At 44.9% G+C, this 244,555-nt stretch overlaps 7 protein-coding genes and 2 long non-coding RNA genes across 12 annotated transcripts; 3 read left to right on the forward strand and 6 right to left on the reverse strand.

Moving 5' to 3' along the window:
• Nucleotides 1-15,949: 15,949 nt before the first annotated feature.
• LOC147647579 (uncharacterized) lies at nt 15,950-16,611 on the forward strand. The gene is made up of 2 exons (XR_015281501.1): nt 15,950-15,999; nt 16,290-16,611. It is a non-coding gene; the product is annotated as an uncharacterized LOC147647579 (long non-coding RNA).
• Nucleotides 16,612-34,063: 17,452 nt separating this feature from the next.
• On the reverse strand, nt 34,064-36,594 carry LOC147647580 (serine/threonine-protein kinase pim-1-like). The gene is made up of 6 exons (XM_086871559.1): nt 36,510-36,594; nt 35,962-36,068; nt 35,807-35,857; nt 35,236-35,602; nt 34,446-34,622; nt 34,064-34,211 (listed from the first exon to the last, which is right to left on the reverse strand). Exons 1-6 carry the CDS (start codon nt 36,592-36,594, stop codon nt 34,105-34,107), a joined length of 894 nt encoding a protein of 297 aa, XP_086727685.1. The 3' UTR covers nt 34,064-34,104.
• A 71,430-nt stretch (nt 36,595-108,024) lies between these two features.
• On the reverse strand, nt 108,025-110,067 carry LOC147647581 (uncharacterized). The gene is made up of 2 exons (XR_015281499.1): nt 109,700-110,067; nt 108,025-109,124 (listed from the first exon to the last, which is right to left on the reverse strand). It is a non-coding gene; the product is annotated as an uncharacterized LOC147647581 (long non-coding RNA).
• Nucleotides 110,068-114,129: 4,062 nt separating this feature from the next.
• LOC147647582 (uncharacterized) lies at nt 114,130-120,814 on the reverse strand. The gene is made up of 13 exons (XM_086871653.1): nt 120,552-120,814; nt 120,124-120,195; nt 119,964-120,035; nt 119,811-119,876; nt 119,252-119,359; nt 118,551-118,622; nt 118,391-118,462; nt 118,205-118,303; nt 117,646-117,753; nt 117,289-117,360; nt 116,588-116,665; nt 115,382-115,547; nt 114,130-114,852 (listed from the first exon to the last, which is right to left on the reverse strand). The coding sequence occupies exons 1-13, from the start codon at nt 120,646-120,648 to the stop codon at nt 114,654-114,656; spliced, it is 1,281 nt and encodes a 426-aa protein (XP_086727779.1). The 5' UTR covers nt 120,649-120,814; the 3' UTR covers nt 114,130-114,653.
• Nucleotides 120,815-125,106: 4,292 nt separating this feature from the next.
• LOC147647583 (uncharacterized) lies at nt 125,107-219,616 on the forward strand. The gene is given in 3 exon segments (XM_086871635.1): nt 125,107-125,158; nt 125,345-126,513; nt 218,164-219,616. Coding segments are annotated over 3 exon segments (1,815 nt in total). The 3' UTR covers nt 218,758-219,616.
• Nucleotides 146,458-208,767, reverse strand: LOC147647584 (serine/threonine-protein kinase pim-1-like). Its single transcript, XM_086871698.1, has 8 exons — nt 208,713-208,767; nt 149,236-149,342; nt 149,081-149,131; nt 148,510-148,876; nt 147,720-147,896; nt 147,332-147,485; nt 146,926-147,094; nt 146,458-146,585 (listed from the first exon to the last, which is right to left on the reverse strand). The coding sequence occupies exons 1-6, from the start codon at nt 208,765-208,767 to the stop codon at nt 147,379-147,381; spliced, it is 864 nt and encodes a 287-aa protein (XP_086727824.1). The 3' UTR covers nt 146,458-146,585; nt 146,926-147,094; nt 147,332-147,378.
• LOC147647585 (uncharacterized) lies at nt 207,167-213,348 on the reverse strand. 3 transcript variants are annotated; one of them, XM_086871676.1, is made up of 11 exons: nt 213,143-213,348; nt 212,714-212,785; nt 212,554-212,625; nt 212,400-212,465; nt 211,842-211,949; nt 211,139-211,210; nt 210,979-211,050; nt 210,793-210,891; nt 209,176-210,341; nt 207,969-208,134; nt 207,167-207,439 (listed from the first exon to the last, which is right to left on the reverse strand). In XM_086871676.1, the coding sequence occupies exons 1-9, from the start codon at nt 213,237-213,239 to the stop codon at nt 210,199-210,201; spliced, it is 801 nt and encodes a 266-aa protein (XP_086727802.1). In that variant the 5' UTR covers nt 213,240-213,348; the 3' UTR covers nt 207,167-207,439; nt 207,969-208,134; nt 209,176-210,198. The 3 variants fall into 3 exon arrangements, with proteins under 3 accessions (XP_086727802.1, XP_086727801.1, XP_086727803.1); XM_086871675.1 differs by having other exon boundaries at nt 207,167-208,134; XM_086871677.1 differs by having other exon boundaries at nt 207,167-208,134; nt 209,176-209,253; nt 209,877-210,891.
• Nucleotides 219,617-223,959: 4,343 nt separating the features above from the next.
• On the forward strand, nt 223,960-230,835 carry LOC111945543 (maestro heat-like repeat-containing protein family member 7). Of its 2 annotated transcripts, XM_086871598.1 has the most exons (16): nt 223,960-224,260; nt 224,452-224,593; nt 224,842-224,906; nt 225,016-225,660; nt 225,845-225,993; nt 226,251-226,398; nt 226,605-226,795; nt 226,878-227,015; nt 227,287-227,401; nt 227,578-227,715; nt 227,931-228,107; nt 228,227-228,382; nt 228,542-228,643; nt 229,660-229,762; nt 230,039-230,096; nt 230,398-230,835. In XM_086871598.1, the coding sequence occupies exons 2-15, from the start codon at nt 224,476-224,478 to the stop codon at nt 230,080-230,082; spliced, it is 2,289 nt and encodes a 762-aa protein (XP_086727724.1). In that variant the 5' UTR covers nt 223,960-224,260; nt 224,452-224,475; the 3' UTR covers nt 230,083-230,096; nt 230,398-230,835. The 2 variants fall into 2 exon arrangements, with proteins under 2 accessions (XP_086727724.1, XP_086727725.1); XM_086871599.1 differs by lacking the exon at nt 223,960-224,260 and having other exon boundaries at nt 224,366-224,593.
• A 5,185-nt stretch (nt 230,836-236,020) lies between these two features.
• On the reverse strand, nt 236,021-241,611 carry LOC147647586 (uncharacterized). Its single transcript, XM_086871600.1, has 11 exons — nt 241,391-241,611; nt 240,963-241,034; nt 240,509-240,580; nt 240,235-240,306; nt 240,043-240,144; nt 239,483-239,590; nt 239,128-239,199; nt 238,432-238,530; nt 237,884-237,991; nt 237,088-237,262; nt 236,021-236,560 (listed from the first exon to the last, which is right to left on the reverse strand). The coding sequence occupies exons 1-11, from the start codon at nt 241,485-241,487 to the stop codon at nt 236,317-236,319; spliced, it is 1,221 nt and encodes a 406-aa protein (XP_086727726.1). The 5' UTR covers nt 241,488-241,611; the 3' UTR covers nt 236,021-236,316.
• Between the last annotated feature and the right edge of the window lie 2,944 nt (nt 241,612-244,555).

Here is a 244,555-nt window from a genome sequence, read left to right on the forward strand (position 1 = left end):
GTTTCCCAGCAGAGCTAGAGGTTTTCCCTCTACATGTGTTTTTGAATAGCATTGGCTGGGATGATGTTTTCCTCTTCGGCACCTGGGACAAAGGCTTTGTACTTTTTTCTGCAATGGGCAGCTCTTTTTCATGTTTCCCAGTTTCCCACATGGAAAGCGTGCTCCCTCATGAAGTGATGTTTCCAACACACCTGCACAGCTGAGTCACTGAAAACCTGACTCCATACTCTTTACTATTTTCATAAATCCTTCGAGTTGTTCTTCGAGCATTCTCTCGAATTCTTCTGTCGAAACACTCGCAACATGCGGAGTGCCGATCTTGCTACATGCCTCTATCATTTCTTCCATGGTTGGATATCCAGGCAACGCACTATCAGTACGTCTGCACTCTGCATTAGCATTTGCGAAGGCACGGCCTTGAAGCATGTGTGGCTTCACCTTTTCATCCATCACCTGCTGGTCAATCACCTGTGTGAGGTGATCAATGAAGGTAGTGAAAGGCTCTGAAGGGTCTTGCTTCACTTCTGTGTAGATGCCTTCTGAGGTTCCAGTAGGTTGAATTTGCAGCAGTGTCTTTTCAGATGCTTCTACAACATCTCAAAGCACTTCTGGAGGCAGATCTGCTATTTGAATTTCTGGCTTGTGATACGGCACGTTTACTCCTGCCATTTGAGTTGCTGTGATGTCTGCATACGGTCCTCTTGCATATTTGTTCCTCAGTTCAAGGAGAGCTTTTCTCCATCTTGAATTCCACAGTATATATTGTGAATCTGTGAAAATTGTTGAGGCTATATACTTGCAGTCATATGGTGTCATTTCATGGCTGAGGAAAAGACCTGTTAATAATTGCTGAAAATATGGAGAACCAAGTCCTTTTCCTTCCACAGCATCTAATAAATCCTTTAAAAGAGAGCGATCCACAGGCTCCCATCTAGGAACATCATCTCTTCTTCCAAGCCTCACTGGTAATACTGTAATGTCCTCAGTTTCTCTGAAAGCATCAGCACCTTCCTTGAGAACTACCTGCATATCAGGTCCTCCCCCTCTTCTTTGAGGGAGATTTGATATAGATTGTAGCTTTGGTTGTTGAGGAGCTGTAGGTATAGTAGAAAAATACAGTGGTTGTGGATTGTGAATGCACACAGCTTCCTTTAAATCTTGAAAAACAGGAGAAAATTGTAATCTTGTCGAAGAAGAGATGTCCTGTCCTGAGAACCAGTCCTTTGGAGCAGTCTTTTGAAAAGCTGAAATATCGGCTTGAAGCAGAGAATGTGGCATTTGAATCGATGACAGAGGAATTCCTTCGCCTGCTGTTGTTGATATTGCGTCGTTTTTGTCTAAAATAGTCTCGATTGTATTTGTAGAAAAAATTAGAAGCTGCTGTGATGCTTTTTGCCCACAAGGTGGCGCTGCTGCTCCATGAATTCGCTCTGGCTTCAGTTTTATAAACGGCTGAGCCTCCAACGGGTTTTGTACCATTCGAAAAATATTCTAAAATTCTAAAAAATTCTAAAATCCCTTATTTAGGGAGGAATTCCTTTTTAGGAGATAAATCCCTTTTAGGAATTTATGGATTTTAGTACTTTTTAGTACTTTTCCAAACGTCTCACTTTGCTTTCCATAGTAATCGCAACACCCTCTGCTTTTTCAGCTTTCCCCCACACCTCTCCCTCTTTTCCCAAATCCTCTGAGGGGTTGGGATCAGGGGCTCCCACGCTGTTGAGGGATTTGGGGGTTTCCCTTGCTTTTGGAAAGGGCAGTTCGGATCTGGGTGGCTGGGTTTCCTCTCCCCCTGTTCCACCCCCTTGGCAAGGCAGTTTTGGAAAATGACTGTGATACATTACATTAAAGACAGCATGACTTGTTTCTGTCATATTTCCATGGACACACATTCCCGGGGTTTCTAACTCTTTTAACCTCATATTTGCATTTGCCCATATATAGGGTTCAAACAATTGCTCCTTGCTAATGGTGGGGTAATTCTCTCTCACCCAGACCAGTAAAAATTCCAACTCTTTCGTTGGAATTTCATATAAGGACTGCTCTATTATTTTTTCTAATTTTTGTAAAATTGCCTGTTCCTCCTTAGAAATATTCCATCTCATCTCCTAGGTTGGACAGAACTTACCAGACATGCTGGCTATCTCTTCAGATTACTGACCAGCAGAATCCGATGTTTCTGAGTCCTGGGCCCTTGAAACTCTGGAATTTGATAGCAGATATTTTCATCCAGATGGATTTCTTTCAGGAACCGGCTGCTCTGATCCAGGCAGGCTTTGATCGAATCCTTTGAGCTCTTACTGACCGACAGATATGGGACACCACTTGTTGCTGTGGAATCTTGGTCTCCTCAGGGCTAAGCCCTTCTGGGATACCTCCTCAAAGGGGAGTTTCCCTTATCTCAGTTCTGTTTCAGGAAAGATTCTCCAAAGGCTTGTTTGCTTCTTGTTTCTTGCGTTTATTAATATTTATTATCAAAAGACTTGGCAGGTCTTCCCCAGACTTTCTGCACAAGTTCAGTCCACCACAGCTTTGGCTCTAGTTTGCTTGAATAGCACAAAATGGCCTTGAACTGCATAGCCTTTTTATCTTTATTCTTAATCTTTCCCAGTTAAGTATAGACACATAAATTATTTTTCTTAGTGACCCTATGACCCAAGACGTTGTGTGCTGCACTGCGGCATTCTCTATCCAAACACCTGCTACTGCCCAAAAACCTCTAAAAGAAGAAGATGAAGAAGAAAGAAGAAGGAAAAGCGATAACACCCTAAAGTAGCCATTTTGTCTTCTTGTTTTCTGTTTTCTAAACTAGCTTATACACTAAACTTTAACTTTTTTCACCCAGTGACTTAAGAAAACTCTCTAATCTACACACACTTTTAGTTTTTCTACTTAATTTTAAAAGTTGTTTTCATGCTGTTCAATGAAATTCAATGTTTTCTTGGATGTCAGAGCTAGGCACCAGAGACAAGGGCACACTCTGTGCCTCAGACTCCAACACAGATTCTTTAGGTGCTCACTTTTCATCACTCTCTAATTTATACAAAAGCTACCACTGGCTACACTTTTGAATCACATGACCTTGCTTCAAAAAATGACCCTCTAGGATTCTTTCTAATGTGCTGAAATACATTCTAGTGGACTCATTTCAATAACAACTTTACTTCTTGTGTTATTCATTCTTAATGCTATCTATATTTCCAAACTTAGCAGTATCTATTAGTAGTTCTTCTCTTTTCCTTATCTTTATTTCCTGTATACTACACCTTACACACACTGGCTATCTCTGAGTCACCCAACACCAATATTCTTTTTTATATTACTAACAAGCAATGCATACAAAAGGATGACATGTTCTGCACAATCTCCAAGGAATTGCAGTATGACACGACATAAAACGAGTTTCTGAAAACACTGCCTAAAGTAATCATCAGAAGTATATGCTGATGTAAACCTGGAGTTCACAAGCCTTGACTGTTTACATGGTTTCTAAAACCTCATGTAACTGTTCAGTGTTGTTCAAACACTTGTCAGACTCAGAGGTGCTTGATGCTGTCACCATTTCCTGGGAGAAGCTGTCCCAGTGGCTGACCATGCTCTGGCTGAAAAACCTTTTCCTGATATTCAAATATAACCTGCCCTGAGCCAGCTGCCTGCCCTTTTCTTGACTCCTGTCACTGGTGTCACGATCCGCAAGGTGGGATTCGTGATGTGGTTCTTTTAGCCGGTCTTAGAGTACAAAAGATTATCAGCAAACCAAGGACTTAAACAAGAAAACACAGTTTATTGAGTGCTCATCAGCACTAATATGCGATAGAGGGAAAGAAAAGAGAAAGCAAAGCATAAGGAAAAGAGAGTAAGGGGATTATAGCTACCAACGTCGAAGTCCACTCAGCCGTCCAACGACGCAGAGTCTTCTGTCCGTTGGGGAGATCTCAAAGGAAGGTAAGTTTGGGGTATAATTTTATAGTCTTTTGCAAAACGAGGGGCGCAGGGCCAAAACCAGATGAGATTGATGATCATTGTAATGAAATTCCATTGCGCAGGGAGCAGGTGTAGGGTACAGAGCGATCCATGTCTTGCAAGTCTTTGCTCACCAGCAGGAACAGGGACAAGGTGTTGTGGAAAACCCATTGCACCGGGTACCAGGCACAAACCTCTGCTCACCAGCAGGAATGAGAGCCATGAGTCGTGGAAAACCCGTTACGCAGGTTACCAAGCCTCTGCTCACCAGCAGGAACGAGGGCAGTGTACCGTGCAACCACCTGCAAACAATCACTGAGCAAACATCCATCTCAGCTAGGCCCAAACCCCCAAACCAAGTCCCTTGTGATATTCAGGGTCTCAGTCTCTGTCCTTGAGACGGTTGTGAGACAGATGAGGGAATCTTCAGACCGTCTCTTACACCACCCCGTGGCTCACAATCGTCGAGGTCTTTCTGCACGATGTTGTGGTGCTGCTGCAGAATTCTTCTCTGAAGTCTTCAGGACTCGTTACAGTTGGTAGTATATCCCGGAAAAAACAGAGACAGGTAGTAGGGAAAAGATAAGGGACAGAAAAAGGAAAAAGAGAAAACAAAAACAATAAGTAAATCAATATGCTGATTTCAAAGAAAAACTATTCCATATATATAATTTCAACTAAAACTTACATATTGGTTTCTTATCTTAAAACAAACAATAAATTATATTCTAAAATACACCATGATAAAATGATTAACCTCATAGTCACAATGTCAAATTATTTATTGTAGTGCCTGCATAATTCATCCAGTATCGATAACCTTGGGGGTATCAGCAACATGTAAAGTACCAATCATATTGTGTGCATCCATTATGGAAGTCAATTGTGTCAACCTCTTCATCATTCTCCAATTCAGGATGTACAAAATTGCTGATAGAACAAAACCAAGTAAAACTAAAACCAAGAGGACGATGATGGGATGACACAATTTGTTCAAAACACCTGTAGCAGTCGGTGACCACCCAAAAAGAGTGTCCCACCACTTGTGTTCAGCACCTTTCCTTACTCTTTCCAGAACACGACGTATTCCTTTCACATTGTGGTGAACCGTAACTAAGGTCTTTTGTCCATCCTTTTTGATCTTTTCCAAAATTTCGATTAAATCCTGGTGAAGCAACAATTGCCTTACCAGAGTAAAGTTCATTCCAATCGGAGCAGGCACTAAACGATGAATCAAAGTGTAATTATACTGCAAAAGATAATATGAAGTAACTGGAGCTAAATAAGAAAAGTCACAACCTATAATCTCAGTAAAATTGCATACACAAAAATTTGAATGATTCTTAGTATCCACTACTATGTTTTCTACAAGCATACTATCACAAGCAGTTCTCAAGCATACACATCCATTGCCTACATACACAAGCACTGTTTCAGAAGTGTCATTAGGATGGATTTCAAAATGACAGATATTCTGTTCTGTGTCTAAACAAATGTCTTGAGCTTTGATTGCATTACTTTCACAGATAAACCCTTGTTGTTCCCGGACAATACAATTTTCCAAACCAACAGTTTGCCATTTCCCACCAATCTGACGGGCCCATTCCCTATGCTCTAAAGGATAGAGAACAGCTCCGTCATGATTCAGCCCCAATGCAATGATAGGAAAGATTGAATGTACTGAAGCATTACGTATTGTCAACACAAAAGCTGTGGCTGTGTTTGTGGTGGGATCGTAGGTAAAATTTACCAAATTCCACCAAGATTGAAATTCCTTTTCAAAGTCATTGGCATTGTCCCAGACTATTTTCCGAATCTCAGTGGGAAAGGTGCCTTCTTCACCCTCTCTGATAATTGATGCAGCAACTGACTGCATCCACAACTGGGCTTGAATACAGCTAAGAGCCAGAGAAATGCTACCCATTGTTTTGGGTAGCACTGAGTGCATCAATTATTAATTTGTGATCATCTACATTTACCCTTTCCCAATTTGGTAATATGTTTGATAGCAACCACTGTTGGGTTCCCAAAGCAGTTAAAGATGACCTCAGTGGTTGTTGTATTTTGGTCAAATCTTTAGTTGCAACAGCCAATTTATTCATCAATACTTCTGAATCAATACTATTCAAAATTCCTAGTCCTGATCCCACGACACCGGTTATATTTCTTGTCATCCGTTTGTGAAAACAATTTCGCTTTCGCAACCGGGTTGTCCACCCCTCAAAGGAAGTTTGCAAAAAAGGTGAACAAGCTGTCTGAATCTCTGAGACATTGTTTTGCATTAGTATTAAATAGCATTTGTTGTTGGCCAGTTTTCCTGATTTCAGCCAACAATCTTGATTCCGAGTTTCACAAGATATAACCTGGCCATGAGATCCGGCAACTTGACTGTGTACAGGCTCAGTGTGGGATCCGGTACTCAGTCTGCAGCGTATTGAAACATCATCACCTTGAGTTAACAGAAAAGAAAGGGAAAATATTAGCTTTGTCATTTAGCACAAAAAGGGGTATTCACACCATGGTATGTGATTATTACACTAAATATAGGCTTTGTTACAGCATTTATTTTAAATCTATAAGTTCATGGTTTATCTGATCTTCATGTCCCTCGGTGTTCTTCTGTAGAAAATAAACAAAACAGAGTCTGCCACATAGGGGCAGGAGATTAAAATGATGGAATTATCCAGTGGGTGTTTATCCAATGCTCTATCCCCAGGGCATCGGAGGTTACCCATGAATATTCTCCTGTAGTTCTTTTAAAAGTTTCAGTTTGGACTAACCAAGATATAATCCCCACTCTTACCAGCAGAAAGCGTAGAATTTCTTGCCACTTTTCCTTCTGCCATACTGAAATTCTGTTTACTTCCCAGTCCTTTTGTTGCCAAAAAGGAAGCCACTCAGTATATCCCTTGAACATAGCAGAGGAGTTAGTGTAGATACAGACAGGAGAGGTATTCTGTACCTCATGTTGGAAAACACTCCAAACAGCTATCAGCTCTGCAGCCTGAGTGCTGCTTTCTTCCTCAATAACAATTTGTTCAGCAGAGGAAAGGTGGAGGGCTACTGCCCCACACCTCCACACTTCTCCCTCTCGTTTGGCAGAGGTATCAGTGAACCAAGAGTTTGCTGATTGTTTTTGCTCACTGTCCAGAACCTGTGAGTGGTGTTGCTTTGGCCCACTGCCCAGAATCAGTTGAGGGTGAGGTGGAGCGCTTGGTACAATGGGGCTGGAATCCTGCCACTGAGAGACCAATTTACTTAATTTTTTAAGTGGCAGGTTAACCATTAAACCCTTCAGTACCCCTTTCTTCACCCCCAAGTTCCACCAATACTGTAGGCTAGAAATCATCCTACCCTTTTCTGTTTTTATGTTAAGAGAGGTTTCTTTAATTATCAAGTCAGGTTTGTCATGGCTGCTACTTAAGCTCTCAGTTTTTTGTATCACCTGATTTTTTACAGCTTCTTCTGTTATTGAGAAGATGTTAGAGTCATGTTCAATCTGGGCATACCACTTTCTCACTGAGGCCCTCTGGGCCACCCCGTCAGGGTGGAGAGTCCCAGTAGTGGCTGTCTTAGTAATTTCAAAAGGGCCTTTTAATGCAATTGGTTGTTGTTGTGTAATTTTTTCTACTTCTATGAGAGCTGGATTAACTACCAACAGTCCCTTTTCCCAGGTAGTGTACCTCTTTTCAGCATCTTTATTTTTTATTACTTCTTTTTCATCTCCTCCCACAAGGATATCATCTGTGGTTGTTTGGAGGAGAATTGCTGTAGGTTTCAGTGATTCTGGAAGACCACAAATTAAAGGGGTCATAATTTCGGCTTTCACAGGTAACAAAATTGGTGATTCATAACCAACAATTAATTTTCTTTCATAAATCAGTTGTAGACAAGCTGCCTTATGAATGTTTTTGAGAATTTGGTCTGGGGAGCCGGTTAGAGCTACAGGATCTCCCCTTTCCAGGGGGTTAAGTCCCCCTGCCCAATATGCAGCTCGCTGTGTTAGGGACCATGGGTTGCGGTTATCTCCTGTTGTTAAGAAAACACCATGTCCCCAGTAACCACTTGCTTCTTGTTCAGATAATCGAATTTGATCTCCCCCTGTGAGAGACACTCGAAATACGTATTCTGTCTCTGACTTGTGAGGGAGATGCTCGTACTCCTTTTTTAACTTAGCCAATTCAGTAGCAGTGTACGGGATTTCTTTAGTGGTTATATGTGGATCAAGATCTTCATCATTGATATAGTTATATTCTGTTTTAATCAAAGGTCTTATTTGGGAGCAACAGTTTTCACCACAATTTTTTACCAAATGTAATTCTGCTTGAGAATATTTGTGATTTATCTGAGGAGTTTCTTTTTCCAGCGACTCCTTAAAGGAATCAGCACACTGTGAATTTTTGGCACACTCCTCACTCAGAGCAGTTCGTAACAAATTATTTTCATTTTGCAAACTTTCAACTAAATTTTGTAGGGATTCAATAATTGCATTTTCTTCCTGCCTTCGTCTCATGCGAGCCTCTACAGCTGACGTAAGGCAAGCTCCCAATACAGAACAAATTATGGTTTTATTACGGCCAAATTTGAATTTTGCCTCATGTTGCAGGGAGCAAATTCTATCAGTTACATTTTCTAGGTTGTACCAATTATTTTGAGCCCATTCTTCCCCAGCTGGGGAGGGCTTAGCATTGTGTTTTGCTAACAAAGCAATGAATGCAGCTTTACCTTTTATACTAGAGTTTTCAGAGTGTTCACTCATGTTTGTGTGTGTGAAGGGTTCAGTACCACTACAGGGAGGTAAGACTTAAGTTACGCACAGACGCAGCCTTTGCCACGTCACCCTTCGCGTCCCTGTATGGATGAAGAGACAAAATCTGCTTGGGAGGCACCCCTTTATGTTAAAATTCAAGTTGTCTCTTTACTACACCAAGCAGTCAAAATTCATCAAAAACACATAACAGTACACAGAACCACTACAGGGAGGTAAAACTCACACTACATCAGACGCAGCCAACGCTGCGTTCCCCCCTGCCGTGGGTGGAGAGACCAAATCTGCTTGGGAGGCACACCTTTATGTTAAAATTCAGACTCTCCGCTACACCAAGCAGTCAAAATTCATTAAAAACACATAACAGTACACAGAACCACTACAGGGAGGTAAAACTCAGTTACACTACATCAGACGCAGCCAACGCTGCGTTCCCCCCTGCCGTGGGTGGAGAGACCAAATCTGCTTGGGAGGCACACCTTTATGTTAAAATTCAGACTCTCCGCTACACCAAGCAGTCAAAATATAAAAAACCAGTAAGTCCCACCTTTTGTACTCAAAGATCCCGTGTAAAATTCTGAAGACAGAGCCCTCAAATGAGTGTAGGGGTGCTTTTCACCTGGGCGTGTGCAGTTTGCGAGAAATTCGAGTCGCCTCCCTTGCTTTCTAGACACTGCTCACCAGCGTGGCAGGCTAGGTGCGGCTGAAGCGAAACGTCCTTCCCCTGATACAGACTGCACAACAACCTGCAACCCCCTTCTGTCTCTCAGAATCCTGTCCGTGACGCCAATTTATGTCACGATCCGCAAGGTGGGATTCGTGATGTGGTTCTTTTAGCCGGTCTTAGAGTACAAAAGATTATCAGCAAACCAAGGACTTAAACAAGAAAACACAGTTTATTGAGTGCTCATCAGCACTAATATGCGATAGAGGGAAAGAAAAGAGAAAGCAAAGCATAAGGAAAAGAGAGTAAGGGGATTATAGCTACCAACGTCGAAGTCCACTCAGCCGTCCAACGACGCAGAGTCTTCTGTCCGTTGGGGAGATCTCAAAGGAAGGTAAGTTTGGGGTATAATTTTATAGTCTTTTGCAAAACGAGGGGCGCAGGGCCAAAACCAGATGAGATTGATGATCATTGTAATGAAATTCCATTGCGCAGGGAGCAGGTGTAGGGTACAGAGCGATCCATGTCTTGCAAGTCTTTGCTCACCAGCAGGAACAGGGACAAGGTGTTGTGGAAAACCCATTGCACCGGGTACCAGGCACAAACCTCTGCTCACCAGCAGGAATGAGAGCCATGAGTCGTGGAAAACCCGTTACGCAGGTTACCAAGCCTCTGCTCACCAGCAGGAACGAGGGCAGTGTACCGTGCAACCACCTGCAAACAATCACTGAGCAAACATCCATCTCAGCTAGGCCCAAACCCCCAAACCAAGTCCCTTGTGATATTCAGGGTCTCAGTCTCTGTCCTTGAGACGGTTGTGAGACAGATGAGGGAATCTTCAGACCGTCTCTTACAACTGGTCACAAGCGTGAAGAGATCTGCACCTGCCCCTGTGATTCCTTTCAGGAGGATGCTGAAGACCCCAAAGACTCTCTTTAGTCTCCTCTTCTCTGGGCTCAACTAAGTGACCTCAGCTGCACCAAGGCCTTCCCCTCCATACCCTGTCCCATCCTTGCTGCCCTCCTTTGCATTCTGTCTAATGGCTTGATAGCTTTTGATATTGTGCTGCCCAAAACTGCACCTCTCTGCTTTCAGTGCTTCTCCTGGCTGCTCCTTCAGGCTGCTGGCACCATCAGCAGAGACACAGAACAGCTTCTCCTGCCAGAGTTAGCCCTATCATCTGCACTTCCCCACATGTCTGCCTTGATGTTCACTGGGGACCTCCCTGGCAGGTTCAAAAGCTAAACTTGAACATTTTTCACATGCTTGCTTAACATATTTATTCACTTACATGAGGCATATTTCTGCTGAAACTACAAACTTCTATTCTTACTTCAAGTCTGTGCAACTTTATAGTTCTAAAGCTTCAAGCCTTCTCCAAGGTCTCAGGTCAAACTTTGCATCCATCTCTATCTCGGAGCCTGTATGCTCAAGGCCTTGAAAGCTTTCTATGCCTGCATTCCCCACATCTGCCTGTGTCACAGCCTGTGCGGGTTTAGGATGGTCACCAGACAGGACGTGTCCAAAGGAGGCTGTGCCAGCTTCTGTGCAAGGCCCCGTGCCCTTCCTGCTGCGGCTGTGTCGGCAGCCCTGGGGCTCCTTCTGCTGCCCTGAGCCTGCAGAGCAGGGCAGTGTTTGCTGATGGTTTGAGCTGTTCTTAAAGATCCTGTCAGGTGGCCTTAGACATTTGGAGTGAGGGATTCCTTCCAACTGGGCCAATTTGGGGGGGCTGGGGGTGGCCTGAGGGCAGGTGGCCGTGTGTGCAAGGGCCCTTTGTGACATGGTGCAGCATGGTCACCATGGCATGGCACAGGACAGGGTGTCAAAGGGCCCATGTGACATGTGGTGACATAGGAGCTGGTGGTGACACAGCCACACCACAGTGCTTGGTGCATGCAATGGGACAGGACACACCAGAGCGGTGCTGTGAGGAGCCCCTGCACAGCACACTCGTTTCTGTCTGACCCGGAGCTTTTCTGAAGTGTTATTCCTACACGTGACCTCGAGGCCAGACCTCAGTCCTTGACAAGGAGCCTCCCGTCCTTGTGGCAGGAGGCCTCGAGACCCAAGAGCAGGACTTGTCCTGTGGTCTTGCCAGGACTTCAGTCTTGCAGGTGCCTTCCAGCCACAACTGCAGCACTTGCTGACGTGAAGCTGTTGCAAGGCATCGCTCCTGCAAGTAGCCATAAATCCAATCACTGGCATGGAGCAGAGAGCTCTGAGAGCACCCAACCTGGCCTGGGTGGAGGAGGAGGAAGAAGGAGGCCCTGGAGCTTCCCCAGCACAGACGACTAAAGAGGTGCAGCAGTTCCAGCTGCTACAGGAGGGTGTGTGGCAGAGCTGAGCCACAAGGCTGGGGCCTGCATCCACCTGGGTCCTGTCCCATCCCATCCCATCCCATCCCATCCCATCCCATCCTCTGGGGACACACCCATGGACAGGACCAGAGAAGGGCCAAGGCTGTGCCTTGGCAGAGGCTGTGCTGCATTAACCGGGGGCATCCCAGAGCTGTCCCTGCCTGGGGAGTGCACGGCTGGGCTGTGTTCTCTGGCCTCTCCTGCAGCCCCTTAGCTCTGGCTGCTCTTTGCCAGATGCAGCCATGGACCAGACTCAAGAGCAGGACCACGCCTGTGGCCTCATCTCCAGAACAGCGCAGGTACCTGCAGCCATCCCCACCTGGGCTGGGCCTGCTGGCACTGCCCAGCCCAGCACCGCACTTGGAGCACTCCATGCAATATTCCTCTCTTCCCGACCTTCTTTCTCCTGCCTGACTTGCAAATTCATGAAATGCATTTGGCAGGAAGAGACCAGCATCATGGGCACTGTGTCCATGGAAAACTGTGATGTCTACACCACTGACACCAGTGCTACCATGCTGAAATGGATTTTGGAGAAGGCTCTTTCCAGTCCAAAGCAAGTAAGCAGCCTGTGGCCAGGGTTTGATCCTCCAGGAATTGCTTGGCCTCCCAAGCCATGCCTGCTGCTCACTCTAAGCCTTGGAGGCCATTGCAGTGTGATGAGAAGGAAAGCACTTCTCTGGGGAAGCTGGGGACATTCCTGACTCCCTCTGACAGCTTTCCAACTCTCCCCATGCCTTCTCCAGGTGCCTGCCATCGTGAGGTGCATCCACCAGGTGCTCATGACCAATGAATCTGCTGAGCACAGGCTGGAGAGGACCCTGCTGGATCTCACCGAGGCACAGCCTGACGATGTGGTCATTACTCTCCTGCGTGTGGCCCCAACGTGTGACAGGTATGGGGCCCACCTGTCCAGAGGGCTCACGGCTCCCCAGCCCATTGCCCTGTACAGCCTGGCCCAGGTGTGTCACCAACAGAGAGTTCCAGGGCCCTCTGGCTGCTCCCTTTCCCAGCCCTGGCATGTCAGCCCCTGAGCCTGCTGCCATGCTGCCACCCTGCCCCTCAGCAGCTTGTCCCCACAGGCCTGGGCTGCCTGGGTGCTGCTGCTGCTGAGGGGCAGTGGGCAGAGGCAGAGCTGGCAGCCAGCTCAGCTCCCTGCTGCTACCCAGGCCATGGGGATGTGTCTGAGACCCTGTGCCTGACATGGAGCTCTGACCCCGCAGAGCTGCAATGACCATATGGAAGAGGATCTTGTGCTCGCCCAGGACTGCACAGAGGGCACTCCTGATACTCCTGGATGTGCTGGGGGACTGGCCAGAGCACAGCAGGTGCACCTCGGATTGGAAGACCACGGGTGTCTTTGCCCTGGCTGTGAGTTTCTGGAACTGGCCTGCACTCACCCCAAGGCTGCCTCTCCAGCAGCTCTGCACCCTCCTTCCCCCACTGCATCTCCCTGCCTCAGGCACTGGGCTGAAACCTGGCCTAGGGGCAGCTTCAGGGCCACCAGGCCAGGTTCTCTCCCTGCGTCTTCCCCGGCCTCTCCCTGCCACACTCAGGCCCTGCTACACGGACACCTGGACACTGAGCGCTGTCTCAGGCTGCTTTGTCCCCTGCAGGCAACTGTGGTGATGTGGAAGATCCTCCAGGTGCCCTGCTGGCCAGAAGCTTTAACAGTGTATTTCCCCCAGCTCTTTGTGCATCTGCTCCTCCAAGTGTTCTTCAGCACAGAACAGATGCCAGAGGAGGGCTGGAACTTCTGGAAGAGATGCCAGGAAGAACACGGCTTTGCCACCAGCCCCAACAGGTGCTCCATCCCAGTCCTCCTGCCCCTGCCACATCTCAAGGGCAGAAGCCAGTGCTCCCAGCATGACCTGGACTTTGCTGTGCACACAGGTTTGCAGTGCAGACCCTCAAGTTTCTCCTCTGCCAAATGCACCATGAGGAAGTGGTGCTGTCAATGGAACGCAAGTGTGGCTGGGACACGCTGCTGTGTGCTGACACCCACCACTATGCTGTGGGTCTGCTGGCCAGGTGAGACCCCCTTCTCCCCACTGCATCTGGCATTTCTGCCATTTCTGGGCCCAGGGCCTGGCCCAACACCGTCCCCGTGCTTGTGGGCCAGAGGGCCTTGTTAGCAAGGGATGGCCAAGCAGACTGGGAAAAGGCTGGGAGAGGAAAGAGCCCACAAGGAGCTGCCTCCCAAGGAGCCCATGTCCATTCACAGCTTTGGGGGGAAAGACCAGGCCCATGGGAGTGAGTCCCCTGGCAGAGATTTGCTCAGGGTCCTGGTCCCATTTTTACCCTGCCAGGGAGATGCGCCACACTTCTCTAGGGTTGTGTTCCAGAATTGCATTGCACTTCCTCTGGCTGCTCAGCACACAAGAGCCACGCTGGGATCTGCCTGCCCTGGCATTCCTTGTGGAGGTGAGCCTGATGGCCAGCACTACCTCCCTGAGCTGCCTGCCAGCTCTCTGCCCTCTCATAGCCCCAGCTGCCTGGGACGCTGCCCGTGCCCTGTGCTGCTGCCTGGGCCCGGCCCTGTGCGGTTCCAGGCTTCTGCCGGCTGGCTTCCCTGTCACTGCCCTGTGCCTTTCAGATCCCAGAGTACCTGGACTCCAGTGAATGCAGTGGCAGTGTTGTGCAGGTCTCCTCAAGGTGCCTGCAGAGCGAGTGCAGGGAGAGGCGTCACCTGGCGCTCAGGGCCCTTCTCAGGTTCATTGACCATCCCTCCATGGTGAGAAGGGGACAGTGGCTGAAGCTGGGGAATGCAGTCACTTGGGCTTGGCTGGGCTTGGAGCTCTGAGGCAGCTGCTCCCAGCTCTCCTGACTCCTGCTTCAGCTGCCCCAGTGCTTCGGGATTGGCCTTTGCACTCTGGGTTCTGCCACAGCAGCAAGCTGCGATTTCACACACTTGTGTTCCACACAGGCTAAAAAAATGTGGAGCCTGACTGAAACACTCATGGAGCTACTTCAGGACAAGGATGCAGACATAATTGGGATGTCACTCATCATACTCAGCTTCATATTCACCTACAAATACATTGTGGTACCCAGCCCCATTGCCCTGCAGCTGGCTGAGGCGCTCCTGCCGCTCCTTGACCACGTAAGGCTCTGTGCCCTCAGCCACGGGCACTGAGTGCTGCCCAGACACTTTGTACTCTGTAGATTTTCAGGACTGTGCCAACCTGAGCCTGGAGCACACAATGCTAACATCATTTTTCTTTCCTTTCTTACAGGAGAATAGCCAGGTCCAGCTGCTCTCTATAGGGCTCTTCCAAGTTACAGTGGATTTTTTGGGAAGGGGAAGAAATCCTCTGGAGATAGATGCCTGTGCGCCAGAGCCTCCTGCCCCTGTTCTTCCATTGCCATGATGAGAACCAGTGTGTGGCAGAGGTGAGGATTCGTGGGCTGCTGGTGTTGCTCTGGGAGGGAGCTGGGCTGCCTCCTGCCCTGGTGCCTTGCCGGCCGCAGCCTCCTCCAGGCCTTGGCACAGGGACGTGGCTCCTGTGCCCTGGGCTGTGGGGCCAACTTTGGGTCTCTGCTGCTCTCCAGGCCTCCCTGGAAACGCTGCATTGTGCAGCCAAGTTCCTGAAGAGGAGGGATCTCCAGAAGCTGGAACAGGAGAACCTGTGGATGTTGGGTGACATCCTCGTAAGGGTGGCCTGCAAGCCCCAGCCTCAGGCTGGAGAAGCCCCCGGCCCCTGGTGCCCAGTGTGTGGGGCTGGTCGGGCCTCAGGGCTGGGCGGGCACGGGAGGCCGGGGCTGGGGCACAGCCCGCGCCAACCCTTCCCTCCTGCCGCTCTCTGCAGCTGGCACAGGACAGGAGCCGAGCGGCCGAGCACCTGCGCCGGGCCCTGCCATACCTGCAGAGCCCGCAGGAGTCCCTGCGAGCGGCGGCCATCAGGTTCATGGGTGAGCCAGGAGCCCGGGCTCCCTCCCCGCCCCGCCGCAGCTCGGGCCCAGCCGCGGCTGCTGCCCCGGCAGCGGCATCCGGGCCCGGCGTCCTGGAGCCCCGGCTGCCCTCGGGGCTGCTGCCGGCCTCTGGCAGCCGTGCCCTTGGGCTGAGTCAGGATGCGGCAAGGGCCCGGGCTGAGCCCTGCCGGGGGCGGGAGGGCGTGTGGCCCCAGGGCTGGCAGCGCCGCTGGCAGGGAGCTGTGCCGCTGGGGCCCTGACAGGCTCTGTGTTCCCAGAGATGGCCGGGTGGCTCCTGAGGGGGCAGCAGGCAGAGCTGCAGCTCATCTCCGAAGGTGAGTGAGGGCAGCGGGCTGACAGTGGCGGCTGGCGGGGGAAGCTGCAAGCCCTGGCCCGGCTGCGGGAGGCTCTGCTCCCTGTGTGGATGAGGGGCGGCGTGGGCAGAGCACACCGAGATTTCAGGGGTACGTGGGGCATTCGTGGCCAGCAGCTTCGGGCTGATCCCTTTGGTCCCTGCTCCCACCTGGCCGTGGCAAGAGCCGGCTGGCATGGCCCTGGCAGGGGGCTCTCGTTGGGTCACCGCAGGTCTGGGATCTGACCGTGGCTCTGTTGCTCTCTCTTCCAGCCCTTGAAGCCATGGCAGGTGACATCAGCCTTGAGGAGGGAAGCCTGGCCAGTGAAACCCTGGACCTTCTCAGGGCAGGAGACCGTGCCCCAGTGTCCGTGTTCGTGAGGCTGAGAGATCAGCTCCACAGGGCATGGAGGTCACGGCCTCGTCCATGGGGCTCTGCCTGGCTGTGCTGCTGGAGCTCCACTGAGACGTGATCTGGGAGGCTCTGTCTACTGTGGCCGCCTGAACCAGCAGGCATTTTCCATTTATTTCCAGTCTGTCTATTTCGTGTTTTCAGTTTTCTGTAGTGTTTAAATATAGGATGTGTTCTAAGAAACAGACTGCAAGACTGTTCTTTTGTTGCCCAGAGTCTGCAGGCCATAGGGGAAGAGGGGGAAAAGGGTGCTTGTGCTCAGCAAGCTGCCGAGGTGTGCAGTGGTGCAGGGAAAATGGCCAGAAGCCCCTTGGCCTTTGGTGGTTGTGCTGAAGGCACAAGCCCTGTCCCAGCCTGGCAGCACCATCTGTGTCCTCCTGCCCATGTGGTGCTGGCTGGATTGCTGAGGGCTCCCAGGTGCATCTTGCTCCAGCTCCATGAGCAGCCTCCAGGTTTGATTTGCCTTGTTCCTGACAGCCGGCTGCTCTGGTGCTTCCCCAGAGCTCCAAATTGGAGCAGGTTTATCTGAGGGGGGTGAGAATGCCAGGATGTGCCAGGACCAGAGCCCTTGGTATTTCAAGGAAGAATCCATCAATCCACTTTTCCAGGAGGTTCCAACCCTCTGAATCACACCTGGTATAGAAATCAGCAGAATCGCTGGAGTTCTTAAGACCGGAATGCTGGGAATAAAATCTGGTCTTTAATGAACCCCATTTCCTGATGGGAAATAATCCAGGATTTCAGTTCCTGGAACTGGAAAAAGAAGGAAATGTTTATTTGGGAGGTGCCATAGGTGCTCCTGGACGGGGGATTTCCCTAATCCATCCTTCCCTGATTGAGGAATGGAAGTTTGTGGGATGAGCCAGGATTAACAGACCCCTCCCTCAGGTGTGTGATCCAAGATTTTTCTGCTTTTTCCCAGGTTAGCCATGTGCAGCATTCCAGAGGGATGGGGCTATCATGTTTGTAATCCATGATTTTCCCATTTTTTCCCCAGTTGTTCCCAGTCCAGGTGAGCTGTGTGCAGCCTTCCAAAGGGATTGTTTCAAACCAGGAAGGATTTTATTTCCCATGGGAATAAACCTGGGCTCCAAAACACTCCCAGAATGGCAAAATCCTGATTTTAGCAGCTTTTTCCAGCGCCACATTGCAGGAATTCATGGATCTGCTGGATAGTGGATGCTCATCCCAAATATTCTGCCTGTTTGTCTAGGAACACTCCGGTGATGGTGCTGATACAAGTTGTGCTGATTCAGTCTGCTGAGATTTTTGGGGAATTTTTTTTTTGTGATTTCAGGGGTCTGGGAGGGGCGGGGGGGGGGCAGTACACAATCTGGATCTGGAAAAATACCGGATAATGCTGGGAATGAGGAAATGTCAGTGGAAACAAGCACAAAGGAACTGGGAAAAAAGAATTTTCAAGAAGCGAAAAAAAGGATAACATTCCAACCAAATGCACTGGATGCGTATGGATGCTGAAAGCAGGCAGGGAGCACAGAGCCTGTGTGAAACTGAGTCACACAGGCTTCTGTCTCTGGCCTGGGAAAGCATAAGAAGGAATCCCAACAGTCCTTGTTAAAGGACACCAATTGGCAGGTGTTGTTTAGTCGAGGGCTGGTGTTCCACTTAACCAATGATGGTGATGTGTACCTTTAATGAGCAATGGGAGTTTTACCTCTCAGACCTTCTCGAACATGTGTATAAAAGAAGATTAAGAATAATAAACTTTGCTCTCTTGGACAATGCAGCCAAGGGAGTCAGTGTCGTACTCCTCGCCATTCCTAATACAGTGCAAGAGAAAAGAATAACTTGGAGGTGGAATAGGAGAAATTCCAACACAACAGGTTACCAAGGCCTGGGAGGGCCCAAATTTTTCATTTTATTTGGGAAATTTTTTGGTGTTTATCAATGTTATTGGATTTTTTTTTCCAAGAAAATCCCACTTTTCCTTTCTGATGGGACTGGCAGTTGCCTCCTGTTCTTGTAGTTCTGATTTTGCCCATCCTCATTCCCAAAAGTTTTTCGAAACTTCTGTAAAATGATGAAAATGATGATGGACTGTGGCCTTTTTTCTTTCTCCTTACTTGTGATGCTATTGCAGTGAAAAGAAGAAAAAACACTGATAAAAAATGGGAAAAAAAATATAAAAAGATCAGAATTTTACCATGTATCAGTGCCTGGCTATTTGTTTTAAAGCTTTGTTTGGCTAATGTTCTTTTTGCTATAAAATAGAATTAAATGAAGCCCTGGGGAGGGTTAAGAAAAAAGAGAAAAAATGTAAATTAAAATTTTAAATTTGGCTTCTTTTTCACAGGAGCAATCCTTTTAGACTACAAATAAAAAAAAAAAAAATCCCACAAAAAGAGCAATAGAAGAAATAATCATAATCACAATTGTCCGTATTCTGAATATTTATTCTTTGTAGTTTTTTGGGGACTAAAAGTTTGCAACTTTATTTTGCTATTTAAAAGACCTTATTTTCTCATGTATTATTCTGGAGAAGAAAACTGCTTTGCTTTTTTTGCTTTTTAATTTTTATTCCTTTGAGTTGTCAGCAGTTTTCCTCGTTGAAAATTAAAAAAATAGAGGGATAAAGAGATAAGGGGAAAAAAGAAATAAAAAAGGTTAAAATAAAGTAAAAATCTCTTGAAAATATAAAAAATAAACAAAAAATTCAGTTACACTGTTTCTAGTGTGTGACAGAGTGCCTTGATTTTTCCATGGTGCTTGGTGCTTTCTGGACTTGTAGAGTTGTGTGGACACGATGTTGAGCTTGGCAGAGATTCCACAGCTGCTGGAGCCATTCCCAGTTTTCCTTCCCACCTGTAGTTTTTGATACCGTCATGTACATGACCATTTTTTCACAGTAGTTGTGCCATTTTTCATATTCCTGATGCCCGGAATGCTTTTATTCCATTGAAATTTGTTTCAGCAGCTGGAAGATTTGAAATTCCCAATGCCCAGAATGTGTTATTCCATAGAAATTAGGAAGAGGAGCTGGAGGATCTGAAATTCCCAATGCCTGGAATGCTGTTATTCTACAGTGTTGAAGTCTGGAATACAGAGTGTGTGCCCTTGTTTCTGATACTTAGTTATAAGATCCAGAAAAACACTGAATTTCATATAACATGAAATTCATGAGCATGTTTTCATGGTGGTACATGAAAACAAATGTTAAATTTAGATGGAAAAAGCTAAAAGTGTAAGTGTGTAGATTAGAAAGTTCTTTTAAATCACTGGGTGAAAAAGTAAGTTTAGAGAACAAGAGACAAGATGGAGAATTTAGGGTGTTGTCTCTTGTCCCTTCTTCTTTCTTCTTCATCTTCTTCTCCTAGAGGTTTTTGGGTAGTAGTAAGTGATTGGACAGAGAATGCCGCAGTGCATCACAGAGGTGATGGGTCATTGGGTCATTAAGAAAAATAATATATGTGTCTACAGTTAATTGGGTAAAAATAGGTATAAAGATAAAAGAACTGCGTATTTCGGGGTCATTTTGTGCATCAGACACAAAGTGTGCCACAAGGCCTTGTTTGTACCATCAGAAGAAAGAAATGTACCATATTGCAAAGATTAACCTTGTGTAGCCAGCCTGGAGAGACCTGTTAAGTTTTCTGATGACCTTTTAATAAACACAAGAAACAAGATTCTAACGAGCTTGGGAGTTTTCTTCAAATCATAAGAACTGAGATAAGCAGGGCTCCCCATGAGGGAGGATCCCAAAAGAATTCAGTCCAAAGGAGGCTGAGAAATCCAAGAATAAAAAGAAAAATACAAAAGAGATGCAGCAGAAACAGAAACAGAAAAAGGGTTTTTTATAGAAAAGTTGCACACAGGAATTTGGGAGGAGAGCTGGAGGACTCCAAATTGCCAATGCTTGGAATGGTGCTATTCCATGAGAATTTTGTGGAAATTTGGGAGGGGAAATAGAGGATTTGAAATTCCTGATGTCTAGAATGCCATCATTCCAAGAGAATGTAGGTGCAGAACTGGAGGATTGCAAATGGCCAGTACTTGGAATGCTGTTATTCCATAGGAATTGGGTGGGAATTTGGAAACGGAACTGGAAGATTCAAATTTCCTGATGCTCGGATTGCCGTTATTCTATGGGAATTTGGGAGGGGGGATGGAAGATTTGAAATTCCTGAAGCTTGGAATGCTGTTAATCCATAGGAATTTGGGAGTGGAAATGGAGGATTCCAAATTCCCAATGTGTGTAATGCTGTTATTCCATGGGAATTTCAGGAGGGAAGCTGGAGAATTCTTAATTCCTGACACCCAGAATGCCATTATTCCATGGGAATTTGAGCGGGGAGGTGGAGGAGTCAAAAATCTTGATACCTGGAATGCCATTATTTCATAGGAATATGGGAAGGGAACAGGAAGATTTCTAATTCATGATGCCTGGAATGCTGTTATTCCATGGGAATTTGGTGGGAATCTAACAGTGCATATAAAGGATTCCAAATTCTCAATTTCCAGAATTCTGTAATTCTATCTTTTTGGTGGGAATTGGGAAGGAGGGCTGGAAATTTTTTAAATTCTTGATACCCAGAATGCCATTATTCCACAGGAATCTGTGAGGGGAGATGGAGGATTCCAAATTCTCAATGCCTGGAATGCCGTTATTCCATGGTTTCCATGTGCTGCCCAGCAAATCCAACCCCCGAGCTTCAAATCCAACTTTTGACTTTCAAATCAAACATTTGACCACATAAACCATCTTGGAATTCAAGTCCAACCTCGACCATCAAATTTAACCTTAAAACACCTGGGATGGGATGGGATGGGATGGGATGGGATGGGATGGGATGGGATGGGATGGGATTGATAGGACCAAGCTGCTTTTTTTTTTTTCCCAGAATGCAAGAAAGACAGTCAGAAAAGCAGAAGGAAACATAACAGTATCTCTGTGCAACTGAATTTTCCTGGGAAACTCAGAAACAGATGCTACTGGTTCTGGTGCTACTGCCAATCCCTTCCATGGAAAAAAATCATTCCAGGAAGGAGCAACATCATCTGACAGATGCCCAGAGTTGCCAGCAGTTGCTCCAGGAGCTCCTGCCATCAGCCCCTGCAGGAAGGAGCCCAGCCCCCAATGCACTTGGGCTTTGGCTGCCCTCTGGCACAGAAGCCCCTCAGGGGCACAGGTGTCTGGGGCAGAAGAAGGGCACCAGCAGTGCCAGGGCTCGGGGGGTGGCAGGTCTGCTTCAGTGGGGACTCTGCCACACCTGCTGATTTCAGTGCTCGCTGGGCCCCAGGGCTCAGAGCAGCATTCGTGCCCTGGCCCACACATTCCATGTCTGTGTCACAGCCTGTGTGGGTTTAGGATGGTCACCAGACAGGACGTGTCCCAAGGAGGCCGTGCCAGCTCTGTGCAAGGCCCCGTGCCCTTCCTGCTGCGGCTGTGTCGGCAGCCCTGGGGCTCCTTCTGCTGCCCTGAGCCCGCAGAGCAGGGCAGTGTTTGCTGATGGTTTGAGGCATTCCTAAATATCCTGTTGGGCTCATTCAATGTGTTCATTCCTTGTTTTCTCACAAACCAGAATTTCTCATTCCCAAACCTTGTCCAGATGGAGGAGGAGGCTTCGAGGAAGAGGAAGATGCCTCAGGACACCCGGGCAGGTGAGGAGGAAGTCACTGCCCTTTCCCCCCTCTCTCCTGCTCCATCTCCCAGCCCAGCATGGCCCCCGGCTGCAGGACAACCCCGCTGCTGACGCCGTCCTGCCGGGGATGCACTGGGGGGATCTCCTTCCCCTTCCCTCTGGCATGGAGGCAAATCCTATCCTCTCCTTGTCCTTCCTCCCCCAGTCAAGGAGCTGAGGATGGAGACCAGAGAGGACAAATCCCCACAGCAGAACCTCATAGACGAGGCTGTTTTGAGTGGCTCCAGAGTGCAAGAAAAAGCCCTGGAGATCCTGCAAGAGGAGGGGCTCCAAACCCCTTTTCCTCTGAGGAGGAAAGACCCACCCTCTGACAGGATGGCAGCCAGAGATCCAGCCAGGGCTCGGAGCTGGTGGTCCATGAGCAGCTTCAGGATGGGGAGAAGCCCTACGAGTGCTTGGAATGTGGGAAGAGCTTCAGCCACAGCAAGAGCCTGATTTGCCACCAGATGATCCACACTGGGGAATGGCCCTATGAGTGTAGGGAATATGGGAAGGGCTTCAGCTGCAAATCCAATCTCATCATCCACCAACGCATCCACACTGGGGAGAGGCCCTACGAGTGTCCCCAGTGTGGGAAGAGGTTCCAAAGTGGCTCAGATCTCCTCCAGCACCAATGGATTCACACAGAGGAGGGGCCCTTCCGCTGCCCCGACTGAGGGAAGGACTTCAAGGACAAATCCACCCTCATCACCCACCGGCACATCCACACTGGGGAGAGGCCCTACAAGTGTGGGGAATGTGGGAACAGCTTCAGCTGGAGGTCCCAAATGACCATTCACCAGATGATCCACACAGGGTAGAGGCCCTACGTGTGTCCTGAGCGTGGGAAGAGCTTCTCAGACAGCTCTCACTTGACCAAACCCCAATGGAGGCACCACTAAGGGAAGGCCTGCAAATGCCCCAACTGCAGGAACAGCTTTGTGCACTGCTCCAGCTTCATCCCCCCTTGAAGGACCCATGTTGGCAAGACACCTGGTGATCCATGTTCCCTGTGATCCACACCTGTACCTCTTCCTGCCCATGGCAATATCATGATTTTGCATTGTGGAATGTGAGGGTCTGACCATGGCCCTGTCATTAGATTCAATCCCATCTCAGATCATTGCCAGGGGCAGGAAAAGGAATCGCTCTCTCTCTTCCAGGCATGAGAAAATACGTGGCCAGTAAGAGCCAGTTGCTGGTGTTGTAGTTTTCTTCATAAATAGTTTGTCTTATCCCTCCTGTTACCAAAATTGTTTCTGTTCCTGTTTGTTCCTTATCTCATTGCTGTTCCCAGCAAATTGTTCTTATCCCAACCCGGGATCTTTGCCTTTTGTGCTTTCCATGGCAGGCGGGAGGGAAGTGAGTGGCAGCGTGGTTTTAGCTGGAGCAGGAAATTGGGGAATCCCATTCCTGAAGCCCAGCCCGTGGAAACCGAGCATCCCAGCTGGTGCCAGGCCTGGTTGCCGTGGCAGCAGCCTTGGGAGCGGGTCCCTGGCTGGGGGCTGCAGGAACCTCTTCCCTCTGGTGCCCAGGGAGAGGAGTGGAGGGAGCAGCTGGAGCTGAGCTGGGCAGATTTAGGCTGGATGTGAGGAAAAGGTTTTTCCCCGAGGCTGCTGGGGCACTGAACAGGCTCCTCAGGGAGGGCTCCCAGCTCCAGGGCTGTCTGAGCTCCAGCAGCACTTGGCCAGTGCTGCCAGGCCCAGGCTGGGATTGTTGGGGTGTCCTGTGCAGGGCCAGCAGTTGGACTGGAGGATCCCCATGGGTCCCTCCCAACTCAGCCAATTCTGTGGCTCTGTGATCCCATGAGCCTGGGGATGGGACTGCAAATGGTTGCCATGGCAATGGGCTCTGGCTCCAGGCCTGAGCTGGTGTCCATGGCAACAACTGAGGCATGGGGTCTTCATGGAGCTGCCAAGGGACTGACCATAGCAACAGGGGACTGTGATGGTTGCCATGGAAACAGACCATAGCTACAGCTGGCTGCAATGGTTGCCATGGAAACAGACCATAGCAACAGGAGGCAGTGGTCATTTCCATGGAAACAGACCATAGTTACAGGGGACAGTGATGGTTGCCATAGAAATAAATCATAGCAACAGGGGGCTGTAATGGTAGCCATGGAAAGAGACCAGAGCAACAGGTCCTGGTGATGGCTGCCTACCAAGGATCAGATTTGTTACAGACCCTCAGAGGGGATCCATGGGGCCATTCCCAGAGTCTCCAGGCTGTTCAAGAGCTGCAATGTCACAGGCACAGACAGGGGCTACAGAGAGACCTCCCAGGGCTTTCTGGGGATGCTGAAGAGCCGTGTGGTCAGACACAGTCACAACAATTCCATGGTGACATCCCAGGGGACCTTGGGTTGCAAAGGCACTGCTCTGTCACAGGCACTCATGCAGGCTCCACGGTGACATCCCAGGAGTCCCCAGGCTGCCAAGGAGCCGGGATGTCACAGACAGTCCCAGGGCTTCGTGTCATGGGCAGAGTGGGAGCTTCTGGCAAAAGCTTTATTTCTTTATTGGAGAAACTCCTGCTGAGTCATGAAGTAGAGAAATGACACTCAACAGCCACCATGGATCCTCAAACCCCTCCAGAATGCCTAGACTTTCAAATTCCTTCTAAGCAAAGAGACTGGAATTGGCTGGATCCAATTGCAGCCCCAGACTTTCTCAAAAGGTTTATGTGTACAGATTGGACAGGTGGAATTGAACCCTAATGCAATTTGTCCCACAGGATTAAAAATGGAATACCATCTGTCTGTTGCCGCTGAAGATGAATAGATCACACGGACACAGGTCGAGGTGTGGTGAAAAGAAGAGAGAGTTTATTTTTCCTCCCAGGATTTATAGGCTTCTGACCATGGCCAGGGATTGGATGGTCAGGATAACACTTTCTCACTGCACTGGCCATGAGAGATGCCCATCACAAGACGTGTAACAGAAAGAATGTACACATATCTATGCTTACAGTTACTGTCCTGGGAAAGTACTTAGAAAACTATGTTAGCAAACTCAGAAGCTGAGTTTTCAGAGTGATAAACTCTAATTAAAATAAATAGATGGGCCTTGCTAAAATTAAAGGTAGATAGAGAGGCCTTGCTAAAATAGAGGTAAAGCATTGGCTAATAACTAATTGTCGATGTTATGCTTGTTCAGTTGGGCTTATAGTGAGAAATAAAGTATCTGGTAAAGAACTTCAAGAACATAAGACAGTTGCAAATCAGAAACTCATTGAAGATATGAAACAAGGAGCCCAGCCAAGGCTCCATTTGTCACTTTGCATTGAAAAGGTAGAAAGGGCAGAAGGAGGAAGAGCCTTATCCCTTCCTCCCTTCGGTGACCCCTCCTCAGAAAAAGACCACTGACCCATTTCAAGGATCATGCTTAACTGCTTTTTTCCTAAGTAGCATAGGAAGTGAAAAGTTGGTGGGAACTGGGTCATGAATATGTATTTGTATTCAATACTTCTGTAAATAAAAAGCCTGTATTCACCTGTGCTCTGGGCTGTGTGTATTAAGGGGTGACCTGACACATCAGCCTAGTGCTGTGAATAAACATACACTTTTTAATCCTAAAACAGTTAAAGAGTCTTTGTGTGTCTCAGTTGGATATTGATACCAGATCATATCCATATTTTAGTAAATCAGCCTTAAAATGAATCCAAAAATTGCATGTGGAAAAAGGAAAAGAATTTGGGGGTTTGGGAAGAGTAGGATGGATTTTGTTAACAGCAAATAGGAAAAAGCACCAACAGAAGGAACAATTGTTTTTGGAACACTCCCATGTGGAGTGACAGAAGAAGGTTATAGTCTTGAGCTCAGATTTGTTTGTGCAAGTGAAACAACAACAACAAGAACAATGATGATAATGATTATAATAATGATAATGATGATGATAATGATAATGATGATAATGATGATAATAATATAACACAATAATATATATTTATATACATAATTAAAAATTAATAATTTGAAATAATGTTGACAGTACTGATTTGTGAGCTTTGGCTGCTCACTGTAACACTAAGCACCCTACAAAAAAGGACTGGCAAAGACCCAAATGTCAGTGGTAAACTTTGTGAATTGTATACACGGAATAAAGGAGGAAGGGGTGAAATTGGCTGTTTCTATAGGGTTTGGTGATACTATGATGCAGAATGCTTTGTCTGTTCCTGTGAAAAACACAGTGATTAAGACTGCTGGGTTTTTCATGTACCAGACTCTCTACAAGCTGCAGGATTGGTTGAACAGGTGAAGGAGTTGTTAAGGGAGCAGTTGATAAAATGAGGAGATGGGAACCTGTCCTGGTGGAGAACCCATCTCCCAGATGTGTTCCATGCCCTTAACAATGGGCCCACTGGGGAAATGGAAACCCCTGGGTGTGCAGGGCTGCACCCAATTTGCAAACACAACCATGGACAGTGAGACTTGGACTGCCTGGGAAATGGTTCTGGGTGTGATGGCCCCTGACACGGCCACCCCAGAGGCTGCAGGGCTGGACCTTCATGCGCTGGAATTAATTAGGAAAAAGCCAAAGCAAATGAAAGTTAACAATACAAGAACAGGAATTCAGATTCCTCCAGGACGCTTTGGTTTGGTAACTGCTCACTTGAGCTTGGCCTTGCAAAGTGTTGATGTCATGGGAGGAGGAATTGATGCAGATTATCAAGGAGAAATTAAAGTAAGTCTGTTAAACAATAATGAACAAGATTTTGTTTTCCAACCCCATGGCAGGATAGAACAGTTATTAATATTGCAGTTTTAAAAGCAATTGTGAAAGAAGGAGATCCACCTCCAATCACCTCTGTTCATGGAGATCAAGAGTTTGGATCCAGCAGTCCTAATAATGGAGCCAGAGTGTGGGTCCAGAGGCCAAATGGCCCTCCAGAGGCAGCTGAAGGAACAGCTCTGGGGAAAGACAACACTGTTTGAATCCTGAAACCTGACCATGAAGAATGGGAATATATCCCTGCAGCCAAGTGTTCTCTGCCACAACAAGCTGATGTTATGGGATATTGTTTTACAAATGCTGCCATAGCAAATCTCCCTGTTTGCCCCAACGACCCCTTTGGAAAATGCTCTGATGCACGGGGCTCCATGTGAAGGCTGATGTGACACTGAGGGACTTCCACACCAATTCCAGCCAGGAGCCTGGGTGCCCGTCAGGGACTGGGACCTGGCACTTCTCCAGCCAAAGGGGAGAGGATCCCAATTTCCAGCTCCTGGCTGGAATTGGTGTGGAAGTCCCTCAGTGTCACATCAGCCTTCACATGGAGCCCCGTGGATCAGAGCATTTTCCAAAGGGGTCGTTGGGCCAAACAGGGAGATTTGCTCTGGCAGCATCTGTAAAACAATATTGACTTGTTGTGGCAGAGAACACTTGGCTGCAGGGACATATTTCCATTGTTCCTGCCCAGGTTTCAGGATTCAACCAGTGTTGTTTTTCCCCAGAGCTGTTCCTTCAGCTGCCTCTGAAGGGCCATTTGGCCTCTGGACCCACACTCTGGCTCCATTATTAGGACTGCTGGATCCAAACTCTTGATCTCCATGAACAGAGGTGATTGGAGGTGGATCTCCTTCTTTCACAATTGTTTTTAAAACTGCAATATTAATAACTGTTCTATCCTGCCATGGGGTTGGAAAACAAAATCTTGTTCATTATTGTTTAACAGACTTACTTTAATTTCTCCTTGATAATCTGCATCAATTCCTCCTCCCATGACATCAACACTTTGCAAGGCCAAGCTCAAGTGAGCAGTTACCAAACCAAAGCGTCCTGGAGGAATCTGAATTCCTGTTCTTGTATTGTTAACTTTCATTTGCTTTGGCTTTTTCCTAATTAATTCCAGTGCATGAAGGTCCAGCCCTGCAGCCTCTGGGGTGGCCCTGTCAGGGGCCATCACACCCAGAACAATTTCCCAGGCAGTCCAAGTCTCACTGTCCATGGTTGTGTTTGCAAATTGGGTGCAGCCCTGCACACCCAGGGGTTTCCATTTCCCCAGTGGGCCCATTGTTAAGGGCATGGAACACATCTGGGAGATGGGTTCTCCACCAGGACAGGTTCCCATCTCCTCATTTTATCAACTGCTCTTTTAACAACTCCTTCACCTGTTCAACCAATCCTGCAGCTTGTAGAGAGTCTGGTACATGAAAAACCCAGCAGTCTTAATCACTGTGCTTTTCACAGGAACAGACAAAGCATTCTGTATCACAACATCACCAAACCCTATAAAAACAGCCAATTTCATCCCTTTTTCCTTTATTCCTTGTATAAAATTCACAAAGTTTACCACTGACATTTGGGTCTTTGCCAGTTCTTTTTTGTAGGGTGTTTAGTGTTACAGTGAGCAGCCAAAGCTCACGAATCAGTACTGTTGACATTATTTCACATTATTGATTTTTAGTTATATATATAAATATATATTATTGTGTCGTTATTGTTATTTTTATTGTTATTGTTATTATTTTACTTGGACTAACAAACCTGAGCTCAAGACTAAAACCTTTTTCTGTACCTTCATGTGGGAGCATTCCAAAAACAACTGTTCCTTCCGTTGGTGCTGTTAAGAAAATCCATCCTTGTCTTCCCAAACCCACAAGTTCTTTTCCTTTTTCCATATGCAATGTTTGGATGCATCTTAAGACATCCTGCGGTTCAGCCTCTTTTAACCGACTGCCCCACTGCTCGCACGGTGCTCTGACCTCAGCCCCACTCCAGAGCCAGTGAACTCTGGGGAGGGCTTCCCTTCTGGGAATTTCAGATGGGACTGATTCCTTACATTTACATTTAAAAAGTGATATTTTGTTGTGATCTGGCCAGACTTTGCCAATTTTGTTTCACCAGTGGGCAGGGCCAGCACCAAAGGCACAAACACCACCTGAAGGAATCAGTGTCACTTACTGCAGCTCCAAGCAGCAAAGGATCACAAAAGGAGCAGCTCAGCAATGCACCCAATCATCACTGCCAAAGATTGCCCGCAGGCATTAACAAAGATCCAGTTCCCCTCAGACTTTGCCATCCCCAGATCCACCCATCAGCTGGGGATGCTGTCACAGCCAAGGACTGGAGAGCCACTCCTGGACACTGGGAAATCCTGCAGGTGCCTCCAGCCACAGGTGAGGCTCAACCTCCGCTGTGAGAGAGGGCCCAGCTTTGATAGTGCTGAATGAACAAACTGACAGCACTTCTGCTGTGGGAACATCTGGTTTCATCCTCTTCTTGGGTCCCTACCAAAGCCTGGCCAGACCTCAAAGAGGAACCAAGGGAGTTGACTCTGTCCACACACCCCAAACAAGGCCAGATGTCGGATTGAATGGCCTTGTCTGGCTTCTAAACACAGAAAGGTCAATCCATGTTTCATTGATGAGTGGATCCATCTATCACAGTGCTAATGACCATGCATATTTCAGTAATGAGCAGACAGATAACCTTTGGTTGGAAGGTTCATCCAGAGGTCATCCTTTGGCTCAGGGCCTGTTGTTCAGGCCTCACTCAGGGCCTGTTGTTCAGACCTTGGCACTTCAGGGACGAGGTTTAGTGCTGGGCTTGACACTGCTGGGTGACTGGCTGGACTGGATGAGCTCAGAGGCCTTTTCCAGCAAAATGGATTCTATAATTGCAGGATTCTATCTGCTGCATTCAGCTAGGTCCATTACTTAGCAGCATTACTTTGGCCCAAAAGCCCCCTCTTGCTCAGCTCTTGTGGCCTGAGGCTTCAGCTCCTTCAGCTCCTGGTGCTGAGCTGCTCACACTGAACGAGACGACTCAGAGAGAAGAATACAGTTCATCCAATTCCTTCTGGGACACAGAGAGGGGAGGTGTGAAAACAGGAGCATTGTTTGGTGTGGCCTCTTCTCTGCCCTTCACACCTTTCAGGGCTTTGAACCAGCCAAGAGCTTTCTCCAGGAGTTCAATGAAGCAGCTGTTCCTGCTCCCAGGTCTGGCTCTTCCCAGTCTCTGACCTTGACTGCTTTTGTCCCTCTTGCTGTGCCCTCTGCTCCCCCAGGGCTCGGTGGCTGCTGCCCAGGACTGTGGGATTGGCACAGATCAAGGGGTCGAGCCCCTCCTTTCTGTGCCCTTGGAGCTGCCTGGTCACAGCAGCCTTTTCCATCTGGAAGCTCCACATGGAGAGGGAGTCCCCAGCTCTGTTCCTGGCGTAACATGCAGGAGCCCAGGGCTGCCATCTCAAGTCCCTGCTGGCACTGAGGGCTCCCAGGTGCCTCAGGCTGCTGTGACACCGCTGCACAGGGAGGGAAGCATGGCAGAGGCTGCACTGAAAGTCAGCTCCATGTGCTGTTGTTGGTACTGCTGGTACTGCTGCTGGTGCTGGTGGTGCTGCTGCTGGTACTGGTGGTGGTGCTGGTGCTGCTGGCACTGCTGGTGCTGCTGGTGCTGGTCCTCTTCCTAGTGCTTCTGCTGCTGCTGGTGGTGCTGCCACTGATGCTGCTGCAGATGCTGGTGGTGGTGGTGCTGCGGGTCCTGCTGCTGGTGCTGCTGCTGGTGCTGCTGGTACTGCTGGTGCTGCTGGTACTGCTGGTGCTGCTGCTGGTGCTGCTGCTGGTGCTAATACTGCTGGCACTGCTGGTGCTGCTGGTGATGCTGGTGCTGGCGCTGGTGCTCCTGGTGCTGGTGCTCCTGGTGCTGGTGCTTCTGGTACTGCTGCTGCTGCCGGTGCTGGTGCTGCTGCTGGTGCTGTTGCTGGTGCTGCTGGCACTGCTGGTGCTGCTGGCGCTGCTGCTGATGCTGCTGGTGCTGCTGGTGCTGCTGCTGGTGCTGCTGCTGGTGCTGGTGCTGCTGGTCCAGCCCCTGGTGCTACTGCTGGTGCTGGTGCTGCTGGTGCTGCTGGCACTGGTGGTGGTGCTGGTGCTGGTTCTGTTGGTACTGCTCCTGCTGCTGCTGGTACTGGTGCAGGTGCTGCTGACGCTGCTGCTGACACTGCTTCTGCAGCTGCTGTTGGTGATGGTGCTGCTGGCACTGCTGGTCCTGCTGCTGGTGCTGGTGCTGCTGGTCCTGCTGCTGGTACTGGTGCTGGTGCTGGTGCTGGTGCTCCTGCTGGTGCAGCTGGTGCTGCTGCTGGCACTGCTGGTGCTGCTACTGCTGGTACTGCTGGTGCTGCTGCTGCTGGTGCTGGTGCTGGTACTGCTGGTGCTGCCACTGATGCTGCTGGTGGTGATGCTGCTGCTGCTGCTGCTGCTGGTTTATGCTGGTGCTGGTCCTGTCCCTGGTGGTTCTGCTGCTGCTGCTGCTGCTGCTGCTGATGCTGCCCCTGTTGCTACTGCTGGTACTGGTGGTGCAGCTGGTGCTGGCGGTGCTGGTGCTGGTGCTGGTGCTGGTGCTGGTGATGCTGTTGGTGCTGCTGCTGCTGGTGCTGGTGGTGCTGGTTCTGCTGGTACTGCTGGTTCTACTGGTGCTGCTGTTGCTGCTGCTGCTGCTGCTGCTGGTGCTGCTGCTGGTGCTGCTGCTGGTGCTGCTGGTACTGGTGCTCGTGCTCCTGGTGCTGCTGCTGGCACTGCTGCTGCTGGTGCTGCTGCTGGTGCTGCTGGTGCTGATCCTGCCCCTGGTGCTGCTGCTTGTGCTGGTGGTGGTGGTGCTGCTGCTGGCACTGCTGGTGAAGCTAGTGCTGGTCCTGTCCCTGGTGCTGCTGCTAGTGGTGATGCTGGTGGTGCTGGTGCTCCTGGTGCTGCTGGTGCTGGCGGTGCTGCTGGTGCAGCTGGTGCTGCTGGTGCTGGTGCTGCCACTGATGCTACTGCTGCTACCGGTGCTGCTGACGCTGGTGCTGGTGCTGCTGCTGGTGCTGCTGGTGCTGCTGCTGGTGCTGCTGCTGGTGCTGCTGCTGTTGCTGCTGGTGCTGCTGCCACTTCTGCGATCATTTTTCCAGCACTGCCCCACACTGAGGGATCAGATCCAGGCACTGCTGCTTCTCCCTCGGGACCAGCCCCACTTTGGTTGTTGCTGTCAGTGCCAGGAGCAGCAGGTGCTGACAGTGCCCCAAGGCCCGGGGCTGGAGGGGTCCCTGGGCTGGGGCTGGGAGGGAGCTGCCCCTTGTTCTCCCTGTGCCTCACGCAGAGCTGGGCCAGGCACAAGTGGGGCAGCAGAGCCAACAGGGAGCCTGCGAGTCTCTTCCAGCCGTGCCTGCTCAGAGTTTGGCCTTGGAGCTTCAGGTGGGCAAAGGCAGCTGCTCTGCTCCCTCTGCGTGTGCCCGTGTTCAGCAGTGCTGCTCCATCAGTCTGTGCCCAGCAACGGGGAAAAGCCTCAGCCCTGCAGGGCCAGGAGCTGCCGGGCTCTGCCTGAGCAGCTCAGCCAGCAGGAAGGGAGCTGCTCCACACAGGAACCAGGAGCAAAGGACACTTCTTTTTCATAGCATGATTTCTGTTTTAAGGGGAAAAATGCAGAAAAATAAAAGGAAAAAACTTCTATAAAATGTGAAAGATAAAAACAGAACCCAAGTGTGCAGTGAAAAATCTTCTATAACTTTGAATTAAGGCGTAATTGGTCTTTTGAAACATAAAACTCAGTTATTTACTTTGTAAATGTGCTGATGGCATGATGCATATTACCGGCCTCAGAAACCTTTTTGAAAAAGTTTGTGGGGTTTGATTCCAATATTGTTATTTGAAATTGTGGTGAAATTGGAGTGAAGCAAGAAGAAAAGTGCTTTGTGCCTTGCCAGCTCCAAGCAGCACTGGGAATCTAAACTCTGTCAAACCCCAAATCCTTTAGAAGGTGCCCTTCCTTCTCACCCTGTGAATGAGCTGCACATTCCCTTTCAAACATTCAGGGGTTTCTTAAAGATGCAAAGTCCCACTTACAGCTTTTTGCTCTGGTTTGGAAGTGCAGAGGGGCGATTCTTCATCCATCAGCTCCAGACTGCACTGCCTCAGGAACACAGCAGTGGCACTTCTAGAGGAGGAAGAAAGTGCAATTGCACAATTGCAGCCAAAAAGAAAGGAAGAGTGGAACACAGAAAACATCCTGTGCAGATGCAGGCATTCAGCTGGGACTGTGGAGAGTTTGGGTTCTTGCCAATTGGATGTGTGTCCCTAACTGCAATCTCTTGGCCTGCAGGAGAGTCTCACTCACCTGCAAACACAGAAAGCTCAGACGGTGTGCTGGGAACGGGCTCGTGTGATGCAAAGCTGTCAGAGCAATGGGAGGGCAGGGTGAGCCCAGCTGTGCCTGGGGCTGAGCCCAGCAGAGCCCTGGCAGAGCCCAGAGCAGCCTCAGCATCCGCAGAGCCCGGCTCCAAGGAGAGAAACCAGAAACCGCCCGTCAGCTGAAGGCTCCTGTCCCCTTGTCCCAGCCACCCGCGGTGCCCAGGCCATGCTGGCCGTGCTCAGAGCTGGGCCCAAAGCTGCCCATCACTGCTGCCTTTGGGAGCAGAGCAGGAGGGCAGGCCATGTGCCCAGCCTGCAGCCAGCCACGGCAGACCCAGCCCCTCAGCAGCTGTCCAGAGACAAAAAACAGCTTGGGAGCCAACTGAAGAATTGGTTGTATCCACCCCAGCCAAGGGGGGAACCTTTGGTGCCTGGCCAAGCTGTGCCATGCCCAGATCTGGGAGCATCCCCTGGCTGTGGACTCACCTGCAAATTGGGCGTGGAGCAAGTCTTTGAAGAAGACATGCCAGAATTGAAATCTATCATCTTCAGCTGGCCAGCTGGAGGAAGAGATTGCCATCCTTGAGGTTGCCCTTGGTGTCTCCAGCAGCAGCCCCAGCTGGTAACAGCTTCTCCAGGGGCTCCTTCTCCTTGCCTAGGGGCCAGACCAGGCTGTCAGTGCTCTGCCCAGGGTCCCAGCCATCAGTGAAGCAGACAAGCAAAAGCAGGGGGAATGGTGGCCACCAGTGCTTGCCACACCAGGTGTCCAGCTCAGCTCCAGCCCAAGAGCTGTGTGTTCCCTTCTGATGACCCCTGCTCAGAGCTACAGGCACGACAAAAACAGCCTGGTTTGCTTTGCCACTGATTGCCAAGAAATGTGTGGAGCTGTTACCTGCCAGGCCCCTGGATCCAAATGTGCATGTGGATCTCTCCCATCTCCTAGGGCAGATGAACAGCCTGCATCCAAGGATCGCGCAAAAGGTCTTCTAAGGATGGCCTGTCCGAGGGTTGCATGGACAAACACCTCTTAATAATATCTTGGCATTCTGAAGAGAGAAACCAGGAATCACCAGTCAGTTGGAGAAGTTGCCGCCCCCTTCCAGTGCCCAGGCCATGCTGGGTGTGCCCAGAGCTGGGCCTCAACTTCCCCGTGGATTCCCTGTCTGCAGGAAAGCAGGACATGTGCCACCTCCTCAGCAGCTGCCAGAGCAGGTTGCTCATGAGCCCACAGCTGTCTCCCAAGCCTGGTGTTCCCCCTGTGCCCAGAGATGAGGATTCACCTTGGGAGAGCCGTCGTGGGAACAAGATCCGTCCCCAGATGATCTGCTGGCCCCTCATGAATGGGTGCTTCCCTATGACCAGCTGGTAGAGCAGGAGGCCCAGGGACCAGATTGTTGCTGCCTGGCCATGGTAGCGTTGCTGGTGGATCCACTCTGGTGGGCTGTAGGACAGGGTTCCTGTGGAACACAGATGGAGCTCATCAGGGGGATGCTGCTGCTCCCAGAGCCTGGCCCCAGCATCCCTGGGCATGTGGGGGCTGCCCCAGCGGCACACGGGGTGACCCACTGCCCTCTTGCCAGCACCTGGCACTTGGCTACAAACCCAGGGTTGGAAAAGAAGCCACTGCTGCTGGAAGAGGGCAGCAGAAGCACTGGGGAGGCCCAACCATGGCAACCAAATAAAAACACACCCCGTGGTAGAGAAAACACACTCTCATCGCTGCCTGCATGGCCTCCAAAACATTGTTAATAGGCCAAGGCAAACGTGGGGAGCAGAGGAGTTCAAGCCCTTCCTCGCTGACTCACTAAACTCTCTGGGGCATGAGGTCCGATCCCCGCCCTCTGCTACCCCCATGGGGGTTTTTGTCAGGCTGGCTGTCCCAGCCCCAGCCCAGGGCACAGTGGGTGCTGAAGGCTCTTGGCAGGGCTGGGAGCTGGTCCCCCTCACACCCCCATCCAAATCAATTTGCCTCAAGCATTGATCCCATCCTGGCAGCACCACGGGGAATCCCCGGTGCCACAGCCAGGCTGGGCCATGAGATGGCCAGGAGCATCCCCTGCGAGGGCTCACCTGCAAACTGGGTGTAGGCTGTGTCTTGCAGGAAGGCGCCACAGCCAAAGTCGATCAATTTCAGCTGCCCAGTGGCCAGGTCGAGCAGGATGTTCTCCGGTTTTATGTCCCTGTGCAGGACCCCGCAGCTGCTGCAGTGCTGCACGGCCTCCAGCACCTGGCGAAAGAGCCCCCGCGCCTCCTCCTCTGGCAGGAACCTCCGCTCCGCCAGCAAATGCGAGAGGTCCTGGCACCGCTGTGGACGCTCCAACACTAACACGAAGCTGTCGGGGAGCTCAAGCCACTCCAGCAGCTGAATGACTGCAGCACAGCCAGAGGACACCCTGTCCAGCAGCACAATCTCCAGGGGAGCACGGGTGCCGTCGGGCTGCGGGAGGAGCACGGTGCTGTCAGTGGGGCTGAGGCCGGGCCAGGGCTCTGGGACCCCTCAGCCAGCCCGGGATGCTCTGCACACCTCGCTCACCCCGCGCCCGCTCTCCCCGCAGGGCTCTCGGCGGCTCCCACCCCGCCGGGCCCCGGCTCATCCCTGCCCGGCACGCCCCGGCTTCTGCCGCTGGCCCCGCACACTCACCAGCTCGCCCCAGAGCCGGACGCGATCCCGCGGCACACATTTGATGGCCACCTGCGAGCAAGGAGCAGCAGAGGGTTGAGCTCGCTGCCCGCCCCGCCGCGCCCCCGCCATCTCCTCCGCCCCCTCCTCCTCCTCCTCCTCTGCCCACCGCTCACCGGGGCGCCGTCCGAGAGTCGCGTGGCCGCGAAGACGCTGCCGAAGCCGCCGCGCCCCAGCAGCGGGCCCAGCTCGTAGCGCTGCTGCAGGGCCTCCTGCGCCTTCCCTGGGGGCGAGTCGCGGCCATCAGCGCTCGGCCCGGGGACAGGAACGGCCCCCGAGCGCTCCCCGAGCTCCCCGGGCCGGGCATCCGCAGGCGTTCCCTCATTGGAACGCGGCAGCGGCGGCTCGGGGCCAGCGGCCGCGCTGCTGAGCGGCGGAGCTCGGGCCGGGGAAGCCGCAGCGGAGGCGGCGGCAGCGGCCGCGCCGCCTGTGTCCTCCGCGGGCCCCGGGAGGAGCCGGGGCCGGGGCCGGGGCCGGGGCCGGGGCCGGGGGCAGGGCTGGGGTCGGGACCGGAGCTGGGGTCGGGACCGGAGCCTGCGTCGGGGCCGGGGCCGGGATCGGGCAAGGCGGAGCCAAAGGGCAGCGATTCCGCCCCAGCCCCAGGCAATGATGCCCGCCCAGCAGCGCCAGCGCCAGCACAGCCAGAACCCGGCGGAGGCGAGACCACGGCGGGACGGCCGGGGCCGGGGCCGGGGCCGGGGCAACCCCGCCTGGGCCCGGGGGCGGGTCCGGGGGCGGGCCGGGGGCATGGCCCGGGCGGGTACGGGGAGAGGGAACCTGGAAGAGGGGGGGATGCAGGAAAAGGGAGACCCGGAGGGAATGTGGGACAGTGGGAAAGGGAGAGGAGAGACAGAAAAGTGATAAATTGGCTGCTTTCGCTGCTTCCACTGCTGCTGCTGCCGCCGCTGCTGCTGCCGCTGCCGCTGCCGCCGCTGCAACTGAAGCACCGGGACCGTTTGTCCCCGTGTCCGTTTGTCCGTTGCCCGCTCGGCCCCGGCCCGAGCCCCGCACTCCCCGGGCAGCCCCTGAGCCTTGCCAAACACGGGAACTTTGCCGTGTTGAGCCAAGAGCCAGAGTCTTGACTCCTGCACAGGGGCACAGGAATGCCCTTGGCTGCTGCTGTGCCTTGTCCCTGCTGAGGGTCAGGCACCATCTGAGCACATTCCCTGAATGCAGAATTTGTACCCGACCCAAGCGCTGCACTTGTGTCTCCAGCATTGCTTTCCAAGGAAAACAGGGCAAGGCAAACTGGGTATAGCTCATGGTATTTTACAGTGTCTAAAACTTGCCAAATCTCAGATCTTAGAGGTGAGATCCATTTGGAATGAATGGGATGGAGAAAGTGCAAGATGGAAAAGGGGAACATAAAAATAAATAGAGAAAAATAGAGAAAAACATATTGGTTGTTTCTTTTGATTTGATTTTCATTTCATAAGAAAGTTGTTTCAATTTTCCCAGAATCTTCTCCACAGTCCCGTCTGTTCTTTCCAAAAACCTGTCCTGGAGAACAAGGCGCAGCTCCTGTCACAAAATGTGCCCCCAGCTGCAGCTTCTCTTGGCTTCCCACACTGTAAGTGACTGCAGCACAACTCTTGCAGCAAAGCAGAACAAATATTTGAAGCACTTGAAACTTGTTCTTTCTTTTCCTTGTGCACTGGGGAGTTGTGCCATTGGTAAGGTTTCCACTGTTACTCTTCTACCCAAAGAAATCATGATGAGGTACCGGGAATTGTTAGGGAATACAAGCCTGGCTGAATGTGGAGAAAGAATCTCCAGGGTGTGCAGCCAGAAGTGGAGAGCTGATCATTCCAAATCCCCCATGGACACCTTGAAAGTGATCTGGAACATGAAAATGGGCTGACAGAGAGACTTTGTTTCTGTGTTCAGTTTAGATGATTCTCCATCTCTTGCAGTGGTAGAAATCAAGAGCACAATCAGTTGATGATAAGCATCAGAACATGATAAGCTGGACCTCTCTGGATGACAGAAAGAATGTGAAAAGGAGAAATGCAGGGAATGACTTGGTGAACTTTGTATATAAGAAGGTACATTTTTTCCTAATAATTTCCAATTCATTCCCTTTGTTTTAGCCTTTTAAAAAGGCCAATTGCATCTCAGATTCCCCATGAAATGAGAACCCTGAGCTTGTGGAACTGCCTGAAAGGTGCCCTGTTCCTTTTTCTTCTGCTGCTCGGTAGAAACAGTGAAGTGAGTTGGGGAGTTCTGGGTTTTTTTTCTCCTAGTCGATTTTTTCGTTTTATTTGCCACTGTAAAGGCAATTTCTGTGATGGCCTCTGTCAGTTGATTCTATTTCAGCAGCAGCAGCAGCAACAGGGCTGTGTTTGATCACTGCAAATGTGACCTGTGTGGCTTTAATTCTCTTTGATTTTGTGCTCAGGGAGTTGGGAGCATTTGGAGATCTACTACTCATGAGGCCTTTTTAACAAGCAGTCCGAGTTCCCTGTCAGAAAAGCACAGTGGGTAGCACTGATTGAAAGAGGCAATTGCAGCTGTACTGCTAAAATTCAAGTGGCAAGCAGAAGAGGGGCAAGATCAGCTGGGATCCACAATTGCCAAGGCCAAGGCACCAACAGCCTCCTGCTGTCACCTCAGGGTGAGTAAAACAGTGCTGAAAACAGCGCTGGAACCCGATCCTTTCTTCCTCTGAGGGCTGGCTGAGGGCAGCAGAGGCGGGCCTGAGGAATCTGGGCTGTTTGTGGGGGATTGTTGCTGTAGTCCGGAATTGCCCTGGCAAAAGCCCTGGGAAGCCGAGGCAGGAGCAGGTGGGAAGGGCCGGCGCTGCTCCTGCTCGTGGCCGGGAGCCCCGGCCGGGCCGGGCCGGCGCCCGCTGCGCTGCGGCTGCTGCTGCTGCCAGAGCCGGGCGGGACTCGGGGACAGGGAATGGACACGGGGGGACAGCAAAGGCCTTGGGGGCTGCAGGGATGTTGGTGCTCGGGCCAGCGCCAGCACAGAGCTTCAGCCTGCAATGAACCCCGAGGGAAACGCTGGGGAAAGGCTCCATTCAGCCTTTGTTTACTCGTCGCTATGAAGGGACCGAAATAAAAGGAGAAAGAGCAGGGCCCGACCCCTTCTCCTTTGGGAGGAGCCCCGCGCCTGGAGCTGAGAGGGGCCGTGAGGAAAAATGAGGGGCCATGAAGGGCTTTGAGAGGCCATGAGGGACCATGAGAGGCCATGAGAGGTTTTATGGGGCCATGAGAGGTTCTGTGGGGCCATGAGGGGCTGTGAGGGGCCATGAGGAGCCTCAGCCCTGGCAGGAGGGGGTCCCACCACGTCCCCAGGGCAGGGCCGCCGTGAGGGGCCGCGAGCGCAGACGTGGCAGCAGAGCGGGCTTGGGGCGCCTCTGGGAGGGGATGAGACCCTTCCCCAGCTCCAAACCACACCAAACCCGGCATTAGCAGGATTTTCCGTCTTTAGAATCCACTGGCAACTTGGAGTTGAGTGTCCAGTTTAATTCTGGTGGGAAAAACAAGGGAATTTTCCCAGCGTGTGACATCCAGCATTTGTTATTTATGTCTAAGATTTAAAAGTCTTGACAATGAAAAGTAATACTAAAAAATAATAATAACAACAAGACCAAGAAATAAAGCCCCGAATCCCAACAGTCAGCTCAGAAACATGTTTTTGTTTGTAGTAATAAAGTAGTACTAAAGAAATAAATGAAAGGGATTTAATTTGTAATTCAGACAAAAGATGTTTCATCTTTTTCCAAGGTTCTGGTCCTCTTCCTCCAGGGTCATTTCCTTTACTCAGCCACTTTCTAATAGGTGGAAGGGAGTTAAGGCCATTGGAAAAGACAACAGCTCCTGTTTCCAAGATTAGCAGCCACCACTCCAGGGACCCTGAATTGCCCCCAGGCACGTGTGTGCACTTGAAGGGTGAGCGGGTGTTGGGGACAGAGATCTCAAACTCCTTCTAAGGCTGTGAGAAACCCACAAGTGGCAAAGTATCATTGTGGGTCAGCTCCTGCTGAAATTCCATTCCCCCACACCCTCCAAATGGGCAGGCAGGGCTGGGCTCTGGCAGGGTTCAGTTTTGAGTGCCTTGTGCTCCCTGGCATGGAAGTGATCCTATGAACTCTGGCATTGATGGACTGTGGTATGGCTGCTGAAAGAGGAGGGGGAATCTCAGGAGACAGGAACGTCTCTTGTTCTCCCTTCTCCCTGCAGAACCCCCTCTCCAAAGAGAAATGCCTGTGCCGGGTTTCCATGAGACCCCTTCCCTCAGGCCAGTGTCTGAGCCACTGTGTGGTCTGCAGGAGCCAAAGCCAGAGGAGTCCCAATATCAGTCACCCCATGGTCCCCACACAGCAGGAGAAAGCACTGCTTGCAGTGGGGCTGCTGATCTGTGACCCGTCCTGGTTCCATCCACCCCACTCCTCTCAGCCACAGGCACCAGAAGGATCCCAGGAAAGCCACAGTGCTGTACCAGATGTCAGGAGCACTCCCTGCTGTGGCCTCAGGGATGCTGGGTGACCTCGTCGATGAGGATTTCTGACTGGTGATGGAATGTACAGTTACAGCAGAGAACGTTGCTTGTTTCTAGAACTAGAACAAAGATCCCAGATGGAACAAGCCTTGCTGGTTATAGTCAGAAGCATCAGTGACCAAAAGTTGTATTTCCTTTGGTTTGGTCACTTCTTTGTTCCTTCTCAGTGTTCAGGCAGGGCTGTGGGGTGTCCTCATTTGCTGCATTTTCTGAGCTCCTCTTGGATCCTTTGAGCAATAGGTTGTGCCCTCTGAGGATCATTTGTGCTCCTTGGTGACCCAGGAGAACCTTGCAAACAATTTTTGGGGGAGCTGCTGCTGTGATGTCACAGGAACGTTGCCGTGTCCTTGTGGTGTTCCCGTTGCTGTGGGGCACAGAGGCCTCAGTGTCAGAGCGGCTCTGGGCACCTGCTCATTGCCTGAGGATCGTCCTGCCCAAGGCATTCTCAGCAGCCAGCCCAGCCCCTGATGGGTGTCCTTCTGTCCTTGCAGGGGGACAGAGAGTCTGCAGACATGTGCAGCACAGCCAAAATGATCCAGCAAGTGGTTGTTGCAGTTTTGCACTCTGGACTCTGTGGCTTCTTATGGGTATTTTTTAACCCACTGGGCCCTGAAGTTGAGGATTTCCCCAGGTGCACCATATGTGCCTTTGGGATTGCTGTGGGCTTTCTGTTCATCCTTTGGAACGGAGGTGATTTTGAATGAAAATTGCCATTAAGATGCCATTTATTTGGGAGAGCTCCTGCCAACAACTTCTTAAAAACGGGGTTGTTTGTAGCCAGCAGGGTGTGCACAGCATTGGAATGGAGCCTTGGGGGGTTCTGTTCCCCAAGAGGAGAGTCTGTGGCAACGGACCCTGGCGCTCCCTCTGTTTGCTCACCCAGCCAAAAACTGGACACAGCCTTATATTTTGTGCTGTTCTCTTGCTTGCTGTGTGATTCAAAAGGACTATGACTCCAGGAGGGAAGTTGTGAAAGTAAAATGCTCTCTCTTGGCATTGACTTTTTGTGTGGGATTTTCCAGCAGAGGCAGCTTTTTCTCCTAACAGCATCTGGTTCAGGTGAAGGTCCCCTCACACATGGACACTGGGAAGCTCCTTCTTCAGTGGGCAGGAAAAAAACCTTTGGTGTTCAGAGATCCCAGCTGTTCCCTTTCAACACCAGTATGAGTCCAGTAAGCTCCAGTATGATCCTTGTCACATGGCAGCACTCCCAGGATGGTCCCATTTGCCTCGGACTAGATCAACCCAGTCAGTCCCAGTATGATGCCTTTGGCTCCCAGCATGCTCCCAGTTGCTCCCAGTCACCCCCAGTATGGGGGATGATGTGCATGGTATGTTCCCAGTCATTCTCAGATACTCCCCGTATGAGTCCAGTCACTCCCAGTATGATCCAAAACTGGATTGGTGGGAGGCTTCATGGAATCCTGGAGACCATTGTGACACTCTAGGGCCCCATGGAACCGTGGTGACACCAGCTTGGCTGGGAGTGTTGATGTGCTGCAGGGTAGGAGGGCTCTGCACAGGCAGCTGGACAGGCTGGATCCAGGGCCCAAACCCAACAAGGTGAGGTTTAACAAGTCCAAGTGTCGGGTCGTGCACTTTGGCCCCAACAACCCCTGCAGTGCTACAGGCTGGGGACAGAGTGGCTGGACAGCAGCCAGGAAGAAATGGACCTGGGGCACTGATGGACAGCAGGCTGGGCATGAGCCAGCAGTGTGCCCAGGTGGCCAAGAAGGCCAATGGCTCCTGGCCTGGATCAGGAACAGTATGGCCAGCAGGAGCAGGGCAGGGATTCCTCCCCTCTACTCTGCACTGGTTGGGCAGCACCTCGAGTGCTGTGTCCAGTTCTGGGCCCCCAATTTATTTAGGAAGGTCATGGATGGGCTGGAGCGTGTCCAGAGAAGGGCAACAAGGCTGGTGAGGGCTCTGGAGCACACAAGTCCTGTAAGTGATAGTAAAAGGTCTCAAAATGTTAGTAAATTTGGGGACTTGTAAAGTTAGTTAGGTTTGGAAAGGCCTTGGAAAAGTTGGCCCTGGGAAATGTTAGGCCTTGTACTTGCTAAAAATCAGGTCAAAATTGCACCTGTGTAATCAGTAGATGATCATGATACAATTGTTAGATGTGATTAGCTGTAATTATTGTTTAAAGAACGTGAGGAACAATGTTAGGGGGCTGGGGTGGATCAGGAGAAATCCATGCTTGGGTAAAAACAATGCATACAATAGAACAATGTAAGTTTAATAATTAATATGTGAGTTATATAATGCTAGACTATGAAAATATGTTCAACCCAAAACCAAGATGAGAGAGATTTGGGTATGTGTACCCCTGACACCCAGATTTCTTAATAAAGCACCCGCATATAATCATTTGTGGTTATGTGTGTTCCTGAACGCTAACAATTTAATCAGATTTTACTGGAATTTTCGGAGATATTTGTGGAATTTTGTGTAATACTTGTGGAATTCTGTGGGATGTTTCTGGAATTTTGTGGGATTTTTGTGGAATTTTGTGGGATACTGAGGAGACTTGAAAAATTCTGAGGGATTTTTCTTCGATTTTGTGGAAATCCGTAAAGATTTTGTGGGATGGTTTTGGAAAATGGTAGGGTTTTGAGACGATTTACAGATTTTGTTGGGATGTTTGTGGAATTTTTTGGGATTTCTCTGGAATTTTCTGGGATGTTCCTGGAATTTTGAGGAATTTTGACTAGACTTGAAGAATTTTGAAATATTTTTCTTAGATTGTATGGAAATTTGTGGAGATTTTGTGGGATGTTTCTGGAATTTGGTGGAGTTTTGTGAAAACGTAAAGAATTTTATAGGAGGTTTCTGGAATGTGCAGTTTTTTTGAAATCTTGTGGAATGTTCTGGAATTTGGTGAGATTTTGAGAAGACTTGAAAAATTTTGAGGGATTTTTCTAGAATGTGTGGAAATTTCTAAAGTTTTTGTGGGAAGTTTCTGGAATTTGGTGGGGTTTTGAGAAGATTTAAGGAGTTTGTTGGGATGTTCATGGAATTTTGTGGGATTTTTCTAGAATTTTGAAGGACTTTGAAGAGACATGAAGGATTTTGAGGTATTTTTCTTAGATTGTGTGGTAATTTGTAAAGATTTAGTGGGATATTTCTGGAATTTGGTGGAGTTTTGCGAAAATGTAAAGAATTCTGTGGGAGGTTTCTGGAATGTTGTGCGATTTCTTTGAAATGTTGTGGAATGTTCTGGAATTAGGTGAGATGTTGAGGAGATTTGAAGAATTTTGAGGGATTTTTCTAGGATGTGTGGAAATTTGTAAAGTTTTTGTGGGGTGTTTCTGGAATTTGGTGGGGTTTTGAGAAGCTTTTTCTAGAATTTTGTGAGATGTTTCTGGAATTTGGTAGGGTTTTGATAAGACTTAGGGAGTTTGTTGGGATGTTTGTGGAAATTTGTGGGATGTTTCTGGAATTTTGAAGGACTTTGAGGAGACATGAAGAATGTTGAGGTATTTTGCTTATATTGTGTGGAAATTTGTGGAGATTTTGTGGGATATTTCTGGAATTTGGTAGGGTTTTGAGAAGATTTTTCTGGAATTTTGTGCGATGTTTTCGGAATTTTGTGGGAAGTGGAAGAGATTTTGTGGGATGTTTCTGGAATTTGGAAGGGTTTTGAGAAGATTTAGGGAATTGTGTGGGATGTTTGTGGAATTTCGAAAGACTTTGAGGAGACATGAAGAATTTTGAGGTATTTTTCTTAGATTGTGTGGAAATTTGTGGAGACTTTGTGGGATGTTTCTGGAATATGGTAGGGTTTCGAGAAGATTTAGGGAGTTTGTTGGGATGTTTGTGGAATTTTGCGGGATGTTTCTGGAATTTGGTGTGATTTTTGGGGAATTGTGTGGGGTGTTTCTGGAAATTGAAGGACTTTGAGGAGACATGAAGCAATTTGAGGTATTTTTCTTAGATTGTGCGGAAATTTTTGGAGATTTTGTGGGATGTTTCTGGAATTTGAAAGACTCTGAGGAGTCATGAAGAATTTTGAGGGTTTTTTTAGATTTTGTGGAAATTTGTCAAGATTTTGTGGGATATTTCTGGAATTTGGTAGGGTTGTGAAAAGATTTTTCTGGAATTTTGTGGGATGTTTGTGGAATTTTGTGGAAATTTTTGTAGATTTTGTGGGAATTTTCTGGAATTTGGTAGAGTTTTGAGAAGATTTAGGGAGTGTGTTGGGATGTTTGTGGAATTCCGTGGAATGTTTTTGGAATTTGGTGGGATTTTTGAGAGATTTTGCTGGATGTTTCTGGAATTTCGTAGGGTTTTGAAAAGATTTTTCTGGAATTGTGCGGGATGTTTGTAGAATTTTGTGGAAATTTTTGGAGATCTTTGTGGGATGTTTCTGGAATTTGAGAGAGTTTTGCAAAAATGTAAATAATTTTGTGTGAGGTTTCTGGAATTTGCTAGGGTTTTGAGAAGACATGAAGAATTTTAAGGTATTTTTCTTTGTGTGGTAATTTGTAAAGATTTTGTGAGATATTTCTGGAATTTGGTAGGGTTTTGAGGAGATTTAGGGAGTTTGTTGGGATGTTTGTGGAGATTTTGTGGGATGTTTCTGGAATTTGGTGGAGTTTTGTGAAAATGTAAAGAATTTTGTGGGAGGTTTCTGGAATGTTGTGCGATTTCTTTGAAATGTCGTGGAATGTTCTGGAATTTGGTGAGATTTTGAGAAGGCTTGAAGAATTTTGAGTGTTTTTCTAGGATATGTGGAAATTTGTAAGGATTTTGTGGGGTGTTTCTGGAATTTGAGAAAGTTTTGCAAAAATGTAAAGGATTTTGTGGGAGATTTCTGGAATTTCGTAGGGTTTTGAGAAGACATGAAGAATTTTGAGTTATTTTTCTTAGATTGTGTGGTAATTTGTAAAGATTTTGTGGGATATTTCTGGAATTTGGTAGGGTTTTGAGAAGATTTAGGGAGTTTGTTGGGATGTTTGTGGAATTTTGTGAGATGTTTGTGGAATTTTGTGGAAATTTTTGTAGATTTTGTGGGATGTTTCTGGAATTTGGAAGGACTTTGAGGGGACATGAAGAATTTTGAGGGTATTTCTTAGTATGTGTGGAAATTTGTCAAGATTTTGTGGGATATTTCTGGAATTTTTTGGGGATTTGCGAAGATTTTTCTGTAATTTTGTGGGATGTTTGTGGAATTTTGTGGGAAGTGGAAGAGATTTTGTGGGATGTTTCTGGAATTTGGTAGGGTTTTGAGAAGATTTATGGAGTTGGTTGGGATGTTTGTGGAATTCCATGGAATGTTCTTGGAATTCGGTGGGATTTTTGAGGGATTTTGCAGGATATTTCTGGAATTTGGTAGGGTTTTGAGAAGATTTTTCTGGAATTTTGTGTGATGTTTGTGGAATTTTGTGGAAATTGGAAGAGTTTGTGGGTTGTTTCTGGAATTTGGAAGGGTTTTGAGAAGATTTAGGGAATTGTGTGGGATGTTTGTGGAATTTCCAAAGACTTTGAGGAGACATGAAGAATTTTGAGGTATTTTTCTTAGATTATGTGGAAATTTGTGGAGACTTTGTGGGATGTTTCTGGAATTTGGTGGAGTTTTGTGAAAATGTAAAGAATTTTGTGGGAGTTTTCTGGAATGTTGTGCGATTTTTTTGAAATGTTGTGGAATGTTCTGGAATTTGGTGAGATTTTGAGAAGACTTGAAGAATTTTGAGGGATTTTTCAAGGATGTGTGGAAATTTGTAAAGATTTTGTGGGGTGTTTCTGGAATTTCGTAGGGTTTTGAGAAGACATGAAGAATTTTGAGGTATTTTTCTTAGATTGTGTGGTAATTTGTAAAGATTTTGTGGGATATTTCTGGAATTTGAGAAAATTTTGCAAAATTGTAAAGGATTTTGTGGGAGGTTTCTGGAATTTGGTAGGGTTTTGAGAAGACATGAAGAATTTTGAGGTATTTTTCTTAGATTGTGTGGAAATTTGTGGAGATTTTGTGGGATGTTTCTGGAATTTGGTAGCGTTTTGAGAAGACTTAGGGAGTTTGTTGGGATGTTTGTGGAATTTTTTGGGATGTTTGTGGAATTTTTTGGATTTTGACTAGACTTGAAGAATTTTGAAAGATTTTTTTTAGATCGCTTGCAAATTGGAGGAGTTTTTGTGCGATGTTTCTGGAATTTGGTAGTCTGAAGAGACGTGAAGCATTTTGAGGTATTTTTCTTAGCTTGTGTGTAAAATGGAGGAGTTTTTGTGCGAAGTTTCTGGAATTTGGTAGGGTTTTGTGAAAATGTAAAGAATTTTGTGTGAGGTTTCTGGAAGGTTGTGCAATTTTTTTGGAATGTTGTGGAATGTTCTGGAATTTGGTAAGATTTTAAAGAGACTTGAAGAATTTTGAGGGATTTTTTTAGGATGAGTGGAAATTGGAAAAGTTTTTGTGGCATTTTTCTGGAATGTGGTAGGGTTTTGAGAAGATTTAGGGAGTTTGATGGGATGTATGTGGAATTTTGTGTGATTTTTCTGGAATTTGGTGGGATGTTTCTGGAATTTTGTGGTATTTTGACTAGACTTGAAGAATTTTGAAAGATTTTTCTTAGATTGCTTGCAAATTGGTGGAGGTTTAGTGGGAAGTTTCTGCAATTTGGTAGGGTTTTGTGAAAATGTAAAGAATTTTGTATGAGATTTCTGGAAGGTTGCGCGATTTTTTTGGAATGTTGTAGAATGTTTTGGAATTTGGTAAGATTTTAAAGAGACTTGAAGAATTTTGAGGGATTTTTCAATGATGTGTGGAAATTTTTAAGGTTTTTGACTTTGAGGAGACATGAAGCATTTTGAAGCATTTTTCTTAAATTGTGTGGAAATTTTTGGAGATTTTGTGGGATGTTTCTGGAATTTGAAAGACTTTGAGGAGACATGAAGAATTTTGAGGGTTTTTTTTTGATTGTGTGGAAATTTGTCAAGATTTTGTGGGATATTTCTGGAATTTGGTAGGGTTTTGAAAAGATTTTTCTGGAATTTTGTGGGATGTTTGTGGAATTTTTGGAAATAGGAAGAGTTTTTGTGGGATGTTTCTGGAATTTGGAAGGGTTTTGAGAAGATTTAGGGAATTGTGTGGGATGTTTGTGGAATTTCCAAAGACTTTGAGGAGACATGAAGAATTTTGAGGTATTTTGCTTATATTGTGTGGAAATTTGTGGAGATTTTGTGGGATGTTTCTGGAATTTGGTGGAGTTTTGTGAAAATGTAAAGAATTTTGTGGGAGGTTTCTGGAATGTTGTGCGATTTTTTTGAAATGTTGTGGAATGTTCTAGAATTTAGTGAGATTTTGAGAAGACTTGAATGTTGAGGGATTTTTCTAGGATGTGTGGAAATTTGTAAAGATTTGGTGGGAAGTTTCTGGAATTTGGTGGGGTTTTGAGAAGTTTTTTCTAGAATTTTGTGAGATGTTTCTGGAATTTGGTAGGGCTTTGAGAAGGTTTAAGGAGTTTGTTGGGATGTTTGTGGAATTTTGTGGGATGTTCTTAGAATTTGTAAGACTTTGAGGAGACATGAAGCATTTTGAGGTATTTTTCTTAGATTGTGTGGAAATTGGAAAAGTTTTTGTGGGATGTTTCTGGAATTTGGTAGGGTTTTGAGAAGATTTAGGGAGTTTGATGGGATGTATGTGGAATTTTGTGTGATTTTTCTGGAATTTGTTGGGATGTTTCTGGAATTTTGTGGTATTTTGACTAGACTTGAAGAATTTTGAAAGATTTTTCTTAGATTGCTTGCAAATTGGTGGAGGTTTAGTGGGAAGTTTCTGCAATTTGGTAGGGTTTTCTGAAAATGTAAAGAATTTTGTATGAGATTTCTGGAAGGTTGCGCGATTTTTTTGGAATGTTGTAGAATGTTTTGGAATTTGGTAAGATTTTAAAGAGACTTGAAGAATTTTGAGGGATTTTTCGATGATGTGTGGAAATTTTTAAGGTTTTTGACTTTGAGGAGACATGAAGCATTTTGAAGCATTTTTCTTAAATTGTGTGGAAATTTTTGGAGATTTTGTGGGATGTTTCTGGAATTTGAAAGACTTTGAGGAGACATGAAGAATTTTGAGGGTTTTTTTTTGATTGTGTGGAAATTTGTCAAGATTTTGTGGGATATTTCTGGAATTTGGTAGGGTTTTGAAAAGATTTTTCTGGAATTTTGTGGGATGTTTGTGGAATTTTTGGAAATAGGAAGAGTTTTTGTGGGATGTTTCTGGAATTTGGAAGGGTTTTGAGAAGATTTAGGGAATTGTGTGGGATGTTTGTGGAATTTCCAAAGACTTTGAGGAGACATGAAGAATTTTGAGGTATTTTGCTTATATTGTGTGGAAATTTGTGGAGATTTTGTGGGATGTTTCTGGAATTTGGTGGAGTTTTGTGAAAATGTAAAGAATTTTGTGGGAGGTTTCTGGAATGTTGTGCGATTTTTTTGAAATGTTGTGGAATGTTCTAGAATTTAGTGAGATTTTGAGAAGACTTGAATGTTGAGGGATTTTTCTAGGATGTGTGGAAATTTGTAAAGATTTTGTGGGAAGTTTCTGGAATTTGGTGGGGTTTTGAGAAGTTTTTTCTAGAATTTTGTGAGATGTTTCTGGAATTTGGTAGGGCTTTGAGAAGGTTTAAGGAGTTTGTTGGGATGTTTGTGGAATTTTGTGGGATGTTCTTAGAATTTGTAAGACTTTGAGGAGACATGAAGCATTTTGAGGTATTTTTCTTAGATTGTGTGGAAATTGGAAAAGTTTTTGTGGGATGTTTCTGGAATTTGGTAGGGTTTTGAGAAGATTTAGGGAGTTTGATGGGATGTATGTGGAATTTTGTGTGATTTTTCTGGAATTTGGTGGGATGTTTCTGGAATTTTGTGGGATTTTGACTAGACTTGAAGAATTTTGAGGGATTTATCTAGGATGTGTGGTAATTTGTGGAGATTTTTGTGGGATGTTTCTGGAATTTGGTAGAGTTTTGAGAAGATTTAGGGAGTTTGTTGGGATTGTGGAATTTTGTGGGATGTTTCTGGAATTTGGTGGGATTTTTGTGGAATTTGGAGGGATGTTTCTGGAATTTTGAAGGTCATTGTGGAGACATGAAGCATTTTGAGGTATTTTTCTTCGATTGTGTGGTAATTTTTGGAGATTTTGTGGGATATTTCTGGAATTTAGTAAGGTTTTGAGAAGATTTTTCTAGAATTTTGTGAGATGTTTCTGGAATTTGGTAGGGCTTTGAGAAGGTTTAAGGAGTTTGTTGGGATGTTTGTGGAATTGTGTGGGATGTTTGTGGAATTTCAAAAGACTTTGAGGAGACATGAAGAATTTTGAGGTATTTTTCTTAGATTGTGTCTTAGTTTGTAAGGATTTTGTGGGATATTTCTGGAATTTGGTAGCGTTTTGAGAAGACTTAGGGAGTTTGTTGGGATGTTTGTGGAATTTTTTGGGATGTTTGTGGAATTTTGTGGGATTTTGACTAGACTTGAAGAATTTGGAAAGATTTTTTTTAGATCGCTTGCAAATTGGAGGAGATTTTGTGGGATGTTTCTGGAATTTGGTAGACTGAAGAGACGTGAAGCATTTTGAGGTATTTTTCTTAGCTTGTGTGCAAAATGGAGGAGGTTTTGTGGGATATTTCTGGAATTTGGTAGGGTTTTGTGAAAATGTAAAGAATTTTGTGTGAGGTTTGTGGAAGGTTGTGCGATTTTTTTGTAGATTTTGTGGAATGTTCTGGAATTTGGTAAGATTTTAAAGAGACTTTAAGAATTTTGAAGGATTTTTCAATGATGTGTGGAAATTTTTTAAAGTTTTGACTTTGAGGAGACATGAAGCATTTTGAGGTATTTTTCTTAAATTGTGTGGGAATTTTTGGAGATTTTGTGGGATGTTTCTGGAATTTGAAAGACTTTGAGGAGACATGAAGAATTTTGAGGTGTTTTTTTTGATTGTGTGGAAATTTGTCAAGATTTTGTGGGATATTTCTGGAATTTGGTAGGGTTTTGAGAAGATTTAGGGAATTGTGTGGGATGTTTGTGGAATTTCGAAAGACTTTGAGGAGACATGAAGAATTTTGAGGTATTTTTCTTAGATTGTGTGGAATTTTGTGGAGATTTTGTGGGATGTTTCTGGAATTTGAAAGGTTTTGAGGAGTCATGAAGAATTTTGAGTGGTTTTTTTCTATTGTGAGGAAATTTGTCAAGATTTTGTGGGATATTTCTGGAATTTGGTAGGGTTTTGAAAAGATTTTTCTGGAATTTTGTGGGATGTTTGTGGAATTTTGTGGAAATTTTTGTAGATTTTGTGGGATGTTTCTGGAATTTGGTAGAGTTCAGTGAAGATTTAGGGAGTGTGTTGGGATGTTTTTGGAATTCCGTGGATTGTTTTTGGAATTTGGTGGGAATTTTGAGGGATTTTGCAGGATTTTTCTGGAATTTGGTAAGAGTTTGAAAATATTTTTCTGGAATTTTGCGGGATGTTTGTAGAATATTGTGGAAATTTTTGTGGGATGTTTCTGGAATTTGGTGGGGTTTTGAAAAGATTTAAGGAATTGTGTGGGATGTTTCTTGAATTTGGAAGACTTTGAGGACATAAAGGATTTTGAAATATTTTCATAGATTGTGTAGAAATTTGTGGAGATTTTTGTGGGATGTTTCTGGAATTTGGTAGGGTTTTGAGAAGATTTAGGGAGTTTGATGGGATGTATGTGGAATTTTTTGTGATTTTTCTGGAATTTGGTGGGATGTTTCTGGAATTTTGTGGGATTTTGACTAGACTTGAAGAATTTTGAAAGATTTTTCTTAGATTGTGTGCAAATTGGTGGAGGTTTAGTGGGAAGTTTCTGCAATTTGGTAGGGTTTTGTGAAATTGTAAAGAATTTTGTATGAGGTTTCTGGAAGGTTGTGCGATTTTTTGGAATGTTGTGGAATGTTCTGAAATTTGGTAAGATTTTAAAGAGACTTGAAGAATTTTGAGGAATTTTTCTAGGATGAGTGGAAATTGGAAAAGTTTTTGTGGGATTTTTCTGGAATGTGGTAGGGTTTTGAGAAGATTTAGGGAGTTTGTTGGGATGTTTGTGGAATTATGTGTGATGTTTCTGGAATTCTGTGTGATTTTTGTGGGATTTTGTGGGATGTTTCTGCAATTTTAAGGACTGAAAAGATATGATGCAATTGAGGTATTTTTCTTAGATTGTGTGGAAATTTGTGGAGAGTTTTGGGGGATGTTTCTGGAATGTGATAGGGTTTTGAGAAGATTTAGGGAGTTTGTTTGGATGTTTCGGGAATTTTGAGGGATTTTGACTTGACTTGAAGAATTTTGAAAGAGTTTTCTTGGATTGTGTGCAAATTTTTGGAGATTTTCTGGGATGTTTCTGGAATTTGAAAGACTTTGAGGAGACATGAAGAATTTTGAGGTTTTTTTTTAGATTGTGTGGAAATTTGTCAAGATTTTGTGGGATATTTCTAAAATTTGGAAGGGTTTTGAGAAGATTTAGGGAATTGTGTGCGATGTTTGTGGAATTTCGAAAGACTTCGAGGAGACATGAAGAATTTTGAGGTATTTTGCTTATATTGTGTGGAAATTTGTGGAGATTTTGTGGGATGTTTCTGGAATTTGGTGGAGTTTTGCGAAAATGTAAAGAATTTTGTGGGAGGTTTCTGGAATGTTGTGCGATTTTTTTGAAATGTTGTGGAATGTTCTGGAATTTGGTGAGATTTTGAGAAGACTTGAAGAATGTTGAGGGATTTTTCTAGGATGTGTGGAAATTTGTAAAGATTTGGTGGGAAGTTTCTGGAATTTGGTGGGGTTTTGAGAAGATTTTTCTAGAATTTTGTGAGATGTTTCTGGAATTTGGTAGGGCTTTGAGAAGGTTTAAGGAGTTTGTTGGGATGTTTGTGGAATTGTGTGGGATGTTTGTGGAATTTCAAAAGACTTTGAGGAGACATGAAGAATTTTGAGGTATTTTTCTTAGATTGTGTGGAAATTTGTGGAGATTTTGTGGGATGTTTCTGGAATTTGGTAGCGTTTTGAGAAGACTTAGGGAGTTTGTTGGGATGTTTGTGGAATTTTTTGGGATGTTTGTGGAATTTTTTGGATTTTGACTAGACTTGAAGAATTTTGAAAGATTTTTTTTAGATCGCTTGCAAATTGGAGGAGTTTTTGTGCGATGTTTCTGGAATTTGGTAGTCTGAAGAGACGTGAAGCATTTTGAGGTATTTTTCTTAGCTTGTGTGTAAAATGGAGGAGTTTTTGTGCGAAGTTTCTGGAATTTGGTAGGGTTTTGTGAAAATGTAAAGAATTTTGTGTGAGGTTTCTGGAAGGTTGTGCAATTTTTTTGGAATGTTGTGGAATGTTCTGGAATTTGGTAAGATTTTAAAGAGACTTGAAGAATTTTGAGGGATTTTTTTAGGATGAGTGGAAATTGGAAAAGTTTTTGTGGCATTTTTCTGGAATGTGGTAGGGTTTTGAGAAGATTTAGGGAGTTTGATGGGATGTATGTGGAATTTTGTGTGATTTTTCTGGAATTTGGTGGGATGTTTCTGGAATTTTGTGGTATTTTGACTAGACTTGAAGAATTTTGAAAGATTTTTCTTAGATTGCTTGCAAATTGGTGGAGGTTTAGTGGGAAGTTTCTGCAATTTGGTAGGGTTTTCTGAAAATGTAAAGAATTTTGTATGAGATTTCTGGAAGGTTGCGCGATTTTTTTGGAATGTTGTAGAATGTTTTGGAATTTGGTAAGATTTTAAAGAGACTTGAAGAATTTTGAGGGATTTTTCAATGATGTGTGGAAATTTTTAAGGTTTTTGACTTTGAGGAGACATGAAGCATTTTGAAGCATTTTTCTTAAATTGTGTGGAAATTTTTGGAGATTTTGTGGGATGTTTCTGGAATTTGAAAGACTTTGAGGAGACATGAAGAATTTTGAGGGTTTTTTTTTGATTGTGTGGAAATTTGTCAAGATTTTGTGGGATATTTCTGGAATTTGGTAGGGTTTTGAAAAGATTTTTCTGGAATTTTGTGGGATGTTTGTGGAATTTTTGGAAATAGGAAGAGTTTTTGTGGGATGTTTCTGGAATTTGGAAGGGTTTTGAGAAGATTTAGGGAATTGTGTGGGATGTTTGTGGAATTTCGAAAGACTTTGAGGAGACATGAAGAATTTTGAGGTATTTTGCTTATATTGTGTGGAAATTTGTGGAGATTTTGTGGGATGTTTCTGGAATTTGGTGGAGTTTTGTGAAAATGTAAAGAATTTTGTGGGAGGTTTCTGGAATGTTGTGCGATTTCTTTGAAATGTTGTGGAATGTTCTAGAATTTAGTGAGATTTTGAGAAGACTTGAAGAATTTTGAGGGAATTTTCTAGGATGTGTGGAAATTTGTAAAGATTTTGTGGGAAGTTTCTGGAATTTGGTGGGGTTTTGAGAAGATTTTTCTAGAATTTTGTGAGATGTTTCTGGAATTTGGTAGGGTTTTGAAAAGATTTTTCTGGAATTTTGTGGGATGTTTGTGGAATTTTTGGAAATAGGAAGAGTTTTTGTGGGATGTTTCTGGAATTTGGAAGGGTTTTGAGAAGATTTAGGGAATTGTGTGGGATGTTTGTGGAATTTCGAAAGACTTTGAGGGGACATGAAGAATTTTGAGGTATTTTTCTTATATTGTGTGGAAATTTGTGGAGATTTTGTGGGATGTTTCTGGAATTTGGTGGAGTTTTGCGAAAATGTAAAGAATTTTGTGGGAGGTTTCTGGAATGTTGTGCGATTTTTTTGAAATGTTGTGGAATGTGCTGGAATTTAGTGAGATTTTGAGGAGACTTGAAGAATTTTGAGGGAATTTTCTAGGATGTGTGGAAATATGGAATGTTTTTGTGGGAAGTTTCTGGAATTTGGTAGGGTTTTGAGAAGATTTTTCTAGAATTTTGTGAGATGTTTCTGGAATTTGGTAGGGTTTTGATAAGACTTAGGGAGTTTGTTGGGATGTTTGTGGAATTTTTTGGGATGTTTGGAATTTTGTGGGATTTTGACTAGACTTGAAGAATTTTGAACGATTTTTTTAGATCGCTTGCAAATTGGAGGAGATTTTGTGGGATGTTTCTGGAATTTGATAGGGTTTTGAGAAGATTTAGGGAGTTTGTTGGGATGTATGTGGAATTTTGTGTGATTTTTCTGGAATTTGGTGGGATGTTTCTGGAATTTTGTGGGATTTTGACTAGACTTGAAGAATTTTGAAAGATTTTTCTTAGATTGTGTGCAAATTGGTGGAGGTTTAGTGGGAAGTTTCTGCAATTTGGTAGGGTTTTGTGAAATTGTAAAGAATTTTGTAGGAGGTTTCTGGAAGGTTGTGCGATTTTTTTGGAATGTTGTGGAATGTTCTGGAATTTGGTAAGATTTTAAAGAGACTTGAAGAATTTTGAGGGACTTTTCTAGGATGAGTGGAAATTTTTAAGGTTTTTGACTTTGAGGAGACATGAAGCATTTTGAAGCATTTTTCTTAAATTGTGTGGAAATTTTTGGAGATTTTGTGGGATGTTTCTGGAATTTGAAAGATTTTGAGGAGACATGAAGAATTTTGAGGGTTTTTTTTTGATTGTGTGGAAATTTGTCAAGATTTTGTGGGATATTTCTGGAATTTGGTAGGGTTTTGAAAAGATTTTTCTGGAATTTTGTGGGATGTTTGTGGAATTTTTGGAAATAGGAAGAGTTTTTGTGGGATGTTTCTGGAATTTGGAAGGGTTTTGAGAAGATTTAGGGAATTGTGTGGGATGTTTGTGGAATTTTGAAAGACTTTGAGGGGACATGAAGAATTTTGAGGTATTTTTCTTAGATTGTGTGGAAATTTGTGGAGATTTTGTGGGATGTTTCTGGAATTTGGTGGAGTTTTGCGAAAATGTAAAGAATTTTGTGGGAGGTTTCTGGAATGTTGTGCGATTTCTTTGAAATGTTGTGGAATGTTCTGGAATTTAGTGAGATTTTGAGAAGACTTGAAGAATTTTGAGGGAATTTTCTAGGATGTGTGGAAATTTGTAAAGATTTTGTGGGAAGTTTCTGGAATTTGGTGGGGTTTTGAGAAGAATTTTCTAGAATTTTGTGAGATGTTTCTGGAATTTGGTAGGGCTTTGAGAAGGTTTAAGGAGTTTGTTGGGATGTTTGTGGAATTGTGTGGGATGTTTGTGGAATTTGTAAGACTTTGAGGAGACATGAAGAATTTTGAGGTATTTTCCTTAGATTGTGTGGAAATTGGAAAAGTTTTTGTGGGATGTTTCTGGGATTTGGTAGGGTTTTGAGAAGATTTAGGGAGTTTGATGGGATGTATGTGGAATTTTGTGTGATTTTTCTGGAATTTGGTGGGATGTTTCTGGAATTTTTTGGTATTTTGACTAGACTTGAAGAATTTTGAAAGATTTTTCTTAGATTGCTTGCAAATTGGTGGAGGTTTAGTGGGAAGTTTCTGCAATTTGGTAGGGTTTTCTGAAAATGTAAAGAATTTTGTATGAGATTTCTGGAAGGTTGCGCGATTTTTTTGGAATGTTGTAGAATGTTTTGGAATTTGGTAAGATTTTAAAGAGACTTGAAGAATTTTGAGGGATTTTTCAATGATGTGTGGAAATTTTTAAGGTTTTTGACTTTGAGGAGACATGAAGCATTTTGAAGCATTTTTCTTAAATTGTGTGGAAATTTTTGGAGATTTTGTGGGATGTTTCTGGAATTTGAAAGACTTTGAGGAGACATGAAGAATTTTGAGGTTTTTTTTTTGATTGTGTGGAAATTTGTCAAGATTTTGTGGGATATTTCTGGAATTTGGTAGGGTTTTGAGAAGATTTTTCTGGAATTTTGTGGGATGTTTGTTGAATTTTTGGAAATAGGAAGAGTTTTTGTGGGATGTTTCTAAAATTTGGAAGGGTTTTGAGAATATTTAGGGAATTGTGTGGGAAGTTTGTGGAATTTCGAAAGACTTTGAGGAGACATGAAGAATTTTGAGGTATTTTGCTTATATTGTGTGGAAATTTGTGGAGATTTTGTGGGATGTTTCTGGAATTTGGTGGAGTTTTGTGAAAATGTAAAGAATTTTGTGGGAGGTTTCTGGAATATTGTGCGATTTTTTTGAAATGTTGTGGAATGTTCTGGAATTTAGTGAGATTTTGAGAAGACTTGAAGAATTTTGAGGGAATTTTCTAGGATGTGTGGAAATTTGTAAAGATTTTGTGGGAAGTTTCTGGAATTTGGTGGGGTTTTGAGAAGATTTTTCGAGAATTGTGTGAGATGTTTCTGGAATTTGGTAGGGCTTTGAGAAGGTTTAAGGAGTTTGTTGGGATGTTTGTGGAATTGTGTGGGATGTTTGTGGAATTTCAAAAGACTTTGAGGAGACATGAAGAATTTTGAGGTATTTTTCTTAGATTGTGTGGAAATTTGTGGATATTTTGTGGGATGTTTCTGGAATTTGGTAGGGTTTTGAAAAGATTTTTCTGGAATTTTGTGGGATGTTTGTGGAATTTTTGGAAATAGGAAGAGTTTTTGTGGGATGTTTCTAAAATTTGGAAGGGTTTTGAGATTATTTAGGGAATTGTGTGGGATGTTTGTGGAATTTCGAAAGACTTTGAGGAGACATGAAGAATTTTGAGGTATTTTTCTTATATTGTGTGGAAATTTGTGGAGATTTTGTGGGATGTTTCTGGAATTTGGTGGAGTTTTGCGAAAATGTAAAGAATTTTGTGGGAGGTTTCTGGAATGTTGTGCGATTTTTTTGAAATGTTGTGGAATGTTCTGGAATTTAGTGAGATTTTGAGAAGACTTGAAGAATTTTGAGGGAATTTTCTAGGATGTGTGGAAATTTGTAAAGATTTTGTGGGAAGTTTCTGGAATTTGGTGGGGTTTTGAGAAGATTTTTCGAGAATTGTGTGAGATGTTTCTGGAATTTGGTAGGGCTTTGAGAAGGTTTAAGGAGTTTGTTGGGATGTTTGTGGAATTGTGTGGGATGTTTGTGGAATTTCAAAAGACTTTGAGGAGACATGAAGAATTTTGAGGTATTTTTCTTAGATTGTGTGGAAATTGGAAAAGTTTTTGTGGGATTTTTCTGGAATGTGGTAGGGTTTTGAGAAGATTTGGGGAGTTTGATGGGATGTATGTGGAATTTTGTGTGATTTTTCTGGAATTTGGTGGGATGTTTCTGGAATTTTGTGGGATTTTGACTAGACTTGAAGAATTTTGAAAGATTTTTCTTAGATTGTGTGCAAATTGGAGGAGATTTTGTGGGAAGTTTCTGGAATTTGGTAGGGTTTTGTGAAAATGTAAAGAATTTTGTAGGAGGTTTCTGGAAGGTTGTGCGATTTTTTTGGAATGTTGTGGAATGTTCTGGAATTTGGTAAGATTTTAAAGAGACTTGAAGAATTTTGAGGGATTTTTTTAGGATGAGTGGAAATTGGAAAAGTTTTTGTGGGATTTTTCTGGAATGTGGTAGGGTTTTGAGAAGATTTAGGGAGTTTGATGGGATGTATGTGGAATTTTGTGTGATTTTTCTGGAATTTGGTGGGATGTTTCTGGAATTTTGTGGTATTTTGACTAGACTTGAAGAATTTTGAAAGATTTTTCTTAGATTGCTTGCAAATTGGTGGAGGTTTAGTGGGAAGTTTCTGCAATTTGGTAGGGTTTTCTGAAAATGTAAAGAATTTTGTATGAGATTTCTGGAAGGTTGCGCGATTTTTTTGGAATGTTGTAGAATGTTTTGGAATTTGGTAAGATTTTAAAGAGACTTGAAGAATTTTGAGGGATTTTTCAATGATGTGTGGAAATTTTTAAGGTTTTTGACTTTGAGGAGACATGAAGCATTTTGAAGCATTTTTCTTAAATTGTGTGGAAATTTTTGGAGATTTTGTGGGATGTTTCTGGAATTTGAAAGACTTTGAGGAGACATGAAGAATTTTGAGGGTTTTTTTTTGATTGTGTGGAAATTTGTCAAGATTTTGTGGGATATTTCTGGAATTTGGTAGGGTTTTGAAAAGATTTTTCTGGAATTTTGTGGGATGTTTGTGGAATTTTTGGAAATAGGAAGAGTTTTTGTGGGATGTTTCTGGAATTTGGAAGGGTTTTGAGAAGATTTAGGGAATTGTGTGGGATGTTTGTGGAATTTCCAAAGACTTTGAGGAGACATGAAGAATTTTGAGGTATTTTTCTTAGATTGTGTGGAAATTTGTGGAGATTTTGTGGGATGTTTCTGGAATTTGGTGGAGTTTTGTGAAAATGTAAAGAATTTTGTGGGAGGTTTCTGGAATGTTGTGCGATTTCTTTGAAATGTTGTGGAATGTTCTGGAATTTGGTGTGATTTTGAGGAGACTTGAAGAATTTTGAGGGAATTTTCTGGGATGTGTGGAAATATGGAATGTTTTTGTGGGAAGTTTCTGGAATTTGGTAGGGTTTTGAGAAGATTTTTCTAGAATTTTGTGAGATGTTTCTGGAATTTGGTAGGGTTTTGAAAAGATTTTTCTGGAATTTTGTGGGATGTTTGTGGAATTTTTGGAAATAGGAAGAGTTTTTGTGGGATGTTTCTGGAATTTGGAAGGGTTTTGAGAAGATTTAGGGAATTGTGTGGGATGTTTGTGGAATTTCGAAAGACTTTGAGGGGACATGAAGAATTTTGAGGTATTTTTCTTATATTGTGTGGAAATTTGTGGAGATTTTGTGGGATGTTTCTGGAATTTGGTGGAGTTTTGCGAAAATGTAAAGAATTTTGTGGGAGGTTTCTGGAATGTTGTGCAATTTTTTTGAAATGTTGTGGAATGTTCTGGAATTTAGTGAGATTTTGAGAAGACTTGAAGAATGTTGAGGGATTTTTCTAGGATGTGTGGAAATTTGTAAAGATTTTGTGGGAAGTTTCTGGAATTTGGTGGGGTTTTGAGAAGATTTTTCGAGAATTGTGTGAGATGTTTCTGGAATTTGGTAGGGCTTTGAGAAGGTTTAAGGAGTTTGTTGGGATGTTTGTGGAATTGTGTGGGATGTTTGTGGAATTTCAAAAGACTTTGAGGAGACATGAAGAATTTTGAGGTATTTTTCTTAGATTGTGTGGAAATTTGTGGAGATTTTGTGGGATGTTTCTGGAATTTGGTAGGGTTTTGAAAAGATTTTTCTGGAATTTTGTGGGATGTTTGTGGAATTTTTGGAAATAGGAAGAGTTTTTGTGGGATGTTTCTGGAATTTGGAAGGGTTTTGAGAAGATTTAGGGAATTGTGTGGGATGTTTGTGGAATTTCCAAAGACTTTGAGGAGACATGAAGAATTTTGAGGTATTTTTCTTAGATTGTGTGGAAATTTGTGGAGATTTTGTGGGATGTTTCTGGAATTTGGTGGAGTTTTGTGAAAATGTAAAGAATTTTGTGGGAGGTTTCTGGAATGTTGTGCGATTTCTTTGAAATGTTGTGGAATGTTCTGGAATTTGGTGTGATTTTGAGGAGACTTGAAGAATTTTGAGGGAATTTTCTGGGATGTGTGGAAATATGGAATGTTTTTGTGGGAAGTTTCTGGAATTTGGTAGGGTTTTGAGAAGATTTTTCTAGAATTTTGTGAGATGTTTCTGGAATTTGGTAGGGTTTTGAAAAGATTTTTCTGGAATTTTGTGGGATGTTTGTGGAATTTTTGGAAATAGGAAGAGTTTTTGTGGGATGTTTCTGGAATTTGGAAGGGTTTTGAGAAGATTTAGGGAATTGTGTGGGATGTTTGTGGAATTTCGAAAGACTTTGAGGGGACATGAAGAATTTTGAGGTATTTTTCTTATATTGTGTGGAAATTTGTGGAGATTTTGTGGGATGTTTCTGGAATTTGGTGGAGTTTTGCGAAAATGTAAAGAATTTTGTGGGAGGTTTCTGGAATGTTGTGCAATTTTTTTGAAATGTTGTGGAATGTTCTGGAATTTAGTGAGATTTTGAGAAGACTTGAAGAATGTTGAGGGATTTTTCTAGGATGTGTGGAAATTTGTAAAGATTTTGTGGGAAGTTTCTGGAATTTGGTGGGGTTTTGAGAAGATTTTTCGAGAATTGTGTGAGATGTTTCTGGAATTTGGTAGGGCTTTGAGAAGGTTTAAGGAGTTTGTTGGGATGTTTGTGGAATTGTGTGGGATGTTTGTGGAATTTCAAAAGACTTTGAGGAGACATGAAGAATTTTGAGGTATTTTTCTTAGATTGTGTGGAAATTTGTGGAGATTTTGTGGGATGTTTCTGGAATTTGGTGGAGTTTTGTGAAAATGTAAAGAATTTTGTGGGAGGTTTCTGGAATGTTGTGCGATTTCTTTGAAATGTTGTGGAATGTTCTGGAATTTGGTGAGATTTTGAGGAGACTTGAAGAATTTTGAGGGCATTTTCAAGGATGTGTGAAAATTTGGAATGTTTTTGTGGGAAGTTTCTGGAATTTGGTAGGGTTTTGAGAAGATTTTTCTAGAATTTTGTGAGATGTTTCTGGAATTTGGTAGGGTTTTGATAAGACTTAGGGAGTTTGTTGGGATGTTTGTGGAATTTTTTGGGATGTTTGTGGAATTTTGTGGGATTTTGACTAGACTTGAAGAATTTTGAAAGATTTTTTTAGATCGCTTGCAAGCTGGAGGAGATTTTGTGGGATGTTTCTGGAATTTGGTAGACTGAAGAGACGTGAAGCATTTTGAGGTATTTTTCTTAGCTTGTGTGCAAAATGGAGGAGGTTTTGTGCAAAGTTTCTGGAATTTGGTAGGGTTTTGAGAAGATTTAGGGAGTTTGTTGGGATGTATGTGGAATTTTGTGTGATTTTTCTGGAATTTGGTGGGATGTTTCTGGAATTTTGTGGGATTTTGACTAGACTTGAAGAATTTTGAAAGATTTTTCTTAGATTGTGTGCAAATTGGTGGAGGTTTAGTGGGAAGTTTCTGCAATTTGGTAGGGTTTTGTGAAATTGTAAAGAATTTTGTAGGAGGTTTCTGGAAGGTTGTGCGATTTTTTTGGAATGTTGTGGAATGTTCTGGAATTTGGTAAGATTTTAAAGAGACTTGAAGAATTTTGAGGGATTTTTTTAGGATGAGTGGAAATTGGAAAAGTTTTTGTGGGATTTTTCTGGAATGTGGTAGGGTTTTGAGAAGATTTAGGGAGTTTGATGGGATGTATGTGGAATTTTGTGTGATTTTTCTGGAATTTGGTGGGATGTTTCTGGAATTTTGTGGGATTTTGACTAGACTTGAAGAATTTTGAAAGATTTTTCTTAGATTGCTTGCAAATTGGTGGAGGTTTAGTGGGAAGTTTCTGCAATTTGGTAGGGTTTTCTGAAAATGTAAAGAATTTTGTATGAGATTTCTGGAAGGTTGCGCGATTTTTTTGGAATGTTGTAGAATGTTTTGGAATTTGGTAAGATTTTAAAGAGACTTGAAGAATTTTGAGGGATTTTTCGATGATGTGTGGAAATTTTTAAGGTTTTTGACTTTGAGGAGACATGAAGCATTTTGAAGCATTTTTCTTAAATTGTGTGGAAATTTTTGGAGATTTTGTGGGATGTTTCTGGAATTTGAAAGACTTTGAGGAGACATGAAGAATTTTGAGGGTTTTTTTTTGATTGTGTGGAAATTTGTCAAGATTTTGTGGGATATTTCTGGAATTTGGTAGGGTTTTGAAAAGATTTTTCTGGAATTTTGTGGGATGTTTGTGGAATTTTTGGAAATAGGAAGAGTTTTTGTGGGATGTTTCTGGAATTTGGAAGGGTTTTGAGAAGATTTAGGGAATTGTGTGGGATGTTTGTGGAATTTCCAAAGACTTTGAGGAGACATGAAGAATTTTGAGGTATTTTGCTTATATTGTGTGGAAATTTGTGGAGATTTTGTGGGATGTTTCTGGAATTTGGTGGAGTTTTGTGAAAATGTAAAGAATTTTGTGGGAGGTTTCTGGAATGTTGTGCGATTTCTTTGAAATGTTGTGGAATGTTCTGGAATTTGGTGAGATTTTGAGGAGACTTGAAGAATTTTGAGGGAATTTTCTAGGATGTGTGGAAATATGGAATGTTTTTGTGGGAAGTTTCTGGAATTTGGTAGGGTTTTGAGAAGATTTTTCTAGAATTTTGTGAGATGTTTCTGGAATTTGGTAGGGTTTTGAAAAGATTTTTCTGGAATTTTGTGGGATGTTTGTGGAATTTTTGGAAATAGGAAGAGTTTTTGTGGGATGTTTCTGGAATTTGGAAGGGTTTTGAGAAGATTTAGGGAATTGTGTGGGATGTTTGTGGAATTTCGAAAGACTTTGAGGGGACATGAAGAATTTTGAGGTATTTTTCTTATATTGTGTGGAAATTTGTGGAGATTTTGTGGGATGTTTCTGGAATTTGGTGGAGTTTTGCGAAAATGTAAAGAATTTTGTGGGAGGTTTCTGGAATGTTGTGCGATTTTTTTGAAATGTTGTGGAATGTTCTGGAATTTAGTGAGATTTTGAGAAGACTTGAAGAATTTTGAGGGAATTTTCTAGGATGTGTGGAAATTTGTAAAGATTTTGTGGGAAGTTTCTGGAATTTGGTGGGGTTTTGAGAAGAATTTTCTAGAATTTTGTGAGATGTTTCTGGAATTTGGTAGGGCTTTGAGAAGGTTTAAGGAGTTTGTTGGGATGTTTGTGGAATTGTGTGGGATGTTTGTGGAATTTCAAAAGACTTTGAGGAGACATGAAGAATTTTGAGGTATTTTTCTTAGATTGTGTGGAAATTTGTGGAGATTTTGTGGGATGTTTCTGGAATTTGGTGGAGTTTTGTGAAAATGTAAAGAATTTTGTGGGAGGTTTCTGGAATGTTGTGCGATTTCTTTGAAATGTTGTGGAATGTTCTGGAATTTGGTGAGATTTTGAGGAGACTTGAAGAATTTTGAGGGCATTTTCAAGGATGTGTGAAAATTTGGAATGTTTTTGTGGGAAGTTTCTGGAATTTGGTAGGGTTTTGAGAAGATTTTTCTAGAATTTTGTGAGATGTTTCTGGAATTTGGTAGGGTTTTGATAAGACTTAGGGAGTTTGTTGGGATGTTTGTGGAATTTTTTGGGATGTTTGTGGAATTTTGTGGGATTTTGACTAGACTTGAAGAATTTTGAAAGATTTTTTTAGATCGCTTGCAAGCTGGAGGAGATTTTGTGGGATGTTTCTGGAATTTGGTAGACTGAAGAGACGTGAAGCATTTTGAGGTATTTTTCTTAGCTTGTGTGCAAAATGGAGGAGGTTTTGTGCAAAGTTTCTGGAATTTGGTAGGGTTTTGAGAAGATTTAGGGAGTTTGTTGGGATGTATGTGGAATTTTGTGTGATTTTTCTGGAATTTGGTGGGATGTTTCTGGAATTTTGTGGGATTTTGACTAGACTTGAAGAATTTTGAAAGATTTTTCTTAGATTGTGTGCAAATTGGTGGAGGTTTAGTGGGAAGTTTCTGGAATTTGGTAGGGTTTTGTGAAATTGTAAAGAATTTTGTAGGAGGTTTCTGGAAGGTTGTGCGATTTTTTTGGAATGTTGTGGAATGTTCTGGAATTTGGTAAGATTTTAAAGAGACTTGAAGAATTTTGAGGGATTTTTTTAGGATGAGTGGAAATTGGAAAAGTTTTTGTGGGATTTTTCTGGAATGTGGTAGGGTTTTGAGAAGATTTAGGGAGTTTGATGGGATGTATGTGGAATTTTGTGTGATTTTTCTGGAATTTGGTGGGATGTTTCTGGAATTTTGTGGGATTTTGACTAGACTTGAAGAATTTTGAAAGATTTTTCTTAGATTGCTTGCAAATTGGTGGAGGTTTAGTGGGAAGTTTCTGCAATTTGGTAGGGTTTTCTGAAAATGTAAAGAATTTTGTATGAGATTTCTGGAAGGTTGCGCGATTTTTTTGGAATGTTGTAGAATGTTTTGGAATTTGGTAAGATTTTAAAGAGACTTGAAGAATTTTGAGGGATTTTTCAATGATGTGTGGAAATTTTTAAGGTTTTTGACTTTGAGGAGACATGAAGCATTTTGAAGCATTTTTCTTAAATTGTGTGGAAATTTTTGGAGATTTTGTGGGATGTTTCTGGAATTTGAAAGACTTTGAGGAGACATGAAGAATTTTGAGGGTTTTTTTTTGATTGTGTGGAAATTTGTCAAGATTTTGTGGGATATTTCTGGAATTTGGTAGGGTTTTGAAAAGATTTTTCTGGAATTTTGTGGGATGTTTGTGGAATTTTTGGAAATAGGAAGAGTTTTTGTGGGATGTTTCTGGAATTTGGAAGGGTTTTGAGAAGATTTAGGGAATTGTGTGGGATGTTTGTGGAATTTCCAAAGACTTTGAGGAGACATGAAGAATTTTGAGGTATTTTTCTTAGATTGTGTGGAAATTTGTGGAGATTTTGTGGGATGTTTCTGGAATTTGGTGGAGTTTTGTGAAAATGTAAAGAATTTTGTGGGAGGTTTCTGGAATGTTGTGCGATTTCTTTGAAATGTTGTGGAATGTTCTGGAATTTGGTGAGATTTTGAGGAGACTTGAAGAATTTTGAGGGAATTTTCTAGGATGTGTGGAAATATGGAATGTTTTTGTGGGAAGTTTCTGGAATTTGGTAGGGTTTTGAGAAGATTTTTCTAGAATTTTGTGAGATGTTTCTGGAATTTGGTAGGGTTTTGAAAAGATTTTTCTGGAATTTTGTGGGATGTTTGTGGAATTTTTGGAAATAGGAAGAGTTTTTGTGGGATGTTTCTGGAATTTGGAAGGGTTTTGAGAAGATTTAGGGAATTGTGTGGGATGTTTGTGGAATTTCGAAAGACTTTGAGGGGACATGAAGAATTTTGAGGTATTTTTCTTATATTGTGTGGAAATTTGTGGAGATTTTGTGGGATGTTTCTGGAATTTGGTGGAGTTTTGCGAAAATGTAAAGAATTTTGTGGGAGGTTTCTGGAATGTTGTGCGATTTTTTTGAAATGTTGTGGAATGTTCTGGAATTTAGTGAGATTTTGAGAAGACTTGAAGAATTTTGAGGGAATTTTCTAGGATGTGTGGAAATTTGTAAAGATTTTGTGGGAAGTTTCTGGAATTTGGTGGGGTTTTGAGAAGAATTTTCTAGAATTTTGTGAGATGTTTCTGGAATTTGGTAGGGCTTTGAGAAGGTTTAAGGAGTTTGTTGGGATGTTTGTGGAATTGTGTGGGATGTTTGTGGAATTTCAAAAGACTTTGAGGAGACATGAAGAATTTTGAGGTATTTTTCTTAGATTGTGTGGAAATTTGTGGAGATTTTGTGGGATGTTTCTGGAATTTGGTGGAGTTTTGTGAAAATGTAAAGAATTTTGTGGGAGGTTTCTGGAATGTTGTGCGATTTCTTTGAAATGTTGTGGAATGTTCTGGAATTTGGTGAGATTTTGAGGAGACTTGAAGAATTTTGAGGGCATTTTCAAGGATGTGTGAAAATTTGGAATGTTTTTGTGGGAAGTTTCTGGAATTTGGTAGGGTTTTGAGAAGATTTTTCTAGAATTTTGTGAGATGTTTCTGGAATTTGGTAGGGTTTTGATAAGACTTAGGGAGTTTGTTGGGATGTTTGTGGAATTTTTTGGGATGTTTGTGGAATTTTGTGGGATTTTGACTAGACTTGAAGAATTTTGAAAGATTTTTTTAGATCGCTTGCAAGCTGGAGGAGATTTTGTGGGATGTTTCTGGAATTTGGTAGACTGAAGAGACGTGAAGCATTTTGAGGTATTTTTCTTAGCTTGTGTGCAAAATGGAGGAGGTTTTGTGCAAAGTTTCTGGAATTTGGTAGGGTTTTGAGAAGATTTAGGGAGTTTGTTGGGATGTATGTGGAATTTTGTGTGATTTTTCTGGAATTTGGTGGGATGTTTCTGGAATTTTGTGGGATTTTGACTAGACTTGAAGAATTTTGAAAGATTTTTCTTAGATTGTGTGCAAATTGGTGGAGGTTTAGTGGGAAGTTTCTGCAATTTGGTAGGGTTTTGTGAAATTGTAAAGAATTTTGTAGGAGGTTTCTGGAAGGTTGTGCGATTTTTTTGGAATGTTGTGGAATGTTCTGGAATTTGGTAAGATTTTAAAGAGACTTGAAGAATTTTGAGGGATTTTTTTAGGATGAGTGGAAATTGGAAAAGTTTTTGTGGGATTTTTCTGGAATGTGGTAGGGTTTTGAGAAGATTTAGGGAGTTTGATGGGATGTATGTGGAATTTTGTGTGATTTTTCTGGAATTTGGTGGGATGTTTCTGGAATTTTGTGGGATTTTGACTAGACTTGAAGAATTTTGAAAGATTTTTCTTAGATTGCTTGCAAATTGGTGGAGGTTTAGTGGGAAGTTTCTGCAATTTGGTAGGGTTTTCTGAAAATGTAAAGAATTTTGTATGAGATTTCTGGAAGGTTGCGCGATTTTTTTGGAATGTTGTAGAATGTTTTGAAATTTGGTAAGATTTTAAAGAGACTTGAAGAATTTTGAGGGATTTTTCAATGATGTGTGGAAATTTTTAAGGTTTTTGACTTTGAGGAGACATGAAGCATTTTGAAGCATTTTTCTTAAATTGTGTGGAAATTTTTGGAGATTTTGTGGGATGTTTCTGGAATTTGAAAGACTTTGAGGAGACATGAAGAATTTTGAGGGTTTTTTTTTGATTGTGTGGAAATTTGTCAAGATTTTGTGGGATATTTCTGGAATTTGGTAGGGTTTTGAAAAGATTTTTCTGGAATTTTGTGGGATGTTTGTGGAATTTTTGGAAATAGGAAGAGTTTTTGTGGGATGTTTCTGGAATTTGGAAGGGTTTTGAGAAGATTTAGGGAATTGTGTGGGATGTTTGTGGAATTTCCAAAGACTTTGAGGAGACATGAAGAATTTTGAGGTATTTTTCTTAGATTGTGTGGAAATTTGTGGAGATTTTGTGGGATGTTTCTGGAATTTGGTGGAGTTTTGTGAAAATGTAAAGAATTTTGTGGGAGGTTTCTGGAATGTTGTGCGATTTCTTTGAAATGTTGTGGAATGTTCTGGAATTTAGTGAGATTTTGAGAAGACTTGAAGAATTTTGAGGGAATTTTCTAGGATGTGTGGAAATTTGTAAAGATTTTGTGGGAAGTTTCTGGAATTTGGTGGGGTTTTGAGAAGATTTTTCGAGAATTGTGTGAGATGTTTCTGGAATTTGGTAGGGCTTTGAGAAGGTTTAAGGAGTTTGTTGGGATGTTTGTGGAATTGTGTGGGATGTTTGTGGAATTTCAAAAGACTTTGAGGAGACATGAAGAATTTTGAGGTATTTTTCTTAGATTGTGTGGAAATTGGAAAAGTTTTTGTGGGATTTTTCTGGAATGTGGTAGGGTTTTGAGAAGATTTAGGGAGTTTGATGGGATGTATGTGGAATTTTGTGTGATTTTTCTGGAATTTGGTGGGATGTTTCTGGAATTTTGTGGGATTTTGACTAGACTTGAAGAATTTTGAAAGATTTTTCTTAGATTGTGTGCAAATTGGAGGAGATTTTGTGGGAAGTTTCTGGAATTTGGTAGGGTTTTGTGAAAATGTAAAGAATTTTGTAGGAGGTTTCTGGAAGGTTGTGCGATTTTTTTGGAATGTTGTGGAATGTTCTGGAATTTGGTAAGATTTTAAAGAGACTTGAAGAATTTTGAGGGATTTTTTTAGGATGAGTGGAAATTGGAAAAGTTTTTGTGGGATTTTTCTGGAATGTGGTAGGGTTTTGAGAAGATTTAGGGAGTTTGATGGGATGTATGTGGAATTTTGTGTGATTTTTCTGGAATTTGGTGGGATGTTTCTGGAATTTTGTGGGATTTTGACTAGACTTGAAGAATTTTGAAAGATTTTTCTTAGATTGCTTGCAAATTGGTGGAGGTTTAGTGGGAAGTTTCTGCAATTTGGTAGGGTTTTCTGAAAATGTAAAGAATTTTGTATGAGATTTCTGGAAGGTTGCGCGATTTTTTTGGAATGTTGTAGAATGTTTTGGAATTTGGTAAGATTTTAAAGAGACTTGAAGAATTTTGAGGGATTTTTCAATGATGTGTGGAAATTTTTAAGGTTTTTGACTTTGAGGAGACATGAAGCATTTTGAAGCATTTTTCTTAAATTGTGTGGAAATTTTTGGAGATTTTGTGGGATGTTTCTGGAATTTGAAAGACTTTGAGGAGACATGAAGAATTTTGAGGGTTTTTTTTTGATTGTGTGGAAATTTGTCAAGATTTTGTGGGATATTTCTGGAATTTGGTAGGGTTTTGAAAAGATTTTTCTGGAATTTTGTGGGATGTTTGTGGAATTTTTGGAAATAGGAAGAGTTTTTGTGGGATGTTTCTGGAATTTGGAAGGGTTTTGAGAAGATTTAGGGAATTGTGTGGGATGTTTGTGGAATTTCCAAAGACTTTGAGGAGACATGAAGAATTTTGAGGTATTTTTCTTAGATTGTGTGGAAATTTGTGGAGATTTTGTGGGATGTTTCTGGAATTTGGTGGAGTTTTGTGAAAATGTAAAGAATTTTGTGGGAGGTTTCTGGAATGTTGTGCGATTTCTTTGAAATGTTGTGGAATGTTCTGGAATTTGGTGAGATTTTGAGGAGACTTGAAGAATTTTGAGGGAATTTTCTAGGATGTGTGGAAATATGGAATGTTTTTGTGGGAAGTTTCTGGAATTTGGTAGGGTTTTGAGAAGATTTTTCTAGAATTTTGTGAGATGTTTCTGGAATTTGGTAGGGTTTTGAAAAGATTTTTCTGGAATTTTGTGGGATGTTTGTGGAATTTTTGGAAATAGGAAGAGTTTTTGTGGGATGTTTCTGGAATTTGGAAGGGTTTTGAGAAGATTTAGGGAATTGTGTGGGATGTTTGTGGAATTTCGAAAGACTTTGAGGGGACATGAAGAATTTTGAGGTATTTTTCTTATATTGTGTGGAAATTTGTGGAGATTTTGTGGGATGTTTCTGGAATTTGGTGGAGTTTTGCGAAAATGTAAAGAATTTTGTGGGAGGTTTCTGGAATGTTGTGCGATTTTTTTGAAATGTTGTGGAATGTTCTGGAATTTAGTGAGATTTTGAGAAGACTTGAAGAATTTTGAGGGAATTTTCTAGGATGTGTGGAAATTTGTAAAGATTTTGTGGGAAGTTTCTGGAATTTGGTGGGGTTTTGAGAAGAATTTTCTAGAATTTTGTGAGATGTTTCTGGAATTTGGTAGGGCTTTGAGAAGGTTTAAGGAGTTTGTTGGGATGTTTGTGGAATTGTGTGGGATGTTTGTGGAATTTCAAAAGACTTTGAGGAGACATGAAGAATTTTGAGGTATTTTTCTTAGATTGTGTGGAAATTTGTGGAGATTTTGTGGGATGTTTCTGGAATTTGGTGGAGTTTTGTGAAAATGTAAAGAATTTTGTGGGAGGTTTCTGGAATGTTGTGCGATTTCTTTGAAATGTTGTGGAATGTTCTGGAATTTGGTGAGATTTTGAGGAGACTTGAAGAATTTTGAGGGCATTTTCAAGGATGTGTGAAAATTTGGAATGTTTTTGTGGGAAGTTTCTGGAATTTGGTAGGGTTTTGAGAAGATTTTTCTAGAATTTTGTGAGATGTTTCTGGAATTTGGTAGGGTTTTGATAAGACTTAGGGAGTTTGTTGGGATGTTTGTGGAATTTTTTGGGATGTTTGTGGAATTTTGTGGGATTTTGACTAGACTTGAAGAATTTTGAAAGATTTTTTTAGATCGCTTGCAAGCTGGAGGAGATTTTGTGGGATGTTTCTGGAATTTGGTAGACTGAAGAGACGTGAAGCATTTTGAGGTATTTTTCTTAGCTTGTGTGCAAAATGGAGGAGGTTTTGTGCAAAGTTTCTGGAATTTGGTAGGGTTTTGAGAAGATTTAGGGAGTTTGTTGGGATGTATGTGGAATTTTGTGTGATTTTTCTGGAATTTGGTGGGATGTTTCTGGAATTTTGTGGGATTTTGACTAGACTTGAAGAATTTTGAAAGATTTTTCTTAGATTGTGTGCAAATTGGTGGAGGTTTAGTGGGAAGTTTCTGCAATTTGGTAGGGTTTTGTGAAATTGTAAAGAATTTTGTAGGAGGTTTCTGGAAGGTTGTGCGATTTTTTTGGAATGTTGTGGAATGTTCTGGAATTTGGTAAGATTTTAAAGAGACTTGAAGAATTTTGAGGGATTTTTTTAGGATGAGTGGAAATTGGAAAAGTTTTTGTGGGATTTTTCTGGAATGTGGTAGGGTTTTGAGAAGATTTAGGGAGTTTGATGGGATGTATGTGGAATTTTGTGTGATTTTTCTGGAATTTGGTGGGATGTTTCTGGAATTTTGTGGGATTTTGACTAGACTTGAAGAATTTTGAAAGATTTTTCTTAGATTGCTTGCAAATTGGTGGAGGTTTAGTGGGAAGTTTCTGCAATTTGGTAGGGTTTTCTGAAAATGTAAAGAATTTTGTATGAGATTTCTGGAAGGTTGCGCGATTTTTTTGGAATGTTGTAGAATGTTTTGAAATTTGGTAAGATTTTAAAGAGACTTGAAGAATTTTGAGGGATTTTTCAATGATGTGTGGAAATTTTTAAGGTTTTTGACTTTGAGGAGACATGAAGCATTTTGAAGCATTTTTCTTAAATTGTGTGGAAATTTTTGGAGATTTTGTGGGATGTTTCTGGAATTTGAAAGACTTTGAGGAGACATGAAGAATTTTGAGGGTTTTTTTTTGATTGTGTGGAAATTTGTCAAGATTTTGTGGGATATTTCTGGAATTTGGTAGGGTTTTGAAAAGATTTTTCTGGAATTTTGTGGGATGTTTGTGGAATTTTTGGAAATAGGAAGAGTTTTTGTGGGATGTTTCTGGAATTTGGAAGGGTTTTGAGAAGATTTAGGGAATTGTGTGGGATGTTTGTGGAATTTCCAAAGACTTTGAGGAGACATGAAGAATTTTGAGGTATTTTTCTTAGATTGTGTGGAAATTTGTGGAGATTTTGTGGGATGTTTCTGGAATTTGGTGGAGTTTTGTGAAAATGTAAAGAATTTTGTGGGAGGTTTCTGGAATGTTGTGCGATTTCTTTGAAATGTTGTGGAATGTTCTGGAATTTAGTGAGATTTTGAGAAGACTTGAAGAATTTTGAGGGAATTTTCTAGGATGTGTGGAAATTTGTAAAGATTTTGTGGGAAGTTTCTGGAATTTGGTGGGGTTTTGAGAAGATTTTTCGAGAATTGTGTGAGATGTTTCTGGAATTTGGTAGGGCTTTGAGAAGGTTTAAGGAGTTTGTTGGGATGTTTGTGGAATTGTGTGGGATGTTTGTGGAATTTCAAAAGACTTTGAGGAGACATGAAGAATTTTGAGGTATTTTTCTTAGATTGTGTGGAAATTGGAAAAGTTTTTGTGGGATTTTTCTGGAATGTGGTAGGGTTTTGAGAAGATTTAGGGAGTTTGATGGGATGTATGTGGAATTTTGTGTGATTTTTCTGGAATTTGGTGGGATGTTTCTGGAATTTTGTGGGATTTTGACTAGACTTGAAGAATTTTGAAAGATTTTTCTTAGATTGTGTGCAAATTGGAGGAGATTTTGTGGGAAGTTTCTGGAATTTGGTAGGGTTTTGTGAAAATGTAAAGAATTTTGTAGGAGGTTTCTGGAAGGTTGTGCGATTTTTTTGGAATGTTGTGGAATGTTCTGGAATTTGGTAAGATTTTAAAGAGACTTGAAGAATTTTGAGGGATTTTTTTAGGATGAGTGGAAATTGGAAAAGTTTTTGTGGGATTTTTCTGGAATGTGGTAGGGTTTTGAGAAGATTTAGGGAGTTTGATGGGATGTATGTGGAATTTTGTCTGTTTTTTCTGGAATTTGGTGGGATGTTTCTGGAATTTTGTGGTATTTTGACTAGACTTGAAGAATTTTGAAAGATTTTTCTTAGATTGCTTGCAAATTGGTGGAGGTTTAGTGGGAAGTTTCTGCAATTTGGTAGGGTTTTGTGAAAATGTAAAGAATTTTGTATGAGATTTCTGGAAGGTTGCGCGATTTTTTTGGAATGTTGTAGAATGTTTTGGAATTTGGTAAGATTTTAAAGAGACTTGAAGAATTTTGAGGGATTTTTCAATGATGTGTGGAAATTTTTAAGGTTTTTGACTTTGAGGAGACATGAAGCATTTTGAAGCATTTTTCTTAAATTGTGTGGAAATTTTTGGAGATTTTGTGGGATGTTTCTGGAATTTGAAAGACTTTGAGGAGACATGAAGAATTTTGAGGGTTTTTTTTTGATTGTGTGGAAATTTGTCAAGATTTTGTGGGATATTTCTGGAATTTGGTAGGGTTTTGAAAAGATTTTTCTGGAATTTTGTGGGATGTTTGTGGAATTTTTGGAAATAGGAAGAGTTTTTGTGGGATGTTTCTGGAATTTGGAAGGGTTTTGAGAAGATTTAGGGAATTGTGTGGGATGTTTGTGGAATTTCCAAAGACTTTGAGGAGACATGAAGAATTTTGAGGTATTTTTCTTAGATTGTGTGGAAATTTGTGGAGATTTTGTGGGATGTTTCTGGAATTTGGTGGAGTTTTGTGAAAATGTAAAGTATTTTGTGGGAGGTTTCTGGAATGTTGTGCGATTTCTTTGAAATGTTGTGGAATGTTCTGGAATTTGGTGAGATTTTGAGGAGACTTGAAGAATTTTGAGGGCATTTTCAAGGATGTGTGAAAATTTGGAATGTTTTTGTGGGAAGTTTCTGGAATTTGGTAGGGTTTTGAGAAGATTTTTCTAGAATTTTGTGAGATGTTTCTGGAATTTGGTAGGGTTTTGAAAAGATTTTTCTGGAATTTTGTGGGATGTTTGTGGAATTTTTGGAAATAGGAAGAGTTTTTGTGGGATGTTTCTGGAATTTGGAAGGGTTTTGAGAAGATTTAGGGAATTGTGTGGGATGTTTGTGGAATTTCGAAAGACTTTGAGGGGACATGAAGAATTTTGAGGTATTTTTCTTATATTGTGTGGAAATTTGTGGAGATTTTGTGGGATGTTTCTGGAATTTGGTGGAGTTTTGCGAAAATGTAAAGAATTTTGTGGGAGGTTTCTGGAATGTTGTGCGATTTTTTTGAAATGTTGTGGAATGTTCTGGAATTTAGTGAGATTTTGAGAAGATTTGAAGAATTTTGAGGGAATTTTCTAGGATGTGTGGAAATTTGTAAAGATTTTGTGGAAAGTTTCTGGAATTTGGTGGGGTTTTGAGAAGAATTTTCTAGAATTTTGTGAGATGTTTCTGGAATTTGGTAGGGCTTTGAGAAGGTTTAAGGAGTTTGTTGGGATGTTTGTGGAATTGTGTGGGATGTTTGTGGAATTTCAAAAGACTTTGAGGAGACATGAAGAATTTTGAGGTATTTTTCTTAGATTGTGTGGAAATTTGTGGAGATTTTGTGGGATGTTTCTGGAATTTGGTGGAGTTTTGTGAAAATGTAAAGAATTTTGTGGGAGGTTTCTGGAATGTTGTGCGATTTCTTTGAAATGTTGTGGAATGTTCTGGAATTTGGTGAGATTTTGAGGAGACTTGAAGAATTTTGAGGGCATTTTCAAGGATGTGTGAAAATTTGGAATGTTTTTGTGGGAAGTTTCTGGAATTTGGTAGGGTTTTGAGAAGATTTTTCTAGAATTTTGTGAGATGTTTCTGGAATTTGGTAGGGTTTTGATAAGACTTAGGGAGTTTGTTGGGATGTTTGTGGAATTTTTTGGGATGTTTGTGGAATTTTGTGGGATTTTGACTAGACTTGAAGAATTTTGAAAGATTTTTTTAGATCGCTTGCAAGCTGGAGGAGATTTTGTGGGATGTTTCTGGAATTTGGTAGACTGAAGAGACGTGAAGCATTTTGAGGTATTTTTCTTAGCTTGTGTGCAAAATGGAGGAGGTTTTGTGCAAAGTTTCTGGAATTTGGTAGGGTTTTGAGAAGATTTAGGGAGTTTGTTGGGATGTATGTGGAATTTTGTGTGATTTTTCTGGAATTTGGTGGGATGTTTCTGGAATTTTGTGGGATTTTGACTAGACTTGAAGAATTTTGAAAGATTTTTCTTAGATTGTGTGCAAATTGGTGGAGGTTTAGTGGGAAGTTTCTGGAATTTGGTAGGGTTTTGTGAAATTGTAAAGAATTTTGTAGGAGGTTTCTGGAAGGTTGTGCGATTTTTTTGGAATGTTGTGGAATGTTCTGGAATTTGGTAAGATTTTAAAGAGACTTGAAGAATTTTGAGGGATTTTTTTAGGATGAGTGGAAATTGGAAAAGTTTTTGTGGGATTTTTCTGGAATGTGGTAGGGTTTTGAGAAGATTTAGGGAGTTTGATGGGATGTATGTGGAATTTTGTGTGATTTTTCTGGAATTTGGTGGGATGTTTCTGGAATTTTGTGGTATTTTGACTAGACTTGAAGAATTTTGAAAGATTTTTCTTAGATTGCTTGCAAATTGGTGGAGGTTTAGTGGGAAGTTTCTGCAATTTGGTAGGGTTTTCTGAAAATGTAAAGAATTTTGTATGAGATTTCTGGAAGGTTGCGCGATTTTTTTGGAATGTTGTAGAATGTTTTGGAATTTGGTAAGATTTTAAAGAGACTTGAAGAATTTTGAGGGATTTTTCAATGATGTGTGGAAATTTTTAAGGTTTTTGACTTTGAGGAGACATGAAGCATTTTGAAGCATTTTTCTTAAATTGTGTGGAAATTTTTGGAGATTTTGTGGGATGTTTCTGGAATTTGAAAGACTTTGAGGAGACATGAAGAATTTTGAGGGTTTTTTTTTGATTGTGTGGAAATTTGTCAAGATTTTGTGGGATATTTCTGGAATTTGGTAGGGTTTTGAAAAGATTTTTCTGGAATTTTGTGGGATGTTTGTGGAATTTTTGGAAATAGGAAGAGTTTTTGTGGGATGTTTCTGGAATTTGGAAGGGTTTTGAGAAGATTTAGGGAATTGTGTGGGATGTTTGTGGAATTTCCAAAGACTTTGAGGAGACATGAAGAATTTTGAGGTATTTTTCTTAGATTGTGTGGAAATTTGTGGAGATTTTGTGGGATGTTTCTGGAATTTGGTGGAGTTTTGTGAAAATGTAAAGAATTTTGTGGGAGGTTTCTGGAATGTTGTGCGATTTCTTTGAAATGTTGTGGAATGTTCTGGAATTTGGTGAGATTTTGAGGAGACTTGAAGAATTTTGAGGGAATTTTCTAGGATGTGTGGAAATATGGAATGTTTTTGTGGGAAGTTTCTGGAATTTGGTAGGGTTTTGAGAAGATTTTTCTAGAATTTTGTGAGATGTTTCTGGAATTTGGTAGGGTTTTGATAAGACTTAGGGAGTTTGTTGGGATGTTTGTGGAATTTTTTGGGATGTTTGTGGAATTTTGTGGGATTTTGACTAGACTTGAAGAATTTTGAAAGATTTTTTTAGATCGCTTGCAAGCTGGAGGAGATTTTGTGGGATGTTTCTGGAATTTGGTAGACTGAAGAGACGTGAAGCATTTTGAGGTATTTTTCTTAGCTTGTGTGCAAAATGGAGGAGGTTTTGTGCAAAGTTTCTGGAATTTGGTAGGGTTTTGAGAAGATTTAGGGAGTTTGTTGGGATGTATGTGGAATTTTGTGTGATTTTTCTGGAATTTGGTGGGATGTTTCTGGAATTTTGTGGGATTTTGACTAGACTTGAAGAATTTTGAAAGATTTTTCTTAGATTGTGTGCAAATTGGTGGAGGTTTAGTGGGAAGTTTCTGCAATTTGGTAGGGTTTTGTGAAATTGTAAAGAATTTTGTAGGAGGTTTCTGGAAGGTTGTGCGATTTTTTTGGAATGTTGTGGAATGTTCTGGAATTTGGTAAGATTTTAAAGAGACTTGAAGAATTTTGAGGGATTTTTCAAGGATGAGTGGAAATTGGAAAAGTTTTTGTGGGATTTTTCTGGAATGTGGTAGGGTTTTGAGAAGATTTAGGGAGTTTGATGGGATGTATGTGGAATTTTGTGTGATTTTTCTGGAATTTGGTGGGATGTTTCTGGAATTTTGTGGGATTTTGACTAGACTTGAAGAATTTTGAAAGATTTTTCTTACATTGTGTGCAAATTGGTGGAGGTTTAGTGGGAAGTTTCTGCAATTTGGTAGGGTTTTGTGAAATTGTAAAGAATTTTGTAGGAGGTTTCTGGAAGGTTGTGCGATTTTTTTGGAATGTTGTGGAATGTTCTGGAATTTGGTAAGATTTTAAAGAGACTTGAAGAATTTTGAGGGATTTTTCAATGATGTGTGGAAATTTTTAAGGTTTTTGACTTTGAGGAGACATGAAGCATTTTGAAGCATTTTTCTTAAATTGTGTGGAAATTTTTGGAGATTTTGTGGGATGTTTCTGGAATTTGAAAGACTTTGAGGAGACATGAAGAATTTTGAGGGTTTTTTTTTGATTGTGTGGAAATTTGTCAAGATTTTGTGGGATATTTCTGGAATTTGGTAGGGTTTTGAAAAGATTTTTCTGGAATTTTGTGGGATGTTTGTGGAATTTTTGGAAATAGGAAGAGTTTTTGTGGGATGTTTCTGGAATTTGGAAGGGTTTTGAGAAGATTTAGGGAATTGTGTGGGATGTTTGTGGAATTTCCAAAGACTTTGAGGAGACATGAAGAATTTTGAGGTATTTTTCTTAGATTGTGTGGAAATTTGTGGAGATTTTGTGGGATGTTTCTGGAATTTGGTGGAGTTTTGTGAAAATGTAAAGAATTTTGTGGGAGGTTTCTGGAATGTTGTGCGATTTCTTTGAAATGTTGTGGAATGTTCTGGAATTTGGTGAGATTTTGAGGAGACTTGAAGAATTTTGAGGGAATTTTCTAGGATGTGTGGAAATATGGAATGTTTTTGTGGGAAGTTTCTGGAATTTGGTAGGGTTTTGAGAAGATTTTTCTAGAATTTTGTGAGATGTTTCTGGAATTTGGTAGGGTTTTGAAAAGATTTTTCTGGAATTTTGTGGGATGTTTGTGGAATTTTTGGAAATAGGAAGAATTTTTGTGGGATGTTTCTGGAATTTGGAAGGGTTTTGAGAAGATTTAGGGAATTGTGTGGGATGTTTGTGGAATTTCGAAAGACTTTGAGGGGACATGAAGAATTTTGAGGTATTTTTCTTATATTGTGTGGAAATTTGTGGAGATTTTGTGGGATGTTTCTGGAATTTGGTGGAGTTTTGCGAAAATGTAAAGAATTTTGTGGGAGGTTTCTGGAATGTTGTGCGATTTTTTTGAAATGTTGTGGAATGTTCTGGAATTTAGTGAGATTTTGAGAAGACTTGAAGAATTTTGAGGGAATTTTCTAGGATGTGTGGAAATTTGTAAAGATTTTGTGGGAAGTTTCTGGAATTTGGTGGGGTTTTGAGAAGAATTTTCTAGAATTTTGTGAGATGTTTCTGGAATTTGGTAGGGCTTTGAGAAGGTTTAAGGAGTTTGTTGGGATGTTTGTGGAATTGTGTGGGATGTTTGTGGAATTTCAAAAGACTTTGAGGAGACATGAAGAATTTTGAGGTATTTTTCTTAGATTGTGTGGAAATTTGTGGAGATTTTGTGGGATGTTTCTGGAATTTGGTGGAGTTTTGTGAAAATGTAAAGAATTTTGTGGGAGGTTTCTGGAATGTTGTGCGATTTCTTTGAAATGTTGTGGAATGTTCTGGAATTTGGTGAGATTTTGAGGAGACTTGAAGAATTTTGAGGGCATTTTCAAGGATGTGTGAAAATTTGGAATGTTTTTGTGGGAAGTTTCTGGAATTTGGTAGGGTTTTGAGAAGATTTTTCTAGAATTTTGTGAGATGTTTCTGGAATTTGGTAGGGTTTTGATAAGACTTAGGGAGTTTGTTGGGATGTTTGTGGAATTTTTTGGGATGTTTGTGGAATTTTGTGGGATTTTGACTAGACTTGAAGAATTTTGAAAGATTTTTTTAGATCGCTTGCAAGCTGGAGGAGATTTTGTGGGATGTTTCTGGAATTTGGTAGACTGAAGAGACGTGAAGCATTTTGAGGTATTTTTCTTAGCTTGTGTGCAAAATGGAGGAGGTTTTGTGCAAAGTTTCTGGAATTTGGTAGGGTTTTGAGAAGATTTAGGGAGTTTGTTGGGATGTATGTGGAATTTTGTGTGATTTTTCTGGAATTTGGTGGGATGTTTCTGGAATTTTGTGGGATTTTGACTAGACTTGAAGAATTTTGAAAGATTTTTCTTAGATTGTGTGCAAATTGGTGGAGGTTTAGTGGGAAGTTTCTGCAATTTGGTAGGGTTTTGTGAAATTGTAAAGAATTTTGTAGGAGGTTTCTGGAAGGTTGTGCGATTTTTTTGGAATGTTGTGGAATGTTCTGGAATTTGGTAAGATTTTAAAGAGACTTGAAGAATTTTGAGGGATTTTTTTAGGATGAGTGGAAATTGGAAAAGTTTTTGTGGGATTTTTCTGGAATGTGGTAGGGTTTTGAGAAGATTTAGGGAGTTTGATGGGATGTATGTGGAATTTTGTGTGATTTTTCTGGAATTTGGTGGGATGTTTCTGGAATTTTGTGGGATTTTGACTAGACTTGAAGAATTTTGAAAGATTTTTCTTAGATTGCTTGCAAATTGGTGGAGGTTTAGTGGGAAGTTTCTGCAATTTGGTAGGGTTTTCTGAAAATGTAAAGAATTTTGTATGAGATTTCTGGAAGGTTGCGCGATTTTTTTGGAATGTTGTAGAATGTTTTGAAATTTGGTAAGATTTTAAAGAGACTTGAAGAATTTTGAGGGATTTTTCAATGATGTGTGGAAATTTTTAAGGTTTTTGACTTTGAGGAGACATGAAGCATTTTGAAGCATTTTTCTTAAATTGTGTGGAAATTTTTGGAGATTTTGTGGGATGTTTCTGGAATTTGAAAGACTTTGAGGAGACATGAAGAATTTTGAGGGTTTTTTTTTGATTGTGTGGAAATTTGTCAAGATTTTGTGGGATATTTCTGGAATTTGGTAGGGTTTTGAAAAGATTTTTCTGGAATTTTGTGGGATGTTTGTGGAATTTTTGGAAATAGGAAGAGTTTTTGTGGGATGTTTCTGGAATTTGGAAGGGTTTTGAGAAGATTTAGGGAATTGTGTGGGATGTTTGTGGAATTTCCAAAGACTTTGAGGAGACATGAAGAATTTTGAGGTATTTTTCTTAGATTGTGTGGAAATTTGTGGAGATTTTGTGGGATGTTTCTGGAATTTGGTGGAGTTTTGTGAAAATGTAAAGAATTTTGTGGGAGGTTTCTGGAATGTTGTGCGATTTCTTTGAAATGTTGTGGAATGTTCTGGAATTTAGTGAGATTTTGAGAAGACTTGAAGAATTTTGAGGGAATTTTCTAGGATGTGTGGAAATTTGTAAAGATTTTGTGGGAAGTTTCTGGAATTTGGTGGGGTTTTGAGAAGATTTTTCGAGAATTGTGTGAGATGTTTCTGGAATTTGGTAGGGCTTTGAGAAGGTTTAAGGAGTTTGTTGGGATGTTTGTGGAATTGTGTGGGATGTTTGTGGAATTTCAAAAGACTTTGAGGAGACATGAAGAATTTTGAGGTATTTTTCTTAGATTGTGTGGAAATTGGAAAAGTTTTTGTGGGATTTTTCTGGAATGTGGTAGGGTTTTGAGAAGATTTAGGGAGTTTGATGGGATGTATGTGGAATTTTGTGTGATTTTTCTGGAATTTGGTGGGATGTTTCTGGAATTTTGTGGGATTTTGACTAGACTTGAAGAATTTTGAAAGATTTTTCTTAGATTGTGTGCAAATTGGAGGAGATTTTGTGGGAAGTTTCTGGAATTTGGTAGGGTTTTGTGAAAATGTAAAGAATTTTGTAGGAGGTTTCTGGAAGGTTGTGCGATTTTTTTGGAATGTTGTGGAATGTTCTGGAATTTGGTAAGATTTTAAAGAGACTTGAAGAATTTTGAGGGATTTTTTTAGGATGAGTGGAAATTGGAAAAGTTTTTGTGGGATTTTTCTGGAATGTGGTAGGGTTTTGAGAAGATTTAGGGAGTTTGATGGGATGTATGTGGAATTTTGTCTGTTTTTTCTGGAATTTGGTGGGATGTTTCTGGAATTTTGTGGTATTTTGACTAGACTTGAAGAATTTTGAAAGATTTTTCTTAGATTGCTTGCAAATTGGTGGAGGTTTAGTGGGAAGTTTCTGCAATTTGGTAGGGTTTTGTGAAAATGTAAAGAATTTTGTATGAGATTTCTGGAAGGTTGCGCGATTTTTTTGGAATGTTGTAGAATGTTTTGGAATTTGGTAAGATTTTAAAGAGACTTGAAGAATTTTGAGGGATTTTTCAATGATGTGTGGAAATTTTTAAGGTTTTTGACTTTGAGGAGACATGAAGCATTTTGAAGCATTTTTCTTAAATTGTGTGGAAATTTTTGGAGATTTTGTGGGATGTTTCTGGAATTTGAAAGACTTTGAGGAGACATGAAGAATTTTGAGGGTTTTTTTTTGATTGTGTGGAAATTTGTCAAGATTTTGTGGGATATTTCTGGAATTTGGTAGGGTTTTGAAAAGATTTTTCTGGAATTTTGTGGGATGTTTGTGGAATTTTTGGAAATAGGAAGAGTTTTTGTGGGATGTTTCTGGAATTTGGAAGGGTTTTGAGAAGATTTAGGGAATTGTGTGGGATGTTTGTGGAATTTCCAAAGACTTTGAGGAGACATGAAGAATTTTGAGGTATTTTTCTTAGATTGTGTGGAAATTTGTGGAGATTTTGTGGGATGTTTCTGGAATTTGGTGGAGTTTTGTGAAAATGTAAAGTATTTTGTGGGAGGTTTCTGGAATGTTGTGCGATTTCTTTGAAATGTTGTGGAATGTTCTGGAATTTGGTGAGATTTTGAGGAGACTTGAAGAATTTTGAGGGCATTTTCAAGGATGTGTGAAAATTTGGAATGTTTTTGTGGGAAGTTTCTGGAATTTGGTAGGGTTTTGAGAAGATTTTTCTAGAATTTTGTGAGATGTTTCTGGAATTTGGTAGGGTTTTGAAAAGATTTTTCTGGAATTTTGTGGGATGTTTGTGGAATTTTTGGAAATAGGAAGAGTTTTTGTGGGATGTTTCTGGAATTTGGAAGGGTTTTGAGAAGATTTAGGGAATTGTGTGGGATGTTTGTGGAATTTCGAAAGACTTTGAGGGGACATGAAGAATTTTGAGGTATTTTTCTTATATTGTGTGGAAATTTGTGGAGATTTTGTGGGATGTTTCTGGAATTTGGTGGAGTTTTGCGAAAATGTAAAGAATTTTGTGGGAGGTTTCTGGAATGTTGTGCGATTTTTTTGAAATGTTGTGGAATGTTCTGGAATTTAGTGAGATTTTGAGAAGATTTGAAGAATTTTGAGGGAATTTTCTAGGATGTGTGGAAATTTGTAAAGATTTTGTGGAAAGTTTCTGGAATTTGGTGGGGTTTTGAGAAGAATTTTCTAGAATTTTGTGAGATGTTTCTGGAATTTGGTAGGGCTTTGAGAAGGTTTAAGGAGTTTGTTGGGATGTTTGTGGAATTGTGTGGGATGTTTGTGGAATTTCAAAAGACTTTGAGGAGACATGAAGAATTTTGAGGTATTTTTCTTAGATTGTGTGGAAATTTGTGGAGATTTTGTGGGATGTTTCTGGAATTTGGTGGAGTTTTGTGAAAATGTAAAGAATTTTGTGGGAGGTTTCTGGAATGTTGTGCGATTTCTTTGAAATGTTGTGGAATGTTCTGGAATTTGGTGAGATTTTGAGGAGACTTGAAGAATTTTGAGGGCATTTTCAAGGATGTGTGAAAATTTGGAATGTTTTTGTGGGAAGTTTCTGGAATTTGGTAGGGTTTTGAGAAGATTTTTCTAGAATTTTGTGAGATGTTTCTGGAATTTGGTAGGGTTTTGATAAGACTTAGGGAGTTTGTTGGGATGTTTGTGGAATTTTTTGGGATGTTTGTGGAATTTTGTGGGATTTTGACTAGACTTGAAGAATTTTGAAAGATTTTTTTAGATCGCTTGCAAGCTGGAGGAGATTTTGTGGGATGTTTCTGGAATTTGGTAGACTGAAGAGACGTGAAGCATTTTGAGGTATTTTTCTTAGCTTGTGTGCAAAATGGAGGAGGTTTTGTGCAAAGTTTCTGGAATTTGGTAGGGTTTTGAGAAGATTTAGGGAGTTTGTTGGGATGTATGTGGAATTTTGTGTGATTTTTCTGGAATTTGGTGGGATGTTTCTGGAATTTTGTGGGATTTTGACTAGACTTGAAGAATTTTGAAAGATTTTTCTTAGATTGTGTGCAAATTGGTGGAGGTTTAGTGGGAAGTTTCTGCAATTTGGTAGGGTTTTGTGAAATTGTAAAGAATTTTGTAGGAGGTTTCTGGAAGGTTGTGCGATTTTTTTGGAATGTTGTGGAATGTTCTGGAATTTGGTAAGATTTTAAAGAGACTTGAAGAATTTTGAGGGATTTTTCAAGGATGAGTGGAAATTGGAAAAGTTTTTGTGGGATTTTTCTGGAATGTGGTAGGGTTTTGAGAAGATTTAGGGAGTTTGATGGGATGTATGTGGAATTTTGTGTGATTTTTCTGGAATTTGGTGGGATGTTTCTGGAATTTTGTGGGATTTTGACTAGACTTGAAGAATTTTGAAAGATTTTTCTTACATTGTGTGCAAATTGGTGGAGGTTTAGTGGGAAGTTTCTGCAATTTGGTAGGGTTTTGTGAAATTGTAAAGAATTTTGTAGGAGGTTTCTGGAAGGTTGTGCGATTTTTTTGGAATGTTGTGGAATGTTCTGGAATTTGGTAAGATTTTAAAGAGACTTGAAGAATTTTGAGGGATTTTTCAATGATGTGTGGAAATTTTTAAGGTTTTTGACTTTGAGGAGACATGAAGCATTTTGAAGCATTTTTCTTAAATTGTGTGGAAATTTTTGGAGATTTTGTGGGATGTTTCTGGAATTTGAAAGACTTTGAGGAGACATGAAGAATTTTGAGGGTTTTTTTTTGATTGTGTGGAAATTTGTCAAGATTTTGTGGGATATTTCTGGAATTTGGTAGGGTTTTGAAAAGATTTTTCTGGAATTTTGTGGGATGTTTGTGGAATTTTTGGAAATAGGAAGAGTTTTTGTGGGATGTTTCTGGAATTTGGAAGGGTTTTGAGAAGATTTAGGGAATTGTGTGGGATGTTTGTGGAATTTCCAAAGACTTTGAGGAGACATGAAGAATTTTGAGGTATTTTTCTTAGATTGTGTGGAAATTTGTGGAGATTTTGTGGGATGTTTCTGGAATTTGGTGGAGTTTTGTGAAAATGTAAAGAATTTTGTGGGAGGTTTCTGGAATGTTGTGCGATTTCTTTGAAATGTTGTGGAATGTTCTGGAATTTGGTGAGATTTTGAGGAGACTTGAAGAATTTTGAGGGAATTTTCTAGGATGTGTGGAAATATGGAATGTTTTTGTGGGAAGTTTCTGGAATTTGGTAGGGTTTTGAGAAGATTTTTCTAGAATTTTGTGAGATGTTTCTGGAATTTGGTAGGGTTTTGATAAGACTTAGGGAGTTTGTTGGGATGTTTGTGGAATTTTTTGGGATGTTTGTGGAATTTTGTGGGATTTTGACTAGACTTGAAGAATTTTGAAAGATTTTTTTAGATCGCTTGCAAGCTGGAGGAGATTTTGTGGGATGTTTCTGGAATTTGGTAGACTGAAGAGACGTGAAGCATTTTGAGGTATTTTTCTTAGCTTGTGTGCAAAATGGAGGAGGTTTTGTGCAAAGTTTCTGGAATTTGGTAGGGTTTTGAGAAGATTTAGGGAGTTTGTTGGGATGTATGTGGAATTTTGTGTGATTTTTCTGGAATTTGGTGGGATGTTTCTGGAATTTTGTGGGATTTTGACTAGACTTGAAGAATTTTGAAAGATTTTTCTTAGATTGTGTGCAAATTGGTGGAGGTTTAGTGGGAAGTTTCTGCAATTTGGTAGGGTTTTGTGAAATTGTAAAGAATTTTGTAGGAGGTTTCTGGAAGGTTGTGCGATTTTTTTGGAATGTTGTGGAATGTTCTGGAATTTGGTAAGATTTTAAAGAGACTTGAAGAATTTTGAGGGATTTTTCAAGGATGAGTGGAAATTGGAAAAGTTTTTGTGGGATTTTTCTGGAATGTGGTAGGGTTTTGAGAAGATTTAGGGAGTTTGATGGGATGTATGTGGAATTTTGTGTGATTTTTCTGGAATTTGGTGGGATGTTTCTGGAATTTTGTGGGATTTTGACTAGACTTGAAGAATTTTGAAAGATTTTTCTTACATTGTGTGCAAATTGGTGGAGGTTTAGTGGGAAGTTTCTGCAATTTGGTAGGGTTTTGTGAAATTGTAAAGAATTTTGTAGGAGGTTTCTGGAAGGTTGTGCGATTTTTTTGGAATGTTGTGGAATGTTCTGGAATTTGGTAAGATTTTAAAGAGACTTGAAGAATTTTGAGGGATTTTTCAATGATGTGTGGAAATTTTTAAGGTTTTTGACTTTGAGGAGACATGAAGCATTTTGAAGCATTTTTCTTAAATTGTGTGGAAATTTTTGGAGATTTTGTGGGATGTTTCTGGAATTTGAAAGACTTTGAGGAGACATGAAGAATTTTGAGGGTTTTTTTTTGATTGTGTGGAAATTTGTCAAGATTTTGTGGGATATTTCTGGAATTTGGTAGGGTTTTGAAAAGATTTTTCTGGAATTTTGTGGGATGTTTGTGGAATTTTTGGAAATAGGAAGAGTTTTTGTGGGATGTTTCTGGAATTTGGAAGGGTTTTGAGAAGATTTAGGGAATTGTGTGGGATGTTTGTGGAATTTCCAAAGACTTTGAGGAGACATGAAGAATTTTGAGGTATTTTTCTTAGATTGTGTGGAAATTTGTGGAGATTTTGTGGGATGTTTCTGGAATTTGGTGGAGTTTTGTGAAAATGTAAAGAATTTTGTGGGAGGTTTCTGGAATGTTGTGCGATTTCTTTGAAATGTTGTGGAATGTTCTGGAATTTGGTGAGATTTTGAGGAGACTTGAAGAATTTTGAGGGAATTTTCTAGGATGTGTGGAAATATGGAATGTTTTTGTGGGAAGTTTCTGGAATTTGGTAGGGTTTTGAGAAGATTTTTCTAGAATTTTGTGAGATGTTTCTGGAATTTGGTAGGGTTTTGAAAAGATTTTTCTGGAATTTTGTGGGATGTTTGTGGAATTTTTGGAAATAGGAAGAATTTTTGTGGGATGTTTCTGGAATTTGGAAGGGTTTTGAGAAGATTTAGGGAATTGTGTGGGATGTTTGTGGAATTTCGAAAGACTTTGAGGGGACATGAAGAATTTTGAGGTATTTTTCTTATATTGTGTGGAAATTTGTGGAGATTTTGTGGGATGTTTCTGGAATTTGGTGGAGTTTTGCGAAAATGTAAAGAATTTTGTGGGAGGTTTCTGGAATGTTGTGCGATTTTTTTGAAATGTTGTGGAATGTTCTGGAATTTAGTGAGATTTTGAGAAGACTTGAAGAATTTTGAGGGAATTTTCTAGGATGTGTGGAAATTTGTAAAGATTTTGTGGGAAGTTTCTGGAATTTGGTGGGGTTTTGAGAAGAATTTTCTAGAATTTTGTGAGATGTTTCTGGAATTTGGTAGGGCTTTGAGAAGGTTTAAGGAGTTTGTTGGGATGTTTGTGGAATTGTGTGGGATGTTTGTGGAATTTCAAAAGACTTTGAGGAGACATGAAGAATTTTGAGGTATTTTTCTTAGATTGTGTGGAAATTTGTGGAGATTTTGTGGGATGTTTCTGGAATTTGGTGGAGTTTTGTGAAAATGTAAAGAATTTTGTGGGAGGTTTCTGGAATGTTGTGCGATTTCTTTGAAATGTTGTGGAATGTTCTGGAATTTGGTGAGATTTTGAGGAGACTTGAAGAATTTTGAGGGCATTTTCAAGGATGTGTGAAAATTTGGAATGTTTTTGTGGGAAGTTTCTGGAATTTGGTAGGGTTTTGAGAAGATTTTTCTAGAATTTTGTGAGATGTTTCTGGAATTTGGTAGGGTTTTGATAAGACTTAGGGAGTTTGTTGGGATGTTTGTGGAATTTTTTGGGATGTTTGTGGAATTTTGTGGGATTTTGACTAGACTTGAAGAATTTTGAAAGATTTTTTTAGATCGCTTGCAAGCTGGAGGAGATTTTGTGGGATGTTTCTGGAATTTGGTAGACTGAAGAGACGTGAAGCATTTTGAGGTATTTTTCTTAGCTTGTGTGCAAAATGGAGGAGGTTTTGTGCAAAGTTTCTGGAATTTGGTAGGGTTTTGAGAAGATTTAGGGAGTTTGTTGGGATGTATGTGGAATTTTGTGTGATTTTTCTGGAATTTGGTGGGATGTTTCTGGAATTTTGTGGGATTTTGACTAGACTTGAAGAATTTTGAAAGATTTTTCTTAGATTGTGTGCAAATTGGTGGAGGTTTAGTGGGAAGTTTCTGCAATTTGGTAGGGTTTTGTGAAATTGTAAAGAATTTTGTAGGAGGTTTCTGGAAGGTTGTGCGATTTTTTTGGAATGTTGTGGAATGTTCTGGAATTTGGTAAGATTTTAAAGAGACTTGAAGAATTTTGAGGGATTTTTCAAGGATGAGTGGAAATTGGAAAAGTTTTTGTGGGATTTTTCTGGAATGTGGTAGGGTTTTGAGAAGATTTAGGGAGTTTGATGGGATGTATGTGGAATTTTGTGTGATTTTTCTGGAATTTGGTGGGATGTTTCTGGAATTTTGTGGGATTTTGACTAGACTTGAAGAATTTTGAAAGATTTTTCTTACATTGTGTGCAAATTGGTGGAGGTTTAGTGGGAAGTTTCTGCAATTTGGTAGGGTTTTGTGAAATTGTAAAGAATTTTGTAGGAGGTTTCTGGAAGGTTGTGCGATTTTTTTGGAATGTTGTGGAATGTTCTGGAATTTGGTAAGATTTTAAAGAGACTTGAAGAATTTTGAGGGATTTTTCAATGATGTGTGGAAATTTTTAAGGTTTTTGACTTTGAGGAGACATGAAGCATTTTGAAGCATTTTTCTTAAATTGTGTGGAAATTTTTGGAGATTTTGTGGGATGTTTCTGGAATTTGAAAGACTTTGAGGAGACATGAAGAATTTTGAGGGTTTTTTTTTGATTGTGTGGAAATTTGTCAAGATTTTGTGGGATATTTCTGGAATTTGGTAGGGTTTTGAAAAGATTTTTCTGGAATTTTGTGGGATGTTTGTGGAATTTTTGGAAATAGGAAGAGTTTTTGTGGGATGTTTCTGGAATTTGGAAGGGTTTTGAGAAGATTTAGGGAATTGTGTGGGATGTTTGTGGAATTTCCAAAGACTTTGAGGAGACATGAAGAATTTTGAGGTATTTTTCTTAGATTGTGTGGAAATTTGTGGAGATTTTGTGGGATGTTTCTGGAATTTGGTGGAGTTTTGTGAAAATGTAAAGAATTTTGTGGGAGGTTTCTGGAATGTTGTGCGATTTCTTTGAAATGTTGTGGAATGTTCTGGAATTTGGTGAGATTTTGAGGAGACTTGAAGAATTTTGAGGGAATTTTCTAGGATGTGTGGAAATATGGAATGTTTTTGTGGGAAGTTTCTGGAATTTGGTAGGGTTTTGAGAAGATTTTTCTAGAATTTTGTGAGATGTTTCTGGAATTTGGTAGGGTTTTGAAAAGATTTTTCTGGAATTTTGTGGGATGTTTGTGGAATTTTTGGAAATAGGAAGAATTTTTGTGGGATGTTTCTGGAATTTGGAAGGGTTTTGAGAAGATTTAGGGAATTGTGTGGGATGTTTGTGGAATTTCGAAAGACTTTGAGGGGACATGAAGAATTTTGAGGTATTTTTCTTATATTGTGTGGAAATTTGTGGAGATTTTGTGGGATGTTTCTGGAATTTGGTGGAGTTTTGCGAAAATGTAAAGAATTTTGTGGGAGGTTTCTGGAATGTTGTGCGATTTTTTTGAAATGTTGTGGAATGTTCTGGAATTTAGTGAGATTTTGAGAAGACTTGAAGAATTTTGAGGGAATTTTCTAGGATGTGTGGAAATTTGTAAAGATTTTGTGGGAAGTTTCTGGAATTTGGTGGGGTTTTGAGAAGAATTTTCTAGAATTTTGTGAGATGTTTCTGGAATTTGGTAGGGCTTTGAGAAGGTTTAAGGAGTTTGTTGGGATGTTTGTGGAATTGTGTGGGATGTTTGTGGAATTTCAAAAGACTTTGAGGAGACATGAAGAATTTTGAGGTATTTTTCTTAGATTGTGTGGAAATTTGTGGAGATTTTGTGGGATGTTTCTGGAATTTGGTGGAGTTTTGCGAAAATGTAAAGAATTTTGTGGGAGGTTTCTGGAATGTTGTGCGATTTCTTTGAAATGTTGTGGAATGTTCTGGAATTTAGTGAGATTTTGAGAAGACTTGAAGAATTTTGAGGGAATTTTCTAGGATGTGTGGAAATTTGAAAAGATTTTGTGGGAAGTTTCTGGAATTTGGTGGGGTTTTGAGAAGATTTTTCGAGAATTGTGTGAGATGTTTCTGGAATTTGGTAGGGCTTTGAGAAGGTTTAAGGAGTTTGTTGGGATGTTTGTGGAATTGTGTGGGATGTTTGTGGAATTTCAAAAGACTTTGAGGAGACATGAAGAATTTTGAGGTATTTTTCTTAGATTGTGTGGAAATTTGTGGAGATTTTGTGGGATGTTTCTGGAATTTGGTGGAGTTTTGCGAAAATGTAAAGAATTTTGTGGGAGGTTTCTGGAATGTTGTGCGATTTTTTTGAAATGTTGTGGAATGTTCTGGAATTTAGTGAGATTTTGAGAAGACTTGAAGAATTTTGAGGGAATTTTCTAGGATGTGTGGAAATTTGTAAAGATTTTGTGGGAAGTTTCTGGAATTTGGTGGGGTTTTGAGAAGATTTTTCGAGAATTGTGTGAGATGTTTCTGGAATTTGGTAGGGCTTTGAGAAGGTTTAAGGAGTTTGTTGGGATGTTTGTGGAATTGTGTGGGATGTTTGTGGAATTTCAAAAGACTTTGAGGAGACATGAAGAATTTTGAGGTATTTTTCTTAGATTGTGTGGAAATTTGTGGAGATTTTGTGGGATGTTTCTGGAATTTGGTAGCGTTTTGAAAAGATTTTTCTTTTGGGATGTTTGTGGGATGTTTGTGGAATGTTTGTGGAATTTTTGGAAATAGGAAGAGTTTTTGTGGGATGTTTCTGGAATGTGGTAGGGTTTTGAGAAGATTTAGGGAGTTTGATGGGATGTATGTGGAATTTTGTGTGATTTTTCTGGAATTTGGTGGGATGTTTCTGGAATTTTGTGGGATTTTGACTAGACTTGAAGAATTTTGAAAGATTTTTCTTAGATTGTGTGCAAATTGGAGGAGATTTTGTGGGAAGTTTCTGGAATTTGGTAGGGTTTTGTGAAATTGTAAAGAATTTTGTAGGAGGTTTCTGGAAGGTTGTGCGATTTTTTTGGAATGTTGTGGAATGTTCTGGAATTTGGTAAGATTTTAAAGAGACTTGAAGAATTTTGAGGGCATTTTCAAGGATGTGTGAAAATTTGGAATGTTTTTGTGGGAAGTTTCTGGAATTTGGTAGGGTTTTGAGAAGATTTTTCTAGAATTTTGTGAGATGTTTCTGGAATTTGGTAGGGTTTTGATAAGACTTAGGGAGTTTGTTGGGATGTTTGTGGAATTTTTTGGGATGTTTGTGGAATTTTGTGGGATTTTGACTAGACTTGAAGAATTTTGAAAGATTTTTTTAGATCGCTTGCAAGCTGGAGGAGATTTTGTGGGATGTTTCTGGAATTTGGTAGACTGAAGAGACGTGAAGCATTTTGAGGTATTTTTCTTAGCTTGTGTGCAAAATGGAGGAGGTTTTGTGCAAAGTTTCTGGAATTTGGTAGGGTTTTGAGAAGATTTAGGGAGTTTGTTGGGATGTATGTGGAATTTTGTGTGATTTTTCTGGAATTTGGTGGGATGTTTCTGGAATTTTGTGGGATTTTGACTAGACTTGAAGAATTTTGAAAGATTTTTCTTAGATTGTGTGCAAATTGGTGGAGGTTTAGTGGGAAGTTTCTGCAATTTGGTAGGGTTTTGTGAAATTGTAAAGAATTTTGTAGGAGGTTTCTGGAAGGTTGTGCGATTTTTTTGGAATGTTGTGGAATGTTCTGGAATTTGGTAAGATTTTAAAGAGACTTGAAGAATTTTGAGGGATTTTTCAAGGATGAGTGGAAATTGGAAAAGTTTTTGTGGGATTTTTCTGGAATGTGGTAGGGTTTTGAGAAGATTTAGGGAGTTTGTTGGGATGTATGTGGAATTTTGTGTGATTTTTCTGGAATTTGGTGGGATGTTTCTGGAATTTTGTGAGATTTTGACTAGACTTGAAGAATTTTGAAAGATTTTTCTTAGATTGCTTGCAAATTGGTGGAGGTTTAGTGGGAAGTTTCTGCAATTTGGTAGGGTTTTGTGAAAATGTAAAGAATTTTGTATGAGATTTCTGGAAGGTTGCGCGATTTTTTTGGAATGTTGTAGAATGTTTTGGAATTTGGTAAGATTTTAAAGAGACTTGAAGAATTTTGAGGGATTTTTCTAGGATGAGTGGAAATTTTTAAGGTTTTTGACTTTGAGGAGACATGAAGCATTTTGAAGCATTTTTCTTAAATTGTGTGGAAATTTTTGGAGTTTTTGTGGGATGTTTCTGGAATTTGAAAGATTTTGAGGAGACATGAAGAATTTTGAGGGTTTTTTTTTGATTGTGTGGAAATTTGTCAAGATTTTGTGGGATATTTCTGGAATTTGGTAGGGTTTTGAAAAGATTTTTCTGGAATTTTGTGGGATGTTTGTGGAATTTTTGGGAATAGGAAGAGTTTTTGTGGGATGTTTCTGGAATTTGGAAGGGTTTTGAGAAGATTTAGGGAATTGTGTGGGATGTTTGTGGAATTTCGAAAGACTTTGAGGGGACATGAAGAATTTTGAGGTATTTTTCTTAGATTGTGTGGAAATTTGTGGAGATTTTGTGGGATGTTTCTGGAATTTGGTGGAGTTTTGCGAAAATGTAAAGAATTTTGTGGGAGGTTTCTGGAATGTTGTGCGATTTCTTTGAAATGTTGTGGAATGTTCTGGAATTTAGTGAGATTTTGAGAAGACTTGAAGAATTTTGAGGGAATTTTCTAGGATGTGTGGAAATTTGTAAAGATTTTGTGGGAAGTTTCTGGAATTTGGTGGGGTTTTGAGAAGATTTTTCTAGAATTTTGTGAGATGTTTCTGGAATTTGGTAGGGCTTTGAGAAGGTTTAAGGAGTTTGTTGGGATGTTTGTGGAATTGTGTGGGATATTTGTGGAATTTGTAAGACTTTGAGGAGACATGAAGAATTTTGAGGTATTTTCCTTAGATTGTGTGGAAATTGGAAAAGTTTTTGTCGGATGTTTCTGGGATTTGGTAGGGTTTTGAGAAGATTTAGGGAGTTTGTTGGGATGTATGTGGAATTTTGTGTGATTTTTCTGGAATTTGTTGGGATGTTTCTGGAATTTTGTGGGATTTTGACTAGACTTGAAGAATTTTGAAAGATTTTTCTTAGATTGCTTGCAAATTGGTGGAGGTTTAGTGGGAAGTTTCTGCAATTTGGTAGGGTTTTGTGAAAATGTAAAGAATTTTGTATGAGATTTCTGGAAGGTTGCGCGATTTTTTTGGAATGTTGTAGAATGTTTTGGAATTTGGTAAGATTTTAAAGAGACTTGAAGAATTTTGAGGGATTTTTCGATGATGTGTGGAAATTTTTAAGGTTTTTGACTTTGAGGAGACATGAAGCATTTTGAAGCATTTTTCTTAAATTGTGTGGAAATTTTTGGAGATTTTGTGGGATGTTTCTGGAATTTGAAAGACTTTGAGGAGACATGAAGAATTTTGAGGGTTTTTTTTTGATTGTGTGGAAATTTGTCAAGATTTTGTGGGATATTTCTGGAATTTGGTAGGGTTTTGAAAAGATTTTTCTGGAATTTTGTGGGATGTTTGTGGAATTTTTGTAAATAGGAAAAGTTTTTGTGGGATGTTTCTAAAATTTGGAAGGGTTTTGAGATTATTTAGGGAATTGTGTGGGATGTTTGTGGAATTTCGAAAGACTTTGAGGAGACATGAAGAATTTTGAGGTATTTTTCTTAGATTGTGTGGAAATTTGTGGAGATTTTGTGGGATGTTTCTGGAATTTGGTGGAGTTTTGCGAAAATGTAAAGAATTTTGTGGGAGGTTTCTGGAATGTTGTGCAATTTTTTTGAAATGTTGTGGAATGTTCTGGAATTTAGTGAGATTTTGAGAAGACTTGAAGAATGTTGAGGGATTTTTCTAGGATGTGTGGAAATTTGTAAAGATTTTGTGGGAAGTTTCTGGAATTTGGTGGGGTTTTGAGAAGATTTTTCGAGAATTGTGTGAGATGTTTCTGGAATTTGGTAGGGCTTTGAGAAGGTTTAAGGAGTTTGTTGGGATGTTTGTGGAATTGTGTGGGATGTTTGTGGAATTTGTAAGACTTTGAGGAGACATGAAGAATTTTGAGGTATTTTTCTTAGATTGTGTGGAAATTGGAAAAGTTTTTGTGGGATGTTTCTGGGATTTGGTAGGGTTTTGAGAAGATTTAGGGAGTTTGATGGGATGTATGTGGAATTTTGTGTGATTTTTCTGGAATTTGGTGGGATGTTTCTGGAATTTTGTGGGATTTTGACTAGACTTGAAGAATTTTGAAAGATTTTTCTTAGATTGTGTGCAAATTGGTGGAGGTTTAGTGGGAAGTTTCTGCAATTTGGTAGGGTTTTGTGAAATTGTAAAGAATTTTGTAGGAGGTTTCTGGAAGGTTGTGCGATTTTTTTGGAATGTTGTGGAATGTTCTGGAATTTGGTAAGATTTTAAAGAGACTTGAAGAATTTTGAGGGATTTTTCAAGGATGAGTGGAAATTGGAAAAGTTTTTGTGGGATTTTTCTGGAATGTGGTAGGGTTTTGAGAAGATTTAGGGAGTTTGATGGGATGTATGTGGAATTTTGTGTGATTTTTCTGGAATTTGGTGGGATGTTTCTGGAATTTTGTGGGATTTTGACTAGACTTGAAGGATTTTGAAAGATTTTTCTTAGATTGCTTGCAAATTGGTGGAGGTTTAGTGGGAAGTTTCTGCAATTTGGTAGGGTTTTGTGAAAATGTAAAGAATTTTGTATGAGATTTCTGGAAGGTTGCGCGATTTTTTTGGAATGTTGTAGAATGTTTTGGAATTTGGTAAGATTTTAAAGAGACTTGAAGAATTTTGAGGGATTTTTCAATGATGTGTGGAAATTTTTAAGGTTTTTGACTTTGAGGAGACATGAAGCATTTTGAAGCATTTTTCTTAAATTGTGTGGAAATTTTTGGAGATTTTGTGGGATGTTTCTGGAATTTGAAAGACTTTGAGGAGACATGAAGAATTTTGAGGGTTTTTTTTTGATTGTGTGGAAATTTGTCAAGATTTTGTGGGATATTTCTGGAATTTGGTAGGGTTTTGAAAAGATTTTTCTGGAATTTTGTGGGATGTTTGTGGAATTTTTGGAAATAGGAAGAGTTTTTGTGGGATGTTTCTGGAATTTGGAAGGGTTTTGAGAAGATTTAGGGAATTGTGTGGGATGTTTGTGGAATTTCGAAAGACTTTGAGGGGACATGAAGAATTTTGAGGTATTTTTCTTAGATTGTGTGGAAATTTGTGGAGATTTTGTGGGATGTTTCTGGAATTTGGTGGAGTTTTGCGAAAATGTAAAGAATTTTGTGGGAGGTTTCTGGAATGTTGTGCGATTTCTTTGAAATGTTGTGGAATGTTCTGGAATTTAGTGAGATTTTGAGAAGACTTGAAGAATTTTGAGGGAATTTTCTAGGATGTGTGGAAATTTGTAAAGATTTTGTGGGAAGTTTCTGGAATTTGGTGGGGTTTTGAGAAGATTTTTCGAGAATTGTGTGAGATGTTTCTGGAATTTGGTAGGGCTTTGAGAAGGTTTAAGGAGTTTGTTGGGATGTTTGTGGAATTGTGTGGGAAGTTTGTGGAATTTCAAAAGACTTTGAGGAGACATGAAGAATTTTGAGGTATTTTTCTTATATTGTGTGGAAATTTGTGGAGATTTTGTGGGATGTTTCTGGAATTTGGTGGAGTTTTGTGAAAATGTAAAGAATTTTGTGGGAGGTTTCTGGAATGTTGTGCGATTTCTTTGAAATGTTGTGGAATGTTCTGGAATTTGGTGAGATTTTGAGGAGACTTGAAGAATTTTGAGGGCATTTTCAAGGATGTGTGGAAATTTGGAATGTTTTTGTGGGAAGTTTCTGGAATTTGGTAGGGTTTTGAGAAGATTTTTCTAGAATTTTGTGAGATGTTTCTGGAATTTGGTAGGGTTTTGATAAGACTTAGGGAGTTTGTTGGGATGTTTGTGGCATTTTTTGGGATGTTTGTGGAATTTTGTGGGATTTTGACTAGACTTGAAGAATTTTGAAAGATTTTTTTAGATCGCTTGCAAGCTGGAGGAGATTTTGTGGGATGTTTCTGGAATTTGGTAGACTGAAGAGACGTGAAGCATTTTGAGGTATTTTTCTTAGCTTGTGTGCAAAATGGAGGAGGTTTTGTGAAAAGTTTCTGGAATTTGGTAGGGTTTTGAGAAGATTTAGGGAGTTTGTTGGGATGTATGTGGAATTTTGTGTGATTTTTCTGGAATTTGGTGGGATGTTTCTGGAGTTTTGTGGGATTTTGACTAGACTTGAAGAATTTTGAAAGATTTTTCTTAGATTGCTTGCAAATTGGTGGAGGTTGGTGGGAAGTTTCTGCAATTTGGTAGGGTTTTGTGAAAATGTAAAGAATTTTGTAGGAGGTTTCTGGAAGGTTGCGCGATTTTTTTGGAATGTTGTAGAATGTTTTGGAATTTGGTAAGATTTTAAAGAGACTTGAAGAATTTTGAGGGATTTTTCGATGATGTGTGGAAATTTTTAAGGTTTTTGACTTTGAGGAGACATGAAGCATTTTGAAGCATTTTTCTTAAATTGTGTGGAAATTTTTGGAGATTTTGTGGGATGTTTCTGGAATTTGAAAGATTTTGAGGAGACATGAAGAATTTTGAGGGTTTTTTTTTGATTGTGTGGAAATTTGTCAAGATTTTGTGCGATATTTCTGGAATTTGGTAGGGTTTTGTAAAGATTTTTCTGGAATTTTGTGGGATGTTTGTGGAATTTTTGGAAATAGGAAGAGTTTTTGTGGGATGTTTCTGGAATTTGGAAGGGTTTTGAGAATATTTAGGGAATTGTGTGGGAAGTTTGTGGAATTTCGAAAGACTTTGAGGGGACATGAAGAATTTTGAGGTATTTTTCTTATATTGTGTGGAAATTTGTGGAGATTTTGTGGGATGTTTCTGGAATTTGGTGGAGTTTTGCGAAAATGTAAAGAATTTTGTGGGAGGTTTCTGGAATGTTGTGCGATTTTTTTGATATGTTGTGGAATGTTCTGGAATTTAGTGAGATTTTGAGAAGACTTGAAGAATTTTGAGGGAATTTTCTAGGATGTGTGGAAATTTGTAAAGATTTTGTGGGAAGTTTCTGGAATTTGGTGGGGTTTTGAGAAGATTTTTCTAGAATTTTGTGAGATGTTTCTGGAATTTGGTAGGGCTTTGAGAAGGTTTAAGGAGTTTGTTGGGATGTTTGTGGAATTGTGCGGGATGTTTGTGGAATTTCAAAAGACTTTGAGGAGACATGAAGAATTTTGAGGTATTTTTCTTAGATTGTGTGGAAATTGGAGGAGATTTTGTGGGATGTTTCTGGAATTTGGTAGGGTTTTGAGAAGACTTAGGGAGTTTGTTGGGATGTTTGTGGAATTTTTTGGGATGTTTGTGGAATTTTGTGGGATTTTGACTAGACTTGAAGAATTTTGAAAGATTTTTTTTAGATCGCTTGCAAATTGGAGGAGATTTTGTGGGATGTTTCTGGAATTTGGTAGACTGAAGAGACGTGAAGCATTTTGAGGTATTTTTCTTAGCTTGTGTGTAAAATGGAGGAGTTTTTGTGCGAAGTTTCTGGAATTTGGTAGGGTTTTCTGAAAATGTAAAGAATTTTGTGTGAGGTTTCTGGAAGGTTGTGGGATTTTTTTGGAATGTTGTGGAATGTTTTGCAATTTGGTAATATTTTAAAGAGACTTGAAGAATTTTGAGGGATTTTTCTATGGTGTGTGGAAATTTTTAAGGTTTTTGACTTTGAGGAGACATGAAGCATTTTGAAGTATTTTTCTTAAATTGAGTGGAAATTTTTGGAGATTTTGTGGGATGTTTCTGGAATTTGAAAGACTTTGAGGAGACATGAAGAATTTTGAGGGTTTTTTTTAGATTGTGTGGAAATTTGTAAAGATTTTGTGGGATATTTCTGGAATTTGGTAGGGCTTTGAGAAGATTTTTCTGGAATTTTGTGGGATGTTTGTGGAATTGTGTGGGATGTTTGTGGAATTTGTAAGACTTTGAGGAGACATGAAGAATTTTGAGGTATTTTTCTTAGATTGTGTGGAAATTGGAAAAGATTTTGTGGGATGTTTCTGGGATTTGGTAGGGTTTTGAGAAGATTTAGGGAGTTTGATGGGATGTATGTGGAATTTTGTGTGATTTTTCTGGAATTTGGTGGGTTCCTTTTGAATTTTGTGGGATTTTGACTAGACTTGAAGCATTTTGAAGTATTTTTCCTAAATTGTGTGGAAATTTGTGGAGATTTTGTTGGATGTTTCTGGAATTTGAAAGACTTTGTGGAGACGTGAAGCATTTTGAGGGTTTTTTTTAGATTGTGTGGAAATTTGTCAAGATTTTGTGGGATATTTCTGGAATTTCGTAGGGTTTTGAGAAGATTTTTCTGGAATTTTGTGGGATGTTAGTGGAATTTTGTGGAAATTGGAAGAGATTTTGTGGGATGTTTCTGGAATTTGTAAGGGTTTTGAGAAGATTTAGGCAATTGTGTGGGATGTTTGTGGAATTTTAAAACACTTTGAGGAGACATGAAGAGCTTTGATGTATTTTTCTTAGATTGTGTGGAGATTTGTGGAGATTTTGTGGGATGTTTCTGGAATTTGGTAGACTTTGAAGAGACATTAAGGATTTTGAGGTATTTTTCTTAGATTGTGTGGAAATTTGTGGAGATTTTGTGGGATGTTTCTGGAATTTGATGGAGTTTTGCAAAAATGTAAAGAATTTTGTGTGAGGTTTCTGCTGGAATTTGTGCGATTTTTTTGGAATGTTGTGGAATGTTCTGGAATTAGGTGAGATTTTGAGGAGACTTGAAGAATTTTGAGGGATTTTTCTAGGATGTGTGGAAATTTGTAAAGATTTTGTCGGAAGTTTCTGGAATTTGGTGGGGTTTTGAGAAGATTTTTCTAGAATTTTGTGAGATGTTTCTGGAATTTAGTAGGGTTTTGAGAAGATTTAGGGAGTTTGTTGGGATGTTTGTGGAATTTTGTTGGATTTTTCTGGAATTTGGTGGCATGTTTCTGGAATTTGAAAGACTGAGGCGACATGCAGCATTTTGAAGTATTTTTCTTAGATTGTGTGGTAATTTGTGGTGATTTTTGTGGGATGTTTCTGGAATTTGGTAGGGTTTTGAGAAGACTTAGGAAGTATTTTGGGATGTTTCTGGAATTTTGTGGGATGTTTTTGGAATTGGGCGGGATTTTTGTGGAATTTTTTAGGATGTTTCTGGAATTTTGAAGGACTTTGAGGAGACATGAAGAATTTTGTGGGATTTTTTCTTAGATTGTGTGGAAATTTTTGGAGATTTTGTGGGATGATTTTGGAATGTGGTAGTGTTTTGAGAAGGTTTAGGGAGTTTGTTGGGATGTTTGTGGAATTTTTGGAATTTTGACTAGAATTGAATCATTTTGAACGATTTTTCATAGGTTGTGTGCAAATCTGTGGAGATTTTGTGGAATGTTTCTGGAATTTGAAAGACTTTGAAGAGATGTCGTGGTTTTAAACCAATAACTGAGAAAATTATTTATTTCTGGCTTTGAGATACGTATTAGAACAAGAGCAAAACAGGCCTAAAACTTAAAAGGAAAAAGGAAAGTTTATTGACAAACTACAATAATAAGAACACCACAATAAACTTCCAGAAAACCTTTTCATCCCCTATCTACCCTCTATTTCCTTGTTCACATGACATCAGAGACAAAAACTTTGGAACTTTGATGGTTAAAACAGTCCCAATTCTTGCTACAGTCTTTTCACCAGTCTTTGTAGAGAAACAGAAGTTTCTTCCTGTTAATTTATGGAGTTTCTTAGAAGAAAACTATTTTTGTTATAGTTTTCCATTGCCCTAATGTTAGCTGCCCAGAGCTGCTATTATTAGAGCCCACTCCTCCCATTTTCACATCACTCTGAGGTTTGTATGGGCCATGAGTCTAGGGGTAGCATTTTTAAGGATAAGTTATTCAAAGGCAATAAGTCTTCATCTGTTCTGTGAGCTTCACTAGAAAACAGTTTTTTCATTGCCTCTCAAGGCTTCAAATCTCCCAGCACTTCACTATACCATAATTACTCTACTTTTTACTCAAATTTACACTTTGAACACTTTATTCCTCTCTAGATTCTGTATCATGAATTAAAGGAGTTCTTTTCAGAACTGTCCATCTCCATAGTTTTAACAGAAAGATATTTCAGCTTAATGAAAGCATCTTCTTAATTCTCTACCTTTCCTGAAGCTTCTTTTCTTTCCTGTCAGTGGTAGTTTATAAAGTCTCTTTTCATGTTGATCCCTCTCTCTCTCTCTCTGGATAAAAAGATTAATCCGCAAGTCTCATCTGGGTAATGAAAGAGTTAAAATCTTGCCCAGGCTTTTGTAGGTGGTTCGGTGATCTCTGCCGAACAGGAGCTGGAGCCGTCTGCGATGGAAGGTTCTTCATGGCTGCTCTGGAGAGTGTAGTCGCCGCTCCAGCCCGCTGCAAGTCCAGGGCCTCTCTCTTTCTTCACTCGGCATTTTCCAGTGAATTTAGTTACAGCAAAACCTGCAGCTGAGCCAGAGATCGGTTCGGCTCGGCCCGGCCCGAGGAAAACCTTCCGCAGGCCCCCCGCCATCTGCCGGCCGGGACACGCGGCTGGCCCCGGCCCCGGCCCCGCCCGGCCGCATGGCCTGGGCAGGGAACGGGAGGCCTGGAGCTCTGCCACCCTTCACAGCCAGGAAACAAAGAGAATCAAGAGAGCCCTGGTTTTACACTTTAAGGTAGGGTTCACAAGTTGATCCCACTTTTCAATGGCGTAAACTGCTGTCAATTCTCAGCAATGACCGATAATTGGTCAGGAGAAAAGACTCCAGGCAGTTCCCAGCAACTCCAACTCCCTTAAAGGTAAAGTAACTCCATGACAATATGATTATATTCTGTTTTAATTAAAGGTTTCAAGCTAGGACAGCAGTGCTGCCCACAATTTTTCATCAGTTAGTTCTTTTTGAGGCTAAATTTGATTAATGAGAGGGGTTTCCCTCTCCACTGTTTCTTTGGTGAGTAAGCATTCTTTGAATTTTTAACCCATTCCTCTCTTCGGGCCACTGGCAAGAGATGGGTCTCATTCCTTTCTTCATCTAATTGTTTCTGCAAAATTTCAACTAGGTTTTGAAAGGAGATGTCATGGTTTTAAACCAGTAACTAAAAAATTACTTATTTCTTGCTGTGAGATATGGATTAGAGCAAGAGCAAAACAGGCTTAAAACTTAAAAAGGGATAAAGAAAGTTTATTAACAAAACTACAAGAATAAGAACACCAGAATAAACTTCCAGAAAACTCTTCTATCTCTCACTACTTGACCATTTCTTTGTATACATGACAACATAGAGACAAAAAAAATTTTGAACTTTGGTGGTTAAAAACAGTCCCAATTCTTGCTACAGTCTTTTCATCAGTCTTTGTAGAGAAACAGAAGTCTCTTTCTGATAACCTATGGAGTTTCTCACAAGAAAACTATTTCTGTTACAGGTCCATGTTGCTCTGATGCCAGCTGCCCGGAAATCTGTCATCAGTTCTTCTCCTCTCATTTCACATCACTCTGAGGTGTGTATGGGCCATGAGTCTAGGGATGTCATTTTAAGGATGAGTCATTCAAAGGCAAAAGTCTTCTTCATCTGTCTCTGTGAGCTTTCCTAGAAAACAGTTTTCTCATTGCCCCCAAGGCTTCAAACTCTTCGCTTTACTCAGTTCCAGCAGCTCACTGTATCACAATTACTCTCTCTTTTGCTCAAAAATCCACACTTTGAACACTCCAAGCTTCCCAATACTCTGTCATGAATTAAAGGAGTCTTTTTAAGCTACTATTGTCCATCTCCATAGCTTTAACAGAAAGGTATTTCAGCTTGTAAAGCATCTCCTTATTCTCTCTTCCCCATTTAAAACTTAACTCTTTTCCTCACTGTTTTTAGTGGTTTTATGATGTCTTCTTCATGTTGATTGTCTCTCTCTTTCTCTGTCTTTCTGGGAAAAAGGAGTAATCTGTACATTTTATTCAGGTAGTAAAAGAATTAAAAGCTTTAGAAAAGCTGCAAGAGTTCATGGTGTCAGGTTTCAGTCCAGCAGCAGAAACTGAAAACTAAACCAGGTTGGCCGGCTCTGCTTTCTTTTCCTCCGCGCCCCCCCCGCCCCCGTCCCCCCCCCTTCGTCCTCTGCGGCCTTGTCCGGCTTGGCGGGGGAGGGGGCAGGGGAGAAGGAGGAGGCCACGACAGAGCCTTGTTACCTTTTCAGAAGCCAGAAACAAAAGAGCGGACCAGAGTGCTCTGACTTTACATATTAGGGCGGTGTTCACAGTTTGAATTCACTTTTTAATGGTCAAAACTACTGTCAGTTCTTAAAAATGACTGATAATTGGTCAGGAGGAAAGTCTCCCATCAGCCACCAGCACCTTCAACTTCCTTAGCTCCTAAAATCACTATAAAGGTAAAGCCACCCCATGACATTAAAGACAGGAATGGCAGCGTGGTGGGGAAAAAGGGTTTCTGGAAGTACTATTCTGCATTCTTAACCTTGTAGTTTGGTTAATAAACTTACTCATTCCTTTAGGTTTTAAGCTTCTTTTGCCCTTCTCATCATCCACATCTCACAGCAAGAAATGAGTAAGTTTTACAGTGATTTTCTAACTAATGCTTTAAAACCACGACAGGCATAACAGAGAGTGGAACACTGGGGCTGTGCCTGCTGTTGTGTCACAGAGAGGGGGAAATTGGGACAGTCATAGCAGTGGTGTCACAAAGAGGAGGACATGGTAGCTATCACTGCTGTGGTGTCAGAGAGGAGAACACTGGGGCTGTCCCTGCTGTGGTGTCACTGAGAGGGGAACACTGGGGCTGTCACTTGTGCTAGTGTGGGTTAGATTGGCATTTATGAAAAAAAGAGAAACAGCTAAGGAAGTTAAGGTTGCTGGAAACTGATTGGAGATTTTTGTCCTGGCCAATACCTGGCCATTTCTGGAATTGACAGTAGTTTTGCCCATTGAAAAGTGACATGAACCTGTGAACACCACCCTTTCAATTTTAAGCCTGGGAATTTCTCTTTCTCTTTGCTTTCTGGCTTTTGAAGAGGTAACAGGGCTCTGGTTCAGCCTCCGCCGCTCCACGTCAGACAAGGCCGCGGCGGGGAGCGGGGCTGGCTGGAGTTCTGCGGTTCCTGGTGCTGGATGGCGACTGTGAAGTGACAGGAGCCCCTTCCCAGAGGGGCTGAAGCCCTCGCAGGGCTCGCTGCACCTTGTGCAGCGGGGCTGCCGGGTCAGGCCACTTCCTGGCTCGGCTGCAGTTTCTGACGCTGCTGGCTTTCAGCAGAGACTGCCGAGGAAGGGGAGGGAAAGCTCTTGAGCTGCGGCGTGCTGAGACAGTGGCCACACTCCTCCAGAGCAGCTACCAAAAATCTTCCCTGGCAAACGGCTCCAGCCGCTGCCTCGGCAGAGATCAAGGCCTGGGCAAGAGTTTAACCCTTTCACTAGGCAGATGAGACTTGCAGATTAATCCTTTTTCCAGAGAGAGGGGAAGAGAGAGGGATCACCATGGAAAGAGACAGCATCAAGGATCAAAGGCAGCAAGGGAAGGAATTAACCCTCAGATGGGAAGACAAAAAGGAGATGCCTGAATAAGCTGAAGTTTTCTTTTGTTCAAGCTATGGAGAGGGACAATAATGTCCTGAAAAAACTCCTTTCATTCCTGAAAGAGTATTTTGGGGGGAATGGAGTATTTCAAAGTGTAGATCTGAGCAAAAGTAATTCATTGATAAAGCTGAGTCAAGGGTGAAGTGGTTGTAATCCTAGGAGATGCTGGAAGAGAAAAGGAGAAGTGAGAGTTGTTGAAGATTTGTGGCTCTTAAGAGACAAAGCAAAAATTTCTGTTTCCAGAGATGGTCACAGAGACAAATGAAGAGAACTTTTGCCTTGGAAGATCTCATCCTTCAAAGGACACCCCTTGAATCATGGCCCAAGAACACAGCTCAGAGTGGTGTGAAATGGGAGGAAAGGACTGATGGCAGAGTTTTCTGGGCCACTGGCATCAGAGCAATAGGAAGCCACGAGAAAAATGGTTTTCTTATGAAAAACTCCATAGATTGACAAAAAAGAACTTCTTTTTCTCGACAAAGACTGCTGAAAAGACTATAGCAAAGTTTGGACTGTTTTAACCACCAGGGTTTGTTTTTTTTTTCTCTATGTTGTCAATTAAAGACAGGAATGGCAGCGTGGTGGGGAAAAAGGGTTTCTGGAAGTTTTATTCTGCTTTCTTAACCTTGTAGTTTGGTTAATAAACTTACTCATTCCTTTAGGTTTTAAGCTTCTTTTGCCCTTCTCATCATCCACATCTCACAGCAAGAAATGAGTAAGTTTTACAGTGATTTTCTAACTAATGCTTTAAAACCACGACAGGCGTAACAGAGAGTGGAACACTGGGGCTGTGCCTGCTGTGGTGTCACAGAGAGGAGAACACTGGGGCTGTCCCTGCTGTCGTGTCACAGAGAGGGGGAAACTGGGACATTCACAGCAGTTGTGTCACAGTGTCATGGGGTGGTTTTACCTTTATGGTAGTTTTGAGAGCTAAGGAAGTTGAAGGTGCTGGTGGCTGATGGCAGTCTTTCCTCCAGACCAATTATCAGTCATTTCTAACAACTGACAGCAGTTTTGACCATTAAAACGTAGAGTCACCCTGTGAACACCTCCTTAAGATGTAAAGTCAGAGCACTCTTGTCCTCTTTTGTTTCTGGCTTCTGAAAAGGTAACAAAGCTCTGTCTTGGCCTCCTCCTCTCCCCCCCCCGCCCTCCAGGCCGGACAAGGCCACAGAGAACGAAGGCAGGGGCGGAAAAAAAGAAAGCAGAGCCGGCCAACCTGGTTTAGTTTTTAGTTTCTGCTGCTGGACTGAAACCTGACACCATGAACTCTTGCAGCTTTTCTAAAGCTTTTAATTCTTTTACTCCTGAATAAAATGTACAGATTACTCCTTTTTCCCAGAAAGACAGAGAAAGAGAGAGACAATCAACATGAAGAAGACATCATAAAACCACTAAAAACAGTGAGGAAAAGAGTTAAGTTTTAAATGGGGAAGAGAGAATAAGGAGATGCTTTACAAGCTGAAATACCTTTCTGTTAAAGCTATGGAGATGGACAATAATAGCTTAAAAAGATTCCTTTAATTCATGACAGAGTATATTGGGAGGAATGGAGTGTTCAAAGTGTGGATTTTTGAGCAAAAGAGAGAGTAATTGTGATACAGTGAGTTGCTGGAACTGGAATGAAAATTGTAAAATAAACCCAAAACTTACTTTCCTTTGAGATCTCACCAACAGACAGAAGACTCTGCATCGTTGGATGGCGGAGTGGACTTCGACATTGGTAGCTATAATCCCCTTACTCTCTTTCTTTGTGCTTTGCTTTATCCTCTTTTCCCTCTATCACATATTAGTGCTGATGAGCATTCAGTAAAGTGTGTTCTGCTGTTTGAGTCCCTGGTTTGCTGATAATCTTTTGTACTCCACGATCAAATAAAAGAGCCACATCACGAATCCCACCTTGCGGATCATGACATAAATTGACATCATGGACAGGATTCTGAGAGACAGAAGTGGTTGCAGGTTGTTGTGCAGTCTGTATCAGGGGAAGGACGTTTCGCTTCAGCCGCCCCTAGCCTGCCACGCTGCTGAGCAGTGTTTAGAAAGCAAGGGAGGCGACTCGAATTTCTCACAAACTGCACATGCCCAGGTGAAAAGCACCCCTACACTCATTTGAGGGCTCTGTCTTCAGAATTTCACAAGGGATCTTCGAGTGCAAAAGGTGGGACTGATATTTTTTTCTATTTGGACTGCTTGGTGTAGCAGAGAGACCAGCAGATATTTTAAACTGAAAGAGTCACAAGCAGATTTGGTCTCTTCACCCATTCAGGGAAGCCTGATGGGAGTTTGTCTCCTAGCCAACAGCTGGTCATTTCTAAGAATTGACAGCAGTTCTTAACCATTGAAAAGTGAGACACCACCTTAAGACCTAAGCCTGGGAATTTCTTGGTCTCTTTGTTTCCTGTCTGTGAAAGGTAACTGAGCTTTACCTGGCTTCCCGTCCCCGGCCCAGCCCATGCGGCCCGGGCAGGGGCTGGGCTGGGCCTGCCGCGGCTCCCGGCCGGGAGATGGGGCCTGCGGGGCTTGCCCCGGGCTCTGGCCGAGCCAGGCCGGTCCCTGGCTTGGCTGCAGTTTTTGCTGTGACTGAATTCACCAGAGACTGCCAAGTAAGGAAAGAAAAGAAGCTCTTGACCCGCGGCGGGTTGAGACAGTGACCACACTCTCCAGAGCAGCCATGAACAATCTTCCATCGCAGACAACTCCAGCTGCTGCTCCAGCAGAGATCACAGAACCATCTACAAAGCCTGGGCAAGATTTTAACTCTTTCATCACCCAGATGAGACTTTCAGATTAATCCTTTTTTTCCAGAAAAAGAAAAATATAGTAATCAACATGTAAAGAGACTTTATAAACTATCAGAGACAGTAAAGAAAAGAGTTAAGCTTCAGAAGAGGTAGAGAATAAGGAGATGCTTTAATTAAGCTGAAATATTTTTCTGTTAAAGTTATGGAGATAGACAATAGTGTCCTGAAAAAACTCCTTTAATTCATGACAGAGTATATAGGGAGGAATGGAGTGTTCAAAGTGTAGATTTTGAGCAAAAGGTGGAGGAATTGTGATACAGTGAAGTGCTGGAACAGAGTGGGGAGAAGTAATAGTTGAAGATTTGAAGCCTTGAGAGGCAAAGAGAAAATTTCTTTTTTCCAGGGAAGCTCACAAAGACAAATGAAGAGAACTTTTGCCTTTGAATAACTCATCCTTAAAAATGACATCCCTAGATTCATGGCCCATAACACATCTCAGAGTGATGTGAAATGGGAGGAGAAAATATGATGACAGATTTCTGGACATCAGAAAAATAGAAAACTATAACAAAAATAGTTTTCTTGTGAGAAACTCCATAGATTAGCAGAAGAAGACTTCTGTTTCTCTACAAAGGCTGATGAAAAGACTCTATCAGGGATTGGGACTGTTTTAAACACCTGAGTTCCAAACATTTTTGTCTCTATGTTGTCATTTGAACGAGGGAATGGTTAAGTAGTGGGGGATAAAAAGGTTTTTCTGGAGGTTTATTCTGGTGTTCTTATTCTTGTAGTTTTGTTAATGAACTTACTTTATTCCTTTTAAGTTTTAAGCCTGTTTTGCTCTTTTTTTTTTTTGCTCTTTTTTTTTTTTTTGTTCTAATCCACATCTCATAGCAAGAAATAAGTAAATTTTCTAGTAATTTTTTAGTTACTGCTTTAAAACCACGACACTTTTGTAGTCTAAAAACATTGCTCCTTTGAAAAAGAAGCCAAATTTTAAATTATAATTTACTTTTTCTCTCTTATTTTTTAAACCTCTTCAGGGCTTCATATAATTCTATTTTATAGCAAAAAGAACATTTGCCAAAAAAGCTTTAAAACAAATAGCCAAGCACTGATACATGGTAAAATGCTGATCTTTTTATCTTTTTTTTTACCATTTCTTATCAGTGTTTTTTCTTCTTCTTTTCACTGCAATAGCATCATAAGTAAGGAGAAAGAAAAAAGGCCACAGTCCATCATCATTTTCATCATTTTACAGAAATTTCTAAAAAATTTTGGGAATGAGGATGGGCAAAATCAGAACTACAAGAACAGGAGGCAACTGCAAGTCCCATCAGAAAGAAACCGGGATTTTCCTGGAAAAAACCAAAATGCAATAACATTGATAAACACAAAAAAAATTCCCAAATAAAATGAAAAATTTGGGCCCTCCCAGGCCTTGGTAACCTGTTGTGTTGGAATTTCTCCTATTCCACCTCCAAGTTATTCTTTTCTCTCGCACTGTATTAGGAACGGCGAGGAGTATGACACTGACTCCCTTGGCTGCATTGTCCAAGAGAGCAAAGTTTATTATTCTTAATCTTCTTTTATACACATGTTCGAGAAGGTCTGAGAGGTAAAACTCCCATTGCTCATTAAAGGTACACATCACCTTCATTGCTTAAGTGGAACACCAGCCCTCGACTAAACAACACCTGCCAATTGGTGTCCTTTAACAAGGACTGTTGGGATTCCTTCTTATGCTTTCCCAGGCCAGAGAGAGAAGCCTGTGTGACTCAGTTTCACACAGGCTCTGTGCTCCCTGCCTGCTTTCAGCATCCATACGCATCCAGTGCATTTGGTTGGAATGTTATCCTTTTTTTCCCGTCTTAAAAATGCTTTTTTTCCCAGTTCCTTTGTGCTTGTTTCTACTGCGATTTCCCTATTCCCAGCACTATCTGGTATTTTTCTGGATCTGGATTCTCTCCTGCCTCACTCCCTGCTGTCTCAGACACCTGAAATCCCGCCCCCAAAAAAATCCCCAAAACTCTCAGAAGACTGAATCAGCACAACTTGTATCAGCACCATCACCGGAGTGTTCCTAGACAAACAGGCAGATTATTTGGGATGAGAACCCATCATCCAGCAGATCCATGAGTTCCTCCAATGTGGAGCTGGAAAAAGCTGCTAAAATCAGGATTTTGCCATTCTGGGAGTGTTTTGGAGCCCAGGTTTATTCCCATGGGGAATAAAATCCTTCCTGGTTTGAACCAATCCATTTGGAAGGCTGCACATGGCTCACCTGGGCTGGGAAAAAGCAGAAAAATCCTGGATCACACACCTGAGGGAGGGGTCTCTTAATCCTGGCTCATCCCACAAACTTCCATTCCTCAATCAGGGAAGGATGGATTAGGGAAATCCCCCATCCAGGAGCACCTATGGCACCTCCCAAATAAACATTTCCTTCTTTTTCCAGTTCCAGGAACTGAAATCCTGGATTATTTCCCATCAGGAAATGGGGTTCATTAAAGACCAGATTTTATTCCCAGCATTCCAGTCTTAAGTACTCCAACCATTCCGCTGATCTCTATCCCAAGTGTGATTCAGAGGGTTGGGATCTCCTGGAAAAGGGGATTGATGGTTTCTTCCTTGGAAACCCCAGGGCTCTGGTCCTGGCACATCCTGGCATTCTCACCCCCCTCAGATAAACCTGCTCCAGTTAGGAGCCCCAGGGAAGCACCAGAGCAGCCGGCTGTCAGGAACAAGGCAAATCAAGCCTGGGGGCTGCTCATGGAGCTGGATCAAGATGCACCTGGGAGCCCTCAGCAATCCAGCCAGCACCACACGGGCAGGAGGACACAGATGGTGCTGCCAGGCTGGGACAGGGCTTGTGCCTTCAGCAGAACCACCAAAGGCCAAGGGGCTTCTGGCCATTTTCCTGCACCACTGCACACCTCGGCAGCTTGCTGAGCACAAAGACCCTTTTCCCCCTCTTCCCCTATGCCCTGCAGACCCTGGGCAGCAAAAGAACAGTCTTGCAGTCTGTTTATTAGAACACATCTTTTATTTATACACTACAGAAAAATGATAAAAGAACAGTCTTGAAATAAATGGAGAATGCCTGCTGGATCAGGTGGCCACAGCAGACAGAGCCTCCCAGATCACGTCTCAGTGGAGCTCCAGCAGCACAGCCAGGCACAGCCCCATGGACGAGGCCGTGTTCTTTTCCCAGCTGTGCATCTCTTTAAATACCTTCATGCAGTCTTTGGTTATTTCACTAATGGTGTGGGTGGGATTCTTATTTTTCTTTTTGAGAATTTCTTGGAAGGCTTCCTGATACAAAATGAAGGTGCCATCACTGATCTTTGATGGGATAATATCTTCCTAGTGTTTTTTCAACTGCTTTATTTTGGTTTCTTTACGCTTTGATGGCTTTTGAATTTTTTCCTGTGGCTGCTCTTCTGTTTTTCTGTTAGTTTGTAATCCAGTTGAGGCTTGTTGTTTTAACATCAGACAGCATCTCTTGTCACTGATTTGTTTTGCAGTTTTGGATGGGATGTGTTCAGCAATCAGTTTATTAATGTTTTTATTACCCTCATATTGTTTTATTAGTTGGATTAGCAGATTTTCCTCCTCTTCACTCCAGCATTTCTTGTGGGCTCCTCTTGCTGATGTTTCTTTTGGTCTCATGGCTTCTAGCTTCTCCTGGTTTCTGACTGCTGGATGTGCAATTCTTTTATGTTGTCCCAGTCCAATTTTAGTTTGAAAACTCATCTGGCATACATTGCAGGGCCATTTTCCTGGGGATTTTTTTTTTATTTTACCTTTGCATTTTGGATAGTGGCAGGCAATGCTGTGAAAATTTGTATTTTCCAAATCACATTTGGTGCATTTAAATTTGCATTCTCTAATTCCATGTGCTCTGAGTAAATGTTCAATTAATCCAGGCATTTTATTCGTTTTAATACCGCAGCACGGGCAGGGTGGATTCTCATCTGGAACTGATATGACAGGGCAGTCTTCTGATTCCCCATTGTTTGGTGGTTGAATAGCGGTTTCCTCTGGCTCTGATAAAACTGCTGCTTCTTCCTGGGTGGGTGGGGATGTGGCAGTCTTTTCCTGGCTCTTATCAATCCCGTTATCATCTAGAGATAAGCAAGTCATTGTATCATCACAGTACACATCAGGGTATTCCTCCAGCCCCTCCCGCCCCACACAATGGGCATTACATTCTTCGGCACAATGCATCGAGTTGTAGAACTCCAGTTTTAAACTTTTCCAAACCTCCCTTCCCAATTCTGAGGGTTTAAAATTTGGGTTTTGTGGCGATTTTATATACCGGTCTTTAAAATTAGTTTGAGTCGCCGTGGACACACGGAGTAGCTTTAAAGCCTTTACCGTGGTGCCGTTTCAAAGTAAAACTAAGTCCAATTGAGAGAATATTGACTAACAGCACACCTCAAGCGCTGTCAGCTTTGCCCAACTTGACCGCGGGCTCGGTTTCAGGCAGGGAGCTTTTAAGGAGCTTCTGCCGATAACTTTTCGACGCAAAATCGTGAAACTGCACTTTGGGTGGCGAGTCCAAAGGCAGGGAGGCAGTGAAAAACACAACCTCACTCACACTGGGGCAGAAATCAGCTAGTTACCCTTGCGGGTATCCAGCGGGACCACGAGGAGGTCTGATTTCAGCGGCTAAGCCCAGTTAGGAATGCAAACTTACCTCTGTTAAGAGTCATAGTGACTCGACTCGAGTCGCCGGCAGAGGCGGCGAGCGGGCGGCCGCTTGCACAGGCTGGCAACGGGGCGTCCCCACCCCGCGGGGAGCAGACACGGCACCAGCCAGCAAGCGGCACCTCGGGGCGGACAGCGGGGAAAAGGAAGCAGGCGGAAGCGGGCGGTGGGACGCGGCTGGAAGCCGCCGGCCCCCGGCGTGACTCGACTCGAATCCCCGGCAGAGGCGGCGAGCGGGCGGCCGCTTGCACAGGCCGGCTCTTCGGCGCTCCGCGCAGGTCTTTGGCCCCGGGCCCGCCTCCGGGGGCTCGCCGGGCGGCCCCGCCCTCTGACGTCACCCTGCCTTGGCACCGCCTTCCGGGCTTTCCCCGCCCCCCTGCGGCTTGGGTTCGGGCCGCCGCCGTCGGCCCCTCCCCGCCCACGGCCCAGGCGGCTCCTCAAGCGGCCGGCCGCTCGGCACCGCGACAACACCTGCGGGGGCTGAGGAGCGGGCCGACGGGGCCGCCGGCGGCTTGAGGCTCGGTCTCCTCCCTTTCCGAGGAAGCTTTCTCGCCGGCGCTCTCTCGGAGGCTTTCGCTCCGACGGCGGCTTCCTTCCCGCTCGCCCCCGGCCGGCCCCACCGAAACCTGCAGGCGGACGGCAGCCCCGCTGACCGAGCCAGCCGGGCAGAAACCGAGGCGGGAGCAGGGCCGCCATCTGCTCGGGCCCAGACGCGGGAGGGAGCGCCGCCGGCTTCTGAGGGTTCCCTCCTTCCCTCTCAGGGAGACGCGAAGGCGGCGAGGCGCTCAGGCCGATAGGGGAGAGCCGCTCGACGCGTCACACGGCGGCCCGCCGGCCGACAGCAGGTCTACCCAGCCGCCGGCCGACAGCAGGTCTGCCCAGGTGCCGGCCGACAGCAGGTCTGCCCAGCCGCCGGCCGACAGCAGCCACCAAAGGCCGCTCGCGTGCCACTGGGCTCCACCCCAAAGGCCGCCAACTGCCGAGGGCCGCTGTCCTGGTTTAGGGCAAATTTGGGAGAAAACCTCCAATGGGCCTCCCCCCGGGAAGCAAACCCAGGTGGCCCTTTTCTCCCACCCCTCAACCGGTTCGGAAGAGATTTCTCTGAGAGAAGTGGAAAAATCCTGTTGATTTCACAGGCACAGCTCTACCCAGCACAAGAATGAACGATATCAAATTACAAAACCTCTCGCCATTCAGAAGAGATGACAAACTTCAGAGGGTCTCTTTCCTGTGGGTGTTCGCTCTGTTATCAGTCCCTCTGGCGCTGGAAAATGCCGCTGCCCAGGCTGGGCTCCCGGTAGTCCACGGGTGCAAGCTCCCGGTGCTCCCCCGAGTCCCCAGTCCAGAGCAGGTTCGATTCGTTTCAGAAAAAGGGAAAGAAAACAGTCCAGGAAGACCTCTCTGCTCTGGCTAGTTGGAAAGCCAAGGCGATCTGTGTCTTGTGTCTGTCTGTGCTGTAGTCAAAACTCCCGATGTGTGGGGAGCAATTACAGTCTGATAACAGACCCGGTGCTTCTTTTCCACTCACTTTTACTCTTAGATGGAATTTTAAGAATACAAAATCTGTGTCTGGGTTAGGTGGACGAATGGGGATACAATTTAACATCATAATCAACCCAGGACACGGGGGGTCCCTCAATTTTTTTTTTCTGGAGGTTCACCCCCTCCCCCAATATTTCCTCCATCCCCCTCCCCCCAAACTGAGGTGAGAAAATGGTTTTTTTAAATTTTTTCTGGCTTTTTTTTTTTTTTTACCTTCCCCCCCCTTTTTTTTTTTTCCTTTTTTCCTCTTTTTATTTATTTACACTTAATTTGGGGGGCCGAGGGGCAGGAATTTTGGGGTGGGGTCACCTGGGGGGACAGGAAGCAGGGAGACCCCCCTCCCCAAAAATACGGGAGAAATCCTGAGATTTCTGGTGTTTCTCCCCCCACCCAAGGTATGAAAAAATTTATGTTCTCAGATTTTTGGTGATTTTTGGGGAGAGAGTTGCAGTTTTGTTGGAGGTTTTGGGAAGGCTTGCTGTTTTTTGGGGAGTTCTCCCAGGATTTGGGGTGGAATTGGAGAAATTTGGGGGTTCAGGGAGAAATTTGGTGTTTTGGGGCAAAACTCTGAAGGTCCTGGGGGGAATTTTGGGGTTTTAGGGCAAGAATTTAAGGACTTTTTTCTAATATTTGGGTGTTTGGGGAGGAGATTTGGGGTTTTGGGGAGAACTTTTGGGTTTTTAGGGAGAGGATTTGGGGTTTGGGGAAAAAAATTGGGGATTTGGTGGGGGAGGAAATTTGGTGGTTTTGGGGGGAAATTCAGGGGTCCTGGTGGAGTTCTGATTTTGGGAAGGGGATTTGGGGAGGATTTTTTGTCTTTTGGGGGAATTTACATTGATGGGGAGAGGTCCTAATCCCAGTGAGGAGGGGCATTTTGGGGAGGCCTGAATTTGGGGAGGGGTCTCAGGGAGGATTTCTGATTTTGGAGTGAGATTTGGGGGATTTTCCAGCAATGGGGAGGTGTCTTGGGGGTGGGATTTGGGGAGGGGTCTCATCAGGGCACCATCCTGAGCTGGAAGCGGGGGAGATGTTGGGAGTGGAATTTGGGGAGCGTAATAAATGGAAATGATTTGTGCTAATTAAATTGTAACTATTTGGAAAGTTGTTATTAGAAGCAATCAAGGGAATTGGTGATACAAGGCAGATGTACCCCTTTGCAGATGTTACGTGTTGAAATTAAGGTACAGGATGTAGTTTTGAGGTAAGTGGTGTCCCAAGAAGAAATCAACCTTGAGATGGATAAAGTTGGAACAACTTTAGGCATAGGCCTGAAGATTATGAAGTGTAAGACTAATTAGTGGAACGCAATGCTTATTTACATAACACTTAGTACACATGCAAAACCGGTAAGTTTATCCAGAGGACAATGAGGATGAGCGTAAGCCTTCATCCAAAATACCATCGAAAGGAGACTGAAGGCCCCCTAGCAACAAGTGAGGCTTGCGCCATGAAGAATAGTGATGTAAAATTAAAGAATCAAAAACAGGAGGAGACTTAGGGGAAACATGAATGAATATGTATAAGCATACAGTATATAAGTTTAGTTTGAATTGCTTTGTTTTGGTACGTGAGGCAGGGTGAGAAGCCCTGCCCATACCCCAGTCAGTTTTGCTCATGCTTTAATCATACTCAATTACTAGCAAATTATATTCACATATATATATATATATATATATGAAGATATTCACTAAATTGTACTCTTTTACTGAATTGTTTTCCTTTTATACTAAATTTCTATTCAATCCACTAAATAGTATTATTTTATTATATTGCATCCTTGTATTCAATTCACTCAGTTGTATAATTTTTTCCCTTGTTATTTAATTGCTGTTAATTCAATAGATCTAGTTGTCTGATTTTAATTTCATTTACAACAGCACCAAGAAGAAAAGGGGCTTACTGAGAGCAACTTAATCCTCTGCCAGGACACAAATTTAGAGGGCAAAAATTACAAAACCCCACAGCATCAGCCCAGCTTCCCAGTGAGAAGGGTTGGAACTCTCTGCCCTCAACACTTCCCCAGCAGGTTTACAAAGGTAACTGGGATCTAAGCTGTGCCCTCTGAACCAACAGAGCCAGCCTCCCTTCAGGCTGAAAAGCCACGGCCCCAGTTATAGCCCTGGGTGCCTCCTGTGCCCCAGAGAATGGCCCGGCTCACCCGGCCCAGCCTGGCCCGAGCAGCCCGGACTGGCCTCAAGGGATGGGCTCCACCTGCCCGCTGTGCCCACAGGCCGGGCCCAAGGGCTCACAAGAGGCTTCCTCCCAGCTCTGCAAAACCTTGGCCAAGACTGTCCCCTTTGCTGTGCTGAGAAGAGTAAAAAACCCTCTCAATTTAACCCCACTGCACTCCTCATGGGGAATCCCTGCACACCTTAGGAGAGAGCCCAAATTTTCCCTGTGTGCCTCATGAGGTGCAGGCCCAGGTGATGCCACTGAAGGAAATGTGCCCTCACAGCCCAGGGACGCTCAGCACGGGTTCCCCCAGCGCCTCGGGGCCCCACCGCTGGTCACGGCAGCCCCTGCCTGGCTCCTGCCTGCCCACACCATGGTCAGCCCTGCCTGCTCCTGGACATGGAGCTCAGCCAAGGCTGGTGCCATGTGGGCTTTGCTGGTGGTACCAGCCAGACACTGGGGTGACAGCTCCATCTCTTTATTTGAACAAAAAACATGGGCCAACCCCTGCTCTGGTGTCGCTGCCTGCTCGGCCCTTCACGCCCCGGCTAGCTTGTGCCAAGCGTCGGCGGCAGGAGTGGGGAACCAGGTGAGCACTATGTGGCTCGACCTGGAACCTCTAGAGCTCCTTTGGGCTTGGGCTCTATAGTATGCAGGGCGACACGAGGTGAAGTAAAGGGAGAGAGAGTGCTCGGAGTCCTCCAATTTCCCAGGAACAAGTTTATTCCAGCAGGTGCAGGGAGAAGGCGATGAGGGACAGGGATGGGATCTCGAGGAGAAAGTCCGAGCCGAGCCCCTGGGCACCTCTGTGCGCCAGGTTTTAAAGCCCGTGGGCGGCTCATACAACAACCAATAATATTGCAGCAGGGGAGGTGTTGTGGGAAGGGGTTACAATACACAAATCCAATGGTAGGGACTTGGGGGAGGTAGGATAGCTATACAACCAATAGGGCATCGAGTAAGGGATGATGAGCAGGGAAGGAACCAGAACAAAAGGTGTGGTGTACATAGATTGATAGGGCTTGGGGGTAGGACCAAAGTGATGGATGGGGAACAATCTGGAAAGAGGGGAGAGGTTTACAATGACAGGCAACTGGGAACAAACTATATCGGGATAGTGGGGAGTAACTGGGGCAAACCAACTCTAAACTCAATGAAGGTGAACAAACATACTTAATGAAGGCAAACTAACAGGCGGCAACACTCTGGTGGACAGGGGCTGCCCAATTTCAGTCCTGGCCAGGGAACAGGGCCAGGGGGCTCAGGGGCAGAGGGTCTCGCTTGGGAGGTGTGGGTCTTGGGATGCCCTCAAGACGGGGATGCAGCTGCAGCACAGCAGATAGGGAGAGATGTGGAGAGCGAGGATAACAGGTCAGCTTCTCAGACACTGGAATCTTTGGCTGCTCTTCTGAAGCTGCAGAGGTGCTCCTGTGGAGAGAGGAGGTGGCTGAGGCCCCCAGCTACTGCTGGCACTCAGGGACCCTCCTGAACAGCAGGGCCCAGAGCGGCCAAGGCTCCCCAGCAGGGCTGGAGCTGCTGGCACAGCTTGGCCCAGCTGGACAGCTGCCCCTCAAGGCCCCAGCGAGCAGGGGATGGCTCTGGGCAGGGTCCCTGGCCGGGAGCGGGCCCCAGAGCACCTCTGCCTTTCAAGGGCAATCTCGTCCCCGCTCTTTCTCCTGCCCACCTTGCTTTGCCTCTGCCCGCTGCTCCTGGGGCTGCTCTTGGCCAGGCAGCCTCAGTGGCAGCCAGCACTGGCTGCAGCCCCAGCGGGCTCCCCAGGACAAGGCCCAGCAATTAAGAGGCCAATGAAAGGCCTGGGCAGCAGCAGAACTCTCAGCAGAGTTATTTGGGCAACCAAGGCCTACCCACAAGTGCACAGCAGCCTCACTGGGAATGTTTCCTGACTATGAGCAGCCTTTCAAGAAGCTGTTTGAGGCTGAGATCGCAAAACACTCACCGTTTTCCCTTCCAGCAATACCAGATTCCGGCACAGCACATCATCAGGAAAACTGCTCCACCAGCCACAATGGCCATTAACTTAATCAAACCATCTGTTCCCTGGTAGAAAACTCTTCTCATGCTCTCCCAGATCTTCTGAGCATGTGCTGTGGTGCCAGCTGCATCTGTGGGAGCAATGGGCAGTGTGAGCCTTTGCTGTGCTCCACTGCTGAGCTGGCAGCACGCTGGATACAGCCAGGACGTTCTCTGTTTCCCCCAGAGCTGGGGCCTGCAGGCACCTTGCCACCCCTTGGCACAAGACTGCTCAACCCCCTGAGCTCGAATGGCACAATTTCTCTGTGCTGTGCTGGTCTTCTCCAGGCAATACTTGTCAAAGACATGGATAAGGATCAGGAAAATGCCCACGGTTTTGGAAATGCTCCAGGGCCACCCCTCTTCCAAACAGACCCTAAACCTGAACTAGCCTGAGACTGGAAATTTTCAGGGGATCTCAAGGTGTGCGTGCCCCATGGTGCAGTTTGGGTTCCCTGTCACCTGATGCCAAATGCTTTCCTGCAGAGGCTGGGGAGAAGCTGCAGCCAGGCCAGGCTGGGAAACAGCCCTGTAGGCCATGAAAGCAGCAGTGGGGCAGCAAGGCTGCCATGGATCCCTTCCTGCTGTACCGGGCACGGCGTGTCCAGATGTGCAGAGAAAGCCCCTGGCTGCTGAGTGTCAGGAGGAGGCTGAGGGACATGGACCCACCATGGCGTCCCTCCAGATCATTCAGGATTATGTCCAGGTATTTGAGTTCCCCCATTGCTACATTACTATCTCCTATAGGTTTGTCCTTCTTTCTCAGGGGACCATTATATAAAGTATTTGCATTTCTCAGGAATGGATCCCACAGAACCAGTGGTCAGCCTGTGGGATCAGCAGGGAGGCACCACACACCCCAGCGATGGGAGCTGGGCTTGCTGGCAGAATTTAGCTCAGGAGCTGGGAAAGTCCTCCCTGCAGACACACCTATAACTCAACAGCCACAGAAGCTTCAGTCATGTCTGCTGATCTGCACAGGCAGCACTGAGCCACAGGAGCAGTGAGAGGATCACGCAGGGTGAGGGCACAACCATGCACGGCTCTGTCCTGGCACCTGCAGAGATGCCACCGTGGCCGACCCTTGGGCTCTGAGCTGGCGGCTCTCCCAGGGGGAAAGGCCTTGACCTACCCTCATAATCTTCCTCATCATCAGGCTCAGTAACTGATATGGATTGGGAATCCGGATCATCTTCATCATCAGGTTCATCTGCAAAGAAAGTCAGGACAGAACAACTCCCGTGACACTGCTGAAGATTCTTCTTCAGGCTGGAGTGGCAGTGAGTACACCCAGGTGACTGCTGCCCTCCAAGGCACTTCCTCATCTCTGCCTTCAACTCAGTAGCAAGGGCAGGGGGACCACGTGCCTGCAGTGGGCCCACAGTGGGATGGAAGGAGCCCCTTGCACGGCAGTCAGGGGAGAAAGGACTCCCTGGAGCTGCCAGCAGCTCTGAACTGAGCCTCAAGCAGGGCCAGGGCTTGGCAGCTGGAGCAGGAGCATCTCAGGTTCCCTGGGGCCAGAAAGGAGCCACACAAGGCAGAGCCCCAGGGCACAGCCCTGAGCCCAGCCCTTCCCTCTCTGCTCTTCTCCGTGGCTGTACAGAGCACACGGAAGGAGACACTGGCATTACACACAGGAAGAGGATCGACAGCTAAATGCTCCTTCCTCCCACTGACAGCAATGCTGTGGGATCACTCAGGGCTCCAGAAGGGAGCAGGGCAAGGTTTCCAGAATCCGTCAACCTTCAGACTCTTGAGGGAAATGGCACATGAGTGAGCTTTTGCCACCTTGACACGGATTGTTCTGTGCGGAAAGGGACATTGAGAACTTGCCTCCAGCATCTGGCAAGGTCTTCAAACCGCCATTTACCAGCACTTCCAGATGCTCCATGTCACCATGCCAATCTAGAAGGGAGAACAGATCAGAACCATTCCATGGTGTGCTGGGATCCCTTTCTGCCTTAGGGAACTGGGCACTGCAAGGAGGTCACGTAAGGCCGTGGGAGCCAGATGTCAATGGACATGGCCAAAGCTGCAGAGAGGCCTGAGGAAAGCTCTGGACTGGCTCTGGACATTCTCAACACCTTTTCCATGCTCTGTGCAAAATCCCTGAAAGGCAGGCACTGCCAAGGAGCAGAGATTTACATCTGAAGCCTCAGCAGGGCTCAGGCCCAGAGGCCCAGCAATTACCTCCTGGGACTGTGCCTGGCATGGCCTCCCTTCCTGCAGCAGAGGCTGCCCATGAGCCACTTCTTCCTCCGGGAAATGGCACCTTCAGCACAGCCTTTGGGTTCATCTCTGGAGGAAGGAAGAGCCACAGCTGGATCAGATAGAACCATTCCCCATTGAGGAGGTGGCATGTTCAAGTGGCAATATTTGTTAAAGTCATGGTTAAGGATCAGGAGAAAGGCCAGGTTATTTGGGCTGGCCAGGGCCCTCCCTCCTCCAAACAGCCCCTACACCTGATCTAGCCCAAGACCAGGAAATTGCAAGGGATCTCTGGCTGTGCATGGCCTGTGCTGCAGTTTGGGCCCCCTGTCAGCTGATGCCAAATGCCTTCCTGCAGGGACTGGGGAGAAGCTGCAGCCAGGCCAGGCTGGGAAACAGCCCTGTAGGCCGTGAAAGCAGCAGTGGGACAGCGAGGCTGACATGGATGCCTTCCTGCTGTGCCAGCCATAGCATGTCCAGATGTGCAGAGAAAGCCCCCGGCTGCTGAGTCACAGGAGAAGGCTGAGGGACATGGACTCACTATGGCGTCTCTCCAGTTCACTCAACATCTTATCCATGTGTTTGGATGTCTCCAGCGACTTACTATCCTCTGTAGGTTTGTTCCTCCCTCTCGGAGAACCTTAACAGAAAGTATTTCCATTTCAGATGTATGGATCCCATAGAACCAGGGCTCAGCCTGTGGGATCAGCAGGGACACACCACTCACCCCTGTGATGGGAGCTGGGCTTGCGGGCAGCAACCAGAAAAGGAGCTTGAAATGTCCTTGATGCAGACACACCTGTAACTCAACAGCCACAGAAGCTTCTGTCACCTGGTTTGTGACAGGTTGTCAATGATTATTTCTTGTTGGGACAGTGAGAACATACCTGCATGGGGCTCCAGAGGCTTAAAATCTTCATGCAGCCAAGCTGCTGGAGGAGCCTTCCTACCACCCTCATCTGGAAGGGAGCACAGATCAGAACCATTCCATGGTGTGCTGGGACCCCCTTCTGCATTAGGAAACTGGGCACTGCAAGGGGGTCGGGGGATGGCCAAGGGAGCCAGATGTCAGTGGACATGGCCAAAGCTGCAGAGGGGCCTGGGGAGCTCTGGGCTGGCTCTGGACACTCTCCACCTTCTTTGCAGGCCCTGTGCAATATCCCTGGTGGGGCAGCGGCACCAGCCCAGGGCCCAGGGGCTCTCCCTGCCACAGAGGAAACCATTAAGCCCTGGGCCAAACTGCAGCATTCAGTGCCACAGACATCCCTACCTCCGTCCTGCCCTCTCTCCTGCCCTCCGTCCTTCAGCTGGGACAGCTCCCCCAGCCCAAGGGGACAGAGCCAGGCCCTCTCAGGGCACACTGGAGCTTTACCCTCCCCTCAGCCCTTTCCCCACCATGGGCATTCCTTGCAGCCGCTGCCAGGTTTTGGGATGTGTCTCCCATGGAGGGACTTCAGCAGAACTGCTCAGTAGCCGAGTGCCCTGAGCCTGCTCAGGATAATTCCTCTGCACTGTGCTCACAAAGCCAAGCAACAGAGATGGCAGCTCAAGCCTCAGCAGGGCTCAGGCCCAGAGGCACAGCAATTACCTCCTGGGACTGTGCCTGGCATGGCCTCCCTTCCTGCAGCAGAGGCTGCCCATGAGCCACTGCTTCCTCCGGGAAACGCTGCCTTCAGCACAGCCTTAGGGTTCATCTCTGGAGAAAAGAAGAGCCACAGCTGGATCAGGTGGGGCTGTTCCCCAACAGGAAGGTGGCATCTTCAAAAGGCAATACTTGTCCAAGTCATGAATAAGGTTCAGGAAGCCAGCAAAACTTCGGAGCCAGGCCAGAGCCTTCCCTCCTCCAAAGAGCCGCCATTCCACATCTACCCCAAGACTGGGAAATTGCAAGGGATCTCTGGCTCTGCATGGCCTGTGCTGCAGTTTGGGCTCCCTGTCAGCTGATGCCAAATGCCTTCCTGCAGAGGCTGGGGAGAAGCTGTAGCCAGGCCAGGCTGGGAAACAGCCCTGCAGGCCAAGAAAGCAGCAGTGGGGCAGCAAGGCTGCCATGGATCCCTTCCCACTGTGCCAGGCACGGCATGTCCAGATGTGCAGAGAAAGCCCCTGGCTGCTGAGTCTCAGGAGAAGGCTGAAGGACATGGACCCACCATAGCGTCTATCCAGTTCACTCAGCATCTTGTCTTCTGTGGGTTTATTCCTCCCTCTCAGAGAACCTTAACAGAAAGTATTTCCATTTCAGATGAATGGATCCCACAGAACCAGGGCTCAGCCTGGGGGATCAGCAGGGACAAACCACTCACCCCCGTGATGGGAGCTGGGCTTGCGTGCAGCAACCAGAAAAGGAGCTTGAAATGTCCTTGATGCAGACACACCTGTAACTCAACAGCCACAGAAGCTTCTGTCACCTGGTTTGTGACAGGTTGTCAATGATTATTTCTTGTTGGGACAGTGAGAACATACCTGCATGGGGCTCCAGAGGCAGAAAATCTTCATGAAGCCAAGCTGCTGGAGAAGCCTTCCTACCACCCTCATCTAGAAGGGAGCACAGATCAGAACCATTCCATGGTGTGCTGGGACCCCCTTCTGCCTTAGGGAACTGGGCACTGCAAGGGGGTTGGGAAAGGCCGTGGGAGCCAGATGTCAGTGGACATGGCCAAAGTTGCAGAGGGGCCTGGAGAGCTCTGGGCTGGCTCTGAACACTCTCCACCCTCTTTGCAGGCCCCATGCAACATCCCTGATGGGGCAGCGGGACCAGCCCAGGGCCCCTGGGGACTCTCTCCCATCCATAGAGGAAACCCTCCCTGAAGCCCTGCGGAAAACCATCCCCAACGCTTCCCAGGGAGAAGGAAGTGCTGTCTCAGGAAAGGGAAGCCAGGCCCTGGGCTCACCTGCTCGCCTTGCTCGCCACGGAGCAGCCTGGGCAGCCCTGTCAGGCAGGGCCACTGCCAGGAGGAGCAGGAGGAAGAGGCGCAGAGCAAAGGCCATGGTGCCTTGCCCACTGCCAGTCCTGCAGCTCTTGCTGCCACCACTGTCCTGACACCGCTGTCCCAATGTCAGCACCGCTGCTGCCGCCGCCGCTGCTGCCACAACAGTCGTGGTCAAGGACTGACTGCTCGGTCCTTGTGGTGCTGTGCAACCACGGGGCTCTGGGACCTCTGTGACCTCAGAGCCTGCTGTCACCTCAGCCTGCTGTCACCCCAGAGACTGCTGTGACCTCATGGCCTTGGCTGTACCCCCCGAGTGTACTCCCATCTGTACTCCAAACTGTACGGGACTGATTGTAAATATTTGACTTCATCTAAGGGTCATTGCTAAACAAAACCTTGGTTTTGCCTGCTGACATTGCTGGTCATGTTCTGTCCCAGGAGATGCTCTTGATGGTTGCCTCTTTTCCTGGGCATGGCACTGGAGGAGGTCCAGGCCCAGGTGATGCCACTGAAGGAAATGTGCCCTCAGCCCAGGGACACTCAACACAGACTCCCCCAGCCCCTCGAGGCCCCGCTGCTGGTCACAGCAGCCCCTGCCTGGCTCCTGCCTGCCCACACCGTGGTCAGCCCCGCCTGCTCCTGGACATGGAGCTCAGCCGGGGCTGGTGCTGTGTGGGCTTTGCTGGTGGTACCAGCCAGACACTGGGGTGAGAGCTCCATCTCTTTATTGGAACAGAAGAGCTGTGTCAGGCCCTGCCCTGGCAGGAGGGACCCACCTTCAGTCCAGGCCACAGAGCAGGGCAGGTCCCTTCAGGGACACAGGGCCTTGCTTTGGGTGGTGGCAGCATCTGCACAGCAGCAAGCTGGTAATGCAGCTGTGACAGGGACATCACGTATGGGCATGGAGATGTGAAATGTGTGGTGCAGGTGTCCCTGAGGGAGGTGTTTGGCTTTTCCTGTGAAGCTGCAGAGGGGAACCTGTTGAGAGAGGAGATGGCTGAGGCCCCAGCTGCAGCTGGCACACAGGGACCCTCTTGCACACTGGGAGATTCTCACTGTGCTCAAAGTTTCCCTCTGAAGACTAAGAGCTGAATGTGGATGGGCTTAGCAACTGGTCTGCAGGCCAAACAATTGAGGGAGCAAAAGAAGAAATTGAGAAAATACAGGTTTATCCATAGCAAGGAAGAAAGCAAGGCCGTTAGCATGGAAACCAATAAAAAGGTGCATAAGGCGTATTTGCAGTGGTAATAAATGGAATTGGTTTGTGCTAACTAAATTGTAGCTGTTCTTAAAGTTATTATTAGAAACAATCAAGAATCAGTGTTACAAAGCAGATGTGCCCCTTTGCAGATGTTACATGTCAAAATTAAGGTACAGGATGTAGTTTAGAAGATAAATGGTGTCTCAAGACCAAAATGGCCTTGAGATGGACCAAAATTAGAAGAAATTTAAGCATTGGACGTAAGGACTAGTAAATATAAGGCTAATTAGTAGATTAATATAACACAAGGCTTAGTACGCACATACAAACCTGTAAGGTTATCCAAAGGACCATGAGGAAGAGGAGAAGCCTTTGCCAAAAGACCACCAAAAGAAGACTGAAGACCTCCTAACAACAAGTGAGGCATGTGCCGTGAAGGAAAATGATGTAAAGTCAGAAAAATCGGAAATAGGAGGAAACTTACAGGAAACATTAATGAATATGTATAAGCATACAGTATATGAGTTTAGCTTGAAGTGCTTTGTTTTGAACGTGAAGCAGGGTGGGAAGCCTCCGTACCCTGGACGGTTTTGCTTATGCTTTAATCATACTTAATTGCTAGTAGATTATATATATAAAGTTTAATCTTTTATTAAACTGTATTATTTTACTAAACTGTATTCTTTTATACCACATTACTATTCACTTTAGTAAATGGTATTCATTTTTAATTAAACTGCCATTAAGCCAAGGGACCTAGTTGTCAAAATTCTAATTTCATTTATAACAATATTTTAGCAAAGAAAGCTGGTACAACAACATTGGTATTTAACAAACATGACACAATATGAGCTATATTAACAAAGAAGGCACCTTACGGTGACAACATTCTACTGTTCAAACTGTAAAATATCTTTCTGTACTGATCAGGAGGTCATGATTTACTCTTTACAATCCTGATGCTGAATGTCTCCTTAGGCAGTCTGGTCACAGGGAAGAATGAGGACCCTGTGGGCTGCCCCTGTTTGGACAACCTGCTCCTCACCCCGAGCCTCAGCATGTCTGACATGGCCCACCTGGGACTGACATCCCAAAACATTGATAACATTTCTCTTTAGAATTTTTCTTTATAATTAAAATCTAATTAATTAAAAAAATAAAATGTTATTTTTTATAATAATATTGTTCTGTACTTATAGAACCTAATTTTTATATTTATATAAAAGAATTTATACAATTTTAGCAACAAAAAACATTATCGGTCCTTGGTTCAAAGTACCACCATTCCCTTCATTAATTAATTGACCACTATTTCTCCCTCTTTATGCTAATTTGTCCTACTTTTAGTCCTTTGATAATATTTTTTAATAATTTTCTCAGACAGGGTAAAAGGGACCACTTTGGGGTCCATGGAAACTTTTCTGGGGAACATTTGGGGCAGTTTTGTGTCTGGGGAGGGAATTTAGAGAGAACTTGGTGGTCTGGAGGACACTTGGGGGAGCCAGGTGGGCACTTAGGGATTCTGTGGGACAATTCGTGGTCTGGGGAAGCACTTGGGCGTCCAGGGGGGCTCTTGGAAGTCAGGGAGGAGAATCTGGGGGCCCTTCGGGGTCCGGGCGGGCACTTGGGGGGCTGTAACGGGGAATCTATGGGTCGCAGGGGATGATGGGAGTTGTAGGCGCCGGTATAATACGGTTTAATGGGGCCGCGGAGCATCACGGGAGTTATAGGCGCATCTCCAGTGGTTCCGGTGGGGCGTGGGGCATGACGGAAGATGGAGTCATGGCTGGAATAGCACCATATGGGCGCCGCGGAGCATGATGGGAGATGTAGTTCCGTAAGTGGCTCGGAAGGCGCGTTTGGTGTTGCAGGGAAGCACTCAGAGAGAACTTTTCCGTTCGAGCTGTGGTTGCAGGTCCTCGGGGCGAATGTATACAGCTCGTGAGCACTTGGGGGGAACCTGGGGAGCTGTAACTGGGCTCTTTGGGGCGTGGGGCACGGCAGGAGGTTTGGGCGCGGAACTGTGTTCTGGGATGATGGGAGATGAATTCCCAGCTGTGTCTGGAAGGGGCATCTGTGGTGTCGGGAGCATTCAGGGATCCAGAGATGCTTTGGGGGGTCCTGAACGAGCGCTGAGAGGGCACTCGGGGATCCTGAAGGGTTTGGGGGAGACTTACGAGACATATGGGGGGCGATGCCGGGGTTCTAGGGAGTGCAGGGCATATTCCCAGTTCCTCACAACCTGATCTCAATTGCCCCCTGCAGTCTCCTACTCACTGCCAGGACGATCCCAGTATGATATCCCAGTATGATGTCAGTACACGGCCAGTGCAATCTCAGCCACTGCCAGGACGATCCCAGTACAAACCAGTCCCTGCCAGTGCTGCCACTCCTGGAATCCCCCAGCCCTCTCTGTGTTCCCCCCTCCCACATCTCCCCAGAGGAGCCCCAAGGGCTGGCAGTCCCCAGCCAGGGTCCCCAGCCAGCCCCAGGTTGGATCTGCTGCCCCAAATTTTCCCAGTTTCCCTCTCCTTTTCCTCAGGCCGGGTTCCCCCCGTCCCCAGTGTGTGGGAGCAGCGGAGAGCCCCGCGCTGCCCATCCCGACCTGTCCCGGTTCCATCCCCGCTCCTCCCATGGGCTGTGAGGGGTTCGGGAATGGGGCACCGAGGGTGTCACTGCTCCTGGGAGAGGAGGGGGAGGGATGAAAGAGGAGCAGGAGGAGGAGGAGGGACAAATGAGGATCAGGGAAAGGAGAAGGAACTACAAGGTCGAGCACTCCCTGAATTTATAGTCCCCCACCTGTGCGATCATCACCCACCATCCCACAGGTGACTGGGGAGCGGGAGCTTTGCCCAGATATCCTGGGGGGGTCCCTGGGTTGGGTTTATTTGGGGGGGGGATGTTTGGAGAATGTGGAACTCCAAAGCTGAGTGGAAAATCCTACTTGGGGGGACATTGGGGGGATCCCACCATCCTTAAGTGGGGAGATGGAAACAGGGGGAACTTTTCAGATTCCTGGCACTCTCAGCAGCCCGGGGAGGGCAGGGACCAAGCCGACAGGTGATCCCCAGTACAAGCGTGACTCCCAGCAGCTGGGACAGGGGGAACCCTTGAACCCCAAACAGGAGAGACCAGAGATGGGGAACTCCTGGGAGGCATTTTCAGGCTGAATCTTGGTGTTTTCTGGAGGTTTTATGGACCCCAGATGTCCGGTGACTTCTAGAGATGAACACGGGCAGAGGGACCTGCAAACTCAATGTCCTCATCCCTTGTATTTCCCCAAAACAGGATTTCCCATTGCCAAACCTTGGCTGGATGGAGAAGGAGGCTGTGAGGAAGAGGAAGATGCCCCGGGACACCCAGGCAGGTGAGGAGGAAGTCAGTGCCCCTTTCCCTCTCTCTCCTGCTCCATCTCCCAGCCCAGCATGGCCCCCAGCTGCAGGACAACCCCACTGCCAACACTGTCCTGCCAGGGACACACTGCGGGGATCTCCTTCCCCTTCCATCTGGCACGGAGGCAAATCCCATCCTCTCCTTGTCCTTCCTCCCCCAGACAAGGAGCTGAGGATGGAGACCAGGGAGGACAAATCCCTGCAGCAGAACCTTGTGGAAGAGGCTGATTTGAGCAGTTCCACAGTGCAGGAATCCAATGGGGAGGAAAAGCCCCGGAGATCCTGCAGGAGGAGGGGCTCCAAACCCATCCCAGGGTGCTCTGAGGAGGAAAGACCCACCCTGTGCCAGGAAGGCGGCCGGAGATCCAGCCGGGGCTCTGAGCTGGTGGTCCATGAGCAGCTTCAGGATGGGGAGAAGCGCTACGAGTGCTTGGAGTGTGGGAAGAGCTTCAGCCACAGCAACAGCCTGATCTGCCACCAGATGATCCACACTGGGGAATGGCCCTACAAGTGTGGGAAATGTGGGAAGGGCTTCAGCTTTAACTCCAAACTCATCATCCACCAGCGCAGCCACACTGGGGAGAGGCCCTACGAGTGTTCTGAGTGTGGGAAGAGTTTTCGGATCAGCTCCAGTCTCCTCGTGCACCAGAGGATTCACACAGAGGAGAGGCCCTTCCGCTGCCCTGACTGTGGGGAGGGCTTCAAGCACAGCTCCACCCTCACCATTCACCGGCGCATCCACACTGGGGAGAGGCCCTTCAAGTGTGGGGAATGTGGGAAGAGCTTCAGCCGGAGGTCCCACCTGATCCGCCACCAGAGGACCCACTCCGGGGAATGTCCCTATGAATGTGAGGAATGTGGGAAGAGCTTCAGCCGGAGCTCCCAACTGACCATCCATCAGATGATCCACACTGGGGAGAGGCCCTACGAGTGTCCAGAATGTGGGAAGAGGTTTCAGACCAGCTTCCAGCTCCTCAGGCACCAGCAGATTCACACGGATGAGAGGCCCTTCCGCTGCCGTGACTGTGGGGAGCGCTTCAAGCAAAACTCCCACCTCATCACCCACCGGCGCATCCACACTGGGGAGAGGCCTTATAAGTGTGACGAATGTGGGAAGGGGTTCAGCCAGAGCTCCAGCCTCAGTACCCACAAACGCATCCACACCGGGGAGAGGCCCTATGAGTGTCCCCAGTGTGGGAAGAACTTCTCAGACAGCTCTCAATTGACCAGACACAAACGGAGGCACCACTAAGGGAAGCCCTGCGAGTGCTCCAAGTGCAGGAAGAGCTTCGTGCGCTGCTCCAACTCCATCCCCCATCAGTGGACCCACGTTGGGCAGAGCCCTGATGGCCCATGTTCTCTGTGATCTGTGTTGGGAAGACACTGGGCTGGTGGTCGTTTTGGTTTTGTTCGAATTATCTTTAGATTCATCTTCATCCCTTTGGAACAGACTAAATTGGGGTAAAAATCAACAAATTAATGGCATCTAATTAATCAATGGCACCTAAAACCTCACATTTTACTAGTGCTTCAAGAGAAACTGGGAATCAGGGAGCTACTTGAGAGTATTTAGGGGTTGTGGGGTATTTGGAGTTGTCTCCATTTCTTGGCACTCAAAGAGATGAGGGGCTTCAATCTGTCACCTCAAGACCTCTCAGTGCCTCTGAATGCTAATCAGTCCCACCCCAAAATTAGTCAATTCCACCCCCCCCCCCAGCTATGATGCCCTTAGTTTTAGCTTTCATATTTTTCATATTCTGCACTGCCTAGGTTTGTAGTTTTGAACTTCGTATTAATTGTTAGTGTCAGAAAAAATTAATCCACAAACACCAGAGGTTTATATCCAAAAAGGAGACAGAGGAGTGCTTTCAATTTTTTCAAATAAAGGGAGAGGCCACGGGGCATTCCCCTGGGATCTCTCTAATTTTTGGAGGGCGCAGCCTCCCTTTTATCCCAATTCCAGGCCGTACGTCCCTTCTCCCTTTCCCCATAGGCTGAGGGATTTGAGAGGTACAGACTTCCTGGTACTCATGATACCTGAGATACCATCCCCCCTCCCCCCAGTGCATAATCTCCTTCTTAGTTCTTAGCCCTTGTGGAATTTTGTGGTGCTTCCCCAGTGTCTCTTTCATCTTTCAGTTGAATCCATCCCATTGTTTCTGTTATCTCTCAGTGATAGTTTCATTTTATCGGCAGACTCACAGCTTGTTTGTAAAGACAAGTGTCACTCTGATAGTATAAGGTTTTAAAATCTTAGAAAATTTGGGGACTTAGAAAGAAAGTTAGGTTTGGTGAGCCCAGGAAGAGTAGGTCCTGGGAAGTGTTAGGCCTTGTACTTGCTAAAGATCATGTCAAACTGTACCTGTGTAATTGGTATATGATGAATGATACAATTGTTAAGTGTGATTAGATATAATTATTGTTTAAAGAACATGAGGAACAATGTTAGGGGGTTGAGGGGGATCAGGAGAAATCCATGCTTGGGTAAAAACAATGCATACAATAGAACAATGATAATTAATAATAATAATTAATAATTAATTTAATAAATAATAATTTAATAAATAATTTAATTTAATAAATAATTTAATAATTAATATGAAAGTTATATAATGATAGAGTATAAAAGTATGTTCAACTCAAAACCAAGTCAGGTCAGATTTGGGTATGTGTAACCCTGACACCCAGAGCTCTTAATAAAGCACCTTAATTTAATCATTCTGTGATTATGTGTGTTCCTGAACACTAACATTTTGGCGACCCCAGATGGGACCTTGTGAGTGCTGCTGAGCAAACTCACGACCCGATCACGCTCCAGCCGGCACCGAGGGATTCTTGGGGACCCCATCAGCTGCGACCGTCTCTGCTGCTCACAATTTCCCCAGGAGAGAAAGGTAAGGTGCTTTACTGTGGGGGTCAGGAAACCAGCTGATTCAGAGATCCTGGCTCTCCCTTGGAGGCAAGGCACTTTCTCTCAGAGAGAGAAAAGTATTACTCCCAGAAATCTTTGAGTTAGTTGCGTAGGCGCCGTCTGTCAGATGACTGCAATAGCGTTACAGATCCAGCATTTGTGGTATATTATAGTTATAATATGGAGAAACTTAAAGGGATTTTGGGCAGCAATGCTCCCATACCGGATACTTCTCCTTTGGGTGCTTATTAGCACATTGGAAACAAGGTAACTTTGGGGAAGAATTACATAAGACTAAGATGATTTCGGTCAGATCTTCCCACAGAAGAAGACCCCAGCAACCCCGTCTCTTCTGTTGGTAGCTATAACCCCCTCTTCTCTCTCTTTACTTTGTTTTCTTTATCTCTCCCTCTCTTCCTCTCCTCTCTCGCATAACCCTTGTTGTCACTAAAATAAAGGTACATTATTGTTGTTGTGATTTAAACTGAAATCCCTTGTGTCCGTCTTGCACTCTGAGATCAAACGAACCTCTCACGAGTCCCACTCGCGTTAGCGAATCGTGGCATTTAAACTGGAGTCACGGACAGGATTTCTGACAGACAGAAGGGGCTGCAGGTTTGTTGTGCAGTCTGTATTAGGGGAAGGACGTTTTGCTCCAGTTGCACCCAGCCCGACACTCCCAAAAGAGTGAGCGGTGTCTAGAAAGCAAGGGGGGCAACTTGAATTTCCCACAAACTGCACACGCCGAGGTGAAAAGCACCCCGCACTCACTTGAGGGCTCTGTCTGCAGAATTTCGCAAAAGATGTCATAGTGCAAAAGGACTGGATTGTTTTTGTTGTTGCGTGTAGGAATTTTGACTGCTTGGTGTAGCAAAGAGACAACCAGAATTTTAAACTGAAGGAGTGCCTCCCAAGCAAATTTGTTCTTTTTACCCATACAGGGAAGCAAAAATTTGTGAGTGTGTGTGTGTGTATAATTTAAGTTGATACCTCCCTGTAGTGGTTTTTCCCTCTGTAAAAATGACAGAAAATGTCTGCAGAAGTTAAAGCTGTATTCTATGCATGTTATGCTTTGTTAGCAAAACACAGTGCCAAACCTCCAGGAGGGAAAGGTTCGTGCTTAATAATTGGTTTAATTTGGCAAATGTGATTGATAGAGTATGTTGTTTTTTTTTAACAACATGAAATAGAATTTAAACTGGGCAAAAATAAAACTATACTCTGCTCAGTTTTGGGAGCTTGTCTTACAGCAGCTATAGAAACTCGCTTTAAGTGAAGAAGTGAGGAAAGAACTACAATAGACTCCCTCCAAAACCTAGTTAAAATTTTGCAAAAACAATTGGATGAAGAAAGGAGTAAGATCAATCTGTTGTGAATAGCCCTCCATGATAAAAATTTAAAAAATGCTGACTTGCTAAAGGAAACAAGAGAGGGAAACCCCTCTCATTAATCAAATTTACCCTCAAAAGGAGCTAACTTGGATAAAATTGTGGGGAACACTGGTGTCTTAGTTTGAAACCTCTAATTAAAACAGATTATAATATAATTATATCAATAATGAAAAGGATCTTGATCCGCATATAACCACTGAAAATAAAGAAAAAGAAAAAAAAAAGAATAAAAAAAAAAAAAGGGAGTACGGAGTCTGCCTCATGAGTCAGAGACAGAATATGTATTCTGAGTGTCTCTTACTGGAGGTGATCAAATTCGATTGAGAGAATGGGAAGCCAGTGGGTACTGGGGACATGGAGTCTTCGTAACAACAGGAGACAGACATAACCCATGGTCCCTAAATCAGCATGCAGCTTATCAGGCAGAGGGGCTAAACCCCTTGGAAAGGGGGGACCCTATAGCTATAGTTGGTACCCCCAACCAACTACTGGAAAACATTCACAAAGCTGCCTGCTTGCAAATGATACACAAAAGAAAATTAATTGCTGGTTCTAAATCACCAGTGTAGTTACCTGTGAAAACTGAAATTATGACCTCTTTAATTCAAGGCCTTCCAGAATCACTTAAACCTACAGCAATTTTTCTTATAAAAAACCCCCAAAACCCTAGCAGCTATAACCCCTGTGGATAGACTAGATAGATTTCTTGGGAACCCGACTGATTGACCTGGTTCAACTGATCCTGGGTTTACTCCCTTCACCACCCCCTCTCAGCCGACAGGTTCACAACTGCGTTCTCCTGCTAGGAACCATAAAATTTGGACATGGAGCAAAGTTGCAAAAGAGTTAATTAATTACAGTAGAAATTATGGACCTGTAAAAATCCCAGAAGAAAAATCAGAGAAAGCAAAGGGTGTTAGATACATTGGTTCTCTTAATGAAAACCCAGAAAAGAGAAAACAAATCTCTAACCACCAGTACTGGTGGTCACTAAGGATAAAGAAGAGGGTCCCCAGAAACATAATGGATGACTTATCACTTAAAAGTTGAGTAAAGTAGTTTCTAATTAACACTGTCCCAAGTTCATTGTATCGAATGCCCCACTGTATAACCCAGCACACCTCCACAGGCTCTGGGCTGCGAGCCAAAGCAGTCTCCTTCTCAGCTTCTGGGAGTGGATCCCAAACAGCCTCAAACCCCAAATCAGGGAAACTGGGAACTCTGCCTCTCATGGGTGAGCAGAGAGGTGGAGGTTGGTTGTATTTAAAATGCTCACTAGAAATAACAAAACTGGAGACATACTGATTTTAGCAATGGTGGGTCCCAAACGTGCGCCTATTACTTCCAGTTAACGCTAGAGCCCAAATTTCTGTGTTAACCAATACAGACTAGTACAGGATTTGAGAGCAATAAATGCAATAACTAAAGATATTTACCCAGTGGTAGCTAATCCTTGCACATTGTTAACATCCATAAAAGAGAAATATAAATGGTTTACTGTAATTGATTTAAAAGATGCCTTTTTCTGCATACCCCTTGATAAATATATATGATAAAAATATATGAGATAAATATATGAGACAAATGTATGAGATAACAGACTTAATGTATCTCAATTTTTCTGCATACCCTTGACAAAGAAAGTAGGAAACTGTTTGCCTTTGAGTGGGAAAATCCAGAAAATGGAAGGAAAACTCAGCTCACCTGGACACACCTCCCACAAGGATACAAGAACAGTCCAACCCTATTTGGAAGCCAGCTATTTAAGGAGCTGGAGATTTGGACTGAGAATGAGCAAGTACTGAGAGAACAATACCTGCTGTTCCAATATGTTGATGATACACTGACAATTACAGAAGAGAAAACAACCTGCATAAAGGTAACAATTGAAATTTTAAATCAGCTGGGAATGGGAGGATATAAGGTGTCTAAAGAGAAGGCACAAATTGCCCAGCAAACTGTGATTTACCTGAGATGTGAAATCTCACAAGGGCAACGTAAGCTGGGTACTGATCATATTCAAGCTATTTGTGCTATTCCAGAACCCCAGAACCTGCATGAGCTGCGAGTTTTCCTTGGGATGACAGGGTGGTGCCACCTGTGGATCATGGACTATGGACTAATTGAAAACCCCTGTATGAAGCCCAGAAGACGCAGCCGTTTACCTGGGGCAAACCACAGAAGGAGACCTTCCTCAAACTGAAGGAGGCATTGACAACAGCTCTGGCATTAGGATTGCCTGATTTGTCCAAAGATTTTCACCTGTTTGTGCATGAAAGACTACACCTAGCACTGGGAGTGCTGACCCAACCTTTGGGAGGCTGGAAAGGCCGGTAGGCTACTTCTCCAAACAACTTGACAATGAGAGTGCCTGATGGCCTTCGTGCCTGTGGGCAGTCGCAGCCACTGTGATGCTGATACAAGAAGCCAGGAAACTCACAATGGGTAGAGACATAGATGTCTATGTGCCACACATGGTGACCACTGTTTCAGAACAAAAGGGGGGCCATTGGCTATCTCCAAGCAGGATGATGAAATTCCAGGTAATCCTGACTGAGCAGGATGATGTCACACTAAAGACAACTAACCTCTTGAATCCAGCTTTGTTCCCACGTACCACAACTGAAGAAGGCCCATTAGAGCACGACTGTGTAGAAGAACTAGAGTACACCTATTTGGCAAGAGAAGACCTGAAAGACATCCCACTAGAGCAACCAGAATGAGAGCTATTCACAGATGGAAGCAGCTTGGTGGAGAACGGGACCAGATACGCTGGATATGCGGTAACAACAGTCAGTACAATAGTGGAGGCAAAAGCATTATCAGCAAATCCATCTGCCCAGAGGGCAGAACTGGTTGCCTTAAGCAGAGCACTAGAATTGAGTAAAGGGAAAAGGGTAAACATATGGACTGACTCAAAGTATGCTTTTGGAGTAGTACATGTACATGGAGCACTGTAGAAAGAAAGAAGACTACTGGCTTCTCAAGGTACACATGTTAAACATCAAGATGCAGTCCTGCAATTGATAAAAGCAATACAAAAACCTGAACAAGTATCAATTATACAGTGTAAAGCACACCAATCAAGAAACTCCAAAATTTGTGAGGAAAATCGAAAAGCAGACTGGACAGCTCGACAGATTGCTTGAGAAGTGCAAACAACAATGGCATGGATACCTTTAAAAGTTAATGTATCTCAATGTAATTTGCCTCCAAAACCAAAATATTCAGTAGAAGATGAGAAATTGGAACATTTGCTAAATGCACAAAATAATTCAGAAGAGTGGTATGTAACTGCACAAAGACAAATAGTGTTAACCCCCTTGATAATGAGAGAAGTTCTACAAATTAAATATAACAAATGCCATTGGGGTGCAGAAACGTTGGTAAAATTGCTAAAACAAAAATTAATCTTGGTATGGATGCTAACAATGGCAAAATCAACTCAGTGGCTAGACACAGGCAGAGCTAGGAAGGATTAAGATAGGAATAGAATCAAGATGACACTTGGCAAGAACCCTTTAGTAGAGTGAAATTTGGGTGGGCCCTAGAGTCTTTGCTCGGTCCTATAGCAAACTATCAGAATAAAGAAATGTTGTACAAACTTACAGGTCAGGTAGATAAATTAACAAGAGTGACCTGAGAAAGATTTAAAGAACTAAACGTACAATTACAATTTACTACTCCTGAAAGAGCATGGAGTGTGTGGGTTTTTTAAAGGGATGGATTGATCATTGCTGCATCCACATCCCAAATGTAACTGCAGATGTAGAATATGACATCAATCAGTTGCAACAAATAGAGCATGGAGCACAGGAAGAACAAAAGGATTTGACTACAAGTTGGTTAGGCAGAATCTTCAAAGGGTTAGGGTGGAATGTGAGGTCATGGAGTAAATCTATCATTGAGAGTGCCATAATCTTACTAATTGTATTCTTAGCAATTTGGTTAGTTTTCAGCATCTTCAGGGTAGAAATACAGAAGAAAATGTCCTGGAACCAGAAAATAATAAAGGCACTGATGTGAGATCCACAATCTTCTGGTTCTCCAGTTCCTGACAGCATCCAGGACAGCTCACCTGGATGAGGTTTACATCAATCAAGGATTCAAAGAACATCAAGTATAAACTCAGAAACAAGGAACTGTATCAAGTGAAAACATTTGCACTTATAGTGAAGTGAAAATGCTTTCATTTAGATATGTAATATCAAATACATAATACAAATATGTAATGATAGTAAAAGGTCTCAAAATCTTAGAAAATCCAGGGACTTAGAAAGTTAGGTTTGCCAAGCCTGGGAAAAGTTGGCCCTGGGAAATGTTAGGCCTTGTACTTGCTAAAAATCAGGTCAAAACTGCACCTGTGTAATCAGTAGATGATCATGATACAATTGTTAGATGTGATTAGCTGTAATTATTGTTTAAAGAACATGAGGAACAATGTTAGGGGGCTGGGGGGGATCAGGAGAAATCCATGCTTGGGTAAAAACAATGCATACAATAGAGCAATGTAAGTTTAATAATTAATATATAAGTTATATAATAACAGAGTATAAAACATGTTCAACTCAAAACCAAGATGGGTCAGATTTGGGTATGTGAACCCCTGACACCCAGATCTCTTAATAAAGCCCCAGCATACAGTCATTTGTGATTATGTGTGTTCCTGAACGCTAACAATTTCATCAGATTTTACTGGAATTTTGTGGGATTTTTCTGGAATTTTGTGGGATTTTTCTGGAATTTTGTGGGGTTTGGAGAAGATTTAGGGACTTGTGGGATTTTTCTGGAATTTTGTGGGATTCTCATGGAATTTTGTGGGATTTTGAGGAGACTTGAAGAATTCTAAGGGATTTTCCTTAGATTTTGTGGAAATTTGTGGAGATATTGTGGAATATTTCTGGAATTTGGTAGCATTTTGAGAAGATTTAGGGGATTTTGTGGGATTTTTTTTCAATTTTGTGGGATTTTTGTGGAAGTATGTGAGACTTTGAACAAATGAAAATAATTTTGTGGGATGTTTCTTGAATTTTGTGGGATTTTTGTGAATGTTCTAGAATTGCCTAAAATTTTGTAGGATTTTTTAAAATTATTTTTGTGGGATTTTTCGGAAATTTTGTGGGACTTTTCTGGAATTTTGAAGGATTGTTCTTGAATTTTATGGGATATTCAGGCAATTTTGTGGGATTTTTCTGGAATTTTGTGGGATGTTTCTGGAATTTGGTAGGGTTTTGAGGAGATTTAGGGAATTTTTTGTGATTTTTCTGCAATTTACCAGGATATTGATGAGATTTTGTGGGATTTCTCGGGAATTACGTGGGATTTTTCTGGAATTTGGAAATATTTTGAAAAGATTTAGGGAATTTTGTGGGATTTTTTTGAATATTAGTGGGATATTGAGATTTTTGGGATGTTTCTGTAATTTTATGGGATTTTTCTTGAATTTTGTGAGGTTTTCCAAGGATTTTGTGAGATTTTTCTGGAATATTGTCAAAATTGGCGGAGATATTGTGGGATTTTTCTGGAATTTTTTGGAATTTTCCAGGAGTTTTGTTGGAAGTGGAGGAGACTTTGTGGGATGTTTCTGGAATTTGGTGGGATCTTTCTGAAATTTTGTGGGATTTTCCTTGAATGATGTGGGATTTTTTTCTAGATTTTCTGGGAATTTGTGCAGATTTTGTGGGATGTTTTGTTATTTAGTGGGGTTTTGAGAAGATGTAGGGAATTTTGTGGGATTTTTCAGGAATTTGTGGGATTTTTCTTAAATTTTGTGGGATGTTTCTGGAATTTTGTAGGATTTTGAGGAGACTTGAAGAATTTTGAGGGATTTTTCTTAGAATTTGTGGAAATTTGTAAAGATCTTGTGGGATGTTTCTGGAATTTTGTGGATTTTTCTTCAATCTTGTGGGATTTTTCTGTAATCTTGTGAAATTTTTCAGAATTTTTTTTGAAATTTGTGGAGATTTAGTGAAATGTTTCTGGAATTTGGTAGGGTTTTCAGAAGATTTATGGAATTTTGTGGAATTTTTATTGAATTTGGTAGGATTTTTCTGGAAGTGTGTGGGATTTTGAGGAAATGTTTTGGAATTTTGTGGGATGTACCTGGATTTTTGTGGGATGTTTGTGGAATCTTCTCGGCTTTTTCTGGAATTTTGTAGGAAATTGGAGAAAATTTTGTGGGATGCTTCTGGAATTTGGTAGGGTTTTCAGAAGATTTAGGGAATTATGTGGGATTTTTCAGGAATTTAGTGGGATATTTCTGGAATTTTGTGGGATTTTTCTTGTTGTGTGACATTTCTTGAATTTTGTGGAATTTTTTTGGCATGTTGTGGAATGTTTTGGCATTCTGTGGGATTTTGGGGAGAATTGAAGAATTTTGAGAGATTTTTCTTAGATTTTCTGGAAATTGGAGGAGATTTTGTGGGATGTTTCTGTTATTTGGTGGGGTTTTTGTTGGAATGTCTAGGAAATTGTAGGAGATTTTGTGGGATGTTTCTGGAATTTGGTGGGGTTTTTGTGGCATTTTGTGGCATTTTGAGGAGACTTGAATTTTGAGGGATTTTTCTGAGATTTTGTGGAAATTTGTAAAGAATTTTGTGGGATGTTTCTGGAATTTCGTAGCGTTTTGAAAAGATTTAGGGTATTTTGTGGGATTTTTCTTCAATCTTGTGGTATTTTTCTGCAATTTTGTGGAAATTGGAGGAGATTTTGTGGGATGTTTTTGGAATTTGGTAGGGTTTTGAGAAGATTTAAGGAATCTTGTGGCATTTTTGTGGAGTTTTGTTGGCTTTTTGTCCTTCTTTAAGGCCAATTTAGGAGGAAAACTCCAAGTGGGGGTTTCCCCAGGGAAATGACCCCTCCCCCTCAACTGTTCCGGGAAAGGAAAAAAATTTCCTTGGAGAGAAGTGGGAGAAGCTGTTTATTTAACAGAAATTGAATAATATTAAATAAGAAAACCTCTCGCTGTTGAATGGGATGGCAAATCTAGGAAGAAAAGTCCTTTTCATGTGCTGTAGCTCGGCTCGCTCAGGTTCTTATCAGTCCTTTCGGCGCTGGAAAGTGCCGAGGCCCAGGCCCCGGTGGGCCACAGGCGTGAGCTCCCGGGGTTTGGCTGCGTGTTCGGTCCAGAGCAGGCTTGCACAGATGCAGGTAAAAAGGGAAAAAACAAAGGTCCAGGGAACTCCTCTGCCTCAGCTAGCTAAAACTAACTAAAAGCCAGAGAGAAGCTGTGTCCTGCAGTGTGTCCGTGCTGCAGACACCACAGTCCAGGAGCGGGATGTGGGGGAGTGATGTTTTCTTTCAACACAAATTGCGCACTTCTTCTTCCGCCCCCTTCGCTCTCAGAGCCAGGCTTAAAGGTGCACAACTTAATATATAACATAAACCAGACGATTGGGGATACCAGGATCATAAAGTCACCCCAGGACAGCTTTATATATGACCTTTTTATTATTATTTTTTTTCCTACCAACTGGCCTCCTTTTCAGACACCTTAAGTATTTTTTTAGCAAGAAAATTAAGCAGCTTTACAGTAGCCTCTTCAACCACCTTTTGTCCTCCTGACAAAAGCAAATCATCCACATCCTGCAACATCCTAACTCCTGAGGCTGGAGTAAACTCTCTTAATATTTTCTGCAAAGCTTGCCCAAACAAAACCAGTGACGCCGGATATCCCTGTGGGAGGACTGTCCATGTCAAATGTTGTTGTACCATTTTCCTTCCTTTTGTTCCAGTCATTTTCCTTTTAAACATGTTCCAGTTCAGTGGCAAGCAATGCCACTGCCTAAAGCCAATCACATTTTTTGTTTTAGTAACCAATTGCTCCCTGTCCCAATTTTTTGCATCAAGTCCATCTTAGGCGTAGGGAGGTGACTAAAAAATTAACCAAGGAAAGATAATAAAATACTTTCCCCTCAAGTTTTCCTACAGCCCCCACAGAGGAAGCTGCATGAGAAATACCTGGGCCTGCATAGGGACAGCACCAGCCCCGCAAGGCAGCAGCTGCAGAATCGGCCTCAGAACTGAATCCTGCCAATTCTGCCTTTTTACAACAAAACACACAAAAAGCAGAAGGGGCACGGTGAGACAAAAACTTTGAAGAATTTAAGATTCTAGAGAAGCTGAGGCCTTAATTAAAAAGAAGCCTTGCTAACTCTAATTAAAATCAATAGATGGGCCTTGCTAAAATTAAAGGTAGATAGAGAGGATGTCGCTCTATTAGGAACGGCGAGAAGAACGACACAGACTCTCTTGGGAGTCGATCAGGAGAATTTCTCTCTGGTTTATTACCTCAGGTCTTTTTTATAGACCGATACGTGAAAAGTACAGAAAAGAAACTCTTATTGGTTAGTAAACTAACACATCACTATCATTGGTCAGTGGGGTACACCACCCCTCGACCTTCTCTTGCAAGAAAACAAGGAACAGACAAACAGCACCTGCAAGGCTGTTTTCTGTCTCTGAGGATTGTTTTAATTCCTCCTCATGATTTCCCAGGCCACTTTCTCAGGCAAGACTGAGAAAGCTATGTGGCCTGCAATTTCCACAGGCACCATGCTCTCTGTTTCACAGTTAGCATCCACAAGAGGCCTTGCTAAAATAGAGGTTAAGCATTGGCTAATAACTAATTGTCAACTTTATGCTTGTTCAGTTGGGCTTAGAGTGAGAAATAAAGTATCTGGTAAAGAACTTCAAGAACATAAGACAGTTGCAAATCAGAAACTCATTGAAGATATGAAACAAGGAGCCCAGCCAAGGGTCCATTTGTCACTTTGCATTGAAAAGGTTGAAAGGGCAGAACGAGGAAGAGCCATATCCCTTCCTCCCTTCTGTGACCCCTCCTCAGAAAAAGACCACTGACCCATTTCAAGGATCATGCTTAACTGCTTTTTTTCCTAAGTAGCATAGGAAGTGAAAAGTTGGTGGGAACTGGGTCATGAATATGTATTTGTATTCAATATTTCTGTAAATAAAAAGCCTGTATTCACCTGTGCTTGGGGCCGTGTGTATTAAGGGGTGACCTGACACATCAGCCCAGTGCTGTGAATAAACATACACTTTTTAATCCTAAAACAGTTAAGGAGTCTTTGTCTTTCTCAGTTGGATATTGATACCAGATCATATCCATGTTTTAGTAAATCAGCCTTAAAATGAATCCAAAAATTGCATGTGGAAAAAGGAAAAGAATTTGGGGGTTTGGGAAGAGTAGGATGGGTTTTGTTAACAGCAAATAGGAAAAAGCACCAACAGAAGGAACAATTGTTTTTGGAACACTCCTATGTGGAGTGACAGAAGAAGGTTATAGTCTTGAGCTCAGATTTGTTTGTGCAAGTGAAACAACAACAACAAGAACAATGATGATAATGATTATAATAATGATGATAATGATAATGATAATGATAATGATGATAATGATGATAATAATATAACATAATAATATATATTTATATACATAAATAAAAATTGATAATTTGAAATAATGTTGACAGTACTGATTTGTGAGCTTTGGCTGCTCACTGTAACACTAAGCACCCTACAAAAAAGGACTGGCAAAGACCCAAATGTCAGTGGTAAACTTTTGTGAATTGTATACATGGAATAAAGGAGGAAGGGGTGAAATTGGCTGTTTCTATAGGGTTTGGTGATACTATGATGCAGAATGCTTTGTCTGTTCCTGTGAAAAACACAGTGATTAAGACTGCTGGGTTTTTCATGTACCAGACTCTCTACAAGCTGCAGGATTGGTTGAACAGGTGAAGGAGTTGTTAAGGGAGCAGTTGATAAAATGAGGAGATGGGAACCTGTCCTGGTGGAGAACCCATCTCCCAGATGTGTTCCATGCCCTTAACAATGGGCCCACTGGGGAAATGGAAACCCGTGGGTGTGCAGGGCTGCACCCAATTTGCAAACACAACCATGGACAGTGAGACTTGGATTGCCTGGGAAATGGTTCTGGGTGTGATGGCCCCTGACAGGGCCACCCCAGAGGCTGCAGGGCTGGACCTTCATGCACTGGAATTAATTAGGAAAAAGCCAAAGCAAATGAGAGTTAACAATATAAGAATAGGAATTCAGATTCCTCCAGGATGCTTTGGTTTGGTAACTGCTCACTTGAGCTTGGCCTTGCAAAGTGTTGATGTCATGGGAGGAGGAATTGATGCAGATTATCAAGGAAAAATTGATGTAAGTCTGTTAAACAATAATGAACAAGATTTTGTTTTCCAACCCCATGGCAGGGTATTACAGTTATTAATACTGCAGTTTTAAAAACAATTGTGAAAGAAGGACATCTATCTCAAATCACCTCTGTTCATGGAGATCAAGAGTTTGGATGCAGCAGTCCTAATAATTGGTCCAGAGGCCAAATGGCCCTCCAGAGGCAGCTGAAGGAACAGCTCTGGGGAAAGACAACAGTGTTTGAATCCTGAGACCTGGGCAGGAACAATGGGAATATGTCCCTGCAGCCAAGTGTTCTCTGCCACAACAAGCTGATGTTATGGGATATTGTTTTACAGATGCTGCCAGAGTAAATCTCCCTGTTTGCCCCAACGACCCCTTTGGAAAATGCTCTGATCCACGGGGCTCCATGTGAAGGCTGATGTGACACTGAGGGACTTGCACACCAATTCCAGCCAGGAGCCTGGGTGCCCGTCAGGGACTGGGACCTGGCACTTCTCCAGCCGAAGGGGAGAGGATCCCAGTTTCCAGCTCCTGGCTGGAATTGGTGTGCAAGTCCCTCAGTGTCACATCAGCCTTCACATGGAGCCCCGTGGATCAGAGCATTTTCCAAAGGGGTCGTTGGGCCAAACAGGGAGATTTGCTCTGGCAGCATCTGTAAAACAATATTGACTTTTTCTGGCAGAGAACACTTGGCTGCAGGGACATATTCCCATTCTTCATGCTCAGGTTTCAGGATTCAAACAGTGTTGTCTTTCCCCAGAGCTGTTCCTTCAGCTGCCTCTGGAGGGCCATTTGGCCTCTGGACCCACACTCTGGACCAATTATTAGGACTGCTGCATCCAAACCTTTTATCTCCACAAACAGTGCTGATTGGAGGTGGATCTCCTTCTTTCACAATCCTTTTTAAACTGCAATATCAATATTTGTGATAACCTGTCATGGGGTTGAATAATCCAATCTTGTTCATTCATTTTTAACAGAATTTCTTTAATTTCTCCTTCATAATCTGCATCAATTCCTCCTCCCATGACATCAACACTTTGCAAGGCCAAGCTCAAGTGAGCAGTTACCAAACCAAAACGTCCTGGAGGAATCTGAATTCCTATTCTTGTATTGTTAACTTTCATTTGCTTTGGCTTTTTCCTAATTAATTCCAGTGCATGAAGGTCCAGCCCTGCAGCCTCTGGGGTGGCCCTGTCAGGGGCCATCACACCCAGAACCATTTCCCAGGCAGTCCAAGTCTCACTGTCCATGGTTGTGTTTGCAAATTGGGTGCAGCCCTGCACACCCACGGGTTTCCATTTCCCCAGTGGGCCCATTGTTAAGGGCATGGAACACATCTGGGAGATGGGTTCTCCATCAGGACAGGTTCCCATCTCCTCATTTTATCAACTGCTCTTTTAACAACTCCTTCACCTGTTCAACCAATCCTGCAGCTTGTAGAGAGTCTGGTACATGAAAAACCCAGCAGTCTTAATCAGTGTGTTTTTCACAGGAACAGACAAAGCATTCTGCATCATAGTATCAACAAACCCTATAAAAACAGCCAGTTTTATCCGTTCCTCCTTTATTCCTTGTATAAAATTCACAAAGTTTACCATTGACATTTGGGTCTTTGCCAGTTCTTTTTTGTAGGGTATTTAGTGTTACAGTGAGCAGCCAAAGCTCACAAATTGGTATTTTCAGCATTATTTCACATTATTGAGTTTTGGTTATATATATAAATATATATTATTGTGTTGTTATTGTTATTGTTATTATGTTACTTGCACAAACAAACCTGAGCTCAAGACTAAAACCTTTTTCTGTACCTTCATGTGGGAGCATTCCAAAAAACAACTGTTCCTTCTGTTGGTGCTGTTAAGAAAATCCATCCTTGTCTTTCCAAACCCACAAGTTCTTTTCCTTTTTCCATATGCAATGTTTGGATGCATTTTAAGACATCCTGCGGTTCAGCCTCTTTTAACCGACTGCCCCACTGCTCGCACGGTGCTCCCACCTCAGCCCCACTCCAGAGTCAGTGAACTCTGGGGAGTGCTTCCCTTCTGGGAATTTCAGATGGGACTGATTCCTTACATTTACATTTAAAAAGTGATATTTTGTTGTGATCTGGCCAGACTTTGCCAATTTTGTTTCACCAGTGGGCAGGGTCAGCACCAAAGGCACCAACACCACCTAAAGGAATCAGTGTCACTTACTGCAGCTCCAAGCAGCAAAGGATCACAAAAGGAGCAGCTCAGCAATGCACCCAATCATCACTGCCAAAGATTGCCTGCAGGCATTAACAAAGATCCAGTTCCCCTCAGACTTTGCCATCCCCAGATCCACCCATCAGCTGGGGATGCTGTCACAGCCAAGGACTGGAGAGCCACTCCTGGACACTGGGAAATCCTGCAGGTGCCTCCAGCCACAGGTGAGGCTCAACCCCAGCTGTGAGAGAGGGCCCGGCTTTGATAGTGCTGAATAAACAAACTGACAGCACTTCTGCTGTGGGAACATCTGGTTTCATCCTCCTCTTGCGTCCCTACCAAAGCCTGGCCAGGCCTCAAGGAGGAACCAAGGGAGTTGACTCTGTCCATACACCCCAAACAAGGCCAGATATCAGACTGAATGGCCTTGTCTGGCTTCTAAACACAGAAAGGTCAATCCATGTTTCATTGATGAGTGGATCCATCTATCACAGTGCTAATGACCATGCATATTTCAGTAATGAGCAGACAGACAGATAACCTCTGGTTGGAAGGTTCATCCAGAGGTCACCTTTGGCTCAGGGCCTGTTGTTCAGGCCTCACTCAGGGCCTGTTGTTCAGACCTTGGCACTTCAGGGACGAGGTTTAGTGCTGGGCTTGACACTGCTGCGTGACTGGCTGGACTGGATGAGCTCAGAGGCCTTTTCCAGCAAAATGGATTCTATAATTGCAGGATTCTATCTGCTGCATTCAGCTAGGTCCATTACTTAGCAGCATTACTTTGGCCCAAAAGCCCCCTCTTACTCAGCTCTTGTGGCCTGAGGCTTCAGCTCCTTCAGCTCCTGGTGCTGAGCTGCTCACACTGAACGAGACGACTCAGAGAGAAGAATACAGTTCATCCAATTCCTTCTGGGACACAGAGAGGGGAGGTGTGAAAACAGGAGCATTGTTTGGTGTGGCCTCTTCTCTGCCCTTCACACCTTTCAGGGTTTTGAACCAGCCAAGAGCTTCCTCCAGGAGTTCAATGAAGCAGCTGTTCCTGCTCCCAGGTCTGGCTCTTCCCAGTCTCTGACCTTGACTGCTTTTGTCCCTCTTGCTGTGCCCTCTGCTCCCCCAGGGCTCGGTGGCTGCTGCCCAGGACTGTGGGACTGGCACAGATCAAGGGGTTGAGCCCCTCCTTTCTGTGCCCTTGGAGCTGCCTGGTCACAGCAGCCTTTTCCATCTGGAAGCTCCACATGGAGAGGGAGTCCCCAGCTCTGTTCCTGGCGTAACATGCAGGAGCCCAGGGCTGCCATCTCAAGTACCTGCTGGCACTGAGGGCTCCCAGGTGCCTCAGGCTGCTGTGACAGCGCTGCACAGGGAGGGAAGCATGGCAGAGGCTGCACTGAAAATCAGCTCCATGTGCTGGTGTTGGTACTGCTGCGGGTGCTGGCACTGCTGGTGCTGGTGCTGCTGGTGCTGGTGCTGCTGGTGCTGGTGGTGCTGGTGCTGCTGCTGGTGCTGGTGCTGCTGCTGCTGCTGGTGGTGCAGGTGCTGGTGGTGGTGCTGCTGGTCCTGCTGGTTCTGGTGCTGCCACTGATGCTGTTGGTGGTGATGCTGGTGCTGCAGGTGGTGCTGCTGCTGCTGCTGTGCTGGTGCTGCTGGTGCTGGTGCTAGTGCTGGTGCTGGTGCTGGTGCTGGTGCTGGTGCTGGTGCTGCTGCTGATCCTGCCCCTGGTGATACTGCTGGTGCTGCTGGTGCTGGTGATGCTGCTGCTGGTACTGGTGCAGGTGCTGGTGCTGGTGCTGCTGCTGCTTGCACTGGTGGCAGTGCTGCTGCTGGTTCTGCTGGTGCTGCTGGTGCTGCTGGTGCTGGTGCTGCCACTGATGCTGCTGGTGGTGATGCTGGTGCTGCAAATGCTGCTGCTGCTGCTGCTGCTTCTGTGCTGGTGATGCTAGTGCTGCTGGTGCTTCTGCTGGTGCTGCTGCTGGTGCTGCTGGTGCTGGTCCAGCCCCTGGTGCTGCTGCTGGTGCTGCTGGTGCTGGCAGTGCTCGTGCTGCTGTTGCTGGTGCTGCTGGTGCTGGTGCTGGTCCAGCCCCTGGTGCTGCTGCTGGTGCTGCTGGTGCTGGCAGTGCTCGTGCTGCTGTTGCTGGTGCTGGTGCTGCTGCTGCTGGTGCTGCTGCTGGTGCTGCTGGTGCTGATCCTGCCCCTGGTGCTACTGCTGGCGCTGGCGGTTCTGTTGCTGCTGTTGCTGCTGCTGGTGCTGCTGCTAGCACTGCTGGTGCTGGTGGTGGTGGTGCTGCTGCTGGTGCTGCTGGTACTGGTGCTGCTGGTGCTGCTCTTGGTGGTGGTGGTGCTGTTGGTGGTGCTGCTGCAGGTGCTGCTGGTGCTGCTGCTGTTGCTGCTATTGTTGCTGCTGTTGTTGCTGCTGCCACTGATGCTGCTGCTGATGCTGCTTCTTCTGGTGCTGCTGCTGCTGGTGCTGGTCCAGCCCCTGGTGCTGCTGCTGATGCTATGGCTGGTGCTGCTGCTGGTGCTGCTGGTGCTGATCCTGCCCCTGGTGCTACTGCTGGTGCTGGTGGTGCTGCTGCTGGCACTGGTGGTAGTGCTGCTGCTGGTTCTGCTGGTACTGCTGGTGCTGCTGGTCCTGGTGCTGCAGGTGATGCTGCTGCTGCTGCTGGTGATGCTGGTGCTGCTGGTGCTTCTGCTGGTGCTGCTGCTGGTGCTGGTGGTGCTGCTGCTGCTGCTGGTACTGGTGCAGGTGCTGCTGGTGCTGCTGCTGGCACTGCCGCTGGTGCTGCTGGCACTACTGGTACTGCTGCTGTTGCTGCTGCTGTTGCTGCTGCTGGTGGTGCTGCTGGTGGTGCTGGTGGTGCTGGTGCTGATCTTGCCCCTGGTACTACTGCTGGTGCTGGTGGTGCTGCTGGTGGTGGTGCTTCTGGTGCTGCTGGCACTGGTGGTGCTGCTGGTGCTGGTGCTGCTGCTGCTGGTGCTGCTCGTGCTGGTGGTGGTGCTGCTGCTGGCACTGCTGGTGAAGCTAGTGCTGGTCCTGTCCCTGGTGCTGCTACCGCTGCTGGTTCTGCTGGTACTGCTGGTGCTGCTGCTGCTGCTGCTGCTGGTGCTGCTGCTAGTGCTGCTGGTCGTGCTGCTGCTGGTGCTGCTTTTGGTGCTGCTGCTGCTGTTGGTGCTGCTGGTGAAGCTGGTGAAGCTGGTTCTGCTGGTACTGCTGCTGCTGCTGCTGCTGCTGCTGCTGCTGCTGCTGCTGCTGGTGGTGGTGGTGCTGCTGATGCTACTGCTGGTGCTGCTGGCGCTGGTGCTGCTGGTGCTGCTGGTGCTGCTGCTGGTGGTGGTGCTGCTGCTACAATCATATTTCCAGCACTGCCCCACACTGAGGGATCAGATCGAGGCACTGCTGCTGCTCCCTCGGGACCAGCCCCAGTTTGGTTGTTGCTGTCAGTGCCAGCACAAGCCGTGGCTGGAGCAGCGGGTGCTGACAGTGCCCCAAGGCCCAGGGCTGGAGGGGTCCCTGGGCTGGGGCTGGGAGGGAGCTGCCCCTTCTTCTCCCTGTGCCTCACACAGAGCTGGGCCGGGCACAAGTGGGGCAGCAGAGCCAACAGGGAGCCTGCGAGTCTCTTCCAGCCGTGCCTGCTCAGAGTTTGGCCTTGGAGCTTCAGGTGGGCAAAGGCAGCTGCTCTGCTCCCTCTGCGTGTCCCTGTGTTCAGCAGTGCTGCTCCATCAGTCTGTGCCCAGCAACGGGGAAAAGCCTCAGCCCTGCAGGGCCAGGAGCTGCCGGGCTCTGCCTGAGCAGCTCAGCCAGCAGGAAGGGAGCTGCTCCACACAGGAACCAGGAGCAAAGGACACTTCTTTTTCATAGCATGATTTCTGTTTTAAGGGGAAAAATGCGGAAAAATAAAAGAAAAAAAACTTCTATAAAATGTGAAAGATAAAAACAGAACCCAAGCGTACAGTGAAAAATCTTCTCTAACTTTGAATTAAGGTGTAATTGGTCTTTTGAAACATAAAACACAGTTATTTACTTTGCAGATGTGCTGATGGCATGATGCATCTTACCGACCTCAGAAACCTTTTTGAAAAAGTTTGTGGGGTTTGATTCCAATATTGTTATTTGAAATTGTGGTGAAATTGGAGTGAAGCAAGAAGAAAGTGCTTTGCGCCTTGCCAGCTCCAAGCAGCACTGGGAATCTAAACTCTGTCAAACCCCAAATCCTTTAGAAGGTGCCCTTCCTTCTCACCCTGTGAATGAGCTGCACATTCCCTTTCAAACATTCAGGGGTTTCTTAAAGATGCAAAGTCCCACTTACAGCTTTTTGCTCTGGTTTGGAAGTGCAGAGGGGCGATTCTTCATCCATCAGCTCCAGACTGCACTGCCTCAGGAACACAGCAGTGGCACTTCTAGAGGAGGAAGAAAGTGCAATTGCACAATTGCAGCCAAAAAGAAAGGAAGAGTGGGACACAGAAAACATCCTGTGCAGATGCAGGCATTCAGCTGGGACTGTGGAGAGTTTGGGTCCTTGCCAATTATATGTGTGTCCCTAACTGCAATCTCTTGGCCTGCAGGAGAGTCTCACTCACCTGCAAAAGTAGAAAGCTCAGGCGGTGTGCTGGGAACGGGCTCGTGTGATGCAAAGCTGTCAGAGCAATGGGAGGGCAGGGTGAGCCCAGCTGTGCCTGGGGCTGAGCCCAGCAGAGCCCTGGCAGAGCCCAGAGCAGCCTCAGCATCCGCAGAGCCCGGCTGCAAGGAGAGAAAGCAGAAACCACCCGTCAGCTGAAGGCTCCTGTCCCCTTGTCCCAGCCACCCGCGGTGCCCAGGCCATGCTGGCCGTGCTCAGAGCTGGGCCCAAAGCTGCCCATCACTGCTGCCTTTGGGAGCAGAGCAGGAGGGCAGGCCATGTGCCCAGCCTGCAGCCAGCCACGGCAGACCCAGCCCCTCAGCAGCTGTCCAGAGACAAAAAGCAGCTTGGCAGCCAACTGAAGAATTGCTTGCATCCACCCCAGCCAAGGGGGGAACCTTTGGTGCCTGGCCAGGCTGTGCCATGCCCAGATCAGGGAGCATCCCCTGGCTGTGGACTCACCTGCAAATTGGGCGTGGAGCGAGTCTTTGAAGAAGACATGCCAGAATTGAAATCCATCATCTTCAGCTGGCCAGCTGGAGGAAGAGATTGCCATCCTTGAGGTTGCCCTTGGTGTCTCCAGCAGCAGCCCCAGCGGGTAACAGCTTCTCCAGGGGCTCCTTCTCCTTGCCTAGGGGCCAGACCAGGCTGTCAGTGCTCTGCCCAGGGTCCCAGCCATCAGTGAAGCAGACAAGCAAAAGCAGGGGGAATGGTGGCCACCAGTGCTTGCCACACCAGGTGCCCAGCTCAGCTCCAGCCCAAGAGCTGTGTGTTCCCTTCTGATGACCCCTGCTCAGAGCTACAGGCATGACAAAAACAGCCTGGTTTGCTTTGCCACTGATTGCCAAGAAATGTGTGGAGCTGTTACCTGCCAGGCCCCTGGATCCAACTGTGCATGTGGATCTCTCCCATCTCCTAGGGCAGATGAACAGCCTGCATCCAAGGATCGCGGAAAAGGTCTTCTAAGGATGGCCTGTCCGAGGGTTGCATGGACAAACACCTCTTAATAATATCTTGGCATTCTGAAGAGAGAAACCAGGAATCACCAGTCAGTTGGAGAAGTTGCCGCCCCCTTCCAGTGCCCAGGCCATGCTGGGTGTGCCCAGAGCTGGGCCTCAACTTCCCCATGGATTCCCTGTCTGCAGGAGAGCAGGACATGTGCCACCTCCTCAGCAGCTGCCAGAGCAGGATGCTCATGAGCCCACAGCTGTCTCCCAAGCCTGGTGTTCCCCCTGTGCCCAGAGATGAGGATTCACCTTGGGAGAGCCGTCGTGGGAACAAGATCCGCCCCCAGATGATCTGCTGGCCCCTCATGAATGGGTGCTTCCCTACGACCAGCTGGTAGAGCAGGAGGCCCAGGGACCAGATTGTTGCTGCCTGGCCATGGTAGCATTGCTGGTGGATCCACTCTGGTGGGCTGTAGGACAGGGTTCCTGTGGAACACAGATGGAGCTCATCAGGGGGATGCTGCTGCTCCCAGAGCCTGGCCCCAGCATCCCTGGGCATGTGGGGGCTGCCCCAGTGGCACACGGGGTGACCCACTGCCCTCTTGCCAGCACCTGGCACTTGGCTACAAACCCAGGGTTGGAAAAGAAGCCACTGCTGCTGGAAGAGGGCAGCAGAAGCACTGGGGAGGCCCAACCATGGCAACCAAATAAAAACACACCCCGTGGTAGAGAAAACACACTCTCCTCCCTGCCTGCATGGCCTCCAAAACATTGTTAATAGGCCAAGGCAAACGTGGGGAGCAGAGGAGTTCAAGCCCTTCCTCGCTGACTCACTAAACTCTCTGGGGCATGGGGTCAGATCCCCGCCCTCTGCTACCCCCATGGGGGTTTTTGTCAGGCTGGCTGTCCCAGCCCCAGCCCAGGGCACAGTGGGTGCTGAAGGCTCTTGGCAGGGCTGGGAGCTGGTCCCCCTCACACCCCCATCCAAATCAATTTGCCTCAAGCATTGATCCCATCCTGGCAGCACCACGGGGAATCCCCGGTGCCACAGCCAGGCTGGGCCATGAGATGGCCAGGAGCATCCCCTGCGAGGGCTCACCTGCAAACTGGGTGTAGGCTGTGTCTTGCAGGAAGGCGCCACAGCCAAAGTCGATCAATTTCAGCTGCCCAGTGGCCAGGTCGAGCAGGATGTTCTCCGGTTTTATGTCCCTGTGCAGGACCCCGCAGCTGCTGCAGTGCTGCACGGCCTCCAGCACCTGGCGAAAGAGCCCCCGCGCCTCCTCCTCTGGCAGGAACCTCCGCTCCGCCAGCAAATGCGAGAGGTCCTGGCACCGCTGTGGACGCTCCAACACTAACACGAAGCTGTCGGGGAGCTCAAGCCACTCCAGCAGCTGAATGACTGCAGCACAGCCAGAGGACACCCTGTCCAGCAGCACAATCTCCAGGGGAGCACGGGTGCCGTCGGGCTGCGGGAGGAGCACGGTGCTGTCAGTGGGGCTGAGGCCGGGCCAGGGCTCTGGGACCCCTCAGCCAGCCCGGGATGCTCTGCACACCTCGCTCACCCCGCGCCCGCTCTCCCCGCAGGGCTCTCGGCGGCTCCCACCCCGCCGGGCCCCGGCTCATCCCTGCCCGGCACGCCCCGGCTTCTGCCGCTGGCCCCGCACACTCACCAGCTCGCCCCAGAGCCGGACGCGATCCCGCGGCACACATTTGATGGCCACCTGCGAGTAAGGAGCAGCAGAGGGTTGAGCTCGCTGCCCGCCCCGCCGCGCCCCCGCCATCTCCTCCGCCCCCTCCTCCTCCTCCTCCTCTGCCCACCGCTCACCGGGGCGCCGTCCGAGAGTCGCGTGGCCGCGAAGACGCTGCCGAAGCCGCCGCGCCCCAGCAGCGGGCCCAGCTCGTAGCGCTGCTGCAGGGCCTCCTGCGCCTTCCCTGGGGGCGAGTCGCGGCTGTCAGCGCTCGGCCCGGGGACAGGAACGGCCCCCGAGCGCTCCCCGAGCTCCCCGGGCCGGGCATCCGCAGGCGTTCCCTCATTGGAACGCGGCAGCGGCGGCTCGGGGCCAGCGGCCGCGCTGCTGAGCGGCGGAGCTCGGGCCGGGGAAGCCGCAGCGGAGGCGGCGGCAGCGGCCGCGCCGCCTGTGTCCTCCGCGGGCCCCGGGAGGAGCCGGGGCCGGGGCCGGGGCCGGGGCCGGGGCCGGGGCCGGGGCCGGGGCCGGGGGCAGGGCTGGGGTCGGGACCGGAGCTGGGGTCGGGACCGGAGCCTGCGTCGGGGCCGGGGCCGGGATCGGGCAAGGCGGAGCCAAAGGGCAGCGATTCCGCCCCAGCCCCAGGCAATGATGCCCGCCCAGCAGCGCCAGCGCCAGCACAGCCAGAGCCCGGCGGAGGCGAGACCACGGCGGGACGGCCGCGGCCGGGGCCGGGGCAACCCCGCCTGGGCCCGTGGGCGGGTCCGGGGGCGGGCCGGGGGCATGGCCCGGGCGGGTACGGGGAGAGGGAACCTGGAAGAGGGGGGGACGCAGGAAAAGGGAGACCCGGAGGGAATGTGGGACAGTGGGAAAGGGAGAGGAGAGACAGAAAAGTGATAAATTTGATGCTTTCGCTGCTTCTACTGCTGCTGCTGCCGCCGCTGCTGCTGCTGCCGCTGCTGCCGCCGCTGCAACTGAAGCACCGGGACCGTTTGTCCCCGTGTCCGTTTGTCCGTTGCCCGCTCGGCCCCGGCCCGAGCCCCGCACTCCCCGGGCAGCCCCTGAGCCTTGCCAAACACGGGAACTTTGCCGTGTTGAGCCAAGAGCCAGAGTCTTGACTCCTGCACAGGGGCACAGGAATGCCCTTGGCTGCTGCTGTGCCTTGTCCCTGCTGAGGGTCAGGCACCATCTGAGCACATTCCCTGAATGCAGAATTTGTACCCGACCCAAGCGCTGCACTTGTGTCTCCAGCATTGCTTTCCAAGGAAAACAGGGCAAGGCAAACTGGGTATAGCTCATGGTATTTTACAGTGTCTAAAACTTGCCAAGTCTCAGATCTTAGAGGTGAGATCCATTTGGAATGAATGGGATGGAGAAAGTGCAAGATGGAAAAGGGGAACATAAAAATAAATAGAGAAAAATAGAGAAAAACATATTGGTTGTTTCTTTTGATTTGATTTTCATTTCATAAGAAAGTTGTTTCAATTTTCCCAGAATCTTCTCCACAGTCCCGTCTGTTCTTTCCAAAAACCTGTCCTGGAGAACAAGGCACAGCTCCTATCACAAGATGTGCCCCCAGCTGCAGCTTCTCTTGGCTTCCCACACTGTAAGTGACTGCAGCACAACTCTTGCAGCAAAGCAGAACAAATATTTGAAGCACTTGAAACTTGTTCTTTCTTTTCCTTGTGCACTGGGGAGTTGTGCCATTGGTAAGGTTTCCACTGTTACTCATCTAGCCAAAGAAAACATGATGAGGTACCGGGAATTGTTAGGGAATACAAGCCTGGCTGAATGTGGAGAAAGAATCTCCAGGGTGTGCAGCCAGAAGTGGAGAGCTGATCATTCCAAATCCCCCATGGACACCTTGAAAGTGATCTGGAACATGAAAATGGGCTGACAGAGAGACTTTGTTTCTGTGTTCAGTTTAGATGATTCTACATCTCTTGCACTGGGAGAAATCAAGAGCACAATCAGTTGATGATAAGCATCAGAACATGATAAGCTGGACCTCTCTGGATGACAGAAAGAATGTGAAAAGGAGAAATGCAGGGAATGACTTGGTGAACTTTGTATATAAGAAGGTACATTTTTTCCTAATAATTTCCAATTCATTCCCTTTGTTTTATCCTTTTAAAAAGGCCAATTGCATCTCAGATTCCCCATGAAATGAGAACCCTGAGCTTGTGGAACTGCCTGAAAGGTGCCCTGTTCCTTTTTCTTCTGCTGCTCGGTAGAAACAGTGAAGCGAGTTGGGGAGTTCTGGGTTTTTTTTCTCCTAGTCGATTTTTTCATTTTATTTGCCACTGTAAAGGCAATTTCTGTGATGGCCTCTGTCAGCTGATTCTATTTCAGCAGCAGCAGCAACAGGGCTGTGTTTGATCACTGCAAATGTGACCTGTGTGGCTTTAATTCTCTTTGATTTTGTGCTCAGGGAGTTGGGAGCATTTGGAGATCTACTACTCATGAGGCCTTTTTAACAAGCAGTCCGAGTTCCCTGTCAGAAAAGCACAGTGGGTAGCACTGATTGAAAGAGGCAATTGCAGCTGTACTGCTAAAATTCAAGTGGCAAGCAGAAGAGGGGCAAGATCAGCTGGGATCCACAATTGCCAAGGCCAAGGCATCAACAGCCTCCTGCTGTCACCTCAGGGTGAGTAAAACAGTGCTGAAAACAGCGCTGGAACCCGATCCTTTCTTCCTCTGAGGGCTGGCTGAGGGCAGCAGAGGCGGGCCTGAGGAATCAGGGCTGTTTGTGGGGGATTGTTGCTGTAGTCCAGAATTGCCCTGGCAAAAGCCCTGGCAAGCCGAGGCAGGAGCAGGTGGGAAGGGCCGGCGCTGCTGCTGCTCGTGGCCGGGAGCCCCGGCCGGGCCGGGCCGGCGCCCGCTGCGCTGCGGCTGCTGCTGCTGCCAGAGCCGGGCGGGACTCGGGGACAGGGAATGGACACGGGGGGACAGCAAAGGCCTTGGGGGCTGCAGGGATGTTGGTGCTCGGGCCAGCGCCAGCACAGAGCTTCAGCCTGCAATGAACCCCGAGGGAAACGCTGGGGAAAGGCTCCATTCAGCCTTTGTTTACTCGTCGCTATGAAGGGACCGAAGTAAAAGGAGAAAGAGCAGGGCCCGACCCCTTCTCCTTTGGGAGGAGCCCCGCGCCTGGAGCTGAGAGGGGCCGTGAGGAAAAATGAGGGGCCATGAAGGGCTTTGAGAGGCCATGAGGGACCATGAGAGGCCATGAGAGGTTTTATGAGGCCATGAGAGGTTCTGTGGGGCCATGAGGGGCTGTGAGGGGCCATGAGGAGCCTCAGCCCTGGCAGGAGGGGGTCCCACCATGTTCCCAGGGCAGGGCCGCCGTGAGGGGCCGCGAGTGCAGACGTGGCAGCAGAGCGGGCTTGGGGCGCCTCTGGGAGGGGATGAGACCCTTCCCCAGCTCCAAACCACACCAAACCCGGCATTAACAGGATTTTCCGTCTTTAGAATCCACTGGCAACTTGGAGTTGAGTGTCCAGTTTAATTCTGGTGGGAAAAACAAGGGAATTTTCCCAGTGTGTGACGTCCAGCCATTGTTATTTATGTCTAAGATTTAAAAGTCTTGACAATGAAAAGTGTAATAAAGAATTGAGTAAATAAAAATTCGGAATAAGAAGTTTAAATAAAGTATGTATAATTATAACTAAATGTAAGTATGGAATAAGGAATTCTCCTCCCGGTCGAGATAGAATTCCTTTTCCAAAAATCACGAATTGCAAAAGAACCCCCCCAGATAACAGGTTTCAGCAGACTCATCAACTCGGAGGAAAAGACAGGACACAGGCCATCATAGAAACAAAAGAACCAGCCTAAAAGTCTACCTCCAGAGAAAGGCAACACCCGGCCGATTTCGGCCGGAGACCATCAAGCAAGACAAAAGGGACGAGCCCCAGGAAGATGGTCGTTGCCAGAATCGAACACCACACCCGCCAAACCCATGCTACAGAAACTCAATCAAGAAAGACAAAGAAGAGACTACTCCTCCGAGATATCCATCGGCGCTAGCCCGGATCTCTCAATCCCGCTGTGATGAAATATGTTAAAATACATACAGACTCACTTTGCATTTGAGGAGACTCTGCCCGGATACTTACTGACTCAATGTTCTAGGCCAGGAAATCCATTCACCAGACAATCAGAGACATTTGGTGAATGGAAACTGGTTGGAATTCTAGCCTGGGGACATAAAATCCCTATAAAAACCCAGGCCAGAGAACCCTCAAACGTGGATTTGGGAACACCTATACCTTGCGTATAGACCCTGTCCACCCAGCGCTGCGCTGTCCATTTATTGTGGTTTTTTTTCCTCACTGTTTGTTGCTTTATTAATTTATAATAAATTAATCTTTGTTAATCTTTAATTTGCCGTTGCATTTATAACAGATTGGTGCCGTGACTCGGATTCGAACCGAGGTTGCTGCGGGTGATCGGGCGAGTTTGTGAGAGACGTGACCTGGTCACGAAGCGAGTGTGGACTTCAAGGCCGCGTTTCCATCCTCCCGCGAGGGAATTGGCCGGCCGCGAAGGAAGCGATTCTGTGTGAAAGGGTCTCTCTTTCCTTACTCGTAAAGCCTGAGGCTAAAGGGAGTCTCAGGGGACCGATCAAAGGGGGCTGAGAGAGGAAGGGACGTCCAGTCGAGCTCTGGAACTGGTAAACTCTCTCAGCCAAAAGATTTAGAAAGTCGGAACATCGAGAAAACCCCGGTACAGCTAACCGAGAGGTAAGTATTGGTGCGATCTAGGACTTTCAGACGAAGAAAAAAAGACGAACACAACGCAGAGCAGGTAAGAATCGTAAGAAAATGGGACAGAGAAAAAGTAGAACGCAGAAACTAGATAACGAGAAAAGCCCATCAGAGGAATCAAAACAAATGCTAGACATCCCACCAGAGAGTCCTTTAGGGTGGATGTTGAGAAATTGGGAAATTTGTCCCGAGAGACGAGGAAAATCAAAGGCAAAAATGATTTATTACTGTGCCGAGATCTGGGGAGGACAGGAATTGAGAAACTGTCTCACTTGGCCAGTATTGGGAACATTTGATAAATGGACGTGCAGGGAATTACTCGCACACGTAGAGAAAAAGGTCTCGCCAGACGGCGAGGAGAAAGAGTATGCCAAACTCTGGTTAAATACCAGAGTGCGGCTGTTTCCAGTGAAACAGAAAAACGAACATAAGACAGAGACCTGGGAACCCCTGGATCACTTACCCCCTCCATACCGCGGGCCAGTAGAGCCTCCGATGATGGACCAAGTAGTACCATCAGCACCCGAGGGTTCCATGGGGCAACTAGCAGAAGCACGCTCCCCTCAACCACCGGGAGTAGTGCCAGAAACCCTCACTACCCCCCCACCTGCAGAAAACCCAGCCACCGCACCCTCTTTGGAGTCGGTGTTGGCGCAAGGATGGGGCTTACCCCCTCCACAAATCCCGGTCCGGCCACCACAGCTGGGACCACCGAAAGTATCAGAAGGGAACCCTCTGAGTCACTTAGCTGCGGCAGACATCCCGCCAGCAATGAGGGGAAACCCTCCCGCAAACTCCAGTTCCCCTCCTGCAAGCAGGACTCGGTGGAAATCAAAAATAGGGAATGGAGAATGGGGAGAGACAGAAAATGGGCACCGAATGTTCCCTCTCAGGGAAGTGCCAACCGCCCCCGGAGTAATTGGATTTGTAAACGTGCCCCTTAATTCAGGGGATGTACGAGCATTCAAAAAAGAAATGGGGCGACTGCTAGATGACCCATTTGGAGTGGCCGAAAGATTAGACGATTTTCTAGGAAGTAGTATTTACACCTACGAAGATCTCATGGCCATCCTGAGATCCCTGTTTAGCCAGGAGGAGAGAGAAATGATTAAACAGGCGGGCATCAGGGATTGGGAAAGGCGGCACCCGCAGGGAACACCCGGTGACCAAAAGTGGCCGAGCGTAAGCCCGAGTTGGAGCGCCCAGACCGAAGAAGGGAGAAGAAGCATGATGGATTTGAGGAATATCATCATGCAAGGAATAAGAGAGGCGGTCCCCAGAGGACAGAACATTAGCAAAGTATTTGGGGAATGTCAGGGAAAAGAGGAATCCCCTACCGAATGGGTAGAAAGGCTGCGGAGAAGTCTGCAGATTTACTCCGGGACTGATCCCAGTTCTCCGGTGGGGGAGGTCCTGCTGAAAACGCAGTTTGTGGCTAAATCATGGGAGGACATTAGGAAGAAACTTGAGAAAATTGATGGATGGCAGGAGAAGAGTCTCCAAGAGCTTCTAAGGGAAGCTCAGAAGGTTTATATGAGGAGAAAAATGGTTTATCGATGGTTCCTCGAGAATGATGGAGGGAAAACGTAAATCGGGTTATGCCATCATAAATGGTATAACAGGACAGACTGTAGAATCGGGTCCCCTAAAAGCAAATTGGTCAGCACAGGCTTGTGAACTTTTTGCTCTCCTAAAAGCCCTCAAAGGCTTGAAGGGAAAAAGGGGAACCATCTATACCGATTCAAGATATGCATTTGGGATAGTGCATACCTTCGGGAAAATTTGGGAAGAAAGGGGTCTGATCAACACTAAAGGAAAAGGATTGGTACATGAGGAAATAATTAGACAAATTTTAGAAGCGGTCAGGGAGCCACTGGAGATATCTGTGGTTCATGTAAAAGGACACCAGACCGGACGACAATTCCATACAAGGGGAAACAATTTAGTGGATAAAGAGGCAAAAAGAGCGGCATTGTTGACCGTAAGTATTTCTGAGCTAGTCCCAAGGGAACCCCCAGAGGTTTCAGTGCTTCCTTCAGAAAAGGAGCAGGAAGACTTCAAAAAGGTAGGGGGACATTTCAAAGAGGGTAAATGGTGGTTACCTGACGGGAGGGAGTTGGTCCCGAAGGGAATAGCAAAAGGAATACTCAAAAGACTACATGCACAAACCCATTGGGGAACCAGGGCATTGGCTGAACAATTTTTAAAATTCTTCAGGTGTAAGGGAATCTTCGAGCTTGCAAAACAAGAGGTACAGGGATGTGTGATATGCCAAAAGGTAAACAGAGCGAATTTTCGGCAAACCAATTGGGGAGGTCGGCCAATCTCATATCGACCATTCGAAAGAATCCAAGTGGATTTCACGGAATTACCGAAAATTGGCAGAAATAAATATTTGTTAGTTATAGTAGATAAATTGACACATTGGGTAGAGGCCTTTCCCAGAGCTAAGGCCACGGCTCAAACAGTGTCTAAAATTCTACTGGAGGAAATAATTCCTAGATATGGTATTATAGACCATATTGATTCGGATCAGGGTACACATTTCACCTCAAAAATTATCAAACAGTTGTCCGATGCGTTAGGGATCAGATGGCAATATCATACTCCTTGGCACCCTCAGAGCTCGGGGCAAGTGGAAAGAATGAATCAGACATTGAAGTCACAAATATCCAAATTGACAATTGAAACAAAAATGTCCTGGGTCAAATGTCTCCCCTTGGCATTGTTGAATATAAGAACCATGCCGAACTCAGAAACAGGGCTGTCCCCCTTTGAAATGTTGTATGGAATGCCGTACAAGCATGGTATGCCGGTTGAACATCTTCAAACAGAGGATGTTCAACTCCAACCTTATCTCATTTCTATAAATAAAAACTTACAGGAGTTAAGGAGAAGAGGATTGATTCCTCAAAGCAGCACGTTGGGATTTCCGATCCACCAAATTCAACCAGGGGACAAAGTATTGATCAAAGTGTGGAAAGAGCAACCCCTCAGTCCCCACTGGGAAGGACCATTCCTCGTCCTCCTGACTACAGACACCGCGGTTCGTACAGCTGAAAAGGGCTGGACACACTCTTCCCGAGTGAAGAAAGTTTCGGTTCGCGACTCCCCCGAGTGGAAAATTGTAACCCCTCCGGGAGAATTGAAAATCAGGCTTCAGCGGAACAACAAATGAGCAACGAAGACAGGATAAGTTGCACCAATTTTGAATGTTATTGTTTTCCTTTTGTACATTTTAAGTGTGCATATTGTAAACAAACGTGGGTGACTCATTGTTTGGGAGGGCAAAAACCGAGAGGGTTGTGTGCCGCGTGTTACAAAGAGGAATTAGAACAGACCAACCTTTTTCTAGCACTTGCTACCCGGGTGGGTATCCTGGAACTCGACTCTCCTGAGTGGTTCCGATTTTTTCAAAAAGGGTTACGAGGCCATTTGGACTGTAAGGCGGAACCTCTAATAATAGAGTGCCGCCGAAACGTAAAGGTACCGTGCAGGAGCGGCACGATCAAGGCATCTCGGTGGGCAACCTTTAAAAGGAGGTATGCCATCAGAACGTCAAGGGCCCCTGAAGACAGTCCTTGCTGCCGAGAAGATGGTTATCCCCGCCGTATGTTCTTGTACGGGCGGAGGGAATGGCAGAGGGATGCGATTGTGGGGAATCCTGACGATCCTGAACCTAGCCATGTGCTGGACTGAGAGAACGGACCCCGAGGCGCCTCCGGGGACGACCTCCCTGGGGAAGTGTGAGCAGTGCCCAACTGTCTCGCGAACCCAGCCATGGATCGCCTGCCCTCCGGAATTGCACGCAGGAGAATGTTGGGCAAACGGTACCCAAATGGACCTGTGTAAGCTGGAAGGAAAAATTTGGTGCTCCACCCCGGGGATAGGTACTGGAAAAAGGCAACCCCATAACACAGGGGAAAAAGAGGTCCAAGCGACCCACCTACGAAATAAGAGAGATATAGGAGGGGTTTCCCCAATCTCGGTCTGCGGGCAGTGTAATAAAACTGTCTGGATTGGAGGAAAGAAACAGTCGACGTTCATTGCGTACCACAGAGTCAACCCCTTGTGTTACAATAAAGCAAACTTAAAATATTGTGCCATGGGGGGGAAATTGTACTGGGAAGGGAAGAACCTGAAACATGAAACGAAAGTGTCATTCAGTAATGAACCGATAGTTTTAGATTTACTGAAAAATGACGATGATAGAGTGTGTCTGCAGTTTGATCAGGTGATCTGTTTCGCAAAAGACGAGGATAGTTCAGACCCTGAAAATAAAATAAAACAATTAACTCTTGAACTAAAAAGGCAGGAAATGGAAAATAAGAAAAAAAGACTCGAACAAGAGAGGTTAAACTCTCTCAGTGAGCAATACGAACAACTAGAAAAACAATACGATAATTGGAAGCTACCTAGCCCTAATCAGAATCTATTCATAGATCTGATGCAGGAAATAGCTACCGAATTAGGATTGACTAATTGTTGGATATGTGGTGGCCTGAAATCAGCCGAAAGATGGCCATGGAAGGGAGAAGGATTAACCCCAGAACAATTACTTAAGTGGACAGGATTAAAATTATCCAAAACAACCCGGCGACCAGAGGGGTGGGTGATTGACAAAAGAATCATTGGAACTTTTTGTGTCAGTCGGGAAGGAAGGGAATTCACCGAGCTAGTTGGTTACACCCCGTGTGTAAAAACTCTCTCGGTAAATTCAGATAAAAAGACAAAAATTTGGCAGCCGGAATCACCCGAGGGCTATTGGAGCCAATCTCGGGAAAATAATTGCGAATGGATAGATCTAATTGGTTTATGTTGGAACAAACAGGACGGGGCGAATCCCTTCCATGCCTTTCTCGGCCTGAGGGAATATTGGGAGGACCCGGCAAAACTTAACAGAGATTGGAAGGCACCGGATAGGATTTACTGGATATGCGGAAAGAAAGCATACAGTGAATTGCCCAGAAATTGGAAAGGGTCATGTACACTCGGAATAATTCGGCCTTTCTTCTTTACACTACCTAAAGATGAAAGCAGGTCTTTAGGTGCTCCCCTCTTTGAAACCCTAGCCCGACAAAAGAGGGAATTGAAACGGGAACTACCAATAGCCGGAGGTAACCACCAGTGGAAGGGGGAGGAATGGCCCGCCGAAAGAATCATACAATATTATAGACCGGCAACATGGGCAAATGATGGCAGTTGGGGATACAGGACCCCAATCTACCTCCTCAATCGGCTCATTAGGTTACAGGCTGTGGTAGAAGTTGTTTCAAACCACACTTCAGAAGCCCTGGAACTCCTAGCAAAACAACATTCTCAGATGAGAGCCTTTGTCTACCAAAACAGACTCGCTCTCGACTATTTGCTAGCTGAGGAAGGAGGAGTGTGTGGCAGATATAACGAGTCAGAGTGTTGCATGGAGATAGATGACTTCGGAGAAACTATAAAGGGTCTAGCCGCTGAAATAAAGAAAGTAGCCCATGTACCCGTCCAGAAGTGGAATTCGATTCTCCAAGCCTCTTGGTGGGATCAAATTTTTGGGCAAGGGGCATAGTGGAAAAAGCTAGTATTCTTTATAGGATGTTCTATTGCCGGAGTCATCTTCCTACCCTGCCTGATTCCTTGTCTAATCAGACTGATACATTCTGTCGTTCAAGGAATGCAGATTGCCTCTCTCCCAATAGACCCAGAAAAGGCACAAGGAAACACTACCCTTCTTTCAAAAATCATGAAGTTAGAAGAAGAAAAAGAGAATAGAAATGCGGTTAAGGCATTGAGGGAATTTGAAAATAAACATATGTTGTCCACAGAAAATATAGAAGAATTAGACCAAGAGGAAAACGACATTATTTAACCTGATATTCCTCTGAAAAAGTATGAAAACACGAATTTTTAATGTGTTCAAATTATTAGGTGGGGGACTGTAATAAAGAATTGAGTAAATAAAAATTCGGAATAAGAAGTTTAAATAAAGTATGTATAATTATAACTAAATGTAAGTATGGAATAAGGAATTCTCCTCCCGGTCGAGATAGAATTCCTTTTCCAAAAATCACGAATTGCAAAAGAACCCCCCCAGATAACAGGTTTCAGCAGACTCATCAACTCGGAGGAAAAGACAGGACACAGGCCATCATAGAAACAAAAGAACCAGCCTAAAAGTCTACCTCCAGAGAAAGGCAACGCCCGGCCGATTTCGGCCGGAGACCATCAAGCAAGACAAAAGGGACGAGCCCCAGGAAGATGGTCGTTGCCAGAATCGAACACCACACCCGCCAAACCCATGCTACAGAAACTCAATCAAGAAAGACAAAGAAGAGACTACTCCTCCGAGATATCCATCGGCGCTAGCCCGGATCTCTCAATCCCGCTGTGATGAAATATGTTAAAATACATACAGACTCACTTTGCATTTGAGGAGACTCTGCCCGGATACTTACTGACTCAATGTTCTAGGCCAGGAAATCCATTCACCAGACAATCAGAGACATTTGGTGAATGGAAACTGGTTGGAATTCTAGCCTGGGGACATAAAATCCCTATAAAAACCCAGGCCAGAGAACCCTCAGACGTGGATTTGGGAACACCTATACCTTGCGTATAGACCCTGTCCACCCAGCGCTGCGCTGTCCATTTATTGTGGTTTTTTTTCCTCACTGTTTGTTGCTTTATTAATTTATAATAAATTAATCTTTGTTAATCTTTAATTTGCCGTTGCATTTATAACAAAAGTAATACTAAAAAATAATAATAACAACAACAAGACCAAGAAAAAAAGCCCCGAATCCCAACAATCAGCTCAGAAACATGTTTTTGTTTGTAGTAATAGAGTAGTACTAAAGAAATAAATGAAAGGGATTTAATTTGTAATTCAGACAAAAGATGTTTCATCTTTTTCCAAGGTTCTGGTCCCCTTCCTCCAGGGTCATTTCCTTTACTCAGCCACTTTCTAATAGGTAGAAGGGAGTTAAGACCATTGGAAAAGACAACAGCTCCTGTTTCCAAGATTAGCAGCCACCACTCCAGGGACCCTGAATTGCCCCCAGGCACGTGTGTGCACTTGAAGGGTGAGCGGGTGTTGGGGACAGAGATCTCAAACTCGTTCTAAGGCTGTGAGAAACCCACAAGTGGCAAAGTATCATTGTGGGTCAGCTCCTGCTGAAATTGCATTCCCCCACACCCTCCAAATGGGCAGGCAGGGCTGGGCTCTGGCAGGGTTCAGTTTTGAGTGCCTTGTGCTCCCTGGCATGGAAGTGATCCTATGAACTCTGGCATTGATGGACTGTGGTATGGCTGCTGAAAGAGGAGGGGGAATCTCAGGAGACAGGAACGTCTCTTGTTCTCCCTTCTCCCTGCAGAACCCCCTCTCCAAAGAGAAATGCCTGTGCCGGGTTTCCATGAGACCCCTTCCCTCAGGCCAGTGTCTGAGCCACTGTGTGGTCTGCAGGAGCCAAAGCCAGAGGAGTCCCAATATCAGTCACCCCACGGTCCCCACACAGCAGGAGAAAGCACTGCTTGCAGTGGGGCTGCTGATCTGTGACCTGTCCTGGTTCCATCCACCCCACTCCTCTCAGCCACAGGCACCAGAAGGATCCCAGGAAAGCCACAGTGCTCTACCAGATGTCAGGAGCACTCCCTGCTGTGGCCTCAGGGATGCTGGGTGACCTCGTCGATGAGGATTTCTGACTGGTGATGGAATGTACAGTTACAGCAGAGAACGTTGCTTGTTTCTAGAACTAGAACAAAGATCCCAGATGGAACAAGCCTTGCTGGTTATAGTCAGAAGCATCAGTGACCAAAAGTTGTATTTCCTTTGGTTTGGTCACTTCTTTGTTCCTTCTCAGTGTTCAGGCAGGGCTGTGGGGTGTCCTCATTTGCTGCATTTTCTGAGCTCCTCTTGGATCCTTTGAGCAATAGGTTGTGCCCTCTGAGGATCATTTGTGCTCCTTGGTGACCCAGGAGAACCTTGCAAACAATTTTTGGGGGAGCTGCTGCTGTGATGTCACAGGAACGTTGCCGTGTCCTTGTGGTGTTCCCGTTGCTGTGGGGCACAGAGGCCTCAGTGTCAGAGCGGCTCTGGGCACCTGCTCATTGCCTGAGGATCGTCCTGCCCAAGGCATTCTCAGCAGCCAGCCCAGCCCCTGATGGGTGTCCTTCTGTCCTTGCAGGGGGACAGAGAGTCTGCAGACATGTGCAGCACAGCCAAAATGATCCAGCAAGTGGTTGTTGCAGTTTTGCACTCTGGACTCTGTGGCTTCTTATGGGTATTTTTTAACCCACTGGGCCCTGAAGTTGAGGATTTCCCCAGGTGCACCATATGTGCCTTTGGGATTGCTGTGGGCTTTCTGTTCATCCTTTGGAACGGAGGTGATTTTGAATGAAAATTGCCATTAAGATGCCATTTATTTGGGAGAGCTCCTGCCAACAACTTCTTAAAAACGGGGTTGTTTGTAGCCAGCAGGGTGTGCACAGCATTGGAATGGAGCCTTCGGGGGTTCTGTTCCCCAAGAGGAGAGTCTGTGGCAACGGACCCTGGCGCTCCCTCTGTTTGCTCACCCAGCCAAAAACTGGACACAGCCTTATATTTTGTGCTGTTCTCTTGCTTGCTGTGTGATTCAAAAGGACTATGACTCCAGGAGGGAAGTTGTGAAAATAAAATGCTCTCTCTTGGCATTGACTTGTTGTGTGGGATTTGCCAGCAGAGGCAGCTTTTTCTCCTAACAGCATCTGGTTCAGGTGAAGGTCCCCTCACACATGGACACTGGGAAGCTCCTTCTTCAGTGGGCAGGAAAAAAACCTTTGGTGTTCAGAGATCCCAGCTGTTCCCTTTCAACACCAGTATGAGTCCAGTAAGCTCCAGTATGATCCTTGTCACATGGCAGCACTCCCAGGATGGTCCCATTTGCCTCTGACTAGATCAACCCAGTCAGTCCCAGTATGATGCCTTTGGCTCCTAGCATGCTCCCAGTTGCTCCCAGTCACCCCCAGTATGGGGGATGATGTGCATGGTATGTTCCCAGTCATTCTCAGATACTCCCCGTATGAGTCCAGTCACTCCCAGTATGATCCAAAACTGGATTGCTGGGAGGCTTCATGGAATCCTGGAGACCATTGTGACACTCTAGGGCCCCATGGAACCGTGGTGACACCAGCTTGGCTGGGAGTGTTGATGTGCTGCAGGGTAGAAGGGCTCTGCACAGGCAGCTGGACAGGCTGGATCCAGGGACCAAACCCAACAAGGTGAGGTTTAACAAGTCCAAGTGTCGGGTCGTGCACTTTGGCCCCAACAACCCCTGCAGTGCTACAGGCTGGGGACAGAGTGGCTGGACAGCAGCCAGGCAGAAAGGGAGCTGGGACACTGATGGACAGCAGGCTGGGCATGAGCCAGCAGTGTGCCCAGGTGGCCAAGAAGGCCAATGGCTCCTGGCCTGGATCAGGAACAGTGTGGCCAGCAGGAGCAGGGCAGGGATTCCTCCCCTCTACTCTGCACTGGTTGGGCAGCACCTCGAGTGCTGTGTCCAGTTCTGGGCCCCCAATTTATTTAGGAAGGTCATGGATGGGCTGGAGCGTGTCCAGAGAAGGGCAACAAGGCTGGTGAGGGCTCTGGAGCACACAAGTCCTGTAAGTGATAGTAAAAGGTCTCAAAATGTTAGAAAATTTGGGGACTTATAAAGTTAGTTAGGTTTGGAAAGGCCTTGGAAAAGTTGGCCCTGGGAAATGTTAGGCCTTGTACTTGCTAAAAATCAGGTCAAAATTGCACCTGTGTAATCAGTAGATGATGATGATACAATTGTTAGATGTGATTAGCTGTAATTATTGTTTAAAGAACGTGAGGAACAATGTTAGGGGGCTGGGGTGGATCAGGAGAAATCCATGCTTGGGTAAAAACAATGCATACAATAGAACAATGTAAGTTTAATAATTAATATGTGAGTTATATAATGCTAGACTATGAAAATATGTTCAACCCAAAACCAAGATGAGAGAGATTTGGGTATGTGTACCCCTGACACCCAGATTTCTTAATAAAGCACCCGCATATAATCATTTGTGGTTATGTGTGTTCCTGAACGCTAACAATTTAATCAGATTTTACTGGAATTTTCGGAGATATTTGTGGAATTTTGTGTAATACTTGTGGAATTCTGTGGGATGTTTCTGGAATTTTGTGGGATTTTTGTGGAATTTTGTGGGATACTGAGGAGACTTGAAAAATTCTGAGGGATTTTTCTTCGATTTTGTGGAAATCCGTAAAGATTTTGTGGGATGGTTCTGGAAAATGGTAGGGTTTTGAGAAGATTTACAGATTTTGTTGGGATGTTTGTGGAATTTTTTGGGATTTCTCTGGAATTTTCTGGGATGTTCCTGGAATTTTGAGGAATTTTGACTAGACTTGAAGAATTTTGAAATATTTTTCTTAGATTGTATGGAAATTTGTGGAGATTTTGTGGGATGTTTCTGGAATTTGGTGGAGTTTTGTGAAAACATAAAGAATTTTGTAGGAGGTTTCTGGAATGTGCAGTTTTTTTGAAATCTTGTGGAATGTTCTGGAATTTGGTGAGATTTTGAGAAGACTTGAAAAATTTTGAGGGATTTTTCTAGGATGTGTGGAAATTTCTAAAGTTTTTGTGGGAAGTTTCTGGAATTTGGTGGGGTTTTGAGAAGATTTAAGGAGTTTGTTGGGATGTTCATGGAATTTTGTGGGATTTTTCTAGAATTTTGAAGGACTTTGAAGAGACATGAAGGATTTTGAGGTATTTTTCTTAGATTGTGTGGTAATTTGTAAAGATTTAGTGGGATATTTCTGGAATTCGGTGGGGTTTTGAGAAGACTTAGGGAGTTTGTTGGGATGTTTGTGGAATTTTGTGGAATTTTTCTGGAATTTGGTGGAGTGTTTGTGGAATTTTGTGGAAATTGGAAAAGTTTTTGTGGGATGTTCCTGGAATTTGGTAGGGTTTTGAGAAAATTTAGGGAATTGTGTGGGATGTTTGTGGAATTTCGAAAGACTTTGAGGAGACATGAAGAATTTTGAGGTATTTTTCTTAGATTGTGTGGAAATTTGTGGAGACTTTGTGGGATGTTTCTGGAATTTGGTGGAGTTTTGTGAAAATGTAAAGAATTCTGTGGGAGGTTTCTGGAATGTTGTGCGATTTCTTTGAAATGTTGTGGAATGTTCTGGAATTAGGTGAGATGTTGAGGAGATTTGAAGAATTTTGAGGGATTTTTCTAGGATGTGTGGAAATTTGTAAAGTTTTTGTGGGAAGTTTCTGGAATTTGGTGGGGTTTTGAGAAGCTTTTTCTAGAATTTTGTGGGAAGTTTCTGGAATTTGGTAAGGTTTTGATAAGACTTAGGGAGTTTGTTGGGATGTTTGTGGAAATTTGTGGGATGTTTCTGGAATTTTGAAGGACTTTGAGGAGACATGAAGAATGTTGAGGTATTTTGCTTATATTGTGTGGAAATTTGTGGAGATTTTGTGGGATATTTCTGGAATTTGGTAGGGTTTTGAGAAGATTTTTCTGGAATTTTGTGCGATGTTTTCGGAATTTTGTGGGAAGTGGAAGAGATTTTGTGGGATGTTTCTGGAATTTGGAAGGGTTTTGAGAAGATTTAGGGAATTGTGTGGGATGTTTGTGGAATTTCGAAAGACTTTGAGGAGACATGAAGAATTTTGAGGTATTTTTCTTAGATTGTGTGGAAATTTGTGGAGATTATGTGGGATGTTTCTGGAATATGGTAGGGTTTCGAGAAGATTTAGGGAGTTTGTTGGGATGTTTGTGGAATTTTGTGGGATGTTTCTGGAATTTGGTGTGATTTTTGGGGAATTGTGTGGGGTGTTTCTGGAAATTGAAGGACTTTGAGGAGACATGAAGCAATTTGAGGCATTTTTCTTAGATTGTGTGGAAATTTTTGGAGATTTTGTGGGTTATTTCTGGAATTTAAAAGACTCTGAGGAGTCATGAAGAATTTTGAGGGTTTTTTTAGATTTTGTGGAAATTTGTCAAGATTTTGTGGGATATTTCTGGAATTTGGTAGGGTTGTGAAAAGATTTTTCTGGAATTTTGTGGGATGTTTGTGGAATTTTGTGGAAATTTTTGTAGATTTTGTGGGAAGTTTCTGGAATTTGGTAGAGTTTTGAGAAGATTTAGGGAGTGTGTTGGGATGTTTGTGGAATTCCGTAGAATGTTTTTGGAATTTGGTGGGATTTTTGAGGGATTTTGCTGGATGTTTCTCAAATTTCGTAGGGTTTTGAAAAGATTTTTCTGGAATTGTGCGAGATGTTTGTAGAATTTTGTGGAAATTTTTGGAGATCTTTGTGGGATGTTTCTGGAATTTGAGAGAGTTTTGCAAAAATGTAAATAATTTTGTGTGAGGTTTCTGGAATTTGCTAGGGTTTTGAGAAGACATGAAGAATTTTAAGGTATTTTTTTTGTGTGGTAATTTGTAAAGATTTTGTGAGATATTTCTGGAATTTGGTAGGGTTTTGAGGAGATTTAGGGAGTTTGTTGGGATGTTTGTGGAGATTTTGTGGGATGTTTCTGGAATTTGGTGGAGTTTTGTGAAAATGTAAAGAATTTTGTGGGAGGTTTCTGGAATGTTGTGCGATTTCTTTGAAATGTCGTGGAATGTTCTGGAATTTGGTGAGATTTTGAGAAGGCTTGAAGAATTTTGAGTGTTTTTCTAGGATATGTGGAAATTTGTAAGGATTTTGTGGGGTGTTTCTGGAATTTGAGCAAGTTTTGCAAAAATGTAAAGGATTTTGTGGGAGATTTCTGGAATTTCGTAGGGTTTTGAGAAGACATGAAGAATTTTGAGTTATTTTTCTTAGATTGTGTGGTAATTTGTAAAGATTTTGTGGGATATTTCTGGAATTTGAGAAAATTTTGCAAAATTGTAAAGGATTTTGTGGGAGGTTTCTGGAATTTGGAAGGTTTTGAGAAGATTTAGGGAATGGGTTGAAATGTTTGTGGAATTCTGTGGAATGTTTTTGGAATTTGGTGGGATTTTTGAGGGATTTTGCTGGATGTTTGTGGAATTTGGTAGGGTTGTGAAAAGATTTTTCTGGAATTTTGTGGGATGTTTGTAGAATTTTGTGGAAATTTTTGGAGATTTTTGTGGGATGTTTCTGGAATTTGGTAAGGTTTTGAGAAGATTTAGTGAGTTTTCGTGGATATTTGTGGAATTCCGTGGGATGTTTTTGGAATTTGGTAGGGTTTTGAGAAGATTTTTCTGGAATTTTGTGGGATGTTTGTGGAATTTTGTGGAAATTGGAAGAGTTTTTGTGGGATGTTTCTGGAATTTGGAAGGGTTTTGAGAAGATCTAGGGAATTGTGTGGAAATTTGTGGAATTTCGAAAGACTTTGAGGAGGTATGAAGAATTTTGAGGTATTTTTCTTAGATTGTGTGGAAATATGTGGAGATTTTGTGGGATGTTTCTGGAATTTGGTGGTGTTTTGCGAAAATGTAAAGAATTTTGTGGGAGGTTTCTGGAATGTTGTGCGATTTTTTTGAAATGTTGTGGAATGTTCTGGAATTTAGTGAGATTTTGAGAAGACTTGAAGAATGTTGAGGGATTTTTCTAGGATGTGTGGAGATTTGTAAAGATTTTGTGGGAAGTTTCTGGAATTTGGTGGGGTTTTGAGAAGATTTTTCTAGAATTTTGTGAGATGTTTCTGGAATTTGGTAGGGCTTTGAGAAGGTTTAAGGAGTTTGTTGGGATGTTTGTGGAATTTCAAAAGACTTTGAGGAGACATGAAGAATTTTGAGGTATTTTTCTTAGATTGTGTGGAAATTTGTGGAGATTTTGTGGGATGTTTCTGGAATTTGGTAGCGTTTTGAGAAGACTTAGGGAGTTTGTTGGGATGTTTGTGGAATTTTTTGGGATGTTTGTGGAATTTTTTGGGATTTTGACTAGACTTGAAGAATTTTGAAAGATTTTTTTTAGATCGATTGCAAATTGGAGAAGATTTTGTGGGATGTTTCTGGAATTTGGTAGACTGAAGAGACGTGAAGCATTTTGAGGTATTTTTCTTAGCTTGTGTGTAAAATGGAGGAGTTTTTGTGGGAAGTTTCTGGAATTTGGTAGGGTTTTGTGAAAATGTAAAGAATTTTGTGTGAGGTTTCTGGAAGGTTGTGCGATTTTTTTGGAATGTTGTGGAATGTTCTGGAATTTAGTGAGATTTTGAGAAGACTTGAAGAATTTTGAGGGAATTTTCTAGGATGTGTGGAAATTTGTAAAGTTTTTGACTTTGAGGAGACATGAAGCATTTTGAAGTATTTTTCTTAAATTGTGTGGAAATTTGTGGAGATTTTGTGGGATGTTTCTGGAATTTGAAAGACTTTGAGGAGACATGAAGAATTTTGAGGGTTTTTTTTTGATTGTGTGGAAATTTGTCAAGATTTTGTGGGATATTTCTGGAATTTGGTAGGGTTTTGAGAAGATTTTTCTGGAATTTTGTGCGATGTTTGTGGAATTTTGTGGAAATAGGAAGAGTTTTTGTGGGATGTTTCTGGAATTTGGAAGGGTTTTGAGAAGATTTAGGGAATTGGTTGGGATGTTTGTGGAATTTCGAAAGACTTTGAGGAGACATGAAGAATTTTGAGGTATTTTTCTTAGATTGTGTGGAAATTTGTGGAGATTTTGTGGGATGTTTCTGGAATTTGGTGGAGTTTTGCGAAAATGTAAAGAATTTTGTGGGAGGTTTCTGGAATGTTGTGCGATTTTTTTGAAATGTTGTGGAGTGTTCTGGAATTTAGTGAGATTTTGAGAAGACTTGAAGAATTTTGAGGGAATTTTCTAGGATGTGTGGAAATTTGTAAAGATTTTGTGGGAAGTTTCTGGAATTTGGTGGGGTTTTGAGAAGATTTTTCTAGAATTTTGTGAGATGTTTCTGGAACTTGGTAGGGCTTTGAGAAGGTTTAAGGAGTTTGTTGGGATGTTTGTGGAATTGTGTGGGATGTTTGTGGAATTTCAAAAGACTTTGAGGAGACATGAAGAATTTTGAGGTATTTTTCTTAGATTGTGTGGAAATTTGTGGAGATTTTGTGGGATGTTTCTGGAATTTGGTAGCGTTTTGAGAAGACTTAGGGAGTTTGTTGGGATGTTTGTGGAATTTTTTGGGATGTTTGTGGAATTTTTTGGGATTTTGACTAGACTTGAAGAATTTTGAAAGATTTTTTTTAGATCGATTGCAAATTGGAGAAGATTTTGTGGGATGTTTCTGGAATTTGGTAGACTGAAGAGACGTGAAGCATTTTGAGGTATTTTTCTTAGCTTGTGTGTAAAATGGAGGAGTTTTTGTGCGAAGTTTCTGGAATTTGGTAGGGTTTTGTGAAAATGTAAAGAATTTTGTGTGAGGTTTCTGGAAGGTTGTGCGATTTTTTTGGAATGTTGTGGAATGTTCTGGAATTTGGTAAGATTTTTAAGAGACTTGAAGAATTTTGAGGGATTTTTCTATGGTGTGTGGAAATTTTTAAGGTTTTTGACTTGGAGGAGACATGAAGCATTTTGAAGTATTTTTCTTAGATAGTGTGGAAATTTGTGGAGATTTTGTGGGATGTTTCTGGAATTTGGTGGAGTTTTGTGAAAATGTAAAGAATTTTGTGGGAGGTTTCTGGAATGTTGTGCGATTTTTTTGAAATGTTGTGGGATGTTCTGGAATTTAGTGAGATTTTGAGAAGACTTGAAGAATTTTGAGGGAATTTTCTAGGATGTGTGGAAATTTGTAAAGATTTTGTGTGAAGTTTCTGGAATTTGGTGGGGTTTTGAGAAGATTTTTCGAGAATTGTGTGAGGTGTTTCTGGAATTTGGTAGGGCTTTGAGAAGGTTTAAGGAGTTTGTTGGGATGTTTGTGGAATTGTGTGGGATGTTTGTGGAATTTGTAAGACTTTGAGGAGACATGAAGAATTTTGAGGTGTTTTTTTGTGATTGTGTGGAAATTTGTCAAGATTTTGTGGGATATTTCTGGAATTTGGTAGGGTTTTGAGAAGATTTTTCTGGAATTTTGTGGGATGTTTGTGAAATTTTTGGAAATAGGAAGAGTTTTTGTGGGATGTTTCTAAAATTTGGAAGGGTTTTCAGAAGATTTAGGGAATTGTGTGGGAAGTTTGTGGAATTTCGAAAGACTTTGAGGAGACATGAAGAATTTTGAGGTATTTTTCTTATATTGTGTGGAAATTTGTGGAGATTTTGTGGGATGTTTCTGGAATTTGGTGGAGTTTTGTGAAAATGTAAAGAATTTTGTGGGAGGTTTCTGGAATGTTGTGCGATTTTTTTGAAATGTTGTGGAATGTTCTGGAATTTAGTGAGATTTTGAGAAGACTTGAAGAATTTTGAGGGAATTTTCTAGGATGTGTGGAAATTTGTAAAGATTTTGTGGGAAGTTTCTGGAATTTGGTGGGGTTTTGAGAAGATTTTTCGAGAATTGTGTGAGATGTTTCTGGAATTTGGTAGGGCTTTGAGAAGGTTTAAGGAGTTTGTTGGGATGTTTGTGGAATTGTGTTGGATGTTTGTGGAATTTGTAAGACTTTGAGGAGACATGAAGAATTTTGAGGTATTTTTCTTAGATTGTGTGGAAATTTGTGGAGATTTTGTGGGATGTTTCTGGAATTTGGTAGCGTTTTGAGAAGACTTAGGGAGTTTGTTGGGATGTTTGTGGAATTTTTTGGGATGTTTGTGGAATTTTTTGGGATTTTGACTAGACTTGAAGAATTTTGAAAGATTTTTTTTAGATCGCTTGCAAATTGGAGGAGATTTTGTGGGATGTTTCTGGAATTTGGTAGACTGAAGAGACGTGAAGCATTTTGAGGTATTTTTCTTAGCTTGTGTGTAAAATGGAGGAGTTTTTGAGCGAAGTTTCTGGAATTTGGTAGGGTTTTGAGAAAATGTAAAGAATTTTGTGTGAGGTTTCTGGAAGGTTGTGCGATTTTTTTGGAATGTTGTGGAATGTTCTGGAATTTGGTAAGATTTTTAAGAGACTTGAAGAATTTTGAGGGATTTTTCTATGGTGTGTGGAAATTTTTAAGGTTTTTGACTTTGAGGAGACATGAAGCATTTTGAAGTATTTTTCTTAAATTGTGTGGAAATTTGTGGAGATTTTGTGGGATGTTTCTGGAATTTGGTAGGGTTTTGAGAAGATTTTTCTGGAATTTTGTGGGATGTTTGTATAATTTTTGGAAATAGGAAGAGTTTTTGTGGGATGTTTCTGGAATTTGGAAGGGTTTTGAGAATATTTAGGGAATTGTGTGGGAAGTTTGTGGAATTTCGAAAGACTTTGAGGAGACATGAAGAATTTTGAGGTATTTTTCTTAGATTGTGTGGAAATTTGTGGAGACTTTGTGGGATTTTTCTGGAATTTGGTAGCGTTTTGAGAAGACTTAGGGAGTTTGTTGGGATGTTTGTGGAATTTTGTGTGATTTTTCTGGAATTTGGTGGGATGTTTCTGGAATTTTGTGGGATTTTGACTAGACTTGAAGAATTTTGAAAGATTTTTCTTAGATTGCTTGCAAATTGGTGGAGGTTTAGTGGGAAGTTTCTGGAATTTGGTGGAGTTTTGCAAAAATGTAAAGAATTTTGTGGGAGGTTTCTGGAATGTTGTGCGATTTTTTTGAAATGTTGTGGGATGTTCTGGAATTTAGTGAGATTTTGAGAAGACTTGAAGAATTTTGAGGGAATTTTCTAGGATGTGTGGAAATTTGTAAAGATTTTGTGGGAAGTTTCTGGAATTTGGTGGGGTTTTGAGAAGATTTTTCGAGAATTGTGTGAGGTGTTTCTGGAATTTGGTAGGGCTTTGACAAGGTTTAAGGAGTTTGTTGGGATGTTTGTGGAATTGTGTGGGATGTTTGTGGAATTTGTAAGACTTTGAGGAGACATGAAGAATTTTGAGGTATTTTTCTTAGATTGTGTGGAAATTTGTGGAGATTTTGTGGGATGTTTCTGGAATTTGGTAGCGTTTTGAGAAGACTTAGGGAGTTTGTTGGGATGTTTGTGGAATTTTTTGGGATGTTTGTGGAATTTTTTGGGATTTTGACTAGACTTGAAGAATTTTGAAAGATTTTTTTTAGATCGCTTGCAAATTGGAGGAGATTTTGTGGGATGTTTCTGGAATTTGGTAGGGCTTTGACAAGGTTTAAGGTGTTTGTTGGGATGTTTGTGGAATTGTGTGGGATGTTTGTGGAATTTCAAAAGACTTTGAGGAGACATGAAGAATTTTGAGGTATTTTTCTTAGATTGTGTGGAAATTGGAAAAGTTTTTGTGGGATGTTTCTGGGATTTGGTAGGGTTTTGAGAAGATTTAGGGAGTTTGATGGGATGTATGTGGAATTTGGTGGGATGTTTCTGGAATTTGGTGGGATGTTTCTGGAATTTTGTGGGATTTTGACTAGACTTGAAGAATTTTGAAAGATTTTTCTTAGATTGTGTGCAAATTGGTGCAGGTTTAGTGGGAAGTTTCTGCAATTTGGTAGGGTTTTGTGAAATTGTAAAGAATTTTGTAGGAGGTTTCTGGAAGGTTGTGCGATTTTTTTGGAATGTTGTGGAATGTTCTGGAATTTGGTAAGATTTTAAAGAGACTTGAAGAATTTTGAGGGATTTTTCTAGGATGAGTGGAAATTGGAAAAGTTTTTGTGGGATTTTTCTGGAATGTGGTAGGGTTTTGAGATAATTTAGGGAGTTTGATGGGATGTATGTGGAATTTTGTGTGATTTTTCTGGAATTTGGTGGGATGTTTCTGGAATTTTGTGGGATTTTGACTAGACTTGAAGAATTTTGAAAGATTTTTCTTAGATTGCTTGCAAATTGGTGGAGGTTTAGTGCGAAGTTTCTGCAATTTGGTGGGATTTTGTGAAAATATAAAGAATTTTGTATGAGATTTCTGGAAGGTTGCGCGATTTTTTTGGAATGTTGTAGAATGTTTTGGAATTTGGTAAGATTTTAAAGAGACTTGAAGAATTTTGAGGGATTTTTCGATGATGTGTGGAAATTTTTAAGGTTTTTGACTTTGAGGACACATGAAGCATTTTGAAGTATTTTTCTTAAATTGAGTGGAAATTTTTGGAGATTTTGTGGGATGTTTCTGGAATTTGAAAGACTTTGAGGAGACATGAAGAATTTTGAGGGGTTTTTTTAGATTGTGTGGAAATTTGTCAAGATTTTGTGGGATATTTCTGGAATTTGGTAGGGTTTTGAGAAGATTTTTCTGGAATTTTGTGGGATGTTTGTGGAATTTTTGGAAATAGGAAGAGTTTTTGTGGGATGTTTCTAAAATTTGGAAGGGTTTTGAGAATAGGGAATTGTGTGGGAAGTTTGTGGAATTTCGAAAGACTTTGAGGGGACATGAAGAATTTTGAGGTATTTTTCTTAGATTGTGTGGAAATTTGTGGAGATTTTGTGGGATGTTTCTGGAATTTGGTGGAGTTTTGCGAAAATGTAAAGAATTTTGTGGGAGGTTTCTGGAATGTTGTGCGATTTTTTTGAAATGTTGTGGAATGTTCTGGAATTTAGTGAGATTTTGAGAAGACTTGAAGAATTTTGAGGGAATTTTCTAGGATGTGTGGAAATTTGTAAAGATTTTGTGGGAAGTTTCTGGAATTTGGTGGGGTTTTGAGAAGATTTTTCTAGAATTTTGTGAGATGTTTCTGGAATTTGGTAGGGCTTTGACAAGGTTTAAGGAGTTTGTTGGGATGTTTGTGGAATTGTGTGGGATGTTTGTGGAATTTCAAAAGACTTTGAGGAGACATGAAGAATTTTGAGGTATTTTTCTTAGATTGTGTGGAAATTTGTGGAGATTTTGTGGGATGTTTCTGGAATTTGGTAGCGTTTTGAGAAGACTTAGGGAGTTTGTTGGGATGTTTGTGGAATTTTTTGGGATGTTTGTGGAATTTTTTAAGATTTTGACTAGACTTGAAGAATTTTGAAAGATTTTTTTTAGATCGATTGCAAATTGGAGAAGATTTTGTGGGATGTTTCTGGAATTTGGTAGACTGAAGAGACGTGAAGCATTTTGAGGTATTTTTCTTAGCTTGTGTGTAAAATGGAGGAGTTTTTGTGCGAAGTTTCTGGAATTTGGTAGGGTTTTGTGAAAATGTAAAGAATTTTGTGTGAGGTTTCTGGAAGGTTGTGCGATTTTTTTGGAATGTTGTGGAATGTTCTGGAATTTGGTAAGATTTTTAAGAGACTTGAAGAATTTTGAGGGATTTTTCTATGGTGTGTGGAAATTTTTAAGGTTTTTGACTTTGAGGAGACATGAAGCATTTTGAAGTATTTTTCTTAAATTGAGTGGAAATTTTTGGAGATTTTTGTGGGATGTTTCTGGAATTTGAAAGACTTTGAGGAGACATGAAGAATTTTGAGGGTTTTTTTTTGATTGTGTGGAAATTTGTCAAGATTTTGTGGGATATTTCTGGAATTTGGTAGGGTTTTGAGAAGATTTTTCTGGAATTTTGTGCGATGTTTGTGGAATTTTTGGAAATAGGAAGAGTTTTTGTGGAATGTTTCTAAAATTTGGAAGGGTTTTGAGAATATTTAGGGAATTGTGTGGGAAGTTTGTGGAATTTCGAAAGACTTTGAGGAGACATGAAGAATTTTGAGGTATTTTTCTTAGATTGTGTGGAAATTTGTGGAGATTTTGTGGGATGTTTCTGGAATTTGGTGGTGTTTTGCGAAAATGTAAAGAATTTTGTGGGAGGTTTCTGGAATGTTGTGCGATTTTTTTGAAATGTTGTGGAATGTTCTGGAATTTAGTGAGATTTTGAGAAGACTTGAAGAATTTTGAGGGAATTTTCTAGGATGTGTGGAAATTTGTAAAGAATTTTGTGGGAAGTTTCTGGAATTTGGTGGGGTTTTGAGAAGATTTTTCGAGAATTGTGTGAGATGTTTCTGGAATTTGGTAGGGCTTTGAGAAGGTTTAAGGAGTTTGTTGGGATGTTTGTGGAATTGTGTGGGATGTTTGTGGAATTTGTAAGACTTTGAGGAGACATGAAGAATTTTGAGGTATTTTTCTTAGATTGTGTGGAAATTTGTGGAGATTTTGTGGGATGTTTCTGGAATTTGGTAGCGTTTTGAGAAGACTTAGGGAGTTTGTTGGGATGTTTGTGGAATTTTTTGGGATGTTTGTGGAATTTTTTGGGATTTTGACTAGACTTGAAGAATTTTGAAAGATTTTTTTTAGATCGCTTGCAAATTGGAGGAGATTTTGTGGGATGTTTCTGGAATTTGGTAGACTGAAGAGACGTGAAGCATTTTGAGGTATTTTTCTTAGCTTGTGTGTAAAATGGAGGAGTTTTTGTGGGATGTTTCTGGAATTTGGAAGGGTTTTGAGAAGATTTAGGGAATTGGTTGGGATGTTTGTGGAATTTCGAAAGACTTTGAGGAGACATGAAGAATTTTGAGGTATTTTTCTTAGATTGTGTGGAAATTGGAAAAGTTTTTGTGGGATGTTTCTGGGATTTGGTAGGGTTTTGAGAAGATTTAGGGAGTTTGATGGGATGTATGTGGAATTTTGTGTGATTTTTCTGGAATTTGGTGGGATGTTTCTGGAATTTTGTGGGATTTTGACTAGACTTGAAGAATTTTGAAAGATTTTTCTTAGATTGCTTGCAAATTGGTGGAGGTTTAGTGGGAAGTTTCTGGAATTTGGTAGGGTTTTGTGAAATTGTAAAGAATTTTGTAGGAGGTTTCTGGAAGGTTGTGCGATTTATTTGGAATGTTGTGGAATGTTCTGGAATTTGGTAAGATTTTTAAGAGACTTGAAGAATTTTGAGGGATTTTTCTATGGTGTGTGGAAATTTTTAAGGTTTTTGACTTTGAGGAGACATGAAGCATTTTGAAGTATTTTTCTTAAATTGTGTGGAAATTTGTGGAGATTTTGTGGGATGTTTCTGGAATTTGGTGGAGTTTTGCAAAAATGTAAAGAATTTTGTGGGAGGTTTCTGGAATGTTGTGCGATTTTTTTGAAATGTTGTGGAATGTTCTGGAATTTAGTGAGATTTTGAGAAGACTTGAAGAATTTTGAGGGAATTTTCTAGGATGTGTGGAAATTTGTAAAGATTTTGTGGGAAGTTTCTGGAATTTGGTGGGGTTTTGAGAAGATTTTTCTAGAATTTTGTGAGATGTTTCTGGAACTTGGTAGGGCTTTGAGAAGGTTTAAGGAGTTTGTTGGGATGTTTGTGGAATTGTGTGGGATGTTTGTGGAATTTGTAAGACTTTGAGGAGACATGAAGAATTTTGAGGTATTTTTCTTAGATTGTGTGGAAATTTGTGGAGATTTTGTGGGATGTTTCTGGAATTTGGTAGCGTTTTGAGAAGACTTAGGGAGTTTGTTGGGATGTTTGTGGAATTTTTTGGGATGTTTGTGGAATTTTTTGGGATTTTGACTAGACTTGAAGAATTTTGAAAGATTTTTTTTAGATCGCTTGCAAATTGGAGGAGATTTTGTGGGATGTTTCTGGAATTTGGTAGGGTTTTGACAAGGTTTAAGGAGTTTGTTGGGATGTTTGTGGAATTGTGTGGGATGTTTGTGGAATTTCAAAAGACTTTGAGGAGACATGAAGAATTTTGAGGTATTTTTCTTAGATTGTGTGGAAATTGGAAAAGTTTTTGTGGGATGTTTCTGGGATTTGGTAGGGTTTTGAGAAGATTTAGGGAGTTTGATGGGATGTATGTGGAATTTGGTGGGATGTTTCTGGAATTTGGTGGGATGTTTCTGGAATTTTGTGGGATTTTGACTAGACTTGAAGAATTTTGAAAGATTTTTCTTAGATTGTGTGCAAATTGGTGCAGGTTTAGTGGGAAGTTTCTGCAATTTGGTAGGGTTTTGTGAAATTGTAAAGAATTTTGTAGGAGGTTTCTGGAAGGTTGTGCGATTTTTTTGCAATGTTGTGGAATGTTCTGGAATTTGGTAAGATTTTAAAGAGACTTGAAGAATTTTGAGGGATTTTTCTAGGATGAGTGGAAATTGGAGAAGTTTTTGTGGGATTTTTCTGGAATGTGGTAGGGTTTTGAGAAGATTTAGGGAGTTTGATGGGATGTATGTGGAATTTTGTGTGATTTTTCTGGAATTTGGTGGGATGTTTCTGGAATTTTGTGGGATTTTGACTAGACTTGAAGAATTTTGAAATATTTTTCTTAGATTGCTTGCAAATTGGTGGAGGTTTAGTGCGAAGTTTCTGCAATTTGGTGGGGTTTTGTGAAAATATAAAGAATTTTGTATGAGATTTCTGGAAGGTTGCGCGATTTTTTTGGAATGTTGTAGAATGTTTTGGAATTTGGTAAGATTTTAAAGAGACTTGAAGAATTTTGAGGGATTTTTCGATGATGTGTGGAAATTTTTAAGGTTTTTGACTTTGAGGACACATGAAGCATTTTGAAGTATTTTTCTTAAATTGAGTGGAAATTTTTGGAGATTTTGTGGGATGTTTCTGGAATTTGAAAGACTTTGAGGAGACATGAAGAATTTTGAGGGGTTTTTTTAGATTGTGTGGAAATTTGTCAAGATTTTGTTGGATATTTCTGGAATTTGGTAGGGTTTTGAGAAGATTTTTCTGGAATTTTGTGGGATGTTTGTGGAATTTTTGGAAATAGGAAGAGTTTTTGTGGAATGTTTCTAAAATTTGGAAGGGTTTTGAGAATATTTAGGGAATTGTGTGGGAAGTTTGTGGAATTTCGAAAGACTTTGAGGAGACATGAAGAATTTTGAGGTATTTTTCTTAGATTGTGTGGAAATTTGTGGAGATTTTGTGGGAAGTTTCTGGAATTTGGTGGAGTTTTGCGAAAATGTAAAGAATTTTGTGGGAGGTTTCTGGAATGTTGTGCGATTTTTTTGAAATGTTGTGGAATGTTCTGGAATTTAGTGAGATTTTGAGAAGACTTGAAGAATTTTGAGGGAATTTTCTAGGATGTGTGGAAATTTGTAAAGATTTTGTGGGAAGTTTCTGGAATTTGGTGGGGTTTTGAGAAGATTTTTCTAGAATTTTGTGAGATGTTTCTGGAACTTGGTAGGGCTTTGAGAAGGTTTAAGGAGTTTGTTGGGATGTTTGTGGAATTGTGTGGGATGTTTGTGGAATTTCAAAAGACTTTGAGGAGACATGAAGAATTTTGAGGTATTTTTCTTAGATTGTGTGGAAATTTGTGGAGATTTTGTGGGATGTTTCTGGAATTTGGTGGAGTTTTGCGAAAATGTAAAGAATTTTGTGGGAGGTTTCTGGAATGTTGTGCGATTTTTTTGAAATGTTGTGGAATGTTCTGGAATTTAGTGAGATTTTGAGAAGACTTGAAGAATTTTGAGGGAATTTTCTAGGATGTGTGGAAATTTGTAAAGATTTTGTGGGAAGTTTCTGGAATTTGGTGGGGTTTTGAGAAGATTTTTCTAGAATTTTGTGAGATGTTTCTGGAATTTGGTAGGGCTTTGACAAGGTTTAAGGAGTTTGTTGGGATGTTTGTGGAATTGTGTGGGATGTTTGTGGAATTTCAAAAGACTTTGAGGAGACATGAAGAATTTTGAGGTATTTTTCTTAGATTGTGTGGAAATTTGTGGAGATTTTGTGGGATGTTTCTGGAATTTGGTAGCGTTTTGAGAAGACTTAGGGAGTTTGTTGGGATGTTTGTGGAATTTTTTGGGATGTTTGTGGAATTTTTTAAGATTTTGACTAGACTTGAAGAATTTTGAAAGATTTTTTTTAGATCGCTTGCAAATTGGAGGAGATTTTGTGGGATGTTTCTGGAATTTGGTAGACTGAAGAGACGTGAAGCATTTTGAGGTATTTTTCTTAGCTTGTGTGTAAAATGGAGGAGTTTTTGTGCGAAGTTTCTGGAATTTGGTAGGGTTTTGTGAAAATGTAAAGAATTTTGTGTGAGGTTTCTGGAAGGTTGTGCGATTTTTTTGGAATGTTGTGGAATGTTCTGGAATTTGGTAAGATTTTTAAGAGACTTGAAGAATTTTGAGGGATTTTTCTATGGTGTGTGGAAATTTTTAAGGTTTTTGACTTTGAGGAGACATGAAGCATTTTGAAGTATTTTTCTTAAATTGAGTGGAAATTTTTGGAGATTTTTGTGGGATGTTTCTGGAATTTGAAAGACTTTGAGGAGACATGAAGAATTTTGAGGGTTTTTTTTTGATTGTGTGGAAATTTGTCAAGATTTTGTGGGATATTTCTGGAATTTGGTAGGGTTTTGAGAAGATTTTTCTGGAATTTTGTGCGATGTTTGTGGAATTTTTGGAAATAGGAAGAGTTTTTGTGGAATGTTTCTAAAATTTGGAAGGGTTTTGAGAATATTTAGGGAATTGTGTGGGAAGTTTGTGGAATTTCGAAAGACTTTGAGGAGACATGAAGAATTTTGAGGTATTTTTCTTAGATTGTGTGGAAATTTGTGGAGATTTTGTGGGATGTTTCTGGAATTTGGTGGTGTTTTGCGAAAATGTAAAGAATTTTGTGGGAGGTTTCTGGAATGTTGTGCGATTTTTTTGAAATGTTGTGGAATGTTCTGGAATTTAGTGAGATTTTGAGAAGACTTGAAGAATTTTGAGGGAATTTTCTAGGATGTGTGGAAATTTGTAAAGAATTTTGTGGGAAGTTTCTGGAATTTGGTGGGGTTTTGAGAAGATTTTTCGAGAATTGTGTGAGATGTTTCTGGAATTTGGTAGGGCTTTGAGAAGGTTTAAGGAGTTTGTTGGGATGTTTGTGGAATTGTGTGGGATGTTTGTGGAATTTGTAAGACTTTGAGGAGACATGAAGAATTTTGAGGTATTTTTCTTAGATTGTGTGGAAATTTGTGGAGATTTTGTGGGATGTTTCTGGAATTTGGTAGCGTTTTGAGAAGACTTAGGGAGTTTGTTGGGATGTTTGTGGAATTTTTTGGGATGTTTGTGGAATTTTTTGGGATTTTGACTAGACTTGAAGAATTTTGAAAGATTTTTTTTAGATCGCTTGCAAATTGGAGGAGATTTTGTGGGATGTTTCTGGAATTTGGTAGACTGAAGAGACGTGAAGCATTTTGAGGTATTTTTCTTAGCTTGTGTGTAAAATGGAGGAGTTTTTGTGGGATGTTTCTGGAATTTGGAAGGGTTTTGAGAAGATTTAGGGAATTGGTTGGGATGTTTGTGGAATTTCGAAAGACTTTGAGGAGACATGAAGAATTTTGAGGTATTTTTCTTAGATTGTGTGGAAATTGGAAAAGTTTTTGTGGGATGTTTCTGGGATTTGGTAGGGTTTTGAGAAGATTTAGGGAGTTTGATGGGATGTATGTGGAATTTTGTGTGATTTTTCTGGAATTTGGTGGGATGTTTCTGGAATTTTGTGGGATTTTGACTAGACTTGAAGAATTTTGAAAGATTTTTCTTAGATTGCTTGCAAATTGGTGGAGGTTTAGTGGGAAGTTTCTGGAATTTGGTAGGGTTTTGTGAAATTGTAAAGAATTTTGTAGGAGGTTTCTGGAAGGTTGTGCGATTTATTTGGAATGTTGTGGAATGTTCTGGAATTTGGTAAGATTTTTAAGAGACTTGAAGAATTTTGAGGGATTTTTCTATGGTGTGTGGAAATTTTTAAGGTTTTTGACTTTGAGGAGACATGAAGCATTTTGAAGTATTTTTCTTAAATTGTGTGGAAATTTGTGGAGATTTTGTGGGATGTTTCTGGAATTTGGTGGAGTTTTGCAAAAATGTAAAGAATTTTGTGGGAGGTTTCTGGAATGTTGTGCGATTTTTTTGAAATGTTGTGGAATGTTCTGGAATTTAGTGAGATTTTGAGAAGACTTGAAGAATTTTGAGGGAATTTTCTAGGATGTGTGGAAATTTATAAAGATTTTGTGGGAAGTTTCTGGAATTTGGTGGGGTTTTGAGAAGATTTTTCTAGAATTTTGTGAGATGTTTCTGGAACTTGGTAGGGCTTTGAGAAGGTTTAAGGAGTTTGTTGGGATGTTTGTGGAATTGTGTGGGATGTTTGTGGAATTTGTAAGACTTTGAGGAGACATGAAGAATTTTGAGGTATTTTTCTTAGATTGTGTGGAAATTTGTGGAGATTTTGTGGGATGTTTCTGGAATTTGGTAGCGTTTTGAGAAGACTTAGGGAGTTTGTTGGGATGTTTGTGGAATTTTTTGGGATGTTTGTGGAATTTTTTGGGATTTTGACTAGACTTGAAGAATTTTGAAAGATTTTTTTTAGATCGCTTGCAAATTGGAGGAGATTTTGTGGGATGTTTCTGGAATTTGGTAGGGTTTTGACAAGGTTTAAGGAGTTTGTTGGGATGTTTGTGGAATTGTGTGGGATGTTTGTGGAATTTCAAAAGACTTTGAGGAGACATGAAGAATTTTGAGGTATTTTTCTTAGATTGTGTGGAAATTGGAAAAGTTTTTGTGGGATGTTTCTGGGATTTGGTAGGGTTTTGAGAAGATTTAGGGAGTTTGATGGGATGTATGTGGAATTTGGTGGGATGTTTCTGGAATTTGGTGGGATGTTTCTGGAATTTTGTGGGATTTTGACTAGACTTGAAGAATTTTGAAAGATTTTTCTTAGATTGTGTGCAAATTGGTGGAGGTTTAGTGGGAAGTTTCTGCAATTTGGTAGGGTTTTGTGAAATTGTAAAGAATTTTGTAGGAGGTTTCTGGAAGGTTGTGCGATTTTTTTGGAATGTTGTGGAATGTTCTGGAATTTCGTAAGATTTTAAAGAGACTTGAAGAATTTTGAGGGATTTTTCTAGGATGAGTGGAAATTGGAGAAGTTTTTGTGGGATTTTTCTGGAATGTGGTAGGGTTTTGAGAAGATTTAGGGAGTTTGATGGGATGTATGTGGAATTTTGTGTGATTTTTCTGGAATTTGGTGGGATGTTTCTGGAATTTTGTGGGATTTTGACTAGACTTGAAGAATTTTGAAATATTTTTCTTAGATTGCTTGCAAATTGGTGGAGGTTTAGTGCGAAGTTTCTGCAATTTGGTGGGGTTTTGTGAAAATATAAAGAATTTTGTATGAGATTTCTGGAAGGTTGCGCGATTTTTTTGGAATGTTGTAGAATGTTTTGGAATTTGGTAAGATTTTAAAGAGACTTGAAGAATTTTGAGGGATTTTTCGATGATGTGTGGAAATTTTTAAGGTTTTTGACTTTGAGGACACATGAAGCATTTTGAAGTATTTTTCTTAAATAGAGTGGAAATTTTTGGAGATTTTGTGGGATGTTTCTGGAATTTGAAAGACTTTGAGGAGACATGAAGAATTTTGAGGGTTTTTTTTAGATTGTGTGGAAATTTGTCAAGATTTTGTTGGATATTTCTGGAATTTGGTAGGGTTTTGAGAAGATTTTTCTGGAATTTTGTGGGATGTTTGTGGAATTTTTGGAAATAGGAAGAGTTTTTGTGGAATGTTTCTAAAATTTGGAAGGGTTTTGAGAATATTTAGGGAATTGTGTGGGAAGTTTGTGGAATTTCGAAAGACTTTGAGGAGACATGAAGAATTTTGAGGTATTTTTCTTAGATTGTGTGGAAATTTGTGGAGATTTTGTGGGAAGTTTCTGGAATTTGGTGGAGTTTTGCGAAAATGTAAAGAATTTTGTGGGAGGTTTCTGGAATGTTGTGCGATTTTTTTGAAATGTTGTGGAATGTTCTGGAATTTAGTGAGATTTTGAGAAGACTTGAAGAATTTTGAGGGAATTTTCTAGGATGTGTGGAAATTTGTAAAGATTTTGTGGGAAGTTTCTGGAATTTGGTGGGGTTTTGAGAAGATTTTTCTAGAATTTTGTGAGATGTTTCTGGAACTTGGTAGGGCTTTGAGAAGGTTTAAGGAGTTTGTTGGGATGTTTGTGGAATTGTGTGGGATGTTTGTGGAATTTCAAAAGACTTTGAGGAGACATGAAGAATTTTGAGGTATTTTTCTTAGATTGTGTGGAAATTTGTGGAGATTTTGTGGGATGTTTCTGGAATTTGGTAGCGTTTTGAGAAGACTTAGGGAGTTTGTTGGGATGTTTGTGGAATTTTTTGGGATGTTTGTGGAATTTTTTGGGATTTTGACTAGACTTGAAGAATTTTGAAAGATTTTTTTTAGATCGATTGCAAATTGGAGGAGATTTTGTGGGATGTTTCTGGAATTTGGTAGACTGAAGAGACGTGAAGCATTTTGAGGTATTTTTCTTAGCTTGTGTGTAAAATGGAGGAGTTTTTGTGCGAAGTTTCTGGAATTTGGTAGGGTTTTGTGAAAATGTAAAGAATTTTGTGTGAGGTTTCTGGAAGGTTGTGCGATTTTTTTGGAATGTTGTGGAATGTTCTGGAATTTGGTAAGATTTTTAAGAGACTTGAAGAATTTTGAGGGATTTTTCTATGGTGTGTGGAAATTTTTAAGGTTTTTGACTTTGAGGAGACATGAAGCATTTTGAAGTATTTTTCTTAAATTGAGTGGAAATTTTTGGAGATTTTGTGGGATGTTTCTGGAATTTGAAAGACTTTGAGGAGACATGAAGAATTTTGAGGGTTTTTTTTTGATTGTGTGGAAATTTGTCAAGATTTTGTGGGATATTTCTGGAATTTGGTAGGGTTTTGAGAAGATTTTTCTGGAATTTTGTGGGATGTTTGTGGAATTTTTGGAAATAGGAAGAGTTTTTGTGGGATGTTTCTGGAATTTGGAAGGGTTTTGAGAAGATTTAGGGAATTGTGTGGGAAGTTTGTGGAATTTCGAAAGACTTTGAGGAGACATGAAGAATTTTGAGGTATTTTTCTTAGATTGTGTGGAAATTTGTAAAGTTTTTGTGGGATGTTGCTGGGATTTGGTAGGGTTTTGAGAAGATTTAGGGAGTTTGATGGGATGTATGTGGAATTTTGTGTGATTTTTCTGGAATTTGGTGGGATGTTTCTGGAATTTTGTGGGATTTTGACTAGACTTGAAGAATTTTGAAAGATTTTTCTTAGATTGTGTGCAAATTGGTGGAGGTTTAGTGGGAAGTTTCTGGAATTTGGTAGGGTTTTGTGAAATTGTAAAGAATTTTGTAGGAGGTTTCTGGAAGGTTGTGCGATTTTTTTGGAATGTTGTGGAATGTTCTGGAATTTGGTAAGATTTTAAAGAGACTTGAAGAATTTTGAGGGATTTTTCTAGGATGAGTGGAAATTGGAAAAGTTTTTGTGGGATTTTTCTGGAATGTGGTAGGGTTTTGAGAAGATGTAGGGAGTTTGATGGGATGTATGTGGAATTTTGTGTGATTTTTCTGGAATTTGGTGGGATGTTTCTGGAATTTTGTGGGATTTTGACTAGACTTGAAGAATTTTGAAAGATTTTTCTTAGATTGCTTGCAAATTGGTGGAGGTTTAGTGGGAAGTTTCTGGAATTTGGTAGGGTTTTGTGAAAATGTAAAGAATTTTGTATGGGATTTCTGGAAGGTTGCGCGATTTTTTTGGAATGTTGTAGAATGTTTTGGAATTTGGTAAGATTTTAAAGAGACTTGAAGAATTTTGAGGGATTTTTCGATGATGTGTGGAAATTTTTAAGGTTTTTGACTTTGAGGACACATGAAGCATTTTGAAGTATTTTTCTTAAATTGAGTGGAAATTTTTGGAGATTTTGTGGGATGTTTCTGGAATTTGAAAGACTTTGAGGAGACATGAAGAATTTTGAGGGGTTTTTTTAGATTGTGTGGAAATTTGTCAAGATTTTGTGGGATATTTCTGGAATTTGGTAGGGTTTTGAGAAGATTTTTCTGGAATTTTGTGGGATGTTTGTGGAATTTTTGGAAATAGGAAGAGTTTTTGTGGGATGTTTCTAAAATTTGGAAGGGTTTTGAGAATATTTAGGGAATTGTGTGGGAAGTTTGTGGAATTTCGAAAAACTTTGAGGAGACATGAAGAATTTTGAGGTATTTTTCTTATATTGTGTGGAAATTTGTGGAGATTTTGTGGGATGTTTCTGGAATTTGGTGGAGTTTTGCGAAAATGTAAAGAATTTTGTGGGAGGTTTCTGGAATGTTGTGCGATTTTTTTGAAATGTTGTGGAATGTTCTGGAATTTAGTGAGATTTTGAGAAGACTTGAAGAATTTTGAGGGAATTTTCTAGGATGTGTGGAAATTTGTAAAGATTTTGTGGGAAGTTTCTGGAATTTGGTGGGGTTTTGAGAAGATTTTTCGAGAATTGTGTGAGATGTTTCTGGAAATTGGTAGGGCTTTGAGAAGGTTTAAGGAGTTTGTTGGGATGTTTGTGGAATTGTGTGGGATGTTTGTGGAATTTCAAAAGACTTTGAGGAGACATGAAGAATTTTGAGGTATTTTTCTTAGATTGTGTGGAAATTGGAAAAGTTTTTGTGGGATGTTTCTGGGATTTGGTAGGGTTTTGAGAAGATTTAGGGAGTTTGTTGGGATGTATGTGGAATTTTGTGTGATTTTTCTGGAATTTGGTGGGATGTTTCTGGAATTTTGTGGGATTTTGACTAGACTTGAAGAATTTTGAAAGATTTTTCTTAGATTGTGTGCAAATTGGTGGAGGTTTAGTGGGAAGTTTCTGGAATTTGGAAGGGTTTTGTGAAATTGTAAAGAATTTTGTAGGAGGTTTCTGGAAGGTTGTGCGATTTTTTTGGAATGTTGTGGAGTGTTCTGGAATTTGGTAAGATTTTAAAGAGACTTGAAGAATTTTGAGGGATTTTTCTAGGATGAGTGGAAATTGGGAAAGTTTTTGTGGGATTTTTCTTGAATATGGTAGGGTTTTGAGAAGATTTAGGGAGTTTGTTGGGATGTTTGTGGAATTATGTGTGATGTTTCTGGAATTCTGTGTTATTTTTGTGGGATTTTGTGGGATGTTTCTACAATTTTAAGGACTGAAAAGATATGATGCAATTGAGGTATTTTTCTTAGATTGTGTGCAAATTTTCGGAGATTTTGTGGGATGTTTCTGGAATTTTAAAGACTTTGAGGAGACATGAGAATTTTGAGGGGTTTTTTTAGATTGTGTGGAAATTTGTCAAGATTTTGTGGGATATTTCTGGAATTTGGTAGGGTTTTGAGAAGATTTTTCTGGAATTTTGTGGGATGTTTTTGGAATTTTTGGAAATAGGAAGAGTTTTTGTGGGATGTTTCTAAAATTTGGAAGGGTTTTGAGAATATTTAGGGAATTGTGTGGGAAGTTTGTGGAATTTCGAAAGACTTTGAGGGGACATGAAGAATTTTGAGGTATTTTTCTTATATTGTGTGGAAATTTGTGGAGATTTTGTGGGAAGTTTCTGGAATTTGGTGGGGTTTTGAGAAGATTTTTCGAGAATTGTGTGAGATGTTTCTGGAATTTGGTAGGGCTTTGAGAAGGTTTAAGGAGTTTGTTGGGATGTTTGTGGAATTGTGTGGGATGTTTGTGGAATTTCGAAAGACTTTGAGGAGCTATGAAGAATTTTGAGGTATTTTTCTTAGATAGTGTGGAAATTTGTGGAGATTTTGTGGGATGTTTCTGGAATTTGGTGGAGTTTTGTGAAAATGTAAAGAATTTTGTGGGAGGTTTCTGGAATGTTGTGCGATTTTTTTGAAATGTTGTGGAATGTTCTGGAATTTAGTGAGATTTTGAGAAGACTTGAAGAATTTTGAGGGAATTTTCTAGGATGTGTGGAAATTTGTAAAGATTTTGTGGGAAGTTTCTGGAATTTGGTGGGGTTTTGAGAAGATTTTTCGAGAATTGTGTGAGATGTTTCTGGAAATTGGTAGGGCTTTGAGAAGGTTTAAGGAGTTTGTTGGGATGTTTGTGGAATTGTGTGGGATGTTTGTGGAATTTCAAAAGACTTTGAGGAGACATGAAGAATTTTGAGGTATTTTTCTTAGATTGTGTGGAAATTGGAAAAGTTTTTGTGGGATGTTTCTGGGATTTGGTAGGGTTTTGAGAAGATTTAGGGAGTTTGTTGGGATGTATGTGGAATTTTGTGTGATTTTTCTGGAATTTGGTGGGATGTTTCTGGAATTTTGTGGGATTTTGACTAGACTTGAAGAATTTTGAAAGATTTTTCTTAGATTGTGTGCAAATTGGTGGAGGTTTAGTGGGAAGTTTCTGGAATTTGGAAGGGTTTTGTGAAATTGTAAAGAATTTTGTAGGAGGTTTCTGGAAGGTTGTGCGATTTTTTTGGAATGTTGTGGAGTGTTTTGGAATTTGGTAAGATTTTAAAGAGACTTGAAGAATTTTGAGGGATTTTTCTAGGATGAGTGGAAATTGGAAAAGTTTTTGTGGGATTTTTCTGGAATATGGTAGGGTTTTGAGAAGATTTAGGGAGTTTGTTGGGATGTTTGTGGAATTATGTGTGATGTTTCTGGAATTCTGTGTTATTTTTGTGGGATTTTGTGGGATGTTTCTACAATTTTAAGGACTGAAAAGATATGATGCAATTGAGGTATTTTTCTTAGATTGTGTGCAAATTTTCGGAGATTTTGTGGGATGTTTCTGGAATTTTAAAGACTTTGAGGAGACATGAGAATTTTGAGGGGTTTTTTTAGATTGTGTGGAAATTTGTCAAGATTTTGTGGGATATTTCTGGAATTTGGTAGGGTTTTGAGAAGATTTTTCTGGAATTTTGTGGGATGTTTGTGGAATTTTTGGAAATAGGAAGAGTTTTTGTGGGATGTTTCTAAAATTTGGAAGGGTTTTGAGAATATTTAGGGAATTGTGTGGGAAGTTTGTGGAATTTCGAAAGACTTTGAGGGGACATGAAGAATTTTGAGGTATTTTTCTTATATTGTGTGGAAATTTGTGGAGATTTTGTGGGAAGTTTCTGGAATTTGGTGGGGTTTTGAGAAGATTTTTCGAGAATTGTGTGAGATGTTTCTGGAATTTGGTAGGGCTTTGAGAAGGTTTAAGGAGTTTGTTGGGATGTTTGTGGAATTGTGTGGGATGTTTGTGGAATTTCGAAAGACTTTGAGGAGCTATGAAGAATTTTGAGGTATTTTTCTTAGATAGTGTGGAAATTTGTGGAGATTTTGTGGGATGTTTCTGGAATTTGGTGGAGTTTTGTGAAAATGTAAAGAATTTTGTGGGCGGTTTCTGGAATGTTGTGCGATTTCTTTGAAATGTTTGGAATGTTCTGGAATTTGGTGAGATTTTGAGGAGACTTGAAGAATTTTGAGGGAATTTTCTAGGATGTGTGGAAATTTGGAAAGTTTTTGTGGGAAGTTTCTGGAATTTGGTAGGGTTTTGAGAAGATTTTTCTAGAATTTTGTGAGATGTTTCTGGAATTTGGTAGGGTTTTGATAAGACTTAGGGAGTTTGTTGGGATGTTTGTGGAATTTTTTGGGATGTTTGTGGAATTTTGTAGGATTTTGACTAGACTTGAAGAATTTTGAAAGATTTTTTTTAGATCGCTTGCAAATTGGAGGAAATTTTGTGGGATGTTTCTGGAATTTGTTAGACTGAAGAGACGTGAAGCATTTTGAGGTATTTTTCTTAGCTTGTGTGCAAAATGGAGAAGGTTTTGTGCAAAGTTTCTGGAATGTGGTAGGGTTTTGAGAAGATTTAGGGAGTTTGATGGGATGTTTGTGGAATTTTGTGTGATTTTTCTGGAATTTGGTGGGATGTTTCTGGAATTTTGTGGGATTTTGACTAGACTTGAAGAATTTTGAAAGATTTTTCTTAGATTGCTTGCAAATTGGAGGAGGATTAGTGGGAAGTTTCTGCAATTTGGTAGGGTTTTGTGAAAATGTAAAGAATTTTGTATGAGATTTCTGGAAGGTTGCGCGATTTTTTTGGAATGTTGTAGAATGTTTTGGAATTTGGTAAGATTTTAAAGAGACTTGAAGAATTTTGAGGGATTTTTCGATGATGTGTGGAAATTTTTAAGGTTTTTGACTTTGAGGAGACATGAAGCATTTTGAAGTATTTTTCTTAAATTGAGTGGAAATTTTTGGAGATTTTGTGGGATGTTTCTGGAATTTGAAAGACTTTGAGGAGACATGAAGAATTTTGAGGGTTTTTTTTTGATTGTGTGGAAATTTGTCAAGATTTTGTGGGATATTTCTGGAATTTGGTAGGGTTTTGAGAAGATTTTTCTGGAATTTTGTGGGATGTTTGTGGAATTTTTGGAAATAGGAAGAGTTTTTGTGGGATGTTTCTGGAATTTGGAAGGGTTTTGAGAATATTTAGGGAATTGTGTGGGAAGTTTGTGGAATTTTGAAAGACTTTGAGGGGACATGAAGAATTTTGAGGTATTTTTCTTATATTGTGTGGAAATTTGTGGAGATTTTGTGGGATGTTTCTGGAATTTGGTGGAGTTTTGTGAAAATGTAAAGAACTTTGTGGGAGGTTTCTGGAATGCTGTGCGATTTTTTTGAAATGTTGTGGAATGTTCTGGAATTTAGTGAGATTTTGAGAAGACTTGAAGAATTTTGAGGGAATTTTCTAGGATGTGTGGAAATTTGTAAAGATTTTGTGGGAAGTTTCTGGAATTTGGTAGGGTTTTGAGAAGATTTTTCTAGAATTTTGTGAGATGTTTCTGGAATTTGGTAGGGCTTTGACAAGGTTTAAGGAGTTTGTTGGGATGTTTGTGGAATTGTGTGGGATGTTTGTGGAATTTCAAAAGACTTTGAGGAGACAAGAAGAATTTTGAGGTATTTTTCTTAGATTGTGTGGAAATTGGAAAAGTTTTTGTGGGATGTTTCTGGGATTTGGTAGGGTTTTGAGAAGATTTAGGGGGTTTGATGGGATGTATGTGGAATTTTGTGTGATTTTTCTGGAATTTGGTATGATGTTTCTGGAATTTTGTGGGATTTTGACTAGACTTGAAGAATTTTGAAAGATTTTTCTTAGATTGCTTGCAAATTGGTGGAGGTTTAGTGGGAAGTTTCTGCAATTTGGTAGGGTTTTGTGAAAATGTAAAGAATTTTGTATGAGATTTCTGGAAGGTTGCGCGATTTTTTTGGAATGTTGTAGAATGTTTTGGAATTTGGTAAGATTTTAAAGAGACTTGAAGAATTTTGAGGGATTTTTCGATGATGTGTGGAAATTTTTAAGGTTTTTGACTTTGAGGAGACATGAAGCGTTTTGAAGCGTTTTTCTTAAATTGTGTGGAAATTTTTGGAGATTTTGTGGGATGTTTCTGGAATTTGAAAGACTTTGAGGAGACATGAAGAATTTTGAGGTTTTTTTTTGTGATTGTGTGGAAATTTGTCAAGATTTTGTGGGATATTTCTGGAATTTGGTAGGGTTTTGAGATGACTTAGGGAGTTTGTTGGGATGTTTGTGGAATTTTGTGGGATGTTTGTGGAATTTCAAAAGACTTTGAGGAGACATGAAGAATTTTGAGGTATTTTTCTTAGATTGTGTGGAAATTGGAAAAGTTTTTGTGGGATGTTTCTGGAATTTGGTAGGGTTTTGAGAAGATTTAGGGAGTTGGATGGGATGTATGTGGAATTTTGTGTGATTTTTCTGGAATTTGGTGGGATGTTTTTGGAATTTTGTAGGATTTTGACTAGACTTGAAGCATTTTGAAGTATTTTTCTTAAATTGTGTGGAAATTTGTGGAGATTTTGTTGGATGTTTCTGGAATTTGAAAGACTTTGTGGAGACATGAAGAATTTTGAGGGTTTTTTTTAGATTGTGTGGAAATTTGTCAAGATTTTGTGGGATATTTCTGGAATTTGGTAGGGTTTTGAGAAGATTTTTCTGGAATTTTGTGGGATGTTAGTGGAATTTTGTGGAAATTGGAAGAGTTTTTGTGGGATGTTTCTGGAATTTGGAAGGGTTTTGAGAAGATTTATGGTGTGTTTGGGATGCTTGGAATTCCGTGGGATGTTTTTGGAATCTGGTGAAATTTTAGTGGAATTTTGTGGGATGTTTCTGGAATTTGGAAGGGTTTTGAGAAGATTTAGGGAATTGTGTGGGATGTTTGTGGAATTTTAAAACACTTTGAGGAGACATGAAGAGCTTTGATCTATTTTTCTTAGATTGTGTGGAAATTTGTGGAGATTTTGTGGGATGTTTCTGGAATTTGGTAGACTTTGAAGAGACATTAAGGATTTTGAGGTATTTTTCTTAGATTGTGTGGAAATTTGTGGAGATTTTGAGGGAAGTTTCTGGAAATTGTTGGAGTTTTGTGAAAATGTAAAGAATTTTGTGTGTCGTTTCTGCTGGAATTTGTGCGATTTTTTTGGAATGTTGCGGAATGTTCTGGAATTAGGTGAGATTTTGAGGAGACTTGAAGAATTTTGAGGGATTTTTCTAGGATGTGTGGAAATTTGTAAAGCTTTTGTGGGAAGTTTCTGGAATTTGGTGGGGTTTTGAGAAGATTTTTCTAGAATTTTGTGAGATGTTTCTGGAATTTAGTGGGGTTTTGAGAAGATTTAGGGAGTTTGTTGGGATGTTTGTGGAATTTTGTGGGATTTTTCTGGAATTTGGTGGCATGTTTCTGGAATTTGAAAGACAGGCGACATGCAGCATTTTGAAATATTTTTCTTAGATTGTGTGGTAATTTGTGGTGATTTTTGTGGGATGTTTCTGGAATTTGGTAGGGTTTTGAGAAGACTTAGGGAGTATTTTGGGATGTTTCTGGAATTTTGTGGGATGTTTTTGGAATTGGGCGGGATTTTTGTGGAATTTTGTAGGATGTTTCTGGAATTTTGAAGGACTTTGAGGAGACATGAAGAATTTTGAGGTATTTTTTCTTAGATTGTGTGGAAATTTTTGGAGATTTTGTGGGATGATTTTGGAATGTGGTAGTGTTTTGAGAAGGTTTAGGGAGTTTGTTGGGATGTTTGTGGAATTTTGTGGAATTTTGACTAGACTTGAATCATTTTGAACGATTTTTCATAGGTTGTGTGCAAATCTGTGGGATTTTGTGGAATGTTTCTGGAATTTGAAAGACTTTGAAGAGATGTCGTGGTTTTAAACCAATAACTGAGAAAATTATTTATTTCTTGCTTTGAGATACGTATTAGAACAAGAGCAAAACAGGCCTAAAACTTAAAAGGAAAAAGGAAAGTTTATTGACAAACTACAATAATAAGAACACCAGAATAAACTTCCAGAAAACCTTTTCATCCCCTATCTGCCCACTATTTCCTTGTTCACATGACATCAGAGACAAAAACTTTGGAACTTTGATGGTTAAAACAGTCCCAATTCTTGCTACAGTCTTTTCACCAGTCTTTGTAGAGAAACAGAAGTTTCTTCCTGTTAATTTATGGAGTTTCTTAGAAGAAAACTATTTTTGTTATAGTTTTCCATTGCCCTAATGTTAGCTGCCCAGAGTTGCTATTATTAGAGCCCACTCCTCCCATTTTCACATCACTCTGAGGTTTGTATGGGCCATGAGTCTAGGGATAGCATTTTTAAGGATAAGTTATTCAAAGGCAAAAAGTCTTCTTCATCTGTTCTGTGAGCTTCACTAGAAAACAGTTTTCTCATTGCCTCTCAAGGCTTCAAATCTCCCAGCACTTCACTATACCACAATTACTCTACTTTTTACTCAAATTTACACTTTGAACACTTCATTCCTCTCTAGATTCTGTATCATGAATTAAAGGAGTTCTTTTCAGAACTGTCCATCTCCATAGTTTTAACAGAAAGATATTTCAGCTTAATTAAAGCATCTTCTTAATTCTCTACCTTTCCTGAAACTTCTTTTCTTTCCTGTCAGTGGTAGTTGATAAAGTCTCTTTTCATGTTGATCACTCTCTTTTTCTCTCTCTGGATAAAAAGATTAATCCGCAAGTCTCATCTGGGTAATGAAAGAGTTAAAATCTTGCCCAGGCTTTTTGTAGGTGGTTCGGTGATCTCTGCTGAACAGGAGCTGGAGCCGTCTGCGATGGAAGGTTCTTCATGGCTGCTCTGGAGAGTGTAGTCGCCGCTCCAGCCCGCTGCAAGTCCAGGGCCTCTCTCTTTCTTCACTCAGCATTTTCCAGTGAATTTAGTTACAGCAAAACCTGCAGCTGAGCCAGAGATCGGTTCGGCCCGGCCCGGGCCCGAGGAAAACCTTCCCCAGGCCCCCCGCCATCTGCCAGCCGGGACACGCGGCTGGCCCCGGCCCCGGCCCCGCCCGGCCGCATGGCCTGGGCAGGGAACGGGAGGCCTGGAGCTCTGCCACCCTTCACAGCCAGGAAACAAAGAGAACCAAGAGAGCTCTGGTTTTACACTTTAAGGTAGGGTTCACAAGTTGATCCCACTTTTCAATGGCGTAAACTGCTGTCAGTTCTCAGCAATGACCGATAATTGGTCAGGAGAAAAGACTCCAGGCAGTTCCCAGCAACTCCAACTCCCTTAAAGGTAAAGTTAACTCCATGACAATATGATTATATTGTTTTAATTAAAGGTTTCAAGCTAGGTGTCGTGGTTTTAAACCAGTAACTAAAAAAACTACTTATTTTTTGTTGTGAGATATGGATTAGAACAAGAGCAAAACAGGCTTAAGACTTAAAAGAAATAAAGACAGTTTATTAACAAACTACAAGAATAAGAATACCAGAATAAACTTTCAGAAAACCTCCTTATCTTCTACATCTTAACTATTTCTCTGTACACATGACAACATAGAGACAAATAACTTTAGGATTCTGGTGGTTAAAAACAGTCTTAATTCTTGCTACAGTCTTTCATCAGTCTTTGTAGAGAAACAGAAGTCTCTTTCTGTTAGCTTACAGAGTTTCTCACGAGAAAACTATTTTTCATCATAGTTTTCTATTTCTCTAATTCCAGCTGCCCGGAAATCTGTCATTAGATCTTCTCCTCTCATTTCACATCTCCGAGGTGTGTATGAGTCACAGAGTTTAGGAATCTTATTTTTAAAGATAAGTTATTCAAAGGCAGAAGTCTTCTTCATTTGTCTCTGTGAGCCTTCCTAGAAAACAGTTTTCTCTTTACCCCCCAAAGCTTCAAAATCTTCACTCAACTCAATTCCAGCAACTCACAGTATCACAAGTACTCTCTCTCTCTTCTGCTCAAAAGTTACACTTTGAATATCTCATTCCTCCTAATACTCTTATCATAAATTAAAAGAGTCTTTTAATACTATTATTGTCCATCTCCATAGCTTTAACAGAAAAATATTTCAGCTGTAAAGCATCTCCTTATTCTCTCTTTCTTATTTAAACTTAACTCTTTTCTTCACTGTTTTTAGTAGTTCTATGATGTCTCCTCTATGTTGATTGTCTCTCTCTCTGTCTTTCTGAGAAAAAGAGTAATCTGTATGTTTATCCAGGTAGTAAAAGAATTAAAAGCTTTAAGAAAACTGCAAGAGTTCATGGTGTTAAGTTTCAGTCTGGCAGCAAAAACTGAAAACCAAGCTCGGCTGACCAGCGCTGCTTCTCTTCCCCCTCCCCCCCTCCACCCCGCGGCCTTGTCAGCCTGGAGAGGGTGGGGGGAAGGCCAAGACAGACCCCGCTACCTTGTCAGAAGCCGGAAACCAAAGAGGGCAAGAGAATTCTGTCTGTACTTCTTAAGGGGGTGTTTACAAGTTGAATTCACTTTTTAATGGTCAGATCTGCTGTCAATTCTTGGAAATGACCGATAATTGGTCAGGAAGAAAAACTCCCATCAGCCACCAGCAGCTTCAACTTCCTCTCCCTCCAAGCTGTCTTAAAGGTAAAGCTACCCCATGACACTAGGACAGCAGTGCTCCCCACAATTTTTCATCAGTTAGTTCTTTTTGAGGCTAAATTTGATTAATGAGAGGGGTTTCCCTCTCCACTGTTTCTTTGGTGAGTAAGCATTCTTTGAATTTTTAACCCATTCCTCTCTTTGGGCCACTGGCAAGAGATGGATCTCATTCCTTTCTTCATCTAATTGTTTCTGCAAAATTTCAACTAGGTTTTGAAAGGAGATGTCATGGTTTTAAAGCAGTAACTAAAAAATTACTTATTTCTTGCTGTGAGATATGGATTAGAGCAAGAGCAAAACAGGCTTAAAACTTAAAAAGGGATAAAGAAAGTTTATTAACAAAACTACAAGAATAAGAACACCAGAATAAACTTCCAGAAAACTCTTCTGTCTCTCACTACTTGACCATTTCTTTGTATACATGACAACATAGAGACAAAAAAAATTTTGAACTTTGGTGGTTAAAAACAGTCCCAATTCTTGCTACAGTCCTTTCATCAGTCTTTCTAGAGAAACAGAAGTCTCTTTCTGAGAACCTATGGAGTTTCTCACAAGAAAACTACTTCTGTTACAGTTCTCTGTTGCTCTGATGCCAGCTGCCCGGAAATCTGTCATCAGTTCTTCTCCTCTCATTTCACATCACTCTGAGGTGTGTATGGGCCATGAGTCTAGGGATGTCATTTTAAGGATGAGTCATTCAAAGGCAAAAGTCTTCTTCATCTGTCTCTGTGAGCTTTCCTAGAAAACAGTTTTCTCATTGCCCCCAAGGCTTCAAAATCTTCGCTTTACTCAGTTCCAGCAACTCACTGTATCACAATTACTCTCTCTTTTGCTCAAAAATCCACACTTTGAACACTCCAAGCTTCCCAATACTCTGTCATGAATTAAAGGAGTCTTTTTAAGCTACTATTGTCCATCTCCATAGCTTTAACAGAAAGGTATTTCAGCTTGTAAAGCATCTCCTTATTCTCTCTTCCCCATTTAAAACTTAACTCTTTTCCTCACTGGTTTTAGTGGTTTTATGATGTCTTCTTCATGTTGATTGTCTCTCTCTTTCTCTGTCTTTCTGGGAAAAAGGAGTAATCTGTACGTTTTATTCAGGTAGTAAAAGAATTAAAAGCTTTAGAAAAGCTGCAAGAGTTCATGGTGTCAGGTTTCAGTCCAGCAGCAGAAACTGAAAACTAAACCAGGTTGGCCGGCTCTGCTTTCTTTTCCTCCGCGCCCCCCCCGCCCCCGTCCCCCCCCCCTTTGTCCTCTGCGGCCTTGTCCGGCTTGGGGGGGGAGGGGGCAGGGGAGAAGGAGGAGGCCACGACAGAGCCTTGTTACCTTTTCAGAAGCCGGAAACAAAAGAGCGGACCAGAGTGCTCTGACTTTACATATTAGGGCGGTGTTCACAGTTTGAATTCACTTTTTAATGGTCAAAACTGCTGTCAGTTCTTAAAAATGACTGATAATTGGTCAGGAGGAAAGTCTCCCATCAGCCACCAGCACCTTCAACTTCCTTAGCTCCTAAAATCACTATAAAGGTAAAGCCACCCCATGACATCAATTAAAGACAGGAATGGCAGCGTGGTGGGGAAAAAGGGTTTCTGGAAGTTCTATTCTGCATTCTTAACCTTGTAGTTTGGTTAATAAACTTACTCATTCCTTTAAGTTTTAAGCTTCTTTTGCCCTTCTCATCACCCACATCTCACAGCAAGAAATGAGTAAGTTTTACAGTGATTTTCTAACTAATGCTTTAAAACCACGACAGGCGTAACAGAGAGTGGAACACTGGGGCTGTGCCTGCTGTGGTGTCACAGAGAGGAGAACACTGGGGCTGTCCCTGCTGTCGTGTCACAGAGAGGGGGAAATTGGGACAGTCACAGCAGTGGTGTCACAAAGAGGAGGACATGGTAGCTATCACTGCTGTGGTGTCACAGAGAGGAGAACACTGGGGCTGTCCCTGCTGTGGTGTCACAGAGAGGGGAACACTGGGGCTGTCACTTGTGCTAGTGTGTGTTAGATTGACATTTATGAAAAAAAGAGAAACAGCTAAGGAAGTTAAGGTTGCTGGAAACTGATTGGAGATTTTTGTCCTGGCCAATACCTGGCCATTTCTGGAACTGACAGTAGTTTTGCCCATTGAAAAGTGACATGAAGCTGTGAACACCACCCTTTCAATTTTAAGCCTGGGAATTTCTCTTTCTCTTTGCTTTCTGGCTTTTGAAGAGGTAACAGGGCTCTGGTTCAGCCTCCACCGCTCCACGTCAGACAAGGCCGCGGCGGGGAGTGGGGCTGGCTGGAGTTCTGCGGTTCCTGGTGCTGGATGGCGACTGTGAAGTGACAGGAGCCCTTTCCCAGAGGGGCTGAAGCCCTTGCAGGGCTAGCTGCGCCTTGTGCAGCGGGGCTGCCGGGTCAGGCCACTTCCTGGCTCGGCTGCAGTTTCTGACGCTGCTGGCTTTCAGCAGAGACTGCTGAGGAAGGGGAGGGAAAGCTCTTGAGCTGCGGCGTGCTGAGACAGTGGCCACACTCCTCCAGAGCAGCTACCAAAAATCTTCCCTGGCAAACGGCTCCAGCCGCTGCCTCGGCAGAGATCAAGGCCTGGGCAAGAGTTTAACCCTTCACTAGGCAGATGAGACTTGCAGATTAATCCTTTTTCCAGAGAGAGGGGAAGAGAGAGGGATCACCATGGAAAGAGACAGCATCAAGGATCAAAGGCAGCAAGGGAAGGAATTAACCCTCAGATGGAAAGACAATAAGGAGATGCCTGAATAAGCTGAAGTTTTCTTTTGTTCAAGCTATGGAGAGGGACAATAATGTCCTGAAAAAACTCCTTTCATTCCTGAAAGAGTATTTTGGGGGGAATGGAGTATTTCAAAGTGTAGATCTGAGCAAAAGTAATTCATTGATAAAGCTGAGTCAAGGGTGAAGTGGTTGTAATCCTAGGAGATGCTGGAAGAGAAAAGGAGAAGTGAGAGTTGTTGAAGATTTGTGGCTCTTAAGAGACAAAGCAAAAATTTCTGTTTCCAGAGATGGTCACAGAGACAAATGAAGAGAACTTTTGCCTTGGAAGATCTCATCCTTCAAAGGACACCCCTTGAATCACGGCCCAAGAACACAGCTCAGAGTGGTGTGAAATGGGAGGAAAGGACTGATGGCAGAGTTTCCAGGGCCACTGGCATCAGAGCAATAGGAAGCCACGAGAAAATGGTTTTCTTATGAAAAACTCCATAGATTGACAAAAAAGAACTTCTTTTTCTCGACAAAGGCTGCTGAAAAGACTATAGCAAAGTTTGGACTGTTTTAACCACCAGGGTTTGTTTTTTTTCCTCTATGTTGTCAATTAAAGACAGGAATGGCAGCGTGGTGGGGAAAAAGGGTTTCTGGAAGTTTTATTCTGCTTTCTTAACCTTGTAGTTTGGTTAATAAACTTACTCATTCCTTTAGGTTTTAAGCTTCTTTTGCCCTTCTCATCATCCACATCTCACAGCAAGAAATGAGTAAGTTTTACAGTGATTTTCTAACTAATGCTTTAAAACCACGGCAGGCGTAACAGAGAGTGGAACACTGGGGCTGTGCCTGCTGTGGTGTCACAGAGAGGAGAACACTGGGGCTGTCCCTGCTGTCGTGTCACAGAGAGGAGAACACTGGGGCTGTCCCTGCTGTGGTGTCACAGAGAGGTGGAAACTGGGACATTCACAGCAGTTGTGTCACAGTGTCATGGGGTGGTTTTACCTTTATGGTAGTTTTGAGAGCTAAGGAAGTTGAAGGTGCTGGTGGCTGATGGCAGTCTTTCCTCCAGACCAATTATCAGTCATTTCTAACAATTGACAGCAGTTTTGACCATTAAAACGTAGACTCACCCTGTGAACACCACCTTAAGATGTAAAGTCAGAGCACTCTTGTCCTCTTTTGTTTCTGGCTTCTGAAAAGGTAACAAGGCTCTGTCTTGGCCTCCTCCTCTCCCCCCCCGCCCTCCAGGCCAGACAAGGCCACAGAGGATGAAGGTGGGGGCGGAGGAAAAGAAAGCAGAGCCGGCCAACCTGGTTTAGTTTTCAGTTTCTGCTGCTGGACTGAAACCTGACACCATGAACTCTTGCAGCTTTTCTAAAGCTTTTAATTCTTTTACTACCTGAATAAAACGTACAGATTACTCCTTTTTCCCAGAAAGACAGAGAAAGAGAGAGACAATCAACATGAAGAAGACATCATAAAACCACTAAAACCAGTGAGGAAAAGAGTTAAGTTTTAAATGGGGAAGAGAGAATAAGGAGATGCTTTACAAGCTGAAATACCTTTCTGTTAAAGCTATGGAGATGGACAATAATAGCTTAAAAAGATTCCTTTAATTCATGACAGAGTATATTGGGAGGAATGGAGTGTTCAAAGTGTGGATTTTTGAGCAAAAGAGAGAGTAATTGTGATACAGTGAGTTGCTGGAACTGGAATAAAAATTGTAAAATAAACCCAAAACTTACTTTCCTTTGAGATCTCACCAACAGACAGAAGACTCTGCATCGTTGGATGGCGGAGTGGACTTCGACATTGGTAGCTATAATCCCCTTACTCTCTTTCTTTGTGCTTTGCTTATTCCTCTTTTCCCTCTATCGCATATTAGTGCTGATGAGCACTCAGTAAAGTGTGTTCTGCTGTTTGAGTCCCTGGTTTGCTGATAATCTTTTGTACTCTGCGATCAAATAAAAGAGTCACATCACGAATCCCACCTTGCGGATCGTGACATAAATTGGCATCATGGACCAGGCAGCTCCTCAAGCGGCCGGCCGCTCGGCACGGTGGCAGCGCCTGCGGGGGCTGAGGAGCGGGCCGACGGGGCCACTGGCGGCTTGAGGCTCGGTCTCCTCCCTTTCCGAGGAAGCTTTCTTGCCGGCGCTCTCTCGGAGGCTTTCGCTCCGACGGCGGCTTCCTTCCCGCTCGCCCCCGGCCGGCCTCACTGAAGCCTGCAGGCGGACGGCAGCCCCGCTGACCGAGCCACCCGGGCAGAAACCGAGGCGGGAGCAGGGCCGCCATCTGCTCGGGCCCAGACGTGGGAGGGAGCGCTGCCGGCTTCTGAGGGCTCCCTCCTTCCCTCTCAGGGAGACGCGAAGGCGGCGAGGTGCTCAGGCCGATAGGGGAGAGCCGCTCGACGCGTCACACGGCGGCCCGCCGGCCGACAGCAGGTCTGCCCAGGTGCCGGCCGACAGCAGGTCTACCCAGCGGGCGGCCGACAGCAGCCACCAAAGGCCGCTCGCGTGCCACTGGGCTCCACCCCAAAGGCCGCCAACTGCCGAGGGCCGCTGTCCTGGTTTAGGGCAAATTTGGGAGAAAACCTCCAATGGGGCTTCCCCTGGGAAGCAAACCCAGGTGGCCCTTTTCTCCCACCCCTCAACCGGTTCGGAAGAGATTTCTCTGAGAGAAGTGGAAAAATCCTGTTTATTTCACAGGCACAGCTCTACCCAGCACAAGAATGAACGATATCAAATTACAAAACCTCTCGCCATTCAGAAGAGATGACAAACTTCAGAGGGTCTCTTTCCTGTGGGTGTTCGCTCTGTTAATCAGTCCCTCTGGAGCTGGAAAATGCCGCTGCCCAGGCTGGGCTCCCGGTAGTCCACGAGTGCAAGCTCCCAGTGCTCCCCCGAGTCCCCAGTCCAGAGCAGGTTCGATTCGTTTCAGAAAAAGGGAAAGAAAACAGTCCAGGAAGACCTCTCTGCTCCGGCTAGTTGGAAAGCCAAGGCGATCTGTGTCTTGTTGTCTGTCTGTGCTGTAGTCAAAACTCCTGATGTGGGGGGAGAAATTACAGTCTGATAACAGACTCGGTGCTTCTTTTCCACTCACTTTTACTCTCAGATGGAATTTTAAGAATACAGAACCTGTGTCTGGGTTAGGTGGACGAATGGGGATACAATTTAACATCATAATCAACCCGGGACAGGGGGGGGTCCCTCAATTTTTTTTCTGGAGGTTCACCCCCTCCCCCAATATTTCCTCCATCCCCCTCCCCCCAAATTGAGGTGAGAAAATATTTTTTTTTTTTTTTCTGGTGTTTTTTTTTAATTTTTACCTTCCCCCCCCCCCTTTTTTTTTTCCTTTTTTCCTCTTTTTATTTATTTACACTTAATTTGGGGGGCCGAGGGGCAGGAATTTTGGGGTGGGGTCATCTGGGGGGACAGGAAACAGGGTGACCTCCCTCCCCAAATAAACGGGAAAAATCCTGAGATTTCTGGTGTTTCTCCCCCCACCCAAGGTGTGAAAAAATTTATGTTCTCAGATTTTTGGTGATTTTTGGGTAGAGAGTTGCAATTTTGGTGGAGGTTTTGGGAAGGCTTGCTGTTTTTTGGAGAGTTCTCCCAGGATTTGGGGTGGAATTGGAGAAATTTGGGGGTTCGGGGGGAAATTTGGGGTTTTGGGGCAAAACTCCTAAGGTCCTGGGGGGAATTTTGGGGTTTTAGGGCAAGAATTTAAGGATTTTTTTCTAATATTTGGGTGTTTGGGGAGGAGATTTGGGGTTTTGGGGAGAACTTTTGGGTTTTTAGGGAGAGGATTTGGGGTTTGGGGAAAAAAATTGGGGATTTGGTGGGGGAGGAAATTTGGTGGTTTTGGGGGGAAATTCAGGGGTCCTGGTGGAGTTCTGATTTTGGGAAGGGGATTTGGGGAGGATTTTTTGTCTTTTGGGGGAATTTCCATTGATGGGGAGAAGTCCTAATCCCAGTGAGGAGGGGCATTTTGGGGAGGCCTGAATTTGGGGAGGGGTCTCAGGGAGGATTCCCAATTTTGGAGTGAGATTTGGGGGATTTTCCAGCGATGGGGAGGTGTCTTGGGGGTGGGATTTGGGGAGGGGTCTCATCAGGGCACCATCCTGAGCTGGAAGCAGGGGAGATGTTGGGAGTGGAATTTGGGGAGCGTAATAAATGGAAATGATTTGTGCTAACTAAATTGTAACTATTTGGAAAGTTATTCTTAGAAGCAATCAAGGGAATTGGTGATACAAGGCAGATGTACCCCTTTGCAGATGTTACGTGTTGAAATTAAGGTACAGGATGTAGTTTTGAGGTAAGTGGTGTCCCAAGAAGAAATCAACCTTGAGATGGATAAAGTTGGAACAACTTTAGGCATAGGCCTGAAGATTATGAAGTGTAAGACTAATTAGTGGAACACAATGCTTATTTACATAACACTTAGTACACATGCAAAACCTGTAAGGTTATCCAGAGGACAATGAGGATGAGCGTAAGCCTTCATCCAAAATACCATCAAAAGGAGACTGAAGACCCCCTAGCAACAAGTGAGGCTTGCGCCATGAAGAATAGTGATGTAAAATTAAAGAATCAAAAACAGGAGGAGACTTAGGGGAAACATGAATGAATATGTATAAGCATACAGTATATAAGTTTAGTTTGAATTGCTTTGTTTTGGTACGTGAGGCAGGGTGAGAAGCCCTGCCCATACCCCAGTCAGTTTTGCTCATGCTTTAATCATACTCAATTACTAGCAAATTATATTCACATACATATATATATATGAAGATATTCACTAAATTGTACTCTTTTACTGAATTGTTTTCCTTTTATACCAAATTTCTATTCAAGCCACTAAATAGTATTATTTTATTATATTGCATCCTTGTATTCAATTCACTAAATGGTATATTTTTTTCCCTTGTGTCCCGGGTTGATTATGATGTTAAATTGTATCCCCATTCATCCACCTAACCCAGACACAGGTTCTGTATTCTTAAAATTCCATCTGAGAGTAAAAGTGAGTGGAAAAGAAGCACCGAGTCTGTTATCAGACTGTAATTTCTCCCCCCACATCAGGAGTTTTTGACTACAGCACAGACAGACAACAAGACACAGATCGCCTTGGCTTTCCAACTAGCCGGAGCAGAGAGATCTTCCTGGACTGTTTTCTTTCCCTTTTTCTGAAAAAGAAAATCTGAATTTTCTGAGTCGAACCTGCTCTGAACTGGGGACTCGGGGGGAGCACCGGGAGCTTGCCCCCGTGGACTACCGGGAGCCCAGCTTGGGCAGCGGCATTTTCCAGCACCAGAGGGACTGATAACAGAGCGAACACCCACAGGAAAGAGACCCTCTGAAGTTTGTCATCTCTTCTGAATGGCGAGAGGTTTTGTAATTTGATATTGTTCATTCTTGTGCTGGGTAGTGCTGTGCCTGTGAAATAAACAGGTTTTTTCCACTTCTCTCAGAGAAATCTCTTCCCGAACCGGTCGTGGGGTGGGGGGAAAAGGGCCGCATGGGTTTGCTTCCCGGGGGGGATCCCCATTGGGGGTTTTCTCCCAAATTTGCCCTAAACCAGGACAAATACATTCATTGGCGCCCAACGTGGGGCACGAGAGAGCTGGAGAGCCAAGGGGTGGTCAGCAAAACCCACTCACCCTTCAACAGCCCTATCTGGCCTGTGCGTAAATCTGAAGGAGAATGGAGATTGACTGTGGACTATCGTGCATTGAATGAAGTGACTCCACCGCTGAGCGCTGCCGTGCTGGACATGCTGGAGCTCAAGTACGAGCTGGAGTCCAAGGCAGCAAAGTGGTACGCCACTACTGACATTGCCAATGCATTTTTCTCCATTCCCCTGGCAGCAGAATGCAGGCCTCAGTTTGCCTTCACGTGGAGGGGAGTGCAGTACACCTGGAACCGACTGCCCCAGGGATGGAAGCACAGCCCCACCATCTGCCATGGACTGATCCAGGCTGGCCTGGAAAAGGGTGAGGCTCCAGAACATCTACAGTACATAGATGACATCATTGTGTGGGGGAACACAGCAGCAGAAGTGTTTGAGAAAGGAGAGAAAATCATCCAGATCCTCCTGGAATCTGGTTTTGCCATCAAGAAGAGCAAAGTTAAGGGACCAGCTCATGAGATTCAGTTCCTGGGGGTGAAGTGGCAAGATGGGCGGCGTCAGATTCCTACTGATGTCATTAACAAAATTACACCAATGTCTCCACCAACTAATAAGAAGGAAACACAAGCTTTCTTAGGTGCCATAGGGTTTTGGAGAATGCATATTCCTGAATACAGTCAGATTGTGAGCCCTCTTTACCTGGTCACTTGGAAGAAGAATAATTTCCATTGGGGCCCTGAGCAGCAACAAGCCTTTGCTCAGATCAAGCAGGAGATTGCCCATGCAGTAGCCCTTGGCCCAGTCAGAACAGGACCAGATGTGAAGAACATGCTCTACTCTGCAGCTGGGAGCCATGGTCTGTCCTGGAGCCTTTGGCAGAAGGTGTCTGGTGAGACTCGAGGCCGACCACTAGGATTTTGGAGTAGAAGCCACAGAGGGTCCGAAGCCCATTACACCCCAACAGAAAAAGAAATTTTAGCAGCCTATGAAGGAGTCCAAGCTGCCTCAGAAGTGATTGGCACTGAAGCCCAACTCCTCCTGGCACCCCAACTACCGGTGCTAGAATGGATGATCAAGGGAAAGGTTCCTTCCACCCATCATGCAACCAGTGCCACATGGAGCAAGTGGATTGCTCTTATCACGCAGCGCGCCCATATTGGTAAACTGAACCGCCCTGGGATTTTGGAAATAATTACAAACTGGCCTGAAGGTGAAAATTTTGGTCTCACAGATGAAGAACAAGAGGAAGTAGCAAGGGCTGAAGAAGCTCCACCATATAACCAGCTGCCAGCAGAAGAAACACGCTACGCTCTTTTCACTGATGGTTCCTGTCGCGTCATAGGGATGAACCAGAAGTGGAAAGCAGCCGTATGGATCCCCACACGACAGGTCGCAGAGGCCACTGAAGGAGAAGGTGGATCAAGTCAACTAGCGGAACTCAAAGCTGTTCAACTGGCCCTGGACTTTGCTGAAAGAGAGAAGTCGCCAAAGCTCTATCTCTACACGGATTCATAGATGGTGGCCAATGCTCTGTGGGGATGGTTGGAGAGGTGGAAAGAGGCTAATTGGCAGCGTAGAGGAAAACCAATTTGGGCTGCTAAAGAGTGGAAAGATATTGCTGCTAGAGTAAGGAGACTACCAGTGAAAGTCCGCCACGTAGATGCCCATGTCCCCAAGAGTAGAGCTAATGAGGAACACCAAAATAATAAGCAGGTAGATCAGGCTGCAAAGATACAAGTGTCAAAAATAGATTTGGATTGGGAACATAAGGGAGAGTTGTTCCTAGCCCGATGGGCTCATGATGCCTCAGGTCATCAGGGTAGAGATGCCACCTATAAGTGGGCACGAGACCGAGGGGTGGATTTAACCATGGACAGCATTTCCCAGGTTATTCATGACTGTGAGACATGTGCTGCGATCAAACAGGCTAAGCGGTTGAAGACCCTCTGGTACGGTGGGCGATGGTCCAGATACAAGTATGGGGAGGCCTGGCAGATTGACTACATCACACTGCCCCAAACCCGCCAAGGCAAGCGCTACGTGCTCACGATGGTGGAAGGTACCACAGGATGGTTGGAACCCTACCCTGTGCCTCATGCCACTGCCCAGAACACCATCCTGGGACTTGAAAAGCAGGTCCTTTGGAGGCATGGCACCCCTGAGAGGATTGAGTCAGACAATGGGACTCATTTCAAGAACAGCCTTATAAACAGCTGGGCTAGGGAACATGGCATTGAGTGGGTGTACCGTATCCCCTACCATGCACCTGCTGCTGGGAAGGTGGAGAGGTACAATGGACTATTAAAAATCACCTTAAAGGCACTGGGTGGAGGATCTTTTAAAAACTGGGAGCAACATCTAGCAAAGGCCACCTGGTTAGTCAACACCAGAGGTTCCACCAACCGAGCAGGTCCTGCCCAGTCTGAGTCTTTACATGTAGTAGACGGAGACAAAGTCCCAGTGGTACATGTCAGAGGTCTGCTAGGGAAGACAGTTTGGGTCAATTCTACCTCGGGCACAGATAAACCCATTTGTGGGGTTGTCTTTGCTCAAGGACCAGGTTGTACATGGTGGATAATGCAGAGAGATGGAACAACATGATGTGTACCTCAGGGAGACCTGATCATTGGGTAAAAGGTTACTGCCATTGTCTGTACATTAAACCATGCAGACATGAAATAGAAGGAAATGTGTAAGTGTTGAAGGTATGAGCAGGTGAAAGATGGTGTTTTGAGTGAGTAAAAAGAGAGAGTGGGGAATCCTGCAGCTCTCCAGCGTGGGGGGTCTGGATTCAGTAGCTTGTTGTGGGGCTTGACAGGGGCATGATGGATATATTGCTTGTATTTTTTGGGTGGAACGGAGGGGAAGTTTCTATGTATGTAAATGTGTGCAGAGTTGGAATGTTAGTTTTGTCAGTAAGTCGACGATATGGGGATAAGGGGTGGAATGTCCCGGGTTGATTATGATGTTAAATTGTATCCCCATTCGTCCACCTAACCCAGACACAGGTTCTGTATTCTTAAAATTCCATCTGAGAGTAAAAGTGAGTGGAAAAGAAGCACCGAGTCTGTTATCAGACTGTAATTGCTCCCCCCGCATCGGGAGTTTTGACTACAGCACAGACAGACAACAAGACACAGATCGCCTTGGCTTTCCAACTAGCCGGAGAAGAGAGGTCTTCCTGGACTGTTTTCTTTCCCTTTTTCTGAAAAAGAAAATCTGAATTTTCTGAGTCGAACCTGCTCTGAACTGGGGACTCGGGGGAGCACCGGGAGCTTGCCCCCGTGGACTACCGGGAGCCCAGCTTGGGCAGCGGCATTTTCCAGCACCAGAGGGACTGATAACAGAGCGAACACCCACAGGAAAGAGACCCTCTGGAGTTTGTCATCTCTTCTGAAGGGTGAGAGGTTTTGTAATTTGATATTGTTCATTCTTGTGCTGGGTAGTGCTGTGCCTGTGAAATAAACAGGTTTTTTCCACTTCTCTCAGAGAAATCTCTTCCCGAACTGGTTGGGGGGTGGGGGGAAAAGGGCCGCATGGGTTTGCTTCCCGGGGGGGATCCCCACTGGAGGTTTTCTCCCAAATTTGCCCTAAACCAGGACATTCAATTCACTAAATTGTATATTTTTTCCCCTTGTTATTTAATTGCTGTTAACTCAATAGATCTAGTTGTCTGATTTTAATTTCATTTACAACAGCACCAAGAAGAAAAGGGGCTTACTGAGAGCAAGCAAACTTAATCCTCTGCCAGGACACAAATTTAGAGGCCAAAAAATTAAAAAACCCCACAGCATCAGCCCAGCTTCCCAGTGAGAAGGGTTGGAACTCTCTGCCCTCAACACTTCCCCAGCAGGTTTACAAAGGTAACTGGGATCTAAGCTGTGCCCTCTGAATCACCAGAGCCAGCCTCCCTTCAAGCTGAAAAGCCACGGCCCCAGTTATAGCCCTGGGTGCCTCCTGTGCCCCAGAGAATGGCCCAGCTCACCCGGCCCAGCCTGGCCCGAGCAGCCTGGACTGGCCTCAAGGGATGGGCTCCACCTGCCCGCTGTGCCCACAGGCCGGGCCCAAGGGCTCACAAGAGGCTTCCTCCCAGCTCTGCAAAACCTCAGCCAAGACTGTCCCCTTTGCTGTGCTGAGAAGAGTAAAAAACCCTCTCAATTTAACCCCACTGCACTCCTCATGGGGAATCCCTGCACACCTTAGGAGAGAGCCCAAATTTTCCCTGTGTGCCTCATGAGGTGCAGGCCCAGGTGATGCCACAGAAGGAAATGTGCCCTCACAGCCCAGGGACGCTCAGCATGGGCTTCCCCCAGCCCCTCGGGGCCCCACCGCTGGTCACGGCAGCCCCTGCCTGGCTCCTGCCTGCCCACACCGTGGGCACCCCGGCTGCTCCTGGACATGGAGCTCAGCTGGGGCTGGTACCATGTGGGCTTTGCTGGTGGTACCAGCTGGACACTGGGGTGAGAGCTCCATCTCTTTATTTGAACAAAAATCATGGGCCAACCCCTGCTCTGGTGGACAGGGGCTGCCCAATTTCAGTCCTGGCCAGGGAACAGGGCCAGGGGGCTCAGGGGCAGAGGGTCTCGCTTGGGAGGTGTGCGTCTTGGGATGCCCTCAAGACGGGGATGCAGCTGCAGCACAGCAGATGGGGAGAGATGTGGAGAGCGAGGATAACAGGTCAGCTTCTCAGAGACTAAAATCTTTGGCTGCTCTTCTGAAGCTGCAGAGGTGCTCCTGTGGAGAGAGGAGGTGGCTGAGGCCCCCAGCTACCGCTGGCACTCAGGGACCCTCCTGAACAGCAGGGCCCAGAGCGGCCAAGGCTCCCCAGCATGGCTGGAGCTGCTGGCACAGCTTGGCCCAGCTGGACAGCTGCCCCTCAAGGCCGCAGCGAGCAGGGGATGGCTCTGGGCAGGGTCCCTGACCAGGAGCGGGCCCCAGAGCGCCTCTGCCTTTCAAGGGCAATCTCGTCCCCGCTCTTTCTCCTGCCCACCTTGCTTTGCCTCTGCCTGCTGCTCCTGGGGCTGCTCTTGGCCAGGCAGCCTCAGTAGGAGCCAGCACTGGCTGCAGCCCCAGCGGGCTCCCCAGGACAAGGCCCAGCAATTAAGAGGCCAATGAAAGGCCTGGGCAGCAGCAGAACTCTCAGCAGAGTTATTTGGGCAACCAAGGCCTACCCACAAGTGCACAGCAGCCTCACTGGGAATGTTTCCTGACTATGAGCAGCCTTTCAAGAAGCTGTTTGAGGCCGAGATTGCAAAACACTCACCGTTTTCCCTTCCGGCAATACCAGATTCCGGCACAGCACATCATCAGGAAAACTGCTCCACCAGCCACAATGGCCATTAACTTAATCAAACCATCTGTTCCCTGGTAGAAAACTCTTCTCATGCTCTCCCAGATCTTCTGAGCATGTGCTGTGGTGCCAGCTGCATCTGTGGGAGCAATGGGCAGCATGAGCCTGTGCTGTGCTCCACTGCTGAGCTGGCAGCACGCTGGATACAGCCAGGACGTTCTCTGTTTCCCCCAGAGCTGGGGCCTGCAGGCACCTTGCCACCCCTTGGCACAAGACTGCTCAACCCCCTGAGCTCGAATGGCACAATTTCTCTGTGCTGTGCTGGTCTTCTCCAGGCAATACTTGTCAAAGACATGGATAAGGATCAGGAAAATGCCCACGGTTTTGGAAATGCTCCAGGGCCACCCCTCTTCCAAACAGACCCTAAACCTGAACTAGCCTGAAACTGGAAATTTTCAGGGGATCTCAAGGTGTGCGTGGCCCATGGTGCAGTTTGGGTTCCCTGTCACCTGATGCCAAATGCTTTCCTGCAGAGGCTGGGGAGAAGCTGCAGCCAGGCCAGGCTGGGAAACAGCCCTGTAGGCCATGAAAGCAGCAGTGGGGCAGTGAGGCTACCATGGATTCCTTCCTGCTGTACCGGCACACGGCGTGTCCAGATGTGCAGAGAAAGCCCCTGGCTGCTGAGTGTCAGGAGGAGGCTGAGGGACATGGACCCACCATGGCATCCCTCCAGATCATTCAGGACTATGTCCAGGTATTTGAGTTCCCCCATTGCTACATTACTATCTCCTATAGGTTTGTTCTTCTTTCTCAGGGGACCATTATATAAAATATTTCCATTTCCCAGGAATGGATCCCACAGAACCAGTGGTCAGCCTGTGGGATCAGCAGGGAGGCACCACACACCCCAGTGATGGGAGCTGGGCTTGCTGGCAGAATTTAGCTCAGGAGCTGGGAAAGTCCTCCCTGCAGACACACCTATAACTCAACAGCCACAGAAGCTTCAGTCATGTCTGCTGATCTGCACAGGCAGCACTGAGCCACAGGAGCAGTGAGAGGATCACGCAGGGTGAGGGCACAACCATGCACGGCTCTGTCCTGGCACCTGCAGAGATGCCACCCTGGCCAAGCCTTGGGCTCTGAGCTGGCGGCTCTCCCAGGGGGAAAGGCCTTGACCTACCCTCATAATCTTCCTCATCATCAGGCTCAGTAACTGATATGGATTGGGAATCCGGATCATCTTCATCATCAGGTTCATCTGCAAAGAAAGTCAGGACAGAACAACTCCCGTGACACTGCTGAAGATTCTTCTTCAGGCTGGAGTGGCAGTGAGTACACCCAGGTGACTGCTGCCCTCCAAGACACTCCCTCCTCTCTGCCTTCCACTCAGTAGCAAGGACAGGGGGACCACGTCCCTGCAGTGGGCCCACAGTGGGATGGAAGGAGCCCCTTGCATGGCAGTCAGGGGAGAAAGGACTCCCTGGAGCTGCCAGCAGCTCTAAACTGAGCCTCAAGCAGGGCCAGGGCTTGGCAGCTGGAGCAGGAGCATCTCAGGTTCCCTGGGGCCAGAAAGGAGCCACACAAGGCAGAGCCCCAGGGCACAGCCCTGAGCCCAGCCCTTCCCTCTCTGCTCTTCTCTGTGGCTGCACAGAGCACACGGAAGGAGACACTGGCATTACACACAGGAAGAAGATTGACAGCTAAATGCTCCTTCCTCCCACTGACAGCAATGCTGTGGGATCACTCAGGGCTCCAGAAGGGAGCAGGGCAAGGTTTCCAGAATCCGTCAACCTTCAGATTCTTGAGGGAAATGGCACATGAGTGAGCTTTTGCCACCTTGACACGGATTGTTCTGTGCGGAAAGGGACATTGAGAACTTGCCTCCAGCATCTGGCAAGGTCTTCAAACCGCCATTTACCAGCACTTCCAAATGCTCCATGTCACCATCCCAATCTAGAAGGGAGCACAGATCAGAACCATTCCATGGTGTGCTGGGATCCCCTTCTGCCTTAGGGAACTGGGCACTGCAAGGAGGTCACGTAAGGCCGTGGGAGCCAGATGTCAATGGACATGGCCAAAGCTGCAGAGGGGCCTGAGGAAAGCTCTGGACTGGCTCTGGACATTCTCAACACCTTTTCCATGCTCTGTGCAAAATCCCTGAAAGGCAGGCACTGCCAAGGAGCAGAGATTTACAGCTCAAGCCTCAGCAGGGCTCAGGCCCAGAGGCACAGCAATTACCTCCTGGGGCTGTGCCTGGCATGGCCTCCCTTCCTGCAGCAGAGGCTGTACATGAGCCACTGCTTCCTCCGGGAAATGGCACCTTCAGCACAGCCTTTGGGTTCATCTCTGGAGAAAGGAAAAGCCACAGCTGGATCAGATGGAACCATTCCCCATTGAGGAGGTGGCATGTTCAAGTGGCAATATTTGTTAAAGTCATGGTTAAGGATCAGGAGAAAGGCGAGGTTATTGGGGCTGGCCAGGGCCCTCCCTCCTCCAAACAGCCCCTACACTTGATCTAGCCCAAGACCGGGAAATTGCAAGGGATCTCTGGCTGTGCATGGCCTGTGCTGCAGTTTGGGCTCCCTGTCACCTGATGCCAAATGCCTTCCTGCAGGGACTGGGGAGAAGCTGCAGCCAGGCCAGGCTGGGAAACAGCCCTGTAGGCCGTGAAAGCAGCAGTGGGACAGCGAGGCTGACATGGATCCCTTCCTGCTGTGCCGGGCACGGCGTGTCCTGATGTGCAGAGAAAGCCCCCAGCTGCTGAGTCACAAGAGAAGGCTGAGGGACATGGACTCACTATGGCGTCTCTCCAGTTCATTCAACATCTTATCCATGTGTTTGGATGTCTCCAGCGACTTACTATCCTCTGTAGGTTTGTTCCTCCCTCTCGGAGAACCTTAACAGAAAGTATTTCCATTTCAGATGAATGGATCCCACAGAACCAGGGCTCAGCCTGTGGGATCAGCAGGGACAAACCACTCACCCCTGTGATGGGAGCTGGGCTTGCGTGCAGCAACCAGAAAAGGAGCTTGAAATGTCCTTGATGCAGACACACCTGTAACTCAACAGCCACAGAAGCTTCTGTCACCTGGTTTGTGACAGGTTGTCAATGATTATTTCTTGTTGGGACAGTGAGAACATACCTGCATGGGGCTCCAGAGGCTTAAAATCTTCATGCAGCCAAGCTGCTGGAGGAGCCTTCCTACCACCCTTGTCTAGAAAGGAGCACAGATCAGAACCATTCCATGGTGTGCTGGGACCCCCTTCTGCATTAGGAAACTGGGCACTGCAAGGGGGTCAGGGGATGGCCAAGGGAGCCAGATGTCAGTGGACATGGCCAAAGCTGCAGAGGGGCCTGGGGAGCTCTGGACTGGCTCTGGACACTCTCCACCTTCTTTGCAGGCCCTGTGCAATATCCCTGGTGGGGCAGCGGCACCAGCCCAGGGGCTCTGGGGGCTCTCCCTGCCACAGAGGTAACCATTAAGCCCTGGGCCAAACTGCAGCATTCAGTGTCACAGACATCCCTACCTTCCTCCTGCCCTCTCTCCTGCCCTCCGTCCTTCAGCTGGGACAGCTCCCCCAGCCCAAGGGGACAGAGCCAGGCCCTCTCAGGGCACACTGGAGCTTTACCCTCCCCTCAGCCCTTTCCCCACCATGGGCATTCCTTGAAGCCGCTGCCAGGTTTTGGGATGTGTCTCCCATGGAGGGACCTCAGCAGAACTGCTCAGTAGCCGAGTGCCCTGAGCCTGCTCAGGATAATTCCTCTGCACTGTGCTCACACAGCCAAGCAACAGAGATGGCAGCTCAAGCCTCAGCAGGGCTCAGGCCCAGGGGCACAGCAATTACCTCCTGGGACTGTGCCTGGCATGGCCTCCCTTCCTGCAGAAGAGGCTGCCCATGAGCCACTGCTTCCTCCGGGAAACGCTGCCTTCAGCACAGCCTTTGGGTTCATCTCTGGAGAAAAGAAGAGCCACAGCTGGATCAGGTGGGGCTGTTCCCCAACAGGAAGGTGGCATCTTCAAAAGGCAATACTTGTCCAAGTCATGAATAAGGTTCAGGAAGCCATCAAAACTTCGGAGCCAGGACAGGGCCCTCCCTCCTCCAAAGAGCTGCCATTCCACATCTACCCCAAGACTGGGAAATTGCAAGGGATCTCTGGCTGTGCATGGCCTGTGCTGCAGTTTGGGCTCTCTGTCAGCTGATGCCAAATGCCTTCCTGCAGAGGCTGGGGAGAAGCTGTAGCCAGGCCAGGCTGGGAAACAGCCCTGCAGGACATGAAAGCAGCAGGGGGCAGTGAAGCTGCCATGGATCCCTTCCCACTGTGCCAGGCACGGCATGTCCAGATGTGCAGAGAAAGCCCCTGGCTGCTGAGTCTCAGGAGAAGGCTGAGGGACTTGGACCCACCATGGCGTCTATCCAGTTCACTCAGCATCTTGTCTTCTGTGGGTTTATTCCTCCCTCTAGGAGAACCTTAACAGAAAGTATTTCCATTTCAGATGAATGGATCCCACAGAACCAGGGCTCAAGCCTGTGGGATCAGCAAGGACACACCACTCACCCCTGTGATGGGAGCTGGGCTTGTGTGCAGCAACCAGAAAAGGAGCTTGAAATGTCCTTGATGCAGACACACCTGTAACTCAACAGCCACAGCAGCTTCTGTCACCTGGTTCATGACAGGTGGTCAATGATTATTTCTTGCTGGGACAGTGAGAACATACCTGCATGGGGCTCCAGAGGCAGAAAATCTTCATGAAGCCAAGCTGCTGGAGGAGCCTTCCTACCACCCTCATCTGGAAGGAAGCACAGATCAGAACCATTCCATGGTGTGCTGGGACGCCCTTCTGCATTAGGGAACTGGGCACTGCAAGGGGGTTGGGAAAGGCCGTGGCAGCCAGATGTCAGTGGACATGGCCAAAGCTGCAGAGAGGCCTGGAGAGCTCTGGACTGGCTCTGGTCACTCTCCACCTTCTTTGCAGGCCCCATGCAACATCCCTGGTGGGGCAGCAGGACCAGCCCAGGGGCTCTGGGGACTCTCTCCCACGCACAGAGGAAGCCCTCCCTTAAGCCCTGGGGGAAAACCATCCCCAACGCTTCCCAGGGAGAAGGAAGTGCTGTCTCAGGAAAGGGAAGCCAGGCCCTGGGCTCACCTGCACCCTGTGCTCGCCACAGAGCAGCCTGGGCAGCCCTGTCAGGCAGGGCCACTGCCAGGAGGAGCAGGAGGAGGAGGCGCAGAGCAAAGGCCATGGTGCCTTGCCCACTGCCAGTCCTGCAGCTCTTGCTGCCACCACTGTCCTGACACCGCTGTCCCAATGTCAGCACCGCTGCTGCCACAGCAGTCGTGGTCAAGGATTGACTGCTCGGTCCTTGTGGTGCTGTGCAACCACGGGGCTCTGGGACCTCCGTGACCTCAGAGCCTGCTGTCACCTCAGCCTGCTGTCACCCCAGAGACTGCTGTGACCTCATGGCCTTGGCTGTACCCCCTGAGTGTTCTCCCATCTGTACTCCAATCTGTACTGGACTGATTGTAAATCTTTGACTTCATCAAAGGGTCATTGCTAAACAAAACCTTGGTTTTGCCTGCTGACATTGCTGGTCATGTTCTGTCCCATGAGATGCTCTGGATGGTTCCCTCTTTTCCTGGGCATGGCACTGGAGGAGGTCCAGGCCCAGGTCATGCCACTGAAGGAAATGTGCCCTCAGACCAGGGACACTCAACACAGACTCCCCCAGCCCCTCGGGGCCCCGCTGCTGGTCACAGCAGCCCCTGCCTGGCTCCTGCCTGCCCACACCGTGGTCAGCCCCGCCTGCTCCTGGACATGGAGCTCAGCCAGGGCTGGTGCTGTGTGGGCTTAGCTGGTGGTACCAGCCAGACACTGGGGTGACAGCTCCATCTCTTTATTGGAACAGAAGAGCTGTGTCAGGCCCTGCCCTGGCAGGAGGGACCCACCTACAGTCCAGGCCACAGAGCAGGGCGGGTCCCTTCAGGGACACAGGGCCTTGCTTTGGGTGGTGGCAGCATCTGCACAGCAGCAAGCTGGTAATGCAGCTGTGACAGGGACATCACGTATGGGCATGGAGATGTGAAATGTGTGGTGCAGGTGTCCCTGAGGGAGGTGTTTGGCCTTTCCTGTGAAGCTGCAGAGGGGAACCTGTTGAGAGAGGAGATGGCTGAGGCCCCAGCTGCAGCTGGCACACAGGGACCCTCTTGCACACTGGGAGATTCTCACTGTGCTCAAAGTTTCCCTCTGAAGACTAAGAGCTGAATGTGGATGGGCTTAGCAACTGGTCTGCAGCCAAACAATTGAGTTAGCAAAAGAAGAAATTGAGAAAATACAAGTTTATCCATAGCAAGGAAGAAAGCAAGGCCGTTAGCATGGAAACCAATAAAAAGGTGCATAAGGGGTATTTACAGTTGTAATAAATGGAATTGGTTCGTGCTAACTAAATTGTAACTGTTATTAAAGTTATTATTAGAAACAATCAAGAATCAGTGTTACAAAGCAGATGTACCCCTTTGCAGATGTTACATGTCAAAATTGAGGTACAGGATGGAGTTTAGAAGATAAATGGTGTCTCAAGACCAAAATGGCCTTGAGATGGTCCAAAATTAGAAGAAATTTAGGATTAGTAAACATAAGGCTAATTAGTAGACTAACATAACACAAGGCTTAGTACGCACATGCAAACCTGTAAGGTTATCCAAAGGACAATGAGGAAGAAGAGAAGCCTTCACCAAAAGACCACCAAAAGAAGACTGAAGACCTCCTAACAACAAGTGAGGCATGTGCCGTGAAGAAAAGTGACGTATAATCAGAAAAATCGGAAATAGGAGGAAACTTACAGGAAACATTAATGAATATGTATAAGCATACAGTATATGAGTTTAGCTTGAAGTGCTTTGTTTTGAAGGTGAGGCAGGGTGGGAAGCCTCCGTACCCTGGTGGGTTTTGCTTATGCTTTAATCATACTTAATTACTAGTAGGTTATATATATAAATTTTATTTTTTTGTTAAACTGTATTATTTTACTAAACTGCATTCTTTTACACCACACTATTATTCAGTTTAGTAAATTGTATTCGTTTTTAATTAAACTGCCATTAAGCCAAGGGACCTAGTTGTCAAAATTCTAATTTCATTTATAACAATATTTTAGCAAAGAAAGCTGGTACAACAACATTGGTATTTAAAAAACATGACGCAATATGAGCTATATTAACAAAGAAGGCACCTTACAGTGACAACATTCTACTGTTCAAACTGTAAAACATCTTTGTGTACTGATCAGGAGGTCAGGATTTACTCTTTACAATCCTGATGCTGAATGTCTCCTTAGGCTGTCTGGCCACAGAGAAGAATGAATCCCTTGCAGGCTGCCCCTGTTTGGACAACCTGCTCCTCACCCCGAGCCTCAGCATGTCTGACATGGCCCACCTGGGACTGACATCCCAAAACATTGATAACATTTCTCTTTAGAATTTTTCTTTATCATTAAAATATAATTAATTAAAAAAATAAAATTTTATTATTTTATAATAATATTGTTCTGTATTTTTAGAACCTAATTTTTATATTTATATAAAAGAATTGATACATTTTTAGCAACTAAAAACATTATCATTCCTTGGTCAAAGTACCACAATTCCCTTCATTAATTAATTGATCACTATTTATCCCTCTGTATGCTAATTTGTCCTACTTTTAGTGCTTTGATCATATTTTTTAATCATTTTCTCAGACAGGGTAAAAGGGACCACTTTGGGGTCCATGGAAACTTTTCTGGGGAACATTTGGGGCAGTTTTGTGTCTGGGGAGGGAATTTAGAGAGAACTTGGTGGTCTGGAGGACACTTGGGGGAGCCAGGTGGGCACTTAGGGATTCTGTGGGACAATTCGTGGTCTGGGGGAGCACTTGGGCATCCAGGGGGGCTCTTGGAAGTCAGGGAGGGGAATCTGGGGATACTTCGGGGTCTGGGCGAGCACTTGGGGGGCTGTAACGGGGAATCTATGGGTCGCGGGGGATGATGGGAGTTGTAGGCGCCGGTATAATACGGTTTAACGGGGCCGCGGAGCATCACGGGAGTTATAGGCGCATCTCCAGTGGATTCCGGAGGGGAGTGGGGCATGACGGGAGACGGAGTCATGGCAGGAATAGTGTTCCATGGGCGCCGCGGAGCATGATGGGAGCTGTAGTCCAGGAAGTGGCTCGGAAGGCAGGTTTGGCGGTGTGGGGAAGCACTTGGAGAGCACTTCTGCATCCGAGCCGTGGCTGCAGGTCCTCGGGGCGAATGTATACGGCTCGTGAGCACTTGGGGGGAACCTGGGGAGCTCTAACTGGGCCCTTTTGGGCAGGGGACACGGCAGGAGGTTTGGGCGCGGAACTGTGTTCTGGGATGATGGGAGATGAATTCCCAGCCGTGTCTGGAAGGGGCATCTGTTGGGTCGGGAGCATTCAGGGATCCAGGGATGCTTTGGAGGGTCCTGAACGGGTGCTGAGTGAACACTCGGGGATCTTGGAGGGTTTGGGGCACACTTATGGGACATATGGGGGGCGATACTGGGGTTCTGGGGAGTGCAGGGCATAATCCCAGTTTCTCCCAGTTCCTTCCAGCATGATCCCATTTGATCTCAACTCTCCCAGTCAGCCTCAGCACGATCCCATTCACTCCCAGTATATCACATTTGCCCCCAACCTGGTCTCAATTGCCCCCTGCAGCCTCCTACTCACTGCCAGTATCATCCCAGTATGATGCCAGTAAGATCTGTCTCCCTCAGTGTGATCACAGTCTCTCCTGGCATGGTCCCAGCTGCTCCCAGTATCATCCCAGTATGATGTCAGTACACAGCCAGTGCAATCTCAGCCACTGCCAGGACGATCCCAGGATGATCCCAGTACAAATCAGTCCCTGCCAGTGCTGCCGCTCCTGGGATCCCCCAGCCCTCTCTGTGTTCCCCCCTCCTGCATCTTCCCAGAGAAGCCTCAAGGGTTGGCAGTCCCCAGCCAGGGTCCCCAGCCAGCCCCAGGTTGGATCTGCAGCCCCCAATTTTCCCAATCTCCCAGCGGGTGGGAGCAGCGGAGAGCCCCACGCTGCCCATCCCGACCTATCCCAGCTCCATCCCCGCTCCTGCCGTGGGCTGTGAGGGGTTTGGGAATGGGTCACTGAGGTTGTCACTGCTCCTGGGGGAGGAGGGGGAGGGACAAAGGAAGATCATAGAAAGGAGAAGGAACCACAAATTCACGGGACCCTCAACAGCCTGGAGAGGAGCGGGGGGGAATCCTTGGACCCCCTGCACTCCAAAGCAGAGCATCAGGGGAGAAGGGGCCATGGGAATCCAAAAAGCCCCATCATCCCTAAATGAGGAGATGGAAACAGGGGAAACTTTTTGGATTCCTGGCACTCCCAGTAGCCTGAAAAGGGCAGGGACTGAGCAGACAGGGGAACCTGAGTGCAAGTGTAACCCCCAGCAGCTGAGACAGGGAGGAACCCCTGAACACCAAAGGCGAGAGACCAGAGATGGAGAGCTCCTGGGAGGCAATTTCAGGGCTGAATTTTGGTGTTTGGGAGGTTTTTATGGGCCCCAGATGACCGGTGACTTCTAGAGATGGACTTGGACTGAGAGACATTCAAAGTCAATGTACTCTTCCCCTATTTTACCCATACCAGGATTTCCCAGTCCTAAACCTTGTCCGGATGGAGAAGGAGGCTGTGAGAAAGAGGAAGATGCCCCAGGAAACCCAAGTAGGTGAGGAGGAAGTCAGTGCCCCTTTCCCCCTCTCTTCTGCTCCATCTCCCAGCCCAGCCTGGCCCCCGGCTGCAGGACAACCCCGCTGCCAACACCGTCCTGCCGGGGACGCACTGGGGGGATCTCCTTCCCCTTCCCTCTGGCACGGAGGCAAATCCCATCCTCTCCTTGTCCTTCCTCCCTCAGACAAGGAGCTGAGGATGGAGACCAGAGAGGACAAATCCCTGGGGCAGAACCTCGTGGAAGAGGCCATTTTGAGCAGCTCCACAGTGCAGGAATCCAATGGGGAGGAAAAGCCCTGGAGATCCTGCAGGAGGAGGGGCTCCAAACCCCTTTTCCTCTGAGGAGGAAAGACCCACCCTGTGCAGGGAAGGTGACCAGAGATCCAGCCGGGGCTCTGAGCTGGTGGTCCATGAGCAGCTTCAGGATGGGGAGAAGCCCTATGAGTGCTTGGAGTGTGGGAAGAGCTTCAGCCACAGCAACAGCCTGATCTGCCACCAAATGATCCACACCAGGGAATGGCCCTGCAAGTGTGGGAAATGTGGGAAGGGCTTCAGCTGCAACTCCCAGCTCGTCATCCACCAGCGCATCCACACTGGGGAGAGGCCCTATGAGTGTGGGGAATGTGGGAAGAGCTTCCGCCAGAGCTCCAGCCTCATTACCCACAAACGCATCTACACAGAGGAACGGCCCTATGAGTGTGGGGAATGTGGGATAACCTTCAGGTGTAGGTCCCAACTGATCATCCACCAGATGATCCACACTGGGGAGAGGCCCTACGAGTGTCCCAAGTGTGGGAAGAGGTTTCAGACCAGCTCCAGTCTCCTCTAGCACCAGCGGATTCACACAGAGGAGAGGCCCTTCCGCTGCCCAGAGTGCGGGAAGGGCTTCAAGCAAAGCTCCCACCTCTTCAGGCACTGGCGCATCCACAATGGGGAGAGGCCCTATGAGTGTCCCCAGTGTGGGAAGAGCTTCTCCAAGAGCTGTAGCTGGGCCAGACACCAACAGAGGCACCACTAAGGGAAGCCCTGTGAGTGCCCCGAGTGAAGGAAGAGCTTCATGTGCTGCTCCAGCTCCATCCCCTATGGGAGGCCCCACGCTGGGCAGAGCCCTGATGACCCACGTTTCCCGTGATCTGCATTGGGAAGACAGTGTGTTGGTGGTGATTTTGTTTTGGCTCTAATATTCCTTTGATTCATCTTCATCCCTTTAAAATTTACAAAATTGGAGTAACAATCAACAGATTCATCAAAGGCATCTAAAACCTCACTTTTTACTAGTGCTTCAAGGGAATCTGGGATTCAGGGAGGTACATGGGAGGGTTTTGGGGGTTATTTGGTGTATTTGTCTCCATCTTTTGCCACTCAAGGAGATGAGAGAGTTTGATCTGTCACCTCAAAACCACTCAATGCCCCCCAAAAAATATTCATTCCCACCCACAATTACTGGATTCCACAGGTCCTCAGGGTGTAATGCCTTAAGTTTTAGCTTTCATATTTTTCATATTCTGCGCTGCCTAGGTTTGTAGTTTTGAACTTCATATTAAGTGTTGGTGAGCTCTCTTCACAGAGGAGGTAGACAAAACAATTCCTTTTCTAGCTTGATACTAAGGGCAGTTGTTACAAGTTTCAGGCCCAAAAGCATAAACCAGGGTGGACTGAAGAGAGAAAACAAGAAGGACAGGGCTTCGTCATCTGAAGCTGTAATTGGACCATGAACCCAAGTATGGTGATGGACCTCAACTTCTAAAAATGTGAGACCTTGTGATCAGTTGTCCATTTTTGTGACCATTTTTGCTCCATCTTGGGTGTACTTTTGGCCAGGCTCTTGTACTGCCCAAGGTGTCTCCTTTAAGGCCTTTAATAAACTTTATTCTTAACTTTGTCTAGCCTCTGTTCTAGGTCAGCCTTCTGAAGGCATCAGGTGGAATGGGATTGGAAGGGGATTGGGCCAAGTGGGATGCAAATCAGGAGGGGTGAGATGGGCATTGGGTGGGGCAGGATGGATGTGATGGAGTTTGGGAGGTGTGAAATGGGGGAAATAGGGCTTGGGAAGGGGGTCTTGATGTCAAGCAGGGATGGGATGGGTTGGGATTGGGACTGGGGAGGTGGGGTGGGGTCTGCAATGAGACAGTCAAAGTTTGGGGATAATGAACAAAGGGGGAGCCCATTACTGAGTGAGTTTTTGGATATTCCACGTTCCTGCAGAGATTTGGGGGTATCTTATGATTCTGAGGTGGTTTTGGGGCACTCCCCAAGTCTTAGGGGGTTCCTGAGAGCAGCTCCATGAAGCCCCACTGCCAGGAGTGGTTGCCATGGGCATGAGCTCAGAGCTGTAGCCAGAGTGCATTGCCTCAGTGCTGGAGAGCAGAGAAATGATGAATGGCCCCAGACATCTCCAGTGTGCGTTTGGTGTCAAGATGAAAAACGAGGGATGAGACCACTATCCTTTGAGATGATTTATTGCTCAAATAGTTCGATAAGATATCAGTCTCAAGGCATGAGATTAGTAGAGGAGCAACAAGTCAGCCATAGCTTGTGGAAGTCAGAGTTTCTTCTCTGCACAGAAATATATAACATTTTGGTCCAATAGGCCAATGGAAAACTGTTCAGACTATTCACTGAGTCCTCATAGAGGTATAGTGAACATTGTTTATTTCTATCTTTAGCACACTTTTGTAGGGTCTGACAGGGTTCGCGGGGCTTAACAAGCTACTATTGGTTAACACATATTGTTTACATTCTTTTGCATGTACACCATGCCATTGTTTTTCTTTATTCTCGCTGTTCCAGGAGAGTTTCAAGGACACTGCCTTTAATATTGTCACCTGAATTAAAAGCTGGGTTGTGCAGACAGGCTTTTACTAAAATATCATGCTTTTACTCTATTAAAGTATTTCCCTACATAGGGAATATACATACAGTAAATACAGGATATGTTATAATACACAGAGTCCTAAGATCTTTCTTTTGTTGCCCAGGGTGTGCAGGGCATACGGGAAGAGACGGAAATGGGTGCTTGTGCTCAGCAACCTGTCAGGGCATGCCGTGGTGCAGGGAAAATGGCCAGAAGCCCCTTGGCTTTTGGTGGTTCTGCGGAAGGCACAAGCCCTGTCCCATCCAGGAAGCGCCATCTGTGTCCTGCTGCCTGTGTGGTGCTGGCTGGGTTGCTGAGGGCTCCCAGGTGCCTCTTGATCCAGCTCCTCTGGAGCTCCTGTGGGGCTGCAGCGCTGCTGCTGGGCCAGGCTGGGGGAGACGCTGAGGGAACAGGGCACTGGGAGGCTGTAAATGGATGAGGGGCTGTGGAGGCCCAGACGGGACAAAACCATGGGAAGGCGTGAGGGGGATATGTGGAGGCCGGAGGCTCCAAGGGGACAGGAGGCCCCTGAGGGGCTGGGGTGGTGGGAAGACCTGAGGAATTGGGTGTCAGAGGCCATAAGCAGCCCCCGGGCAGCCGCCTTGTTCCTGACACCCAGCTGCTCCAGTGCTTCCACAAAATGTCTCCCAGGCCTGCAGCAGAAGCCCTCAGGGCTGGGACACCACCCCTCCAGGAGGGTGGGGACAGCCTAAGGTGCCCAGGCTGGGCTGGCTGGGGACATGGAAGGCAGGGGGGTGCTGCCAGGCCACGGCCACTGGGTGCCTCCAGGAAGGGGCAGTGGGCAGAGGCAGGGCTGGCCACCAGCCCAGGCCCTCACGGCTGCCCAGGCCACGGTGCTGTGACCGAGGCCCCCCTGACACAGAGCTCAGGGCCCACAGAGCTGCTGCCACCATGGGGAGGGTGGCGATGTCTCCTCGAGCAGGGCTGCAGAGTCGCTGCTGCTGAAGAGGCTCTGGAGCCACAGAAACAGCAGCAGAGTGGGCACAGGAACAGCAGCACCCCAAACATCGGCACCTGCACAGTGAGGCGTCCGCAGCAGCCGAGTGCCAAACAGGGGGAGGCTGTGGGCACAGCTGCCTTTGGCTTGGCAAAAGCCTTCAGCAGAATTGGCCACAATGGCTTTCTCTTCACTTGCAGCCTCACAGCAACACTTGGCAGCTTCAGCTGCAGCCTGTGCCCGTGACTGACTTGGATGGCCGTGCTTGAGGGTGGGCTCCCCTTCCACACTCAGGTGTCCCAAGGCAGCGGCATTGGTGCCATCGTGAGAGAGAGACACTGATGAGGTTCAAGCCTTGTGCCACACCTGTCCTCCCTCTCTTCTGTGAAGGCATCTTAATGACAGAGGCGTCAGCTCTGAAACTAAACCCTGGACTTGCTTAGAACTAAGGAAGAAGCAGCAGGCACTGAAAAAAAGCAGGGACTTACACGGCTCAGTTTTGCTGTCCACTTGGGGAACCACAGAATTCCAGAGCACTTTGTGTTGCAAAGTATCATAAACATCATCCAGTTCCAACCACCCTGCCATGGGCACAGGTGGTGTGCAGACACAACTGTCACTAGAACTGGAAGAACACTTCTCCATGTTGACCTTTTCTTCTCCTGGATTTCAAGCAAAGATGAAAAAATCATCTGGTGAATCACAAATGAATATTGTAGCTCACAGAATTAGGAGCAGGAGTCTCCAGTGGCCCATGGTGTGTCCATTCAACCATTGTTAGATCGTCCAGTTGGACTCAGCCCGGTGCAGCCTGGGCACAGGCACCAGGCTGGTCCATTTCAGCATCCCCAAGTCTTTGTGGTTCCCTGTGCACCCATTGCCTCCTGAATCCATTCTTGAATTCCCAGTTACTGCTGCACAGGACATGAGAACACAGGAATAGCTTGTTTGGCTCATTCTTGTGTTCGCTGCTCCTGCCTAAAGTAATCATCAGGACTACATGCTGATGTAAAGATATAGCCAAACAGCAAAGATTTTTTCTGTAATGTCTAATACTAAAACCTTGTGTGACTGTTCAGACACTCTAAAATCCAGGGTGAAAATGACAGCTTTGGTATGGAAGAATCCTAGAAATTTTGACATGTGATTTTTCTAGTCAAGGATTTTAATGCCAATGCAGAAACTACAAAAATATTAAAACTTCTCATTTGCAACCCCTTTGAAATGGCATCAGCACACTTACAGGAGACAGGGTGTGACAGCAGGGAGAGTACTTGGCAGTTCATGGCTTCAGATGTGGGAGATAAATATTTTGCCTGGGTTCAACCTGAAGTTCATGTTTTCCCAGGGTTTTGATTGACTGGTCATTGCAGGTAAATTTAATAAATGCAAAAGGATGTAAAAGCACAATTTCTGGAGAATGTGCACCTGGGAGAAAACTGGGAGAAAACCTTGAACACAGCCAGCAGGCTCTGGAAAAATTTTAAAAAGTTAAAATTAAAAAAAGATGTAGCTCTGTGATTGTCCAGGCAGGACTTTTTGTGTCTGGGGAAAATGTCTGCCTTGTACCAGCTGCACACAGACAGACAGGCAGCAACTGAAGCCTTGAACATCAGAGAGTGGGCTAATGTTTCTCCCAGAAAAACAGACCGAAGATCAGACTGAAATGTGACAGTGCCTCCGTACAATCAAACCATCCTAGGAAACTCAGCAGCTGATGGTGTTTTTGTGCTACTGCAAACCCCTTCCATGGAAAACCTCATTCCAGGAAGGAGCAACATCATCTGACAGATAGCAAGTGGGCAGCAGTAGCTCCAGGAGCTTCCTGCAGGAAGGAGCCCAGCCCCCAATGCACATGGGCTTTGGCTGCCCTCTGGCACAGAAGCCCCTCAGAGGCACAGGTCTCTGGGGCAGGAGATGGGCACCAGCACTGCCAGGGCTCGGGGGGTGGCAGGTCTGCCTCGGTGGGGACTCTGCCACACCTGCTGATTTCAGTGCTGGCTGGGCCCCAGGGCTCAGAGCAGCATTTGTGCCCTGGCCCACACGTTCCATGTCTGTGTCACACCTGCAAGTTTAGAATGGTCACCAGACAGGACGTGCCCCAAGAAGGCCGTACCAGCTTCTACCCTTCCATCTGTGGCTGCATCGGCAGCCCTGGGGGCTCCTTCTGCTGCCCTGAGCCTGCAGAGCAGGACAACATTTGCTGATGGTTTGAGGCGTTCCAAATATCCTGTTGGGCTGTCTTAGACACTTTGGGCAAGGGATTCCTTCCAACCTGGGCCACTTAGGGGGGGATGGGGGCTGCCCCAGGGCAGAGGGCGGTGTGTGCAAGGGCCCTTTGTGACACGGCGCAGCACGGTCACCATGGGATGGAAATGGACAGGGTGTCAAAGGGCCCTTTGTGACACATGGTGACATAGGAGCTGGCGGTGACAGGGCCACACCACAGTGCTCGGTGCATGCGACAGGACAGGACGCGCCAGAGTGGTGCTGTGAGGAGCCCCCACACAGCGCACTCATTTGTGTCTGACCTGGAGCTTTTCCGAGGCTTTACTCCTACAGGTGACCTTGTGGAAAGACTGCGGGACTCGGTGGCCGTGGCCTTCCCGAGGCTTTTCTTTTGCAGGTGTCTGCAAGGCCGGACTGTGGGACTTGGTAACCCAGAGCTTTCCTGAGGCATCTGCCATCCTTCTGGCCTGTGCCCTCAAGGTGAGACTGTGGGACTCGGTGACCAGAATCATTTAAGAGGAGTCTCCTGTCATTGTGGCAGGAGCCCTCAAGACCAGACTGCAGGACTTGCTGTCCTGTAGTCTTCCTGCAGCATCTCTACCGCAGGTGTCTTCAAGGCACAACTGCAGGATTTGTTGACCCAGAGTTTTCCCAAGGCATCTCTCTTTAAGGTGCCCTCAAGGCCAGACTCTAGCATGGCAGGCAGATTCCTCAGCCTCTTCAAAGTGGTCAGGGGGAAAAGGAAGAAGGACACTGGAGCTGCTCCAGCACAACAGCCTGAAGAGCCGGAGCAGTTCCAGCCACTGCAGGATGGTGAGTGGCAGAGCTGGGCCACAGGGCTGATGGCTGCAGCCAGCTTGGCCCCATCCCATCCCACCTGCTTTGGACATGCCCACAGACAGAATGGAAGAGGGGCCAGGGCTGCCCCACCCCCCACAGCAGCCCTGCTCCATCCCCTGGCGCATCCCAGGGCTGTCCCTGCCTGGGGAGTGCACGGCTGGGCTGTGTTCTCCAGCCTCTCCCACAGCCCCTCAGCTCTGGCTGCACTCGCTCTTTGCCAGATGCAGCCATGGACCGGACCCAAGAGCAGGACCCCTCCCGTGGCCGCTTCCGCAGAACGCTGAAGGTACCTGCAGCCATCCCCACCTGGGCTGGGCCTGCTGTCACTGCTCAGCTGAGAACTGCACTTTTAGCACTCCATGGAACATGCCTAGCTTCTCTTTGTTCTCCTGCAGATGTTCCGGAAGTTTGTGCCCATTCAGCGCAGAAAGAGCAGTACCACAGCAACTGAGAGCACAGCCAAGCCTGACTCTGGGCTGACCGAGCTCCAGGCAGAGCCTGATGTCAGCCCAGATTCATCTGAGCTCTCAGAAAAGTTTGACACCGGAGTGACTGAAAACTGGGAAGAGGCTTTTCTCATGTCAATGACTGAGGATGTGGCCATCACAGACACTATCAGTGGAGAGACTCAGGGCCTGACAAAGACTGAAACCAGCCCTGATTTGGCTGAGCACTCAGAAGACTCTGACAGTGCAATGAATGATCACAGGCCAAGGACTGACGTGGAAGTGACTGAGGACATGGCCATCACCAAGTCCAGCACTGGTGTGGCCATCACAGACACTGTCAATGAAGAGACTCAGGGCATGACAAAGACTGAAACCAGCCCAGATTTGGCTGAGTGCTCAGAAGACTTTGACAGTGCAATGAATGATCACAGGGCAAAGGCTGACATAGAAGTGACTGAGGACGTGGCCACCACAAACGCTGACACTGGAGTGGCTCAGGACATCGCAAATACTGACACCATGCCCACTCCCACAATTATTCATGCTCCCTCTACAGATTTCTTTGAGGAGAGAGGATTTGCTTCTCAGCAGGTACCCAGCCTGGGGCTAGGGTTGGAGGCCTCCCAGGGTCGTGTGCCCCCTCAAGCCATGGCCACTGGGCCCCCTCAGCCTTTCAGGCCAGCACAGTGTGGTGGGAAGGGAAGCACTTCTTGGGGGAAGCTGGGGAAGCTGATCCCTTTTACAGTGCTCCAAGTCTTTCCCATGCCTCCTCCAGGTGCCAGTCATGGTGAAAAACATTCACCAGAGTCTCACATCCCATGTCACTGTGGGTGCCAGGCTGGCCACGAACATTCTGAAGCTGGCTGAAAAACACCCTGTTGATGTGGTGCTGACCCTCCTGCGCTGTGCCCCATCATGTGACAGGTATGGGGCCCACGTGCCTTGAGAGCTCAGGGCTCACCAGCCTTTAGGGCCCATTGCCCTGCACAGCCTGTCCAATGGGCTCTGCCCAACAGGCAGAGAGGTCCAGGAGCCTTGGGCCCCTCTGTTTCTCCAGGCTGCTGCCAATGTTCCCTCCCTGCCCCTCAGGGCACTGGGGCTTTGTCACTTGGGCTCCCACAGCTGCATAGGTCATGGTGCTATGACTGAGACACCCCTGATACAGAGCTCTGATCCCACAGAGCTGCTGCAATGATGTGGAGAACTATCGCCACGTCGGGACCAACAATGGAGAAGGTGCTGGCAATACTGCTCTGTGTGATGGAGGATTGGCCTCTGCACAGCATGTGCACCTCCGATGGGGACAACAAGACTGTTTTTTCCCTGGCTGTGAGTTTATGGGCCCTTGCTCAGTCCCAGATCACCTCTCCAGCAGCTCTCCACCCTCTCCCTGCCTCTGCGAGTGCTGGGCTGAAACCTGGGCTAGGGGCAGGCTCAGGGGACACCGGGCCCGCTGCTCCCCCTGCGTCTCCCCTTGGGCCCTGCCCCATGGACACCTCGGCACTGAGCACTGTCTTTGGGTGCTTCTTTTGCAGGCAACTCTGGTGCTCTGGGTGATTATCCAAGTGCCTGAGTGCCACGAGGCCATGATCCTTTATTCCGCCCGCCTGTTTGTGGCTCTGCTGTTCCATGTTGTCATCACCACCCAGCAGATGCCACCAGTGGAAGTTGACATCTTCTGGAGAGCATGCCAGGAGGAACACCACCTTCCCAGCAACCCCAACAGGTGCCAGTCCTCCTGTCCTTCCCATGCCTTTGTAGACACTGCCAGTTTTCCCAGTGTGACCTGGGCTTTGCTCTGCACACAGGTTTGCAGTGCAGGCCATGAAGGCTCTGCTCTGCTGTTTGCACTATGATAGTGAGTTGATGGCTATGGAGCGCAAGCGTGGCTGGGACACGCTGCTCTGTGCTGACACCCAGCACTATGCCGTGGGTCTGTTGGCCAGGTGAGACCCCCTTCTCCCCGCTACCTCCAGCTTTTGTGCCTGGTGCCTGAGGTGTCCCCCACAGTCCCTGTGGTCCTGGGCCAGAGGGTCACTGAGGGACGGCTGAGCAGACTGGAAAAGGCCGGGAGAGGATGCCCAGAAGGAGCCACCTCCCAAAGTACCCACAGTCCCTCCAGGGATGCTGAGGAAAGACCAGACCTCAGTGAGTCATTCCTAGGAGAGGTTTGCCCTCCCCACCTCAGGGTCTTGGTGCCTTTTTCCCCTCTTCCAGGGAGATGCACGGTGCCTCCCTATCCTTATGTTCTGGGATTGCACTCCGCCTGCTCCGGCTGCTCAGCAGGGAGGAGCCATGCTGGGATCTGCCCTTCCTGCCATTCCTTGTGGAGGTGAGCTTGATGGCCAGCACTACCTCACTGACCTGCCTCTCAGCTCTCTGCCCTTGCAGCAGCTGCCACAGCTGCCTGGGACAGTGCCTGCTCCCTGTGCTGCTGCCTGGACCCAGCCCTGTGTGGTTCCAGGCTCCTGCCAGCTGGGTCCCCTGTCACTGCCCTGTGCCTTTCAGGTCCTGGATTGCCTGGACTTGCGTGAATGTGGTGACAGCATCCTGGAGATCATGTCAATGCACCTGCAGAATGAGTGCAGGCAGAGGCGTCGCCTGGCGCTCAGAGGCCTCATGGTGCTCAGCAAGGATCCCTCGATGGTGAGGACAGGGCAGCAGCTGAAGCTGTGCTGGGGAAAGCAGCTCCTTGTGCTGGCTGGGCTTCGGGAGCTGAGGCAGCTGCCCCCAGCTCTCCTGCCTCACCTGCCTGAGTGCTTTGGGACAGCCCTTTGGCCTCTGGGCCCAGCGGCAGCAGAGTGGGGTTGCAGTGCCAGGGCCGTTCATGGCTTCTCATCACAGCCTTGTTTCCCACACAGGCCATAAGAATGTGCAGCCTGTCTCAAAGCCTTCTGGAGCTGCTGGGTGATGCAGACAGAGATGTGCTTGGCATGACCCTCCATGTGTTCACTAATATGCTCAAGAACAAAGACATTCTGATATCCAGTACCACTGCCCCAAAGCTGGCTGAGGCACTCCTGCTGCTCTTTGACCATGTAAGGCTCTGTACACGAGCACTGGCTGCTGTACAAAACTTTGTGCTTGACAGATATTTGGGCCTTCACCCAGGTGAGCCTGGAGTAATTGGTATTAAGTTCTTTTTCTCTTCCTTCAGGACCACAGCCATGTGCAGCTGCTCTCCCTTGACCTCTTCTTCAACATGATGGACTTGGTAATGGATGAGGGAAAAAAGCCCATGGAGAAGATTTTAAGCCAGAGCCTGATTCCCCTCTTCATCCACTGCTATGATGAGAACCAGCATGTGGCGAAGGTCAGGTTTTGTGTGATGCTGGTGCATCCCTGGGAGGGGCATTGGCTTCCTCATGCCCTAGAACCTCCCAGGCTGCAGCCTCCTCTGGGCCCTGTCACCCAGACAAGAGTCCTGTGCCCTTGGCTGCATTGCCATCTCTGCATCTCTGCTGCTCTCCAGGCCTCTCGGAAAATGCTGATTCGTGTGGCCGAGTTCCTAAAGAGGAGGAATCTCAAGCAGCTGATGAAGAAGGAGCAGCTGTCGAACTTTGCAGAGTGTCTGGTAAGTACAGCCTGGAAGCCCCAGCCTCAGCCTGGAGAAGACCCTTGGCCCCAGCACTCAGTGTGTGGTGCTGGCATCTGTGCCCCTGCCCAGTGCCGCACCCAGGGGCGCCAGCCTGCGCTGCACACACCGCTCCCTTCCCTGGGCCGCACACGTTCTTCTCCAGGCTCCCGTGGCCCCGAGCCAGGTGCCAATGGAGACCTTGGTATGCGGATAGAAAAACTCTATAACTCACAGAGTAGTTATGAGAGTAGGTATGAATTTATTCAGTGCTGAGGTGCATGGGGGATATCTCCTCCAAAAGCATGCACACCTTGGAGACTTGTTTCTCCCTTTTTATTCTCTACAAACCAGGGTTACACAGTATGCCTAATACATATTCATTTGCTAACCCTGCCTTTCCCTGCTTCATACTAAAATTAGTTCCACGCCTATTTGCAGCTGCACACTGCTCCTTGTTGGTCACTCTGGTGGTCGCCTGGGGGTCTTTAGGGCTGAAGTCAGCAATTTTCCTGCAGCTGAACTTTTCACCTTGTCTTTTTGTGCATGCTCCTTTCAGTTCTTTTGAACCCTCTCTTTCCATTTCTTGTGGCTTAGGGGTCCAAAAGAATCCAAGGAACCCCCCTCATCCTATGGTGCATTTATGCTTGCATCCTGTTTACGTATTCTAGCTCTTTATCTCATCCTGCAGTCTTAATTCTCTTCCTGCTCTTAGGGGAGCAGTCAGCATTTCACACGGGTTTTGTAGCCCCTTCTTTTACTCAAGGCAATTTTTATAAACGATTCCTAATTCCTAATTTCTCTGTTTCACCCTGGCCCACTGGGGCTGTGGGCCGGGTCGGCACCGCGGCTCCCCAGGCAGCACCCGGCCCTCTGCCCCCTCCAGAGCCCGGCGCCAGCGGCTGCTGGCCGGGCCTCAGGGCTGGGCGGGCACGGGAGGCCGGGGCTGGCCGCAGGCAGTGCCCGACCGAGGGGCACAGCCCGCGCCAACCCTTCCCTCCTGCCGCTCTCTGCAGCTGGCACAGGACGAGAGGCGAGCAGCTGAGCACCTGCGCCGGGCCCTGCCGTACCTGCAGAGCCCACAGGAGTCCCTGCGAGCGGCGGCCATCAGGTTCATCGGTGAGCCACGAACCTGGCTGGGCTCCCTCCCCGCCCCGCCGCAGCTCGGCCCCAGCCGCGGCTGCTGCCCCGGCATCCGGGCCCGGCGCCCTGGAGCCCCGGCTGCCCGCGGGGCTGCTGCCGGCCTCTGGCAGTCGTGCCCTTGGGCTGAGTCAGGATGCGGCACGGGCCCGGGCTGAGCCCTGCCGGGGGCGGGAGGGCGTGTGGCCCCAGGGCTGGCAGCGCCGCTGGCAGGGAGCTGTGCCGCTGGGGCCCTGACAGGCTCTGTGTTCCCAGAGATGGTCGAGGTGCCAATGAGGGGGCAGCAGGAAGAGCTCTAGGCCTTCAGTGAAGGGTGAGTGAGTGCTGTCCTTGGGGGCTGGCGTGGGGAGCTGCAGTCTCTGCCCTGGCCACTGAGGGCTTTGCTCCCTGTGTGGACAAGGGGCGGTGTGGGCAGAGCACAGAGAGATTTCAGGGACGTGGGGCGGGGGGTTTGGCGGGTGTGCATTCGTGACCAGGACCTTGCAGCTGATCCCGTTGGCCACTCCCCTCTTGTAACTCTGGCAAGAGCAGGCTGGGATGGCCTTGGCAGGACATTCTCCTAGGATTCCCACAGATGCGGGCTCTGATTGTGGCTCTGTTCCTCTCTCTTCCAGCCTTTTAAGCCCTGAGGAGGAATGACAGCCCTTCCCAGACAAACACAGTAGCTCAACTGATATTCAGTGAAAGAGCTGCAGAAGTACACTCATCTGCTGGCTCAGAAGAAACAGTGTTCATTGAAGACCTCCAGATACCATGGAAGATGAGAACACCTTGACACCAGAAGAGACCAGCTGGAGCTCCAGGCACAGCTAATGATTGGCACAGCTGAGCCTGTGGGAAGCTCATGTGGCTTCAGGCCTCTCCCTGCCTGTAGATAGTTCCCTCCCTGCAGCCCTCAGACACTGCCCACTCCTTCTTTTTCCCTTCCACTCTCCCTCCCTTTTGACAGCTCCATCCCCCCAGCCCTCAGACTGTGCCACCCCCTTTTTTGCCTCTCAGCTCATCCCTTTGCTTTGCCTTCCAGCAATAAACAGTTTGGCTTTTTCACTTAACCTGCATCTATGTGGAGCTGAAGGGTCACAATTCTGGAGTTCTGTGACACAAATCCTGAGCCCTGAGACACACGGGCCCCTCCTGCTGTTCTCTTCTGCACTGTGTTTTGTTCAGAGATGCAGAGGAACGAGCGCAGATCAGGCTGGATAGGTCCCTGTGCTGAAGGTCCAGTTCCACAACATTGTGGAGTTAAAGGTCTTGCTGAGCACCCTGAGCCTTGGATTTTGGAAGAGCCAAGCTGAGTATGCCCTGAACCCTGCTGTGAGGGGTTCTGTGTCAAGCATCCACAGATGGCAAAGGAGCTTAGAATGCCTGAGGCTTTCAAGAATAGCTTCCTGAAAGCACAGTAATGCTCCATCCCTGCTCAGGATCAGAAAGAGGGCAGAACCAGAGAGCATCTGGGCTTAACAGGGAGCTGTGGGTGTGTCTAAGAGCAAATGAAGCAGCAGCACAGTGGCCGAGACTCGGACGCACAACCGTGCCGGCGTCCGGAGCGCTGTCAGGCAGTGCCGGGATCCCGGCTTTGGTTCTGGGCCCCACAACTGAGGAACTGCAGCCCCTGCCTCAGAGCCTGTCAGAAAGCCAAGCAAGTGAGACCAGAGGGAGGGCATCCTTCCAGTCTCTCTTGGGCATGGCCACAAAACAGCTCCTGCTCCTTCTTCCTCCGCCTCTGTTTGGGCTCTGCTGTTACAAATGGAGACAAGTTTAGACAAGTTCTGCCTTTGTCTCAGCTTTGTGGCAGCAGCTCATTTTGAGGCAGCCTGCACCCCAAATGTCTCTCATTCACAAGTTCTTAAGAATGGCTGATTTGGTTTATTATAAAATGAATTCTTTATTGAATTGACAAAGGATTAACACACATCAGACTTTAAATAGACCACTTAGTACATAGGACAAAACAAAAAGAGCCACTACTAGATCAAAAATACAGTGGACAATAAAGGGTACCTTGTTATAAATCCATGTTGTGATACTGGCTTTTGCAAGTATTAAGATGAATGCTGTATGTTCTATGCTTTTGCAATGTCTTTTTCTCCTGCTAGCAAGTTTTAGGCATAGGTCAAGAAGAATTTTGGATGTTAGGGTAATGTCCTGTCTGTGCAAAGCAAGATAACCTCCAGGAAACAAATGATGGGGCCCAGGCTGCTATCAACACTGACCACCTGCAGAAGAAGGAAGCCCAGCCCAAATAAAAATGTGCTAAAGGGAAATAAAATCTGTAAGACACATGCTCTAAAAAGGCGGATTCAGGGTGTAGAGATGCAAAATACTTTTTGGAAAAATATGAATATGCATTAAAACCCCACAGCAGAATGGGAGTGTTCCAAAGATATCAGGTGTGTTCCTGGCAACGCACCAGGATACCCTGGCTGTTTTAACCCTTTGCTTTATTGTCTTTGTCTCCTAATTGTCTTTTTGTTTATATTAAACCTTTTATAATTTATTAAGTGAGTGAACCTCGTTTTTCACAATAGGAAGGAGTTCTTCACAGAAAGGCTGATTGGGAATTGGAATGGGCTGGCCAGAGGGGAGGTGGTGGAGTCACTGTGTCTCTCTCCAGTGGTGTGGGGGAGTGACATCAATCTCTGTGCAATAACTGATTTTGCTTTAAAATAATTGCTTCAAAATTGCTTCCTGTTCCACCGTGAGTGTCTGTGCTGGTTTGTATTAGTTGATAGTTGGTGAGGAGGGAAGAAGCCACCCATGCAAATGCTTTTTCTAGGAGGGGGCTGCTAAGAGCTTCCTCTGTGCTTAGCAAAACCAATAGCTGGCTGGCTCTGAGAATTGACAACCTATGAAACCATTTAGAAGCTGGATTCTCCTCTGTGAAATCCACATTTTAAAGACAGTCAAGCCGAGGAAAGCTCTCTGTTGTTTCTAGCTGTGAAGAGTTAACTGGGTGCTGGTCACGCCGGCCCTGCTCCACCCTGGCCTGCACCGAGCTGGGCTCCGCCAGGCCCCCTTCACCACAGCCCGCGCAGCCCCAGCGGCTGCCAGGCACAGGGAGGGGAAGCCATCGGCCTGCAGCTGAAATTGAAGGAAGCAGGGGCCTGGGACCAGCCATGCAGGCAGAACAGCCATGACTGTTCTGGCTGGGCCCCCTGAGATCTTTGCACAGCTCCAGGGCAGCCTGAAATTCATCACTGTGACTGCTTTTGGACCAGGCAAAAACCATCATGATCATCTGCAGGCCTGGGTGAGATATTAACTATTTCAGTGCACAGATGAGACCTGCAGACCTCGATCCTCCCCTTGGGTGAGAGAAAAGGACAGAGTGAGGATATGTAGAAGACAACATGAAGACGCCAAAGTCAGTAAAGAAGGAGTCAAGTCCCAGATGAAAGGAGAATGAGGAGATGCCTTAGTATTGGGGCTGAAAGTTCTTTTGGTAAGGCCATGGACATGGACTATGATACACTAAAATATCCCCTTTAATTCATTAGAAAATATGGAGAGATGGAGTGTTCAAACTCTAAACATGGGCAGAGGCCTGTAAGAAACGGTCCAGAGTTTCCCTCATCTGCCTCATAATCATTGCAAGAACAGAGACTGAGACCCTGAAGACACCAAGGGACTTTGTGCAGGGGTTCTGGCCTGGTTGAGGTGGAAGCTTGCCAGGCGATTGTTTGCAGGCGTGCTTGCTGTGCTGTCAAGGTACACTGCCTTCATTCCTGCTGGTGAGCAGGGACTTGTAAGGAGCGGCCTGTTCTGTACCTTACACCTGCTTCCCAGAGCAAGGGGTCTCATCAAAATAGCCGAGGAATTTCCCCACCTCTTGGCCAGCTGCCCCTTGCTTTGAAACAGACTGTAAAAATGACTTTTCCAAGTTACTTTCTTTGAGAGAGATGTCTCCATGGAAGAAGACACCGGCGACCCTGTCTTGTCCGTTGGTAGCTATAACCCCACCCCCCCCCTTTTTTTCTCCTTGCATTTTGCCTCTTTATCCCTCTCTCCCTCTCTCTCTCCCTGTCCTCTATCGCATCACCCTTGTTGCTGGCATTAAAATAAAGACGCATTACTGCTGTTGTGATTTAAACTGAAATCCTTTGGTGTCCTTTTTGCAATCTGAGATCAAACGAACCTCTCATGACTCCCACTTGTGTTAGCGGATCGTGACACTCGGGAGCGGGGTGACCCAAGGTGCGGCTTAGAGCAAATGCTCCACGGCACGAGGATATTGGTAGGCGCACGGTGGAGACAAGGATGAGGAGGAGATCTCCAGTATGGGTTCCAAAGGCTTTTACTCCACTGGAGCATCCAGGGACTGAAGACCAAGAACACAACTGAGTGTGGGTTTTTATATGGGGGAGGCCAGAGGGAGGGTACAAAATTTTAACCAATCGGAAGAAACTATGGGAGGAGTGGAAGGTTCCATTCAACAATACAATAGGGGAAACAAGGGGAGCAGAGTGGGTCACATGGGCCAATGGGGAATTGGAGATTAGGGGATTTCCAGAGGGGCGGTTCAGGTAGGAGGCTGGCCTAAGGGAAGACTGACAAATGGGTGTAATGACAGATGGGGAACGTGAGAAAACAAGGGCTGGGCTTGAGGCAGGTTGGATTGATAGGTGGGTAGGAGGATACAAACTAGGAGCAAACCAATGACTTAGGGGAATAATTGGAGAAACCATTCAAACAAAGCAGACATCACAACAATAGAACTGTTAACCATTACAGGAGGTGGCATCTTCAAGAGGCGATGGCATGTGAGTGAGCTCTTGCCACATTGACACTCATTGTTCTACGTAGAAAGGGACATTGAGAACTTAACCTCCAGCATTCTCCATGGATCTCAAACTGTCATGTGCCAGGGCTTCCAGATAATCCATGTTCTGATATCAATCTAGACGGGAGCACAGATCAGAAGTCTTTCCATGGTGCCCCCAGTGGAGCCGTGTCCGCCTTTGTCTGTCAGGAAAAGGGATGCGGGAAAAGTGGGCAGGTGCCACCCTGCTCTATTTGTGTGCCAGGCCTGAGCCTCAAGTGTTTCTGGTTTCTTAGCTAATTTCTCCCTGGCTCCTCTTTAATATGAGCAAGAGAAGAGCATCGCACAGTCCAGTTTGACAAATAAGGCTTGTGCACAACTGAGTGCTTCCACTAAATTAAAAACCCATGGTGCTTGAAAGCCAACCTTCTGTTTGCTCAGGCCTCCTCACCTCTGTAGATGAGGTGACTTTATGCTGCTGGTATGTGGGTTTTAGGAGTATGTGGGTTTTTATCTGTGATAGAGGTGAGGAAGTGTTGAACTCATTCCAGTGAGCTGGCCAAAGCAGTGACTTTAGTGTCTCTTTGGCTGGGAAGTAGCACTGGCCTTGTTGAACGCAGCAGCACGAGCAGGGCTCCTCCAGCAGCAGGGACACACCATGAACCAGGAGGGGACCGTGGTACCAGAGGGGACTGTGTCACCAGAGGGGACTGTGGCACCAGAGGGGACTGTGGCACCAGAGGGGACCGTGGCACCAGCCGTGCCCAAGGCCTGAAAAGGGTGGCAAAGTCAGGTGGTGCTGCCTAGCTGTATGAACAGCTCAGGCAGGGCGTGGTGAGGAGCCAGATCTGGGGGCCATCCAAGGAGTCCTGTCAAGAGCAAATGGTTCTAATATTCTCTCTGGGAAAAAAAAAGGGGCAATCTTTAGAGTGAACTGAAGTGCTAATAAAGATTTGCTCACATATGGTGGGGTTTCTCTGCAAATGGGCTTTGATGGGAAATTTCTGACGACATTTAGTTTTGCTCTTTAAGTTGAGCACCTGAGTAGCTTTGTTGAGGAATGGAGAATTGTTTGTAGCTCAGTATTTTCTCAGGAGGAGCCTTACATTTTAGCACAGGAGGAAGGTAAGGCAAAGGTTTAAAATCTTTCCCCTCTTGAAGTGACACACTTTCTGAGGAGTCTGAGGAGAATTCCCCTCAGCCATTGCCAGGGCTGTTTGCCTCTTCTGCAGGCTCAGGATTCTGGGAGTTCCAGGAGCCTCAGCTGCCATGGTATTTTCCTCTGAATATTTCTTGTTGTGCAGTATACAGGGAGAATATTTTGTGTGAGATTCTCCTCTGGGCCTTGAGGTGAATCTCAGTAATTCTGTTGATTTTCATGTCCAGATGAACTTTTTTGTAGATAGGAAGGAAAAGGGAAGAGGCACCATGGAAAATTAATTGCTCAAAATTTGAGTGGCCCAACCACATTAAAAATGAAGTCTAAACTGAAGAAATCTTTTATTTTTATCTTTTTTCCTTGCTAGGTGGGGTAAAACATGAAGTGTAAATAAATAAAGTTCTCTGTAAAGGTTCAGCCAGCACCCAGCTGTATGAAAATCAAAAGGGATAAGACAGGGCATGGGAAGAATCTTCAGCCCTTCCCATTGAAGGTAAAAGAGTAGGAAAAGTGCCTCTGGCTGTTACCCACAGGTAATGTGTTATTTGTAGCCAAGAGCAGATGCCCCAAGCTGCTGGTGGCCCAAGCCCTGTCATGGCTGTCCCACTTTCAGTCCTAGCTGGACCAGGGTGGCCGGCTCGGGAGGGGAGGAGGTGGGGGGATCTCAGGGGGCTTCCTCTTCACAGCCGGGCTGGGGGGCCGTGGGGGAGGCACGGAGTGCTGGTGCTCTGCTTTCCAGGTCGACTCCTGCTTCTGAGGCCACATCTGAGAGCTGTCGAATGAGGCAGTCTCTGGGCTCCCTGGGGGCAAGGGAGAATCACACCTTCTTGGCTGGTATGCTGGAGCTGCAGCAGGGTGACTGTGGAGAGAGGAGTGGCTGAGGCCCCCAGCTGCCGTGGGCACTCCGGGATCCTCCTGCACAGCAGGGCCCAGAGCGGCCAAGGCTCCCCAGCACGGCTGGAGCTGCTGGCACAGCTTGGCCCAGCTGGACAGCTGCCCCTCAAGGCCCCAAGCAAGCAGGGGATGGCTCTGGGCAGGGTCCCTGACCAGGAGCGGGCCCCAGAGCACCTCTGCCTTTCAAGGGCAATCTCGTCCCCGCTCTTTCTCCTGCCCACCTTGCTTTGCCTCTGCCTGCTGCTCCTGGGGCTGCTCTTGGCCAGGCAGCCTCAGTGGGAGCCAGCACTGGCTGCAGCCCCAGTGGGCTCCCCAGGACATGGCCCAGCAATTAAGAGGCCAATGAAAGGCCTGGGCAGCAGCAGAACTCTCAGCAGAGTTATTTGGGCAACCACTGACTACCCACAAGTGCACAGCAGCCTCACTGGGAATGTTTCCTGACTATGAGCAGCCTTTCAAGAAGCTGGAGGGTGGAGATGAACAACAACTTACCGTTTCTTGTCCTTCCACCACCGGAATCCAACATAGCACAGGAGCATGGAAAGTGGCACTGTGAACAGTGTCACTGCTGTGCCTATCATGCAGGACTTGCGCACATCCTGCGGGCAGAACACTCTTGGGGTGCTCGATGGATTCTCAGCATTTATACTGGACTTGCCAAGCGCATCTGTGGGAGCAATGGGCAGTGTGAGCCTGTGCTGTGCTCCATTGCTGAGCTGGCAGCACGGTGGATACGGCCAGGACATTCTCTGTTTGCCCCAGAGCTGGGGCCTGCAGGCACCTTGCCACCCCTTGGCACAGGCTGTGCCACCCAACAAAGCCCAGAAGGCCGAGAGCAGAGCCTGGGACAGCACAGCTGCTTGGGCAGTGGCTCCTTCCAGGGACACGGGCCAAACCCATCCCTGAGCAGCCACTGCCACCCCTGACCCTCCCTGCTCTGTGACAGCTCCCCCAGCCCAAGGGGACAGAGCCAGGCCCTGTAAGGGGCCAGTGCATCCCCTGCCCAGTTGGGAGCCAGGGCTGGCTGTGGCCCTGGGCTCATGGCAGGGCTCCCACTCTGGGCTGCTCCTGTGTCTTGGGCCTCTGGATGCTTAGGGCCAGCTCCAGGAGCAGCTGCAGGGGGAGAGATGTTGGTGCACAAGTCCCAATTCCCAGGGGCAGGGAATGAGCTCCAGAGGCCTGGAAGCCGTGGCACCTCCAGCTTTGGCTGCTGCCGGGCCATGCAGGCCCTGAGGGAAGAGCTGCTGGCACACAGCCCTGCCGAGGGAGAGCCCAGCACAGCAATTACCTCCTGTGCCTGGGCCTGGCATCTCCTCCTTTCCTGCATCAGGAGTTGGCACAGGGCCATTCCTTCCTCTAGCATATGCCATCATCTGCACAAACATCTGCTCCAGCACTTGAGAAAGGAAAAGGGACAGCTGCATAAGATAGAACTGTTCACCATTAGGGGAGGTATCTTCAGGAGGCAATACTTGTTAAAGTCATGGATAAAGGTCAGGAAAATATCCAGGTTATTGGGGCTGGGCCAGGGCCCTCCCTCCTCCAAACAGCCACTACACCTGATCTAGCCCAAGACCAGGAATTTCAGGGGATCTCAGGGTGTGCATGGCCTATGCTGCAGTTTGGGCTCCCTGTCATCTGATGCCAAATGCCTTCCTACAGGGACTGGGGAGAAGCTGCAGCCAGGCCATGCTGGGAAACAGCCCTGAAGGCCATGAAAGCAGCAGCGGGGCAGCAAGGCTGCCATGGATCCCTTCCTGCTGTGCCAGGCACGGCGTGTCCAGATGTGCCCCTGGCTTCTGGATGTCAGGAGAAGGCTGAGGGACATGAACCCACCACGGCGTCTCTCCAGATCACTCAGCATCCTGTCCAGAAGTTGGGATGCCTCCAGGGATTTCTTGTCTTCTATCTCTTTGTTCTTCCATCTTGGAGGACCTTAATGGAAAGTAGTTCTGTTTCTCCATCAGTCCAGAGTAGCAGTGAGTGTACCCGGATTCCTGGTGCCCTCCAAGGCACTCCCTCATCTCTGCCTTCCACTCAGTAGCAGGAGCAGGGGGGACAAGGTGCCTGCAGTGGGCCCACACTGGGATAGAAGAAGCCCCTTGCATGGCAGTCAGGGGAGAAAAGACTCCCTGGAGCTGCCAGCAGCTCTGAACTGAGCCCCAGACAGGGCCAGGGCTTGGCAGCAGCAACAGGAGCAGCTCAGTCCCCTGGGGCTGGCAAAGGAGCCATGCAAGGCACAGCCCTGGGGCACAGCCCTGGGCCCGGCCCCTTCCTCTCTGCTCTCCTTGTAGCTGCACAGAGCACACGGAAAGTGACACTGGCATTGCACATGGGAAGAAGATTGATAGTTAAATGCTCCTTCCTCCCACTGACAACAATTCTGTGGGATCACTCAGGGCTCCAGAAGGGAGGGGGGCGATGTTTCCAGAATCCATCAGCCTTCAGATTCTTAAGGGAAATGGCATGAGGGTGAGCTCTTGCCACACTCACACTGATAATTCTGTGCAGAAATGGACATTGAGAACTTGCCTCCAGCATTCTCCATGGGTCTCAAACCATTATGTGCCAGGGCTTTCAGATGCTCCATGTCACGATCCCAATCTAGAAGGGAGCACAGATCAGAACCATTCCATGGTGAGCTGGGATCCCCTTCTGCCTTAGGGAACTGGGCACTGCAAGGGGGTCGGGGAAGGCCATGGGAGCCACATGTCAATGGACATGGCCAAAGCTGCAGAGGGGCCTGGGCAGCTCTGGGCTGGCCCTGGACGCTCTCAACGCCTTTTCCATGCTCTGTGCAAAATCCCTGAAAGGCAGGCACTGCCAAGCAGCAGAGATTTACATCTCAAGCCTCAGCAGGGCTCAGGCCCAGAGGCACAGCAATTACCTCCTGGGGCTGTGCCTGGCATGGCCTCCCTTCCTGCAGCAGAGGCTGCCCATGAGCCACTGCTTCCTCCGGGAAACGCCGCCTTCAGCACAGCCTTTGGGTTCATCTCTGGAGAAAGGAAAAGCCACAGCTGGATCAGATGGAACCATTCCCCTTTCAGGGAAGTGGTGTCATCATGATGCGATACTAGTCAAGGTCATGCATAAGGATTAGGAAATCATATAAACTTATGGAATTGGCCAGGGCCCTCCCTCCTCCAAACAGACCCTCAACCTGATCTAGCCCAAGACCAGGAAATTTCAGGGGATCTCAGGATGTGCATGGCCCATGCTGCAGTTTGGGCTCCCTGTCACCTGATGCCAAATGCCTTCCTGCAGAGGCTGGGGAGAAGCTGCAGCCAGGCCAGGCTGGGAAACAGCCCTGCAGGCCATGAAAGCAGCAGTGGGACAGCGAGGCTGACATGGATCCCTTCCTGCTGTGCCAGCCATAGCATGTCCAGATGTGCAGAGAAAGCCCCCAGCTGCTGAGTCACAGGAGAAGGTTGAGGGACATGGACCCACCTTGTCCTCCCTGCAGCATTTCCTTCAGCATTTGCTGCATGGTATTGGATGGCTCATGGGGTTTCTGGTGTCCTGTAGCTTTGTTCTTTCCTCTTGGAGGACCTAATTAAAAAAATATATATCCATTTCCCAGGAATGGATCCTACAAAATCAGGGTTCAGCTTGTGGGATCAGCAAGGACACAATACTCACCCCTGCGATGGGAGCTGGGCTTGCGTGCAGCATCCAGCCCAGGAGCCTGGAAAGTCCTCCCTGCAGACACACCTGTAACTCAACAGTCACAGAAGCTTCAGTCATGTCTGCTGATCTGCACAGGCAGCACTGAGCCACAGGAGTGGTGAGGGGATCATGCAGGGTGAGGGCACACACGTGCATGGCTCTGTCCTGACACTTTCAGCGATGCTGCCCTGGCTGAGCTTCGGGCTCTGAGCAGGCAGCTCCCCCAGGGGGAAAGGCCTTGACCTACCCTCACCATGTCCCAGAGCCTCAGTCCTGGATGTGGGTTGAGAAGCCAGATCACCTTCACCAAAAGGCTTGGCTGCAAAGAAAGGCAGGACAGAAGAGTTCCCATGGCACTGTAGAAGATCCTCAGGCTCCCTGGGGCTGGCAAAGGAGCCACCCGAGGCACAGCCCCGGGGCACAGCCCTGGGCCTGGCCCCTTCCCTCTCTGCTCTTCTCCGTGGCTGCACAGAGCACATGGAAGGAGACACTGGCATTGCACATGGGAAGAGATTGACAGCTAAATGCTCCTTCCTCCCACTGACAGCAATGCTGTGGGATCACTCAGGGCTCCAGAAGGGAGCAGAGCGAGGGTTCCAGAATCCATCAGCCTTCAGATTCTTAAGTGAAGTGGCACGTGAGTAAGTTCGTGCCACATTGACACTGATTATACTGTGCAGAAATGGACATTGAGAACTTGCCTCCAGCATTTTCCATGGGAATCAAACCGTCATGTCCCAGGGCTTCCAGATGCTCCATGTCACGATCCCAGTCTAGAAGGGAGCACAGATCAGAACCATTCCATGGGGAGCTGGGATGCCCTTCTGCCTTAGGGAACTGGGCACTGCAAGGGGGTCAGGTAAGGCCATGGGAGCCACATGTCAATGGACATGGCCAAAGCTGCAGAGGGGCCTGGGGAGCTCTAGGCTGGCTCTGGTCACTCTCCACCCTCTTTGCAGGCCCTGTGCAAAATTCCTGGAGGGGCAGCAGGACCAGCGCAGGGTCCCTGGGGACTCTCTCCCTCCCACAGAAGAAACCCTCCCTTAAGCCCTGCGGAAAACCATCCCCAACGCTTCCCAGGGAGAAGGAAGTGCTGTCTCAGGAAAGGGAAGCCAGGCCCTGGGCTCACCTGCTCCCTGTGCTTGCCATGGAGCAGCCTGGGCAGCCCTGTCAGGCAGGGCCACTGCCAGGAGGAGCAGGAGGAGGAGGCGCAGAGCAAAGGCCATGGTGCCTTGCCCACTGCCAGTCCTGCAGCTCTTGCTGCCACCACTGTCCTGACACCGCTGTCCCAATGTCAGCACCGCTGCTGCCGCTGCCGCTGCTGCCACAACAGTTGTGGTCAGGGACTGACTGCTTGGTCCTTGTGGTGCTGTGCAACCACGGGGCTCTGGGAGCTCTGTGACCTCAGAGCCTGCTGTCACCTCAGCCTGCTGTCACCCCAGAGACTGCTGTGACCTCATGGCCTTGGCTGTACCCCCTGAGTGTTCTCCCATCTGTACTCCAATCTGTACTGGACTGATTGTAAATCTTTGACTTCATCAAAGGGTCATTGCTAAACAAAACCTTGGTTTTGCCTGCTGACATTGCTGGTCATGTTCTGTCCCATGAGATGCTCTTGATGGTTCCCTCTTTTCCTGGGCATGGCACTGGAGGAGGTCCAGGCCCAGGTGATGCCACTGAAGGAAATGTGCCCTCAGACCAGGGACACTCAACACAGACTCCCCCAGCCCCTCGGGGCCCTGCTGCTGGTCACAGCAGCCCCTGCCTGGCTCCTGCCTGCCCACACCGTGGTCAGCTCTGCCTGCTCCTGGACATGGAGCTCAGCCAGGGCTGGTGCTGTGTGGGCTTTGCTGGTGGTACCAGCCAGACACTGGGGTGACAGCTCCACCTCTTTATTGGAACAGAAGAGCTGTGTCAGGCCCTGCCCTGGCAGGAGGGACCCACCTTCAGTCCAGGCCACAGAGCAGGGTGGGTCCCTTCAGGGACACAGGGCCTTGCTGTGGGTGGTGGCAGCATCTGCACAGCAGCAAGCTGGTAATGCAGCTGTGGCAGGGACATCACGTATGGGCATGGAGATGCGAAATGTGTGGTGCAGGTGTCCCTGAAGGAGGTGTTTGGCCTTTCCTGTGAAGCTGCAGAGGGGAATCTGTTGAGAGAGGAGTTGGCTGAGGCCCCAGCTGTAGCTGGCACACAGGGACCCTCTTGCACACTGGGAGATTCTCACTGTGCTCACAGTTTCCCTCTGAAGACTAAGAGCTGAATGTGGATGGGCTTAGCAACTGGTCGGCAGGCCTAACAATTGAGGTAGCATAAAAAGAAATAGAGAAAATACAAGTTTATCCATAGCAAGGAAGAAAGCAAGGCCGTTAGCATGGAAACCAATAAAAAGGGACATAAGGGGTATTTGCAGTTGTAATAAATGGAATTGGTTCGTGCTAACTAAATTGTAACTGTTCTTAAAGTTATTATTAGAAACAATCAAGAATCAGTGTTACAAAGCAGATGTACCCCTTTGCAGATGTTACATGTCAAAATTGAGGTACAGGATGGAGTTTAGAAGATAAATGGTGTCTCAAGACCAAAATGGCCTTGAGATGCCCAAAATTAGAACCAATTTAGGCATTGGGCCTAAAGATGAGTAAACATAAGGGTAATTAGTAGACTAACATAACACAAGGCTTAGTACGCACATGCAAACCTGTAAGGTTATCCAAAGGACAATGAGGAAGAAGAGAAGCCTTCACCAAAAGACCACCAAAAGAAGACTGAAGACCCCATTGCAACAAGTGAGGCATGTGCCGTGAAGAAAAGTGGTGTAAAGTCAGAAAAATTTGAAATAGGAGGAAACTTACAGGAAATATTAATGAATATGTATAAGCATACAGTATATGAGTTTAGCTTGAAGTGCTTTGTTTTGAACGTGAGGCAGGGTGGGAAGCCTCCGTACCCTGGACGGTTTTGCTTATGCTTTAATCATACTTAATTACTAGTAGGTTATATATATAAATTTTATTTTTTTATTAAACTGTATTATTTTACTAAACTGCATTCTTTTATACCACATTACTATTCAGTTTAGTAAATTGTATTCATTTTTAATTAAACTTCCATTAAGCCAAGGGACCTAGTTGTCAAAACTCTAATTTCATTTATAACAATATTTTAACAAAGAAAGTTGGTACAACAACATTGGTATTTAACAAACGTGACACAATATGAGCTATATTAACAAAGAAGGCACCTTATGGTGACAACATTCTACTCTTTAGACTGTAAGCATCTTTCTGTACTGATCAGGAGGTCAGGATTTACTCTTTACCATCCTGATGCTGAATGTCTCCGTAGGCAGTCTGGTCACAGAGAAGAATGAATCCCTTGCAGGCTGCCTCTGTTTGGACAACCTGCTCCTCACCCCAAGCCTCAGCATGTCTGACATGGCCCACCTGGGACTGACATCCCAAAACATTGATAACATTTCTCTTTAGAATTTTTCTTTATCATTAAAATATAATTAATTAATAAAAATAAATTTTGATTTTTATTATAATATTGTTCTATATTTTTAGAACCTAATTTTTATATTTATATAAAAGAATTGATACATTTTTAGCAACTAAAAACATTATCAGTCCTTGGTTCAAAGTAACACAATTCCCTTCATTAATTAATTTATCACTATTTCTCCCTCTTTATGCTAATTTGTCCTACTTTTAGTGCTTTGATAATATTTTTTAATCATTTTCTCAGACAGGGTAAAAGGGACCACTTTGGGATCCATGGAAACTTTTCTGGGGAACATTTGGGGCAGTTTTGTGTCTGGGGAGGGAATTTAGAGAGAACTTGGTGGTCTGGAGGACACTTGGGGGAGCCAGGTGGGCACTTAGGGATTCTGTGGGACAATTCGTGGTCTGGGGGAGCACTTGAGCGTCCAGGGGGGCTCTTGGAAGTCAGGGAGGGGAATCTGGGGGCCCTTCGGGGTCCGGGCGGGCACTTGGGGGGCTGTAACGGGGAATCTATGGGTCGCGGGGGATGATGGGAGTTGTAGGCGCCGGTATAATACGGTTTAATGGGGCCGCGGAGCATCACGGGAGTTATAGGCGCATCTCCAGTGGATTCCGGTGGGGCGTGGAGCATGATGGGAGATGGAGTCATGGCAGAAATAGTGTTCCATGGGCGCCGCGGAGCATGATGGGAGCTGTAGTCCCGGAAGTGGCTCGGAAAACGCGTTTCGCGGTGCAGGGAAACACTTGGAGAGAACTTTTCCGTCCGAGTTGTGGTTGCAGGTCCTCGGGGC

The sequence above is a fragment of the Cyanistes caeruleus genome, chromosome 36 (assembly GCF_971803275.1).
Source record: "Cyanistes caeruleus chromosome 36, bCyaCae1.hap1.1, whole genome shotgun sequence".
In the NCBI taxonomy this organism is placed as follows: domain Eukaryota; kingdom Metazoa; phylum Chordata; class Aves; order Passeriformes; family Paridae; genus Cyanistes; species Cyanistes caeruleus.

Bases quoted from the DNA above. Each gene is read 5' to 3' on its own strand.
- LOC147647585 (XM_086871676.1), bottom strand. From the start codon at position 213,239: ATGGCCTTTGCTCTGCGCCTCCTCCTCCTGCTCCTCCTGGCAGTGGCC. The intron at 211,211-211,841 runs GTAATTGCTGTG...GCTCCTTTCTAG, and splicing joins GCCAGGCACAGTCCCAGGAG to ACAAGGGTGGTAGGAAGGCT. The intron at 211,051-211,138 runs GTATGTTCTCAC...GTTGAGTTACAG, and splicing joins GCCTCTGGAGCCCCATGCAG to GTGTGTCTGCATCAAGGACA.
- LOC147647586 (XM_086871600.1), bottom strand. From the start codon at position 241,487: ATGGCCTTTGCTCTGCGCCTCCTCCTCCTGCTCCTCCTGGCAGTGGCC. The intron at 241,035-241,390 runs GTGAGCCCAGGG...GCTCCCTTCTAG, and splicing joins ATGGCAAGCACAGGGAGCAG to ACTGGGATCGTGACATGGAG. The intron at 239,591-240,042 runs GTGGGTCCATGT...TCCTTTCTCCAG, and splicing joins AATGCTGCAGGGAGGACAAG to AGATGAACCCAAAGGCTGTG.
- LOC147647580 (XM_086871559.1), bottom strand. From the start codon at position 36,594: ATGCCCCCGGCCCGCCCCCGGACCCGCCCCCGGGCCCAGGCGGGGTTG. The intron at 35,858-35,961 runs GTGAGCGGTGGG...CCTTGCTCGCAG, and splicing joins GACTCTCGGACGGCGCCCCG to GTGGCCATCAAATGTGTGCC. The intron at 35,603-35,806 runs GTGAGTGTGCGG...CTCCTCCCGCAG, and splicing joins TCCGGCTCTGGGGCGAGCTG to CCCGACGGCACCCGTGCTCC.
- LOC111945543 (XM_086871598.1), top strand. From the start codon at position 224,476: ATGGCAGGCAGATTCCTCAGCCTCTTCAAAGTGGTCAGGGGGAAAAGG. The intron at 226,796-226,877 runs GTGCCAGTCCTC...CTCTGCACACAG, and splicing joins CTTCCCAGCAACCCCAACAG to GTTTGCAGTGCAGGCCATGA. The intron at 229,763-230,038 runs GTGAGCCACGAA...CTGTGTTCCCAG, and splicing joins GGCGGCCATCAGGTTCATCG to AGATGGTCGAGGTGCCAATG.
- LOC147647584 (XM_086871698.1), bottom strand. From the start codon at position 208,767: ATGGGGGAACTCAAATACCTGGACATAGTCCTGAATGATCTGGAGGGA. The intron at 149,343-208,712 runs GTGGGTCCATGT...ACTCGCCCCCAG, and splicing joins TGATCTGGAGGGATGCCATG to GGAAGGCGCAGGAGGCCCTG. The intron at 148,877-149,080 runs GTGAGTGTGCGG...CTCCTCCCGCAG, and splicing joins TCCGGCTCTGGGGCGAGCTG to CCCGACGGCACCCGTGCTCC.
- LOC147647582 (XM_086871653.1), bottom strand. From the start codon at position 120,648: ATGGCCTTTGCTCTGCGCCTCTTCCTCCTGCTCCTCCTGGCAGTGGCC. The intron at 117,754-118,204 runs GTGAGTCCATGT...TCCTTCCTCCAG, and splicing joins TGAACTGGAGAGACGCCATA to AGATGAACCCAAAGGCTGTG. The intron at 117,361-117,645 runs GTAATTGCTGGG...TCTCCCTTCTAG, and splicing joins GCCAGGCACAGTCCCAGGAG to ATTGGCATGGTGACATGGAG.